This window comes from Eleutherodactylus coqui, chromosome 5 (assembly GCF_035609145.1).
Source record: "Eleutherodactylus coqui strain aEleCoq1 chromosome 5, aEleCoq1.hap1, whole genome shotgun sequence".
Taxonomy (NCBI): Eukaryota; Metazoa; Chordata; class Amphibia; order Anura; family Eleutherodactylidae; genus Eleutherodactylus; species Eleutherodactylus coqui.
In genome coordinates this window covers 216,555,578-216,836,967 of record NC_089841.1, presented here as the reverse complement: position 1 = coordinate 216,836,967, position 281,390 = coordinate 216,555,578, and the positions used below count along the sequence as shown (strand labels likewise).

Here is a 281,390-nt window from a genome sequence, read left to right as displayed (position 1 = left end):
TGCCCCGAGCCTGAATACTGCACGATGTATCTAACCGTCTGTGAGTAAATCAGCTGTTACTTTCGACTAAGTTTATCTAGAAACTCCTGGAGACACTTGAGGAGAGACTCTGCTCCTGTAAATACATAATCACCTACTACAGAGAAGGTGACAGCTGTCGCTGGGGGACTGTGCTGATGCAGAAGAACGCCGTGCCCGCCGCATAGTCCACTGGAATAGCGATGTGTGCTCTGTAAGGACATGAATGGTGTCCGAACCGCACACTGTCCCAAATCATATATGAAGTGCTTTTTTCTATATGTTGTTAATGGTCGTAATAATACCTCTTCTTTAGTTCATTACATAATAAACGCAAGAATTTGTACACATTCAGTTGATAGAAATAGATAGATAGATAGATAGATAGATAGATAGATAGATAGATAGATAGATAGATAGATAGATAGATAGATAGATAGATATGAGATAGATAGATAGATAGATAGATAGATAGATAGATAGATAGATAGATAGATATGAGATAGATAGATAGATAGATAGATAGATAGATAGATAGATAGATAGATAGATAGATAGATAGATATGAGATAGATAGATAGATGGATAGAGATGCAAAATAGATATATATTAGATAAATTGTTTCTTTAATTTTCTCATTATAGGTGATAGGTATTAGTGAAGCTATACATTCTAATCATCCATACGTAAGATCAACGTACTCTAAAATAATACATACTTATTAAAGATATATATATATATATATATATATATATATATATATATATAAATACTTGAAAACTATATATATACAGTATATATATATATATATATATATATATATATATATATATATATATATATATATATATATATATATATATAGGTATATACATACACCTTTAAGAAGCGCACACGCACATTCTCTCTCCTCGTCTTTTATCATGTTGTCTTTATTGAGAACTTCAGTCCGGGAGTTATTTGTAAAAATATGTTCAATGGTGGGTTGCATGCAATCACCCGTTTGATAGACGTATCCAGTATAAGGGCAGAGGGTCCATGGGCAGCTTGGTCTTCAGCAATCTGGCAGTGCCAGGTACAAGCAGGTAGGAGCTATTAGGAGACTTCGTGACATTACATTTGCATGTAAATACCAAGTGGTTACTTTTTTCTTAATGTTTACAAAACAGAGCAGTGTCCTCTCCACGGGGAGTGAGGGGTTTATTAAATAGGAAACATGCCACCTATATTAATTTATGTCCCTAGAAAGCTTCCTCACAACTAGACCCTATACTACCTAGCAACTGTATTACAACTTTATAAACTATTCATGTATATTTCTTTTCTTCTTCTTTTAGATATACATTATGTCCGTATATTTGATCATACGGTATTAGATTAAACATATCGATAGACCGAATAATAGCTACAATATATGTAAATACATAGACAGATATTGGATGCATGTACTGTATGTATAGAATTATCTCTTGATTGTCTAGCTATCCGTGTATCTCACATATATAGCTATGATGTGTTCATCTTTCCTTTCTAGAATTCACAAACGTTCTGTTAGAATAGAAGCAAGAGTGGAGCATCCTGTGTTCATGAGGAGGATGCTCGGAGTAGAGTTCTCCAGTAACTTGATCCCCCCACTCCTGGTGACATGTTTTGGCACAAGTTGAAGCTACACTTGATTTCCTTCTTGAGAAATTTTACACGCTTCACTACTTGTCTCCTTCATCTAGCTGAAAAGTGGCGTGGGGACTTTCAATAAATCATAACGTGATAAACCACATAAGCAGCAACTGACAATAACTGTATTCTAATGTTTGTTGTTATAATTATTTCCACACCCTGCAGCAGCCAGCATCATGGGCAATGAGTAGTATGGGCACAGGACGTGTCACTTTAACACCGGCATACTAAGCCCTGCCGAGGAGCACGAGTAGCAGGCTGTGATGACAGTGGGGAAAATGTGGCTTTTATTGGGCAGCTAATTCAGAGAACAATCTACTCACTGATAATATTAATGAACAGTAGTTGTAGCTATAATAATAATATTATTCAATGCTAATAATGTTTAATAATTATAAGGAACATTATCAAACATGTCAGGAAATTAAACATAGTGTTAATGAATATTTATTTCAGAAAGAAATGTCCCTCCATCTAGGAAAAGTCAGTAGTGTGATAAGTGTACAAATCATGTCACCACATTTAGGACTTTTTAGGTTAGGGGAATATTTGATTAACTTTATTTTGTACTTCTCTTAGAACACTGCTCAATTTAACCATATACACCTCTTTACTAGAGAAAGTGGGAGGATAGATGGATGGGTGGATAGATAGATTAGATAGATAGATAGATAGATAGATAGATAGATAGATAGATAGATAGATAGATAGATAGATAGATAGATAGATAGATAGATAGATAGATAGATAGATAGATAGATAGATAGATAAGTCTAGCTTATTACTGTTCTATAATCATTACCATCACATTCCATATGTGTGGTCTGTGCGATAAATACAGATATCCAGAAGACAAACTGGCCGTACCCACCTGTCTTTCCTGGCAGCTGCATGGTAGAGGATGGCTCTTGGGTCCACCTGATTGTCATCTCTCCAGGTCGGGAGGCTGATTGACTAGTGTCGGCTGGCAGGGAAGTTGGCAGGCCTGGCATAGGTCTGAGAGTGTCTGGAATGAGGCTCTCAAGGCTCTCGTTGGCCTGCTGCCTCCTTAGTGCCACCTGTGCTGCCATGACCCGCTGCCTCTCAATGATCAGGATGCATTTCTCACAAGTACAGTCCTTGAAACGGCAGTAGCGCTTGTGGCCCTTGAGCCAGGAGAGGACCCCGTGGTTTCTGCAACGAGCACACTTTGGTGTTCTTTGCAGAGGGGCTCTCGGCTGTGACACTGGGCCCCCCATGTACAGATAGGGAGAGCCGTAACCATTCATGGTCCTGCAGGTGACACCAGAAGTCCTGTCTTCATAGAGGTACCCTGTGGGTTGATGCTGCAGACTAGAGCAGGCTGTGTATTCTTGTCCCTAATGATCCTCTGTCCTGGTCTAGTCGTACATCCTGGGCTCTGTTCCTATCTTGTCCCTTTGTGTACAGTTCCTAATGTCCAGGTAATGTAGTCCTAGAAGGACCATGCGTAGTGATTAGGATATGCGGCTGCTGCTGCCTGGCACTGTACCTTCCATGCTGTGTGAGTGTGTCCATGAGATGGGGGGAGTTAGGTGGCAGCACTTGCCCTCCTCCTATCATGTCTCCGCCTCGTATCCTCCTCTGCAGCCTAGTCCAGCACGGAGGACCTCATCACAGCCTGTCAACTATTGTCTAACAGCAGACCTCTATAGTCACCCATCATTCTTCATCACAAGTGTAACCTAAGGGCTACACAGAAGACCATCTCATCTGCCACCTTTCTGTTAGAATAATGTCTATTTCTTCCACTGAGTTACATTACAGATGCATTTGCTTTACATTCAGTAGCAGTAAACATTTAAGTACCACTTTGTGTCTCATCCTCGGAAATGGAAAGTAGGCATCACAGTAATGATTATGAGTTATGGGCTTTATAGGGGTAACAGTCAAGTCTTTAAGTGAGAACTCTAGTCATAAAGACAAAATATGGCCATCATATAGTGTTGATGTGTGTCCCTAAGCTGTACATTGTAAAGACTTGGTCCTTTGTGTATACCTGTTGCAGTTTAGCAGGGAAGAGATAATACAATTAAAACGTAACATTTAATTAATATGCATTAAAATCCCAAATCCATATATAACCATACAGCTGCCAAGAACAGTAACCGAAGCAAGAGAAATAATGGCTGTGTGTATAAACCACTGCAAACGCGCACACTGCAGCCAAAAGTAAATCAGTGTGTCAACAGATAAGTAATGGAACAATCTTACCACCATCCGGAGAAATAGCACTTAATATGTAGTGCAGTGTGCTGGTACTTGTAGTGCTCCATGGTCTGGAGAGGTGATGAACATTAATCCACAAGGGGTTCCATGTATGAAAATATAGCCTCACAGGATGTGATATGGCTGGGACCCCTCGGACAGGGTGGTCCTCCAGTTACTCCGTATTACACTTCAGAGCCAGACAGCAAACAGGGAATGATAGGTTAGATTTTTTTTATTGCCGCATTATCTCCCATCTATATCACACCCTGTAAGGCTATATTGTCATAAATGGAACCCCTCGTGGATTAAGCCTCATCACCTCTCCAGATTATGGAGCACTACAAATACCAGCATACACATTAAGTACTATTCATCAGGAAGGTAAGATTGTTCCATTAGTTATTTTTGGAGGCTGTGATTTACTTTTGACTGTAGTGTGCTTGTTTGCGTTGGTTTATACATGCATCCAATAGTTTTCTTGATTTGGTTACTCTTTTTGGCAGCTGTACTGTTATATATGGATTTTAACACATATTTATTGAATGTTAAAGTTTTAATATAACTATCTCTACCCTCCCATTGTTTATGTAAGCACCTGTTACATCAGTTACAGTACGGTTAAACACTGAAGTTGTCCTGTCAATAAGAATTATCTTCCTCAAACTAAACTCCACCTGGAGTAGGAGAGCCATCATCATAGTACCATCTGGCACAACGCTGACACCCATCACAATATTTCATTGCGCCAAGCATAGAGATTAGGCACTTCCACTGTAAACTATTTAAAGGCTGAGCTGAGCATAAGAATCAATATATTCTTTAGAGCTAGAGGTGTACACAAATTGTCATCAGTCACATCAGTCCCTGTCTCCAAGTCTAAACTTTCCTATCTCAAACCCCCATACACACTAGGGTGAATTTCATAGAAAGCCTTTACTTCCCGTCTTTGGAGTGTAACAGGCAACCCAAAGTCATACAAGTACACAGAATATACAGGTGTTTGTGGCTAAAGCAAGCTTTACATTACCTTTTACGTGTATATCGTGAGAAACTGGCGACTGCAATCATTATATACACGGTGTAGTGACAGTAATGAAATAAGTAATAAGCTGCTTGTTTCTACTAGTGCTCTTAGTAATAGTAATTATTTACAAGAAGGACTATATTTTTAGTCTGCATTTCACTATGATCAGACCAGAAATGCGAGATTGTAGCTATAATTGTAAGATATCTTAATTATGTCTCCTTTTAGCTGATTTACACATAACTTTGGTGTTGAGAACAAAAACCCTATTAGCTATGATGGAAGCAATTATTTTTTTGTTTGTTTCTGTCTCATTTAGGAGAAAAGGTATCAGACTTTGTTAATAAAATGTTTTACAGCAATTGTGTGTGCATATATTGTACCATATCCGGAGGGAAGAGTAAAAGTAGCAATTTTTGAATCTAAAGGTGATGTTATGAAGAATGCCGACTGGCCTTGGGATGTGCCTTTCAGTCAAAAGAGGTAGTAATATAAGTCCTATGTGTCTCCAGTATAAAGCCAGTGTACAAATAGTGAGCTAGATACTTTGCAGGTAAGGCAAGTAGTCTATATGTGCCTTCCCTCTCATCCATAACCCAGAATAAATGCCAGGAGGATTACTGAGCAGATAAATGAAGAGAGGAGGCTGTAATGAGTGCTTCAGCCTGTGTTCTAAGTCACCACAAAATACTGTCTGTTGTGTTCTACAGGAATAGATCTGATAAATATTTATTGTAAGAGTTGGGGAGGAAACGATGAAACTGAAGAATTGCACAATAATACAGGTTTTTATGAAGTTACTTGTGTAATAGGAAGCTGCTGTAATAGATTGTCATGAAGATGGACGGCGGCACATGCAGTTAGATTTTGCTACACACTCCCAGCTCCTATTTCCCGGCTCTGAATTAACTTTATTGTATGAATAGATGGGAAGTTCATTAAATCCCAGTTGTCTCCACTGCGTTCTCTGTGTGGGATACTGGCTGTTGTGCAATGAGCATTAATCCTGGGCACCTTCCCGGGCATGTAACCCTTCCACTTCCAGTAATAACATATATTCCTGGCTCGGCACGTTCGGAAGTGTAATTCATAATAGTAAACATTACTTATAGCAGCAGTACCAGCATTGGGACATTTTTCCACCGAACTAACAAATGTTCTTGTCACTTTTATAAGGAGCTCTAAACCTTTTCTTTCCTGTGCACAAAAGAAATAGCAAGTATTTCATTGTCCCCTCTGGTGCTCCAGTATATGATTTACACTGCTATTCAAAGGCTACCATACAGGAGCTTCACATTTAGACTCGGATTTCACATATTGCTCCAAACAAAAGACTATATATACCATATATACATTTTCCTACCTCTAGAAATGCACAGGCACTCAAAGAAATTTCCCGACTTCAAATCTAGTGACTTCCAACTATCCAATCTGTCTAACAATCTAGTGTATCATATATATCCATCCAGCCTGTCTATATATATATATATTCTTCCTATAGTTATCCATTTCATATGTATTTATTTGTTCTCCTCAGTTGCACCGTGTAATATCCAAAATCTTACTCTAAATATATCTATCTTCATATATTTGCTACTTGTGTTAGATATTTATATATCTTACACCTATCTCTCTACTTATTACGCTATCTCTGTATCATCTGTTTATTTTATATCTAGAACTTTTATCTATTTGTCTTGCGTCTCTATTTATCTAATAATGTGTCTTTTATACCTGTATGTACAATTGTACATCCCTATGTCCTATTATTTCTAGCTACGCATCTATCACATCTCATCTATTTTATAATTATTTACCTATGCCACATCTCTCCCAACGGACATGTTCGCATATTAGCACTGTAATATGAAGGCATTCAGCAGATGTCAGTGAGCTTGCAGTTTTTTTTTTTTTAATATTGATGACATAACGAAACATTCTTCGGGAATCTGCATTGACCCTGTGATCATTATCATGTGCAGTCAGTATACATCACAGTAGCTGGCTTCCATTATATACCCCCCTCTCCCCATCCAGAGGCCCCTTGCACACTGCAGTGCACATCTAAACACCCCATTGATAAAGTGCTGTAATCCTTTTCTCATACTTAATTTGCTGGGAATGTTGTACATATCCTACTATTTGACAACATACCCCTATAGGGCCAAGTTTGTATTTATGTTGGCACAATGTCTCCTGCCTGAAAGTCTATTGTAACCCAACACCTGACAACCTCCAGTGCTCTTAGCGTGTTGAGAAAAGGTTTATTCAAGCACATAATGGGATCCCAGCAGAAAGCCTTTCATAGAAAGGGGCCATGGTAAACTTCACCACATGAACTCGGTTTCCAGGGCTATTAAGCTGTTAATTGGAAAATAGCAGAGGAAATTTCAAGGTGACTATAAGGCGTTAGTAGTTATCGCCTCTCAGAATAGCCTGGAAGAGAATGAGTGGCCACAGCATATGGGCAGGCTGATTTCACCGTCTCTGGGAACGTGGTGCCCAGGCACAAAAACTACACATATCACTTGCCAGTGCCTCAGACTGTAGCTCTGTATCCTAAAATATGGTTTATTCCCTTCCCAACAAACCAAACCTTTGTTACACAAAAATCTGTAATCCTGAGGCTACAGTTTATAAATTCTGCATTTGCATTATAGTGGAGAATAATGCATTGTTATCAGCCATTTCAGCAAGCAGAGAAGCTGACAATAGTCTCCTCTTATAATCACTTTATTACTTCATATTATCTCTTAATTCTGCAGAAACATTTCAATGCACATCTATGAAATGGTATTAGCCTGTCTTTATTTAATACCTTTACATTTCATTGCTTTAGTGCTCTTTAAAGTCTGCACCGTCCCTCTTAATTGGTTCACAGTTTACTCTGAATGGGTGCCAGGTTTTTGTATTCTGCACAGACAGGATCACTGCTACACTGTGTACATAGTATGTATACAGTGACAGAAGACAGACTGTCTGTATGTGGCTAGCTCCCATGCTTGGAATCGGATACAGCCTGGAGCTGAACAAGTGATCATACAGAATAGTTGTGGACAGGGTAATGGCCGGGTGACTGATAGGCTGTCCCCTGCTAGGCTGCTCACTGTGCAGTACTTAACTATACAGTTATAGAGATGCTGCTATTCCTTATAGCGGGGGACTGCCCTCTGGGCTAACACTGCTCAATAGTCTAACCCGATCAGAACTTCATATCTATCTATATATCTCACCTGTATATTGGGATCAATCACTACGGGATTTTCTATATGCCGCTATGAGGATGGATTCCTTGTAATTCGCCAGGGGCTGCTGCAGGTGGAGGGCACTCAGTGACTGACCCCATACTCTGCTTAATGATGTGAGGCTGTCAATACGGGCAACGTGGGATATACCTGGAGCATGAGAACACATGCCTGTGACCATCAGAAGCCGAGAAGAAATGCTCATTCTCTGATCTACAGAAAATACCGTAATCGCATATTAGCTAATATAATTTGGCCCCCTGGATACTTTTTAACCATCTACTTATATCTATTAAATTATAATTGGAAAAAAATACAACAAAAGGCTTAAAGATTCTATTAAAATGTATATGTATACATCAACCATCCCTATATACAGTAGCAGATCGCAGATAGTGTAGAACGGTGTGGTAGAAGGTTTTATGTAAGGGCTGATAGCAAAGTGCAGCAGAATATACTATTACAGCGTTATTATAATCATTTCTCTACAGAGATCTATTTCTAGTATATAAGATATTTCCTTATTGTAAGTCACATCTACAATAACATCCAACAGCAACAAAGAAAACCTTATTTTCTGCATCTTCTGTACGGATTGGAGAAAAAGAAACGTGAGCCAAGGCTGATGTATTGTGAGCTGCCATCACTGGGGTCTATAAGGGGTGCCAGCCAGTGCCAGGGCATGTAGTGCTGCAATGAGGAATGACTGTGCTCCATAGGGTTTATGAGTACATATGAGATTTCTCCAGAACATCATGTAGTGATGTGCTTCACTTACTGCCAGATGGTGATTACATGTAATATGGAATGTACTGACACCCAAGTCTTCCATGTGATCAGTGGATCCAGTTTTATCAATCAGATTTTAACAAATATTATTAAGGAGTCGTGGAGAAAGGAAGCCAATGGCAGAGGAAGAAATGTATTTACAGCATTTGCTGATTAGTACAGCCAAGACAACTGCGTGCAATGTCCAATACATTTGTCTCGGTACATAAGCTTCATGTCTGTTTGTATTTTCACGCAACTCACCATAACTGACTGGAGAAAATAATTACCTGTTTTTGAACACCTGAGTTCCTTCTCAGTTTCCTTTTTGGATTTTTATTTAAGTGAAAAAAAACCCACAGTGATCAAATGCCGACAATTGGATAAGAAAACAACCATTTCTATTCACATGATGCATTTCTGTTTCTAGTGTTTTAGGCTTTTGTGTGTTGAGACATGACATACATTTTTTGGCATTCTATAAAAACAAAACAGGTCCTAGATGAAATGACACAAACTGATTCATTGGTCATAATCACCTAATCATGCCATTATTTTGGCAATTTCATCAATAAATCAATGAAATATGGGTGAATATATTTATAATTAAGTGGAACAATAATTTTTACACCAACATGACTGAATTTATGGCCTGGCTCTGTTTTTTTTGCATCCTCTGTGCTATGTATGGCTCATTACATACATGTTTTTTTTGGAGGGGAAACACTAGGTTTCACAATTTTGTCTATTTTTGCTGTAAAAACATCTTTCATTTACGTTTTTAGACAAAAGGCAATAGAAAAGGGATGGACAACTGATTCCAAATACTGTATCAGTTGGTTCAATTCCTTCTGCACACAAAAAACCACTAGAAATGTTTCACTGCACACTAGTGTTTGTCTCTCCTCAGGGCTCCTCACACTGCTCTTTTTAGTTTTTTTTTGTAGTTTTTTTTAGTTTTTTTATGTAGCATTGTTTTTTGTGCTATTCTTAACGTAGCATCATTTTGCACATTTTTTCCTGGCATTTTGGGAAAGCTCATGGGAAAAATGCCAGAAAAAAACACACCAGGAGCTTGAGGAACTCTAAAACTCTCCAAAACACCACAGACCAAATTCATTTTATGGAGTGCACTTCATATTACATCATACACATTAGAGCAACAATTGGCCATAAAACACCACACTATATAAAATATGGCATTTAGAAAAACACTGTGTCTGAAACCAGCCTGCAAGAACACACTGACTAGACTGGTCATGGCTCAAGAGATTGTGTTTTATTTGGGTTAAATGATTATTTTGGAATAACTAGAAGTTGTATAATCCTTCATATTTTAGACTTTTTTATGCATCTATTAGGCCTCCTCCCCATATTGCTGGCTATTTTTTATTTTCCCTCCGGTGTGGAAGTGAAATGCTGGAGGTAAACGGATACCAGAGCTGATCAAACAGTTTTCTATGGTTTTGATTGTGGTGTCCAGTGCATCAGGAGCCGGATAAAAAATTTTTTGGCAATAAAAGTCTTATCTGATATGGATACCAGACTGGTGCACAAAGTGAACAAAAATGTCATCAGTTGTGTCCGGCTCAGGCATAAAACAAGCCAGACAAAACCAATATACAGTATGTGAACTGAGCCTTGAGATACCTTTACACGGTACGACTGTCAGATGCATAAGCGCCCAACAGCCGTACTAGGGAATATAGCTCCTGTGCTTTCAAACGAATGGAAGTGGAGTGGGCCAGAAATCTTGTCTGGCCGCCCCCCTCCATTCATAGCAGACAGGAGTCATTCAAAGACTGGGCAAGTCCTGCTTACATTGAGCGAGAAGCTGCTTAGCAGTCGTTCCATTTCAGTGAGCTCAAACGCAATGACTAGCGACAACTGAGCGACTTCTGGCTCAGTGCCCTGTGTACATGGACCGACAGTCACCCAATATGGCTCATTTGAACAATTACTCGTGTGGCTATCAGCCCGTGTAATGGTACCTTTAGCCTAAGGGTGCGTTCACACGAGCGTAGGCGTATTTACGTTCGCACGAGCGCAGCGTATAATCGCCGGAAAGAACGTTTTTTGCCGATCACGACCAGAGCTAGAAAGCGTATTTTCGTTTGTTCCTACTTTTCAAACGGTCTTTTCGGCCATCGAATATTCGCCGGCACGTATTTTGGTCGCGTATGTCCGTTTTTCCACGGGTTGCCATTTTTACGTGCCGTAAAATCGCCCATGTGAACGAATACAGTCGAAACCATTGCCTCAGATGGTCACGTATATACGTTTGGTCGCAAAAACGCGTCATTTATGCGCTCGTGTGAACGCACCCTAAAGTATACATTTTCTTTGGTGAATTCCTTTGTTCTTATCAATCTATGAAGATTGGCAGATCCTCATCCATGGACTTATACTTAAGTGAATTCTTCCTGTCAAATCCAAGAAGTTCTTAAAGGATACAGTTGTGCACCCCTTCGCGGGAGTAAGACGCACCTACAACTTAGCAAAATGTGCATCAACCATTTAATTTGTCAGTTGTAAGAGCTTTAGCTTGACAAGCATTTTATATCAGTCACGGTGGCCATAACACCTTAGATAGCTGTCAACCAAATGACCATTTGGTAAACAGCTCTTCCTTCAAACACTACCCAAACATACTCGACTGAGCTTACTTGTGTTCTCCATAAGGAAAAGGGAGTAAGTTGCTGCTAGACATCTGTGGCAGAGGTTTATCTCCATGTTCGATTTCAACATGTATGTTGAAATCGAACATGCTTGATCTTTCTTTTTTCAACATCTGTCATTGAGGGAGACACCCCTCTACACATTAGCTGGTCGTCTGCTTGTGTCGAGATTGTCAGATTCGACCAACGTTCCTCTAATGCGTACAGCTACCTACCGTCTCTGGTCAGCTTTAAACCTCCTTCCTACCCTTTGGTGTAAAACAGTTTAAGTGCCTCAATTACAAACCTAGGACATGAAAATAAACAAACAAACAAGGACTAAATCATTTTGCATTGGGTATTATTGATAGCGGCTTAACATCCACACTGTAGGAAGACATGTTGATTTGCTGAGCTTGCAGCCCCATGTAGCCAAGTGAAGAGGAGGGTGGGCTATATGTCCAAATTGTTAAAATTTCAGACACTATTTCCAAGCTGACATCAGCAGGAGGTTAAGAAAAAAAAAAGAATTTGGCTCAGTTTCCCATATCCATTCTGTGCTTTCATTTTTTAATACATGACTATACCCTAATAGTCATCAGTATATAAGCCCTCCCTGCCCCATTGTGTGTGGCTTTGTCACAATAGCAGCGGTAGAAGGGCACAGGGACTGCAGTAACTGGCTGACAAGTGTGATAAAATGATCTCCCTTAACTAAACTCGTAAAGCACTAGGCAATAAAACTCAATCTTCTGTAAAATCCAATTAAGTCATTATCTGACTGATTGTATCTTTAATTGAAAACAGAAGTGACAGTAAATTTCTGTGATATATCAGGATCAATCGATACCGCTATACGATTCAGCCTCAAGAAGTGATTTATAATGTCAAAGCCATATAGGTAACTCCACATTATTCTCTCTAAAACCACTGGTGGATGAAATTAAGAGTAAGTACATTTAATAAAAAAACAAGATGGTCAGGTTATTGATTACAACAGATGGGGGCGAAATCAAATAGATGTTTTCAAAAGCACAAAGCGAAAAAAATACAAGTAATTTCTTTTTTTTTCTTTTCTATTTTAATACAGCTTACCAAGTATACACACAGGTAGATTCAGTCATCAATAACATTTTTTATTTTCTGTGCAGCTGCAACAACAGAGAACAATGCATCTCAGCCTGGAGAAAGAACACAACACATTGTAACACTTCCACACTAGACTGACCATTAACATTGTGTGCATTACAGTTAACCAGTAAAAGGTTGGGTTAATTAAAGCCATAGTTAGAAATCTAACAACATTTAAAACTCGCATACACTGCAAATCAATGGCAGGTGCCTCAGGAAAACTGGAAATATAAAGGTTACATGAAAGTTAATACAAAATGGAACACAGGGTGTAAAGTGTGTATTGTAGATTGCTCTGAACCTCAAAGTTCATTTATTTGTGCCCATATCAAGTAGCAGAACTTCTTTCAGATGAGGTTAAAATAGGACATCTAAAACTTCTTCATTTGCAGTTACTTGGTGAAAGTGTGTACCTGCTATACTTTTAGCAACAAAGTTGCTCCTAAAGGTGCGTTTACATGCAATTGTATCCAGGCAATTCTTTTATGTTTGTGCTGGATACAATTAATGGGAACATTGTGCAGCTGTTTGACTTCTATAGCCGCAAAGAGAAATGTGGCATGCCATGTCTGGAAGAAGACAGGCATCAAAATACTGATGCCACAAGATGCTACCATTTAAATGCGAACCCGCTGACTATCAAATAATAATCCCGAGCCTGGTGGCTGACACCTTTGGTGATTAGTTGTACTTACTGCGGGAAGCTACGGGCGTCCAGCACACAATACTGCAGTGGCAGGAAAGATGTACATTCAAATGAATGAGTCAGCTTGTAATACATAGTAGCAGAATTCTGAATACCCCTATGATGTCCGTCAGTCCTATAGTTGTCCCAGTGGGACAACCCCTTTACAACTGCTAGTCTCCCCCTCTCTAGCTTTGAATCAAACCCTACAGTTGAATGGGAACCCTGCATGAGTAGCACATTGAACTCCACTATCAGTTGTGTCCAAGCAGTGTTTTTGCACCAGAACCAAATACAACTGGTGCCATTTTGGTGCATTTTGTGCACCAGTCTAGTGGCCAGGACCTGACGGGAAAACACAGCATGCAACAGTTTTCTGTCTGAGCAGTTAGGCAATTGGCATCAAAATTGATCTGTCAGATGCCATGAACTGTCCCATAGAAATTGTGGGATCACTTCTGGCATCAGGTTCCCTCTGATATTTTATTTCTACACTAGAGGGGAAAAAATCTGGACTATCGGGCATATGAAAACCCAGCCGTTAGAGTAAGTTACGTCTTACAGTAATCACTTGGTTCACATATATCTAACGATCCAGAGAAAGTGTAAAGCCACCCCATACTTAAATATTGGATGGGCGCACTGAATTTGGCATCCCCCTCCAGCTCTCCATAGACTCAAATGGGGCACAGTGCCAGATCTGTCAAATAGCCGCATCAACAAATGCTGTAGTTAATATTTTTCAGTCCAGCTGAACCCAACCACACAGATAACTACATTGGATCGCTGGACATATGTGAACCAAGCCTTTTCTACTAATATGTATCTCTGGCCTTCAAGAACACTTTAAACTAGGTGCACATTACCATATTTGGGACTAAGTGCTGATTGTCTTAATCCACTGACAGACGGAAAAAAAGATTTGGTACGGTGTTAGCCAGTAGAGCAAAATGTGATTGTTCTCAGTAAGAGATACCAAGTTATAGCTACGATACCTTTTAATGGCTAACAAAAATACATGATGTTACAGCAAGCTTTCAGGGCTCTCAGGATCCTTCTTCAGGCATAATGAAACAGATCTGGATGGAAAAGGCACAGACCTAGCAAGACTAATTTGCACTTAAAACAATACCAGACAGGATGAGCAGAGAAGTAAATACTTAAATAGTCCACAGGCAAAAAAATGTGACAGTTTTACAATCTCTAAATTCCCAATCATTGTTTTACAGACTTGGTAAAAAGTCATATATTGATATGAAGAAATGCTGCCATCCAATAGGTGGCACTGCAGTGGTATCTTTTAATCTTCCTTATTTGCAGGTTTGAGGGAGAGATAACACAGGGGCCTGTGACCCCCTGACATCTATAGAGATCATAAAACTGTTGCATTCCTTGCTGTGGACTAAGACTCCATTTACACTGACAGATGATCACTGAAACGACAGTTTGAGTGATCATCTTTGCATAGACTATAGTAGCTAAGTAGCTACTTAAAAGCTATGCAGGTGGAGTGGGACACCGCCACCATCACTTGGTGAACAACACAGCTGTTTTGCATAAGCAAACAGCTGCATTGTTCTCCGCGCTGAACTACCAGCGGGATGCGAGCTAAAAGAATCTTATCAGCGCTGCCGACTGTGATAACAGCCAACACCGCTGATAAGAGTTCATCACTCAATTCAAGAAAACTAGCATTGAGCGAGGAACGACTCGTGCACGAAAACTGCATGATGTCCATGCATTTAGAAGCAATGATTATCGCTCAAAAGACAGCTTTGAGAGAGAATCGTTGGGTCTAAATGGGCCTTAATTATTTACTTCTCTGCCCATCCTGTCTGGTATTGTTTTAAGTGCAAATTAATCTTGCTATGTCTGTGCCTTTTCCATCCAGATCTGTTTCGGTGATCATCTGTCAGTGTAAATGGGTTCTTAGTGAACAGGCAAGGAATGCAAAAGTTTTACGATCTCTAAATTGGTGTCAGATGGTCACAGGCCCCTGTGTTATCTCTCCCTCAGACCTGCAAATAACGAAGATGAAACAATATCTCTGCAGCGCCACCTATTGGATGGCAGCATTCCTTCAAATCAATGTATGACTTTTTACCAAGTCTGAAAAAAAAATGATTGGGAATTTGGAGATCATAAAACTGTCACATTCCTTGCCAGTGGACTGCTCATCCTGCCTGGTGTTGTTTTAAGTGCAAATTAGTCTTGCTAGGTCTGTGCCTTTTCCAACCATATCTGTTTCATTATACCTGAGGAAGGATCCTAAAAGCTCCGAAAGCTTGCTATAACATCATGTATTTTTGTTAGCCATTAAAAGGTATCAGATCTACAAGATTACTCGGTTTCTCTCCCTGAGAACAATCACATTGTAATCCATAGGCAGCACATCGCCCCATTATAGGCATATGAGGGTTTGTACATTGACCGATAGTCCACATGAAAAAAGGAATGGTGTGTCCTATTTATTTCTATTTCACAGACAAGAAATAGGCCACGCCAATACATGTCAATGTACATCATCCATGTAAACCGGAGAGAATACGGACTGGTGTCCATGTGCTGTCCAATGTGAGTTGCACCCACAGCTTGGGTGTCTGATTCAAGGTTTACACATTCTAGTTTCTACAAGTGTACTGTGTGAAGCCAAATTTATAAAACTAATAAAAGAATCAATTCAAGGCCAAGGTAAAAAAGCTGAAAGATGCAGGTAGCTATCGGACTGGTTGCCAAGGGACAACACTATTCTGGTAGGCTTGGATAATACATTTTCACTTCTCTTGATTGGCACTATATGATGTAGTAGTGTTGTACATTCAACATTTTCCTCAAATCACTTATTTTTTTTAATCCAGAATACATTATAATAGAAATCTTCACAAATTTAAAAAAAAATTAAGAATTTGTCACAACATAGGTAACAATAACATTATACAACCAAACATATTCTTTAATGATCAAGTATAAGAATGACAAGACTTGTATTTAAAGCCATAGCAATGCGTCGGATGGATGAAAGCATCACATAGTTACTGTGGGGTAACACATTCTGAGCATGGCTTTGCTTTTAAATATAGGCACTTTTGAGTTGTTGCTGTAACGTTTGTCAAAATTGTTGATTGTGTTAGATCAGCTCACTCTCCATCATCAGTAATAGTGGTAACATTATATGGAGAGGCTTCAGGGGGTGCTTCACACTCAGCTACACCTTTGGTGCTCTCACTGCTGACTGAAGAGTTGCTGGACAAGGAAAGCAGTCCAGAGTCCTGGCTGCTTGGTGGAGAGAACACTGCACACAAACAGAAAGGACAGTCACTTACTATAAGCAGTTTTAGGGACCATAAAACACATTCTTGCATACAGTAGGTACAGACTTCTCCATCCAACATTTTTGTAGCAATGTTTATCTTTTTCCCTTTAGGGAGATCACCTAGACGGTGAGTTAGGAGACTCAAATGGCCATGCACGCTCCTCTGGGTAATATGCAAATAAGGGAGATGGAATAATACATCCCCAGTGCCACCTATTGGAAGGCAGCATTCCTGCAAGCCAAAGTTAGACTCTTATACAAGCCTTGTAACAACGAGTGGGAATTAAAAGCAAAGCCAGACTCCATGCCCAGCCAGCTGTTTCAGGTTATTTGGCCTACATCAGTGTACAGTAGGAGTCTGGCTTTCCCAGTCATTGTTACAAGGCTTGTATAAAGAGTCTAATTTGGCTTGAAGGAATGCTGCCTTCCAATAGGTGAGATAAATGTAGGAAAAATTGTGGTTATAGGCGCAATCCTATTTAACTCAAAGAGGCACAAGACGTGTTTTTGAGCTCGACTCCTGTTTTTATTGAAAATTAAACCAGCCTATAGACGCGTTTCAGGGCCTTGCGCCCCGTCATCAGTACTTTAGCTGGGAAATCACAGCCAGCAGTGGTGTCTTCTCTTTGCAGAAGAGTGGAGAATTTGGCAAGTCCCAAGAAGTTGATACAGAGTCACGAGTTGCATTTACTCCATCAGCGCTACCGCCCCTCTTTGACATCTACTTGCTATAGTGGTGCCATTTGGACAACTGATACCAGCAGCGGACGGGTTGAACAATAATACGCAAGTGCGATTTGCTAAGCTTGAGGAAAACTGTCAGATGCATTTCTAAAACAAGACGTAAGCAAGATGGCGTAGATGGTGAGTGCAGAGTCCGGTGTGCGAGTTTTTTTTAGTATATGAATGTTTTATTAGGGGTTTTAAGAAAATAGAATAGAGCAAATGTCCAACCAAGTAAGTAGCAAACCAAGTTCAGACTGGAGAGGGGAGACCAGAAGATCCTTGACTAATGAAATTGAGAGATTGTCTTAATACAGAGACAAAAAGGATAACCATAGCATGTCACAGGCTCCAATGGCCAACTTACATCGTGTATGATGCATAAGAATTAATACAAATCAGCACTGGAGTCTAAGGCTGGCTGCACACGGGCAGATTTGCAAAGCAAAATCCGGAGCAGGCGTTCGCCTCCGGATTCTGCAGCATGCTATGAAAAAACGTGTTTCTCTCTACATAAGCGGAAACCAATCGTGATTTTCTGCCTGTCGAGGGAAAAAGAAACCGCAGCATGCTCTATTTCTGTGCAGATTCCGCATGGACGGCTTCCATTGCTGTCAGTGGAAGCTGTCTGACCCACGGCCCTTCTGCAATGACACTGCGGAAAGGTTGCGGATTTGCCTAGCGATAACGTGGGGAAAGCAGGAATTTGAAAAGAATAACAAAACTGTACTGCACATGTCCGACGGATCGTCATGTAGACTATCCGCAGTACAGCAAAGAAGAAGTAATGTCAGGTACGCGCGGATGCCGGTTGGGCACAGTGTTGGATTCCGCTGCGGAATCCAACCTGTTCATGTGCATCTGGCCTAAAGCAGTTGGTTTTGTCTTCCCCTTCTGATATCCGTATAACCAAACCAGAATATTCAATACAATAAACAAAACCTCCCCAGTCTTAGAAAGTAGTAAAAATCTCCTCTCAACCTTCGCTAACAACGATCAGCTTGACAGATAAAGCCCAAGTCTGCCCAGCCAAACAGAGCGGATCCCCACTGTGCGCAATGCCACCCCCCTATCCTCATAATCCAGCAGCTTGGTCCAATAGGATCGGCGGATCCTGTAGCAGTAGTCGCTCTTGGAACCATGTTGTCAGGAAGAAACATTCCCTGACAACCTGTCTAATATGCAGAGGCAACATGGCTGGGAAACTCCCCCAATTTTCAAAGAATCTCTTAACCTGTGTTTCTTTTTTGAGAGATGCATCCACCCAGTCTATCCTCATAAGATATGAGTTCTTCTAAAAATAAGGAAGATTAAAAGATATCTCTGCAGGGCCACCTATTGGATGGCAGCATTCCTTCATATCAATATATGACTTTTTACCAAGTCTGTAAAACAATAATTGGGAATTTAGAGATTGTAAAACTGTCGCATTTTTTTGCCTGTGGACTATTTAAGTATTTACTTCTCTGCCATCCACCCAGTCTATCCTCATAAGATATGAGTTCTTCTAAAAACAAACAAAATGTAGGAGTGTCCAGGTGGGTCCATGTGTGGAGTATAATTTTAACACCAGCAGCAGATATTACGTGTAACAGTTTCCAACTACCCGCTGTGCACATCTATGTAGCCAATGACAGCCAATACGGGGTTGTAAGGAACATAATTACATGTGTTGTCGCAAAGTCTACTACTTTGCGCCAAAATAATTGCACACTAGGGCATTGCCACAAGCAATGAAGTATATTCGCTTCCCCCTGACTGCACTAAAAGCACTTGTTTGATGGGTACAGCCTCATCTTGTGGCCCCTGACTGGTGTAATGTGGGCCTTGTGATATAACTGGAGGTTCATTTCTGTAGAGCGACTAGAAGGGAGGAAAGCATAACTATTCCTCAGTGCCTTTAGGAGCTTTGGAATCGTTAGATCCGGAAGGTCAACAGTCCATTTAGCAAAGTCTAGAGGTTCTTGCAGATTATGATAATACTTAGATGTGTGATGTTTGAAGGTAGGAAGAAGAGCGAGAGTCGCCTGTAAGGCAGGGTCCCATTCAGACCGTGCAAGGAATGGGAGTTGCATCCAGACTGAATGACGAAATAATGGGACGGGTACAATCGGGAAGTTGAGTTTAAGGTCTGCCAATGAAAGCGGTGTATTAGTTGATAGTCTATCAGGTGACTCACTTTAAGTATACCTCATCTCTGCCAGCAATTAAATTATCCGTGAAGAGAGACGGCTTGGAAGTGTGGGTTCCTCAGGAATGTGAGATCTAATGAGTAACTGGGGTGGAGATATTTAAGTTGCCATATTTTTTGCCAAACCCTCCAAATGAGTCAGCCAACCGTTGTTTTTTCATGAAGGCGGGATGTCGCAGTGTGAAAGGTTCAAGAAGTTCGGAAGGGAGATTAGTGGGGAGAGACGTTGGTCTGCCTCTGTGTCTGTAAATAATGTATCCAGTCAATAGCAATTCACATTATCACAGCAGCGATATTGTATAAACGAAGATTGGGAAAGTTAAGTTCCCATTAAGCTCTGGCTGCTCAAGTCTGTGAAAAGGATTCTAGGGTGCCTTCCCATCCATATGAAGGACTGATACAGGAAGTTAATATATTTTTCATCGTTAGGTTTAATGTACATGAGAAGGGGGTGAAGAATATAGAGTAGGTGTGGAAATTCCAGCATTTTTAGAAGGTGCGCCCTATCTACGTATGACAGGGGCAGGGGACTCCATTTTTTAGGGTTCTTTCCAAGGACGTAATGTAAGACTCATATATAAGGGCTGCTTTATAAGTGATATCTTGTGCTGTGGGAGGGGAATCGGAGCTGGGGAAGGAGGGGGGGGGGGGGGGGTAACCTGTCCAAATGTGAACAAAGAATTAAAGTCATCGCCGAATAGCAGATTGCTGTTGCCAGGTTTGAACATGGAGTGCACGCAATGTAGTAAAGAAACCATTTGCCAGAGAGTTTGGGGCATAACTGTTTTCAAAGGTGTATATGGTGTCATGTATAAGACTTTAAGATAAGATATTGTCCACCCTTATTCACAACCTTGTCTTCTATGGTCAGCGGCAAGCCTCGTTTGAATAACATAGCAACTAGAGATGAGCGAGCGTACTCGGAAAAGCACTACTCGCTCGAGTAATTTGCTTTATCCGAGTATCGCTGTGCTCGTCCCTGAAGATTCGGGTGCCGCTGCGGCTGACAGGTGAGTCGCAGCGGGGAGCAGGGGAGAGCGGGAGAGAAAGATCTTACCTCTGTTCCTCCCCGCTCTCCCCTGCAGCTCCCCGCTCCGTGCCGGCACCCGAATCTTCAGACCCGAGCACAGCGATACTCGGATAAAGCAAATTACTCGAGCGAGTAGTGCTTTTCCGAGTACGCTCGCTCATCTCTAATAGCAACCCCTCTAGTTTTAGTGCGATGGTTGGCATGAAGCCAGCCAGTTTGCTTTCAGAGTGGCAGCAGAATTTGCTTTCCAATGTTTTTCCTGTACCTATATAATATCAGGTTTCAGCCACTTTAAATGGTTCAGAAAGTTAAATCCTATGAGACAAGCCTGAGTAATGGGGAAGTGAAGCTATCGTCAGAAGACATGGTGCTGGGGGCAATCTCAGATGTTTTAGCCTGATTTTACCTGCCCTTTGTCATCCCAGCCAACGACAAAGAGCAAGTGGACAGAGGGCAATTTAACCGGGAAGTACGCACACAGCGAGTACCATGCAGAAGGACTAGCTCTTTCACAGACCAATTTAGGTATTTTGCTATTACCGGTCGAGGTCTTGTGCGGCTGTCCTCTGGAGGCTTGGGGGGGGGGGGGGAATTCTCTGGACTTTTGCAATGGAAGAGGGGTCAGGGAATAAAAGCATGGCCAAAGCAGAGGGTAATTCAACTTTGAGCAAGGTTAGAAAGTCTTTTCCTGTAATGCTGATACTTCCTGAGCCGCCATTGTGGCTTGTAAGGTGTCTTAGTGAAGCTTTGGTACTATTGCAAGTGGAAAGGTTTGGAGAAAAGGTGTCGCCGATTAGGTGATCGGACATTGCAAGCCCTTTGCTGGTCTATCAGTGGCGAAACTAAAAGCGATTTGCCTTGGTTCTTGTCTGTGTCAGACTTGCCGGCAGGCCTGTGTTTTGGCTTGGCCTCCAGCTGATGTTGTGCTGGGTGTGATGGGGTCGATAAGCCCTCCTTGGCAGCTCTGGTACCCTGCGATTTAGCAAAATATTTGTCCATGGTCATCAGGTATCGGCCAGGACGACCATTGGCACACGACATTTGCTGGGAGTTTTTACCAGCCTGAATCATTAAAAGTTAGGACCTGAGTAACATTACATGGGGTCCAGCAAGTGGCAACGCGGTCAGCTGAGAGGTCACAGAGGGAGCCGTGCCCTCCGCAAGTGGTTAGGACATCCCAAACCCAACAAAGTAGATAATATGATTCCAGTGCACAGCAGTAGAGATGGAGCTGGACAACATTTAGCAAGTAGTACTACTAAAGCAGCTGTGTGTCTCTTAAGCAGTTAACATGTATAATTAGCTAGCTTCTTCAAGGGTGCTCGCAGCATTATGATCTCAGCACTAAACAAGCCATCTGCTATAGGACTACATGCATAGCTATCACACCTCTGCGTCCGTCAATAAGAATGTAGGCATAGGAATCACACATCAGTCAGGAATCAGCATCCGTCAACCAGTATGGCTGGATTCTAGTGTGGAGAAATAAGGCCTAGTAAGTACAAATTTTGACTGACAAGGTACAATCCATCCTGGAAATTTTCTTCTGTGAATGAGGCACAGTCATTCCTCAGCAGAGATGGGGAGAAATATTTGGTGTGTTAGAACATGAGGTCACAGCAGACATTAGTAGGAAAAGAGGGTATGATTAGCTGGTTAATGGGGGGTTTGGATACACCAACTGAGGGGTGGAAACAGAGAGTCCCAAAAGCACAGGCTGATCCTGAGTCTTCTAGGCCCTCACCAAACCCCATTGACATATTCTGAACTGCAATTGCGGGAAGGCTTCACTTGATCACTCCAAAGCACCCCCACCTAGTCCAGTGCTAAATGCGCAGAGCCTGAGGGTCGCCCTTTGTCCCAGTACTGGAAGTGCAGGCAAACATAGTCTCCGGAGAGTACTCAAAGTCGTGTGCCAGAATGGCTTTTAGCAGGGAAAGCGGGAGCACTGCTTCTGGCTTCCCACGCACATTCGAGCGGCGATCTGTGGAGTCAAGGCTGTGGCCGCAATGTTCTGCCTACCAGTCCGCACAAAAGGCAGCACATACCAGAAACCACCATATGTGGCTCGTCCGCAGGAAGAGATCCCTTCGTAGTCCTGTCATGCAGAAACAAGGTCCTGTGGGAATCCACACCGAGCGTGGGGTGCCTTAACCCAGAGGAGTCGGGGGTTCCAGAGCAGGTGTCTCCTAATACTATGTAGGCACCAGCTGTCCACTGATTACCCTGCAATCCTGGTGCTGGCTGCTGCACATGGAGATATTAACACATTCGGTTTATTCGCGATTATCGCGGCATTTTGAACGCTGCGGTAATCATGGTATAACACTTCCATTGATTTCAATGGAGCTTCACAGACGTGCTCAAACGATTTTCGAGCACCGTCTCCTCTATTTTCTGAGTTTAGCACACTTAATCAATGATGCTACCATTCATTTCAATGGGGCTTCTCAGACATGCGCTAAAACGCAACGTTTTTCAAGCGTTTCTGTGTTTTAAAATGTAATGCTTTGTCCATTAAAATGAATGAGGTGCTGAAAACGTGGTAGAATGTGGTTACTGGGTTTTCGATTGCGTTTTTCCAGTTCTGGCACTATTCAGCGTTTATAACTGTGCTGAAAACGCAGTCAAACGCTGTCAAAAACGCATGTCAACACAGTTAAAGCTACACTAAAAAACACTGTGTGACAGTGGCCTAAGGATGGCATTCTGTGCTGTGGCTGGTGAATTGCGGGCTTTCAAACCCCAGAGACTGTGACTATTGCGTGGCACCGATCGCTCCTAAACAGCACCTAAGGAGTCCAATTATGTTGTCTTTTTTTTTTTAAAGCCATTTTTTTAAAGGGGATAGCGGGAACTTGTAAAATGTATATATCCAAATATATCCAGATATCCAAGAGTCTGTGTATGAACTTTTTATAACAGATATTTCATAATATTGTCAGCAGTTCACATCAGTTGCTACAGTCAGCAGCATTTATGTACATGAAGTATGAGAGAGTCACATCTGTAAGTGATTGATGGGACTGGATAGCTGTTAATGAAATTAGTATTATAGTGCCTTAGGGTAGATTCAGACTAGCACAGTGTTGTTGCGCCTGAACGAGGGGAATCCTTTCCACCTCGCCGGCTTTTCAAACTCTGCGGGCAAGTCCTATCTTTACTCACCCATACAATTAACAGGCGAGAATCCAGATGGAGAAAATCATACTACTAAAAACCTATTGAAAATCAGTGGTTTCGTTTTGTCCCGTTAAGGGGAGAAATTCACATTTGCCTGAATAAGCCCTTACGTAACGCTCTGGTGCGGATTCGGAGCCTCTTGCAGTAACCAGAGCAGGCAGGTAGCGTAGTCAGGGGAAGCCAGAAGTTGGTAACGGGTAGGTATCTGTTGCAGTACAGAGGAGCAAGCAGGTAGCGTAGTCAGGCGAAGCCAGAGGTCAGTACAAGGTAGTAGCAGTTCAGTTCAGAAAAGCAGGCAGGTGGTGGCATTTGTGAGCTTATTGAGCTCACGGCTTATAGTCAATGAGGGAGGTACAAGACCAGGCTTACATAGTGTGCCTAATCAAGGGAACGGGGCGAGGCCAGACAGGGAGACAGGAACTGGATTGCAGGGTGAAGGAACATAAAGCCTGGTCTATGCAGGGGAGCTATCCAAAGAGCTGGATAGCTTAATAGGAAGAGCTGCTGCCTGGAATACAGGAGCTCCTGGGTTTAGCCCTGACACCTTATAGCACAATCAGATCATATTACCTGGATGATTACTAGTGGCATTTACATGGACATCAAGATTTTGCCATAATATTGACAAGGCTTGAGTTATCCATAGTGAAGAGGATCATTGTTACTACAGCAAGGCCCAGCAGCAGTTTATTAGCAATTACTTTTTTATCTTGTGACCATTTGCATCTTTATTTTCCTTACTTTTTTTTCTTTAATAGATACATTAATTTGTAGAGTAAAATCAAGACTAGAGATGAGTGAGCACGTTCGGTTAAGGCTGACACTTGAGCGAGCATCAGTCTTCTTGAGTACCTGAATACTCGTCCGAGCAAAAGCGGGGGAGGGAGCGGCATTCTATCTCACTCTCCCCCCCCGCCGCCTCCCCCTTCCCCCCCGTATTCAGTTACTTGAGAAGACTGATGCTCGCTCGAGTATCAGCCTTAACCGAGCGTGCTCGCTCATCTCTAATCAAGACGTCTTGAGGGACGGTCTCTTTTGGCTTACTAAATTCTTCTGGATTTGTGAATACCATATCATAACTGCACAGGGTATCTAATTGTTTTTCTATTTTTTTTAGAACCACATCAAGCACTAGGAAGCCTGAAGTCCCTGTTGCAGCGGTCCCTGAAGAGGATATCAGCTTGGGTTCCTGAACGCACCCCTGCTTAGGATACGTCCTGACCAGACAAGTCTACACCTACACAACTCCCTGAGCAGCAATTGATGCCTCTTTTAGGGAGTTATATAAGTAAGCTAGGTCAGAGAAACAAACGTCAATATCTTACAAGGTATACCCATGATGCCTTGCTAAGATTGCATAATCTGAGGAACAGGTAGAGGGAAGAGCTGCCAAGTTGGATTCAGAGAAGGCGCAACAGTAGAATCAGACCCCTACTACCTATTACCATTTCTTCTAACTTCTATTGCCATTGATGGAGAAAATGACACCGGAACAGATTTTTGACTGCCGAAACACAGTCTATCGTGATATTTGGGAATTCCTGCATCCCCACACTCCTATCCCCAACACACACCGGCCCACCACCAAACCCCAGGATCCTATTGCACACCGGCTCACAACCATACACTAGCTCACCCATTGCCACAAGGACACTCTTACTATCCTGAACCTACTCCTTTTTAATTTTTCACATCACATCCTCGATCCTCTTCACAGTTTTCTCTACCACTTGTCGTTCCCTTCCCAAAGTACGAATCGATCACTACCGTTTCCAATAACACTCCATACTCATCAGGTCAACATTCCTGCAGGATTTCACGGGGCCCCGATTTCCTTCAAACTGCTCCGCATAACAACAGAAAATAAAGGGACACCGACAAAGGGATTTGTTAAGATAGAGGAAACTATACTTTCCATTGTGCTTTTGTAATACATCTAGAACACGTTTCCATTCCATCACACTAAACGTATATGTTCATAATGGAAAACAGAAAGCAGATATGAATGGACCCTTCCTTAGTAAGGGCTTTTGCATCCGAGACGATTTTTGCTGCGGAATGCGCGGCGGGTGTCTGCCAGCGGATTCCGCAGCAATGTCCGTCCAGAGCATACAATGGAAAAGTGATTTTTCATGTACACAAGTGGAAACCAGTTGCGGGTTCCACTCACGGATGAAAAGTCACAGCATGCTCCGTTTCAGCGAGTTTTCCACATGGACGTCTTCCATTGAAGTCAATGGGAACCGACTGATCCGCGGCACTTCCGCAATCATCATTGCGGGAAGGCCGTGGGATCCGCATCATCGCCTATCGACTGTGCGGGAAAATCTGCGGCCCATCCGCAGAAAAAAAGACAGATACGCAGGGTCGCTGGCAGGGAGCTACGGGCAGATTCCCCACGCATAATCCATGCGTGCCTATGTGCAGGTGGCCTAAATCACAAAACAGAAATTGCTTACCCATTTCTTGAATAACCTGGCTTCTCGGTCCTTGAAAAGTTCCTGTAATAAAAAGTGATGGCATTACAATATTGTGCAAAAACAAATAAATCGTTAGCTGTACAGTTGGTCGGCTACTTGCGAACAGGTTCTATTCCAGGAAGTCCGAACAAATGTTTGTATGAAGCGGAATTGTGAGTGGATCCCGCTCCATACAATATCGGGTGCCGGCTGTTCTTACAGCGGACACCCGGCGGCAGCAGTTCCGACGAGCTGCGCGGCTCGTCGGAACTGTTAACACTTTAAATACCGCTGTCAGAGCGGTATTTAAAGTGTTAACAGTTCCACCGAGCGGTGCGGCTCGTCAGAACTGCTGCCGCCGGGTGTTGCTGTAAGAACAGCCGGGGGCCCATACAGTATCCCACGGCTTGATAGGCGCTCTGCATAGACAGCCCTAGGGACTTTCAGAACGCCCCTGGCTGCCTAGCAACCGCACAGCGTCCCGCGATGTGACCGGACAGGCTTTTATCAGGCTTGATAGAAGCCTGTCTGGTCCCTGCACAGTATAATGTAATGCCATAGCATTACTTCATACTGTGCAGGACAGATTGTTCGTAGCTTGCAAAGTTCGTAAATCGAACATTCGCAAGTCGGGGACTATCTGTATATTATTTTCTCTGAAGCAAATTAATCACAAAACACAATATGAGCCCGTTTCACATGAGCTTATTTGTAAACATTCGTAATACAGACGTATTATGAAACAGGTTGCATCAGTATTTGGCCAATATTTCCGCAGTATTTGCATCCGGATTTGAATTCACTAATATTTGCTAGTTTGCAAAAATGGTTTTGTTTCTTGCAACATATAAAAGATCAATGAATGCAGATACAGATGGCAAACTGGTGCATCAATATCTCATTCTTGGATGCCTCTGCCATGTGCCGGTCACTGCACTGGCTGCCTGTCAAATACAGAATACAATTTAAACTCACTACCTTCATCCATAAAGCGCTCCACAGCACTGCCCTGCCCTACATTGCTTCACTTATCTCAATCCACCACCTGCGCCCTCCGCTCTGCTAATGAAATCAGATTAAGTGCCCCTTTAATTTGAACCTATCATTCCCGCCTCCAAGACTTCTCCAGAGCAGCACCACTGGAACACAACCAAAACTATCCGGGCAATCACTGACACACAAACATCACGCGTGCTCTAGAAACGCACCTCTTCAGGGAGACATACAATATCCCCTAAACCAAACCCCACTGTACTCCGCCTGACAACATGCTCCCATGTCCTACCAACTGCAGTTCCTGCTAGCAGTAATCAATGGGCACCTGCAGTCATACCGATTCGGCCACTGTACGGCCTGACCATTGTCTGTGTCCACCTCGCCATACCGTGCACATCTCCAGCCCCTTTACCTTCTGTATCCCCCGATTATCTGTAGTATGTAAGCTCATTGGAGCAGGACCCTCACCCCTATTGTTTCCATCAATTGATTACTTCATGTAACTGTGGTCTTGTTTCTATTTCCCCTGTATTGTAAGCGCTGCTGAATATGTTGGCGCTATATAAATAAAGATTATTATTCACTCTCCATAGACTTCAATGGACATATTACATCCGTAAAAGGGTTGAAAGTAGCGCATGCTGAGTTTTGCACATTTTATACACCCAAATAAATAGAATCATAGGTTAACGATAACTCAGTAATAGAGACAGAAAAATATGTATGGAATACTGATGAAAAATGCGCTAGTCTGAAAGCGGCATAAACTGAAGCTATAGCATCTGTAAAACATTGCTAAACCAAAGACATGATCTGAAAAAGATTTTTAGTAATTTAATTTCTCTGATATATAGAAGCTGCAGACGCCAAACAGTGCAACAATTTTAATAATATCCTACCGGACTGCAAAGTACATGAATGTGAAGTAAAAAAAAAAATCTCTGCAAGGTGTCCATAGCCTTCAATGTGTCATTGTTCTAGAAGTCTTCTAGAAGATGGTGTTCCCCTCTTGTCTATAAATAAAGTTGCTGTAATTGAATAAAATTAAAATTTCCATACGGGTCACTACTTTTTGTGGAAAAGGCCGCAAGCCTCCCGCTAATACTTGCTACGGGTCCTTTAGAAAGTAAAACCTCAAGTAGGTGTTTATTATAACGGTCTACCAAATTCTGATACCGACAAAGTGAATTTTTCCCCCATTCCGCAGAGCAGATTTTCAACAAAGCAATTTTGGAGTTTTTTGCAGGCACAGTCCATTTCTAATGTACCCATCACAATATTCCGACTGCATTCAGATCTGGGTTTTGACTTGTACATTCACTTGTTTCGGTTCAGTGATTGTCATATAGCAATGTCCGCTTGTGGCTGAGCTTGAATCTTCTGATAGATGATTTTGCATCATGTTCAAGCACACTTTGCTAGAATGTATAACTTGTAGTAAATTCCATGATGATGTGCTGCCCAAGCCTCGGTGCAGCAAACCAGACCCAACCATAAGGCTGGGTTCACACGGGCGGAAAAGACTTTTTGCGTGGAAATTCCGCCGGCAATTTTTATCCCAGGATAAAGCAGCAAAGTGGACAAGATTTGCGAAAATCTCGTCCACGCGCTGCGGAGAAGTGGTTGCAGGCAAGCCGCACTGAAACTGACATGCCGCGCAAAATGTCAATTTTATCGCTGTCTCCACTGTGGCCTCTCTCCTTTCTATGGGGAAAGATGGATGGCCACAGCGGAATGCGGGTGGTGAAGCCGGTTCAAATCCCACGTTGAATGGGTTTAGCTCTGCTAAACTCCCACTCCCTCTCTGCCCCTTGCCAGCTTACAACAAGGGGAGTTTAGCAGAGCTAGTCCCTTTCCCTCTCCGCTCCAGCCTATGGGAGCTGCTAGCTAGGGGCGGGAGTTTAGCAGTCACGCAGCTTAACTCCCTGCCACCTCCCCTCTCTAGCAGCTATCAATGGCTCCCAGAATGTGCACCGTATGCGGTAGCTTTGCTGGCCGAACGTTTTTATGCATATGGAATATGCCCATCCGAACTGATGCATTGGAAACAATGTGTCAGATGGGTAGCGTATATCGGCTGCTATACGCTTGTGTGAAAGAGCCCTAAGGCTGAATGCACACAACCATAATGCAAGTTGCATTCGACTTGGGTGCAACATCAGGTACCTATCTGGCTGCTGTCCAATCTATATGGACCCTGTACATTATACGTTCTATGAAAACAGATGAGAATATGACACAGTAGGCCATTGATGTAGTGATACTTATTCTGCTACTCAAGGAAATCGTAAATCTGTACTTTTTTTGTTTAATAAATTACTGCAAAGTCCATGTTATTGTTTCTTGCCCAATTATATCATCTTTATATAGAGTTTAAAGATGACAGAATATTTATATGCCCACATACTAGGTATATGTGCTTATTAGAGTTGAGCGAACGTACTCTGTCGAGCTTAATGCTCGTTTGAGTATTAGCGTACTCGATGGTGCTCGTTACTCGAACCAGCATCAAATCGTGTTCGACCCTGCCCCAGCTTTTGGCTCCTCCCTGCGGTGACATGCCTGTTTTGGCCCCTCCCCGCCGCAGCGTGCGTCATTCGAAAATTTTTGGTCTGGCAGGAAGAGGAAGGGAAAGGGGGGGGGGGGGAGAGAGAGAGAGAGAGAGAGAGAAAGAGAGACAAAGACGAACCAAGAAAAAAGAAAAAGCTCGGGACCCAGCGTCCCACATACAAAAATGGTCGAGTCTCCCATTGTAGTCAATGGGGTTTGTTACTCGAATTTTACGAAAAGCTCGACTCGAATAACGCGGACCCGAGCATTTGGGTGCTCGCTCATCTCTAGTGCTTATGCCCATCCCCTGTTCAAGCACTAGCTGCATATAATGCGCTGTGATAGACTCAACGACCACTAAGTTTATTGAGGTTTTATTAAGGTGCAATATACGAACAGCATTCAGACAGAAAACATGCCTGTCTAAATGGGTTCTAAGGGGCTTCAAGTTTTGGTGTTTAAGGGGTTCTTCCGACGAGTGTCTGTACATATATGCTAGTCTCAGCGCAATGTATTTGCACAGTGAACAAGGTTAACGTGCGCGCACATCCGCACATAGATCTGTAGTCTTTTGCATACGCAGGAAAATATCATATGCACGCGGGACAACCCCCACCCTGATTTAAACGGCTTTTAAGCCTAATGAGGTCCAGATGTTTTCTTTTCAGAGCAGTTTTACGCATGGTCTTGCGTACTGCGCACACATTTGTGCACTTTCAATAGCCTTCTGTGGGGTCTTTCAGTGCGCAAATACTTTTTTTGCCCGTGCCAGAAATGCGTGCACAAAAAAAAGGAACCGAGAATGAACCCATTGAAATCAATGGCTGCTATTCTCTGTTTTGCAAATCTGTCTGTCTGAAGGAGCCCTGAAATGATATATTCACATATTCAATAATAAAAGGGACTGTATATAGAATATTAAATGTGTAAAATAAAGGGGAAAAACCTTGAAATAGTCTTTAGCAAATTGATAAAATAAAATGAACAAAAATACTGAAACCCATAAAAACATGGCCGGTTCTAAAATCACTTGCAAGTCACAATTGCTACTGATAAGAAGGCAGGTCCTGCGACCTCTGATTTCCCATCCTACCCGCAGCTCTGTGCGTCCCAGCTCCTGCCAAGCCTGAATGTAATTAAGGGAAGCTGCAGTGGCAATTTCTCCCCTCATTAACTTGCTGATTGGTTTCAGCCTCAAGATTTCGCCAGGCTGCAGTTTGTCACCAATTCCAAATGGCCAATCGTTAATACTAATGTTTGTGTAACTAACTGCCGGCATCTGCCACTGCGCCTTGTACAACAATAATGGTGGGAAGGTACATTAGTGCTCATGTGTTAATTCAACCTGTGTTCATCAATGGAGAAATCTATGGTGTAATTAAGTTAAACGCATTGGTAGCCCAGTGCGGGTCTAAATCACAGCCGTCCGTACTGCGCTCTGACATGTTCAGCGTCAATAGTTATTATGGTGGATTACAGTCATTTTTACAGTTTACCTTCCCATGATAGCAGCATGAAACAATGGGACGGTACAAACGCAATAGCCACACACACTGCATCCAGATACGGTGCCTGCTAATCAAGTCATCACAGATATCACTACTACAAAGTAAGCTGAAAGTCAGAACATTACAATTAGAGGACCCCATTTTCAGGCAGTCATCACTCTGCTGGGATACACGTTTTAAACCCTTAAATATCCCAAATTTAGGAAATGGTGGGGATATTTAGGATATGGTGATCACCAGTATAGGCTTAATCTTCTATCAGTCAATGTAAATATATCCCTATCATATTAAAAGATTGTTCATACACCATATATGAAAAAAACCATATAGGGCACCTGTAAGCTTTTCGCAGCGTTGGACGCTGCTAGACTGCCTCCTCCTCCATTTTTCCCCCCAGCTCCCATAGTAGTCTATGGGAACCGCCGCCTTATATCGGGCAAAAGATAGTCCCAGAAGTATCTTTTTAGCCACCATATACACGCTGGCCCGTATTGCAGTCGCGTATGTTCCATCTTTTACGATGCAACGTCCGTATGTGCCGTATATTCGTCCGTGTGAATGAATGCACTGGAAACCAATGCCTCAGATGGTCGCATATATCGGTCAGCCGTAAAAATGTACCGCATATGCGTTTGTGTGCATGAAGCCTTAGCCTGGGTTCCTATATAGGACTTGTGTCCGGCCAGTGTTTTCATGCCGGAGCTGGACACAACTGATGACATTTTGGTGCGCTTTTTGCACTCATAGCCAGACATAAAAGTCCTGCACGCAACATTTTTCTGTCCAGTGTGGGGAGGCATCCAGGATCAAAACGGAGCTGTCCCAAAGAGATCAATCCTGGCCTCAGATTCTCTTCTATTTCATTACAACACCGGAGAGAGAAAAAGCCAGAGTGCCAGATATATGGAAACGTGGCCACAGTGACAAAGAACAGATATTACTGTAAGGGCCGATCCAGTTGATGGCAGTACACATTTAGTGGAAGAAGAATTATTCTATCTGCCTGAATTCTCCCGAGCCGCGCCAGTTCTCTGGAATGCGCTTTCTCAGACAACCAGGTTTGCAATGTCCACAGCTTTAACCCCTTGAGTGGCACGCCCGGAAATTTTCCGGGGACGAGCTCCACTGCTCATAGCAACATAGCCCGGAAGATTTCCGGGCTATGTTTCACTATGGGAGCTGCAGAGCACAATGCCACAAGCTGTGACAGTGTGCTCTGCCTGCACAGACCCACAGAGAACAAAGCAAGGGCTTTGAAAAATCAGCAGAAGATATTGCCGATATGCCGGCAATCTCCTGCACTGGTTTGTTTACAGGTTGCCATAGAGACCATCGGCTTGTCAGAAGCAAGCCGATGGTCTCTGTGGCAGGGAGAGCTGCTTGTTAGCTGTCAGAGGACAGCCAGGTACTAGCTCTTACAGCAGAGATCAGAGAAAACCTCCGATCTCTGCTGTGTTAACCCTTTACATGCTGCAGTCTATGTGACTGCAGCATGTAAAGGGCTGTCACTGCAGCATGTAAAGGGCTGTCACCATCGGACCCCCGGAATGTGATCAGGTGTCCTGATGGGTCCCTGTGGAAGTCCCCTAAAGGGACAAAAAAAAAAATGTAAAAAAAATTTTAAAAAAAAGGAAAAAAATAATAAAAAACACTTGTCTCCCTTTACTTTGTAAAAAATCAAAAATACAATCACACATGTGGTATCCGTGTGTCGTAATGGCCCAGAGAAGGAAGTTAATACATTATTTAACCCCTTAATGACATGGCCCCTTTTTTTCCTCCCCCGTTTAAAAAAATCACAACTTGTCCCGCAAAAAAACAAGCCCTTATATGGCCATGTCAATGGAAAAATGAAAAAATTATGGCTCTTGAGACGCAACTGCAAAATTAGTTGAAATTCAATGATTAGACCATTTAAAAAAACCTGCCCTGGTGGGCACGACAGGGTGGTAGGAAACCCGCCACTCAAGGGGTTAAGTGTGGCCTAAAAACACATCTTTTAGGGAGGCCTACCATATACCCTAATCTACCCTGCCTCTACAGGAAAGCTGCACCTTTTATCTGCTTATCCACATACATGGCTGGTGATCCACTGACAAAGCTTTATGTATATCTGTATAGTACCCCCTGTATGTGTATACTTCCTAATAGCCTGTAAGCTCTTGTGAACACTCACCCCTCTTGTTCAAGATGCGCACTGGGTTATTGCTGGATGTTATCACCTATTTTTTGTATGTTTTCCCCAATTTGTAAAGCACTGTGTAATATGTTTGCGCAATATAAAGATTATTATCATAATTGGATTCAACCAATGAGTACTTGGCTTAAGTGCACCAAAACAATGCACCAAAATTTTGCCACAAAAACTGACACCAATGGCTTAACAGATAAATGTGTCTAAAGAAGCATCAGATTTATCATCCAGCATGAATCACTGTGATAAATCTGGCGCATTTTCAGACTGTCTAAAGGTCCATTTACACGTAACGATTATCGCTCAAAGTTCGTTCAAACGACCGAAAATTAGTGATAATTGTTATATGTAAACGTAAATCATGCACTTTCTATTTGAACGATGATTTTAAGGTGAACTTAAAATCCATTGTTCAGCTAGTGAGAGATAAAGTATCTCTCAGTAGACCGCCGGCCGTTATCTTCACGGGAGGCGGCAGCTAACATTGTAATCAGCAGTCAGCCATGAGCAGAACAATGCTGCTGTGTGCACAGCTGGGCGTATGTTTAGTCACACACTGGGCTCTGCAAACAGCTCCTCGAGGCTCTTTTACATGCAAATGAATATGATTAAGTGTTAATGTACATTAACACTTTATGCAAATAAATCTCATTATCTTTCAGTCATTTGAAAGATTATCTTTGCTTGTAAATGGGCCTTAAGGGTCTCTCTACATCAGCAGGTATAGTGTTGATGAGAAGTTCATCTACCCGCCCTTCACACCAGTCAATTCAGACTCTCTTAGGGAAAGAATGATTGATCAGATGATCGTCCGTTCCCTTGCATCTTCATCATTGTGGGTAGCACATCCTCCATTTACACAACGGAATGTGTCGGTGACCATGATGATTTTTTTTGTGCCACATAAAAGTTGATCAACTAATGAATTAACTTCATTCATTGAGTGACCAGTGGCACATTATAATCAGCCCATCTAAATGTGCTACTGATCACTCAATGAATGAAGTTAATTCATTGGTTGATCACCTCTTTTATGTGGCACAAAAAAAAAATCTATCAATCAAGTGTTTTGGAGGATGTTATTACCCAATATTCGGCCTGTATAAAAGTTTGCACTGTCCAAATATTAAACTGGACTAGTAAATCTGCCCCGTTAAGAGCAAAAATTCAAATGCAAAAAATATAGCACTTACTCAATTATGTAGTATTTAATATCTGATTGATTATTATAATGGCAATTTTACCAATAAAACAATGACAAAAAAGTTAATAAGAAACTCACAAAGCTGCATTCCTGTATAAATTGGCCATGTAAAGCCTGTCATGTCTATAACACATTTCCTTCTAACAATGGCCTACAATGAATAACTCCTGGTGAAAAAAAGAGATATTTATCTAAGTTTCTTGGGTCACTTGAGGAACAAAAGGATGTGAAGCGCTCCTGACCTTCCCTTTATTCCACATTAACGCTCACTCCTGGAGCAATTGTGTTTCTCCATTGGGATAAATCATCCGTCATGAAGTGAAGCATGAATAAACTGGACAGTTAACTGCAGCAGAGAGCAGCGATCTCAAAGGTGCAATATATTCCTGAACGTGAATGGCTGAATTAAACACGCTTTACTAAATTAGTGATGTGTTTAAATCTGATTAACTTCAGAGCTGGGAGGTCCACATCTGTTTTGTGGTGACAATTGTATTCTATAGATAAGAAATGAGGTTGTTCCATTGGCTGAATAAGTAGACATCCCACCGACCTTATCCCAACACATCTAAGTAATTAGCACTTGAATGCCAATTTGTTAGATACATGTCAGTAATAATGGCTCATTAACATGAGCGTTTATTAACCTACTATTCCCTTATGTGACTTTTTTCCCAACAAGGGCTGGGATCCTAACAGGAGGAAGAACACATTTCCCAAAGTAAAGATTTTTCTTCGTCCTCCTTGTGGGATTCCTTATCTAGGAAGAATGTTAACAAGCGTCCTTCAGTTGCACTAATCACCAGTATGTGTGTCCACCACTGGCCTTGGCTTTTAACCATTAAGGGTACATACACATGGAGGGTTTTTCCACCTGACTTTTGGACAGAAATAACACCCATTCATTTGAAAAATTGAAGCATGTCCTAATTTTTATTCGATTCTTGGACGAAAATAGTAGATGTCAATGCGTGGTCGTTCCCGCACATCAGGCATCACCCAGCCGGGATGTCCAATCCGAGTTGCGCCCGACAATTTTGAGTACAACTTTTTAAATACCCATGCGCATGTACCCTAAGGGCGGACATATGTGTACATAAGGAATAACATTAATAATAGCTATTATATGACTTATATCCTGCATTTATCCCCAGTTTTCTCCTCTGCAGGCTTCTTTCACACAAGCGCATATCGGCTGGCCGAAATACGCTACGTTAGGAGTGAAAAATCTGGTGAACGGGCGCACAAATCAACAGCTTGTGCGCCCAATTAGATGGCCTGGTGAGCCCAGTGCAAATGCACCGAGCTCACCAAGCCATTGCCCATTTCCCCTCCCTTCCCATCGCAGGCTCACCTCTCGTTCCTCCCCGCTCGTTCTGTGCAATGAGAGGGGGCAGAGTAAAGCGCCAGTCCGCCCCGCCTCCTCCAATTGATGGCTATGGACAAGGGGCAGGAACAAGGCGGACACTTAGCTCCACCCATGTCCCACGCCTTATCAATAGCCATTAATGGGAGGAGGCGGGCAGACCGTTGCTTAGCCCTGCGCCCGTCCCACCCCCTCCCATTGCACAGAACGAGCAGGGAGGAACGAGAGGTGAGCCTGCATGGGGGGGGGGGGGGGGGGGGGGGGAGAAGAACAGGGGGAGGGAGTTTAGCAGTATGGCTGCTGCCATAGGCTCCCATAGGAGCCCATGCAGCGGCTGACGTATTCCGGCCCAAAAGATAGTTCCAGGACTATCTTGTGGGCCAGATGTAAAAAGGCCCGGCGCTATATTGGCTTGGCGTGGCGTTTTTACGTCTTATAAATATGCCCATGTGATTTGATGCATTGGTATCCAATGCATCAGATTACAGCACATTGTTTTCACGGCCGGCCGATATGCGCTCGTGGGAAAGAGCCCGCAGGCCGTATCTCTGATTCTCAGTTCTCTCAGAACTGGTGGGTAGGAGTCTTCTGTCATGTTAGTTTCTAAACAGGGTGTACAGAGAAAACTGCACATACTGCTCCCTGTCTAACACATACAGACACATAACAGCATCAGGGAGGACAGTAGAGAAGTACTAAGCAGTGCACATCTGAATAAACAATAGTAAATCCATTACCATTAGCTTTAACAGCACTTCTGTGTCTCTCTGCTTCTCTCCTCCTTCCCTCTCCTCTCACCTCAAGGAATAAATAATAAATGTTATACCTGAGGGTGACTACCCACTACCGTTTTTTTTTTCTGCTGCAAATTTGTTCCTATTTTTTCTTCCAATTGTCAATGGGACTTTCTAGTGTTAAAAACGCAAAGCTGCGTTGCGTCGCGATGCGTTGCGGTTTTAACACTAGGAAGTCCCATTGACAATTGGAAGAAAAAATAGGAGCAAATTTGCAGCAGAAAAAAAAATGCTAGTGGGTAGTCACCCTTAGGGCGCCCACCCACTGGCATTTTTTTACCTGCGTTTTGCGTTTTTCCTGCACAGGCATAGAGATAACCTGTTTTTGCGCTGCGTTTCGTTTTTAACATAGGAACTGTCAGTTGCATACGTGTCCTTATTTTTCTCCTAATGCACCCATGAATGTCAATGGAAATTAACGGAAAAATCGCGGAAAACGCGGCGAAAAACGCGCGGAAAAATCGCAGAAACCGCTGCGTTTTTTCCCGCGGAAAACGCAAACGCCAGTGGGTGGGCGCCCTTATTGCGGGGTGAAATTAAAGTGGTTTGAGACTTTTTCGAATGGATGTTTCTCATTCTCCGTATCGAGTTAATTTAGTTAAACATTTCTGGCATCCAGAGCATCAGCTGAAGTGTTGGATGTCTACCTGTGCTGGACTGAAAAACGCAGCACTCAGTGTACTGATGTACAGAGCATGCAAGAATGTCCCCAGTTGTATCCAAGTCAGGCATAAAACAACTGCTTGGACAGAACTGATACATGTGAACGCTGCATTATAGGCTGCATGTGGTAAAGTTGGAGCAACAAGAGGAAATAACCGATTGGCTCAGAGCACACAACAAGGCTCGGGCATTTATACCAGTGTGAGCCCACCCACTGAAAAAGCATCGAGAGGCAAAATGTAGACTTACAGAAACCAGCAGGCAGTTTAGGGTTTAAAGGTGTACTCATTATTACATGTCTGCAGCAAGAATGTAGATACAGTGTGTGATACAATCACCGTATTTCACTGACATACATAACTGCAGTTCACTTTTCATGTCCGATTTAGATTTCAGGGCACATTTTGGGATCCTGATATCTGCAAACTGATCACGTTACAAGTAATCAGACTTTTTTTTAGAAACAGAATACAGATGGATCGTTTTTTATTTCATTGTAGTCAATGGGAGACAGATGGAACCTGAAGGCAATCCGTTTTTCATTGGTGGTGCTCTTCGATGAATGCGGTTAGCACTGTTTCCTTGCATAGCTTGAGTCCTAGGTTCAAATCTGACCGAGGGTGGTGGCTGTATTGAGTTTTTCAAAGTTAATGTTGCCCTTGATGAGATTTGAACCTCAACAGTGCTAACCAGTGAGCCACATTCACTTGAAGATCTAGCACCACTACTTAAATGCTGAAAAACAGATGTAAGTAGAAAGCTTGCAGTTTTATAAAAAAACTGAATTGAATTGGAAAGCATCTGCATCGGTCAAGAAAACACTATTGTAAACATAACCATCATCTGATATTTTTTGTTTTAATGTCACTACAACGTGTAATTTTACAAATAAAAAATATGCAAATTTTTTTTTGCTAATATGACACTATTTTATATTCTTGTCAAAAACATTCTTAATGTTTCCAATTTTTTTCTCTCTCTTTTTTTTGTGACTCAGTGGCATCACACTTGCAGCATGTAGTTGTGCAAACTGACAAGTAAGGTGGCTTGTTAAGGGCAAAGGTGAGGAGGTGCTTCCATGAGCGAGTGAGCTGTTTTTAATGACCTCCTCTCGGCATCCCAGAGTTGTCAATCTTTCCTATAATGCTAGCAGAAGTGAGAAGTCAATGCACAGTTGTTTTATTTGACACGACTACTGGCTTAAGAGCGTGTAATGGCTAGAGGGGACAGATAAGCAGAATGTATTGTGTCAGTCTGTCTCACTTCAAACGCTCCACTAAACGTTTGCTGATGAGCCATAGATTGGGTTAAATAGCAGGATAATTGCAGTAACCTTCTTCCTTATTGCTTGTATTACATCTGTATCGGCTCTTGCCTCGGGCAGTGGAAGATTTTTTTTCCCTCGCCCATCTACTGTATACACAGTCTCCAGTATTGTCAAATAACTGTTGCAGGGCCAAACGGGTTATTATGAATGACTTACTTCTCAAGGGGGGAAGAAGGAAAAAGTCAACGCTTCCTGCAAATAACTTTCTGCCAAGCATACCCGCAGCATATTTCTCTGACAGAGGCAGCTTTGCATTGCATTCTTGTGTAAACCATGAAACTAACAAGATGTTCTCTATTGAAAGGGCTGTTCTGTATTCTTATGTTTAGAATCACCTGCAGAACAATGAAGCTTTTACACACTTTACAAGGTACCTTCCGACCTTTTCTGATGAATATCTGTGTATAACTTTAGGGTTCACTGCCTCTAAAGGTGTATTTCAAGTGGAAAGTATTTTCATGTCTCTTCTCTATTGACACATACATTACAGATTATATCCTTTCTCTACAAACATATCCAGATTCTCTCGGGCGATGTTCACACAGGGGTGGATTTGCTACGGACAGTCGGCATCAAAACCCGCACCATTTGGTGCAGATTTTGGTGTGGAATTCACCCGCTTTTTGAGAAGCGGAGGATTTTCCGCAAGCCTAAAACAGCTATACAATTGACATGCTGCGGATTTAAATTTTGCGCCGCATGTCAATTTCCGCAGGGCTTTGTGCGGATTTTCTCCGCAGCGTGTGGACAAGATTTTGAAAATCTCACCCACTTTGCTGCTACAGTCAACGATGCGGATTTTCCGCACAGAAAATTGGTGGCAAATTCGCTTTTATTGCTTAAATGTATAAGAAATAATAAATGAAAGACGTTTTGTAAATAATATCCTACCGTTTTGTTTATATAGTTGCTTTCTGTGGTTACGGACTACAAACAAATACACCCTGAGTGTAGTCAGATCCTTCAATCAGTACGGTCCCACATGACATAAGACTTAAATTTAAACTATTTTATGTTATTTCTGTCTGTAACGACTGGGAGCGCACTACAGAAGGAGCTGGGCAGGATAAGTTATGCTTCTACAAAGCCTCTGAATAGTGCCAAGAAGCAGTTCAGGAGAACTGACAGCGGCCGCGGCTGGACTCCGGCTGCAGCGGAAAGGTGAGTATACAATTTTTTTTTATTTTAACACATTTTAGAATGAATTGCAGGGAAGGGTTTATATATTTAACCCCTTCCCGACAATTCACCCCGCGCACGCCGGCAGCCCATTGCTTTCAATGGAGCGGATGTATTGCCGCTCCATTGAATTCAATGGGCAAACATCGTTCTTCTCTGTCACAGCTGTTACAGCTATGGAAGAGAAGAATGATTTGTCTTCTATATGTTCTCAATGGGGTCGGCGCTGCTGCCGCCGGCCCCATTGAGCGCATATAGAGAAGAGAACAGGAATCGCAGATCGCAGATAGGTGCGATCTGCGATTTTTTGTTCTATAATTTATCAGACGAGCGCATAAAAAGCGCTCATGTGTCCGATACCATTGCAAAGCAATGGTTTTATAAAGTCGCCGGACGCATGCGCAAATCGCGCGAAAAATCGCCCGTCTGACTAAGGCCTTATGGTCATATTCATAGGCAACTGACATTATAGCAATCATTTCCTATTAAACACTGCTATTTGAATGGTGTATTACAAGTGTCAAATCTGACAGTTTCACCATATTTAATTGGGCCATTCCACAACAACACATTTTTCCATGCCTGCTCCCCTCGCCTGATTTCTGGAGATCTCCTGTGTATTTCAGCCACTTCTATGCAGTGCAGCCCCCTGTCGGATGCTTATCAACCACCATCTTGAGTGTGAGATTTTTGACTTTCCGTTTCAAGTCAATCCCATGATGCATCAGCACAGCATTAGCTAAGGTTATATCACTGTGCCTGCTGGGGGAACAGTTTATTATTACCATCTGTATTTAGCTATATAAGTTACAAGGCAAAAGTATACAGTCAGGAAGATGAGCTGTGATCTCCTCTAATATAACTGCACGACAGGAGTTGTGTGATCATTATCAGTGATTGTGACAGGAGTGCCGGATACTCCTGTAGGCAGTTTCAGCGGTAGATTCATGTAATAGCATCACACAGAATGAGAATTTGAATAGAAATTGAATCCATAACCCCAAGTAAATTTGAACTGCTCGGAATTGAGATCCCATCACCATCGGAGTAGAAAAAGTGGGTGATAGTTTTAAACAGAAACTAATAACTTACCAAGGTAACACAAGCCCCCTTATATATATTTGGGGGATGGCTACATAATGAGTGAATTATAAAAAAAAAAATCACCGGAATGGCCCTTTAATGTGTTTCTCCTTCATTTTTACGTTTAGTGTGGCTCCTGACCATCAATCAAAGTTGAATGTGGCTCCAAAGTACAAAAGGTTGGGAACCTCTGCTGCTAATATAATGGTGACATCCACTGTGTATTTGTGATATTGCTGTGCATATTAAAGAGGACCTGTCATGGTGTAAAGTCAGCACGACCCAGTTATCTCTGGGTTAAATTCTTTTTACCAAACTCACATCTGTTCACCTGGACGGGCTCTTCATAGGTCCTGCTTCTGGCGCTGTCAGAGTGTCAAGCGGGTGGTCCCCACTGCTTACTATCAATGCATGATGGCGGACTTTTCTGACAGTCCAATGTCACCCACTGAGGGCGAGAGCTGAGGTCCGCCAAGTTGGCAGATTCACAGTGTCAGGTGCTGGACCTAAGAAAAGTCTGCCCGCACGAACAGAAAGAAGTATGAAAGAAGAATGAGGGTAGAAGTCAGTGTGGCCGTGGCTGCAGGCCTCTTTAAAGAGAACCTGTCACAATGAAAATGGTGTCTGATTTACAGCATGTTATAGAACAGGAGAAGCTGAGCAGATTACTATATTTTTTGTATAATGTGTATTGTATTAATTGACATTCCTGCTCATTTTGGACTTAGGAGTCCAGTGGTTGGTCCAATCAGTGACTGACAGCGGTCCCTGTGTGTACACTCATTCATGGAAAGCTGGAAACCACTGATTTCACTGGAATTTGAAATGGAAACGAATAGCAAGTAATACTGAAATTCCCCCCCAAAGCTATATATCAATCTGCTCAGCTTCTGCTCTGTACCTTGCTGCAAATCAGCCATCATTTTCATTGTGACAGAAGTAAAAAGAAAAAGGATAAAAATTCATAGTTGGCTTCTGTGAGTAATTCGGATAAAAAGGAAAGGTTCTGTTTAAGGGTGGTTTCACACGGGCGGGAAAAATCGTGCGATTTTCGCCCAATGCGAGAGTCAGTAAAACAGCAGATTATGAAACCAATGATTCTCAATGGTTTCCTTCCCAAATACGATGTTTTCACTGCTGCGGTGTTGACAAAACGAAAAATTGCAGCATGTTCTAACTTTCTGCGATGTGCTTCCCTATGGAGACTCCTTTTTATTGCATCGCAATGCAACAAACATTAGAAAGTGTTATTGACTTTTGCTATAACAAATTGCACGTTTTTATCTTGGGCGGCAGCAATGCGATATTATTCTAAAAAAAAAAAAAAAAAAGAATTGCTGATGCCCCAAAATCGCAGGAACAAAGACGGGATTTTCTTGCGGCAAAATCCCTATCGGCCGTGTGAAGCTAGCCTACGTATTCTGTGCCATCAGATGTTTTCTTTTGAGTAAGGCTGGCCATACACAGTAGACAGCCGTCAGCCGAATTCTCGTTCAGCCAACAGCTATCTCGCACAACACCCAGCCGAACATGCATGTGGCATGATTGTAAAGAGGGGAGAAAGCTGCTGCCAGACATCTCTGAAAGAAGCTCTTCCTCTAACAAAAGGATTGGACTATTGAAATCAAAATATCCAATCTTTAGGTCCCCGACATTTACTGTAGGGGGAGTCAGGGGGCCTCCATACATAAAAATGATCAACCGGACCTGCTGACATCGGTGGGTTCAGCTTGCATGCACCGAATATCTAAGTCCACCTTAAGTGTGCAGGAAGCCCCTATCCTTCCCATCAGATAGAATACAGGCATGCTGGCATGCTCTGCAAACCAAATCATTAATCCATCCGATCAGGTGGAATAAAGATCTCTATTCACAGCTTTACCTTTCACACTTTCTTTCAAGTGCCAAGAATGAGCACTCTAGAAGGTACACAATGAACTTGTCAAAGCTTGGGCGTCTGAGATAATCCTAATTACTTTAAATGTTGGGTAGAGGGTTAATAGCTCACAAGAGGTGAAGGGAAGCAGATCTCTGGCTCTACTAGAGGTTATATTTAAAGTAACTGATATTGGGCATTTTCCCCTTATTTTTCCCTTCTTTCCACTAAAAGCAACTGAAGTTAATTTATTTTGTTAGGACAGAAGGAACATTTTTTTTTAATGCTAGAAAAAATAATACATTCCGAGTGAGAAGAAAAGAAACATCTGATTCCATATTAATACATTAGGAATAGATCAAGTTTCAAATTAGACGTACATTGTATAGCAATACACAGTCACTTCCTTTATGTTGGCGTCCTATGTAAATGTAGTGGTGACCAAACATGCATGCTGCTGCTCCATTCATTTCAACAGAACTGCCAGAGATAGCCGAACACTTAAATTAAGCAATTACCTGCTGTCCCATTGAAATGAATGGAGCAACAGTGTGCATGTTTTGCCGCAGCTCCATTCATTCATGGACCCTCAGAATCCCCATTCTCATGATTGCTGGGGAACCCCGTAGTTGGCCCTCCATCGATCAGATAATTATCTCCTATTAACAGGATAGGGGCTAACTTCGAGACTCCAATATTGAAGACCCATCCTTAGCTGTGGGCCCGGCGTTCGGAACTCCTAACAATCAGCTGAGAGTATCATAAGTAGGGAATATTACGCCCCATTAGGAGGGTATATAATGGGGAAGTATCACGCCCGAGTGGTGGATGGAATATAAATACTCAGTATGTAAGGCAGGGTGGTTTTCTCTCTAGATTCTCTTGCTCGGAAACCCAAATATTCCTCAATAACTTTTTAATTTTTGTATGGTTCCATCTGAAAATTGATATATAACTTGTATATTGCAAAATCCGTCTACGTAGGGTATATGGTGAAAATGTCTCCCTCCGGCACCCAAGCACTTTTATATGTATGTCTGCATATTGGTGAAGACATTTGTGAATGTGACATCAGTAAAAAGTAGCAACATCCGGCCGTATTTTGTCTTTGGGGGTGTCAAATTTTCTCAGCTCATTTCTGTATACATGGCCCTTCAATAAACCCCAGAAGAAGAAATCAGGTGGCGTCACGTATGGGGGTTTTAGTGGCCACAGATTTTTCTAAATTAATAGATCAGTGATGAAATAACTCATTTTTTAAATGTGAAGATGAACCCATTTGCCAGTGCTCACAAGCAATAAACACGTGCTACTCAACTGAGCACATGTTGGTGGCACACCGAGTCTGGCAGTTGCGTCTCAATGTCAGGATACTTCGTTGAGAGGTGTGGTGATTTGGTAGACATTAATGAAGTGGTCTATAACAAAACTGTCTTTGTTGCCATGCTACATGTAAATTATGTTGCAGATTTAGATGCAGATTCAAACCAAAATCAGCTAAGTGTGACCATAGCCTTATAGTCCAGCTGTATAACAGGGGCTGCTAAGGATGTATTGCTTATGTTTAGGCAACAAACTTGTTTTTTTCTGTGAAACCATTCTATGGGCCTGATTTCCACACATCACCAGACTCCTGCATACAGTGATGAGCCGCCAGTCATGTGATTCTTGACTCCACCCACACAGGTGATCACATGACTGTGTTGTCATCGCAGGTCCTGGTAGGAGCTGCTGTCGGTTTAGCCAGTATACACTACATTCTACCAAACTGCACAATGTCTCCTCCCACAGCAGTGACGTCACTGAGGTCCTTCAGCCCGCCAGATCTCTGTGATGGCAGTAGGTCGGTGTCTCCTGTCAAGACCGCTAATTTGTGTCTGAGATAATAATGGCTTAGTTGTATTCTCATTTTGTTATTTTTGTCTTAGCCTTGTCAAGAGCCATAACTGTGTTATTCTCCTGTTGGTCAGGCTCTATGTTTTATATATGTTGTAGGACGTGCGATGATGTCACCAGGGGTGGAGCATCATAAGCACTCACATACTAATTGACAATTGGTCGTTAGTAGTCTGAAAATCAGGTTGCTACAGTTTAAAAAATATTAAGTTTACAGAAACTCTGCTTATTCAATTTTGCATATAAAAGTTGGAACTATTAAAATATTATTTTAGCAGAAAAATACAACTTAGGGCTTCATTCACATGAGCGTATATCGGCCGCACTTTCCCGCTTTTTATATATATCGGCCACGCTTTATACATATCAAAAAATCAAAATAAATTAATCAATCGCTGGATCGTTCGAATTTGAACAATAATCACTCAGTGTAAACACGGCGACCGATCGAGCGATTATTCGTTCGCTTATCATTCATTTCATGCAGGCATGAAAATCGTTAGCTCATTCACTAACCATTCAGTTTAAATATCAACCGTTCAGTCCTTCTCATTTACTTATACAGCGAATGTGAACAACTGAACGATTTAGCAAGTAAACGATTTATCTGCCTGCAAGAACAAACTCTGACATCGTTCGCTCATGCGCTCATAAATCGTTACATGTAAAAGCACCCTCGGGGCTCCTTCACATGTGTATGCTCAATTGCGCACGCCCCCGCACAATGTATTTGTGCCGTGAATGAGGTGTTTTTGCGCACACAGCGATGTATTTCACAACATCTTTTGTGCCCGTTGGGCTTGTTCATTCGCAGGCAATTTAAAAGGCTATTTAGCCTAATAAGTTTCAGGTGTGTTTTTTTTCCCGCGGAATTGTGTTGCGTATTGCATCTCCTTGCATATTGAACTCGCATTTGCACCCCCCATAGACTTCTAGGGGGACCTTTGGTGAGCAAATTTAGAGCAAGGAAATATGAACAAACCCATTGAAATCAACGGGTTCTATTTGCTGCATACTGTGTGCACAAATATTGCGCATATACGCCCGTGTGGAGGAGCTTTTACTTCAATCTAGTGTGTATGGCCACCTTTAGGTAACCTGGGTAACAACTCCTGTGGGAGTAAAAATAGATGCGCAGGACAGCAGGATATTGGTGCCAAAAACATCCCAAGGAAGTATCTATATTCACTCACTATAGTTCAGAAAAAGCGACGTTTCGACTAACAACTTTAGTCTAAAGAAAATTCACCCGATAGTCTCCCTCATTGTATATGGGCTACAGGACACACGAATCTAAAATAGAGCATGCTGTGTTTTTTTCTCCACTCAAGGTATATGCAATTCATACACACACGTGTGAAGAAAAAAAAATTGAAAATACATGCCTTTCAACGCCTCCGTTTTACTGTAGACCTTCCACGTGGACAGCGATCGCAGAATCAGACCGGCCTAACAATACCTCATTCACATGCTTTTGAAAAAAAAAAAATAGCTGGGAGCGAGCTGTTGATTTCAAAGTATGCTGCATGCCCCATTCTGATGTTTGTTTGCGGATTTTGCCTAATGTCAGAGGTTAAAGGGCTACACAACCTAATAAAGGGAAATGCGGTTGCATTGTGACTTGCAGGTTGCAATGACTCGACAATTAGGCCTTCAGACTTTTTATAGTTTACTGCGTGGTACCTCTATCTCCCTTGGAGTACAGCATTGGGGTATCATATGCCATTTAGCTATTTTTTTTTTATTTAGAAATTTTTATTCTTTTTGGGGTTTTTTAAGAGAAAAAAAAAATCTTTATTCTGGCTGTGGGGCGACGTGGATTCACATAAGAACATAAGGATATTATTCTTTCGCTCTCCCTGATACAGAATAAACTTGCTTAGCAGAACAAACTCTACAAAGAATTAAGGTGTTATGCTGCACATTGATTCCGGTACAGGGTTAATGCATTGCGTAAGCTTTGTCTTCAGTCTCAGTAATAGCCGAATTGAGTATCTTCTAAAATAAAACCGCAATATTAGTGCCAAATAAGAATACAGTGAGGGGCTGTTCTTCTACATTTAAGCTTAAAGGGAAAGGAAACACAGTTGAGCTGCTGAAAAGCCCTATTATCGTTTCAGTGAGAAAAGTAAAAAGGATTACCTGTATCACTTCACTCAGAGAACTTAGAAAGCTGAACACCTGCACTTGCAATAGTATACCGCACTCTGCACTTCCTAAAGCTTGTAGAGTTTGTACAACAGTAGGGGAAACTTTCTGAGCAAAATATATATATTTTTAAAAATGAACCCTGTACCCAAAAATATGACATGTACCCAAATTTAGGACACTTTTTACGCTAGACACATTTGGAAAGTGTTAAGAAAGCATGGTGGTGAACAGGAGTCATTGCACTTTTGATGCGTGGGTTAAACATGTCTAACGTGCATTATTCTGATAAATTCACCAACACGTAAAGTGATTTACCCTGCAACAATTCTGCCAGATACTCCCAATGAGTTTTAAATTGGACCTGTTAGATCTCCAGACACGTCTGTTTTACTACATAAGTGTACTGTCCAAGAAAAATGAAGTATTCTGGAGCAGGTTTTCTTAAAACCCTGGGGCAGATTTACTAAAACTGTCTAATAACTAGACAGTGCAAACAGTTAGGCCGGTTTCAGATGACAGTATTGTAACATGTCCATAATATGGACCTGTTATATATGATATTACAACCGTATATCATTAATATTCCATTACTAGTAATTATTAGGAAACTATAGTACCGGTGTTTTTGGTGGCGCAATGCGCCACACAGCTGTGCTACATGGTACATCCATTATGATGCCCACACATCACACACACAGCTCTACTACATCCTTCCTGATTAACACACATTACACACACAGCTGTACTACATCAATGTTGATGCGCAGACATCACACACAGCTTTAGTACATGCATCCTGATTCCCACACATTTCACACACAGCTCTACTACATCCATGCCGATGGCCAGATATTTACTGATCCTGATTGCACAAATGACACACACAGCACATTACACACATTGCTCTACTACATCCATCCTGACCCCACACATTACACATACAGCTCTACTACATCCATCCCGATTCCCACACATTACACACACAGCTCTGCTACATGCATGATGATTCACACACATTACACACAAAGCTCTGCTACATGCATCCTGATTCAGAAACATTACACACACAGCTCTACCACATGCATCCTTGTTCACACACACACACAACTGTGGTACATTCATGCTGATTTCCAGACATTACCAGCTCAGCAGACTCGTGGATACATGCGATTTCTGACTCTACCCACAGAGGTGATCCCATGACGGTGACGTTATCACAGGTCCTGGTGGCTGCTGTTGGCTTATCCAGTATACAGTACTTTCTACCAAACTGCAGAATGGCTCCTCCCACAGCAGTGACGTCACCGCTGGTCCTTCAGCCCACCAGATCTCTGTGGTGGAGGTAGGTCAGTGTGTTCTGTAAGAACCCCTGAGTTATGTCATAGATAATAACGGCTTAGTTGTATTCTCATCTTGTTATTTTTGTCCTCCCATTCCAAAAGCCCTAACTTTGTTGTTCTTCTGTCAGTCAGGCTCTGTGTTTTATATATGTTGCAAGACCTGCAATGACGTAACCAGGGGCAGAGCATAAGAAGCACACACATACATACATGCTAACTGACAAGTGGTTGTTAGTATTTTGATTAATATTGTACCATTGTCCGCAAAACACAGACCAAATACAGAGCTAAAACATGCTTATCTGAAAGCGGCGTTTGATAAATATAAATGAAGAAAAACAAGTGTACTGTGCATGACTGCCTGTGTGAGTACACGGTCATACACAGTACTATTTTCAATAGTAAATCTCCCTGTAGAATTGCAGATTTACTATTGAAAATGCAGCAGTTTTCTGGCACAAATTGCACTAGAAAACAGTTTTACCTGCTCTGCACCACATTTAAGCCGGGCTCACACGCCCGCAGGCAGAAACCCGGAGCCCCGCAGTAGTTGACAGCTGTGAGCTTGGCCTAAGTGTGGTGCAGATCAGGTAAGAGCACTTCCTAGTGCAATTTGTGCCAGAACATTGGTGCATTTTCAGTAGTAAATCTGCTGTTCTACATTTCTCCTATGGATACGATACGCTATCCTGTTTTTACTATTTTCCCAGTGGCTAGATGTGCTTTGGTTGCTGCTGTGCGATAATTCCTTTGGGCCACAAGGTCTCTATATACAATTCTTGCACATTCAACCGTATGCTGGACAATCAATCTGTGATAAAAGCTACTTTAAGACACTATGATAATGCTTCTTTTTCTTCCTCTTTGTTATGGACGTTTCTACAATAAAACAAGTTTTTGGGAAAAAAATCTACCCTTCTATGTTTTGCTGTTCCTTTGTTATTCTTCATGGAGATGTATTAAAGGGGTTGTCCCGTTGTGACAAATGAATGTGATCACTTCTGTATGGCCATAATAATGCACTTTGTAATATACTTTGTGCATTGTAAATTAGCCATACAGAAGTTACATACTTACCTACAGGGGTGCCCCCCCTGTGTTGATGATTCAGTTGTCCTTGGATCCGACAATTGCTTGCTGACGGCTTCTCCAATCGTCGGGCATGCGCAGATCATATCCTAGGTCCGTTCACAGGCCTTTACGTGTTCGTGCATGTGCAGTAACTGCTTTAAAGCCGAGATTGCGCTTCAGCATTTTTACGCGCATGCGCAGATGACATCGTTCGTGCCGTGACCATGCGGGGAAATCATCTCCTGGACTGCTGCAGCGAGGATAAAAGAAGCAGGCCACTGAGATAGAGAAACAGAGAGATAGATATAGATAGATATAAATAGATATATAGATTGATATAGATATATAGATACAGATGGATGAATAGATAGATATAGATGGATATAAATAGATATATAGATACAGATGGATGAATAGATAGATATAGATGGATAAAGAAATATAGATTATCTGTATATGTCTATCTATCTGTATATGTATTGTGTACATTTCCCCTTAGTAGCCCCTCCCCCTGTTTGTGTTTTCCCTAAGTAGCCCCACACTTGCTTGCGTTTCCCCCTAGCAGCCAGGGTAGTAACAGTAAAAAAAAAAGAAAAGAAAAAATGGTGCCGATGTTACTGGCATGGAGATGTGCGGGCAGGAGGAGTACATTGGCCGCTCCTCCTCCTCTCACTGTGAGCAACAATGCAAGAGCTGACAGGCATCGCCAACCTGACAGCTCCAGCAGAGCAGCGTGAGCTCCTAACATGATGACGTCGTTCCTCAGATCATGTGACCGGCGTTGTCGGGAGCATGCACACCGAGGAGATACAGCGGTGCATCATGGGAAGTGGACCACGGCGCCATCTTTGAATGATTCTCACTGTAGGAACTACAAGCAGAAGAAAAGTCTGATGCAGGTAAGCGGAACAACTGTTTTAAACATGTCATAATGTATGTATTAATCTCTTTGCTTTACAGGTCAATACTGGAGGGGGAAAAAACAAAACACTTTTTGCGGCGGGACAACCCCTTTGATAAATTGGCAACCTAGAGCTTCCAGTTGGGGTTCGCCCTTCAACTCTTACTGTCCAATCAGAACTTACTGTGTAGGGACACACCTCTTTGTGAAGGAAACTGGCAACATCCAGTTGTCAATTTATTCCTACATTTCTATGAAGAACAGCAGAACACAGGTCTGTAAAAAAATATGCCCCAGGATTGTTGCTTTATCGGAAATGCAAGTATTTACTAAAACAGACATGTCTGGAGAAAGAACGGGTTACATAGTTCAGTATTCATTCCTTGTTTTGGCTAAAACACTTTAAAAGCAAAACTGAAATTTAAGGCTCTTTTACATGTAGCAGATTTAGAAGCGGAATTTACCTCCGTGCAAAAAAATCAGCATATGTAAAGTGTGGATTTTGATGCGAAATTAAAAATGGCTTTACTTTGTTGCAATAGCACATCAAAATTAGCACTTAGGGCGGCTTCACGAGGACGTATTTGCTGGTGAAGTGCGCAGAAAATAGAACCTGATACAAATGCGTTCATTCTCATTTCCTCTTTTTTTTTTTACACGCAAAAAATTAGAACTTGCTGTATTTTGTGTGACAAAAGGCCCCATAGCAGTCCATAGGGGGTGCGCAAATTAGCACACAAAACGCAATGGGATGCACGAAATACAGCACAAAAGCATGAGAAAAGAACACCTCTGGACCTAATTAGGCTAAATAGCCTCTTAACTGTAAACCTGCCCTGCGTGCGCAAAAAACTGCAGTAAAATGTGTTGATACACACGTAAAAGCACTTCCTCCAAGGCGCAAATGCGTTGTGCTGAGGCGCACACAAAACGCCCTTAGGTCTTAGTCACACGGGCGTTTTTCGCGCGATTTGCGGATCGCATGACGGATGCGCATCCGCAAATCGCGTGACCGATGTCCAAAAATCGCCCGAAAATCTGCTCCTAGCCACGTTTCATTAGAAACGGGCCGGAGCTGTCCAGCGCATTGCATTCAATGGAGCCGGCAATACAGCCGGCTCCATTGAAAGCAATGCGCTGCGGGCGAGCGCTGGATGAATTGTCGGGAAGGGCTTAAATATATAAGCCCTTCCCTGCAATTCATCCAGAAATGTGTTAAAATTAAAAAAATATATATACTTACCTTGTCCCGGCAGACGGAGTTCAGCGCGGCCGGCCTGCAGTGGGTTTGAAGGGGGTGCGACTCAGACCTGCCTCTGATTGGCTCAGCGCTGAGCCAATCAGGGGCAGCTTTGAGTCACACCCCCTTCACACCCACTGCAGGCCGGCCGCGCTGAACTCCGGCTGCCGGGACAAGGTGAGTATATATATATATATATATATATATATATATTATTTTAACACATTTCTGGATGAATTGCAGGGAAGGGCTTATATATTTAAGACCTTCCCGACAATTCTTCCAGCGCTGTCCTGCAGCCCATTGCTTTCAATGGAGCCGGCTGTATTGCCGACTCCATTGAATTCAATGGGGAAACATCGTTCTTCTCTGTCACAGCTGTGGCAGAGAAGAATGATTTGTCTTCTATATGTTCTCAATGGGGTCGGCGCTGCTGCCGCCGGCCCCATTGAGCGCATATAGAGAAGAGAACAGGAATCGCAGATCGCAGATAGGTGCGATCTGCGATTTCTGTTCTATAATTTATCGGACGAGCGCATAAAAAGCGCTCATGTGTCCGATACCATTGCAAAGCAATGGTTTAAAAAAATCGCCGGACACATGCGCAAATCGCGCAAAAAAATCGCCCGTCTGACTGAGGCCTTAGGCCGGCTTCACAGGAGCGTAAGTGCAATTGCGCACACCTTAGTGCACCTATTTTACGCTATGAACCCATTGAAATAAATGGATTCTACCCACTGTGTAGTGTGCACGCGCAAATACTTCCATGTGGAGCCGGCCTTAGACATGTAGATTTTGATGCAGATTTACATGGCAGTTAATTCCACTGCAAATTATGGCACACGTGAACGAGACCTTGTAGTTATAACTGGGGAAACTGATGGATATCTGTACAAGGATACCAAAAGCTATGCTACATTTTAAATAGTTACTGAATCTTATTTGAAAAGGGAAAGAACCGGTAGCAAAGTTCCAACTTTTCAATATCATACTTTGATTTATGGGAAAGCTCACAATGCATAAAATATAATGGACAAGTAAAGCCAAGCGGTCATTATATTTCCTGACAAGCAACGCTCATGGTGCAATCCAAAAAGAGAAATCAACCAATCACTCAGTGGAATAAACAGACAGGTAGGATCCGCTGCGGATTTGTATTGCAAAGTGTAAAATTTGCAGGAGACAATTGACACGCTTTGGATTAAAAATTATTTATATAGTATTGGCCCACCCCATGCCCAAAACTATCTAAAATAAATATAGTCCCTGTAGCGCTGGACTACTGTTATAGCGCCGTGGCATCTGACCGATGGCCCCGTGACAATCTGTAAACCGGTCACATGGGTTTCTAATGTAGAAGTCCCTGGCAGGTTTATGGGATATCATCAGTGATGTCCGTCGGGCCTTCTATTGGCTGCAGCGGTCACACGAATAACCATCCCAAGAGACCGCTGCAGCATTTGCAAAAAGCAGACCGATACGTGGCAGCATAGGAGCTGGGTATTGTGGGATTTAAAAAAAAAAAACATATACCGCCGCCAATGCCCCCCACTGACACCAATAACTTGGACAACCCCTTCAAGCTATTTTCAATGTTACAACTAATGTTGAGTAAATGGAATGCTATTCTCAGATGTGAGCAGACCCCATAACATTACAGCACTCCTGCAGAAATATTTGGCAGTTTCAGGGGTCACAGCAGGGGTACATCCAACCGTTTCCTATGAGGGTGACATAACAAAACTCTGGTCTGGGGCACAGCCAGAGCAGGAAGATATTGCCACAAGGTTGGAATCATGTAAAATGTATTTTAATATTAGAAATAGGGAGTCTAACCAGTCACAGAAGAGCACACTGCCATTGGTGGCATACTTCAAGCCACTTGTTCTCAACGTGGGCGTTATTGCTACCGGGGGGAGTTTTTACTTCTCAAGGGGGCGGTGAAACGAAAAGGGGTCGCAGTGGCCATTGGAACATAAAGGGGGCCATTCTGTGTTTGCTTTGTGGATTTTTTTCGTCTAGTAACTACATTTTTTGGAAAATTAGTAGTGATACCTCGGTTTTAGTCAATAATCCGACTGAAAGCAATTGGTGAAATCCGAAACCAGTGAAAACCGAGGCAATTATTTCCATATGAATCACTTACATGTAATGGGCGTTGTGTGCAGACTGCACGCCTCTATTATATAATGTATAACTTTTATAACTCCATGACTCTGCTACAGATCATCACACTTCATAACACTGGATAAACTACAGCACAACCTAACCCGCTGTTTTCAATAAGGCCGCTGATTGGCTGGAAATGCTTCAAACTTTCACTTGTGTGGGTCTCTGGAAGTTGTAGTCTTAGTGGACACCAAGTGTCTTTTCAGAAATCTGATATAAACTACAACTCCCAAACACCCACACAACTGAAGGCTCCAGCCAATCAGTGGCATAATGGAATACAGCGAGTTAGGTTGTTTTTTAGGTTATCAAGTGTAATTGATCTGTAGCAGAGTCATGGAGTTATAAACGTCATACATCATTATATGATAGAGCGACATAAGCAGTGCATTCTTCAACCCTACTTTGTAAAAATGGCTGAGAAGAAATACCATCAATATTCAAATGAATACTTGAAATCCGGATTCATCCTTTCTCCTACAACCGGACAGCTTCCCCTGTGCCTCGCTTGTGAAAAGGTATTTTCAAATGAAGCTATGAAGCCTTCGAGACTGAGTGATCACCTTGCAAAAATGCATTCAGACAAAGAGGGTAAGTCTATTTCCTTTTTCCAAGGTTTAAAGTCAAAGTTTGAGAACAGTAGCACTGTAGGCAAGCTATTTGGAAAATCTGCTCTCACTGCTGACAAAGGCCTCCTTGCTTCCTATAAAGTCTCTATTAATAGCGCAATGTGGCAAATTACATACTATTGGGGAAACACTTGTGTTACCCACAGTTAAAGAGATTGCCATTACTATGCTGTAGCCTGACGCGTGTGCCATGGTGAAATCGATTTCTTTGAGTAATGACACTGTTTCAAGTAGAATTGAGGATATGGCTGCTGATGTGGAAGAAACATTTTTGGACGTGTTAAAGAACACGGAATTTGTAATGCAAATTGAGGAGTCAACGGTTAGAAACAATGAAGCATTGCTGCTAGTTTACGTTCATTTCATTAATCGGAATGAAGAAGTAGTGGAGGAACTGTTGTTTACCAGAAATTTAACCACATACACGAAAGTCTCCTCTATATACAAAAGAGTGGAAGAATTTTTCCAAGAAAAAAATATTCCTTTAACAAACATACTTGCTTGTGCAACCGACGGAGCTGTATCCATGATTGGTCGATATCGCGGATTTATAGCCCATTTAAAATCTGCTATAACCTGGCACAATGGCAGTCCGCTGTGTGATCCATCAGCAACACCTTGTTGCTAAAAATTTGCATGATTCTCTGCACTATGTACTTAATGCTGTTAACAAATGAACGAATGTCTTTTCTGCAAGCTCTGTCAAGACCATGACGAAGAATTGAACATCTACTCCTACACACTGAAGTGAGGTGGCTGTCAAGAGGAAAGTGCTTATTACGCTTCTATGAACTCTAACACAGCAGTCGAGTTTCTTTGGCCGATTGACCCAAAACTTTGTGATGCAATTGAACTACAACGTCTTGATGTTGCCCATCTCGCAGACATATATGACAAACTCAGCAAGATCAACACAAAGCTACAAGGAGACAAAATGATTTTCATTAAGGCTAATCTCTTCCTTCATTGCCAAACTGGAGCTTCATACCAATAACCTGAGTCGATGCGAGCTCTGTCAGTTTCCGAGTCTCCAAGAAATTGCACAAACAGCAAAAAATTGAGACAAACTTCAAGATGCAGACTTAGACGTTTTTTGCTCACATCTCAAACAAGTCAAAGAAGACATGCAAACTAGGCTTCTTGATCTATGTACCCTTAAAATACCAACATGGGTACTCAATTCATTTTCAGCAGACGCAGGAGAGTTTCATCCCAGATTACAAGAGCAGTTGATAGACTTCAAATACAATAGCGAAGCCCAAGCACTTTTCCAACAATGTGGCTATGAATGTTTTTAGGTGAAAGTGAAGAATTCCTATCCTACCCTGTGGCAAAAAGTTAAGTTGCTTGCGTTTTGTGGAGAGGGGCTTCAGTGCGATTCAGCTGCTGCTGACAAAAGCGAGAAACAAACTTCAGATATGCGTAAGGGGCGACTTGAGACTGCGGTTGACGAAGATAAAACCAGATACCTTGAAATTGGCGTCCGCTCATCGGGCTGAAGGCAGCCATTAATGGCACAGATTGATTGTGGCAAACATTATTATTAGTTGAATTTCATTGTTCTTGCATTATAATTAGTTTTCTGACTATCAATGATAAAGATGTATCTTGCATTTTTCTTAATAACCTGTTTACTCAAAAAAAAGACAGTGTCATATTAATTTTTGCTCCAACAGATTATACTTTTTTACATGTATAGCTGCCTGGACACTATTTATATTGTCTTTTTTATTAACTGTAACTAGGGCTCAATTTTGGAGTAGGGCTTTTACGTCAAGCATCCTCAAAAATCCAGAAAAAGCATTCTGCATCCTCAAAAATCCAGAAAAATCTTGCTGGGTCTTATTTTCGGGATAGGTCTTATTTCCAGGGAAACATGGTACGTTGTATGCTTCTATTGAATGATACTTTTAGATGGTATTATTGATTGCTTCCCAAAAAAAGTTATCTTCTGCAATAATCCACAATTAACCTGTTTTTAAATATTTAGCACTAAAATACTTCTTTGGTAATTTTTAGAGACATGTTTTCACAATTAATGAGAGAACAAGGGAGGAAGGGAGTACTTAGAGGAAAGGCTTCAGTAGGGACTTCTGTTAGAGGTTAGAAAATGAGGGGATTCCTAGCCAGAACTAACTATTGCTCTATACTCCTGCGATTGAAATCTAATCCATGGGGCCGAAACCATAAGCTCTTTCAGCCGCTCAGAATCTTCAACCTTATAGTGGATATAAAAAGTCTACACATCCCTGTTAAAATGTAATGTCATGCTAAAGAAATACGGCAAAGATGAATCATTTCGGAATTGTTTCCACGGTCAATGTGACCCGTTAATTTCATTGTGTTTTCCAATGGAATTGTATAGATTATAGGGTGGAAAAATAAAAAACTAAAATAATGTGATTGCATAAGACCCAATATCCACGGGCGGATCTGATATGCAGGGAAGATACGCAAATCAAGCCACCCATAGGAATACATTGGCGTCCGCAAGTAAAATAAAGCACGCAGATTTGATTTGCGCACCTTTTAGCCCGGAAAAAAAGAAATTGCAGCATGCTCCATTTCACTGCGGATGCCGCACAGACAGCTTCCACTGAAGTCAATGGAAGCCGTCCGATCCGCGGCCCGTCCGCAATACAATTCCACAGGAAAGAAAACAAACACACATGGCACACATCTGCAGTGAAGACCCGGACAGGTTTGCACTGTCCTTGGCTGAGGGCAGGTTTGGATTCCGTAACGGAATCTGACTCGAATCCGACCCGCCTGTGGACATGAGGCCTAAGTGTAAGCACCCTCTTATATTTGGGATGTGGTTGTGTTCAGAACTATCCAATCACTTTTAAACTCATGATAAATAGTAGTCAGTACTTCGCTGCCATTATTTACAGTATTCTGATTCACCCCATATAAAGTTCAGTTTCTAGTAGGATTTTCCTGACATTTTCTCAGTTGTACTTTTTAGTAAAAGCCGTAAAGAGCTTACAGCACATCAAAGGGATCTGATTGTTAGAAGGTTTCAGTTAGGAGAAGGGGACCAAAAATTTCCAAGGCATCACATATAAGATAGAATACAGTGAAGACGGTCATCAAGAAGGGGATTAAATTTGGCACAACAGTAACATAGCATGCAAGGCTGAAAAGGTGACATTAACAAGAATCCTTCAAAAACTGATGAAAAGACCAGAAGAAAATTGTCCGAGGAGGCTGCCAAGAGGCCCACAGCAACATTAAAGGAGCTGCAGGAATTTCTGGCAAGTACTGGTTGTGTAGTGGATGTGACAACCATCTCCTGTATTCTTCATATGTCTTGGCTGTGGGGGAGAGGGGCAAGATGGAAGCCTTTTCTAAAAAAGAAAAACATCCAAGCCCCGCTATGTTTTACCAAAACATACATTAAGTCTGCCAAACGTTTGTGGGATAACGTGTTATGGTCTAATGAGACCAAAGGGGAACTTTTTGGCCATAATTCCATAAGATATGCTTGGCACAAAGCCTACACTGCTCATCACCAAAAGACCACCATGCCCACAGTGAAGATGGTGGAGGAAGCATTATGTATGGGGCTGGTGTTCTGCTGCAGGAACTGGGTTTTTAGTCAAGGTGGAGGGAATTATGAACAGTTCCAAATATCAGTCCATTTTGGCACAAAATCTTCAGGCCTCGGCTAAAAAGCTGAAGATGAATTTCACCTTTCAGTAACCCAATGGCTCAAAGCATCCCTCCAAATCAACAGAAGGATGGATTCACCAGAAGATCAAAGTTTTGGAATGGCCCAGCCATAGCTCAAACCTGAAGCCCATTGAACATCTATGGGGTAAACTGAAGAGGGCTATTGCCCTTGCAATCTGACAGTTTTGGGGCACTTTTGCAAGGAAGAGTGGGCAAAGATTGCCAAGTCAACATGTGCCATGCTGATAGACACCCACCCAAAAGACTGAATGCTGTCATAACGTCAAAGGATACATCAACAAAGTATTAGTTTTAGTGTGTGCATATTTATGTAACAACATTACTATAGTTTTCTTTTAACTTTTTCACCGTACAAGATTTCAGTTTGTTTTTCAGTGGAATTGTACAGATAACGGGTCCCACTGAAGGTGGAAATAAATCTGAAATGCTTCATCTTTGGTGTATTTTTTAACATGACAAAACATGGCATTTTAATCAGGAATCAGACTTTTTTTATATCGACTGTATGTATCCAGCGGGTCAGGGAGGGCGGTGAAGTAGATTGCCAGTGAGCCGGAATACAAGCCCAAGCCGCGTTAATAAAATGCTTGAGTACCGACTTACGATAGACCCGCAGCAGCAGGTCAGAAGGATGCAATAGGAACATGGCTGAAGAATTGGGGATATGCAGGTGGAGGGTTTTGCAAGCGGTCGTATCAGTAACTCCTAGTTGTTCTGCAGATATATATGTATATATATGCGTATTATTAGGCTATGAAAGTGAGAAGTGGCATTCCTTGCTAGGTATGTATACATTGCTGTAAGGCTAGCTAGTGGAAAGAGCATTTCCTATAGATTCTAGCTTTACAACCCAAGAAACACTCAATTTTAATCGTTAGACATGGCAATTTCATTACATGCAGCACTGGACAGAGACAGAAAGCAAGCAGGATTTGTAATACGTTATCCTCCATAAGGTATGTGTTTACCTGATATATGCCTCAGTATATAAAGTATATTGCCCTACACAATGTGAGCTTGTGAATCATAATAACATTTCCAATCTCTGAATCCAAGGTTAAGAAAATGAAGAGGGAAGCACCTAATGAACAGAGCAAGACAAATCATGAGGAAAAGAAGGATGTACAGTAGAAAAAAATAAGTTAACTTTCCGAGGTAGAAGAAAAAAAGAAAAAAAAAAAACACAAAACAAAACATGAGAGTAAAAAAAATAAGTTATCCCCATCTAACAGCCAAATTCCTACATAACTCAATCTGGACATCTCATCTGGTGTGAACTGCACTCATTCCTAGTGTAAACCCCACCGCGCTCTGCAATGATATACTGTAATGTCACATCGCAATCTGGATTTACTATAAAGGGCTGTGACGAGTTTCAGAGCAGTAAACATTGCAGCGAGGTGTATTTCACACTGAGCTGGTTTTTATGAAGAACACTTCACCGCCCGGCTCCGGCGGCCCCAATGATGAATGGTGAAAGATGCGTGACAAGCTTCATCATTGTTTGTAAATCTTAACTGTTCCTGCTCACTAACTCTGCAGGCAATTTTCAAAGACAGCGGCCGACAGAAGGACAGCATAGCTTCCCTGAAGGTTATCCAACTCCTGCCTGGCTTATTTTCCTGATGAGAAGGCAATTGTGTAACAGCTAATCATGGAAGGCTCCTAAAATTAAGAGCCAAATTAACCCCAACCTTACCACTTATCGTAGATAAATTATTGTCCGCAGTGGCGAGGCATAATTCAACAATCTGTTTACTAGGACTTAAACTGGACCCAAAAGACGACGCTTTCTATTCACGCAGAAAAATAGTTAAAAGAATTTCACTTACTTTTTTTTTAAAGAATTCAACTTTTTTTTTGTAAAACATAAGTAAAGGGAATGTGATTACGGTTGATACATAATGCAAAAGTTAACTTCACATTAGCAGTCTTGGCCAAAATGCAGAACTAGAGGCCTATTTAGACAACGGTTATCGCTCAAAAGCCATCTTGTGAGCGATAACCGTTGCGTCTAAACACGCATATACAAAACAGCTGCTTTGTTCTCTGAGCTATCACAGTGGTATCCCGCTCTGGCTGCATTAACTCTTAAGTAGCTAATTAGCTATTCAGAGGTATGCAAAGTTGATCGCTCAAAACTGTCACTTAAACTGTCATTTGAGCGATTATCTGTCAGTGTAAATGGGTCTTTACACCCGCATTTATCAGTATTTTGTGCATGCAGTTTGCTATACATTTGGGGGAGCCCAAGATGTCAGCCAGTTTGACCCACTGTGGAGATACAGGGCGATTCCCTGCCTTGCCAGTAGGGGTCGCACTCCTGTATATCGTGGCGCACCTATCTGTGGTTGGTGTCTTTGGTATCCGTTCACATGTGCAGTCTATGTTTGTTTGCAGTCACTCTTCCCTAATCTGGGCTGAGTTGAGTGAGTGGCTTCACTATTAGTCTGCATTGAACAAGTAGCTCCTCCATATTATAGTCTGGCTCTCTGCATTCTACTAGGCTCTACGGCGATTGTGCCTGGCCTGCAGTCTATCAGGTGTTGCATTATTGGCTTCCTTTTCGGTGAATAATGTCCACATTAGCAGTCTAAAACATAAAGGAAATTGCAATGTATAGAATACTGCATTCAATCCACCTCTGACCTGTAAAACTACCCTAATGTATCCTAAGGCTGGCTTCACACGAGCATATGAGCAACCACACTCAGCTCAGTGCAATGTGTTTGCGGCCTGAATTAGGCTTTTTTGTGTCTATATCAGCATATTCTGCTGTACTTTTTCTGCATGCAATATATGTTTATTTGCATGCTGGACACAACTACGTCCCAATTTAAATGGTTATTTAGCCAAATGAGTTTCATATGTGTTCTTTTTCCAACAGAATTGTGCAGTGTATTGGCATCTCCTCGCATATTGCACATTCATTTGCATATGCCACTGCACCATAGACTTCTATGGGGTACTTTGGTGCGTAAATGCGCACAAAAGTACAGCATACTATATTTCTTTTCAAACTAAAAGAAGGATGTGTGGATGACCCCCTTGGAATCAATGGGTTCTATTCACTGCATATTGCGCGCGTATATATGAAGGAGCTCTAAGGGTGTATGCACACACAAGTAAATGCTGTAAAAAACAGCCTGTGTAGGAGGGGCCTAGAATGCTGCAAAATTGCCGCAGAGTTTACTGCCTCTGTGAAGATGGACTTAACCCCTTAGTGACGGAGCTTTTTTCTATTTTTGTTTTTTCCTCCTCCCTTTTAAAAAAAATCGTAACTCCTTTATTTATCCATCGACGTCGCTGTATGAGGGCTTGTTGTTTGCGGGACGAGTTCTATTTTTCAATGGTGCCATTTAATGTTCCATATAATGTATTGAAAAACTTTTTAAAAACTCTAAGTGGAGAGAGATGGGAAAAAAAAACGACATTCCGCCATCCTTCAGTGCCTCCTGTTTCTATGATGCGCAAACCGCAGCAAAAATGGCTCAATAACTTCTTTATTCTATAGGTCAGTAAGATTACAACGATACCAAATGTATATAGGTTCTTTTGCTGTACTACTTGTATTTTTTTTTAAAGATATATCATTTTTTTTTTTTTTATTTCTGTCTCCATCTTCTGCGCACAATAACTTTTTATTTTTACGTTGATATAGTTATGTGAGGGCTCATTTTGTCCGGTATGTTCTGTCGTTTCCGTTGGTACCATGTTTGAATACAAACAACTTTTAGATTACGTTTTATTACATTTTTTTTTGCAAATAGGGTGACCAAAAGAGCGCATTTCTGGCGGTTTTTATTTTATTTTTGGACAACATTTACAGTGTGGGGTAAATAATGCATTACTTTGATGGATCGGACTTTTACAGACGCAGCTTTATTATTTCGTTTTTTTGGGCAAATATGGCAAAAGGGTTTTTGGTTTTTTTTTACTTTTATTTACTTTTATTAAACTTTATTGCTTTTATTTTTACAACTTCTTTTAGTCCCTAGTGGGGGCCACAACTAGCGATGCTTTGATCACTCCTGCAGTATGATGTAATGCTACTGCATTATATCATACTGCATTTGACAGGCAGCCTATCAAGCCACCCCACGGGTGATATACAGCATCCCTCTCTGAAAAGGGGAGGAGGCTGGAAGAGTCGGGAGCAGTGCACTGAGCTCCAGCCCTCTGGCACTATTTGCAATGGGAGGGCAACTCGCGGGAACGTAGCTCTGCCCTCGCCCCGCCTCCTCTCATTGCAAATAGTGCAGGGGGTGGAGGAGGCGGAGAGGGGGCGGGAGCTCATTGCACTGCTCCCAGCTCTTCCAGCATCCTCCACCTGCAGAGAGGGACGTCGTATATTGGCCGGCGTGAATACCTGGCAGATATACGGTCATCTGAATAAGCCCTACGACCCGATTCAGATGGCAGTGTTCTGGCCAATATTTTGCATCTGTATTTGTAAGCTAAAACCAGGAGTAACTCAAAAAATAGAATAAGGCGCAAATTTTGACATTATGCCGCTTTCAGATTACAGTATTTTTCTCAGTATTTTTGAAATTTTGAAGCCAATACAAGGAGTCTGCTCAAAAGATAGAAGAGGTGCAAATTTGTCCATAAGGGCTTATTCCCACGGGCGTATATCGGTTGCGTTTTCACATCCGGCCGATATATGCTGCCCCTCTCTGCAAGGAGATACGGTGGGACTCGAGCTAGTGCACTGAGCTCCCGCCTCCTCTCCACTATTTGCAATGGGAGGGGGTGGAACTTGCAAACAGGAGCGAGGGGCAGAGAGGGGGCGGGAGCTTAGTTCACTAGCTCCCGTCCCACCTCCTCCCCTTGCAGAGAGTGGCAGCATATATCGGCTAAGCGTGAAAACTCGACCAATATACGCCCGTCTGAATACGCCCTAAGGTAAGGTCTGAGAAACTTGGATAGATATCGCACTCTTTAACCTCTGATTGCAATGTGTTTTAAGAGAAAAACTCATCACATCGCTGAACCTGCGATTTTCACACGCATGAAAATCGCATGGTTTTTCAATAGTAACAATAGAAAAATCTGAATCGCAGTCGCGTGGGACTTACATTTACATGTGAGTGCAATGCGATTTTTTTCTTTTTGCCTGCCATAGAAAATAATGGGTGATTCTCAAACAAGAATTGCCCAAAAATAACACATGCAGCGACTTTTGTCTGACTGATGTTCTGAGAGAAAAATCTCCCATGTGAATGCACTCTCAGGCTGCCTTCACGCGAGCGAGAAGATCGTGCGAGACTTGTGCTTTGCGAGATGCACAAATATGAACGCCATTCTTTTAAATTGGGCCATGACAGCGGTGGCGGAGGATCCCACATCCCCAAAATGATGTGAGGCTGTTTTGACATAAACGCCTGGCATCTGCAGCGAATTCACATGGTGGGGAGCACAATATGGGGCCGTGATTCACAGGCCCATATTGCGCTCGCCTGTGTGAGGTTCGCCTCAGGCTATGTTTATAAGGGGCAGAACTGCTCCACTCCTTCACCCGGTACCCGGCGGCCTGTACTGAGCACACCGCTGTTGGTGAGATGATGGCACTTTCACATCACTTGACCAGTGATGCCGCGCTCAGTACAGGCCGCCAGGGAGCCGAGTGAAGGAGTGCGCCGACAGTCTAAAAAATTCGGAGGTGCGCGCTGCATCTTCTGAAATAAAATGCGGGTACGCAGCCGAGTTCACATCCAAATCCGTACCAATAGTGCATATTTGACTATGTTTTGGATGTGGAAATGCTGCAGAATTTGCCGTGGTCGGCAAAATGAGTACCCAGATTGCTGGGGAGTAAAAGATGACTGGAGAAGGCAATGGCAAACCACCCCGCAAAAACAGTCTGCCAAGAAAACGTCACAATGTGACATCACCCTAGGAGTCGGTCATGACTCTGTACTTGCACCAGGGGACTTTACCTTTAACACAAGATTATCCCGACCTGATGGCGGGTCTACTGACCAGGGATCCATGATGCTCTGAGCTGGAGTCAGTAGATCCACATTCAGGCCAGGACACTTGTCTAGATTAGCTCATGTTAAACGGGCCAATAACTTAGTTTTGGGTAGTAATGACTGCATCAGTCAGCAAGTAAAGTGTTCCAGATATATTCCTAGCCAATTTGAGGAAAACTACCTGATATTTAGTGCTTATATTCATATATGGACTCAAAAGTACCCTGATATCCAATGATCAACTAAAGGGTCATTATTGCATATGTTAGGATATGTATTTAACTGTTTAAATGCTTCCTTAAAAATCTTGCTGCCTCTTTATGCTATCAGAGCAGCTTCCAACATCCGAGGCATGAATCTCTTCCCAGGTTCAATACTGTGCCCCATCTCCTGTCAGAGACTTTGGCTGCTGGTCACACATTGACCTTTAGTCATCTGAACTGGCCGATAACAGAGAAGCCAGGACGCACAGTTTTTGGACAATTGTTGTAGGTGTACGAGGCCTTTCCTGCGAGCTGGTGGTTGTTCCATGCAGCAGTGATGGTGGGGACTGTAACAGGACGTTCTGTGAGTGAAGGGGGTGTTTATTAAAGTCTGTCCAGATTAAAGAACTAAGAGCCCTTTTATACGGAACAATTATCATGCAGTTAATCACTGGATTGAGCGAAACTGAACTATAATTGCTCAGTGTAAATGCTGCCGGCAACGAACGACAAAGGCTAATTCATTCACTTATTCTTTGTCATTCAATTTAGGTAGGCATAAAAATCGAATAACAATCGGCCTACGTAAGCAGACCGTCTTTCATCTATGAACAACTGCCCGTTTACTAATTGGCCAGAAGCGATCTCCACCCGCTACGCCTTCATTCACTAAACGATTGCTGTGTTAAAGAACAGGAGCGATAATTGTTGGAACGATCGGGAGCTTTAAAGGGGTTGTCTCGCGGCAGCAAGTGGGGTTATACACTTCTGTATGGCCATATTAATGCACTTTGTAATATACATCGTGCATTAAATATGAGCCATACAGAAGTTATTCACTTACCTGCTCCGTTGCTAGCGTCCCCGTCGCCATGATTCCGTCTAATTTCGGTGTCTTCTTGCTTTTTTAGACGCGCTTGCGCAGATGGGTCTTCTCCCTTCGGCAGCATCTGCGTTTTGGCTCCGCCCCCTTGTATGTGTCATCGCGAAGCTCCGCCCCCGTCACGTGCCGATTCCAGCCAATCAGGAGGCTGGAACCGGCACACGTCATGGGGCGGAGCTACGCGATGACGCGTACAGGGGGCGGAGCCAAAACGCAGATGCTGCCGAGCGGAGCCGAAGGGAGAAGACCCATCTGCGCAAGCGCGTCTAAAAAAGCAAGAAGACACCGAAATTAGACGGAATCATGGCGACGGGGACGCTAGCAACGGAGCAGGTAAGTGAATAACTTCTGTATGGCTCATATTTAATGCACGATGTATATTACAAAGTGCATTAATATGGCCATACAGAAGTGTATAACCCCACTTGATTTCGCGAGACAACCCCTTTAAAGCGGTTGTCTCGCGGCAGCAAGTGGGGTTTACACTTCTGTATGGCCATATTAATGCACTTTGTAAGTTACATCGTGCATTAAATATGAGCCATACAGAAGTTATTCACTAACCTGCTCCGTTGCTAGCGTCCACGTCTCCATGGATCCGTCTAATTTCGCTTTCTTCTGGCGTTTTTAGACATGCTTGCGCAGTCCGGTCTTCTTCCTGGTGAATGGGGCTGCTCGTGCCGGAGAGCTGGTCCTCGTAGCTCCGCCCCATCACGTGTGCCGATTCCAGCCAATCAGGAGGCTGGAATCGGCAATGGACCGCACAGAGCCCACGGTGCACCATGGGAAAGGACCCGCGGTGCATCGTGGGTGAAGATCCCGGCGGCCATCTTGGTGAAGGAAGAAGAAGGAAAACGTCGCAGAGCGGGGATTCGGGTAAGTAATAAAAAAATTTTTTTTTAACACATCCTTTGGGGTTGTCCTGTGCCGAACAGGGGGCCTATGGGGGGAAAAAAACAAAACGTTTCGGCGCGAGACAACCCCTTTAATGACTGCCTGTCTAAAAGAAGCCTAAGCAGCTTCACTCGCATGTATCCCTCTGCCAGAGAAATCAGCCGATTCACTCAAACTTTTTCTGTTTTAGACTAACTGGACAGAGCATATTACCCAAAGGCCGGGCTCACACAAGCGGATTTGAATTGCAGATTCCATGCCCGACGTCCGCGCGGACCTTCCGTGGTAAAATGTAGAGCATTGAAAGGCATACATTATCCTTCCAACCCGTAGATACAAATTGCGTAATCTGCTAGCAGAGGAAATATCACAGCATGCTCTATTTTACCACGGAATCCGCACGGACAACCTCCATTAATGTCAATGGAGGCATCCAACCCGTAATCCATACATAATTAAAATTGCATAAGAGCTGCGGGTACCTGCGTCATTGCTGCAGTAAAGTGAGGTACAGGATCACTTGGTATAGGGTAGGCCATGGAAAAGCCCAGCACCACGCTCTTAAGAAAGCTGTCTAAAGGCGTATTCCTCATTGCATTCCGAGTATGCTCTTGAGTGCAGAAAACATGCTCTGCCTGTTCCTTGTTGCCAGCAGCATCTGTGCCAGCAGCTGGCTGTGCTCCATCCAAAAGCAGGGTGGAGAAAAAAGCAAAATAGTAGCACCCAGGGCAAAAGCTCTGATTCAATTTATCCTGCATAGACAGTTGTGCAGCATTGAAATGGATGAAGAAGCAGCACAGATGTACCAGTCAGAAGCCATTTCTCTGTATGATGATTTAGAATCCTGTATAGACTGATGTTAGTTCACTGCAGATTTTTTTAATTTAATGACAAAGCCTGTTTGCGCCTTAATGACCGGGCCAAATTTTGGAAATCTGACACGTGTCACGTTAACATAGAAAAACTCTGTAAGGTTTTGATTATCGAAGTAAGTCTGACACAGTTTTTTCGCCACATGTTGTACTTCATTTAGGTGGTACAAACAGACCGATAGAATTTTTTCACATTTTCAACTGCAATATATCAAATATGTGCGAACATGCTGTACAAGTTTATGATAAGATATATATTTCCACCTTTTTACTTTATTCTGGAAGAACATTTGAAAAACTTTAGTTTTTTTTAAACCATTTAGGAGACGTACAAATTTAACATTAATTGTTAACATTTGGAGGAACACTTTGTTTTCCTGCACCAAACCAAGATTGCAATGGCTCATAGGTGTCAGAATGATAGATACCCCCACAAATGACCCCATTAAAAAAAAAATGCATCCCTTAATATACTCACTGAGGGGTGTCAAGAGTATTTTGACCCTTAAATTTTTTTCAGGAGTAAATGCAATTAGAGGAGATAAAATAAAATTTCATATTTTTGAAAATATGTCATTTTAAAGACAATTTGTTGTTCTATAGTGCACAAGAAAATGAGGATTTGCACCCCAAAATAAATACCCGTTTGTCCCGTGTTCAGAAACACACCCGCTGTGGCCCTAATCTGCTTACAGGACACATGGCTAGGCCTGCAATGGAGGGAACGCCCATTGGATTTCAGGGTACAACTGAATAAATTCCAGGCCCCTATTGCACACTTGTGCAAAAAAAAAAAACGACTCCCTAAAAATAATATCCCCCCCACCACTTTTTGGCAATCTAAATCTTAAATAAAAGTAATAATTTAAAACCGTGTGGTATTTCTCAAAACAGGGGTAATTACGGAGGGCTCGTTGGGATGGTCACATGGTGCAATAAAACTAGGTATCCCTCCTCCTCCCATGCTCGCTGCAAACACTCCAGTGATAAAAAGTGCCAACACTTTTTTGGGGAGTATTTGTTGACCTCAGTGCGGGGATGGGGGTGTAAAAACTGGAGCTCTGTGAACATTCGCACATGCTAAGACTTGTAAGCTTTGCGATTTGTGGGGTCCAAACTCTGCAGATTCCACTTTGCAAATCCTCAGCAAGTAACCGTACAAGGCATGTGGATGAGATATTGAAAATGCAGTGAAAATGTAAGAAAAATTCTGCATAGAAAATTAAGCTAGACTGAAATCCACGGTGAAACCGCAAAGTCCAAGATGTAGCACCTGTGAATTTTTTTTTTTTTAAACAATTTTTATTACAGATTTGTTATACAAGATTTCTATGTTCGTGCGTTGTGATGCGATAAAAAGGAGGCTCCATAGGGAAACATGGCCAATAGGAAAAAAACAAAAAACGCAGAATGCAGAAAGAGAGGACATGCTGCGGTTTTTTTTTTATCACCACACCACATGAGAGAAAACATTGCAAATGGGAATGAAACCATTAAAAATCATTGGTTTCATAATTCTTTGTTTTCACTCACTCTGGCATTGCACGTTTTTAATCGCAAATATGAAGTCACCATTACGGTATGTTCACACGGCAGAATTTGCCGTGGAATTTTCCACTTGAAATCTGCCACAAAAATCACTTTCAATCATCATAAAAATAATTGCTGGATCCCTCACTTCTTTCTGCATGTAAGCGCTCCTCAGCGAGGCGTGAATGATACCCAGCAGTGATACTCTGCCTGTCTAAATGCTCTACATGAGCGCTAGCAACTCAGCGGTGACGTCATACATATGGTTCGTGCATATGGTTTAGCCAAAAGCATTAGTGAGTATATTATTACTTCAGATTACCAGTTGTCCTGCTTATGAGGCCTCTTTCCCACGGCCTTAGGCGTTATTTATATGCGTCGACCAGCGCCATAAAAACACGCGAACGGGCGCACAAATATAACGTTTGTGTGCCTGTTCAATCGGCATGGGTCCCGGCACGTATACGTCTACGCTGCGGCCACAATGCCATAGCCTCTCCTTCCCTCCCCCTTACGGCTAACCTCCTCTCTCCTACCCTCCAGCTGTTTGCAATGGGAGATGGTAGGGGCAGAACTAAGTACCGGCTCCTCCCCTTGTCCGCAGCCAGCAATGGAAGGGGGGGGGGGGAGTGAGCAGACCTTAGCCCTGCCCATCCCGCCCACTCCCATTGCAAACAGCCAGAGGGGAGGAGAAAAGAGGGAGGGAGTTTAGCAGTCACGCTGCTAAACTCCCTCCCCCCTTCCTTCTCCGGTCGCTGTCATTGGTTCCCATAGGAGGCCATGCAGTGGCCGACATATTCCGGAGAGAAAGATAGTTCCAGGACTATCTTTTTGGCCCAGCGTGAAAGCGCACAGCGCCATATTGGCCCAGCCGGGCACTTTTACGGCCATGTGATCTGATATCATCCGGCCGTAAAAACCATATACGCTGCGGAAGCGATATGGGAGTAGGGAGAGAGGGTGTCAACGGCACAGCTCATTAGAGGAAACACCGAGCGATTCACAGCACTTCTTATCCGCTTGTTCATGGCACGTGGACAAGACGGGCTTTGGGATTTTGGAAAGCCTGAAAAGACAAGGGAGAAGCACTGCTGGAGCGTTGTAGATGTCCATACAGGCAATCACACAATCCCCCTATGAGCAGACTACTATAAAACAAGAAGAAACCCGCTACATGGTGTTCTATCTCCAAATGTGGAAACGTTCCAAAAAATGTGTAGATTCCTAAAAGTGTTTCTTCAGTAGGTTGGCCAGGCCACGTTGCGCCAAAATTGTGACTAGCGGCAGATTTATAAATACTGTTTAATTAGACGGCTTGGATGAAGTTTACGCTGTCTAAGGGCCGTTTACAGGGGACAATTATCGTGCAAAACCCGTTCAAACAAACAAAAATACACGATAATCATCATGTCTGAATGCAAAGCCATCGTCAACTATTTGTTTACTGTTTTGTTATTGTTCACTTTCAATTGGCGTACGAATCATCGCTGATCGCTTACTTCTCGCTGCGTCTAACTGTCCCCCGCTCAGTACTTCACGTAGGATGTGAGGCGCTGAGCGAGAAGTCAGTAAGAGGTGAGCAATAGTCCGTGGTGATCTGCCTGTCTAAAACACATTAGAAGAGCGCAAACAACTAGCGGTGACGTCACCCGCTTGTGCAGATCATCCTGTGTGAATTGGGCATTAGTATGGGGATTTGCCAATCCCCGTCCAGAAGTGATGCTGAAGACCAGTGCCGGGGACCGAGAAGCCGACCTGAACAGCGTTTCTAGGTGATGTATGCATATTTAAAAAAAAAAATTCTGCAGCTAGGGTTTATTTTCGGGGTAGGGCTTATAACTGCGAGTCTTTGTAGCGTCACAAAATCGTGGTATTGCTGCGAGAAAACTCCCTCCCCCCTTCCTTCTCCGGTCTCTGTCATTGGCTCCCATAGGAGGCCATGCAGTGGCCGACATATTCCGGAGAGAAAGATAGTTCCAGGACTATCTTTTTGGCCCAGCGTGAAAGCGCACAGCGCCATATTGGCCCAGCCGGGTCACTTTTACGGCCATGTGATCTGATGCATTAGAATCCAATGCATCAGATCGTAGCGTATATCATCTGGCCGTAAAAACCATATACGCTCGTGTGAAAGAGCACTGAGATATGCTGTGCTATAACTTTCTCTTATTTCAGCAATATGGTCAAGCATAGAAGATTAACTAACATGGGAAAATGTACTGTGTTTTATACGCTGGTCTTAATTCAGAATACTCCTCTAAGGCCCAATGTCCACAGGTTGATTTGATTTGCGGAATCCGCATGGGTCACCCGCGCGGAAGATCCGCATTCAAAGTGCCCATAGGGAAGCATTGGCATCCGCAACTGAATTTAAGCATGCAGATTTGACTTGTGGACCATTTGGTGCGGATAACAAGTCACAGCATGCTCCATTTCAGTGCAGATTTCATGCGGATGAATTCAATAGAAGTCAATGTGTACGGATGATCCAAGTACACAAATACAATTGCAGATGCACTGCTGATTTGAATGTTAAAATCAATTAGGGAGGTGGGTAAAGGGCTCGGAGGTGGGGTTGCGGATTTCTTTTCTGCACGAATGATCTGCAGTGCATCCGAGCGACAAACCATTATATCCGCGATCTCCCGCAAATGGTTTCCACAATTTCTGATGTTTGTGCACTAGAAAGTCAGGCTTTGTGCCATACCCTCTGCCACCTTCAGGTTTAAGTTATAGTAAATTCGTCAAGCAATGGATGCTCCAATCCACTTCTAATAAGCTGCATCCACTTTTTAAAAAAGTGGTGAGAACCATGTAAAAAGGACAAAAAGTTGTAACTTTTTACACAAGTACAGCTTGTGTAAAAATATGCAACTTTTTAAAGACAAAATTCTGGTGCACAGTCCTTAGAAAACTTCCCCCTGTGTGTACACACACGTACACACGTACACACACACACGTACACACACACACACGTACACACACACACACACACACACACACACACACGTACACGTACACACACACACACACACGTACACACACACACACACGTACACACACACACACACACGTACACACACACACACACGTACACACACACACGTACACACACACACACACACGTACACACACACACACACACACGTACACACACACACACCACTCACCTCTCTATCCAAGATAATCTTTCAGCCATAATAGTTATAAAGCAGATGGCTTTTTAGAAAAAAGCCATTGTTCAAGGTTGCTCTAACCTAAATGTTCTCAAGGCAGCCATTCAGGCTGAAAATCTAATAAAATATGGCTTCTCTTTCTTTTCCATGCTCCTGTTTAGCATGTAAATAAAATAAACACCAGTATATAAATCACATTTAGGCGACTTTCACGCAAGCATATTACGGGTGCATTTATGTGCCTATAATACGGATGAGTGTTCTGGCCTGATCGTGGGTTTATCCTTATGATGCTCAAAATTCGGGTCAGTAGACCCACGGTCTGGCCGAGACACTAATCTGTATTATGGGTAGGTAAGTACACCCATAATATGCTCCTATGAAACTGGCCTTATAATCGATGTTAAGGTACACCACATGTATGTAAGAGCCATGCATACACACTGTGCACATTACAATCATATTCTGTGGTACATTAAAAATTAAAATAAATAAGAATACAATCACAAATGGTAATTCAGCAATATTACATTAATTACAACAAAAGGACAAATATTTTATTTGTGTATTATATGATTTCTATATAGAGTGAACATATCCTGATGATTGTTAACAAGGGCTAAACAATTCCTCTGCTAGGTTTGTTTTAGGGCGCATGTACACAGCCGTAGGCGTTTTTTTTATGTGTGTCATAAAAACGCATTAACAGGAGCACAAATCTAACGTTTGTGTGCCCATTCAGACAGCACGGGCCCGGCGCATATATGCCAAGCTTGCAATGCCATCAGGCGGGGGGGGGGGAGAGACAGTTTAGCTTTGCTAAGCTGTTCTCCCACTCGCCAGCTTTCTGCAGGGGGAGCGGCGGGACGGAGCTAGTGTGCTAAGCTCCTGCCGCCTCTCCGCCCCTTGTCGGCAATGGGAGGGGGCGGGCCAAGGTGGGGCTTAGCTTAGCCCCCCCCCATCCAGCCCCCTCCTATTACAGCCGGAGAGGAGGAGGGAAGGGGGTGGGAGTTTAGCAGTCACCTCTACGGCAGCTGTCATAGGCTCCCATAGGAGTTTATGCTGTCAGCGGCATAAAACCACCTGTCCGAAATGCAATCTTGGCCAGCCGGGCGCTTTTAGGCCGCGAAAATACACCCATGTGCAACTGCACTGATGCATTGTAAACAAATGCATCAGAGGGGCAGCGTATATCGGCCGGGCGTGAAAACACGGACAATATACGCCTGTGTGAATCCAGCCTTAGTAAATAAATACTTGCCTTGCCCATAAAATAACAATTGCAGGGCATCTTGGAACTTTGCATTGTGATGTTCCTCTGTTATTCCTTCTGCAAATGTACAAATAAGTTGACAACAGAGTTTCAAAATTCCCTACTCGTTCTGACACTGAGCATTAGCCTGTAGTGTAGGAGACCTTTTTTCTCTGAATGGAAGGCACATTTCAGGTTCTATGTAAATCGAGTATGCTGATTTCAAAAGTCAAGACAAAAAATTCTCAGAAAACTGGAACACTGCCTAAATGACCGGAAAAAAGTAAAAATTCACTGTCATGTTTCGATACAAAAAAAGACTTTAACTATCCGTCTCCTAAATAGTATATAAGAAAAAATTGAGTAGGATAATGAGTATACTTTAATGTTGTAAAGATTGCAATTTTTTTTTTTGTGCTGTACGTACAGAACTATAAATAACAAATAATATGGCTATGATGTTTCATGTATTTTGGTTTTAATAAATACAAAATACATGTTTTCTTTTATTTTGGGCATAAAATAAATAAACAACATAAATAAAATAAATATATAAAATATGAAAATTATTGATACAAATATGATTATTTGGTTTTTTCAAGTGTAAATAGGGAGGTGGTCCGGTTTTCGTAGAATTTTTTGTCTTGACTTTTGAAATCAGCATACTCGATTACATAAGATCTGAAATATGCCTTTCATTCAGACAAAATATGTCTGACACTATAAGCTAATGAGCATGGATTGGACGATATCAAACTTTTAAAGGGAAATGCCTTATACGTACAGCGACCCTTGAAATCTGCTCCATTGGTTGAAATACCTAGAGTTCATTTACTACAAATTCTGAATTTTTATTGGTATAAGTAGTAAGTTTTAGTTTAGGGGTCAAAATGCACAATATTTCTGATGATTCAAATAATAATTTTCCATGGTAAAAAATAATTTGTATCACAAATCTTTTTATGTACATCTCTTCCTTGATGGCAGTTCTTAAACAAAAAAAAAGAAGAAATGCACTTTCCATCTATGGCCAACTTCACAAGCAATATTTCAGCCAGTCCTCCTATGGTGTTTACTGTGCACAATCCAAATACTGCATATATCTTCAGACATGTGCAACCTCCTTCTACAGGGAACACATTCACTATACTATATTGTAATTAATGTTTATTAACATCAGCATTGCTCAAACTAACATCTTTAATCATGAAAAACAAATGGATGAATCAGAGTTCAAAATGTAAGCATTTCCTGGGTAGGATTGGATGTATAGTATATCAAATGGAAAATGTAATTAGCTTTTAAGTCCAGACTAAGAGGAGCCTAAATTTGTGGCTTTCAGAAAAGTATTATGGTCCTAACCAGCAAGAAGGCTTTTAGACCATTTAATAATAGCACAAATTCTAAGTAAATGAAAAAAATAATGACAATTGAAATTACCTCTGCACTTTAGCATTGCAAGAAAATGCTAACTCATAGACACTAATACATACAACTGCGTTGGTCGGAATCATTAAGAATGACAGGGCTTACCATTGGCTTTGATCTCAGGGTAGGAAAGGTTTTCCTCAAAAGTGAAGATAGGCTGGACACAGGCAGGTGCGGCCATGCTCTGCCCCATGTATGAGGGGTAGTACGAGTGCATCCTGTACTGGGAGCTCGTGTTGTGTCCGGGAAGACGGTTATCATTGCTTTTCACCTACAAAAAAAGACAGAAAACTAAGCTGAAGGTTGGCAAGTATAAAAGGACACTAAATGGGCAAGATGAAAGCTTTCATCGGGACGTCCGGATTGGTTGTATTGACTCCAAAAGTCTAATAATTTGTCTACCTATGGTTCTGTATAAAAGGGGGTTATAACCGGACATTGCCATTCTTGCATTCTAGGAAAGCTGGTTCCCCAAACTACCATTGATTTATTAGCGCCTTTATAGATACCCTTATATAAAAATGGGAACTTTTGGGTTATCAGTCACCACTTTAATTAATTTCACAAAAATACATATGCATAAAAAAAAACACTTTCTCTTTATTTTTCCAAAGCATAAATAAATATTTATACTATTATTCAGGTGCTAAAAACGCAGCAATAGCCTAAAGGATAGCGACGGATGAAAATAAGATCTACCCCGAAAATAAGCCCTAGCATAATTTTTCAGGATTTTTGAGGATGCTTGAAATAAACCATACTCCAAAAATAAGCCCTAGTTACAGTTAATTAAAAAAGTGAATTTAAGTAGTAAAAAAATTTAAATCTTTTGGAGCAAAAATTTCTTATTTTCAGGGAAACTGGGTATTAAAAAAAAAATGGTGATGGATAACCAAAAATACCCTTAAAAGTTCTGTCCTGCCACTGTTCCTCAATTAACAACTTAACAGAAGAGAAAAAAAGTCAAGGATACATATTCACTGTAACAGAAAAGCTTAGTGGCAGGGATTCCGTTTTCCTGCTCAGTTCGGGAAGCAGGAAAGGGGAATCTTTGTAGCCGAACGGTTCCGTCAGAACTGCGCCGGACAGACCCCATTGACTATAATGGTGTTCGCCTGCTGTCCAGCAGAAGCGAAAAACCCTGCATGTAGCCCTTTTTTATCTTCTGGTATTTTCAGCCGTATCTATGACGGAACCTCCTGATACTCGGATGTAGATGTGAAACAGACCTTAAAGGGGTTGTCTCGCAGCAGCAAGTGGGGTTATACACTTCTGTATGGCCATATTAATGCACTTTGTAATATACATCGTGCATTAAATATGAGCCATACAGAAGTTATTCACTTACCTGCTCCGTTGCTAGCGTCCCCGTGGATCCGTCTAAATTCGCTGTCTCCTGGCGTTTTTAGACGCGCTTGCGCGGTCCGGTCTTCTGCCTTGTGAATGGGACCGCTCGTGCCGGAGAGCTGGTCCGGCGTCGTCATCGTAGCTCCGCCCCGTCACGTGTGCCGATTCCAGCCAATCAGGAGGCTGGAATCGCCAATGGACCGCACAGAGCCCACGGTGCACCATGGGAAAGGACCCGCGGTGCATCGTGGGTGAAGATCTCGGCAGCCATCTTGGTGAAGGAAGAAGAAGGAAGACGTCGCAGAGCGGGGATTCGGGTAAGTAATATGTATTTTTTTTTTTTTTTTAACACATCCCTTGGGGTTGTCCTGCGCTGAACGGGGGGCCTATGGAAAAAAAAAACAACCCGTTTCGGCGCGAGACAACCCCTTTAATAAGATTTGTGTTATGCTATGTAGTATGTATCTAAAATTATTTGTCTTATGAAAATAAAACAATCATAAATCAAAAACACGTACAGTGATACATATAACAGGATGCAATGAGCAATTAAAATGACAACACAATTGTTAGCTCGTAGTATAAAGTACCCTATAAAAAAAGTTCTATGGAAACTCTGGTAGATTCTTCTAAAACTGAAGCACGTACTGTGGCAGAAAAAAGCCGAGCCCAGGCGAGACACTGGCTTGAATCATTGCAGATGCTGGCATTGCTGTGAGAGGAAACATCTATATCTGTCCGTGTTGATAGACATACTTAATTAACCTATGCTATTCTGTTCCAAGCTACTGTTTAAGACAAAGTCGCTGACCCATAAACAATATGTTGCCATCAGAATCTAAAACTGCTGTGACACTAGAGAGATATAGCCCTATCAGCACTATCGAGTTAAGAAAAAATCTTTTATATTACCTGCAGAGAGAATTATGGCTTCTATTCATGTCACACTTCAGCTGCCAGAGACACTATGATACTTTTTAGCATAAATCTGCAGGGTGGAAGATGTAATAATACATATTCTATGACTCATAGACAAGAGGAACATTCATCCAGACAGAACAAACTGTATACCTCTTTTTTATTTTATTACACATACATCTCAGATGAGATATAATCTGAGGATCTGAAGAAAATTGCATGCAGTACACAGCAGCCCCTCGGTGTCCAGGGGTGGTTTACAACTACACTTACATCTTCTTTTTCTACACTTTCTTGTGCTAAATCAATTTAACTATCTAATTTTTCATAAAACGATTGCTCTTCGTACAAATTACCACTAAATACTTTGTACGCGGTTACTTTTAAACACAGGAAACTTAGAAAGTTAGGCTAAGTTCACATCTGCATTTTGCTTTCCGCTCTTCCATTAAGGCATAAGAGGAGGAAAATATGTAAATCCCAATTCATCCCATGGCAAGATAAAACCTCGACGGACCCCACTGACTATAATAGGAACGGTCAGGCTTCCATCATGCTGTCTGCCACTTTTCCTGATGAAATCCCTAATTTTCTGGGATTTTCAGACAGCTGTAAACAGGATCTTAAAAAGACATCAGTTTTGGCTGCTGTTTTAGGGCTTACACACAATGCGCAGAGAATAGAACCCATTGTTTTCAATGGGTTAAATCCCACTTTTGCTTTTGCACATGGAAAAAAAAACAACATGCAAAATAAATGTCTATCGGGGAGCGCAAAGGCGTATCTGATACCTGCAGAATGAATTGCGCAATTTTTCAGGGAAAACAACACACCGGGGACTAAATAAGGCTGCACAGCCTTCAAATCATGGCACGGTTTTGTCCTGTGCCGATGTGAACAGAATCCACTAACAGATCCAACATGTGCTTCTGATGATCCTGTAGACTCTTGAATGTGGCTAGAAATATGTCAAACCAAAGGTCATTATGAATTGGGATATACTATTGTACTAGACAGTAGTGCAGTAGGTATTGTGGGTGTAGAGGTTGCAGTGTCACCTGAGCTCTGGTATCTGGGGTGTCCATTGGCTCCCCTGTGAGGCTGGGGTGGACCGTGGTGCAAGTTGTCAGGCAGGCGGATGTGGATCCACCTTGCCACACACCAATTAGACTTTGGTAGCAGTAAGGGAACCCTAGTTTTTACACTTGACCCCTTAAGCAGAATTTAGTCTTCAATGCAGGGCCATTACTGGCAGAGATAGCCTCAGTTGTGTGGCTGCTGATGCTGCACAGAGCTGAGGCGAAGTACCTAGTGGTGTGAACAGTCTTGCCTATACAACTATCATTGGTCAAGGCCGGCAGCACAACATCAGTAACGATATCCAGGCAAAGGTCAGGACAAGCAGCAAGCAAATAATGAAGTCCAGTAATATAGTTGAGGTCAGGAGCACAAAAAGTTGTGATAACCAGGAGAACAGGTGGAGCTCAGTACCGGGGTAAAACACAAATGGGAGCTTTGTCACAAATGGGTAGGAAACCAACTTCAGCATCTTCCCTACTATAGCCAGAGGTGTGTGTGATGATTGGTGAGGAACAGGTTACGAGAGCATGCTCTGGCCCTTTAACCCCTTGAGTGGCACGCCCGGAAATTTTCCGGGACGAGCTCCACTGCTCATAGTGACATAGCCCGGAAGATTTCCGGGCTATGTATCACTATGGGAGCTGCAGAGCACAATGCCACAAGCTGTGACAGTGTGCTCTGCCTGCACAGACCCACACAGAGCAGTGCAAGGGCTTTGAAAAACCAGCAGAAGATATTGCCGATATGTTGGCAACCTCCTGCTTTGTTTACAGGTTGCCATAGAGACCATCGGCTTGTCAGAAGCAAGCTGATGGTCTCTGTGGCAGGGAGAGCTGGTTGTTAGCTGTCAGAGGACAGCTAGGTACTAGCTCTTACAGCAGAGATCAGAGAAAACCTCCGATCTCTGCTGTGTTAACCCTTTACATGCTGCAGTCTATGTGACTGCAGCATGTAAAGGGCTGTCACTGCAGCATGTAAAGGACTGTCACCATCGGACCCCTGGAATGTGATCAGGGGTCCTGATGGGTCCCTGTGGAAGTCCCCTAAAGGGACAAAAAAATAAATAAAATAAAAAAAAGGTAAAAAATTATTTAAAAAAATAATAAAAACACTTGTCTCCCTTTACTTTGTAAAAAATCAAAAATACAATCACACATGTGGTATCCATGCGTCGTAATGACCCAGAGAAGGAAGTTAATACATTATTTAACCCCTTAATGACATGGCCCCTTTTTTTCTTTTTTCCCCATTATTTTTTTCCTCCCCCCTGTTTAAAAAAAATCACAACTTGTCCCGCAAAAAACAAGCCCTCACATGGCCATGTCAATGGAAAAATGAAAAAGTTATGGCTCTTGAGACGCAACTGCAAAATTAGTTGAAATTCAATGATTAGACCATTTAAAAAAACCTGCCCTGGTGGGCACGACAGGGTGGTAGGAAACCCGCCACTCAAGGGGTTAAGAGGAGGCAGCAGCACATGTTAGCCTCAGGGGAGCAAGCTGTGCAGCACAAGGATAACAGCAGTGCTCAATCGCAGCCCCAGCAACAGGTCAACGGGGTGGGTAGCAATGAAACAAATGGTTTACTTGTGTCCAAGTTACATCACTGCCTGAATGCAACATATCAATTTTAAATGGACCAAGCCACAAGGGGAAAATGTGATAGTATACGATAGATAATGGACAACTAATTTAAACTATTCGGAGATGAAAAGGTGGCCAATTCCTATGGTGTAAAAGTTCTGTTTCTGAAATAGAACTATTGTATTATTTATTCATTTATATTGTCAGAGGGGGAAGGTGGGATCCCTTGCTCTATTAACAACAGTGGAGAGACCTACACCAAAATAGCTCAGACCGTCCAGGAATCACATATTGATCATTTATTGGAATGCCAACATGCAATGCAAAAATTTCCGTAGCAGTACAGCCAGATGACCGGGGATCTGAGAAGCGAGGCTACTATAGCCGCTATTTAGACAACCTTATAATAATTGGTTATCAGTACAGTTTTAAAGTGAAACCATGCAGTAAGGCCGGTTTCACATCTCCATCGGACCCTCCTGTCGGAGTTTCCATCACAAATGTAGCTGAAAATACCGGAAGAGAAAGTGCTTTTTCCTCCATCAAAAGTCGGGCAGCTGGGCGGAAAGCAGGCAGACCCCATTATAGTCAATGGGGTCTGCCCGAACGGAGAAGGAAAGCAGTATCCCCAGTGCAGATGTGAAAGCACCCCAAGTTTGCACTGATTTTAAATGAATGGAAAAGCCAAACTGGGCCCTTAGTAAATACCACCAATGTAAAGCCATGAGACAGAAACTGTACTGTTAAAATATCTTACTGCTACATTGTTACATCTCGATCCCTAAGTTTCTTCAACTTAGCTATACTCCTCTCGTCATGGCAGCTGCTGCAGCAATTCGGAATGTCTAAAAATAAGGTCCGTATGATTACTTTTATTCTCTTTTATTTCTCCATTTTGGGCACATAACCCTTCTTACTTGCTCTCCTTGATCTCCAAACTGCAAGCACGATATATTTGACAGACACCCCCTTTTACCTCTAACAGACATTGCTTATACCATACATTAACATATACAGATAAAAAATCTCTAAAAGGAAAGGTCAAGACTATAATGACAAATATCATGCAAATTCGACATTGGTGACACACTCGGCTAGCGAGCGAAAAATCATTTTATCAAACCCCGAAGACAGGGAGCAATATAGTGTTATATTTCTGACCATGGATTTGGAATAAACAATATCACAAATGGTTTGTCTTATAAATCCTCTGCAATGAAGTGTGTTTTGGACAAGCACGTGCAATAAATCATTTCAGCATTATCAATCTCATTTTAGTGAGTATACATAACAGATTTGTCTTTTTGACGTTAAAGAGCAGTAACTTCATCTCTTTTCTTCTAAGAAAGGAAAGAAGGCAAAATAAATATAGTGGAGAAGCAAGTGGCATGCTTGGAAATCTCATGCTAGTCATTGCAGTTGGAAGACAACAGTAAATCTCTTGGCATGTCACTTTACGTGTTTAATAATATTCTCTGGACTTGCCCCTTTGACAACGTCTGCCGTACAATTAGTGAAATGTAATGTACTTAGTGCCCAGTGACATAAATGAGCTGTGTGGGGGTGGCACAGGCACAGCTGACAATCTATGGCAATGGCTGGTAAAAGAGAGGACTCTGATCTCGCCATTCAACCCCTTAGATGCCATGGTAAATAGCGATTGCGATATCTTAGTGATTAGATGCAATGATAGCCCCCTTTCAGAGCCCCCTTTACCAAATGCTATCCTGTAAACAAAATTTAAAAGCACATATAAATTGGTGTTTCAGGTCTCATGACCCATTCCATAAAACATTGGGGAACATGCATAAACCTTTTTATGAGAGTTTCTGGAGTTAAAAAAAATATATGTTTTTTTTTTTTTTGCGCAATTTAATGATTTAGCTTACAAATCTGCGTTTAAAAACAATGGTCAGGGCTCAGTCACACGGGCGCCGATCCGCCCGTGTTTCAGGACAGGAAGACGGCCGCACCTCGTGTCGGACGAATCTCCGCATGACCGGCTCCATTGCCAGCCATATGTTCTTTTTTCGGAAGGTACGGAGATTCGTCTGCACTGCCGTCTTCCTGTCCTGAAACACGGGTGCATCGGCGCCCATGTGCCTGAGCCCTCAATGTCACATAATCCTCACAATATCTTCAGGCTGGTAAAATGTTAAGAGGTATCATGGCATCTGCTATGAGGATATTGTTATGATAACCCTGCGATGTCATCACTGCTGCCTGTGGTCTTTTAAATACTGTGCTTGGCAAACGTTATGTAGTAAGGGCCAGATGAAGATGCCGCTTTGGCGTAGAAACACATTGCCATTAAAGTTTTAGCTTCAGCCTTGGGTTTCAGAACACTGCATCCTACACCTTTATGCTTTGTTTGTTGACAGAAGTCACCACTTATCCGATGGGGAGGGTGCTGCTTACCAACAGGCTTATCTGGGAAACTGCTCTGGATAACACTATTCACATCTGTGCGCTTTTTTCTTTTTGTCTTGCAGTGTGTTAAAAGTGGCATGTTCACTTTATTCCATAGATCCGTACACAATCTTTTGAGACCCATAGATTTTTTAAATTATTCTGTCAATGGGACTCTATGACGCTTTTTTACGAGCGCAGCTGTAGTTTTGAGTGGTACATTTTGAAATGCAAAATACTTTTTGTAGAATTTTTTTGCAATATGGGGTGACAAAAATAATCCTGAAATTCTGGCACTTTGTATTTTTTACAGCATTAACCATGTGGCTTACATAATAGAATAGATTAATAGTACAGACTTTTTCAGATGCATGGATACCAATTTTGCATATTTTTTATAGTTCAGATTTCTTTTTTATGGGAAAAGGGTTTAACTTAATATTTTTACTTGAATAGGTTTTTTTTATTTTATGGAATTTAAAGAGGAGCTGCCATGTCCTCGTGTCAGTGCGGTTGACTATGGAGCTTTGCATATGTGGCCTGGCTTTTTATTTTTCTCTCTACACCCCAAACCCCATTCCCTTAGTGCCAAGTCCGCTTCTGCCGTTTTGCATTTGTCAGCCTCCACCACTGTCAAATCTAATATCATACACTGAGTGTATGTCAGATTTGATTGACAGATTCATAGTGCTGGGACTGAATCTAATGGGACTGTAAGTCAACGGGGCCATGGCAGCACAGCTATAGAGCCATTCAAGCTCAATAGGTCCTCTTTAATGTTATAGGTTTCTGTTACTGCCACTGCGGGACCTTTGTATTGCAGTGTATTGTACCTTTCCATGTTAACCTCTTAGGCCTCATGTCCACGGGGAAAATCAGGCCCGCTACGGATTCTCCATGGAGAATCTGCAGCGGGTCCCTCCTGCCCCGCGGACATGAGCGCTGAAAATAGGAATTTAAAAGAATTTACCCATCCGTAGCGGGCGGGGAAAGTCTTCTCTTCCTCACGGCCGGATCTTCTTTTTCGGCCGGCGGATGAAGTCGTCACGCCGGCGGCACGTCTCCGGCGTGCCGCGCGCATGCGCCGGGCACATCCGCCGAGCCGAAGCAAGAAAGATGCGGCCGTGAGGAAGAGAGGACCTTCCCGGTCCGCTCCGGATGGGTAAATTCTTTTAAATTCCTATTTTAGGTCTCCCGCGGATCCGGACGGCTTCCATAGGCTTCAATAGAAGCCCGCGGGAGCCGTCCCCGCGGGAGACCCGCATGAAAATGGAGCATGGTCCAGATTTTTTCATGCTGCATTTTTTTTTTTAAATCCCTTTTATTGACCATCCGCGGGTATTTATCTACCCCGCGGGTGGTCAATGCATCCCTATGGGGTGCGGATCCGCGGGCAGGAGAAGAGTTAAAATCTGCTGCGGATTTTAATTCTTATTTTGCCCGTGGACATGAGCCCTTAAAGGGGGTTTCGCATCAATAGACATTTATCCCCTATTTAGAGAGTCTCCAATACGAATGTTCACAGAGCTTAACATCTAGTAATCTGCGTCAATTTTAATTCATACACTTTACAGCACTGTTGATGTTATTTTTTAGCATTAATATTTTCAATGAAAAATTGATCAGTTTTCCAATTTTTTTTAACCAAATCCATTTTATCCAACCCACTGTTGTTGTCAATTAGAGATGAGTGAGCATAATCGCTAAGGGCAAATACTTGAGCGAGTATTGTCCTTAGTGAGTAGCTGCCCGCTCGTGAGAAAAGTTTCGGGTGCCGGCGGGGGTGAGCAGAGTGTTGCGGGAGTCAGCATGGGGGAGGGAGAGAGAGAGATTTCCCCCCGCCGGCACTTGAATCTTTTCTCATGAGCGGGCAGGTACTTGCTAAGGACAATACTCGCTCGAGTACTTGCCCTTAGCGAGTATGCTCGCTCATCTCTATTGTCAATGTAAAAATAAGGTGTGCAGCACCATTTTCCAAGTCAAAATCAAGGATATCAGCAGCTATCGGTGTCCATTGTGCAATAAATTGGACTCAGCATCATAGTTCCCCTAGATGTAATTCAGAAGGCTCAGAATACAAGTTCCTGGAAAAAAAATCTCCACATTATGCTGTATAAATAAAAAAAACACACACACAAAGTGCTTTGTGAAAGTATTCACCACCTTGGGGGTTTTCCTATTTTTTTGAATTACAACCTGTAATTAAAATGATTTTAATTTAGATTTTATGTAATGGATCTGATAAAATAGTCCACAATATTACAGTAGAAAGAAAAAGCGGCAGACCAATTAGCTTCCCTAACAGGTCAGAGACAAAAGCTATAGAGGAGTGTAGCTCAAGGTTGGGATAAAAAGTATCTCAAAGTTTGAATGTTCCATAAAGCACCACTAAACCCATTGTAACCAAATAGAAGGAATATGGCACAACTATAAAGCCGATAAACCTGCCAAAAAAGGTAACTTTAAGCCTAGGGTCACACAGGGCGGATTTGCCGCGGTTCTGCCGCAGCAGATCCGCCCGCGGCCGCTAATCTCGGGATTAGCCAGCCATGTGGACGAGGTTTCTCAGAAACCTCGTCCACACGGGACGGCTAATCCGCTGCGGTAAATCCGGTTGAAACCGCGGCTTCAAAAGAAGCAGCATGTCTGTTTACTTTCGTTTTTTTTTGTTTATTTTCGTCGCGGCCGCGCTCTCCTCTATGGGAGCGCCGGCCGCAACGGAAAAGCATGCAGCCGAGCCACTTCAAAGCCGGTTCTCCCGGCGGAAATCTCGCGGTTTTTGCTGCGGCCAAACCGCGAGATTTCCGACAGGAATCCGCCCTGTGTGAACCCAGCCTAAGGGTGACTACCCACTAGTTTTTTTTCACTGCGAAATTCGCAGTGTTTTTTTTCCCTGCAGGGATCTATGGGACTTGTAATGTTAAAATCGCGATCACGCAAAATCGCAATTTACCACGATCTCGCGATTTTAACATTACATGTAGTGGGTAGTCACCCTAAAGGATCTTCAAAGACCCACACAAATGATGGAAGTATTTATTTACAGGAACACAACAAGCCGTACACTACAAATAGTGGGCCTTCATGAAAAAATGGCTAGAAGAAAGTAATTGCTTAAAGCAGAGCATATAAGAAACATGTTTGGAGTCTGCTAAACAACACATAACAGACCGACAAACCAATAAAGTAAAGTTCACTGGTCAGATGAGACGTACAACTCCTGGCAATGTGTTTTGAGGGGTAAAATCTTCTTTTTCAAGCACACTAGAACTTGGTTTAGTGTGTAGTTTACATGGCAACGGTATGGTGATTGAAAGAGGAACAGGGACGGAAAAGGAAGGGGAGGGGAGAGGGAAAGGAAGGGGCGGTGAAGAGTATCAAAAATCCGCCCAGATTGTATGAGGGAAATACCATTTGTTATGGGGTTAATCTCTCCAGTAGTATAGTTCACCATCATGTAATCCTGCAGTGACATAGGTCACATGTCCGCAACTGGGATCCGGTACCTGGTCATGTAGCTAATGCAATGCCGACATGGCGTGCATCCATACCCTATGTGAGCAGTTCATACCATACAAAAAAAAGGAACTACAAATAAAAGGAAACACATGTAGTTCAACAAGACTGTAAAGAGGCAATAAGTGAAAAAAACAAAGCATTTAAATTACTAAAACAAGAAGGCAGTGATGACGTACTGAAAACATATTAGGGAAAAAACTAAATACATAAGGAAAAGATAAAAACTGCCAAGGAGAAGGCAGAGAGACTATTACCAAAAGAGAGCAAAAATAGCCCTAAACTATTTTTCAATAAAATAAACAGTGAAAAGATATGCACTGAAAGCATTGGCCCTTTGAACCATAGAAGATAATGGGCTTAAGGCAAATCTATTAAATAGTTTTTTCTCAAGTATATTTACGAGAGAAAAAGAATTGCCACACAAGATGCAAGGGGATAAAATCAATCCCCACTAACTATTGTCTGCCTAATGCAGGAGGAAGTGCAGTGCCAGCTAACAATAAATTAAAATCGACAAAACGCCGGACACAGAAGGAATAAATCCAAGAATTTTAAGGACTCTAAGTGGCGTGATATACCTCTATTTCTTATACTTAGGGACTCTATTGAGACCGGGGTTGTACCACTTGTTTGGCGTATTGCTAATGTGGTTCCAATACACAAAAAGGTCTCAAAAAGAGAGCCTGGTAACTACAGGCTGGTAAGTCTCACTTCAATAATTGGAAAAACATTTGAGGGGTTTCTGAGAGATGCCATCCTAGAATACTTCAAGGAAAACAATGGTATAACTCCTCATCAGCACGGGTTCATGAGGGGTCGATCGTGTCAGACCAATAAGATCAGCTTCTACAATGAAGTAAGTTCTAGGCTGGACCTGGGAGAGTCTATTGATCTTGTATATCTGGATTTCTCTAAAGCATTTGACACCGTGCTGCATAATAGGCTGATATATAAAATAAGGCAGCTTGGACTGGGCGAAAACGTGTGTATCTGGGTAAAGAACTGGCTCAGAGATAGAAAGCAGAGGGTGGTCATAAATGGTTCACACTCAGATTGGGCCACCTTCACTAGTTGGGTGCCACAGGGCTCAGTATATTTATCAATGACCTGATAGAGGGACTGCACAGTAAAATATCAATATTTGCAGGTGATACAAAATTATACAAGACAATTAATACAACGGAGGACAATGTGCGGCTACAAATGGACCCAGATAAGCTGGGGGCTTGGGTAGAAAAATGGCAAATGAAGTTCAATGTTGAGAAATGTAAGGTCTTTCACATAGGCAGGAGAAAAGGATGTCACTGATATACACTAAATGGGGTACTGCTAGGGAAAAGTGATATGTAAAAAGATCTGGGAGTACTAGTTAACTGTAGGCTCAATTGGCACAACTAATGCCAGTCAGCTGCTGCAAAGGCAAATAAAATTTTGGGATGCATTAAAAGAGGTATAGGGGAGAGGGATGAGAACATTATTCTTCCACTATATAAGGCACTTGTCAGGCCTCACATGGAATACCGTGTACAGTTTTGGACACCGGTGCTCAGGAAAGACATTGCCGTGCTTGAGGCGGCTAAAAGAAGGGCGACTAAATTAATAAATGGAATGAGAGGACTGGAATACGCAGAGAGGCTAACAAAATTCGGATTATTCACCCTTAAAAAAAAAGACTGCTAAGGGGCGACCAAATGACTATGTATATATACATTAGAGGACAATACAAGGATCTTTCCATTGATCCCTTTATACCCAGGATTGCGATGGCAACAAGAGGGCATCCTCTACATGTAGAGGAAAGAAGGTTTCTACACTGACATATAAGGGGGTTCTTTATTGTTAGAGCAGTGAGACTGTGGAAATTTCTGACTGAGAACGTGGTGATGGCAAAATCCATAGAGGAGTTTAAGAGGGGACTAGACGTCTTTTTAGAGCACTATGATATTACAGGATATAGACATTAAAGGGGTTGTCTCGCGCCGAAACGTTTTTTTTTTTTTTCAATAGGCCCCCCGTTCGGCGCGAGACAAACCCAAAGGATGGGTTAAAAAAAAAAATAATATATATATATATATTACTTACCCGAATCCCCGCTCTGCGACGACTTCTTTCTTCCTTCTCCAAGATGGCCCCGGGATCTTCACCCACGATGCACCGCGGGTCTTCTCCCATGGTGCACCATGGGCTCTGTGCGGTCCATTGCCGATTCCAGCCTCCTGATTGGCTGGAATCGACACACGTGACGGGGCGGAGCTATGATGACGACGCGGGACCAGCTCTCCGGCACGAGCGGCCCCATTCACAAGGCAGAAGACCGGACTGCGCAAGCGCGTCTAAAAACGCCAGAAGATAGCGAATTTAGACGGATCCATGGAGACGGGGACGCTAGCAACGGAGCAGGTAAGTGAATAACTTCTGTATGGCTCATAATTAATGCACGATGTATATTAAGTGCATTAATATGGCCATACAGAAGTGTATGACCCCACTTGCTGCCGCGAGACAACCCCTTTAAATAGCCAGAAAGGTTGTTGATCTCAATTGTTGATCCAGGTATTACTCTGACTGCCATTATAGATTCGGGAAGGAATTTCACCCCCCACAGGGTTCTGCCCACTAGGGTTTTTTGCCTTCCTCTGGATCAACAAGGGGGAGAGTAGGTGGAAACAGGCTGACCTGGATGGACATTTTTTTTTTTTCAGCCCAACATACTATGTTACTATGTTAATGACTGAGGAAAACCTTTTTGGTTTGCCAGAGATTTAAGACTGGGATGGAGGTTCACCTTCCAGCAGGGCAATGAGCCTAAACTAGCTGCTAAAGTTACACTGGAGGGGTAAAGGGGAAATGTCTTGGAATAGCCTGGACAAATTCCAGACCTCAATTCAATTGAAAATCTGCATCATGACTTGAAGACTGCTGTATACACCAACATAACCCATCTAACTTAAAGAAGGTGAAGAAGTTTTCCCTGAAACAATGGGCAAAAATCGCAGTGTCTAAATGTGCTAAACTGATATATAACCCAAGAGATCTGTAACTACAGAAAACAGTGGCTCCACAAAGTATTAACTTTCAGGGAGTGAATACGTATGTACACTAAAGTTTTTTTTAAATTATTGTTTGTGCATCTTGGGTAAATCAAAAGGTACAAGCAACCCAAAAAATGTGTTTTAATTCCAGGGGTTGTAATGTAACGCAACAGAACAGAAAAAGCACCAAGGTGAATACTTTTGCAATATATATTGTATATGCAAACACACACAGTGTATATAGAATTGTACAATGAAAAAAAAACAACTCATAAAAAACAGCAATTTGGTGCTGGAAGCTTTTTGAATGCTAGTTTTGTGTATATTCTTTCCTTTACCTGCCACTGATTTCCTGACTGGGCCTGGACATAAGCAGCTGGGATGCTCCTGAATGTGTTCTTTATTGGTGCTCCACCTATGGCCCCCAAATCACCACTACTTGTGGGATCAGCAGTCATAGCCATTTGGTAGGGTGTATAATTATACAAATTGTTGTAATACGGATAGAGTGGTGGTTGGTAGAAGTTACTGTAGTAAGCCGAGTCCACAACAAAGTCAGAAGTGCTCTCCACATGCCCTCTGCTGGTAACAGTAGGTATATCCGGAACAAGCATCTTGTTCTCTGTAAGAGAAGAGATAACTGCTTTATACATTTGTGATCTTCTAAATGAGTGAAAACAGTAATGATGACAGCATGTGAGCTACAAGCTAAATTTAACATGGCTAGTGTAAAGGAAGATTTACATGAAGAAATCCCTGATGAGTATGATATGATCGCTATACACCTAAGACAGGCTCCCAACATTACCCAACAGCTGTCGGATTTCAACTGCCCAATCCTTGAGATAGCCTGGCAGCAAGTGTCTCACCTCTCTTCATCCACTACACATGCCAAGCATGCATGTGTGTGTGTGTGTATGGCGCGGGATTGGAAGCGAGCCCGTGACAACCAGCAATGGGAGCCGGGTGTTACCGATAGCCGGCCTCACGCTGCAACAGCCAGGGTGCATAAGGACAGAGACTCCCGCTGTTAACCCCCTACATGCCGTAATCTATGTAGATCACAGCATTTAAATGGTTCACAGAGGGAGGGCACTCCCTCTGTGACGTCATCGGATCCCCGCTATGTAATCATGGAGGGCTGATGGGTTGCTATGGCAACAGGATGCCAGATACAGGCATCCTGCTATGCCATTGCCCATTATCGCTATAACAAGCAACAACATAGCAGAAGTCCTGCAATGCCTTATCATAGCTGCTATGGTTAAAGGGGTTTTGTCATCAAAAAAAAAATTCTATACTCACCTTTTCCTCCACAGGCAGTTGACTTACCACATCTTCTCATCACTGAGTTGCTGCAGTGACCCCGAGTCACCTCACCGCATGCTGGCTTGTTATGAAGGCTGCATTCCTCACACATTTCTTCCGGCAGGATCAGTGAAGATCATGTCCCTGTGCTGTAGCCGTCACTGGCTAGGAAGGAATGCTGATCTATTGCCAAGGCAGCGTGCATGAGCAGTCTCTGAAGTAGATCGACACTCCCCCTGCTGGCCTGTGACATAACGTACATTGGCTGGCAGGAAAGAGACTGCTGGCAATGTATGTAACCTCACAGAAAGGAGAGGAATCAGCCAGCTGGAGGTGAGGTAACACCCCCGTGACTGCAGGAGACAGAAGAAGATCAGTGAGGTGAAGATCTGGTAAATAGACCAACAGGGGGAGGAATAGATAAGAATAGAATTTTTTTTGTTTAATGACAGAACCCCTTTAAGGTCCCCTTCACAGACAAAAATAGTGTAAAAAAACAAACAAATGTAAAAAAAATACCCCCCCCCTATTTGTATAAAAAATGTTAAACATTTAAGAAAACCCCTACGTGTGGTATCACTGTGTGCGTAACGACATGTACTATAATTTGAGCACACTATAAATTCTGTGCAGCAAAAACTGTAAACAAATGGAGGGAAAATGCGTGTTTTGTTCATTTCACTTCCCAAAAAGAACAATAAAAGTAATCAAAAAAGCTGTATGTACTCCAAAATGGTGTAAATAAAAACTGCAGCTAGTGACGCAAAAAACAAGCCTTCACAGAGCTCCATCAATGGAAAAATCCCCCCCCCCCAAAAAAGGGGTTTTATTGTGCAAAAGTGGAAAAACGTAAAAAAATTATATTTTTGATATAGTCGTAAGCGTACCGACCCGCAGAAAAAAATGTATTATGTCATTTATGCTGTATAATTGATGCTGTAAAAAACTAAATAAAAAACAATGACAAAGTTTTTCCTGCCTGCTCTCCAAAACAAAAATTAATAAAAAGTTTTACAATACATTACATGCACCAAAAAAATGATAGAAATAAAAACTACAGTTCGCCACGCAACAAACAAGCCCTCATACTGTATCGACAGAAAAATAATGGAACAATTCTGCATCAAAATCCGCAGTTAGCAGTGCGGACTAATGTCTAAGGAAACAGACTGTAGTGACTGGCTTCAAAATCAGCTCCGAAAGTCTTCTGCTGGACCTCTTAGGCCTATTTTTCATAAAAGCCTAGACGCACCAGAGGAACCTCCGATACCCCCAGTGGGCTACTCTATCTCTGGATACATAGACTACCTGCATAAAGATGGATTAGCTTAGTGCATATTATACACAAATATGGCTGCTGACTGGCACATGCAGCTTTTTGTATACACGTATAGCACCCTATATGTCATTTATTTATTTTTTAATTTTGCTGAACTGCACAGAATAAGCTTTTATACCTCGTAGATCACCCCAGTTCCCTCATAGCCTGTAAGCTCTTATATGTAGAGTTCTCACCCCATTTGTGCAAACTGTCTATCAGATTAACACTGTATGTTATGTTTTATTTTGTGTATGTTAACTATGATTCGTAAAGCGCGGTGGGCTCAATCACATGAGCTTAAATACGCTGAACATTACGCACGTATTTTTTGCGTTCATAGTATGTAGTGAATAGAACCTATTGATTTAAATGGGATCATTCGCTTGAGCGTATGCGATCGTGTGAAGTTATAAGCCGCATGTTCTGTCTCGGTGCGTATTACACAATGGGCGTGCGAACATACATGCGCAATACGCAAGAAACCTGCATATTTCCACACAAAATCAATGTGATTACGTGCATTCTTTTTTACGCAAATAAATATGCTGTGTATATGTGCAAGAAAGAAGACTGCCAACAGGCAAAAAAAACGAAGGGCAGCAGCGTATACGTGTATTTACAGACCAAAATACACATACACCAGTGTGATGCACCCTTATTATTGTCTTATTAAGTTCAATGTAAAACAGTATGAGGTTCGCTCCCAAGCACCCTCTAGTGGTAGCTACAGGCTATGACTGTGCAGGGAATTGGGAGCTCAGTATCAGAAACATAGAGCTCTCACCACTATAAGGGCTGCTTCACATAAGCGTATAAGCAGAAACACTTGTCTAAGCGCAACGCATTTGTGCCTTGAATTGTGCGCTTTGGGCGCTTCTTTGAGCATATTGACTGTACTTTTTGCGCTCGCGGTACCAGTTCACAAGGGGCGCTGGACAACCTCCAGCCAAATGATTTACAGATGTGTCTTGCCCACAGAATTGCGCAGCGTTTCATGCATTTGCGCACCCTTCATACACTTGTATAGAGATCTTTGGTGCGCAATGCACACAAAAGTAGAGCATGTTGCTTTTATTTCACATGCGCAAAATGCATGCACGCAAAGAAGGAGTAATGAGAATGAACCCACTGAAATCAATGCATTCACTGTGTATTGGGAGGGCAAATTTTGCATGCGCAAATATGTTCGTGTACATGGGCCCTAAAAGTGTAGTTGTGATTATTTTCAAACAGCTGAAAGACCTTTAAAACCCTTTACAAGTTCATATCAGATCCCCAACGGGTCCAGACTGAGCAGTTACTACTGTAACTATTTTTCTCATAGGCTTCTCTATAGGGCATGGAAAAATTACAAAATAAAAAAAACTCCATCAAAACACTTGTTTAGGCCCCCTGTCCACGACCGAGGCAGACTATTGCTAGCGATATTCCGCTGCGAGGGGGGGGGGGGGGGAGAGAGAACTGACAGGTCTCCGAGATGAGCCTAATAGGCCCATCGCGGAGAATCACAGCATGCCGTGATTTAAATCCCGCGAGTGGAGAATCACTAAGATTCTCCACTCGTGGACACAGGCGCTGCGCTTTCCATAGTAATCCTATAGAATGCTTTACAAAGCGTGATCCGTTGGCGATTTATCACCCGCGGATCATCGTCCGTGGACAGGCAGCCTTAAGAAAGTCATTTCGAACTAATAAAACACTTGCATTAAAAAAAAAATATATATATATATAATGTGTGAAGAAGCTCTAAAGAGTTGTAACTTTTTACAGAAGATTGGCAATTTTTTTTAAGGCACAATTTACACCATAAATTAGCAAAAAAAGCTTAGTAGGGCCCCGTCCACATGTGCGTTTGGGCTCCATTAGGGCTTTCCGTTCGTCTGTTCCATTTTTGGAACTGATAAGCTGATGCTAAACTGAAATTAAACGGATCTGGGTGTTTTTTTCATCTAAATGAATGAAATAAAAAGGAAATTCGTTCCGCTTGACTTCCATTTTTACAGGACCAACAGCGTTTGATACTGTAAAAAAGGAAGTCAAACGATACGGATTCAAACTGAAACTTTTCTGGGTTTTTTTCTATCATTGATTTCGATGGGAAAAAAATGGATCAGTTCAAAGTCAGTTTCTCTGCTCCAAAATCTGAACAGAGAAATGGAAATGCCTAACGAAGCCCAAATGCAGATATGAAAAGGGCCTAAATAAGGAGCACTGTTCCTAATCAGATGAGACCAGGCTCACACAAGCATGTCAGTATAGTGTATTCTGCAAGCAGAATACGCTGTATCAATCTCCCATAGGCGGCGGGGGAAGATTTGCCGCGCGGTCTTTCTGCACGGAAATTCTGCAAGCATTCTTAGGCTGGGTTCACACGGGGCGTATTCCCGCCGGAAATCCCGTGGTTTGGCCGCAGAAAAAAAACGCAAGATTTCCGCCGGGAGAACCGCGGCGGCTTTGAAGCGGCCCGGCCGCTTACTTTTCTGTTGCGGCCGCTGCTCCTATAGAGGAGAGCGCGGCCGCGACGGAAAGAAAAGATAAAACAGACATGCTGCATATCCTGAAACCGCGGCTGCGGCCGCCGCGGTTCCAGCCTGACTTACTGCAGCGGATTGGCTGTCCCGTGTGGACGAGATTTCTGAGAAATCTCGTCCACATGGCTGGCTACTCCCAAGATTAGCGGGCGGATTTGCCGCGGCTAATTCCGCGCGGCAAATCCACCCTGTGTGAACCCAGGCTTAAGCCTGAGATTAAGCAGCAAAACGGACAAGATTTGCAAAAATCTCCATGCGCTCCCGCTGTGGACATTCCGCCCCGTAGGAACCCTGCCTTATATTTCGCATTTATTTCAAATCCACTTCTGGCATTTTTGCTGAAAAACTGCTACAAATCTGCGGTGATTTACCAAAAAACGCTGCGTTATGAAACCATCCTCAATATTACAGAGATGGAAATAGCCCGTTGGCATTGGCATTTACAGATTCAGTTGAGTGTTCATTGCTCTGGAATACTTGAAAAAAAATGTGTGAAGACAGACTTTATTGTAAGGTTATCAATCCTTTTCATGGATAGTACAACTCATCATTGTTCACATAAATCACAGCAAGCATATCCTTAGGTACTCCATGTGCCTTACTGTCACTCCCTAGCCAGCTGGCACTGCAGAGCGGTCAGGCCAATGCTCGCTATACTTCATACTGGATTGTAAGGTCAAGCAGCAGCCTTGGTACAAACTCACTCCCCAATCGTATAATCAGAAACATTTGAACAATATGTTTCTCCCACAGGACAAGGATGACAGGAATACATTTCCAGTCTGACATTCATATATGCTGACAACTCTTCTTCTTTGATATTTATTATTTTAAACGCTGGAACAGAAGCAGATATCTTTATATATCCCTCCTAGAACCTTACAATTCATGCTATTCACTGGACTTGCTTCAGTTATATTTTGGGGGCAATTTGCACCTTTTCTTTTGTTTACTTCCAATTTATTTGTGCTTAATTCTTGTCATGTTACGCTTGACCCGGGATTTTGTTTTAAGGAAAGGAGGCGTGGCTTATTTAGAGTACACTTTTTAGACATGGTTAGTTACAGCTATTTAAGTCACAATTTTTTGCACAAAGCTACTCAACTGTTTAACTAGCATAAAACACTTGACTTCCCATCAATAATGCACTCCGAAACCCCTCAATGGTCACATTAAAACTCTTCCGAAAATGTCCCTTTTTAGCAGATTTTGAAATTATGTCTCATGTAAATATATTTGGTGCAAAACTCAGTCACCCTAAAAGGGGTTGTTTATTTGTAAACTATTAACAGCCTATCCTCAGAATAGGCCATCAATAGTAGGTCAGCAGGTATCTGCCGACTGTGATCCCCACTGATCAGCAGTTTGCTGGGCCAATGCGCTTGGCAGTACACCCATTTAATTCAATGGGAACTTGTAATACCAAGCTATGAGAACAGAGCTGTCTGCTTCCTGCAGAAATTAGTTCAGTGCGTAAGCACACTTACCCGAAGAATAGCTGATTGGCAGGGATCCCAGATGGCGGATAGGTCCATCAATAGTTTGCAACTGGACAACTCCTTTAAGTGCATTTTAACCCCTAAGTGACATTACTAAATTTAGCCTTAACAAGTAAATCATTTCCTATATTGTGTTTGTTGCAGCAGGTCTGGGATTGCTGCCATGCTGATAGTCTGGTGCAGGTTTTGAAGGTGGTTCTCCTTCTTCTAGCCCTGGTGAGTGTGGTATTAGTTGAGACATGCTTAGCCGGGCCTGTGGGTAATTGTAACAGCTATTTAGTCTGGCTGATGCTGGACTGAATTGCCATTGAATCCTCAGTCTAGCTCTGACTGTGGTCTCAGTCAGAGCTTGGTCCTGGACCTATCATTTGCCTGCTGTATCGCAAAGCTAAGTTTGTGTTTCTTTGCTTCTTATGTTATTCCCCACGTAGGGTTAATAAACACCGAGGTACGAGGTCAGGTACGTACTTGTCAGGGAGAATTGCCTGTGTGTAGGCAGGTCCCCATCCCTGAGGCTATTTAGATAGGGAAAGAGTTGCCATGTTTTAGTTTATTACTGTTTTGATGCAGTTTGTGTGTTTATGTGCGAGATCTGCGAGTCACGGTTCCAGCACTTCCTGGGTGGACGTGACAGTGTTCCAGCGGTCATAGCATTTACTTTTTTTCTGGAAATGTAGCCATATGAGAGCTTCCATTTTGTGGGAAGAGTTCTAATTTTTACAAGAACTAATTTGGGGTAGATAAAATGTATTGAATAGCTTTTATTACTTTTTTGATTGGGGTGGGTGGGGGGAGTGAAGGCAATAAGAAAAAACAATGCTATCTTAGTTTTTTTTTGTTTTTTTATGGGTGTCTTGTGGTATAAATATTACAGCATGTTAACTTTATTTTGCAGGTTGTTGCAATTATGAAAATACCGAGTTTATAGAGGTTTTATTGCGTTTTCCAACTTTGCACAATGTAAACACTTTTTTTTTTCAAAATATTTTTTTGTCATCATATTCCAAGTCGGACCTAAAATTTCTTGATAAAATAATAAACGTAAAATATCCCGTGTCCTGGAGATCACCTGTTCTCCATGATAATTGATATTTCCATCAGAGGGATATATCGTCCTTTAGTATAGGGACGTTCATTTTGTTGCCTTTGGGAGATATCCCAGGAGAGTGGCATCCACACGCCTCTCTGTGATTTTAGTCGAGAGATAAATTCTCCCCCCTCTTTTTTTGTATAATGTGTGTCAGTTTGTGTCTAAATATTTGGTTTAAATTTTAATTACTTTATTAAAGGTTACGTTTTAGAGTCCTAGCGGTGAAGAATTCATATTCCAAGACCAGAACATTTTTTCTTCTGGACGATAGAACTGTATGAGGACTTGTTTGTTTTGCGTGATGACATGTATATACCTTAAAATAGTACCAATAAAAACTACAACATTTTGATTGTTTTTTTATTCCTGTTTTGGGATAACGAGATGAACAGAAAATGCCTAATTTAGCATTTTCCATTTTTATGGAATTCGCAGTGCAGAATAAATAATGACATTTTATGGTATGGGATGCTATGGATGTTGCCTTGTGTAAGGGGGAAAAACACCAAATTTTCTGTAAAAATGTTTGGATGCCGCAGTCAGCGATGACAATGAGACAAGAGATCAGATATGAGAATCACAGATCTTCTCTGCTGCCTGCTTGTCTTGTTTCATACTCCCTGTCTGTTCTGTACACACACTGAAAAGGGAGAGCTGTAAATTCAGTATTTCGAACCTGACCTCAAATGGCTGTAGCTTTTGGTTCAATAGCTGTTATAGACAAGTGTCTGGTGTTAAAGACAAGAATTTTGGTATGAACTACAGCTAAGACCCCTTCTTGTGTGTGAGAGTTGCTCCTAAGAAACTCAGGCGCAACTAGCATCACACAGACACCTATTTGTGTGCTGTCCAATTTACACACAGGCTGCATCTTGACATGTCCTGTTTCTTGTTCATGATGCGGACAGGAATAGGACACGTAAAGGGTTTTTTCATGTGGACCATCCATGTGCTTCCTGTGAAATAACATGGACAACACATCACCCCAAGTATGCTAGCGTGCTGGAGGCCAAACCCTGCAAAAAAAACAAGCCATCACATAGCCCGACGGACACACACAAAAAAAGAAGCTATGGGCCTCAGAATATGGCGACACAAAGACCATTGTTGCTTTCAAATGTTTCTAATTTTGAAAAATTACATTAATAAAACTATACAAATTTGGTATTACCATAATCGCAGTGATCTACAGGATAAAATTATCTTGTCATTTTTGCCTCACAGTCAATATTGTAAAAACCAATACACAAAAAATAATCCTAAAAAACTGAGCAATTGCAGTTTTTCCTCCATTTCATCCCGCAAAAAAACCCCAATCTATTATAGGATATATTAAATGCTGGCATTATTTTGGGGGGGAAATCAGGAAAAAATAAATTCTACCACTTGTTTTTTAAATTTCATTTTTATGGCGTTCAATGTGCAAAAAAAAATCTATTATTCTCTGAGTAAGCATAGTTCCAGTGATAAAGGTTATACAGTTTTTTTATGTGCTTTTGTGTTGCAGCATTCCAAGAATCATAGCATTTTAATTTTCCCATTGACTGAGCTTTATGAGGGCTCAGTCACACAGGCATTTTTACACGCGTTTATTGGCGCGTAAAAACGTTTGCACTGCACGCTTAAAAAAAAAAAAAAAACCGCATGACCACGTCCAACGCCACCCATATGTTCTATCTTTTGTAGGTGTGAATTTTTTTGGACGAATGCAGTGCGAAAGTTTTTAAACGCGTATAAACGCCCGTGTGACTGACACCTAGAGCTTTTGCTTTCTGCGGGATGAACTCTAGTCTTTATTTAGACAATTTTTGGGAACATGCACCTCAGTGGATTGTTATCTTTATTCCATTTTTTTCTGGAGGCAAGATTAACGAAATCTGCAATCCTGGCATGTTTTTTAATTATATTTTTAGCAGGGTTTAACATATAGTAAAAATTATATGCTAAATTAATTCTGCAGATATTATGTCAATACAAAAGCACTGTATATATATATATACATATATATATATATATACATATACATACACACACACACATATACATATATAATCGTTGCATTCAAAAACCCTCAACTTTTTTTTTTTTTGGGCAATGGTGCTGTGAAAGGGTTTTATTTTTTTTGCAGGATGAGTTGTACTTTATAGTGGTACCATTTGTTGATTTTGCGATGCTTTTTGTATTTTTTTTTCATGACGTGCACTGTGCAGGTTAAATAATGTACAAACTTTTTTCTCTGGGTCATTATGAATGCAATTTCACATGTGTGATTATTAAATTTTTTTTAACATAGTAAAAGAGGGACAGGTGGAGTTTAAAGGGGTTGTCCCGTGATAGCAAGTGGGGTTCAGCACTTCTGTATGGCCATATTAATGAACTTTGTAATATACATCGTGCATTAAATATTGGCCATACAGAAGTTATACACTTACCCCTCCGGTGCTGGCGTCCCCGTCTCCATGGCGCCGACTAAAGCTGCCTTCTCTCTGGATTAGACGCGCTTGCGCTGTCTTCCCTCTTCTGTCCGGCTCTGGCGTGCTTGCGCTGCAGAGGTCTTCAGCAGGACCTCTGCAGCGCGAGCGAGCCAGACAGAAAAGGGAAGACAGTGCAAGCGCGTCTAATCCCGGCAGAAAAAGGCTTCGGTCGGCGCCATGGAGACGGGGATGCCAGCACCGGAGGGGTAAGTGTATAACTTCTGTATGGCCAATATTTAATTCACGATGTATATTACAAAGTGCATTACTATAGCCATACAGAAGTGCTTAACCCCACTTGCTATCACGGGACAACCCCTTTAAGCCTTCGGGTGCCACAGCAACTCATCGGGACCCCACGATCACATCACTGAAATCCGATGGGTAAGACAGGATTCCCACTTCCTGTATGAGTGTTCTACACACCGCGGTCGCACTGACCATGACGTGCAAGGGGTTAAACAGCGGGTATCGAAAGTTTTTTCAGTAGGTGCCATGCTGTCAGACAGCCGAGTACCTGCTCTTCCTGGCTCTTCCGTGCCAGGCTTCTGATGCAGCTGTCAAAAGACAGTGCATCAGAATAAAGTCCCTTAATGGCTGCTGTCAAAAGACGTACGGGTGGTCGTTAAGCGGTTCCCATTATCTTTGTGCAGTGCCTATATTTAATTATTGCGTAAAGATGTCATAATAAGAGTACATATTCATTTTTGTAGTTTAAGGCTGGGTTTCCATGCGACGGATTGGCCGCCCAGTGTGGACGAGATTTTTGCAAAATCTTGTCCACATGGCTTGCTAATCCCGGGCTTAGTAGCCGCAGCCGGATTTGCCGCACAGAAATTCCGCACGGAATTTCCGCGGCAAATCCGTCCCGTCTGAACCCAGCCTTACAGTATAGTACATATATGTTTACCTGAGGAGCTGGTCGATGCTAGTGCAGTAGATATACTTGTTGTCTGTGTACAACTGTTTTCTAGCAGCGGACAGGTATTGTTGCTGACATGCTCTCGTTTCACAAGCAATTCTGTTGCACTTGACAGAGGGATTGGATGGCTTATTCCCAATTCCTCTTCTTGAGCCTGCTGCCTCCTCAAAGCTACCTGGAAATATAAAAGAATGGCTATGCAGGTACTACCAATTCTGAAACTGAATGTCATTGTGAAATACAGAGAAGAAAACACCATTACTTACTCGGATACACAATATAAAGTTTTACATACAAATGTAGTCAAGTTACAAATAAACACTACAAATAAGACTGATATTAGTTAATAATATTATTGTTTATAATGTAAACAAGGCTCCCGAGAAAATATAGAAAGAACATCTAGTGAATATTTATTTCACAGTGATGTTGCGCTTTACAATTTTGCTATTTTAATATTAGTTGAACGATAACCGTACAAGTCTGAAGAGTTTATTCTTAATCTTTTTTTTTGCCATTTCTGTCAAATAATTCATTACAATGTTTTTACTGTCATCACTGAATTTTGACAGATTTAAAATGTAACTTATTAAAATTACTTAACTATAAAAGAAAATAATGACAGTATCACAAACAATATACTGTACAATTCCCGTTCCCATAAATGCTAGAATTCCTTGGCTTTGGGAGATTTCCATATCATACCTATAAGGCCCTTCTTGTCAACAAGTGTGATCACCCTGAAAAGAGAGGTCCCACACGGGAACCTGTCTGTTCCTTACCCTATAATCACCCTGTCGACCAAGGCATTTCTAATCTGGAATGTCCCAGATGTTAGGGGGGAGAAAGCAACATGACCTCAGAGTAATCAATAGATAAATAGATACTGCATAGAGGGAGCTGTTATACTGTACTTTTTGTAAGTTTACATTATATGCCTATCAAGCATAAGTGTTCACATCATATAACGCTGTCAGGAAGCCATATGTACCATAACCTTACACATGTCTCATCAATGGGGGAGGTGGAGGTTTCAAAGTAAAATAAACCATAACATTAGCCGAAGGTGATTGCCAATAGTTCATCTGTACATCTATATACAAAACTCTAACATGGGAAGATAGGAGCTTTAAAGGGAACCTGTCACATCCCCACAGCACTATAAACTAAGTTATGATGCTGTTAGGGGACATGACAAGGAGACAGGTGAGGTATTTTTTTCTAACGTAGCGGTATACCCCTCTGAATTCCGCACAGCACCAAAGAGTCCCATGCGAGCGCTCTCCTATAGAAATCTATGAGTAAGCATATTGGGCTCTGAAAAGAGTTAGATTTCCGTGCCAGGCTCTGACTTCAGAGGGGGCCACCGCTGGATCGCAGGAGCATTTAAGTTTATGGTGCTGTGGAGATGTGATAGGTTCCCTTTAACCCCTTAATGCCACAGGACGTAGGTTTATGTCATGGCAGGATGGTACTTATTGCAGCAGGATGTAAACTTATATCATGTGAATGGTGCAGGAGCAGACAGCGGGACCTGGCTGTTACCGATTGCCGATACATAAGAACAGCGATCCCCGCTGTTAACCCACTGCATGCTGCGATCTATGTAGATTGCGGCATGTAAAGAGTTTAGAGAAGGAGAGCGCTACCTCTGTGACACTATCGGACCCCAGCGATGCCATTGCTTATGATCGCCATTATAAGCGATAAGGGATTACAGGACAGAAGTCTTGCAATGAATTATTAAAGCGATCACAGCTGATATGGTTCAAGTCTCTTACACGGATGTAAAAAGATATATATTAAAATAGTGTAAAAAAACAAACCCCTTTTTTGCGCTCACCCACAGCGCCCCCGAGTACTTTTCACCCGAATAGTGAAGTACTCGAAAATCGCAGTGCTCGATTGCGAAATCGGCCTTACCGAGTACGTTCGCTCATCTCTAGTAACGACCTGTTCAACAGATTGAACACACTATTTATCCTGCATGGCAAAAAACGTAAAAATACCCCCTAAAAAACCAAAGGCAAAATACATATTTTGCTCATTTTGCCTCACCCAAAAAAGCAATAAAACAGATCAAAAAAGCCATATGTCCCCAAAATGGTACAAATAGAAACTGCAAATCGTCACGCAAAAATCAAGTCCTCACAGAGCTCCGACCATGGAAAATTTTCAAAAGTCATGGGACTTTGAATGCAGCGATGTAAAAATAATTTCCCTCTAAAAAGGGACTTTATTGTGCAAAAGTGGAAAAACCTAAAAAAATTCTATTTTGGTATCATAATGTATCGTGTCATTTATGCTCTTTAATTTACGCTGTAAAAAATGGCAGAATTGAGGTGTTTTCTCTCCCTGCTCTCAAAAAAAAAATAACAGCTTTACAGTACATTAAATGCACCTAAAAATGGTACTAGACAAAACTACAGTTCACCATGCAAAAAACAAGCCCCCATATGCCCATATTGATGGAAAAATAAGTTATGGCTTTTGAAAAGTGGAGATGAAAATCCCCAAAAAGTCGTTGCGTAGCCAAAATAGGCTGCGTCCCTAAGCGGTTAGACAATCCTCAGTTTTGGTCAAAGGTAATTGCCAATAACTTATCTGCACACCTGAAGTTAGATAGCAAGTCTTGTGGTGGCCAGCATGTTGTTTCTTGAGTGTCTGCATGGCTAAAACTTAGAAAACAACGGCGTATTGTGTAATATATAAATATATATAGTGACACACCACATGCTCCAATAGTTTGTCCACACCACAAAAATGAGTCTCTACATACCTGGGCAGCCATAACTCTTTGTCTCTCTGCAATCAGGCTGCATTTCTTGCACTGGCAGTCCCTCCACATACAGAAACGCTTGTGTCCCTTCAGAGGAGATGAATAGCCGTGGTTCCTGCATCGGGCACACTTGGGCAAACGTGAATTCTTCTTTCCATTGCCTCCTGAAGAGGCAGAGCTCCGAACTTTGTTAAAAGGCTCTTCGTTGTTGGGCATCCTGTTTCTTCAATCCTGTAAAGAGCAGAAGGGGGTACTGGAATGGTTCTCAATACTGTACTAAAAAATACAGTGAATTGCAACCTGTAGTTAGTGCAAGAATTGCGACTTGCAGCAATTCACATGTCAACTGTACTGTTACTTGTCCTATTCTTCACTTGGAGAAAGAAAAATTTGGCAACATATGGGATGTTGTGTGATATGTGTGGGAGAAAACTCAAAAGCACAGCGCAAGTGACAAGTGCAGTCCGTATCCCTCCCACCGTCTTATACAAAAGCTCAGAAAATATGACGTGAAGTCATGGTGCATTGATACAATTAAAGGTGCTTCAAGACAGAGCGACTGTCGTTCAAAAAAAAATAGTTCAAACGAGCGAAAGTGAACAATAATCATTACATTTAAACGCGCGCCAAAGGCCAAACAATGCACCATAATTGTTCATTTTTCGTTCGGCGTTCATTTTATGTAGGCAGAAAAATCATCGCTGGCTCATTCACATATCATTCAGTTTAGATAACTACCGTTCAGTCCTTCTCATTCACTTATACAGTAAATGTGAACGAATAAACAATTTATCGTTTTAAAGAGCCGAAGATGTATCTGCTGGTCTTAACAGGCTGATACATATAGATGAATCGGCTCGTCTAAAAGGACCCTGAGTGAGAGTAACGACAGGACCAACAGCCAGCATCTTTCACATTGTTTAAAAATTAGAAGACTCTTAGGCCTCGCTCAGAGCACTGCTCCCGGCTCTTCCAGCCTCCTCCCCCTGCAGAGAGAGACGTCGTACATCAGCCTGGCTGAAAACCCAGCCGATATACGGTCGTCTGAATGCACCCTTAGCATGCGACAATTGAAAGACAGAAACAAATACTTGGTCACTATGGCCCCAAAAATAGGCCAGTCACTAAGGGGTTAATATACGATGACAGGAATTGTTCCATACGATTCTGATAACCAGTATCTATTAAGGAATTGCTGTACGTGCAATTCCCTTGTGTAAAAAAGAAAAATTAAGATTAAAAGGAAAAAAAATTAGAAACTTGAAAAAAAAGAGATTTTAACTTTTTGCCAAAATTGGCCAGCCCCAGCTGAAAGTGTAAAAGATGGGCAAACGTAAGGATTTGAGCAGCTGCACTTTAGGAAGAAGGCATGCCTGTGGACGCTGCGTGATGCTCTGGGTAATGTTCTGGTAGACAGCCCTAGGGCCTGGCATTCATGCAGATGTTACTTTGCCTACATTCACACTATCAATACTGGGTTTTATTGTTTGGCTCAATCCCAGAAGTCGAGCAAAAGAAACACCTAAGTATTATATCCATCTAGTATATGCCAAACCTGCAAGGCACCAGACGGACTCCATGTATTATAAACGGGTCCATCCGGCTTTCAGTTTGTCACTGGGACAAAACAGCACAGCTGTACCTACAGCGGAGGCTAAAAACAGAGATGTTACAGCAGCCTCATGACTTGTACCACCTACCTAAACATTGCAGGAGGGCAACTACACCCCTCATGGCAGCAGCATGCCTATGCATCACACAATGTGATATATATCTATCTGGTGTGAATGGCGCCCTCTATGTATCACACAGGTGTTTAAAGTCTTCCAGCAGTGCAGATACCAGTATATTATATATACCCGGTGTGAATGACGCCCTATATGTATCACACAGGTGATTGCCGTCTTCCAGTAGTGCAGATACCAGTATATTATATATACCCGGTGTGAATGGAGCCCTACATGTATCACACAGGTGTTTGCAGTCTTCCAGCAGTGCAGATACCAGTACGTTATATATACCCGGTGTGAATGGAGCCCTACATGTATCACACAGGTGATTGCAGTCTTCCAGCAGTGCAGAAACCAGTATATTATATATATACCTGGTGTGAATGGCACCCTATATGTATCACACAGGTGTTTGCAGTCTTCCAGCAGTGCAGATGCCAGTATGTTATATATATACCTGGTGTGAATGGCACCCTACATGTATCACACAGGTGATTGCAGTCTTCCAGCAGTGCAGATGCCAGTATGTTATATATACCCGGTGTGAATGGCGCCCTACATGTATCACACAGGTGATTGCAGTCTTCCAGCAGCGCAGATACTAGTATATTATATATATACCTGGTGTGAATGGAGCCCTACATGTATCACACAGGTGTTTGCAGTATTACAGCAGTGCAGATACCAGTATATTATATATAGCCGGTGTGAATGGTGCCCTACATGTATCAGACAGGTGTTTGCAGTATTCCAGCAGTTCTCCAATACCAATATATTATATACACCCGGTGTAAATGGTGCCCTACATGTATCACACAGGTGTTTGCAGTATTCCAGCAGTGCAGATACCAGTATATTATATATATACACCCGATGTGAATGGCGTCCTATATGTATCACACAGGTGTTTGCAGTCTTCCAGCAGTGCAGACACCTGTATATTATATATATATATATATATATATATATATCGGGTGTGAATGGCGCCCCATATGTATCACATAGGTGATTGCAGTCTTCCAGCAGTGCAGATACCAGTATAATATATATATATATATATATATACCCGGTGTGAATGGCGCCCTATATGTATCACACAGGTGATTGCAGTCTTCCAGCAGTGCAGATACCAGTATATTATATATACCCGGTGTAAATGGAGCCCTATATGTATCACACAGGTGATTGCAGTCTTCCAGCAGTGCAGATACCAGTATATTATATATACCCGGTGTAAATGGAGCCCTATATGTATCACACAGGTGATTGCAGTCTTCCAGCAGTGCAGATACCAGTATATTATATATACCCGGTGTGAATGGAGCCCTATATGTATCACACAGGTGATTGCAGTCTTCCAGCAGTGCAGATACCAGTATATTATATATACACACCTGATGTGAATGGAGCCCTACATGTATCACACAGGTGTTTGCAGTCTTCCAGCAGTGCAGATACCAGTATATTACATATATACCCGGTGTGAATGGAGCCCTATATGTATCACACAGGTGTTTGCAGTCTTCCAGCAGTGCAGATACCAGTATATTATATATACCCGTTGTGAATGGCGCCCTACATTTATCACACAGGTGTTTGCAGTCTTCCACCAGTGCAGATACCAGTATATTATATATACCCGTTGTGAATGGCGCCCTACATTTATCACACAGGTGTTTGCAGTCTTCCACCAGTGCAGATACCAGTATATTATATATATACCGGCATGTTGGGGTTTGACTCCCGTCCTGCCAATATATGTAGGTAGTGATTAGCTGTGGCAGCACATCCTCCACTGATGGCCCTACTACTTCTCGGTGCAGACACGGATGGAGAGGGACGCCTGTGCGCATCCTCAGGAGCCGCCATGGACGGCCGGGAACACTCACCACAAGGCTGAGCCGTCAGCAACTGCTTCCCGCCCGAATCTTCCCTCTCACTGCGCGGGATCCGGGCGCTGCGGCTCCTCAGGCCGAGGGCTCGCCTCCCATTGGTGCAGAGCATTGGTGAGGCGGAGGAGCGTCCAATAGGAGGCGGTCTTGTTGTGCGGCGGGCCTGCTGTGGTTCTGGTCGCTCTTCATATTTGTAAACATGTCCAGTGGTGTGACATTGTGACAGTGGCGGCTGAGCCCTCCATCCCGGCGCCTCCCTGGGAATCTACCAACACATTCCCCAGACATTACACTTCCATAACACTACATGGCTGATGTTGGTCCATAATAAAGAGCTGAGAATTGTTCACACGTGTACATAAAAAAGCGCAATTTTAAATCCCCGAATGCGAGTCAATAGAGTCTAATCTGTGCGAATTATGCCCAAAATACGGAACCAAAATACGCTTGTGAGGGTACCTGCACACAGATGCCATTTTAGGCTGCTGGCACGCACCGATTTCGCATGGGAATCCTGCACAGATTCCGCCCGTGCCCGCTGCCGGCGACCCTGCTTACCCGTCAATTCTTCTTCTGTACTGCGGATGGGCCGCCGGCGGACATGCGCAGTACAGAATTTCCCACGCCGTTGCTAGGTGATAACGCGGATCCCGTGACCCTTCCACAATGCTCTTGATTTCAGTAGAAGCCGTCCGTGCGTTTCCCGCTCTAACATACAGCATGCTGCGATTTTAATTTCAGTCCGCAAATAAGATCCACATGTGAGCGTGAAGGAGGGGGATCGCCACGCACATGTATGGGTAAATTCAACAGCGGATCGGCCACGCTTGTGACAAGCACGGAACCCGCAATTCAAATTGCCCCGTTTGCATGAGGCCTAAGGACCAAAAATCGGACGGATAATGGACCCGCTCATTTGGTGTTCTCACATGGGATTTTTTTTTACTATTTGATGAATAGTCCAAGCCAAAAAAATGGCAGCTTGTCCTATTTCGGGCCGATTCTCAGATGAACATAGTACATGTCAACGTGCCGTGTCCCACACATGGGACCGCATAGCCATGTGCTGCCCGATCCCAGTAACACAGCTTTGGAAACGTTCTGTCAGCCTGGCCCTTCCCTACTGCTGTCCCCAGCCAACCCATGTCTACACCCCTACTTCCGGTGTAGACAAGAAACAACAGTACCGGACAGGCTCAGATGCGTGTATGTTTATCACGTATTGTACAGGCTCTGTACAGCCGTCTGATACGCAGTTACTTGCAGGCAATCAATTACATTGGCTTACGCATTTCTGATCATATTAGCGGACTGGAAATACGTAATATACGAGCGCAAAAAAGAACGCAACATGTTCTATTTTGCTGTTCATATACGCGGGATAGATCCCAATGTTTTCTATGGGAGAATATATACACACATCCATGCGCATTTCGGATCAGTGCTGGACGCTCCACCTAGCCTTAGGGCTCATTTACACGCAAAGACAATCTTTCAAATGATTGAAAGATTGACCTTTCTAATGTGCATTAGCAGTTTATTACCTTTATTTGCGTGTAAATAAGCCTCAAGCAGCTGTTTGCAAATCCCAGCATGTGGTCTGGACTTTGCACTCAGCTGCATTGTCTTTGCAGGGGCTGCCACAGACTGTCAGCTGAATACATTGTAATCAGCTGCTCCCGTGGAGAACACAGCATGCGGTCCCTGCTATCTCTCTCCGGCTGAACGATGGATTTTATGCTCACCTAAAATCATCGTTCAGCCGAAGAGTGAAAGATGGAAGCGCTTCCACGCAATGATTCGCTCAAAGGCCATCATTTGAACGAATTTTGAGCGATAATCGTTGCGTGTAAATGGGGCGCTTTAGTTGCTGAATCTCTAAATTTAATGGAAAAAAAATGGAAAAGGGTCAGAAAAAAAGAACTTCATCCTAGTAAGAAAATGAATTCCTGCAGTGGCAGTCAGTAACTATTGTGGCACTTGTAAGGAATAAACAAAGAGAGGGAGCGCCCTTCTTTCTTCTTAGCCCAAGCATCATAATGGCAGAGATGACAGCATGAGGCCTAACAAAGGCCCCCGGAGCTGTCCCGTGAGAATGCCTGTTTGGGCATACCTTAGGTAGGCTATCACATTTATTACCTTCGCTGTGCCACAATCCTGATCTAAAACCGGCTTCACACGGACGTTTTCGCACACATAAAATTTGCGTGTGAAATACGCAGAGAATATAACCCATTGATTTAAATGGGTGTATTCACATTTCTGTATTTTGTACGCACATTTCGGTCACTTGAAAAAAAACAGAACATGATCTGTTTTTCTGCATATTTGCGGACCAAAGGTCCCATAGAACTCCACAGGGGGTGCGCAAAAGTGTGCGTAATACATGAGGAGATGCATGAAACATTGTGCAATTCCACTGGAGAGAGAACACGTCTGGAACTCATTAGCCATTTCAATCTGTATGTCTTTGTTGCTGTGCGCAAATGAACATGCCTTGCGGGCGCAAAAAGTACATTAAAAATACGCCTATACACATGTGAAAAAGCATAGTTTGTTCCACAAAAACGCAGTGATCAGGTACGTAAATATGCATATGCTCTTGTTAATGCAAATCAAATAAGAAAAATTTACTACTGATTTGTGCCAAAAAGTTGATGTTCCGCCTCTAACTCCACTTTTTCAATAGCGTCTAGAAAAGGTGTTGGGGTTTGAGCGGAGTGAGGTTTTTAGAGACTTTATGTCATGCGACTAGGCTAAAAACGTGTTGTAATCTCACAGCGGTAGCTGGGGGTGCACATATCCCTAGATGCAACAAATGTATCAATTGTCGCATAATGTTCATAAATTTGTTGCATCTTTAAACTGGAGAAGCAAAGAAAAGCTGCCAGAATACCATTGTCAGCACCGCTGGCCACTTGTACATCACCTGACAAGCGACGCTGCGCTAGCTAGAGGCTCCAGGTGCCCGGTGAAGGAGATGCTGAGAGCGCAGTACCTTCTGAGATCGGCTATGGAAGCTCAGCTGAGTCAGAGTCAAAATCCACACCGATGGTTCATATTTTGACTGTTTCTTTTGTGGAAATGCTGCAGCAAATCTGCAGCATTTCAGCTACATGTAAGCCTACCCTAAGGTTGGATCCACACGGCGGTGATGAATGCCCCAGTGTAATTAAATTCTGCACCGCATATCAATTTCTGCACAGGCTTCAAAATCCACCCAGTGTGCGTCCAGCCTAAAGGGGTTTTTGCACAATTTTCATCCGTTTCACATCCAATTTCTACACACATAAAGCAAACAAAAAGAAAAACACATAAATGTTGAGGCTTTGCACTTCCTGGTTCTTTTTACATTTTTTGTGGTTCTCATAGTTACAGGTGTTAAACACAGATTGCAGTCACATCAAACAAGCGCATCCCATTATTCTTTCAATAGTTTTTATTGGGTTTTATAATAAACAAAGAATAACAGAAAGTTGACCAATTTGTTGTGTTGGAATACAATTTCTGTACCGTGACATAGATATTTTATACATGCAAATTGATTAGTAAAGAAACTAAAGAAAATAGTTGCCAGGTTAATGTACGGCACTTCAAATTTTTTAATGCAACAATAGACTTCAATGGGCAATTTTTGTCTGAAAATCGCAACAAAAAAGGTCATTTTTTAAAACTCGGATTGTTCATTAGTGTGAATGTAACAATTTAAAATATTGTGCTTTATTTCCATCCAAATTCGGTCTGATTTTTTTCAGTATGAATATAGCCAGTGCCCACTTATGACCTCATGGCCACGACCGGGTCGGATTCCGCCTGCAAAATATCACAGCGGATTCAGACCCGGCTTCCCCCCAGAGACCCTATACTCACCTCTTCAGATCCACCGTGTCTCGCCCAGCAAGCCGGCGCGCATGTGCAGTGCCCACTGCGGTGAATATCAGGGGACAGACAGCTTCCATTGACTGCAATAGAAGCCATCCATGCGATTTTTTATTTTATTTTTTTTCCCCCCACACAATAAAACATGCTGCGATTGTCCCCCGTGAGCGGAAAGTTGCAGCTGATTTCCGCTCGTGGGCAGGGGAGAATCATTGAATATAGCATGTCTATGGACACACATTGCTGTGGAATTTGCGGCGAGTGTGTGACCATGAATTCCGCAGCGTTAATCCGTCCATGGGCATTCGGCCTATAGCTGGTGCCAGGCTGGCACACACCATACTGTATTCATAGCATGCTGGGTCAGAATCCATGCATTTCACACATGGTTACCAAATTCCGCCCTCCATACATTGCGATGTTTAGCACCAGAACAAATAATGCCACATGTCTGAAGCTTGAAGACATACAAATACTGTATATACCTCATGTAAAAGTACATAAACCTTTCTCCTGTGTCCGAGTACAGCAGTGTTATAATCACGCCACTAGATGCCGCTATAGTCTCAATAAGTGTAGGCAGTCGATCACGTTCATGAAGACGCATCTATGTAAGATCAGTTTCAGAATGTGACAGTCAGTAAGTGGGAGACATCAGACATTCCACTCTGTTCTGCGGGCGGCTGAACTCCGGCTCTGCTGCTGCTACATGAACGTTCCATCCAGGCTTCCTACCACTAGTAGGGCTGATCTCGCGAGAGCCGCAGTCCTGATGAGCCCTGCAGAGAGCCGTGCTGGAGGCGTTCCTTCGGTAGCTCAGTTGGTAGAGCGGAGGACTGTAGTGGAGATACTTGCTGTCATCCTTAGGTCACTGGTTCGATTCCGGTCCGAAGGACATTTTTTTCCCTCCTCTTCTTTCAGCCTGTATATGATTTACTTATTTTTAAACACAATCTGCACAAATTATTTTCCCACTAAGTTTAATGACCGTCATTCAGTTGTGATAACTACACTAAGTATGAGATTTTGTTTTATATAGCGGCTAACCTGCATTTATTTTCTATTTATACTTTATTCCTTTTCTAAGGGCTCGTTCACATGGGCGTATTCATTCCATTTATTACGCATATTTTGCACAGTGAATACATCCCTTTGATTTCAATGGGTCAGTTCACATGAGAGTATTTTTTCACACAATGTGCGATTATGTTAAAAATTAATCAGCATGACCTATCTTGGTGCGTATTACATACTGTAGAAGGCCACTGAAATCAATGGGCATGCATAAATACGCAGGAAAGATGTGATTTTGCGTGTTCCTTTTACGCAATGCATTTGCGCACACAATAACACGCGGGCGTAAGCAATTTTTGGTTCGTATTTACACAGCTGAAATGCGTTATGCCTATGTGAATGAGCCTTACAATTAGGGGCTCTTTCACACAGACATATTTGCATACGTATTTGTGCACGCAAAAATTGCATGTGTAATAAGCAGAGAATGGAACCCATTGATAATAGAGAACATGCTGGATTTTGTGCACGTTGGCACACCAAAGGGTCTAATAGAGGTCTGTTGTGGTGCGCAAATACGCAGACAAGACGCAATGGGATGTGCAAAGCCATGGGAAAATGAACACATCCAGACCTCATTAAGCTAAACAGCCGTTTAAATCACAATGAGGGGGTTGTCCTGCGCTCATGTGAACATGCCCTTTGAGCGCAAAAAGTATAGTAAATTGAGTGATACGCGCGTAAAGGCGCCTCCTTAACGGCGAAAATGTGTTGTGCTTAGGCACGTGCAAAAATGCACACACTCGTCTGAAACAGCCCTAATGTGTTTATTGGAAGCAAAAAGACATAGAAAAGGTTATGTTAGTGAGCGTTCTTCTCCTCATGTGTCCAGCAGGGGTCACTGCACCCTACAGACCAGCAGTTTATCAACCCCCTCTATAAGAAACAAGTGTTTTCTACTATTATGTTATTAAAGTTATAATGTGACTATTTATGTGGTTACATTCTGTGATGCTGGTGACGTTTCTTGTGCTTGTTCTTCGTTGCTGCTTTCATTGTAAAGTAAATATACAAAATATTACAGGGCAGCCAGTAACAGCGGCCGGGCACATTTGGAGGAATTTTTCAAAAGGGCAATTTTTGACACCACTTTTCTGGCATTCTTATTTTGTTTCCTTCTCCAGCTTAAAATTATGACAAATTTATCAAATCTCGCACAACGTTGATAAATTTATTGCATATTGGAATCTATCTAGAGATGTGGAGTCGCTTTGTACACCAATCGGCTAACGGAGTGAGATTGTCACGTCGCAAAAGCCTCCAAATTCTGTCCATGCAGCAAGGCACGCCCCTTTTTCTAAACACTTTTTAAAAGTGGAAGGAGAGGCGTACCATCTGTTCTTTTTGGCGCAAATCAATAGTAAATCTGTTTAACCCCTTGCCTGGTTCTGTCATTAGGCATGTGTTCGGGAGAAAATTTTTAAATTTGTCTCCGACGCATGACATGCGACGCGCGAGAGCGTCTCCAGTGCAATTGAAATCAATGGGCAATGATCGTGATCCGCTGCCACTGCTGTTACAGCAGTGGCAGAGGATTCCCTCCCCCCCTGCGGGGAGTCCCCTCAACACTGAACACTGCTCTCACAGTGTTCAGTGATGAGGGTACTCCCTGCAGTGATGATTTTCAGGGAAAGGGGGGGCTTGAAATATAAGCCCTTCCCTGAAAATCATCCCAAACGTGTGTAAATAATAAAGCAATATATATACTTACCTCTCCGCCGCTGAGGGAGCTCGGCGCTACCTCCCGCTTGGCTCCCCGGCTCTGTACTGAAGAGCTTTCAGCCTGAAAGTGCTGCGTCTGATTGGCTGAGCATTCAGCCAATCACAGGCCGCGCTCAGACATTCATTGAATGACAGCTGAACGTGTTGTGTCACAATGCTCAGCCAATCACAGGCAGCTCTCAGCCATTCATGAATTTGCAACCTCCCGCTTGGCTCCCCAGCTGAAAGATCTTCAGTACAGAGCCGGGAAGCCAAGCGGGAGGTTGCGCCGAGCCTCGGCAGCGGCGGTGAGGTGAGGATATATATTTTTTTTACTTTTTACACAAGCTAGGATGATTTTCAGGGAAGGGCTTATATTTCAAGCCCTTTCCCAAAAATCACTGCTGGGGTTGCCTGCTGGGGATAATTTTCAGGGAAGGGCTTATATTTCATATTTCAAATTTCAAATTTAACCCCTTAGTGACGAAGCCTGTTTGCGCCTTAGTGACGGAGCCAAATTTTGGAAATCTGACATGCGTCGTTCAACGTAGCATAACTCCGTAAAGGCTTTACATATCCCAGTGATTCTGACATTGTTTTTTCGCCACATGTTGTACTTCATTTTGGTTGTAAAAAGAGACCGATATAATTTGTGTATATTTATTAATATTGGAAACATTTTGAAAAAATTGGTATTTTTTCACATTTTCAACTGTAATATCTCAAATATGTCCAAACATACTGTACAAATTTTTGATAAGATATATATTTCCATGTGTTTACTTTATTCTGGATGCACATTTGAAAAACTTTTGTGTTTTTTTTAACCATTTATAGGACGTACAAATTTAACATTACTTTTCAGCATTTTGAGGAACACTTTTGTTTTCCTGCACCAAGCCAAGTTTGCAAAGGCTCATGAGTGTCAGAATAATAGATACCCCCACAAATGACCCCATTTAAAAAACTACACCCCTTAATGTATTCACTGAGGGGTATCGTGAGTATTTTGACCCCACCAGTTTTTTTCAGGAATTAATTCAATTTAGAGGAGAAAAAATAAAATTTCATACATTTGCAAATATTTTTTTCCTATAGTGCCCATGAAAATGAGGATTTACACCCCAAAATGGATACCCCCGTTTCTCCCGTGTTCAGAAACATACCCATTGTGACCCTAATCTTATGTCTGGATGCACAACAGGACCCAAAATGAAAGCAGTAGTCGGTGTCTTTCAGAACATAAATTTTGCTTGAAGGCGTTTTAGGCCCCATAGCACTTTTGTAGAGCTCTTGAGCAGCCAAAACCAAAGAGAACCCCCACAAATGACCCCATTTTGAAAATTAGACCCCTTAACAAATTTATCTAGGGGTGTACTGCCCATTTTGACCCCACAGTTTTTGAATGAATTCAAGCAAAGCAAAAGGAAAAAAATGTGATTTTCGTTTTTTTGGCAATTCTGTCGTTTTAAAAACTGCTTTTTTTGTACAGCACACACACGAATGAAGCCTTGCACCCCAAAATGGATACCCCTGTTTGTCCCGTGTTCAGAGACATACCCATTGTGGCCCTAATCTTATGTCCGCATGCACAACGGGACCCAAAATGAAAGGAGTAGTCGGTGGTTTTCAGAACATAAATTTTCCTTGAAGGCGTCTTAGGCCCCATAGCACATTTGTAGAGCTCTTGAGCGGCCAAAACGACAGAGAACCCCCACAAATGACCACATTTTGAAAACTAGACCCCTTAACGCATTCATCTAGGGGTGTACTGTGTATTTTTACCCTACAATTTTTGAATAAATCTAAGCAAAGCAGTAGGAAAAAAATTACAGTTTTCATTTTTTTGGCAGTTGTATCAATTTAAAAACTGTTTTTTTTGTACAGCACACATAGGAATGAAGACTTTCACCCCAAAATGGATACCCCTGTTTGTCCCGTGTTCAGAACCATACCCCTTGTGGCCCTAATCTACTTAAAGGACACATGGCTAGGTCTATAATGCAAGGAGCACCCATTGGATTTCAGGGTACAATGGAATAAATTCCAGGCCCCATTGCCCACTTGTAGAGCAATTGAGCGTCCAAAATGATAAAGAACCCCCTCAAATGACACCATTTTAAAAACTAGACCCCTTAATGAATTTATCTAGGGGTGTATTGCGTATTTTGACCCCACAGTATTTGAATAAATCTACGCAAACCAGAAGGAAAAAATGACGATTTTCATTTTTTTGGCAATTTTGTCAATTTAAAAACTGTTTTTTTTGTACAGCGTACATAGGAATGAAGACCTTCACCCCAAAATGGATACCCCCGTTTGTGCCGTGTTCAAAAACATACCCATTGTGGCCCTAATCTACTTAAAGGAGACATGGCAAGGCCTATAATGGAGGGAACACCCGTTGGATTGCAGAGTACAACTGAATAAATTCCAGGCCCCATTGTTCATTTGTACGGAATAAAAATTGACTCCCTAAAAATATCCCCCCCCCCCCTCCGCGCCCTTTTCTGCGTTCCTCAAATCTTATATAAAAGTAATAATGTGAACTGTGTGGTATTTCCGTAGACAGGGGTAATTACGGAGGCTGGTTGGGATGGGTACATGGGGCAATAAAACCGGGTATCCCCCCTCCTCTCATGCTTTTTGGGGGTATTTCGTGACCTCAGTAGCTGGTATGGGGTGTAAAAAGTGGCGCACTGTGAGTCTCCGTAAGCTCGCTGAGATGTGGCGGTCTCGCACAGAAGGCGCTCAACAAGCTGCTCCTGGAACTGCATGAAGGCGAGCGTTCCCGGGGCTTCTTGTAAATTGTGTATTACAGGTAGCGGTCTGAATAACGCCGGACTCACGCAGCCGTAGGTGGAATCCGCTTGTGGAGGCCCGCAGCTGATCCCATCTGTGAGCCCGGCTGTGACCCTGCGTACGGCCACGTGATGTACTGTGCATAACTCCTACTCACACAGGCGGTCATTCGCAGTACAAATTTTTTTTGTTTGTATTTCCCGCACCGTCGCTTAGCGATCACATGGGTACCCGCAGCCCGTATACAAGGTAGTTGCGTATGGGCTGCGGGTATATCCGCAACCATGGAGCACAACGGGCTCTATGTTGCGAATATCTGCTGTAAAATAGAACCTGCTGCGTTCTCTTTTCTGCGAGTGGATTACGCAATTCCGACTCGCTAATGTGAGCGGAATTGTGTAATCCAATGCGATTGATCTGCGTAATACTGCGGATCAGACGCATGCGGAATCCGTAATTCCTATCCGGTCATGTGAGACTGGCCAAAGGTAGATCGCTACCTTTTTTTCACATGACCGGCGATCGCTCAACAAGGTCACTGCTCCAGGCTCTCGGCGACCGTTGGTCGCTGGGAGCAAGGAGATTTTAAGTTTCCTGGGCTCCCCGACTCCTGCGCATGTGTCCGGTGTTTTCCCGGCGGTCGCATGCGCAGAATCAGGGAAAGTTAACGGAGGAAGATCGCGCCGGGGTGCAAATACGGAGGCCTCCGGTAAAACGTTTCATCTCCTCTCACCGATCGCATCATCGGTGAGGGGAGATGAACCTTCACCTTTTTTTTACTTTTACGTGATCGCCATTATCCATTGGATAACGGCGAACACGTGATCAGGAATTGCTGACCGCGGCCCCCCGTGAAATCTCCAGGCTCTTGGCTAAGTTATGTAGCCAGGAGCAGGGAGATTTTTAAATTATCCTGGTAATCCCCGGCTTTTGCGCATGCGCCTGCCATTGTGGCGACGGGTGCGTGCGCAGAAGCTGGGGTGGGGTCCGCGGATAAATCCATGGGCCTTAGGTACATCATTTCATCCTCCCTCACGGATATGATCCGTGGGGGGAGATGAAACGCAAGCTTTTTTAACTTTTTTTTTTTTACTTTCCCCCCTTTTTTTTTTACTTTTTACACTTTTTTTTTTTTTTACTTTTTGCACTTTTTTTTACTTTACAGTGATCATGTCCCCGGTATAATCTCTCTGCTCCTGGCTACACATGGCAGCCAGGAGCAGAGGGATGTTGAATTTCCCGGGGCTCGAGCCCCTCTGTGCACGCGTCCGATGTAAATCATCGGGCGCGATGCGCAGAGGGCGACTTTGGGTCCCGGAACACCGGGGACATCGGCGGATCTGAGGTGAGTATTTTCAGCTCCCCTCATGGATCTGATTTTTTTTACTTTTGTAACTTTTTCGCGATATCGCGTGCCTGGGGACCGCTCACAGCGGTCCCCAGTAACACCTCCTGGTTCCCGGCTACCTTCAGGAGCCGGGAGCCAGGAGATTTCAAATTTCCTGGGGGCTCCCGGGCTTCTGCGCATGCGCCTGACGTCATCGTCTGGCGCGCATGCGCAGAAGGCCAGCGGCAGGTCCGGGAGGACACGATCTCCGGGGGACACCGCGGACAAGCCGGGTGAGTATTTTCAGCTGCCCTGATGGATCGATCCATCAGGGCAGCTGAATAACTAACTTTTTTGACAGTTTTGTTTACTTTTTTGCGATCGGCGGTATCCATTGCATAGCGCCGATCGCAATACCGGGGGGACTGCCTGCATCCTGGGATGACAGCTCCATGCTGTCGGCTACCTGCGGGCACCGACAGCATGGAGCTGTCACGTCCTCAGGCAAGTGGGCATTAATCCAAAGAGGATGCATAAAACTACGTCCTCTAGGATTAAAGTCCACTTTCTGAGGACGTAGTTTCCCGATGGGGCAGTCGTTAAGGGGTTAAGTTGCTAATAAAAAAAAGTGACATTTTTTAACCCATAAATAACTAAAAAATGCGTCACTAAAGTGGTTAAATAGATTTGCAATAAAAAAAAGGTACAACTTGCATCAAAATCCTGTCCCAACACCAGTAATAAATGTGCCTCCATGTCTATTAAATGGGTATTCCCATCTCCACTTTTCATAGCCAAGATGGGAAACTGCTGCTATAGTTGCCAGTAAATACAGGTAGCCCTGCGGACTTTGGTGCAGCATTTCATAGCTGCAGATCCCCCTGCATCCCAGTGGAATCATTCCACCCGTCTGAAAGGTCCCGTAGATTCCTGAACTGATTGTAGGTTTTGCAATCTTTTGACAGTTGTTTTTCCTGGAGAGAAAGCAAAGCCAGTGATCAGCATGTTGTATGGCCAAGGGTTTACTTCTATATCTGCATCTTCCAACAAACTGGCAAGAGGACATATCATTCCTGTGGAAGGATTATAGTTTTGGTTGTCCATAAAATTCCTGCCATTTAAAAATAAAAAGGGAAAACATATGGTTAGCAAGTTCCCTGCAGCCCTGAGAACACACCGAGGGCCGCTGGCTTCAGACCAAACCTAAATAAAAGCTTCATCTTGGTATTGCAAAAATAGCTCATGTACTGATTGCGGATGAGAGTAAATGGTATATCATCCTTCCTGTGGCTGAGATTGATGGCTCAAGACAGCAGGAACATGTGTCAGCTCCTCCAGAAAGTTTCAGCTTTCCTCTTAGGGCGGAAATTTAAGGGAACTACTATTCGGCTACCTTCAGACAAAGTCTTCTTTGGTGTTTTTTGGTTAAAAAAAATCAGGTAAGTCACAAACATATAATAATAATTAATAATCCTTATTTAGCGGCAACATATTCCACAGCGCTTACAAAACAAGGGAGAACAGAAACAGATACAAAAACCACAGTTACCTATAGTAATTGATGGAAACAGTAGGGGTGAGGGTCCTGCTCCAACGAGCTTACATACTACAAGTAATGGGGTGATACAGAAGGTAAAGGGGCTGGAGATGTGCACGGAATGGTGAGGTGGGGAGTGAGGGATGCTATACACATAGACAATGGTCAGACCTAACCGCTGTGGTGGCTGAATCGGTATGACAGCAGGGGGCGTTTGGTTACGGCTAGCAGGAACTGCAGTCAGTAGGTCAGGGAGCATGTTAGCAGGCGGAGTACAGAGGGGTTTGGTTTATGAGATGTGGTATGCCTCCCTGAAGAGGTGAGTTTTTACAGCACAGCTGAAGTTTTGTATCAGGGATTGCCTGGATAGTTTGGAGTAGCACATTCCAGAGGACTGGTGCTGCCCTGAAAAAGTCTAGGAGGAGGGAAAGGGAGGGTTCAAATTAAAGGGGCTCTTAGTCTGATTTCATTAGCGGAGCAGAGGACGCGGGCTGGGTGGTGGATTGCGATGAGGGAGGCAATGTAGGGCAGCGTGGTGCTATGGACAGCTTTATGGATGAAGGTAGTGAGTTTGAATTGAAGTCTTTATTTGATGGGCAGCTAGTGCAGTGACTGGCACAGGGCACAGTTGTCCGGGTAGCGGCTGGACAGGAAGTTGAATCTGGCTGCCGCATTCAGGATGGATTGGAGGGGGGAGAGTCTTGTGCAGGGGAGGCTAATCAGCAGCGAGTTGCAATAATACAGCCGAGAGTGGATGATGGCAACAGTGAGTGTTTTTAGCGTGCCCAGGTTGAAAAGGGCGGATTCTTGTGATGTTTGTGAGGTGCAGCTGACATATTCGGGCAAGCGATTGGATGTAGGGGGGAAATGAGAGATCGGGGTCAAATGTAACCCCAAGACAGCGGGCATGCTGTCTGGGAGTTATCGTGGTGCCAGACACAGAAATGGAGATGTCAGGATGAGATCGGGATCGGTTAGTAGAGGGTGGAAACACCATTAGATCAGTTTCCTGAGGGGGTTGGGGGATGGCATTGTCTCTCCCCAGAGGGGAGGGCACCCAGAAGAGGTGCTTTCCCCAATCATTGTTTTAAAGACTTGGTAAAAAGTCATACATTGATTTAAAGGAATGCTGCCATCCAATGGGTATTGTTTCATATTTCTTATATGCAGGTCTGAAGTAGAGATAGCACACAGGCCTGTCATTTCCTAGCACCAATGTAGAGATCATAAAACTGTCACATTCCTTGCCAGTGGACCGATTAAGTATTTATTTCTCTGCTACTCTTGTCTAGTATTGTTTAAAGTACAAATTAGTCTCTGATTTCTGTGCCTTTTCATGTGCGAACATTTGTATTTATGTATGTCCCATCCAAATCTGTTCCATTATGCCTGAGGAAGGATCCTGAGAGGATCTGAAAGCTTGCAATACGATCATGTATTTTTGTTAGCCTTTAAAAGGTATATCTACAGGATTATTTGGTTTCTCTTACGGAGAACAATCACATTTTGCACACATGAAGAGACTTGCCAATCACCATCTGGATGAAGGAGAACGGTGGGGTGGGGGGAGAGGGGGTGTGCATATATGAATATACATGAGTTTCATTGGACTCTTCTCCAGTCCGACCCTGCAAAGTCTCAAAAGTAAGATTTGCAAAAGTATTTCTATCTATATGGTAGTATGTTGGCCTAATAGTTCTTATACGGTTGTTAGTAGTAGATTCCACAAGTCACAAAACCCGATTGATTTAAACCAATTAATGATTCTCCATCTTCATTAAGCAACAGTTTAAGTACTGTTCCTTCAGCCATTATTCTACATGCATGAAATGAGTCTGTAACTCCAATTGATTCTTTGGTCAAAATGTGAACTCCTCCTTTAGGATAAACTCCCCCTATTAACCTATTCTTCTCCAGCTGTGGACCCTTCTAATAAATCATTGAAGCCATCTTCCAGCAATCACTTCATCTTCAGATCACTTCATACTTGACAAAGACGCAAGTCGAAACGTTGTGTAACTTTTTGTGGAAGAAATAAAAGAAAAATCTGTTTGGAGATCAACACCGTTTATGCTGCCATCATATTTGCTTTACTCTGAATCACTTCATCTTTGACATTTACAGCCCCATCCCTATTTCCGACTCCTTTGTAACCCTTTCCAATCCACTGTCTGATGTCTGAACACATTCTGATTGAAGACTGTACAGCTCTGATGTCGAAAGACGTCCAGCAGGGTATTCTTACTGTATATTACTGACCGCTCTGTTGTCAAGGGCCTCTCCAGCATGTCCCCTACCACAGTACTGGCTCTAGCCAGCAGATGGCACCATTGTATAATGGCAGAAAGAGAAAGCCCCCTAGGAAACCCTGAATCCAAAATTCGATTGCAAAGGGTTAAAGGAAACCTCTGGTAATTCCAGAGTCCCACATTGGCTTTCATTACACGTCCAGTATCAATGTTCACACATCACAGAAATCTCAGCTAAACCTTGAGGAATATTATGTGAAGACCCTTTCTAAAAGGAGGGGATCGCTGGTCAACTTAGAATTGTGTTTCGTAAAGGGAAGTCTTTTAAAATCCTTTTAGCCCCTTCATGCCCCCCAAAATTAAAAGCCCTCATGCATCATATATCTGACATTACCTGGTCAATATCTGGTTCTTTTAAACGTTGTGTATGTAACTGTTTGTGGTGTTTTAATATTTGTCATAGGTGGCGGGAGATTTCTATTGATTAAAAAATATTTCAAACCTATATATGGTTAGATTTTGTTAATTGTAGTTTCCGTTACATTATCTATCTGTTAAAACACTCATGTGGCTTAACCCTTTCCAATCCAATTTTGGATTCAGGGTTTCCTAAACGCCTTTCTCTTTTTGCTGTTATACAACGGTGCCATCTGCTGGCTAAAGCCAGTGTGTGTGCGCCAGAGAGGCTCCGACAGCTGAGTGGCTGGCAATAGGCGGTAAGAGTTCCCTGTCGGACGTCTTCTGATATTGGAGCTGTACAAGCTTCAATCAGAATGTAGGAAAACATCAGACAGAGGATTGGAAAGGGTTCACGTATGTTGGTAGAATGATAAGCTCCTTGAGAGTATGTGCCAACAAACATCGTTCTAATGGGTACACTAAACAGTGTCTCTAAACCTTTTGCTACTTGTCATAATAAGGATAGAGATGCGTCTTACTCCTATAGATAAAATTCTGTATGGCAAGTTTTCACACCTATACATGAAGGAAATATACTAGATCTATCGTCTAAATATCCTTGCCCCCCCCCCCTTCCCACATGGTTTAAATGAGGTATTAGAACATGTTTGATTATTTAGGTTTTATTATTTAGGCTCTGTACATGGCTCAATACTGCTGCTATTGGTAAGTTTTAAACTTAACCCTTTCCAATCCACTGTCTGACGTCTAAAGACATTATGGTTTAAGGCTGTACAGCTCCGATGTTGGAAGACGTCCGAAGAGGTTCTCTTACTGTATATTGCCAGCCTTTCTGGTGTTGAAGCCTATCCAACGTGTCACCTCATGCAGTACTGGCATTAGCCAGCTGATAGTGCTGTTTTATAATGGCTGAAAAAGAGTAAGCCCCCTAGGAAAACCAGGATACAAATTGGATTGGAAAGGGTTAATGTCACTTATGATGTTATTTGTTCAGTGTCTGTCACACCGGTACACCTTTGGAGGCAGTATTTGCATGTTTAGTGGTATGTGTATATATAGGGGTTCGTTCTTTATCCTCCAAAATGTGTTGCACTATTTGGATGACTGTACCATATGGTCGCTTTTAATAAACCCTGGTTTGCTTTTCTTCTTACACTGAAGTCCAATTGGAATAACTCTAGTTATTGCTAGATGAGGGGATTTAGATTTTTTACCAACCTCCTGTTGAAGTACTTTTTGGAATACCACCTTAATATTTCTTCATATTCTGTCAATTCCCTGAGCGCCATCTATACACAATTTTGTCTTTATATACTTTGGATTACCTACACCAAGATGGGCTGGTACCTTGGGACCGTTTCTGTGTGCTCTCCCTTTGTGGATATCTTAGCTGGATGGGGAGATTGTGGTCATTTGAATATGTTCTCCAAGGCTCTCCTGGACCTATACGTGTGGCCATATATGGTAAGCTCAGCCACAGTGCTGACCATTTTGTTCAATATATTGCTAATGTTACTGCCTCAAGTGTAACAAGCCACGCTCGAGTTAAAGAATGATCTATCATAGTCTGTCTTTAATACCTTTTTATGTTTGCTCATGGAAGCAGCTATGGAGCACCTACAGAAGTCAAGATAAATATGTGGTGTACCAAACATAATATATGATACCATATACCAATAGAAGGCTAGCACAGAAGTCTGTGGTTGCCTGGTTCTATTATGGTGGTGCTGTAATTGGCATGCTCTATTCCCGGGACAATGTAATTCAAAGCATTGTCTGACTGAGGCCTCTATTATGGGGGAACCTGCTGAGATTGACACTTTTATTAGAGTTTTAACTTTGGCTTGATTTTTATGGGAGAACAGACAGTTTTATTGGTGACTATTTGGTGTTAGCAGTGTTATGGGACACGGATTGTAGGTGGCGGTGTTATGGAAGCAATGATTAAGGTTTTAAGGTGTTATTGAGGGCAACATAAAAAAATAATACACTGAAACAATGATGTCACCGTATGGGAATAATGTGATGTCATAGTAGTGGCATTACGTTCTGGTGTATCATACATAGTAATGCCTTTCCACGGAGCAAATAACAAGAAGAACAAATAGCCGTTTCTAGAGAATTAATGTGCAGAGTGTATAAGTATAGTGCAGAGATACGTCAATCAATGATGTCATGGTACAGTAACAATAAACAGTGATGTCATACCACAGGGATAATGCACTCATTGATGTTCAAGCACAGGAATAATTAAGTCAATAACAGGATAGAGGAGTAACGTATAGTGATATCACAACATCAAGATAATAAGAACAGTTATGTTGTAGCACCAGCATAATGAAAATTGTTATTTTATAGCACAAGGATAGAGAGTACAGATGTCACAAAAGGGGAATTGCACTCAGTAATATCGCATGACAGGCAGAGTGCAAACAATTATCATACAGGACGGAGATCATAGTGATGTCAGAGTATAGAAATAATGCAAACAGTGATGTCTGTGCACAGGAATAGTACAGACAACACAGGGGTTATGTACAAAGTAATAACAAGCTACAGCAATAATGCATATGCAAAATACAAGGCTAATGTAAGCAGTAATGTGTGTGCAAATGCAGCGTGTTATTATACAGAATGCATGAGGTTATGATGCACTGAGGAATACTGTACAGCGTGACGTCCCATAAAAGGCATCCTGCACCAGCTGAGATCACAAGAAGAGGTATAATAACCATAGTCATTTGCCAGGGGTTTGAAGGTCAGGCCTCCACCGACTACACATTGATTGCCCATTGGAAGGATAAGCCATCAATGCAGCCCACATCAGACGATACATGCAAACCCCTTTGGCCTCCTGCACACGGGTGGATATTTATTGCGGAACCCATTGTCGACGTCCGCACTGCGAATCCGCAGCAAATACCGCCCGTTACTTCCTATGGAGATCCGCTGCTTACTACACACGAGCGGAAATCAATGTCGATTTCCGCTCGTGGGGGAAAAAATCGCAGCATGTTCCATTTTAATGTAGTCTTTGCACAGATGGCTTCCATTGAAGTCAATGGAAGCTTTCTGACCCGCGGCCTGTCCACAGTGAAGATTGCGGATTCCGCATCGTCGCCGTGGGTAAAAAATTTTTGGAACAAAAAAAATGGTGCTGCGCACATGCAACAGGGAGCTGCTGAGTCCATCCACAGTACCGAAAAGATGGTGACAGAGCAGGTACGTGTGGACGCCCCTGCTGCCAGCGCCAGATTCTACATGCGGAATCCGGCTCTGCTGTGTGCAGGGGGGCCTTCATGTATTGTTTAATATCTACAGACCCTGCACATTGCATGTGCTATTCTTGTCTGTGAAACCGGGCAAGAGTAAGACATGCACCGATAGTCTATATGGGGGGGAAATCTCCCAAAAGAGTAGCCTCATTGGCTATTATGGACAGAACACGGCTAAAATATATAAGAGTGTGAACGGGCCCTCAGTGACTAAAGACAGTGGTTCTTCTTGCTTTTCATAATCTCACACCCTTAAATCTACCCAACCAACTCCATGAAACTGGTCTCAATTACTAACGTGGTAGAATCCTCTGCTGCAGCACAATACCTTCTAGTTAGTAGTCAGTATGCTTATAGGGGTTTCACATGGATTCATATACATATTCCCATGATGGAACAGATGAACGGAAAGTAAAACGTGTATGTGAACACAACCTGAACGCGAACTTCATTTCATAGAGAATGATTCTGAATATAAAGATTGTAGGCAGGCAGACCCGGGGACCTGTCACACACCCTTGTGTGTAGGGATCAATGCTCGATTAGTGTTCTACATCAATTGATGACTGTACGACGTGTTCATTGTAGATTTCTATGTGTTGAATTCAATTATTATATATATTTTTTTATTGCAGCTGCATCCAGTTTTCACGGAAATTACTGATATTGTTTTTGACTATTCATTATGTGTCCACTGCACGCTGCTGAGGACGAATCACCCCGAAACCACTGTGTATGGTTTCTGGCTTATAACTCACAGTTGTTACAAGACTTGTATGAAAAGTCTAACATTGATTTACAGGAATGCTGCCTTGCAATAGGTGGCGCTGCAGAGGTTTTGTTTTATCTTCCTTATTTGCATGTCTCCCAGGGGAGCATGGATAACCTTATAAGTCTCTTCACTTACCTTCCAGGTGCTATCTTAGAGCTCAGTCACACGGGCGCCGATCCGCCCGTGTTCCTGCACGATGAGACGGCCGCACTGCAGGTGTGGACGACTCTCCGCACCGCCGGAAAAAAGAACACATGGCCGGCAATGGAGCCCATGTTGGGTTATTTTCTCCTGGATCCAGGTGCTGTCACTGGTTATAAAAAGGGTTTATTAAAAGTGAATGAGTCGGGATACATGCACAAAGTTGACTTTGGAAAACCTTTCCTGATCCAAACCCATATTAGGCACCAAATATAGATGAACCCTAAGAGTGCATTCACATGGATGAGGTAAAAACAGCACCAAGAACCATATTGGCAACACAGTGTGCGGTCTTAACCACATCTGAACTGCACCCGTGAGAATGTTCCATAGGGATTTGTCCGTCTCTGAACAAATGAATAGGATGGGGTTTGTAGGACTGTTCAGCAATCAAGGTCCATATCGCTTAGCAGGGTATTGGGAGACCCCTGCACCCCTTGTCACTAGAGGCTGTACAGATATTTGGGTATCCTACCTATAGCTAGCTATATCCTTTTACGTAAAAACAACTTCTTAGGCCTCGTGACCACGGCAAAAATATGGGCCGCATGGATTTCTGCTGTAGATTTCCGCAGCGGATGCACTTTAAATTGGCTTTTTTTGCATGTGGGAGTTCCATTGAGACAGGAAAATTGAGCCCACCCACGCGTGATCTGCATTAAAAAGGAGCATGCCGTGGTTTTTTTTTCCCGCGCGTGAAATCTGCAAATCACTTAATATACCATCTGCGGCTATTTAATTAACTGCGGATGGTCAATGCTTTCCTACCGGATGCAGATTTCACGTGCGAGAGAACTGCGCAGATTTAATAAATATAATTTCCCCGTGGCCATGACCATCCGAGGTTAATTAAAGAGCCGTGGATGGTATTTCAAGTGATTTGTGGATTTCATGCGTGGAAAAAAATATGCGGCACGCTCCATTTTAACGGGGATCACGCGCAGATGGGCTCAATTGTCCTCTCTCTCGATGGATTTCCCGCATGCAAAAAAAAAAGACAATTTATAATGTGCACTCACTGCGGAAATCTGCAGCAGAAATCCGTGCGGGCCATATTTTTTCTGTGGACATGAGGCCTAAGAAAAAAATATTTAGTACATATTATGTGTTAAATTTATTATGCCATTTTAAATGGAAAATAAGGAGGACATAGACATATAAATGAAGGTAGCTCCTCCGGTTCGGTGAGCGTAAGAGGCAAACAGCAGCATTAAAAGCTTTGGAGAACAATGCAGCTGTTAATTATAATGAATGACGCTGTATAATCATATGAAGGAATGTGTGGATTCGAAAACTTGCAGTTTACTTGAGAATCGTTGTTATGGTTTCTTAGACGGCACCGGCACTAACCAGTCATCTAGTAGCTCTTAAATCCATTTTTACGGCATTTAGCAGACGTGTTGCATTGGACTGCCAAATTAAAATATTTCTAAACCTACATCATGGGTTGTAGCCGCCGAGCCTCTAAGTGTCATTGACTGTAGAAACTATCCGTAGTTTCTGCTCAAGTCAACGAATGAGGAGTAAGTACTCAAAAGGAAATGGACAAGATAAGGGGGCATATGGTAAATGTACATTACATGGAAAAGGCAAACTGTACAAGTTAATGGTGCAAGTGTACAGCTGCTCATAGCCAGGGTATAAAGAAAGTCATTCAGACAATTCCAGATGCAACAGATCATGCAGCATGCACCTTATATAATTAGGTGCCGTTTTTGAAAACGAACCCCTCCAACTTCTTAACGCCATTAACAACAAATGTGGACCTTTATAGTCTGTGTTTTTAATTATATCAATGGGCGGTGAATACTCTCTAACTAAATAAAGCGGTTGCGCGTATGAGGCATGCAGTGTTAATATGCCCAATTAGGGCATATGATCCTCATAAATGGGGTCCTCTATTTGGAAACCCCTCTATGGGTCAGAATGGAAAACTGCTCAGTAAGAGTGGCTTCTGTCTGGGTGGACCTTGTGCAGTTATTACAGACCAGCTATTCATGTGAATGGCCATCCTGTGATACTACACTTACCTGGAAAAGTGTCAGCTTGGCCATAGCTTTCCTGGGAAAATCCTCTGTTTGCCAGGGGTGCCAAGAGCAGGAGGCGATCAGCTGATTACCCCAAGTTCTGCATTTTCAAAGGGGTTGTGATTTTGGAAGAACCCCTTTTAAGAAGATCCATCACCACTTCTGACATCTTTGTAAGTACTCTTATTTCTCTGTGAGATACCAATAACGGAGTATCTGTTACGCCTCCAAGAAACATATGAATAAATTGATAACTGGACGTTATCAACATCCTTGTCAATAGGGTGTCTTCCAACACAGTTGGATTCTGTCGGCACCAGCTGGACAGCACTAGATCTTACCAATATTATAGAAATCAGAACTTTATTTTTAGTTAAAATTAGGATTGAGTGTTAATTGGGAGGGTTCTCTCATAGTTCAATGTAATGTATTGTTTCTATCCTTGTGTGTGCATATGTCATACACATTATACTTAATTGGACTCAAGTGATGGCATAGTGCTAGGATATGCCACCACTTTATGATTGCTAGGGATCCGACTTGTTGCACTCCACAACCCTGGGAATGAAAAGAATGCACCAGTAGTTAAGGCTGGGTTCACACGGGGGCGGATTTGCAGCGGAAATTCCGTTCGGCATTTCGCCGCGGCAAATCCGCCTGCGGCCACTAATCCTGGGGTTAGCCAGCCATGTGGATGAGATTTCTCACAAATCTCGTCCACGTGGGACGGCAAATCCGCCGCAGCAAAGCCGGCACTGCGGCGCGGATTAGCCAGCCGCAGCATGCTGATTCTTTTTCTTCCTCCGCTGCGGCCGCGCTCTCCTCTATGGGAGCGCCGGCCGTAGCGGAAGAGCGAGCGACCGGGCCGCTTCAAAACCCGTGGCTAAGTGTCGTGGGTTTTGAAGCAGCGCTTCTCCCGGCGGAAATCTTGCAGTTTTTTCGCTGCGGCCAAACCGCAAGATTTCCGCCGGGAATCCGGTGTGTGGAAACTCAGGCATAGGGTTGTTGCCCTTTCTTTGTTTTCCTAGCACCCAGGCAATATGGGACCATTCAAAAGTACGAGAATGTGCCTCAGCTCCCGCATAGCTGGCTGACCGGCAGCACAGCTATGCAGAAAACCCCTAGGAGGGCACAAGGCATTAAAATGCACATTTTCAAGATTGGTGGTGTCCTAGACATAGGACCCGAAACGATCATAATGTGGTGGCCCTTCAAAGCATCATTTTATAAGATAAGAAAACCTCTTTTAAAGTCCCCGATGTGCAAAGTATGAAATATTGTACTGCATAAAAACCACATGGTGAAAGTTTATTGAGAAAATATGGCAAGAGTCTAAGGCACTTCAAACTCTTAAAAACATACACATCTAAAGGAGGAAAGACAGCCTATTATATAAATATGCAGAGAGGACAGCTTACATACTGCATGACCAAGACGTGTGATTCTTATAGCATTGTACGGATATTAATACATAGGACTAGACCATTTAAAAATACATAAATATATACTGAGTACATGTCGGGCCATGTAACAGATTCTTCTTTTACAGATTATAAAATATGCAGTGAATACTGAATTTCTCAACATTTTCTTTAATATAAAAGTTACATAATACATAAAGTCAGGAGGACGCCTTTACTTAGTCCATTCAGATCTACTGAGGGCTTCTACAGCTTATAGCCAGCGAGCCAGCTCAAGGGCCGCAGGTAGGGACAATCCATTACTCCGTTCAGAAAGGGCAGCAGAAAGTAGAGCGAAGATGCATTGTATATAAATATTACATGCAGAAGGCACTATGGCACTCTATCACGGGGACCACATGGACTAAGACTTGCCGACTGACAATATGATCAGCTTCCTTCACCCATACATAGGAGTCTTGGGGGCCCGGAGGCTTGTGCTCCACATATAGCTTGCTTCCAGTTAGGGAATCCATCTAATCAGTAGGTATCTATTGCTGTAGTCTGCTGGCATAATCAGGCACATAGAAAAGTACATTCAGTATCTGTCGTTAGACACAGCAATGGTTAGCAGCAACTCCGAGGTGGCAAAAAACGATTACTGTCTCCAAATTAGCTGTCAAATGGACTTCTCTGTGTTGGACTTGATGGAAGCTTCTTGCTCAGCCTGGGCGTTCCCTACAGAAAAAAGGGAAAGAAAAGAATCGAAGTTTGAGTATTTTTATGCCACTTCGTTGTTTTTTGCATTTGCATTTCAAATCTAACAGATCATCATTAAGTTGACCACAGACATTACTCTGTATCCACAAGATGACAACAGATGCAATCATGTGGCTGCCCGACGCGGCTGATGCCACTTATATCTGGAATAAACAAGCATCGGACAAGAAGCAGCCATCATTTCAGATCCTGCTATTTCCCCTCAGCGGACGCCAAGTTAGACCCACCATAGACATTTATGGTATGTGCTGACAAATATCCATTTTCTATGACCCACTTGAGGTTCAATAATACATGTAACTGAATGCCTCAAAATCCCATATAGCTCTTTCTGAGGCCTTAGTCACACGGGCGTTTTTTCACGCGATTTGCGCATCGCATGACGGATGCGCATGCGCAAATCGCGTGACCGGCGCCGAAAAATCAGCCGAAAATCTGCTCCTAGCCGCGTTTCATTAGAAACGGGCCGAAGCTGTCCAGCGCATTGCATTCAATGGAGCCGGCAATACAGCCGGCTCCATTGAATGCAAGCGCTGCGGGCGAGTGTGGGATGAATTGTCGGGAAGGGGTTAAATATATAACCCCTTCCCTGCAATGCATCCTGAAAAGTGAAAAAATAAAAAAAATGTGTGTACTTACCTGCTCCCGGCAGCCTGAGATCCCCGCGGCCGTCCTGCAGTGGGTGTGAAGGGGGTGTGACTCAGGCTTGCCCCTGATTGGCTCAGCGCTGAGCCAATCAGAGGCAAGTCTCAGTCACACCCATTCATGAATTCATGAATGGGTGTGACTGAGATCAGCCTCTGATTGGCTCAGGCTGAGCCAATCAGGGGCAAGCCTGAGTCACACCCCCTTCACACCCACTGCAGGACGGCCGCGGGGATCTCAGGCTGCCGGGAGCAGGTGAGTACATCCTTTTTTTTTATTTTTTCACTTTTCAGGATGCATTGCAGGGAAGGGGTTATATATTTAAGCCCTTCCCGACAATTCATCCCGCGCACGCCGGCAGCCCATTGCTTTCAATGGAGTCGGCTGTATTGCCGGCTCCATTGAATTCAATGGGCAAACATTGTTCTTCTCTGCCACAGCTGTTCCAGCTGTGGCAGAGAAGAATGATTTGTCTTCTATATGTTCTCAATGGGGTCGGCGCTGCTGCCTCCGGCCCCATTGAGCGCATATAGAGAAGAGAACAGGAATCGCAGATCGCAGATAGGTGCGATCTGCGATTTCTGTTCTCTAATTTATCGGACGAGCGCATAAAAAGCGCTCATGTGTCCCATACCATTGCAAAGCAATGGTTTTAAAAAATCGCCGGACGCATGCGCATGCGTAAATCGCGGCAATAAACGCCCGTGTGACTGAGCCCTGAGGGATTATGGCTTATATTTACCTTATATAACACAACATGAGGCTAAATGGAAGATAATAGGAGTGAAAATCATGATATGTGATACATATTTATTGCATGACCGCACTTACCTGTGATGGAGCTTTAGAAAAATTGACATGAGCATAAAGAAGGACTCCTATATCCTTATGACCAGCATCTAAGGCAATGGACAAGGCTGAGCTGCCATCCTGGGAACAAAGGACCATAGAGCTTTACACTTGGGGATTCAGTAGAAGTATTCAGATAAGAGAAGAATGTATAAACAAAGGTATAATAGTTGGTCACAGTCCTGTGTGGCGACAGCTTATATCATATCTTGGTGACGGTCTGCTTCTTCCACATTTTACTGCTGCTAATGAATCTGTAGAATGAACTGTTTGACCAGGCTTGAGTTTCGGTCACACGGGGGAATTCACACAGCTAACTTACATGCGCACTAAACAAGCGACTATTAGAGCCAAGGGTTTCCTATGGAAACATTCAGATGAAGGAAATTTAGTCACGCAAAAAAATGCACCTAAAAAAAAAAATAGGACATGAGCAACTGAAATTCCCTACTCCGTGCAAAAATAGGACCCGGCCTACCTTTGGTGCACAGGAGTTTCCATAGACTCCTATGGGAGCTGAATAACAAGAGGGGGGGGGGGGGGGGGGTTGGTTAGATAAACATTCCAATTGTTTAGTTTAAACTTCTAAACAATGGGAATGGGAGAGGCAGAAGACGAAGGGAGATAATGCGAGTGGGGAGGGGGGGGGGGGGGGGGGGGTGCTGCACTGCTAGACCCAGAAGCACATTTTAAATGTCCAGCTGTAAGCTTCTGTTAGTCCCCACAGGGGTGAGGAGACTCCCCAGGGGTTCCCCTCTTCCCAGCGAGGACTAACCGGAGTTTACAGCGGGACATTCTAAACGTGCTGTGCAGCTGTCCCCAAACGCTGAACAGCAGTGCATTCTTCCACCACTTATCAGCAGACAACAAGGAATTCCCCATAGCGAGGAGAGAGGATTGGGGGGGGGGGGGGGGGGAGGGGGCTTGCCTTCTCTCTGTCCTCCCACAGCAGCGATTTTTTTTTTTAGGCAACGCTGATCTGAATCATGTGAATGTGCAATTTTCGCACAAATGACACTCGGGGCTTCTGCGCTGAAAAAGCATCTGTCCAAGCGCTTTTTAGGGCAGCGATTTTTGCACAGCTAACTTCTGTGCGATTTGCACACCCGTGTGACCGAGACCTTATTGTCCTTTTACAAGGGCCAATTGCTGGGGCCAAGAATTCCTCCAAATGCTCGTTTACCTGACAATCAGCCAACGAATTGATTGGCTGATCGTTCCATATACGTGATCAAAATGCATGCTGTTCGGCATGTAAACGGGCAGACATGCAGCGGATCAACAACAGCTCTATGGGGATGAATAAACATGTTAACAATCATTCATCCCGTCAGATAATCTGCCCATGTACACGGAGGTAATGAATGCTGACAAACATGCTCATTGCTGGTCAGTGGTTGTTAGCATGGGCTGATTATTATCTGTCCATGTAAATGATCATTACAGCTGCTGATCTGCTCCACCTGACTATATGCATTTATTGGCTGTTCAATCCGAAGGCAAAATAGATTGCCAAAATGATTGTAATCACCAATATTTGTCAGTCAATGACTTTAAAAAAATAATAGCATTTCTGGTTTACAATTTCTTTTGGAGAAGTGCGATCATTTGTTTCTCTGCTCGTCTTTTCTTTTGTCAAGTGATTCTCATTACAAATGATAGTCAGATGCCAGCTTACCGCCGAATCAGCATAAATGATTGGAGATTGCACGACCATCCAGGGGGTTATAAACGTACTAAAAAACTTTCCATACAGCGGCTCTACAGCAACTACAGCAATGTTCATTTTTGGTGCATGCCTTACACCTATATATATTGCTATACGAGTCAGGAACACTGTTGGCTAATGCTGACAGCCGTGTCCAGTCTCGCTCTCGCCTCTGAATGAGAGCAGACATTCAATGAGACATAGATGCTCGATGATATCAATGTTTGCCATGTAACACTCCCCTTTTTTCTTGCAGTGAAGCAGCAGCTAAGTACCTACAGCGACGTTCCCTCAGATTCTCCTATCCTTCATTATTCACCATAAGGGATCTGAGAGAAGATGAGGAGTTTTGGGTGCACGAACTTACATTGTCCTCCAGTGCAGCATTGCAGCCTGGCTGGGCCAGTAGCAGCTTGACTATCTCTACATGTCCATGTTCACTTGCACACATTAGAGCTGTGGAGCCCTCGTCATCCTGGATATTCACATCTGCACCACAGACCAAGAGAGCTTTGACCATATCGATCCTCCCATGACTCACGGCAAGCATTAAAGCTGTTTGGCCGGCCTGAAACAGAACACAAGAGCATCAATGTCTGCACAACCATGAGACCCAAAATGTGAAGTAGAGACGGCAAGTTAGGCTGGGTTCACACGGGGCGGAATTGCCATGGAATTTCCATGTGTAAAGTCCGCACGGCAATTCCGCTCGCGGCTCCTAATCCCGGGATTAGCCAGCAAAGTAGACGAAATTTTGTAAAAATCTCATCTACACGCTACGGCCAAGCCGCACGAAAACTGACATGTCACGGAATTTAATTCTGCAGCATGTCAATTCTTTTGTCTTTTCCGCAGCGACCTCTCTCCTCTCTATGGGGAAAAAAAGCTGCAGCAAAATGCAGATGGCGAATCCGCTCCAAAGGCCGCAGGTTTTGAAGCTGCGCTTTTCCAGCAGAATTCTCACGGTTTTTCGGTGTGGCCATTATGCGAGGGTTCCGTCCCGTGTGACGCCAGCCTTACACTAGAGCAAAGGTCACATTAACTTTTGCCAAAAGGCAACATTAGCATTATTATTCGGTGAATTTGCGCTTGGTATTAAGAGTGTATTTTTTACATGCGCAACACGGACAACTTAAACTTAAAAACGTAGTGAATACGTCTGCAAAAAAACATGCAAGAGGGTCCAGATATGCAGTAAATACACACATTTTTGGTCCATGAAAACACCATACTTTACAGACCACAACTGCCTACACCCGTGTGAATGAGCTCTAAAATGTATCTAACTCCTTGACATGGCTATGGAGCTCCATGCACTATGATGGGGCTTCTTCCCTTTCACCTCTTTAGCACAGACATTCCTACCTTGGCGGTTGTCTAGGGTGCCTGGGTAGGGCTGTCAGAGTTGTGCCACCACCTATAAGTTGCTGAACAGAGCGGTGTGTAGCTACAAGCCAGAGCTTAGAATCCAAGATGGCACCTAGTCCTTGTGTGGGCACCGCATCCTCTGCCAAGCGCTGGCTCCGTCCTCCAGGAAAAGTGGAGAGCCGGTCCTCCTGCATCCAGACCTTATTGCAGGCCACATAAGATACCATGAAGGGCTGGATTCAGCCTGCTGGCCTTAGGGGCACTACAGGATCCAGTAGTACCTGGCAAATATTTTTGCCCAGTGCTGCTGTCCATTCTTCAGTGAGCATGCTCCTGAAAGCTACTGATCCTTCTTGCAGAGGAGTCAGATAGGAAGTCTATCAGGAAATGCTCCCTGGGAAAAAGAATGTGAAGCAGTTCTTTCCCAAAAGAAAGAAAACTGTCTCACTAGTGCCACCTATAGGAGGTTACTCTAAGTCAGGGACCACCCAGTACACAATTTGGACCCTTAGGCTTGGTCTCGCAAGTGAGACTCTGTTCCGAAAAAAATCCTGAACACATTGTGACTAAAATGGAAAAACAATGTAGCGAGCTGGTTGGTGCTCTTCTACGAGCTGCTATGCCGTCCCATCATGGAGTGTTTTGCTTGGAGTCAGCAGCACATACCTGGCTGGCTTTGGCATTGACATCTCCGCAGCTGAACAGTTCCCGTACCACTTGCATGTCCTTGGCCGCTTCCACAGCTGCCAGGGCGGCGAGCATGATAGGAGTGTATCCAGCCTTGTTCTGGTGGTTTACATTACACACATCTGGGAAGAAAGAAGCCATTCTAGTTCGCATGAAGTCATAAAGAAAATAGCAAAGCTGCAATGACTCAAAGGAACTAACAGTAGACGTCTTATACATCGGACAATGCTGTGCTCACATATACCAAGCTCCAGAATACTGGAAGACAACAACATTTGTGTAACTCCCATCCCCAAGTAATCGGACGTTCCTGTCCCCGCATGCCACTGCAAGCACATGTAATCACTGTAAAGACTACATTTCTTAACAGTCTGGGTGTTTTCTCAGCTTTTATCAGCATAGCAAGATGACTTTTCCAGTAATCCGTGTACTGAGAACCATGTAAGGAGATGCATACTTGCTGGTCATCACTGTGGCATTTCACATTGGCATTCCCATAATAAACAAAACACACTTCTTGCAGGCTGCAAGTAGCGGATATTGCTTCACACATGTATAACTAGCCAATATACGTAGAGAATAAATGTCTCACCTGCATCCAGCAGTAGTTTGACAATCTCAAAATTAGAATGAGATACACTGTAGTGAAGGGCCGTGTTCCCATTGCCATCAGCCATGTTGATGATATAGCGAAGGACGGCGTGGGAAATCTCTGCAAACGCTGAAACGTAATCTTCTACCATGGCTGGAATGGCCGATTTCTGACTCGACACGCGGAACCATTCGTTTTGTATGGTGTTGGAGCAGAGCCGCTGCAAAACACAAGTCAGTAAATAGCATCGCTGATCCTAGATTATTGCTGTAAAATAGCAGTAAAAATATTAGTAATTCTCAAGGGCCGTGCAAACGGAGTATCGGGCGCAATGTTTTTATTTTCTCACTATGGCGGCACACCTTGAGCCTAGCAACAATGAATAATAGAGAGATTTCCTTAATAAGTGCTTGTGCAGTGGATCTCATTAATAGGTGCACAGATGGCATCAGACCTGTCGTACTGGTAATTAATATGTAAGGAGCACAAAGATTGGGCGTTTAGTCATCTAGGAGGTTCATTACATCCGGCTAACAGCCAGCAGAAAGGAACAGAAAACTGGGAATTTTTTTTGTTTTATAGCCTTATACCACAAAAGGTAAAGTTTATCAGGACTTTACTCTGGTATTAGTGTATCTTGACACCACCAGGAAGCTAGGGGTTTGACAGGAGCAACGCCCCTCTCACACCCCTAGCTTCTGATAGGGTGAAGAGACGAAGGTGCTAGCAGCAGCATAGTGTGGGTGTATTAGTGGCAGCACTGCAGCCTTACACGGAGGGTAACTATTCTGCTTAGGCTTAGATGCTGAAATGTTAATGGTGGCATGTTACAGCGGTAACATGCCAGCATTAACATGTGATAATGTAAGGCAAATTAGAATAGTAACCATCAGCGTATTGCTGCAGCGCTGGCACAAAGAAATCCAGCCACTGCAGTGTGTGCGCTTGCTCGTGTCTGGCATGTGACGCATGGCCTCATAGGCAGCCGCTGGGTCACCCCCTGCATCCCGGCTGCCGACTCTCCGCTCAGCCGCTCAGTGTCGCCACCCGCATCACTGCTCCCTCTGTGCTGCTGACAAAGCACTGTGAGTACAGCCGTCCGGTCGCCGGCTCCCCGCTCCCTTCCGGCGGCCGCTTCAGTGGTCCCTTAATGCCGCTCCCGGCAAAAGAACTTCCATGAAGTCGCGCTGCGCTCCCATTGTCAGGGGGGGGGTTCCGCCTTCTGCTTCGCCGCCACGGAACAGACTTGCTGCTGGAGTTGCCCACTAGCACAGCCGGCGGCCACTGTATAGTTTGTGTACAGATCTGAACAGGCCTTCCAGGACCTGGAGCAGATTACGCTGTCCAGCCAATGAGCATCAGGAGGCGTTACCCCCTGTCAATCTCGACTCCACCAGGAATTCCTGGTGGCGTCAAGATACACTAATACGGGGGCGTGGCCAGCTAATGGAGGAGTGAGACGCACCTCGGCTCGGCTCCCGCATCCAGCCCCACTTAGCCCATATGTGGAGGACCCAGACCCGGCACCTTACAACCATGGCGAAGGGGAAGAAAAGAGGAGCAGCACCAACCTCTCCAGACGACTCCAGGAGCAGCATCGCGCCCTTCCTGAGGAGAACAGCGGGAGCGGAGTCCCGGGAGCTCGCACCCAAGATGGCGCCCGCTCCACTTCCGGAGCGACAACTCAGCCCGGCAACGGGCAGCGACCAGCCGGCAAGAACGCGGGGAGGAAGCAGAAGCCTCGGCGGCCCGGCGGCAGACTCCGGCTACCACGCACAGCAGAGCAGAGGTAGCGGCACGGAGCTAGCGGCAGACGGCGGACCGCCGGCACCCGACGGCAGCGACCTAGAGGAAGGGGGAGGAGGAGCGGCAATCATAAAGGGGGCCACGGGAGCGGTGAGTGGGAATACAGAGCCGGCCACAGAGACAAGGGGAGACCCCACCAGCCTAGAACCTGAGCCACAAACAGCCCAGGTAGCCCCCCCTCAGGCAGCCCTGCAGCACCCAGCAGGGGAAAGGGAGCCAGAGAGGGCAGCACAAGAGAAGGGGAGAGCACAGCAACCACCCCCAGCAGGAGAGGCTAAAGTGGAGCAGGGTATAAGGGCCACAACGCATATTGGCAGCAAGCCCAGCAAGGGGGTACAGCCATGCCAGAGACACCCACAGCACCCCGCAAGGCGGGGTGAATCCCCCCAGCAAGAGGCAGCACTGGCCAGTGAACACCCCCCACCAGGAAACAGCCCCTCAAGGCAGAGCAGCACCCCACCTGCACCCAGCTCCCCAGAGCCACCCACATGGCAAGGAGACACTCCTAAGGGCCCTACATGTAGCCCGCACACCAAAACGCCGGAAGCCGACACAAGCCAGTCACGACTGAGCTCCCCTCAGACACAAAAAAATGTATTACAAAACAAGACCAGACCGGCTGACGAGCAGGCCACAATCACAAACAAGCCACCACAGAGGCCAAATAAACAGAACGAGCCCAGTAACTGGGCCAAGAATGCATCAACATCCCCTGCATCGCAGCCGGACCGGGCTCCTCCGCGGCCCAGTCTCCCACTGACACACGACTCCCCAGAGCCACCTCTAGGACCCAGAGGCCCCCCTAAAGAATCCACAGACTACCAACAGCCCGAGACAGAGCCTGATACACCAGTACAGCCACATCATAACGCCCCGCTACCGCAAAGAAGCGCGGGACAGAGAAGATACACGCAGACTAATGTGCAAAGCGCAGCCAAACCCAAAACCCCCGAGCCGCAAACCAGCAAACCGAACCTGGGGACTGGCAGCGCAGACAACTACGGCAACAGGACAGGACGAACGAACACCAGGGGTCCAAACCAGAGTGAATCCAATAACCAAACCCTCGAACCAGACGCAGGAGAAGACTGGGATTGGAAAAGCCATCTTAGGGCCTTACCGACACAGAATCACATCGATACCCTTTTCCAGCAACTCGAGGCCGCACGCAAGAAGGACGTCGCATCTCTCCAGCAGGAGATACGACAAATAGGCCAGAGAGTAGAGGCAGTAGAGGAGGCCCAGGAGAAGGTTACAGAAACGCTCGAGGCCCATGATCAAGAACTACACTTGCACTCTCAACAGATCTTGGATCTCTATACGCACCTCGATGACCTAGAAAACCGTCATCGGAGAAATAATATACGAGTAAGAGGACTTACTGAAGAAGTCAAACCATCACAACTTGAAAGCTGGGCCCAGTCATTTTTCAACAATATACTAAAAAGACCGGAGTCCTCCTTATTAGAAATCGACAGAATACACAGGTCACTCGGCCCGAAATCCCCAGACCCTAGCAGACCCAGAGATGTGGTCTGCCGAATCCACTTCTTTAAAGATAAGGACTTAATTCTACAAAAAATACGAACTATTAAAGAATTGTCCTTCAAGGGTACCCAGATCCTGATTCTTCCAGACCTTTCCCGTCGAACCCTGCAGCTGCACAGAGCATTGAGACCGCTGCTGACCATCCTCCAAGACAGGGAGATTCCCTATCGCTGGGGTTTCCCCTTCCAATTACATGCTTCTAGGAATGGCAAGACAGTAACATTCCGAGGACTGGGAGACTTACCACATTTCTTGGGAACGTTGGAATTACCTCCAGTCCGACTACCAGATTGGCCAACATCGTGCTCCCTTCCAGTGCCACCCCCAAGGAACACGTGGCAACCGGTACCTCCGAGATCCAGACGACGATGCAGAGACCAACGCCAGAGGGGAAATGAAGACCCAAGAAGCGGCGCAGCAGAGTGACCAGGACGCAGTCACTTCGAATCTATAACCTCGTACTGTCCTACTTCTCCTCTTTTCACGCATACTTTCCTACTATACCTATAACCCCCTTCCCCCCTCTCTTAAGTGCGCCCCTACAGGGTGAATAGGATATAGGATCTAATCAGCAGGGGGGACGACTTTGACGTAGCCGGGTCTGGGAATGCCCACTTATCAGTTTAATGATCCCGGTTCCTATAGCCGGGATGTACTTTCTCGACGGGGTTGAGGGGCGGGAGGGAGCCCACCCTTTCTTGGCCTCCACACTCCCACATAGGGCTGACAGCTAACTTAAGCTGTTGTTTTTTTTGCCTAGTTTAGGCAAACCACTAGTTTTAGGGGACCATTAGCGGCCCCTTACCAGATGTTGTTTGTTCTGAAGTTACGTGCTTACCCCCTATATGGTCTTTCCCGATGTGTTGTTTCCTTTTGTGTCACCCTCCCCTATTCTTCCCCACCCCCAACCCTCCTGAGGGGAGATGGGAGATACGCAGACACTCTGATCTTTAAGCCCAAATGGCGAACCTAACATTTTGCACCCACAATACCAAGGGACTAAACAGCCCACAGAAGAGACGGCAGCTCCTCTACCACCTCCATAAAAAAAGAGCGATGGTAGTCATGCTGCAAGAGACCCATTTCAGGGAGGGGAACGTACCATCTTGCACCTCCTTGTACTACCCCAAGTGGCTCCATAGTCCCGACCCTTTGAGAAAGGCGGGAGGGGTTTCCATTGCCCTACATAGGACACTCCAATACCAGCAAGTCGACTCTTTTATTGACCCAGGGGGCAGATATATTTTTCTTAAGATAGAAATACTGGGTACAGTGATCACGTTTGCTAATATTTATCTCCCCAATCAGAACCAAGTGCCTGCGGCGCTGAGAGTGCTGAACGCACTAGCCAAATTCGCGGACGGATCGAGAATAATCCTGGGCGGAGACCTTAACGTGGCAATGGACCCCTCAGTGGACACTTCATCGGGTAAGTCCTCCGTCTCCCGGGCAGCAATCAGGGCACTCAAAAAAAAACTAGACACATTACAATTAATAGATCTTTGGAGAACACTACACCCAGACACCCGGGATTACACGTTCCACTCAGCGGCTCACAACTCTTACAGTAGGATCGATTATCTTATGATCTCGCATAGCCTCCTAGATAGCTCCCCGTCATGCTCACATGGGGACCTGCTGTGGTCGGATCACGCCCCGGTCTTTGGAGGTCTAGCGGGATGGGGATCCACACTTAGAAGTCAGTCTTGGAGACTTAACGACAATCTCCTAAAAGACCCCCCTGTGCGTTGCAACACTTAAAAAAGAAATTGAAATCTTTACGGAGACCCACCAAGCAGACCAGACCCCTGCACCAATAAAATGGGAAACCCTCAAGTGTATACTAAGGGGCGTGCTGATTTCACAGGGAACCAGGATTAAAAAAGAAAGAGCTGCCGCTTTGACGGGGCTATTAGCGACTCTGAGGGACAAAGAGAACGCAAACAAAAGACAACAAAAGGAAACACTGCGGGCGGAAATCTCGTTGGTCCGCCAGCAGATCCTAGAGATATTAGATCAGCGCTCCCTAGCCCTCAGGGACAAAATCAGAAAAGGGTCCTTTGAATACGGGGACAAATGTGGTTCGCATTTGGCTAGAACCCTCCATCCTAGGTCCCCCCAAACGTATATTCCTAAAATTCAATCCGCTAGAGGCCAAATAGTACACAACACCAAAGATATTCTGGAGGAATTTAAATCCTATTACAAAAAACTCTACAACATCCCGATAGAGCCACATACCCCACATCAGACCCTCAAAAATGAGATAGATGCCTACCTCTCGGAATACGCACCGAAGAGCCTGACACCAACAGAGGCCGAGGCCTTGGAGCAAGACTTTTCACCCTTAGAACTGACTGACATAATTCAAAACCTGAAAGTAAATAAGAGTCCGGGCCCAGATGGCTACACAGCCAGATTTTATAAGTTATTTGCGGAAGAGCTGGTCCCAATAGCTTTAGACGCATTCAACGCGGTAAATAGAGGCCACCCGTTCCCCAAGCAGGCGTTGCAAGCCCACATCACAGTCATACTTAAACCAGGCAAGGACCCCTCGGCCTGCGGGAGTTACAGACCAATCTCACTGATAAACGTCGATCTCAAGATGTTTGCTAAATTGATAGCAAACAGAATACAAAATCAAATCCCCAAGCTGATCCATTTGGAGCAGGTTGGCTTTGTCCCTGGCAGAGAGGCAAGGGACAATACTATTAAAACAATGTCCCTAATAGCTAGGGCCAAAGCAACAAACACCCCCCTATGCCTCCTGATGCGGAGAAGGCTTTCGACAGGGTGAGCTGGACCTTCCTCTCTGCCATACTAGAGAAAATCGGACTGGGCCCACGGATGCTCCAGTGGATCATGGCGCTCTACCAGGATCCCACTGCGAGAATCAGAGTGAACGGGACGTTGTCCGACACGCTCAGAGTAAGCAACGGGACGAGACAGGGGTGCCCTCTCTCCCCCTTTCTCTATATTCTTACTATGGAAACCTTAGCGAACGCGATTCGCAGTAACGACTCAATAAAGGGTTACAGGATTAGCACCTCAGAACATAAAATGGCATTATTCGCCGATGATCTGCTGCTATACCTGTCCAACCCCCGAATCGGCATGCCTGTGCTCTTAAAGGAATTCGAGAAATTTGGGAGAATTAATAACTATAAAATCAATGCGCAGAAATCAGAAGCCCTGAACATATCACTCCCGCAGGCCGAGGTCTCCCATCTGAGGTCGGTACTCCCCTTTCGGTGGGTCGACTCACACTTAAAATATTTAGGAATATATATTTCAGCGGAGCCCACGGCAGCCTATAAATTAAACTTCATCCCATTTGCCGAAAGACTAGAGAAGGATTTGGGCAAATGGAACCCCCTTTACATTTCATGGAACGGACGAATTAATGCGGTAAAAATGGACGTGCTGCCCAGATTTTTATATATCAGTCAAACCGTTCCAATAGGACTCCCAAGAGTATTTTTCAAAAAAATTAGATCTTTGATCATAAAGTTCGTATGGAAGGGGTGCAAACCACGGCTACGCTACTCCTTACTGACGAGGGAAAAAGAAAAGGGAGGCCTGGGCCTACCAGATTTCGCGTTATACCATAAAGCCAACATAGCAAACTGTGTCCTTGATATTATTAAAAGCAGGAGTTCAAGGCTTTGGGTGGAAATAGAACACGCAGGAGAGACGGACGGCCTATACGGAGCCCCCTGGATACCAACCAGGCGGATAAAAGACATTCCTAATATCTCTCCCTTCAGTCTCCAATTGTTTACCACATGGGCGGGCTTTGCGCCTCGCATCGGCCTGGTAACAGTTCCGGGGCCACTAACACCACTTATTGCTAATCCATTATTTGAAATCACCAAAAATAGGACGGGCTTCATGTCCCTTCCGGCCACTCCAACACCCAGGATAAGAGACGTAGTGACAGAGTCAGGACTGAAACCCTTGACAGAGATTCTAGACCAGTCTCCACCACAGCCGGGTTATTGGCTACAATACCTACAGTTAAGGGGCTTTGTGAGCTCGCTGACGCCGAAAGTGAATTTAACAACACCCCTCACGGAGTTCGAACAAATTTGCCTATCAAGCCTGAACCAGAGACACATGATCTCCAAGCTATATAAAATGCTGCTGGGCCGGGAGACGGGGGACGAGGTCCTGAATTACAAGGAGTCCTGGGAGCGGGAGTTGGGGGACAACCTCACAGAGGAGGACTGGGGAAGGATCTGGAATCTGACCCATAAGGTCTCCACGGCAGGTAGAATTCAAGACCTTAACTACAAGATAGTTTCAAGGTGGTACAGAACCCCTGACCAACTCCAGCGGATCTATCCCCAGGTCTCCTCGGATTGCTGGAGATGCAGCGGGAGCAGAGGCAACATGATACACATTTGGTGGGAATGTCAGCCAGTAGCCGAGCTATGGAAAGACGTGACAACCCTGTACAACCACGTCAACCATTCGGATGTTACGATGACACCCGGACTGGCTCTGCTCTCGCTGTTCCCGGGCTCCGTGAGAGGAGCGAAAGCTAGTTTATTAAAACATTTCATAATAGCAATGAGAAGACTCATTCCAAGATTGTGGCGCTCAGCTACCGCTCCAACCAGGGGCATGTGGGTAGAAGAACTTCATACCCTCATGAGATTCGATGAGCTGGGAGCAGACGAGCCCAAACTATGGGAAGCCTACTACAAGCTGTGGCAGCCGTGGGTTGCGTTCAGGGGAACAGATAATCTCAGAAAATGGATAGAGCAAGGCTCTATAGATCAATGAGATCGTAGGATAGACCCCCGGAGCGCAACATACGCGGCCATACTTACCTTTAACTCTGCACATCTCATCTCCCCTCTTCACCCCTCCCCCCCCTCCACCCCAGCTCCCTCCTTCTTGCCTCCCTCCTTACCCTACTCTCCTACCCCCCGGACATCTCCCCCCCCCTTCTTTTTTGTGTGTCTTAGAGTAAGAAAAATTAAGTCAACAGCAAAGGAGAGGTCCATATCAGAATTATAAGATGGGACGAGACAGGACATTCAGTTTCGAAATATAGATCAAAACGGAGAGGAGAGCAGGGGAGGAAGCGCAATAAGGCGTCAACGTATACCAGGTGCTTTAGGTTGACTGTGAGAAGCGCGACTTGAATCACCCACGATACTTTGTTTCCCGTTTTCTTGTCTCTGCTAACCCCCTGTTTATAGAACAAGTTTCTGAAGTAGACCCATCTACAATAGCATACCAAGTTTACTTTACTACATGTTTCGATAATGTTGAAATGACTTCAAAATGTGACCAAACTGTTGATGTACAATAAAATCTATTTGAACCTAAGATACACTAATACCCTTTACTCTTTATGACCTATCCTCAGGATAGGTCATCGAGTTTGTTGGCAAAGGTCTGCCACCGATCAGCTGTTTTTTTTGGGCCCGTCGTCAGTGCAGGCAGAGCTGGAAGCTCAGCTTTGTCCACGTTGCAGCGGTCCAGGTTGCTAATGCAAGAACAGCTCCCATTGAATTCAACTCTGACTATATAGCATCACTATTTATTAGTGTATTCGGGCTCAGCATGGAACAACATCACCCATTCACATACATTTCATTTTTTTTTAAAACTAAAATATAATCTATGCTACTAATCCCATTACTCAGGTCCTGTTTATTACATTCTAATTTCCAGTATCCACCATCACTGTGTTAAGGGCTCTTAAAGTGACCTTCCTACATGTCCAAAGATTTGTCCCATAAAAAGAACCCCTTTAATAACTTGAAGCTGTGGGTCCAGCATCAGAAGCCCTCACCCATCAGCTGTTATTGCCAGCTGAATCTGTGACTAGTCAGACATTTCCTCTTCAAATTTATGACAAACTGGTAATACAAAGATGTCTGGATTCACCAGAGAGAGTGCTGCTCATTGCCAACGGCACCGTACTCTGCCGAATGGAGACATGACCCATTTATCTTTTTTTTTTTCCAGCCCACACGACTGTCTAATTATATTTCAAAATTTACTCCTCCCCATATTTTCCATTGATTGAGGTAAATGCTGATGAGCGTATAACTAACGAGTGAGAAACACTACAAACACGATAACGGGAGGTGGTGGATCAAATAGTACAACTGGCTGCAGATACTAAGAGGTAAGACAGTTCCATCGATGTCATTTTGTAGAAAAGTACTAGGATTGCTCTTCAGTAGCCATCCACTGTAGATGTACACAAGATGGATTACTGCCATCTCGGCATAAATACAAATCACACATGTAATATGGATAAAAATGTATAGAATAGTAATAATGGCAAAGCCAAGAGGCCAGTGGGCGCTTACCACATCTTTACTTGTCAAAGTGCGAGGATCATCAACCGCCTCTTTCAGGATATTGCAGGCAGACAGCACCTTTTCACTTAATTCATATCTGTATATGCAAAAAAAAATGTTTGACAAATCTTAGGACACAGAAATGCATTACAATAAAAATAAAGATCACAGAACGCAGCATTGACAATATCGGCCCACGTAGCCATTTACAGAGATTTATGGTTAAAGATGGTTACATACACTGGTGGAAAGTGAAAGCGTTACACCCAGAAATGGTGCCAGAAAGTTTATGAAACTTGGATTAAAGTCTTTCCATGTGAAGGGTATTGCATGATTAAAAATTGGAAGTAGTACGTGTATTATTATGCAAATTATGGGGCTCTTTGTCTAAAACTATGTAGCATTTTGCATAACAAAGTGCGTTACGTAAAAAGGTCCTTTTTTTCTCCACGGATTGTTGGTGACCAGGTATATCAAGTCGTAGAGTTCAAACTCCATACACCTGGATGTCTGATTTTGAACCCAAATGTCAGATAATGGCATATTAAAAATGGGGACATTGTATTGGACAGGCCATAGTGCAATGTCAGTACAGCGTGTGGTTACTCCAAGGACACAGGAAGGCTCCAGTACTCGCACAGGTCCATGCAGAATGACGTCGTCACATGAAGACCGCCAAATTGTGTGCATGGCAGTTGCTGATAGACGGGCGAATGCAGCAGTGGTTGGAGTTAGTCACCCCCACGATTCTATCTGGGGCAAAGAGATAATAGTTTACGTATCAGTCAGCGTTTTGAAGAAAGGGCTCATCCTGCTTTAATTTCCATGGTTTGGGGAGTTGGTGGTTACTGACGACACCATGACTGCCCGCCAGCATGTGGACAGAGCGGTACACTCTGTTCTTATACCCTTTATGACCGCCATCCAAAAAGGTACCCTTCAAAAAGATAATGCCCATCCACATACTGCAGCCATCACAAGACAAGCCTTGCAAGCTGCCACAAGCATGGAGTGCCCTACATAGTTCCCAGATTTATCCACAATACAGCATATCTGGGATGCCATACGTAGACGCCATTACTTCACATGGCCACACACCCCAAACTGTACAACAAATGACTACAGGCATGAAGAGACCCCGACAAGATATTCAAACATTGATTCAATGCCTGCAAGGATCCAAGAGTGTATGGGTGCTCATGGTGGACACTTCTATTCTGGGTATGACTCTGTATATATCTACCATGTTTCATGAAATCCCACCAATTCCTTCCGGGTGGAACACTTTTAATTTCTACCAGTTGTAGTTCCATGGTATTAATACCCCTTTCAGTAACACAATGGTTCCACAAATTACCCCCCACGTCCTCATCAGAGGAGCGTATTCTGTAGAACCGTGGAGATTGGTGTCATCTGACTCATGCATGTCTAGATCATCATGACAGCCACCTCTTGGCTTGATAATCACTGGTGTCAGATTAGATTTTGTTTACAAAGACAGCAAAATATAGTACATTAATGCAAAGACAAATATGTAGAGGAGTTGATGGGGAAAAATAGGTTATCACAATATATTATACATGAAACCTGGAATGCTTGCCACCAGCATAGCGATACGGTCATTTATCCAAATATTGGCCTATAGGCTCCATAGTCCTTTAAACCTGCTGCAGGTATGTTATATTTGCATATGTAATTTCTTATGCAGGAAATCTCGAGGTTCATGTCACCCTTGTTCAGGACGTCTTCAGCTATACAACACCTTGTGCTCATCTGGGACAAAAAAATAAAAACTTTACAACTATTTATAAAACAACTGTGTAGAGAGGATGCTTGTTCCTTGGTGGCACGGCCCTAGGTTATAACAACAAGATGGAACTATAGATAAGCAGGTATTATGGCGGATACCAGACCTTATACCTGAGGTGTGCAGAAGAACGAGGCAGATACCTGGGAGACAGAAGGCGGATCAGAGGAGCGCACATCACCTGTAATACTGACATACCGAGACACTGACGGAGCGCAATGGGTATCGGCGAAAAGAGAGTACAAGCCATATGTAGCACAAGATGGCTATCCTCACACAGCACCGGTGGCTAGGCTAAGAGTTATACTAACAGTATCATCAGCAGATCATCCATTAGGATACATTGCCAGCAATTAAGCTATGCCATGTACACCGCTGTGTTTGCACTAGAAATACCAGTGCAGGTACAGCGAAAAGCAGGCGGCCCGTACTAACTACCCCTATGCAGCTAGCGGAGTGAAACATAAGATAAGTCCAGCAGCACTCCTAATAACGGCAATCCGGGGAGGTAATCAAAGATGCATGCCAAAGAAACGGATCAGAGCCCTTGCTCAACAAATACATCAACTCCAGAAAAAAAAAAGTCCAAGGCAGCATCAACTGCTACAATTAGCCCTTTCTAATCCAATTTGTATCCTGGATTTCCTAGGGGCCTTACTCTTTTTCTGCCGCTATACAACGGCGCTATCTGCTGGCTAAAGCCAATACTGCATGAGGTGACATGTTAGATAGTCTCTGACAGCAGAGAGGCTGGCAATATACAGTAAGAGAACCCCGACGGATGTCTTCCAACATCAGAGCTGTACAGCCTTAAATCATGATGTCTTCAGAGGTCAGACAGTGGATTGGAAAGGCTTAAAAAACATCCATGTGGGATGGAACCTTTATGGCACACCACAACCTGCAGCAACGTTTTGACCCAGATATAGTAGGGTCTTTGTCGAGCTTGAAATATTTTTTTCTGGAATTGATGTATTCAGCTAGCTGAGGATGGATTTTACTTAGCAACAGTGTCAGGATGGGTTACCTGGGGACCACCAGTAGAACTGACTCTGGGGGCCCACCCTATAGTTACATACACATTACGCCAAACAGAAATGTGGTTTCTGTGAGTTTTCACTTAAAAGGGGGTTTTCAGGACGTTTACTGGTGGGGGTCTTCCATATCCTACAAATCCAGGCTACCATTGACCATGCAGGCACAGTGAGGAGCAGACATCTTCTTTACATCACTCCTATTCCTGCACCACGTCCTAGTGTCCACAGCTTACACCAACCAATGCAAATTCATTCAAACAAACAGTAAAGATTAAAAACGGCACTTTTACAGACATCCAATCTGTCTCAATCTATGAGCCGAACAGAATAGTTACACTTGTGCCAACACGAGACGGCATGTGTAGTACCTTTCTCGGATTTCCACTTTCTCGGTCTCTTGCTCAGCATCAGGTATTGACTTGGGGCCTTCTGTTTGCTCACTCGTCATGCCCTGTTGTATCACTTCGGCCTGCTCATTAAAGCCTTCCTCTTCCTCACATTCATCATCTGAATCGGTGGATGAACTTTCATCTGAGCTCGATTCATCACTGGATGTGGTTTCATACCTAAAAAAGACATAAGACTCCTTTTAGGGCTTTACCTTGTATTGATCCCAATAAAGCCTATAACTTTTCTGATCACAGATTTACTTCCAATTTTACATATTTCAGACAATTAAAATGAATATCTGATAAACCCATGAGAAGTCAATGGGGTCGGTTGTGACCCGCTACACAACAGATCTGTGATGCCAGTCGTGGCTCGGGTATGAGGAGGGACACCAGTGTGTGCGGAGCCCTTGTACTGGTGAAGCATACGCACGGACATGAATACATGCTTACCCGCCATTGATACCAACAAACTGAAGATTTTTCTTTGTGTGTGAAGATTCTTTCTTCTGATCTTTTCTCTTCATAATGGATTTAAGGGTACTGTGGCTGCTTGTACTCACTACAACAGAGGTAAGAAAAGGAGAAATAAGGCAATATAAGAAGCCATCAAGGCTATTTAAGGGACCCGCCATCAACTACAAACACCATGAACTAAGTTATGTTGCTCATAGTCCAGGTGATGTGGAGTCCTCTTCTCATACTCACAAGGTCCACCGGCAAATTCAGCACTCTCACAGCAAGTGTGACTCTTCAGAAGGCCGTGCACGCACATTCCCATAGAGATGAATGGGAGTAGACGTGTACAGCCTTCTGAAGAAAGTCACACTTGCTGTGCGTACGCCGACTTCACTGGGAACTACCACAGGACCATGTGAGTATGGAAAGCGGCTCCACAGGCTACACATCACCTAAACTATGAGCACCATAACTTAGTTCATGATGCTTCTAGTTGATGACCTGTTCCCTGTAAAGACTACTATAGCTCATTGTTAATAACCTGTCCAAAACTCAGTCCTAATCACAATGATGGATCTATTGAGTGTTACTTACTGAATTACTTGCATTGCAATATTCCTTAGCACAAATGACAAAAATAAGCAATTTTGGGAGAAAAAAACAGAAACGGATGATTAAGAAGTTCTACATTCACAGTAAGGTCAACAAGAGGGATGATTAGTTACACAACAAGTCAGGACGATACAGTGTTAAAATATGTGGTCTCAGAAGGGTTACTCATGTAGCAGAATCGCCTCGTAACTTGCTGGGAGAAACAAATAATTGAAGCTGAAGCTTTCTTCCATCACAGGCAGGAGTTGTGTTACACATTCCCTTCTGCAACTAATGTATGGATTTATATGGACATTTGTAGGGATTTAGGAGTACGATAGGACATACAGATAGTGTTGTGCATGTTACAAGGTGCATTGATCCCTGGGGGGCCCAGACCAATTAGCAGAATAGGGGCTCCTCCATAATCCTGGGGCAAAAGGGCAGAAGAGGTTCACTGAAGCCCAAGTAGAGCACAAACAGTTTGCCATTCCTTTTTGCTCAGTTTTAAAGAGAGTAACAGGGTAAAAGGAATATGGCCATATTTTTTGTCTTTGGGATTCCCCTTTATAAGAAAAACAAATAAATCTTTGTAGTACCATGAACAGAAGCAGCGGTGTGTTCAGCGGCGAGCTCACTGGCAGCCACAGAGTTGGTGGAAGAAGGCACTTTGTCGCCATCTTTCGCAACGTTCCGCCTCTCTAGTTTGGAGACTCCTGGTTGGTCAATCGTTTGTGCGCTGGAAGCAGAACATTCTGCAGATACTTTGGCCTGACTTGTGCAATCCTCTTTAGACCCTGATAAAGTCAAGAGACAAAACATTAGCTCGTTAATAGATAACTTTTTGTTAGTTTACAGATTTTAGGTTAAAATGTTATCAAGTGACCGAATGTCATCTGAATTCTTTGCAGTCTGAAACAACATAATAAAAGGTCTATATATCACGGTCACAATAGAACAATGTATGGGGGGGTGTATATGGTGTTCAACGGTACAGATACCAACATTGTATGGAGGCCATGATGTGCCGTTGTCCAGCAAGTTGGTGAAACATCTAGTGAAAGACAAGTAGTGCATCATTTGTCAGAAATGCATTGGTGCCATCTGTAGCACCACAACAGCCACATCTTGGCTTGATTGGTGTCTGATTAGGTTTTGTTTACAAGACAGCAATATTAGTACTTCCAAAAACTGTACTGCTTGCCACCAACATAACGATCCTGCCATTTAGGTCGAGTTCACATCTGCAAGCAGCCAGACCCAAATATTTCCCTATAGGCTCCATAGCCCATTAAAACAACTGATCTGCAGTAGTTCTATCTGTTAATGTAATTTGTTATGCAGGGAATCCCGAGGTTCTTGTTGCCCTTGTACAGAACGTCTTCACCTATACAACAACTTGTGCTCATCTGGGACAAGAAATAAAAACTTTACAACTATTTATAAAATGACTGAGTAGAGACGATCCTTGTTCCTTGGCGGCACGGCCCTAGGTTATAACAACAAGATGGAACTATAGATAAGCAGGTATTATGGCGGATACCAAACCTTGTAGCTCAGGTGTGCAGAAGAACGAGGCAGATACCTGGGTGACAGAAGGCGGATCAGAGGAGCGCACATCACCTGTAATACTGACATACCGAGACACTGACTGGTATCAGCAGGATGTGAGAACAAGCAATATGTAGCACAAGAGGGCTATCCTCACACGGCATCGGGGCTGGACAGTAGTCTTAGCAAATCATCTGTTGGGATAACTTTGCAGAGACTAAAACTATGACATGTACACCGCTGTGCCTGCACTATACATGACAGTGCAGGCACAGTGAGGAGTAGACGGCCCGTATTTACTACCCCTGTGCAGCTAGCGGAGGATGGATTTTGTTGGGCTGGGTTACCTAGTTCTACTGGTGGACCCCAACTCTGGGGGCCCACCCTAAAGTTACATATACAATAAACCAAACAGAACTGCGCATTGCACCTGTGATGCCATATATCAGAGTGAGTTTTTCGAGACTTTAACTGGTGGGGGTCTGCCATATCCTGTTAATGGTTGCCACAGACACAGCAGCTCATCCATAGTATAGTTCAGCCCCATTCAAGTAAATGGCAGTGAGCTGCAGTACCAAGAACACTCACAACTAAATGTATGGGAAATAATGAAGGTGGCTCATTATATTTAGTTTAGAATTTTTTGTACTATTTTGGGGTACATACAATTTATTTATGGACTTCTAATACATTCTTGAGGTGGAGTGGAGGAATGGATAAAAAAATACTGTAAATCTGCCATCATTTTCTTACCAATATGTACCATATAGTAAAAATACCATTTTAGTTACATTATCCCGTGGCATTTAAGTGGTTAAAAGGACATGGCTGTAGTCACAGTATCACCAATCCCCATTGACAGAGATGCCGGCTGGACACTGCAACCATAAAACAGTATTTACTACTTAGGTACAATACCAGAACCAAGCTAACTGCTTGTATTCGGTATCAGAACCAAATTTACTAGAGATATGGTACCAGAACTAAGCTTACTACAAATGATACAATAACACAACCAAGATTACTATGTATGTACAGTACCAGAACCAAGCCTACTACATAGATACATTGAGAGCCAAATTTACTACTTGCATTCGGTACCAGAACCAAACTTACTACCAATATACAGTACCAGGGCCAAGCTTACTTCGTAGATGTAATAACAAAACCAAGCTTACTACATTGATACGGTAGCAGAAACAAGCTTACTACATTGATATAGTAGCAGAATCAAGCTTGCTGCATATAAATGGTGCTGGAACCAGGTTTACTGCATGAATATGGTAATCAGAATCAAGCTTACAAAATAGATATATAGATACGGTAATAGCAGGTACCACATTTATATAATGAAAAGACAATAGCAGATATCAATACTTTAAGGTTATGTAATCACAGTCCCAAGTTTTCATCTGGCAAAACTATATGAATATGTAAAGGGTATGGTAACTTCTACACACACTTCTACATACCCAGCTTACATTTCACTTTCAGCATCTCCACCAGCTTCCATCCTTGGGTTCCATCACAAATGTCGAAAATGGCATTGAGACAGAACAATAGGGTAAAATATGTGAAGCAGAGACCATTTTGGTGGTGGGAAGAGATGGGCCAGCTTACAGCAGCTGTGACTAGATATACGCATGTGTATGAGCTACCTTCAAAGAGGGCAGGTGGGATGGGCACAGTAGAGCGGCCAACCAACAGATCTCTTCCATCACTGTGAGTGTAACAAGAGGGCATCCTCTACGTCTAGACGAAAGACTGTCGCAGTATTATTGTATCTTATCACCACCAAGAAGCTAGAGGTTTGACAGGGCTTGGATGGAGGAACGCCCCTGTCACACCCCTAAGCTCCCAGTTGGTGACTTCTCGAAGGTCCTAGCAGGACAGTGTTGAGTGATTTTTTCCTTGCCTGGACGGTTAGGGATTACTGTAGCTGTTAGGCTTACATTATTAGCTGAAAAGGCTTCCACGTAACCGAAAAAATAATGTAAGCCTAACACTAACCCTCCTGGCAATGCAAAAAACACGGCACTATTTGGCCGGAGAACGGGCCGATTATTGATGTGGGGGGACTTACAGTGCTGGCCGCAAACAGATCTGAGTCGGTGCCACCGGCGCTCTCACCGCTTAGATGTGCGGACCAATGCCTCTCCGGCTGCTACTAGGGAGCGGAGCCGATGATCTTCACACTGCTGCTGCTGGGGACTGACCTGCCGGGGATAGTGACAGCAGCCCTGGCAAGGGAAGGGTACAGTCAGTGCAGCGCTGCTGCCAGGAGGCCGCTGCCACCGGGAAGAGTGCAGGCGGGGAGAGTGACAGCGGCCCCGGTGAGGGGAACCCACAGGCACTTCAACGCTGCTGGAGGAGGCTGCTGCGGGCCACAGTGCAGGTGGGGAGAGTGACAGCAGCCCCGGTAAGAGCAGCCCACAGGCAGTGCAGCGCTGCTGTGGGGAAGCTGCCGCCGCCTACAGTCACAGCGGGTCCAGCAGCACACGCGGTATACTCACATGAGGAGACCGCTGTGCAGTGCTGAGTGCCAGGACCTGCTGTGAGGCAGAGAAATTACAGCCTATCAAGAACAGGGGGCATCACCCCCCTGTCAAGCACCTAGTATCTTGTCACCACCCACACTTCTGGTGGTGACAAGATACAAGAATACCGACTGTTTCTACACCGACATAGAAGGGGGTTCTTTACTGTAAGAGCAGTGAAACTATGGAACTCTCTGCCTGAGGAGGTGGTGATGGTGAATTTGATGACAGTTTAAGAGGGGACTAGACGCCTTTCTTGCGTGATACAATATTACATGTTATAGTCACTGATTACTTCAGCAGGGTCGATGATGCGGGTATTATTCTGCCAGACTGGTGTTGGGAAGGACATGGGCTTCTACTTCATGTGGGTTTTTTTTGGAGTCCTCTGGATCAACATTGCAGGGTGGTGGGCTGAGCTGGGTGGCTTACACACCATGTTAATACGTTTCATGAAGAAAGTATTCTCTGGGTTAGAAAATGTCTTTATTGTAGCCCAGATTTGTGCCCAAGTGTAAAAGAAACGTATACAACTACTTGTACATCATATTTAGACATATTAGGAGGACTGCAACCGTTCCGGAAACGTGTCTCTGGAAACAGGACCGAGAGTGACAAATGCTTACAAGAAACGTGTGAGGAGCTGCAATAAGGAATTATCTGTAGTCTGATCTGGCTGTACAAGTGCCAAGAAGCCGGCGAGAGTTCCTTTCCCGCCTTCCGCTTGCTAATGGAACAGAGCAGCCTAATGAGACTGACTGCATGCTGTAAATATGCAGAAAAGGAAAGCCAATACTGGGTGCTGCATACAGATCATCATGTTAACATGTGCCGCTAGTCAAAAAAGGCAAAAATCGGCTGTGCTGAACATGACATGTCGTCACTCATGTTCCAGACTACATCCGCTGTCCGCCATATTTGCGCTCAGTCATTTTCCCCCCAGTCATCTAAGGGGCTTTCCTCCTCAGGCCACTCTCGTACAAGCGTTTCTGTTTACCGTGTATTACATACGTTTTTCGCGTGATCATGCATTTCATCAATTGCTCAAATCGCTTTAATTTTTTTTTGTATTTTCCGCTCATGAAAAAAATGCTAAAAATGCTGACCGTTACGACTGCACAAATGATGTTTTATGGCATTAATAATCAGATGACCACTTTGCGACTGTAAATATTTCTTGTCCAGAAGAGGAAATGAAATGGCGGTGACCTCGGGGCAAACAAGCCTGCCAAAGCAAGATTGCTCAACAGTACTGAGATACATGTGATTGTGTTACAAAGGCAGGAAATTAGATGGGAGTGTTTAGGGACAGCGCAAGGCACTCTGCATGGCACCCCTTGTCAAAGCCTGCTGCGGAAGCGATATGGGAGTAGGCAGAGAGGGTGTCAACGGCACGGCTCATTAGAGGAAACACCGAGCGATTCACAGCACTTCTTATCCGCTTGTTCATGGCACGTGGACAAGACGGGGTTTGGGATTTTGGAAAGCCTGAAAAGACAAGGGAGAAGCACTGCTGGAGCGTTGTAGATGTCCATACAGGCAATCACACAATCTCCCTATGAGCAGACTACTATAAAACAAGAAGAAACCCGCTACATGGTGTTCTATCTCCAAATGTGGAAACGTTCCAAAAAATGTGTAGATTCCTCAAAGGGTTTCCTCAGTAGGATGGCCAGGCGGCGCCAAAATTGTGATTAAGAATTGGCGTACGAATCATCGCTGATCGCTTACTTCTCGCTCAGTACTTCACGTAGAATGTGAGGCGCTGAGCGAGAAGTCAGTAAGAGGTGAGCGATAGTCCGTGGCGATCTGCTTGTCTAAAACACATTATAAGAGCGCAAACAACTAGCGGTGATGTCACCCGCTTGTGCAGATCATTTAACTGACAGTTATCCCGTGTAAATGGGGCATTAGTGTGGGGATTTTCGTATCCCCATCCAGAAGTGATGCTGAAGACCAGTGACGGGGACCGAGGAGAAGATTAAGCGGATCTGGACAGCGTTTTTTAGGTGATGTATGTGTATTTTTAAAAATTTTTCTTCAGCTAGGGCTTATTTTCAGGGTAGGGCTTATAACCACGCGTCTTTGTAGCTCCACAAAATCGTGATATTGCTGCAAGAAAACGCAGCAATATCGCATGGACCACTGATGGAATATTGCTGCGATTTTCTCGCGGTGATACCACATCATCCGTGGGAAGGAGGCCTAAACAATGTAGTACAAGGCATATTAGTTTTGTTTTTTTTTGCTTAATTTGCATCCGAAAATTGGCAAATTTGCAATACTTGATTCTGTTGGAGAGTGTGCAGCAGTGAACTCAGGAAGATAAAGGCCGTTTAAAGAGCAATCCGAGACGTACCTAGAGAGACATCAAAGGAACTCCAAGGGGCATGACAACCACAATATGACCACATCAATGTACATAGGGGGTGCAACACAACACCTCTTATGGTCGAGGCACGGGGCAAAGGTTATGCTTACGCAACAGACGTTTTAGGAGACTATTTGCTGCCAAACAAATAAGAGCCGGCATGAAGAAAGTAGCAGGCTGCCCATGAATCTCCCAGAACTCCAAAAGTTCCATTATCCATACTATTATAATAAATGCGGAAGTAACGCTGTCTGTTTGCTACCTTTTCACGGCTTAACCGGTGAAGCGATTTCGATGAAATTTGGCAGAGATAGCGCTTACATCTTGGGGAAAGACATAGGCTACATTTTATCCCGAAAATTTATAGGAGTTCTCTAGGGAGCGTGACGAGACAGATTTATTTGGTGATGCGCAGGCGCACCTCTGCTCTGCTGCCGATGCCGCGCCAGGAGCAAAAGCGGGGGCACATCATAAGCTATGCCTACACAAACGGGCAGACACGTGAGGGCAGACGTCATTGCCGCACGTATGCGATTATTAACTGGAGCGGAACGGAGGGGAAGCTGGTGCACATCATAAACTAGGCCTACCTAAACGGGCAGACACATGGGGGGCAGACGCCGCTGCCACACGTATGTGACGATTAAGCTAGCAGGGATACCCGGCGTTGACCGGAATTAAAGCTTCAACTAAAAAAACATTAACATGAATTGAGATTTTAAAGAAAATCTGTGTTGTCCATAGCAACCAATCACAACACAGCTTTTATTTTACCTCAGCAGTAGAACAATTAGCAATCAATCACAGCGCTGCTTTCCGAGAATACAGATGGGATTGCCTTTTCAATACAAAAGGCTGCAATTGCCCCTAATAGCATTCACGATGACGATCACTAAGGCTGAAGGGCAAACGCTTTAGGTAGCAGGTGTACATTTAGAAAAAAAAAGATGTTTTTTTCTCATCGGCAACTCTATGTGGCGGCTCACGTGTATACAGCCCACAAAACCTTTATATCCTAGCAGAAGATGACAAGACCAAAACATGCAGAACTGTGCAGACAGCAGATCGCAGCTACATTCCTTTCACCATTTCAACTTTTTACGTTTCAATATACAGCAAAACACGGATTAGGGGAAAAAAATACAAATTCCATGCGGACGAAGTCGCGGGGGACAAGCTAGTAGTAATATATAGGACATGGCAAGATGCAAGCCCATAACATACTAAAGTCCTGGTAATAACACTAGCAATATTTGGCTACGAGACAACCCTATGCCATGAATCCATTCGCATGCTCCAGTCTGCCACGGAGTAGAATGCAGACATGACGCCCGTAGAGAGTGACAAGGGAGGAAAGGAAGGGTCCAGCCAGTCAGTTTGGTCGCTGTGATCGAGGGTGGGGTGGGGTGGGGGGTGGTCAACTATTCCGTGGTCACCGTACACCATTGTGTTCCCGTTACATAAAATATGGAGAAATTCTGCATTCTATTGTGTTAAGCAGAAAGGGTCGGTGCATCTATTTACTTGTATTGGTGACTGCATTGTCACTGTCCACCCCCTCCTGTTAGGGGCTTAATTTGGAGCTTGTTTGGAACATTAATGGAGTTCAGTTCATATCCTCTGATAGAATTAGGATGATGTAATGACTGGTAATGATCCAAAACAACCCAGGCATTTTTCAGGGTCACAGGAAACAAACCCTATGCCTGTCACAGCTCATCAGTGACCCACAAGACAAATATAACATTATGACTACTGCCAGCACAAAACATGGCTGCTGCATGATGTACCAGCACAAGCAGCCTGGCAGAAAGGTGATAGGTTTGGAAGCCAGCGGTCTGCCCATAAACTCAGTGACGTCAGCACTTGGGCAGTAATGCCGTCCCGTCTAAATGGGACATTTAGTCTGGGGAACCTTAAACCGGCTAAAGACCCCACTGAATGAAAGACTCTGAACTCCGATCATACGGAATTATGTATATTCACCCATTTTTATGTCACACAACATATGTCCCAGCTGCAAGCTGGGAATCATTAAAAGAGGATTTCCACCCAAAAAGTAAAATCAGCCCTGTATTAGTAAGGACTGTCCCATACGAGCATATGGCAATTGCATATTACGCACTTGTAATACGCTGTACCAACCTTCCATAGACAGCCATGTCGCCACTCACACAAAGTGCGTAAATTACGCATGCAAGAAAAATCGCATGTTCTATCTTGGTGCGTGCACATATACATATATAGTATATGGTGATGGGTGGCACGCATGCGTATATCTCACAGCATGCATGCTGCCAGATACGCTCATGTGAGCCCAGCCTAAATGAGAGAAGTTAGAGCACTTTGGTCAAATTTCCCTTACTTAGACATATGTTACAACTGTTCTGTTTTGTTGTGGCGGCCATTTTCCTAAACTAACAGGAAGTGCAGACATGGGTTGTCACTTCTTTGTTGAAGCCGAAAGTTGGCGCTTTAATAGGCTCCGTTTACGTGTCCATGTAATATTTCAGTTTTTTTTCTGCATCTTGGAACAGAAAAATTGCGGGAGTGAGCAGGGGGGAGCGGGGAGAGATCTCCCCTCCGTTCTCCCCCGCCGCTCCCCGCCCACTGCCGGCACCCAAATCTTTTCTTCCGAGCGGGCAGGTACTCGCTAAAGACAATGCTCACTCGAGTAATTGCCCTTAGAGAGTATACTCGCTCATCTCTAGTTACAAACCTTCACAATGACATCACATATTCTGCAGCACTGTACATCAATTGATATTTCTTTTGTCGGCTCTGTCTCCATTGGGGCTTAAAATTTTTAATTTCATCTATTAGCACGCTTTTGGAGCGTAGAAGGGAAACCGGAGTACCCAGAGTAGCCATGCAAACGCAGGCAGGTGTTACCCTTGGTTGGACTTGAACCCAGAACTCCACTGCTGCAAGGCAACCATACGAACCACCAAGTGGCCCAAACAGACTCTCGAAGAAAAGTTGACCTCTATAGTTGACCACCACCGTACGGCAAGGTCTGTAGCTGCTAATCGGTGTCCAGGTCTTACTTTCCAGTGCAGATTCCTTGGTCAGGGCAACCTGACTACTTTTTCTTTTTGGCTTGATACCAGTGAGTCTCAGACGGTAAGCACAGTGTTGAATATACTGAACACAGAGGTCAAATCCTCACCTTTGCTACTGAATTTGGGGCATGTGACAAAATTAATTATACGAGAAATGAGAAGAATAAACTCCCTGGGAATTTTAATTAGGTACAAATTAAAGAGGAATTTATGAAAGAAACCTCCGAGTGCCTCTATGTAGAATCCTACGGGTCCGTGTTCAGGATCGGTGTAACACACATCTGGATGATGGCCATGTACATGAGGCCTAAAGGATTTGCCCATCTCTGGATCGGTTAATGGAATCTAGCTTGTTGACTTCTTCGTGTGCGGCCCGGAGCCTTCTTGCTTTCTGTTCACACCAGGTCTACCGCACATTTGTAGTACATGCCAAAGAAAATCTTCTATCCTACCCATAAACTTTAATGATTAAAGTTTTTTCAAAAAGTTTGTATTTCCAGTATATGCTGGGACCCTGCAGAACTAGACTGTACTATAAATCTGTAGGGGTTAGGGGGGGACATACTGTTCATTGGACAACTGATGAATCAAGTTTCTCGATTTAGATCCCATGTTTAAAAACAAATACCTGAAGCTACAGAAATGTACATAATACTGTAACTACCAAAATCGCACTGAATGCCAACGTGTACTGTACTCCTATAAGCAATCTCCTTAAATAGGTGTCCAGAGCGTCCTAATTCTGCCCTCCCTTATTTATTTCCCAAACAGAAATAGAAGGATATTTATTGACGGAGCGGCCATCATGTTCCAGGAATGTCCGGGTTGTCTGTTTTCTCTGGAGAGCTCAATCACAGGTAGGAGCTACTTTGCTTGGCAAATACATTCTGACTGCAAGGACTAGTTCATTAACTCTTGCCCCGCCAGTGCCCAGTATAATACAGGTGCCAGTGACCGTACAATTAGGATTCTTACCACTCTTTAGTTCATACAGGATGTAGCAAAGCTCGTTGGTCATATCAGCAGTAGAACAGAGCTGGCGTATGACAACAGGAAAAGTGAGGGCTTGTACTTCAATGGGCACTAACTTGTCAGCATGTATAGAGAATGTAATAAGTAGCAAGAGGGCCAATCCCCAGCCAAGGAGACGGGCGCATGGGCGATTGTTCCGTCCGATTTTTGAGCGTGATAATGAACAGAAATAGAACATATTTATTTCAGATTGAATATTCAGATTGTTAATTTTTTTAATTGGACGAACAGTCTGACAAAAACAAAAAATAACTGCAAGTCCTATTCTGGGTCCGTACCATGCAATGTCCACTGCCCACGGGCCTCGCACAACACGTGAACGTGCGTTTGTGAGCTGTGCAATGCAACGTGTGTCCAAAAATGTCGGGTGCAACACAGATACCTGTGTGAATAAACCCTAAAAGTGACATTTCTCTCTCAAGTGCTGACTGCTAGAGGTCTCCATTGCTTCTAATTTATAGGGGACCTAGACATCGCTACACAGTGCACCCTTAGTACTTGTCCTAATATATATAGGGGACCCAGACATGACTACACAGGGCACCCTTAGTACTTGTCCTAATATATAGGGGACCTAGACATGGCTACACAGTGCACCCTTAGTACTTGTCCTAATATATAGGGGACCCAGACATGGCTACACAGTGCACCCTTAGTACTTGTCCTAATATATAGGGGACCCAGACATGACTACACAGGGCACCCTTAGTACTTGTCCTAATATATAGGGGACCCAGACATGGCTACACAGTGCACCCTTAGTACTTGTCCTAATATATAGGGGACCCAGACATGACTACACAGGGCACCCTTAGTACTTGTCCTAATATATAGGGGACCCACACATGGCTACACAGTGCACCCTTAGTACTTGTCCTAATATATAGGGGACCCAGACATGACTACACAGGGCACCCTTAGTACTTGTCCTAATATATAGTAGGCCCAGACATGGCCACACGGTGCACCCTTAGTACTTGTCCTAATATATAGGGGTACCAGACATGGCTACACAGTACACCCTTAGTGCTTGTCCTAATATATAGGGGACTAAGACATGGCTACATAGTGCACCCCTAGTAATTGTTGTAATATATAGGGGACCCAGACATGGTTACACATTGCACCCTTAGTACTTGTCCCAATATATAGGGGACCCAGACATGACTACACAGAGCACCCTTAGTACTTGTCCTAATATAAAGGGGACCCAAACATGACTATACAGGGGACCCATAGTACTTGTCCTAATATATAGGGGACCCAGACATGACTACACAGTACACCCTTAGTGCTTGTCCTAATATATAGTAGGCCCAGACATGACTATACAGTGCACCCTTAGTACTTGTCAAAATATATAGGGGACCCAAACATGGCTACACAGGGCACCTTTAGTACTTGTCCATGCCTGTTGCCCTGCTATGTACCTCTTCACCCCGACATAGAAACTGCATGTGAGCAGCCACATAGAAATTTCTCTGCCCAGATGATTTGGGCCACACAGAATGGCCTCAATGGAGAGAGTGTTCAAAGTAATCAGTCAGTAAAAAGGCAGGCTGCTTGTGTGGCTCTTGTGTATTGTGACCCGCAGGCAGAATGTGCTGCACTATGTGTGTCTTCTTATTTAGTGCAGTACTGGTTACAGATCTGCACCATGCGCACTGAGCGCCCTTAGGTGGCGTTGGAAAGTGGTTGCAAAGGTGAGAACCATTTGCCACGGTGATGTGTTCCTGAGGCATTTTCTACCATGAATGAGGTGACCTTTTGAATCCGGGGATTCCTCAGTAATAGTCCTGTATGGAGCAGTGAGGATTTTCTGTTTACAGTGGATAATCTTCAAGTTCTCAATGGTTCATATAGGCTCCTTGCCACTGCTTACAGGCCATGTAAGCAACCTGTATTAACCAATGAGCACCAACCCCTCCCCCATTGACATATACCTCTCAACTAAGCAATGTGCTATGATGGGGTAAGCAGGCTGTAGGGGAGCAATATGACAATGGGTGGGGGATTCGGAAATGGGAAGATATAAGATATCTGGGTGGAAGATTATGATGGGAAGGCATGGCTGTGGTGTGTGGGTTGTGATGGGGAGACATGGTTGTATTTGAGGTGGTAGGAGTTTGTGACAAGGGACACTGGGTCTGTGAGGAGGATGGAGGGCAGGGAGTTGATGTCCAAGATACTACAGTGGGCGGTGCTGATGCCTCTGAGGAAGGGGCAAAATGATGCGTGGCAAGGGTAAAGATGCCACAGAGAAGTTGCTGAATATGGCATTTGGTTCTCATGGATGAGTGTACCCTGCTAATAGTAGATTACACAATGAGCACCCAGTACGACCAATTCATCGATTTCAAAATTATTTTAGTTTACACTCATTGAGTTATGGCCTGTATGGCTTATTTATGGCTTTGCTTGGCTCCTTTTTAAGCCCCACATGGCTGTTTCCCTACACATGGTTAGGCCATTTTATTTGCTTGTATGGATTAGTTATCTGCTCTCTGTATGAATATGCCGTCTATATGCTGTATGTATGTAATTATCTGCATCCCATACGGCTCGGTCTTGTGTGCTCGCTAGTATGTGTACGTCTCATTGTATTATTTTTGCTTGTGGCAATGGCTCACATTTTGCATTACTCCATTTCCCCCCAAAATAAGTGAAATGTTAAACTCAAATTTAGGTGGTGCTATTACATATAATAGTATGACGGCACTATTAGTACTTTCAGAAACTACATTTTTCTTTTAGGGTAAAACATGACAATGTGGCTCTCACACCAAAAAAGTTGTGTACCCTTGAACTAAAAGAACCAGGCAAGCTTACAACACTCATGCACCAGCCCCACAAACAGGGGTAACATTCATTTCATGGTTGTTAAATTGGAGTTTTTAGAGGTTTCCGGCCATTTTCTCCTATAATTTTGGAGCACATCACTCGGGTGGGCATGTCTGCCCCTTATTTCTGAGATCTGTGCGGGTCTCAGCACCTGAATCCCCACCGATTAAAACTTTTGCCATGTTGCTCTGACGCGTCAAAAGTTTCTTAAAAGTGCGATTACCCTTTAAAAGACAAAAACACTACATAATGTGGTCTCTAATAAGACAACTGTGCTCTGAAAACATGTCCATATATTTCCTAACTATACGGTATAACCAAGATAGCTTTGAGGAGTGTAATGATCTTCTCTTTGGCATGTACAGCTTCTACAGGTATATACAAATATATAGATGAAAGGTTATATATCCTCATACAAAGGGAAGCTATTACTATTCTTCCTGTCATTCGCTTTAAATAGTGCGCCCCTCACACAGGAAGCGGTAGTCACATAGTGCGAAGTAAACCACACTGGTAGTCTAATATTCTGCATGTCTACAGAACAGATGGCAGCTTGTCAGTCAGCCCGGCGCTGGGTCTACCATCCACTCACAAGTCCTTGGTTCTAACAGAACAGAATCCGCACAAGTCCGTATATTGTGCAGCATTTATTATTATTTTTTTTTTTACAATTGACAGCATATGGCCCATGGTAAGAAAAAAGAATAAACTCAAGGCATGTCCTATACCCATCTGTTTTCAAAAATCAGCAGAGCTAGCCATTGAAGTATCAAGTTTCTTCCTGCGTTTTCTTTCTCCAGAAGAGGAGATGCTGAAGATCTTATTGTCCTTTTCCCCCTTCTCCTTCCCCTCTGGAGGAGGAAGGAGAGAAAGAAAAAGCACGGTGGCTCATAGTCATTACCACTGCTGGCTGGCTGTGCTGGAATCCTAGGTTCAAATATGACCAAAGACAACATCTGCTTGGACTTTGTATGTTCTTTTTGTTCTCCTCCTCCTCCAGAGAAGCATGGTGGCTCAGTCCTTACCACTGTTGCCTTGCAGTGTTGGATATGTAGGATCAAATCTGACCAAGGGTGACTTCTGCATTGTTTTTTCTTTTCTTGTTGAGTTTATTTTTCTTGCTCTTCTATTTTTCTAGCACTGAAAGAGCAAGTGTGGTGGCTCAGTGGTTAGCTGTCTTGCAGTGCTGGAGTTGTAGCGTCAAAATCTGACCAAGGGTGGTGTCTGTATGGTGTTTTTCAAAGTTATGTTGCCCTTGATGAGATTTCAACTTTTGGACTCAGCACTGCAAGGCAACCATCCTAACCACTGAGCCACATTCATTGAAGAGGCACCAGCATTGGCACCACCACTACATGGATGTGAGCGGAAAGCTTACGGATGCTTTACATTTCACTTCCAGTTTTAGTAAAATTGGAAAATGGATCGTGCAGTTTTCGTTATGTCGTTGCTCATCGTCGTCTTTCAGCTGAAAGATGACGATGAGTCTTATCAGGGATTCACAGCGGGATACAGCTGATACTATTGTTTCAGCTGTATCCCGCTTCCTGAGGACAGCTGGGTATGAAGAACAGAGCGGTCTAGCTGTGTTCTCCATAACCGGCATGGAGCGCTCTGCTATATAACAGCCGGGCACTCCAAGCAGAGAACAGCTGGATGCAGAAGACAAGTGCCGACACCCAGCTTGTCTTCTGTATCCTCCGCTCTAAGCGCTTGGCAGTATAACAGACGGGCGCTTTGTGCAGAAGACAAGGGGGGCTGTTATTGGTTACATATGAAGTATACCCCTACATATAATATTCTAGAGGGTTTTTTAATTTAAAAATGGTTGCAGACGTGGGCACACCCTTCAAGCTGTATTTATATACGGCTGCACAAGGTCTTGTTATTAATTCCGTCATAAAGTAGGAAAATGTGTCTTTTTCCCGCATAGAATATTGGTAAAGTGCTGCCTGAAAAAACGACATAGAGATATCTTTCAGCTGTGAATGTTTATCAGTGAAAACGGAACACCGGCTGCTGAAACTTCCTCACAGTGCAACGTATTAACCCCTTAGTGACAGCCAATACGCCTTTATACTGACTAGAGATGAGCGAGCGTACTCGGAAAAGCACTACTCGCTCGAGTAATTTGCTTTATCCGAGTATCGCTGTGCTCGTCCCTGAAGATTCGGGTGCCGCTGCGGCTGACAGGTGAGTCGCAGCGGGGAGCAGGGGAGAGCGGGCGGGAGAGAGGGAGAGAAAGATCTTACCTCCGTTCCTCCCCGCTCTCCCCTGCAGCTCCCCGCTCCGTGCCGGCACCCGAATCTTCAGGGACAAGCACAGCGATACTCGGATAAAGCCAATTACTCGAGCGAGTAGTGCTTATCCGAGTACGCTCGCTCATCTCGAATACTGACTTTTTAATATGCACATACATCTTTTCAAGGCAGCGGCTCAGCTGACTACAGTCCTGCTCCTGCTCTAAGCGCTAGATGCCGAGAAACCGCGGATCCAGTTTAACCCGTTACATGCCACAATCTAAAGCAACTGCAGCATAGAAACAGATGATAGAGGGAGGTGGATCCTTCTATCAGTCATTGGTGCCCCGCAGTGTGTTGCAAGGTACCAATAGGTTCCCATAATGTGCCTGTAATGTAACTCTATTAGCCTCGCCTCCAGCAAAGTCTAACAGGCTGCTGTTATAGGCTTAGTTAAATGCACTACATAAGTAATGCGGTGTACTATGCTAGTGATGAAACATTTGCATCATCAAATCCCCTTGAGGGACTAAAACATAGTGTCAAAAAAATTCAATAAGGCTTAAATTAAAAAAAAAAAAAAAAGCCTTTTTAAATGGATAAAATACCAAAGAAAAGAAAAAAGAAAAAGCAACACATAACAGCTATTTCCAGGTTCGTAACGACCCAGACCAGACAATGAAAGTTTTTTGTTATTTATTAAGCAGGGTTAATGCCATAAAAATAAATTTTAAAAACGAATGCCAGAAAACGCCCCAGAAAGAAACAATCCAAAAGTCATACGTACCTATAAACTTTGTTTTGCAGTAATCACGCTGATCCAGATAAAGTTATTAGAGATGAGCGAACGTACTCGATAAGGGCGATTTCGCAATCGAGCATCGCTATTATTTTAAAGAGCTCCCCGCTGTTACCCCCCGCTCCACCACGCCGCCCCCCGAATCTTTTCACCCGAGTAGCCAGGTACTCAAAAATAGCGAAGCTCGATTACGAAATCACCCTTAACAAGTACGCTCGCTCATCTCTAAAAGTTATGTTAATTTTACCAAATGGTGAACGCCGTAGAGCCAAAGCATGAAAAGAAGGACGGAATTTCTGAGGGGTTTTTCTATTCTTCACCCCCTCCCAAAAAATATAAGTAAAAGTTATGCAGCACATTATATGAATACAACTTGTCCCCTTCCCCAAAAATCCAAGCCAATATACAGTTATGTCAACACATAATGGCTCTTGCATTGGGCCGAAAGAAGGCTTGTCACTAAGGGGTTAAACATGCGCTGGGCTTTGCAAGAAATGTCGTACAGATAGAACATTCCTAGAGTAAAGGAGGCCAACTGTAATGGATATTGCTGCCTACCTGCTTGCAATTGCCAAGCACTGCCTCATATGTGGGGCCTCTGGAGTCGTATTGGTTGCTTCTGTATGTCATAAATGAAAGCAGTGAGCTCATTGGATGCTTCTTACATTGCTAAGCTATAACAATAAAACCATATATTGCCTGATATTGTATAGGCCCCCTTGTAGCATCAAAACAGCTCCGATCAGTCGAAAGATGGACTCCACAGGACTTTTAAAGTTGTTCCGTGTGGTATCTGGCGCCAAGACGTTAGCAGCAGGTTGTGCCAGAATAGACTTATCACCTGATTCATAGGAAAGGTGATAAAAGTCTGATCCATGAGGGTGTCACAGCTGGTACCCTTAACAATCATGAGATCAGGGGTCCGATGTTCTCCTTACCTCCTGACTCAAATGGATGTGTGCATGCTGCTACACCATTCAATTCTATGGAGCTGTTGAACACAACCTCTATCTCCTGTTTTGGCCCCTACTGCCCCCAGCCCGGCCCAGCTACAAGAGGCGGCCGAGGATGGTCAAGATTACAGAAACAGCTGACCAGGCTTTGATACACTATCTTTAACTCCCATAGAAGTTAATGTGAGCTTTGCATCAGCATAGCACAAGCCAGGCAAGTTCAGCTGTTTCCACAATCCCGACCACCCGGTTATCGAATACATTATACTGTTCCCATCATGGCCGTGTTCGGCTGAAATGGGAATATCCCTTTAACATCCCATAGCCACCTTTCTATAATAGCCAGCATGAAGTTTTTCAGATTTTAAACTACACCAGCTCTTCGGTGGGATAGGAACCGATGGGCCAGCCTTCTCCACATGCATCAATGAGCCCTTGCCATTGATAACCCTGCCACTGGTTTACTAGCTGTGTTTCATTGAACCACTTTTGATAGATACTAACTACGATGGATCTATAAATAATATATATTGTGTCTCTCTTAATTGCCTATTTGGTACTTGAACTGGCTTTACTCTTTCAAGCATGTATTAAAGAGTCCTGCGCTTAGGTATGGCATGATCTCAATATACTATATACTAGTATACTATATACTATACTATACTCTATACTAATTAACTGCCGTCCATCTATGATGGAATATATAATAGGTTTAATGTCGATCCTACACAGGCGGTGAAAAGCAGACCAGATCAAAGGTGAACTAGAAGAAAATATTTTCCACCAACTTTCTTTTTTTTTAATCCCTGCCATCTATTTTAAGGGCTTTTTCTCCCTTCAGTCATAGGGTCATAATTACGACAAATCCTTAAAGGGCAATCCTGCTGAATCTTTAGTATGAGTGGGTCCTGATGGTGTGGCATGATTGTTCCTGAGCCAATCCTCAGTCATGAACACCTTCCCTATTATAGATATGTTATAAAGAAGGGGTGAGGGTAGATGTAAAACTAGCCCTACTTTACTCCTGCCTCAACACAATTTTCACCCTATGTTGACATCCAGATGGTAGGACCCACATCTGCACCCGACTGAATTTTTAAAGGGTCCTCGTAACCTGTCATATAGCTAAGTGGTCAATCCCAGGCCTGGCCTCTATGTTAGGTCATCATCCTATTATAAAGCCCACATTGCCATTTCTTTGTCCCTCTTGCTAACCAACTCTCATAGGCAATTACCAAAACGGGGCTATAATACAAGATTCACTGATTGTATCCAGTGAATCCACTCAATTTCTTTCTATAGGATTTTCTCTTTATCCCAGTTCCCCCTTCCTTGACAACTTTGTATCACTCCCATCACCAAAAAACCCAATACACTAGCATTTCCTCCATGTTGCTTCCAGATGTGCAGCACTGTTGGGGTATCTCTTCTGTATTATATTACTTCCGGCTGTAGAGCAATGATGTCCCGACACAAGGACATGTGACTGCTGCAGCCAATCACTAGCTGAAGTTAGCCAGTGATTGGATGCAGTAGTCACATGACCCTGATATTATTGGCTCTTTGCACCTGGAGGTGAAAACCAGCAGGGGGCAACAGGCAGTGGAGGAACTGGAGCAGTAGGAAGGCGAGCAGCTCCTTTATGTTGGTACAGCAGGCTGAGCAGGTTTGGGAAAGATGTCCTCGGATAAACCCTTTAATATGCCTGTTATTATACTAGATGCTATAATTTACCATGAGCCAACGAGTAGCAGCAGAAGTCCCGAACATGTTTGTGCTCAGTAATACTGCAGTAAGCTCCACTTCCTATATGTATTTACCATCTTATCCGAGGAACTGACTCACCTCCCCATTATGGGACAATCCACAGTAATCCAGCCCGGCTTTGTGAAGCGCTGACAATAAGTTCAGGATGACACAAACTCCATAATACTCAGCAGTCATCACTGGAAGCTATTAGCAAACTGGATATCTAGCTAAACTCCACCAGGCGCACACATCACCCGTCACGGTTCATCCGCCTGTTGGGAGTGTAGCATATACATAGAGAGGCATACTCGCCGATTATTGCCAATATCTGGTCTAGGGTGTATTCACACGGGTGACTTTCCTGTGTGAGTTCAAGATGGACAGAACTCGCATAGGAAAAGGTCCCGTTCATTTGAATGTATTATTTTACACATGCGATTTTTCTCTCAAACCAATAGGACGCGTTTCAAAAATTGCAGAATGCCCTATTACTGTGCAATGTTTGTTCAAGAATCACCCATTATTTTCTATTGGAGAGTAACAAATTGGATCAGAATTGCATGCGGCTCCAATCTGGTTTTAAAAATGAAAAAAAAAACCCAAGGAATGAAGGGCAGAGAAAAAAAAGTGTAAAAATGCACATGAAGATCACATGAAAAATGGCACTTGCCAAAATTGCACTAGCCAGTGTGAATCTAGCGTTAGTAAATGAAGATGGTATAACACGTGCTACCAGTGTTCCGAGGACTCATTAGTAGAGATGAGCGAGCACGCTCGGATAAGTCAGTTACTCTAGCGAGCCTGGCTCTTCTCGAGTATCTGCATTCTTGTCCGAGTGTACTTGGGGGGGCAGCGGGGAAGAGAGTGAGAGAGATCTCTCTCCACCACCCACCCCCCTCCAAGCACGCTCGGACAAGAATGCAGATGCTCAAGAAGAGCCAGGCTCGCTAGAGTAACTGACTTATCCGAGCGTGCTCGCTCATCTCTACTCATTAGCAATTATAGGTTCTTTTAAAAAAAAAAAAAAAAAAATCCATTAAAAATGTCATGATGTAGCTGACAAGAATATACTTGCAGAGCATCTCCCATTCCCACAGAAGTTGGACAACACTTACAAAGTTGTGCCATTCTTCAATACACATCGTTCACAGCACGCTTCCTTTTCGCCTTAGGCTGCTCTCACACAGGCGTCTGGTAAAACGCAGCATTTTAGCCTGTTTTCGAACATGTTTGACAGCGTATTACAAAGGGTGACGAGGTGCGCTAACAAGGGCTGAAGCGCACTGAAATAGAGCAGTCAGTGTTCAAAAATCGCAGCAATAGAAATGCCGCATTCGACCGCTCATTTCAGAAGCCCCATGGACATCAATGAAGGCATTTGACAGCTTTTAGCGTGTTTGACCTGCTAAACGGTGTGAGAGAGAGCGGCCTTAGAGGGAATCTCCTCACTTCCGCACCTATAAAACCGCCTACACCAACGCAACATTGACGTAGTTCTCTCTCAAACGTATTTGGTTATAACTCTTGATTAAATCGTATATGTGAACATAAGATGTAAACATTTCCCGCCTCAGATGCTCATTCTTGTGAGCGCTCCGGAATCCACACAGTTTCTGCTGTCTGAAGTTTGTCCTACAACGCCGCCCCTATCTGCCGGCGTGATGTGGATGTCATCCATAGGCTGAGCAAAATCTGGTGCATGCACCAGGAGTTCATGGACCAAAGGGCACACAGATGCATATGTGAGCTTTTGATTGCCCTGTAGATGATGTCCCATACATCATCCATGTCAGACTGGCAGAGATGGACGGTGTTTTGGGACATCCTCTGACCAGCAGACAGGGCCCGGCCTGCCCATTAAACTGCTTGCAAGAATTACATGGTCTGTGCAGGTATGATCATCAAGAATTACAAACAAATAAGTTTAAGAAAGAGAACTACTTCAGTTTGGTATCCGTGTGGATGGTTTTATAGGTGTGGTCTGATCCAAAAATGGGGTATGGCTTCAAGGGAAGGGGAACGGCCTAAATGCGACATTGTGTACCAAATCTGTCAATTTTAGTGGAAAATCTGTATACTAACATGCGTCATAAACTGAGGGCCCTTTAACACAAAACGATCATTCAAAAAATAGTTGGAGCAAGAGGATCTGAACGATTAATAACGGAACGACTGCAATGAATGTGAAGAGTCTCCTGTATGTAGATTGTAGGCCTGGCAGTAATAGTCCTATTTATCCTAATAGCAGCACTATAGCAAGGCTCTGGTCAAATAATCCCAACTATAAAGGGAACCGGCTACGAGCTTCATAGACAAGCTCCTTTTAGACATAACCAAAAGTGCCCGATTCTCGCCACCATCACCTGCTCATTCGCGCAGCATGTTGAGAATCGTGCAGTTTCATTCACGTGTCATATTCCTGTGATATTCTGAATGATCAGCGCTCTAACTGTCTCATAAGAGCACAAGCCGCGCCGGTTTTTATGCTGGCTGAAATGGAACGATAAGCGAGATCCTCACCACTCTCGCTGGTCATTCGCTCACGTTTAAACTGAATGATTATCGTTCACTTTAGTTCGTTTTAAACAATTTTGTGAATGATAATTGTTCCGTCTTAACGCACCGTAAGTTACGCTGTTCATAGAGTAGGTTCCCAGGAGTCAAGAGAGATATTTACTTACACTTACCCACCTCCCAATTCTGAGATGGTCAGACCTGAAAGTTGGTGTGCGGACCGTGCAAGCTGTGCGCACACACTCCCATAGAAATCAATGGGGGTACGCACACAACCTGGAGATTTGAGTCCACAATACTGGACTTTCGCGTCAAACAGCGTGGACACTGGGAGGCAGGAGAATATAAAAAAATACCTCCCTGGGCTTCTGGCAATCTGCTTTATGAGCACCATAACAGTTTCCCTTTAAGAACAGGACTTAACATATTATTCTGTACTAATGGGAGACTCTAGAAGAAAATAGTAGTGAGGATTAGAAGTCAAAGTGGCAACTGGAAGAAGGTTTTATAACAACATACAGGATGAGAATTGAGTGTATTGCGATGTCACGTAGGCCTTATGATAGGTAGCAATTCAGATTTTACGGGACAAGTTATACAATCTGCTTTATATATCAATCTACTTTGATATACTAGCAAGTATCTTACCTGAACATAGACTCCGCTCCAAGCTTCTCTTCTGTAGTCCTAAACTGTGCAACTCTTCGTTGCTGCCATACTTCATGACAGAGTTAATGGATGAGATGGTGCTGATGAGCTGGGAGTTGAGTGTCCCGATTTGTGAATATGGTTCCCCAAAAGTGTCGGCCAGCTCAGTATAATTTTCCGCAAGAAGCATCTGCTGTTCTTGTAGCAGCTTCTGCACTCGCTCAATGTAATGGTCTATAGCTGGAGATTCCATTTTTGGTACATTCACCGTTAGTGCAGGGGAGGGCTCTTCACCCACCGCTACAGATCTCGTGGGGGTAGCAGAAATGGGTTCAGGCTCACATGGTCCACAGGCTATACTACGTGACTTAACTCCAACCAGAAAGTTATCGAAGACATTTATTTGACCTGTTCCAAAATCTTTGGTTTTTGGGATGGAATTAAGATGTTCAAAATCAGAATCCGATGTACATATTCCAATAGAACGGGTTTTTGGTATGGCATTGATTTCCTTTACTTTACCATCTCCTATAGCTACTGAGCGCATTTCCACACTTTCGGTGTTGGTATATTTGCTATACATACTGTAAGCCGTATTTGTACTTACATCCACGAGACCTGGTACCTCAGTACAGGTGGACTGGTTTGAGACCTCAAATTCTGTGTTTGTTTGCTGGTTTATAGTCCAAGGAGACACGTTTATGGCCGAGTCCACAGTTTTCAAAAGTTCTGTATTGACACCACATGAAAAGTAGTCCAACAATGGTTTAACTGTAACATCCACAGAACAATCTCCGCAAGCAACTGATTTCACATCCTTGTCTTGAGCCGGTTCAGGTTTATCTTCCTCTATGCACAGCCCGGTTTCACCAGTCGTCTGGTCCACACCAACACATTTGTCACACATCTTACGCTCCCAATCTACACCCACGTCACAGGTCTCTACACTCTCTTTCACAACCCAGTGATTCATAGGGATGTCAGGGCCCACAGCTACATCTTGTAGGAAAGGGCCACACGAAACACCAATGCTGCTTGTTTGTAAGCAACTACCAACCGAACAGTCAACTACATCTAAATCGCCTCCATGGTTTTGGTCCCTGGTTTCTACTATAGCCTCAACCATCTTGCTGCAAGTCAAGGGCTGAGCCATTATTGCTTTGTCTATTCCTTTCCTTGAGCCTGCAGCCCGTATCTCCAACTTCAGTTTAGTCATTTCCATTTCATAGGTGGTATCCCTCAAGTCTGTTTCAAGTCGGTAGATTTTATCCTTAAGTGCGTCAATAGTTTGTTGTTGAAGTTCAACTTCTCTTTCAACTTCAGTAGTAACCCCAAGCATTTCCTCCGTAACCCCCACTCCAGTGCTTCTAACATCTATTTCAGTACCCACAGAGATCTCTTTGGTGGGTTTAGTAGATTTATAGTACACTACGACATCATTCATGTTTTCATCGGCCCCAACAGCAACAGACCGGCCACTTTTTTCTTTCGGTTTCCTCTCCTTAGACTGTGAAGAGTAATAAGCTTCAAAACTGCTATCCTGGATTTTCTTTTCTAACGACTGCATCTCCGCTGTGAGTTGCCTGAACTCCTTAAGTGTGTGCGTATTTTGTTCAGAAGTTTCCATCTCCTCTTCAGAATCTATATGCAACTCCCCACCACCAGACTTAACTGGAGTCCGTGAGGATTCGAACCCAGCAGCATTACCAGCGCTGTAGGATCTTTTACGGAAACCTGCGGCATCATTCTGGGTGCTAACTTTTTGGTTTTTAATCACAGACAAAAGTTGTCTTTTCTCTTCTTGTAATACTGAAATCTTAACCTGAAGTATGGGAATAGTTTTTACCTGCTCCTCGAGTTCCTTCAGGCGTTTGAGCGCCACAGCCATCTGCTCCCTGATATGTTGGAGGTGCATAGGACTCACATTGGTCACTGGCGTTGCCACCCCTGAACTTAGAGGACTGTGGCGAATGGAGCTTCCTAAAGATGAGGCAAAAAAGGCACTATAATCACCATTGACTTGGTGTCCATTTTGAAGCTGCTGCGCGGTTGATGCGTGCCCTACTGATCCGGTGAATGATGAAAGTGAACCAGTTGAGCCCATTCCCCCAAAACTTGCCAGCCTGGGCCTACGAACATCGGTGAAGGAAGTAGCTACCTGCATGACTTTTTCTTGTTCCAGCCTGCGGCGTGTTTCCATTAATGTTTTTGTAACATGAAAATTGTGTTTGGGCAGATGAGGGGAAGGGGGTGGCAATGGTTGGTTTTCAGGGATGGCTAAAAAGTTTGAGGAAGTTTCTTGTGAAGCGGGAGATCTGGCCGAGCCAGAAATAGTATGTCGCCTGACGACTAATGAAGGAGGCCGCTTATTTTCATCACTGTTCGAGGAGGAAAGAGACTCCGTGGAGGGCCAACCGGTTCTCTGGCAGGGTTCAGTTCTGTCCTCCGAAAAATGGGAACTCAACTTGTGCTTCTTTAAAATACTTATTTTCTTAAGGGTGTTCCCCTTTTGTATGTCCTCAACATACTTCACAAAGTCCAGGTCAATCTGGTATCCGTATGGCGTTTCCACAAAATATGCAGCTTTGAGATCTTTCTCATCTTCACCATTTGAGATACTTTCCTCTTTTTCTACAAAAATAAGAAATAAGCCGATTAGTTTATCGAATATGGGACATTATATTCATAATTACATGTAAAACAGAATGCAAATCCAATGGTTAAACTTGCCATTTTTTTTAAAGAACTAATTCTACAAATACGTAGGGTTCCACTTTGGGTCAATGTTATATAACCTTAAGTAGACTACAGATTTTAGCAAACTTTAGACTATCTTGGTTATACCAATGAATCAATCACAGATCTCATATGTAGAAATGATATTCAAACTTCAAAAGAAGTGAATATCTGATTAATAAATGAAGACATTGACAGGTAATATGGTCAGTGCATACATATATGCCCACGGATCGTGACTCAAAACCAAATCCTTTGCCATTTCGCTTATGAAGCAAGCTTCTGATTCACTACCTCTGACAAAACAACATGTTCCTACGACCGTTCCCCTCCCACTTAACACGAACATGTAAATAGTCAAATATTTCTTTTTGCGCCAAGTGTTTTTCCACCTTTTGTGGAGGAGGAATCCAGGAGGACTAGCCGTAAGCCAGCTCCACGTTAACACCACAAAGGGCTGTTAAAGGGCAATGCCACCGATGAAGGAATCCTTTGCTTGTAGATACACGTTTTCTAGAATGCTTTAGCCCACCACAGTACATACACAAACTAAAATATGCAGACGGACCCGTTCTGAGCTCCGTCTGAAATTCCAAAGCAGAAAGAGAAACAGGGAAGTTCAATTCCGGTCCCTCGAAGCTTATGCTGGGCCATTACACCAGCGAGACATACAGTGTAAGTGACATTAGAAGTAGTAATACACGGGAAGGAAACCCTGCAGAGCTATGCAAGTAGCTCCTATAGATAGACTTACGTGTAGACACCAGAAGCCGTGCTGTATACAGTCCCCTCCAGCCGCTGTGTGCTCATACTGACAGTCCCCGTCATCGCTCCGCGTCCCTACCGCACCGACCTACTAATCTCACAGCTGCCTTTTCAACCTTTTTTTCCCCTTTGCCGCATAAGGAAAAAAAGCCACATTTGTATAAAGTTAGCAGAACAGGGCTGACTGTCTCCTAGGTCAGCGTTTCCCACCAGCTTCTACTGGACGGTCTCCTACCAGCCTCTGAAAGCCTCAGCTGTTCACTGCACAGTAACACTTCAAACACTGCAAAACCACATCCTGGCTCTTAAAGGTGCAGTCACTTGTGAAACTCCCATGAACTTTGACAGCCACATGCTTGCTGGGTAAGAGCCAAGAGTTTCACAACTTGAAAAAAAAGAAAAAGAAATACAATGTGGCAAGTGTTCAAAGTTGTAGCAAAGTTAATATGTCTTCGATACAAACAGCCTTGCCTTTCACATGTTCCTCTTACCGATAACTCTATAAACTACACTTTGGGCCACTTTTGCATCAGTATTTAGAATGCAAAATCAGGAGTGACCTACAGAGGAAAAAAGTGTAATGGAAAGATTTGCACCTCTGTTATGTTTTGGATCTGCTCCAAGTTTTGTTCTTGTTTGGAAATCAAACAAGAATAGGGCATGCTGAGATTTTTTTTTACTCTGACGATACATTGAAGTTAAAAGAAGTAAAAAAAAAAAGCCCATGTGCATACACCCTTCCAAATGAAAGGGTGCTATTTCGCTGTAAATCCTCCCCGTCTGGACCCCCCCCCTCCCTAAAACTACCGTTAAAGGGGTTGTCTCGCCAAAGCAAGTGGGGTTAAGCACTTCTGTATGGCCATATTAAAGGGGTTTGTCCCGCGGCAGCAAGTGGGTCTATACACTTCTGTATGGCCATATTAATGCACTTTGTAATGTACATTGTGCATTAATTATGAGCCATACAGAAGTTATAAGAAGTTTTTCACTTACCTGCTCCGTTGCTAGCGTCCTCGTTCCCATGGAGCCGACTAATTTTCGGCGGCTAATGGCCAAATTAGCCGCGCTTGCGCAGTCCAGGTCTTCTTATCTTCTCAATGGGGCTCCGTGTAGCTCCGCCCCGTCATGTGCCGATTCCAGCCAATCAGGAGGCTGGAATCGGCAATGGACCGCACAGAAGCCCTGCGGTCCACGGAGGGAGAAGATCCCGGCGGCCATCTTCCGCAGGTAAGTAAGAAGTCACCGGAGCGCGGGGATTCAGGTAAGCGCTGTGCGGTCTTTTTTTTTAACCCCTGCATCGGGGTTGTCTCGCGCCGAACGGGGGGGGGGGGGGGGGGGGGGTTGAAAAAAAAAAAACCCGTTTCGGCGCGGGACAACCCCTTTAATGCACTTTGTAATATACATCGTGCATTAAATATGAGCCATACAGAAGTTATTCACTTACCTGCTCCGTTGCTGGCGTCCCCGTCTCCATGGCTCCGTCTAACTTCAGCGTCTAATCGCCCGATTAGACGCGCTTGCGCAGAAGGGTCTTCTGCCTTCGGCTCGGTCTGGCACAAGCGGCGTTCTGGCTCCGCTCCCTTCTACACGTCATCGCGTAGCTCCGCCCCGTCACGTGTGCCGATTCCAGCCAACCAGGAGGCTGGAATCAGCACACGTGACGGGGGCGGAGCTACGCGATGACGCGTACAAGGGGCGGAGCCAGAACGCCACTGCTGCCGGGCCGAGCCGAAGGCAGAAGACCCTTCTGCGCAAGCGCGTCTAATCGGGCGATTAGACGCTGAAGTTAGACGGAGCCATGGAGACGGGGACGCCAGCAACGGAGCAGGTAAGTGAATAACTTCTGTATGGCTCATATTTAATGCACGATGTATATTACAAAGTGCATTAATATGGCCATACAGAAGTGTATACCCCCACTTACTGCCCCGAGACAACCCCTTTAAGCATTCAGTTGTGCTGCCATGTAAATAACTATCGGTGGCATGTCTCCCCCAAATCTCAGTCACCTCCCTGTCATTTCTAGTTTCCTCCACCCAGTCACCCCAAATCTTTACTTCTGTCAGTGTTAATCCACATCGTAGCCTCCTCCCCGTGTGGCAGGCTACACCCCGCATCATAGCCTGAGAGTCTCCATGTAGCATGTGTGGCCCTCACATGGCTGCCTACTCCTGATGTCTCTGGCCCAGTCTGTGACTGGTGGCTTCTGGCAGACCCACAGCATCATATGTAACCAGCAGCCTGAGTTGTGTTGTGTGTTCCAGCATTGGGGAGCATCCTGTCCATTGTCACATCACCTTCCCATGTATGTGGAGCTGCTGTCTGAGGCTGGAGAGCTATAATACTCACTATACCTATAAGTATATTGGCATGGGGCCCGGGTTGTGCCAGTACCACCCACTGCCTACTGGGTTGCCCACCTCCTCAAGCATCACTATATGCAGTATAAGGGGGTCAAATATCACTATATAATGAATAGTGATGTATGCCCGCCTCTCCCCCCACACACACAGTCTATGGTGATGAGTGACACCCTGTACTCCGTATATAGTGATGTGTGATCAGCCCATGTATACAGTGTACGGAGAGGGGGTGGGGATATCTAACATTACCATATACAGTGCACAGGAGGGGATCATACAGCACTCTATACAATGTGCAAGAAAGATGGCACACGCCTCACCATATACAATAGGAACCCTCATCGCAAGCCTTGTCAGCTGGTCACTCATTTGCTTCTATGGAGCAGCTTGCTCCGCCATCCCTATCTCTCCTCCTCCTTACACCATAGTGATGGACATAATGAGCCCATTGAGTTTAAACCCCTCCAGTGACAACCTGGCATGGAGCGTTTTTTCGGACCCCAAAAACCAGAGTGTTTGGATGACTGTGCAGGACTCCTTCAGAATAGGAATGAGTGCCTGAATACTGGCAAACCCCCACCACACCTCTTGGACAAGACATGGGTCTTGGCAGCAATTTTGGTGGAAGGCTTGGGGAGTGGACTATAGATAAAGAATGTGTGGTGTTTATTCGTTAGTGACTGCCGCTACTAAGGACAGCCTGTATGGGAGAATGGAGGCAAGTAGGGAGACAAAAGCTGTGATAATGACAGTGAGGTGGCAGCTGCAAAGCAATGCAGGTGGCCTCACTGCCATGAGGATGTGGCACGTCCTCTATAAAAAGGGAAAACAAAACAAAAACATTTGACATTATGGCCTCATGTGCACGGGGAAAAGAAGAATTAAAATCCGCAGCGGATCACCCGCACGCGGATCCGCACCCCATAGGGATGCATTGACCACCCGCGGGTAGATAAATACCTGCGGATGGTCAATAAAAGTGAATTTAATAAAATGTGGAGCATGAAAAAAAATGGACATGCTCCATTTAGGTGCGGGTCTCCCGCGGGCTTCTATTGAAGCCTATGGAAGCCGTCCGGATCCGCGGGAGACCTAAAATAAGAATAACTTACCCGTAGCGGACCGGGCAGATCTTCTTTCTTCGGCCCGGCGGATGTGCCCGGCGCACGCCGTCAACGTGCCGAGCACATCCGCCGGCCGAAGAAAGAAGATCCAGGCCGCGAAGAAAAGAAGATCTGCTCGGTCCGCTGCGGGTAAGATTATTCTTATTTTCAGCCCTCATGTCCGCGGGGCAGGAGGGACCCGCACCGGATTCTCCATGGAGAATCCGTAGCGGGCCTGATTTTCCCCGTGGACCTGGGGCCTAAAGTGAATGGGATCTTTATCTGTAATACCAAGCTGGACCACTAAAGTAAAAATGGAGCTGTGTGCTACCTGCAGAAATCAGCACTGTGCATGAACACATCGGCTTGGTGTACAACTGATCAGCAGGGGCGTTAGATCCCCACTGATCTATTAATGACCTATCTTGAGGGCAACAGATTAAATGGTCACTAACTTTTCAAACTACCTGTGTGTAAACTGCAATATACAAGTATTTACCTAACATTATATATTTTTGTGCTGAAAAATCACTCTAAAGTGCTCGCGACTAGGGGTCTCACTTCCTCCTAGCTTGATGTCCACTGACTACTATCCAAGGGTTGACCTGGAGGAGGGGGAAGTAACAGTGCTCATTGAAAACAAATAGAGAACAGAGCAGAGGGAAGCTGGGAGGAGAAAAGAAGAGCCTCACAGAAAGCCTATAAGCTACTGAAATCATATCTCCACTCTTCACTCTTGCTGTATACTGCCCTAGATTATGATTATATGTCTGTGTGTGTTAAAGACATTTAGAGACCAGAATCCGCAGTTCTCTGTGTACAGTCCATAGAACACAGCAAAGCAGCTAGGCTCAACCCCGCAGACCTGAGAGGATGGAGAATCATATGTACACCCTGCAGAGAGGGATAATAGGCAAAAATATAGGAAACAAGTTATATAATGGCCAAAAATAGTGTTATGTACACACATGGTAATTATTCTGAAAAGTTGGTATGCTTTAAAGCTGGACAGTCCCCTTAATTTCTAGCCAAATATGACAATTTAAATAAAAAGAAGTGTCCACCAAAAAAATTTATTTAAAGGGAATATTTTAGAATGACAGACCGTAACACTATTTATAAGATGCCTTAACTGAAATCTGGTACCAGATGCTACTTCACCTGGCACCCACAACTCCTATGGAGGGCCAGAAATATCAGCTCAGTCTGCAGAATACCGTGTGCTTCTCATGCTGCAGCACATCGTTGCAAGCGCCAAGCTTTCACAGTTAGTGAATGCAGTTAACCTCTGAATGAAGGCCCCAGTTGACAGGTCATACGCCGTTTCCCTGAATATACCCCCTTTAAGAAAATACAAACATAAAAACTATACAAGCATTATATATACATACACACCGCTCTATATGCACACTTCTACTCCGGAGGACAAAACATTTCACTCTCCCTCTATGGTGTATATTTCTTTGCCTTTACTATAAACAGCCACTTGGTGTCCACTTGGCAAACACTGGCGGCTCTGTGCAGCCGCAGACAGAGCCCCTTTCATGGAGAGAACCCTCCGCACTCAGTATCTCGCAGGGCGCTTCTACAAACTACAATTTAAAGAAGACAGACTGTTCTGTGTGCGCCGGCCATCTCTCCGACTCTAGGAAAAACATTTTGATTCCAACCCTCCCTAATTTATTTTGCTCCTATTTTTAAATCGTCCTCCTGAAAAGGAGCGTCATGGATTTATGGGGTCACGGAAACATCAGCGAATAAACCACAACTCAGCTGCGATATTCATTAAATCGCACTTCATGATAACGCACTAACCGTGCCAGCCCTAGAAGTCTAGTCATTGAAACTGAATAGAATATATTGCTCTCTGTTATCAGCCATTAAGGAAAGCATAGCTGAGAATACAGAACATTTTGGGGGTGGGAGCTCAGTGCACTGCTCCCGGCTCTTCCAGCCTCCTCTCGCTGTAGAGAGGGACGCCGTATATCGTCCGGGCATGAAAACCCAGCTGATATGCGGCTGTCTGAATAAGCCGTAAAACTGTGAGCTTGTTCAAAAACGATGTATTCTTTATGACCATATCACGTGAGCATGTTAGGCCGGGCTCACACGGGCGGACCGGATTCTCCATGTAGGAGGCCCGCTGCAGATTCCATCTATGAGTCCGGCCGGTCACCTCGTGTACCTGCTTTTTCTGTATTGCGGATGACCGCGGCGGCTCGTCATCAGTCATGCGCACTGCAGCTTTTTTGTTGCTTCAACGTCCGTATTTACAGAGCCATCGCTAAGCGATGACGCGGGTACCCGTAGGCCATACGCAAAAGTGAAAGTTCAAGCCTTTCAATGCCAGCACTTAGTCACAGATCCTCCATGCGGACGCAGATTGCGGATTCCTCAAACGCGAGACCCCCTTACTGTTTTGAGCAGGAGCTGTATATGTAGTGTTGAGAAAGGACAAGGTCAAGACCAGTGCTTGCCAATAAAGACCAGGGTGACTATGGTGCTGCCAGCCGTAAATGTTAGAGCTGCTCATTCGGAAGTTATCATCCCCTTTTCTATATCTCCTTCTCAACAGTGAGCAGGTGTTGGGGGGTCTGTCTATGCCCAATTCCCCTCTAACAGGATTTATGGGTATGGGCAGTAACATATTTAAAGGACACAATTCTAATGCAATTAGATAGATATATAGAGAATTACATTCAATATAGCAGATTTCACTGGCAGATCTGCGGCTCTCCAATTAGTGAATAGTCTTACTATGATGTCATTGTGCGCAGTGCAGCCGTCTTATGCCTGAAAGAACATAGTATTCTATCTGTATCATGTGGTCCGGGCTCTGAATGCACTTGTAGAAAGGAAGGGAGTGCGAGGCTACAAGTCCTGCATGTTAAGCACTAACTTATCATAGATGCGTTAACGATAAAAGGCCAAAACACTCATTTATAACAAATATTTTTAATGAATTGACCCAGGCCATTACTATCATCGAGGGAAAGCCCAGGTTCTGTTTGTATATATGAACAGACACTCACAATGGAAGGCAACACTTTGATGTACTCTCTCAAGAAAAAGGGGTGCAAGTAACAGCAGTAGGATAGCAGTTATAGCCGAACTCTGATAGGTTGATAAGGAATCCATGGCCAGTCTTTGAGATTGTTTCCTACCCTCCTAATCAGATTGGCGCAGTACAGTAACCAATTTAGTCTCTGCCTTCTGCACCATGCAGCGCCACCGAAACGCTCTTTAGAAAAAAGGTTCTGACAAATCATTAGGCACTATGCATTGTGCCGCTAGATCTCTGCAGCAGATATTGGTGCAAATATCAGCCCCTCATTTGAAGAGGTGAAATCCGCTTTCTAAAATCTACACCGCAGTTCAGTTTATGCTGTGGATTAGATTGATTAAAATCTCATCTACATTGCCTGCACTGGAAAATGCAGTGGATTTTCTAGAGTCAGTTCTGCAACGTGTGAACTTACCCCTTAGGGCTCCTGCACACTGGTGATTCATGATCCGATATCGCTCTCGCAGCCCCGGCCCCATTGAAAGCAATGGCAGAAGATCACGATCCCCTGCCGCAGCTGAAACCGCAGCGGCAGGGGATTCCTTTCCCCCCCGCGAGGAGTCCTCTGAACACTGTGACAGCAGCAGCAGGGTGTGCAGTAATGAGGGGACTCCCCACAGGGATGTAGGAATCCCCTGCTGCTGCTGTCACAGCAGCGGATGCAGATATTCTCACAATGTTTTGAAAACAATGTGTGATATCGCAGAAAGATAGGACGTGCTGCCATCTTTTTTTCTCGAAACATCGCAGGAGTGAAAACATCGCAAATGAGAATGAAACCATTGGTTTTATAATTCTGCGTTTTCACTCACTCTCACAGCGCGAGAAAAATCGACAGCCCCTAGGGCTCAGTCACGCGGGCGCCTATGCGCCCATGTTACTGCACGAAGACGACGGCCGCACTGCAGGTGCGGATGACTCTCTGCACCGCCAGAAGAAAGAACACATGACCGGCAATGGAGCCTGCAGTGCGGCTGTCTTATCCTGCAGTAACACGGGCGCATCGCTGTGACAGCAGCGGCAGGGGTAAAAACCAGGAAAGTACCGCAGCTAGATGTTAGCTCTAAGTCAATGAGAAATAATGCAACTCAATATCAATGCTTTTGTTGTGATTTTTCTCACTCGGGGTGTATTTTTGTGTCAATCGCACCTTGTTTCCTAAAGTCAGCATGTTTTTTTCAGGGGAAAAAGGTGGTGGGGGCAGTCAAATAAAGGCACACCATTAATTTTGTGTGATATTCTTGTTGTTTTGCAAGTCCCAGAAAATTTTATATATATATATATATATATATATATATATATCACAAAAAATGGCGTGCGTGTGAAAGGAGCCTTGAAGGCTCATGAACATCTGGTGGGACCACTAATCACTAGAACTGGAGCCCCATGTTACAGAAGAGTCTAAGAGTCTACATGGAGCAGTAGTCCCGCATCTGCGCTGACACTCTATTCAAACCATGGGGCTGACAGAGGCGGCCACTATTCTCTCCATCACTCACACTGACTGAAAGGAGCAGCAGCACACACGCATGACCACTGCTCCTCCAAAATGGGGGCTTTGGGCTAATATTGTAGTGATCATAAATGTATCACCTATACAGTGGAGAGGTGAAAAATGTTGTTTGTGAAATAATCCCCTCAGTCGCCTTTATTGTGACAGATCCCAAGACCACTGGAAGATCCTTGGAAAACCAATGTGACACCAAGTGCCTTCCTGTAAAAAAGATGCATCTTCATAGAAACTTAAAAAATGGTGAGATTAACTCAACTAAATTGAGTGTTCCAGCTATGATGCCGTGTGTAACACTGTGTAAGACCTACTGAAGGTGGACAAGTCATTGTTGCTTAGTGGTCCTGATGCTCATAAGACGTGTCCCATAAGACGTGTCCCATAAGACGTGTCCCATAAGACGTGTCCCATAAGACGTGTCCCATAAGACGTGTCCCATAAGACGTGTCCCATAAGACGTGTCCCATAAGACGTGTCCCATAAGACGTGTCGTGGATGTGGAACAGAGTTGGATGTGCCTATACGACTTGAGGGGTAGAAGGTCATTTTTACCATTAGATGGGATGGAGCCAACTACTGCAACTTCTAACGGGCATTCTAAGGGGCAAACTTCAAGTGACTGACTTTTAGAGCTGACTGCTATATCTGGCTTAGATTTGCCTGATTTAGAACTTTTTCTTACTTATTCTTAGCATTGAATTTCCCTGATTCGGTAACAATCAAGTCACAATTGTGCCTCTTACACACAAGGCCTTCATGGAAGACCAGTGTCCTTTGGGTGCCTATACACAGATTAAAGTGATGAAAATGGATGATATCAACCCAAACTATTATTTGTCAAGTGTAATTTAGCAGCGAACAACCGTTTCAGTTGACTGATGACAGAAAGTCATCTGCCATGTTTAACGGTTTTGGTAGTTTGACGTAAGATATTTCAACTACGTAAATCTTTCAAAGTAATGATTGCTTTACACAGATTGGGCCCCAAACTTTTTCTGCGAACATTCACTCGTCTGACAATTGGATCATATTAAGGGACCAACAACCAGCCAATGAACAAGCTAGCAGTCGTTCAACAGCCATCAGCAAGCATCAAATGCTCGCCGACTGGCAGTACATCCCCTATGTGAACAGGCAGATGTACAGCCGACCTACACCTGGGCATGAATAATCGTGTAGCGATCGTTCATATCCCATAAGCCAACTCTGTATAAAAGAAAATGAAAGGCATACGTATAGATCAGCACTAGTTAGATTGGGCCTAGAGCTCGGCTCTAAAAGGGACCTTTGGTGAGTGGAAGATCTTTCGTCCATCAACCAGTGTCATTGAACATGTAGGGCTAATCTGAATGACTAACGACCAACATGGGCTAATTTAATGGTTGTTCAAGGATCAATCTATTATCTAATGTGTCAGGCCTACTTTACTTCTACCCTCACAGGAATAACATATTACTACAGTTCAATCAATATGCTCTATGCTAAAGAGATGGCTTGTAAGTAGATACCGCTAATGAAATCGACTGTTCATATCTCCCTATAAAATAAATACATTTAAAACCACACGTACATAAAGCATTCATCGGCTGAGATTCTCAGAGATCACCTAATCTATGGGAAAACCCAGGATGGGGTGCATCTTCAATGACTATGGCTCACTGGTTAGCACTATTGCATTGCAGTGCTGGGGATCTATGTTCAAATCTTGCCAAGGACAACATCTGCATAAACTTTAAAAAACTCCATACAGATGTTGCCTTTGGTTAGGTTTGTGCATAGAACTCCAGCGCTGCTAGGAAACAGTGCTAATGACTGAACTACCAGGCTTTTTCCACAGGAGAACAAGAAGAACCACAAAGAGAACATACAAACTCCATACAGTTGTTGTTCTTGATCAGATTTGAACTTAGGACTCCAGCAAAAGAACTCAAACAGCGCAGTGTGTAAAGGGCCTTACATGGTGTCCATTCACACTAATGGTTTGTTACTAAGTTGCAGGTTGTAACTGTTCTGAATAAGAGCTGGCCGTCATTATGTAACTCGGATTTCCCCAATAAGGTGTATGAAAATGGGTTTTCTAAACTGCACAAACCCTCTACGTGTCCACGACACAAGTCCCCAAGCAGGCTTATGGCATATGACACGGTAGCAGACTTTACAGCACTTGCATGTAACGAAATATTTAAAAGCCGCTGGGATTCTCATCCTCTGCTATGACTGCAAACCACGGCCTATAAACTGCCACATGGTGTGCGTAGTACCGATACATGCAGACTTCACGGATGGGATGCGGTGTATGTTGAGGACTGACACAACATGAAGGGAACCTGCTTGGTCAGTCAGTCCGGCTATTTTCTTCAGTCAGTGTGCATGCACTGACTGACCGAGCACCAGCCTCCACCGGTGACAGCGCAGGAACTGGGAAGATGGGCAAGTATAAAAAGCACATCCCTGAACTCTTCCTTCCTGGTCCTCGAAGTATCAAAACTTAGATTTATGGTGCTTGTGGGACGTGACAAGTTCCCTTTAATATACATAACTATGATCCATTCACAGCAATGGAGTCCTCCAAACAAGGCCAGAACTGTCGCATGCTTTGAGAGACCCCTGGGGTCTTTAAACAGAACTCTACATTTTCTGAGTCAGCGATAAGACATGAAATGTGTAATAAACCCACAGTTTGTCCACAATTCAGAAACCATAGTGTGCATTTTGGAAATTGCCATGACTATATTTACTAAGCTGGCCATAGATCTGAAGCTTTAACTTGGCCAACAAAAATACGTTATGGCCGACTACCAGCCCCCCCAATAAACCAAAACAAATGTAATAAATGACATTTTTGACAATCTGAATTGAGATAAGTCCAGTTCATTCCCATATAGTTTGTCAAGAGGGGAATCCACCCACTCCAGAACAAACAGTGCAACCATGTATTACATCGTGATCCATTCATTTAAATGGGAGTTCTGCATTTTTCCTGCTACAGCCTCTGGAGACTTCTGGTACACAAACAATAAAACCACACTACTTCTTCATTTCTTTTAAGTGGCATATAACCCTATAAATATAAAATGAAAAGCACAATGTCCTGGATATTTTTACAGCCCAACCACTGCGGCCCATCTGTTCATCATTATGTAGTAGCATGCAAAGCCTCATACTGGATGGCAGAGAACTACCAGGACCAAGTACACTGTGTTACAAAGTAGACAAGAGACAACCACTCAGGGTTCGATCACATGTACTGTGGAAATCTGCAGCAGATTTCATCTCTTTAGGCTGGGTTCACACAGGGCGGATTTGCCGCGGTTTTGCAGCAGCAGATCTGCCCGTGGCAAAACCGCCCGCGGCCGCCAATCTCGGGATTAGCCAGCCATGTGGATGAGATTTCTCAGAAATCTCGTCCACACGGGACGGCTAATCCGCTGCGGTAAATCCAGATTGAGCATGTCTGTTTACCTTTCCTTTTTTGTTTATTTACGTCGCGGCCGCGCTCTCTTCTATGGGAGCGCCGGCCGCAACGGAAAAGCCGCCGCGGCTTAAACCGCGGCGGTTCTCCCGGTGGAAGTCTCGCGGTTTTTGCTGCGGCCAAACCGCGAGATTTCCAACGGGAATCCGCCCTGTGTGAACCCAGCCTTAGGCCCCCTGCACACGGGTGGAAATTCTGCGGCGGGATTTCCCGCAGAATTTCCGCCCGTGGCCGCTGCCATAGGATTGCATTAGAAAACGCAATCCTAGGCAGACAGCCGCGATTTGTCCGCGTGAAATCACACGTGGAAAACAAATCGCGGCATGCCCCATTTCTGTGCGGGTATCATAGAGACCCGCACAGAAATGTCAAAAGTGACGGGACGGCTCCTCTCTGCGCATGCACTGGCCGGCCGGCCCACATCGCAGAGAAGAGGACGCCGGCAGCAGGTGAGCCGCAGGTCTCTGCAGGGGCACGGGTCCGCATCCCACTAAGAGAATTCTTACAGCGGGATCCGACCCGGCCGTCATGTGAACTCAAATCAAAAAAGGTGACATTTGTTGCAGATCCACACTAACATATGCAACAAAATGTGCACCAAATCTGCTACGTGTGAACACATCCTGAGGGCTCATTTACACATGTGGTATTTGCTCCTTATTAGAAAAAAAATCAGCAGCAAACCCTCACCATTTGAGCCTTTTGACGCAAATTTTGGTGCAAATCTGCAGCAGATTTCACTCATTCAATTGAAGGGAAAACATTTGCTACAAATCCACACCAGAATCCACAAACGAAATAAAATAAATCTTATTTGTATAGCGCCAACTTATTCCGCAGCACTTGCAGGTAATTTATTTATTACTCCCCACCAAGCTGGGTTCTCATTTTACTGACCTCGGAAGGATGGAAGGCTGAGTCAACTTTGAGCCGGCTACCTTAACCATTGAACTCGCAACCTTCAGGTCGTGAGTGAGAGCTTAGAACTGTATTTCTGTTGCCTTAACACTCTGCACCACACAAGAACCAATTGTTTGTTTTTTCCGCTGTGGAAAATCCACAACAAATCCCCCCATGGGAACTTTTTATCCTGTAGTGGAAGTAGTACTCTAATAAATCTATTAAGAATTCTTTCATATGCCTCAGGAGAACAGCCAATTTCTACCCTCCAATTCACAAACCCGACTTCAGCTGTAAGGCAACTGAGTAAAGCAGGAGCCCTGCCCCACCGCTCTGTCTGTGAAGGCAAACCAGGGACACTAAGCCCCGCTCACTTAGTCATCTGACCGATGAAAACTGAGGAAATCAAGAGGCCGAAGGAATAGCTGCGAAGACATTTGGCCACCCTTAGAGCTATAGTTGGAGCAATGAAGTAGCTTATGCCCTGGTGCATTACCAGCTTGCAGGATCTCGAATATTCCTCTTTCTTCATTCCAGTATATATTTTCACAAGTATCCGCAGCAGTTGGGTGTATTGTCGACCAACCATAATGCTAAGAAAATGGTAGGGTGTAGGTGGGAACACATAATGCTCATCCTGTATAACAAGTTTCCATTGCTTCTGCAGTTGTAAATGGCAAGAGAGCACTATGTATGTTAATTAGATTGCAGATCTGTAAATCCATGTTTCATTCTGTGGGAAAATAACTTACAAGAAAAGCCGTGTTTTATCCTGGTCTGCTGAGCATAATACATAAGCATGCCTCACATACTAATTTAATGCCGACAGAAGAGCAAAGATGCTCTAGTTAAAAAAAAATACAATAAAAGTTTTAGTTAAGTATACTGTTTCATTTTAATAGTTATCTTTAAGGAAAAAAGGTGTCTGGTATTCTATTGCTTTGCTATGGAGCATAGAATTCCTGATCCCCCAAGAGTTACTTGCACAAGTCAGGGGCCCACAGCAACCTAGTCACTGTTGGGTTGACCCTAATATAGCCTTATTCAGCTGTATAGGGCCATTATATTGCGGTTGCGCGATGCCAGGATGTTTGCATGTATAAATTTGGTGATACAGGGTGATCGCTTTTATGGAGGTTCTCCATTTGGCTTTGGCATTAGCGGATTCCTAATATTAGAAGTTGATCTTTTATAAGCAGAAGTGATCCGGCCATAAAAAAATCCTGTATTACTGTAAGGCTGGGTTCACACGGGGCGGATTTGCCGCTGCGGCTAAGCTGGCAGAAGCCGCTGCTGCGGCGCGGATTTGCCGTCCGCAGCATGTTTATTTTTTTTTCTCCGCTGTGGTCGCACTCTCCTCTATGGGAGCGCCAGCCGTAGTGGAAAAGCGAGCGGCCGGGCCGCTTCAAAGCCGCCGCAGGTTTTGCAGCGGCGGTTCTCCCGGCGGAAATCTCGCGGTTTTTTGCTGCAACCAAACCGTGAGATTTCCGCCGAGAATCCGCCCTGTAAGAACCCAGCCTTAGGGCTCATGTCCACGGGGAAAATAAGAATTAAAATCCGCAGCGGATTTTAACTCTTCTCCCGCGCGCGGATCCGCACCCCATAGGGATGCATTGACCACCCGCGGGTAGATAAATACCCGCGGATCGTCAATAAAAGTGATTTAAAAAAAATGGAGCATGAAAAAATCTGGAGCATGCTCCATTTTCATGCGGGTCTCCCGCGGTGACGGCTCCCGCGGGCTTCTATTGAAGCCTATGGAAGCCGTCCGGATCCGCGGGACACAAAAATCATATTTTACTTACACGCTCCGGTTCTTCTCTTCGGCGCCGCGCCATCTTCTCTCAGTCGCGGCCGGATCATTTTGCTTCGGCCCGGCGCATGCGCGGGGCACGTCACCGACGTCATCGTGCACATCCGCCGAGCCGAAGAATGAAGATCCGGCCGCGACGAGAGAAGATGACGCCGCCGCGAAGAGAAGAAACGGAGCGGATGGGAGGTGAGTTTATTCTCATTTATTGTTATTTTCAGCGCTCATGTCCGCGGGGTAGGAGGGACCCGCTACGGATTCTACATGGAGAATCCGTAGCGGGCCTGATTTTCCCCGTGGACATGAGGCCTAAGGGCTCATGTCCACGGGCAAAATATGATTTAGGATCCGCAGCGGAGTACCTGCACGCGGATCCGCACCCCATAGGGATGCATTGACCACCTGCGGGTAGATAAATACCCGCGGATCGTCAATAAAAGGGATTTAAAAAAAAATGGAGCATGAAAAAATCTGGACCATGCTCCATTTTCGTGCGGGTCTCCCGCGGGGACGGCTCCCGCGGGCTTCTATTGAAGCCTATGGAAGCCGTCCGGATCCGCGGGAGACCTAAAATAGGAATTTCAAGGATTTACTCACCCGCAGCGGGCCGGGAAGCTCTTCTCTTCCTCACGGCCGCATCTCCCTTGCTTCGGCTCGGCGGATGTGCCCGGCGCATGCGCGCGGCACGTCGACGACGTGCCGCCGGCGTGTGGAATTCATCCGCCGGCCGAAAAAGAAGATCCGGCCGTGAGGAAGAGCAGAGCTTCGCCGCCCGCTACGGATAGGTAAATTCTTATTTATTGTTATTTTCAGCGCTCATGTCCGCGGGGCAGGAGGGACCCGCTGCAGATTCTACATGTAGAATCCGTAGCGGGCCCGATTTTCCCCGTGGACATGAGGCCTCAGGGAATCAAATTTCCCTATCATCCTGCAAATCTTTGAACAGACTGTAGGCTTAGAACGCTGCCTATGGCACAACAGACATGGGCTACTGTGAAACCACATCGGTCTTCAGGGAGACACCGATTTCCCTGCTGCATGAAGAATTATTAGACAGCTTCGACCCAAATAACTGGCAGAAACCCAATAAATGTATATTAGGGTGGGTTCACACATTGTGGAATCGGTGAGTATGTTACACAGTGGAAAATGCACACCAAAAATCAGTCAAGATTTGTGCCAAAACTCATGCCATTGGTGTGGATTTTGAAGCAGATTTTGCCTACTGACAGCCAGGCTCCTGCTCTAACTGCCAGGAGAGAAGAAACCTCCGAATCTGGCAGTTTAATCACTTACATACCACAATCAATAGCAGCTTTAGTATGTAAGGTTCCCTTGTTTTTCTTTAAAAATGTACTTTTATTGTGCAATTGTAGTAAATAATAATTCTATATAAATATTTGCAGTAATGGTGCTGATCCAGATAAGAAAGTTCTCATATTATGTCTGCAGAATGGTAAACGGTGTAAAAAGAAAACCGATGGACAATGGAGGAATTTTTGGCCATTTTTTCTATCACCCCCCAAGAAAACGTTTTAATAAAAGTTCTACGACACATTATATGTAGCCCAGAGTAGTACAATTAAACATACAACGAAAAAACAAGCCCTCACACAACTAAGTAACTGGTTATGGCTATTGCAACGCAATGATGAAAATCGCTTGGTCCTTAAGACAGAAAATAGCCTAGTCACTAAGGGGTTAATTTACATTATGCCGTATAAAAAGACAGTAGTTGTAGCAAAACTAGTGCGCTTTTTACGTCACAGCACCAAATTTGATATTTTAACAAATATAAAAAGGAACGAACATTTGACAGCAATTATCTTAGAATATTTATCCTATTGTGAACTGAAAGAATATAAGGTCAAAAATAAGGGCATTGTTATAATGTATGGGTAAAGATTAGTGATGAGCGAGCACTGCCCTTAGCGAGTACCTGCCCGCTCGAGAGAAAAGGTTCGGCTGCCGGCGGCGGGGAGGAACGGAGGGGAGATCTCTCTATCCCTCTCTCCCCCCGCTCCCTCCTGCTCACTGCCGCAACTCACCGCTCCCCCGCGCTGGCACCCAAACCTTCTCTGCCGAGAAGGGAGATACTCACTAAGGACAATGCTCGATCGAGTAATTGTCCTTAGCGAGTATGCTCGCTCATCTCTAGTAAAGCTCATCCAGCTTTCCCAGAAAAAACTTTCTCCCATGCTATTAATTCCGCAAAACTAGAAAGCGGATCAATTTTTCTTAAAGGGATTCTGACACAAATTAGCTTTAGCAGCCCTTGTTCCCTGGTCTGCCTAATGGACACAGGAAACCCACGATTAATGGCTGCTAAAGCATAAAAATCTTACACTTCCCTTTGTTCCTGATGTTGTTCTGCAGCGGTGTCATCTCCCAGCAGGCTCCTCTTCTTCCTCCAACGACCCCCCCCCCCCTCCGGGAATCCACGCATGCGCAGAAGACAGGTGCCCTCTGACAGGAGTCAGGATGGCCGCCTCTCCACTGCGCATGCGCAGCACTCGGGAGTTCAGCCAGGACGGATGGGCCACCCACAGCAAGCACTGCTTGTGACGTGCTTGCTGTGGGCGGCCCGTCCGTTCACCTCGGAAGTGGCTGACGGATGGAGCAGAGCAGGAAGCGGTCATTTTGACCACTCCAGCTCTACTTCTAGAAACCACAGAAGATGATGCCCGACGGAGGGGACATGCCTGGCGATCGGTCCTGGTCAGGCAAGGTAAGTACAAATTTTTATTTTTCATATCAGAACCCCTTTAACCATTGTTGTATAGTAGGAATGTTCTGAGAATGTCAATATTTAAGGATTAGCAGCTGTTCGCATCCAAGTCAGAAAACTATGTCCATTGGGAGGGAAGCCAAGAGTAGGGGCCCAAAGTAATACTGGCTCAGGTATAAGGCGTATATCAGATCTACAAACTTTAGTGATAAACCACTTCACTTGTTTCCAAACTTGTGAAAGCATGGGGCCAAACCGCATGTCCAACAGTCAGAGGTAGATAAATGTGCTCTTTTAGAAGAGACTGGGTTCTTATACCATCTTGTTAGTGCTTTGAAAGACGTTTCTTGTATTCTAACACAGCTAGAAGAACCATGGAAATGCTTAAGGATGTCCGTAATGTTATCCTTTGTAAATTTAATTCAGACTTGCAGTCTTGAATGTAGACTAGAATATGAGGTGAAGTCCACCAAAAGTTCATATAGTTTAGAGAGTACTTCATTGGGAGTCTACGAAGTAGTAAACATCTTATAAGCCAATTGGCTTCTCTTAAAGGGAAAGTTATTCCCCTAATCAGGCTTCTACCTTACTGCCAAAACTACAATCCATGGAGAAATGTGGGATTTTAAGGTTTCCCAAAGAAAGCAATTTTTCCAAATACACAGATTGTCCATTTTCAAGAATCAAGCTTATCATCAAATTTTCAAGATAGGCCACAACAATGGAGTGTCAATATGACGTTCATAGGGGAAAAAAAGGTGCAAGACTGAGGGGTGTTAGAGGTGAGGGAGATGATCACGCGACTTGGACCATCTTGACAAACTACCAAACTGGCAGGGCACCTTGCATTAGCACACTAGTGACCTGCATATATGCTTATATATGTGATCAGTCTGACTTAAGAAACATCACAGATAATACACCATCTTGCTAGACCAGAACTCCATAGGCGATGTCAGAATATCAACATGGATTGTTTTTCTAGGTAAATAAGCCCGCAGGAGTATACTTATTCCAAATATCATGTGACATCTCATAATATAAATGAAAACCTAGAACACATGCTGTCAGTGGGTTACATATTCACAGCACAAGCCTATAAGAGCAAATGAATTTGCGGAATGACTAAGGTCATCTGACACGTCTATGATAAGACAACCATGAAGTTACGAGCCTCGGCACTAAAAAAAAAAGCAGAACCCAAAGTGGAAAATAGCATTGCCCAACACGGACCATAATCCCAGTCACCTCAGACGGTCAGTTTAGAGACGAGACGGGTTGCCCGCACGCCCAGGATACTTACTCGATAAAGCATCTATCCCGTGGCCAAGTCTGGAATCCTATTCAGTACAAGCTCGTTCCTCTCACCGTAAAATATCAAGATAACCCAAGAACGAGTGAAGTCAATTACAAGACAGACTCCATCATCTTCTTTCTTGCTGATCCAGGCTGAAAGCTTCTTCAAAGCATTCAAAGCATTTCTAAGCTTAGCCTCCCTCTGCAGACTGGAGCCATCCTATTATAAGACTCTTATTCCTCTAAAATGAACCCTTTCCATCCCGGCACGCACCCCTCTGTCTGTTCTCTTATGCTGAAAAGTTGTGAAATGCTTCCATGATAATGCACGGGATTTCACAAGGCGGGATACAGGTCGAGCGCGAACCGCACTTCTAAGCGGCGTGTACAGTCCTGGCAATAAAGGCTCCTCTTGCTCTGCAGTAATAATAATGTTGTCAAGGCTGCGTGTTAAAACAAGGCCTGAGCCCGTAGAGAAAGACAAGTCCTGACACTGACAGACGTGAGCCTGTTCTCTCCCAACCAACTTACTGTCTGCCTGTGAGGAATCAACTGGTAAAACTGAAAAATCCCTTCCAACGGAATGACAAATATGCAGGGAGGGATTCATCGCCGAGTAACTTGCCAGGCATCGCCGTTCAGGAGGCTGAGAAAGTTGGGTGCTAGATAGTCGGTATTAGCCCAATATAAATGGGAAAAGCCTAAAAGGGGTTTTCTAGGATTTCAACTATTTATGATGCATCCTTAAAATTGATCAGCAAAATGGTGTCGCTCAGAATCCTTGGTGATCCGCTGTTCGCCAGGCCCGCTGTCCGGGTGGAAAGAGCTGGGAGCAAATAACTCTGCATTACAGCAGCCTGTGTTGGTAATACAGGCGCAACTCCCATTACATTTGGGAACTATGCCTGCAGTACCACCCCAAACCACTGCAATGTGGACAGAGCTATCATCTTCCGGATCTGTTCGTAATGACAGTGGGTCTGATAAACAAGATGATCGTTGAGGCTCCCGCACGACACACCACCATTAATCAAATGCGGATGACCTGTAATCAATAGTTATGTCTCATAAAACCCCTTATGGGTAGGATTACTATCAACTGACAGGACTTTTTAGTTTTCAATCTGCTTTTGCTTCATTTAAGAGCGGCTCTCATCCAGCGCCACCACTGTGGTCCTCCTCACTGGACTCGGTTTACATTGGCCACAGCAGTGACATTCCCTACACATACATGACCACTGCAGACATTCACTGTCCCAAGTGGTATATGCGGGAGATTGCAGCAGGCACGGATTGGCTGTAGCGGTCATGTGTATATGGAATGTCACTGGTGCAGCCATAGTAAATAACCCAAGACCAGTGAGGGATTGGAGTGAGGACGATTGGTAATTTTTTTTTTACCTAACCTTTTCCTGCTCTCTACAAAACTTAAATACAACTCTGAAAACTCCTTTAAGGCTTAAGTAACATTCTTATAAATGAAGGCTTAATTAAAAGGAGTTGTCCGACTATTAAATATTACACCTGTCAAAACAGAACACTACAATTGCAATAAGGCAAGGGCTGGATGGAAACTTGGCCTGTGACCAAAGATCGCTGTGTAGCCCTGCAACCTCGAACTGTCACTGAAGTCAACGAGGTCGCAGTGTGACTCACCAATTGCTGCGACCCCAAAGAAATCCAAAATTTACGCTACGTCTGAATACGTCCCAAGATGCTGTGCAAACATACACACACACACACACACACACACACACACAGCTGCCTGGACACTATTTAAATTGACTTTTTAAATTAACTGTTAGCAGGGCTTAATTTTGGAGTAGGGCTTATATTTCAAGCATCCTCAAAAAGCCTGAAAAATCATTTTGCATCCTCAAAAATTCTGGAAAATCATGCTATGTCTTATTTTCAGGGAAACAGGGTATATACACATACATACATATACACACACATTATATATTATATAACGTGTGCGTATGTATGTGTGTGTGTATATATATATATATATATTACACACACACACACACACACACACACACACACACACACACACACACACACACACCCACCCCACTGACACCTTGGGAATTAGTCAATTCATTTCAGCCCTGATTGTCAGGGGTGTAAACAGTTTTGCTGAGGCATGTTGAATTCTTCCCGCACACAAGCAGATGGCATGGGACTTGTGAAACACATAATGCATTCCATTAACTGAAGACTCCTACATGTACGAATACAAGTATCCGGTGGAATTAACTCAAGCTCGTCAGACACCTCTGTGCCCCACTTCATTACAGGACAAGCTTTCCTGACGATTACTGCTGTAAACATGGACTTCCCCGAATTCACATCACCGGAGCAAGTTCTGAGCAGACACAAATACTTCAGAAAGATTTCAGCTCTGAAGTCTGAAAAATGTAATGCAGCTCTGCAATACGTGCTGTAAGTGAGGAACATTAGACAATAAGGAATGTGCCCATTTACATATAGAAAAGCCTGACTGTAACCCAAGTTGTGGCACGAATGACAGGCTGTCAAGACAGTGCAGGCGGTGCCGGGTGACCTTGTATTGGTGGGTCCCACACCAGCCGCTACAGAAGTACTTGTATCCCTGCGTATACACGGTAACAGTGTTCCAAGGTGAACATGGGCTTTATAGTTTGAGAACAAGCAATGACAAAAGCAAGACTCATAAAAACTCCCGATGTCTTGATATCTTAAGACAGAAAGTGTATATGAACTCCAGCAATAAGCAGGAATATGTTCTACTATTAGAGACACATAAGGTATGGGATATTTCCATATATGCAGCAGTTATCAGTATTAGGCCTCAGTCTGTTCAATATATTTATCAACGACCTGATAGAGGGGCTGCACAGTTAAATATTGATATTTGCAGATGACACAAAATTATACAAGATAATTAATACAACAGAGGACAATGTACGGCTGCAAAAGGACCTACACAAACTGGGGTTTGGGGAGAAAAATGGCAAATGAAGTTCAATATTGATAAATGTAAGGTTCTGCACATGGGCAGGAGAAACGGATGTCACCAATACACACTGAATGGGGTACTGCTAGGGAAAAGTGATATGGAAAAAGACCTGGGGTACTAGTGGACTGTGGATTTAACTGGAGTAACCAATGCCAGTCAGCTGCTGCAAAAGCTAATAAAGTCTTGAGGTGCATTAAAAGAGGTATAGGGGCGAGGGATGAGAATATTATCCTCCCACTATATAAGGCACTTGTCAGGCCCCACATGGAATACTGTGTACAGTTCTGGACACCGGTGCTCAGGAAAGATGTTACAGTACTGGAGGGGGTTCAAAGAAGGGCAACTAAACTAATACATGGAATGACGGGACTGGAATACCCAGAGGGGCATCAAAATTAGGATTATTCACCCTGGAAAAAAGACGGCTAAGGGGCGACCAAATAACTATGTATAAATACATGAAGGGACAATACAAGGATCTCTCCCAGGATCTGTTTATACCCAGGACTGAGATGGTAACAAGAGGGCATCCGCTACGTCTAGAAGAAAGCAGGTTTCATCACCAACACAGAAGGGGGTTCGTTAGGCCCAATGCCCATGGCCGTATTTGCACTGCAGGATCCGGATCCCACAGCAAATACTCTTCATAGGACATGCAAGGAAAACAATTTTCCATGCCCCCGAGCAGAGATCAACAGCGATTTTCCACTCGTGGGGGAAAATTGCAGTGTGTCCTATTCTAGTGCGAGGCTCACAAAGACTGCTTCCTTTGCAGTCAGTGGAAGCTGTCCATCCCGCTGCAAGCTGCAGCGGATCGGCGTCATTGCCAGCACGGCTCTCTGCACGGTGCGTGTGCAGGGGCGTGCCAGCTGGCACATCCACAGAGCAAAGAGAATAAGAAAGGACAGGTACGTAGGGGTCAATGCCGGGGCACAGGGTCAGATTCCGCTGTGAGATTTCGCAGTTGGAATCCGACCGGCTGTGGGCATTCTGCTTTACGGTAAGAGCAGTGAGACTGTAGAACTCTCTGCCTGAGGACGTGGTGATGGCAAAATCCATAGAGGAGTTTAAGAGGTGACTAGACATTAAGAGGGGACTAGAAATCTTTCTAGAGCGCCATGATATTACAGGATATGGACATTAGGTGACCAGCGGGGTTGTTAACCGAGTCTTGGAGTCAGGGCGGAACTTTCATAACATTGATCCAGGGATTATTCTGACTGCCATTGTGGAGTCAGGAGGGAATCAAGGCAGGTGGGTGGAAACAGGCTGAACTCTGTGGACATTTGTCTTCTTTCGGCCCAACATAGTTTATGCAAAGACTGTACATAAACTACGTTCGTATCAATAAAAGATTATAATGTGGAAGTAATAGTGGTACCAGACATCCAGTAAAAATGCATTAGCACAGTGGTGTAATAATAGTGGTCACAGGGGGTTCCAGCTGCAACTGGGCCCCAGGGTAGGGGGGGCTTGGAGACCCCAACATCACCATTGACATTGCAGGGCTTTTCGCCTCTCCCATGCTATATGCACATAGACGCTTCCTTTCTACTCCATCACACAGGACTGCTGCTCACCCTGCCCGTTATGCTGCCAGAGCAAAGAACATCTCCTCCCCCCCCCCCCCCCCTCCTCTTCAGTATGTGCTCCTGAGTACTGGACAGCACAAGAAGAGGAGGAAGGAGATCTTCTCCGTTCTGGCAGCATAACAGGCAAGGAGAGCACAGCGCTCCTGTGTGATGGAGCAAAAAGGATGCATTAATGTGCATATGGCTCAGACAGATGGAGAACGCAGGAGGGCTCTATTTCTACACAGGGGCACGGTGGGCTATTACTGCAAAGGGGGGCTCTGTTACAACACAGGAGGACTATTACTGCATAGGGGCATGGGAGCTATTTTACTACACAGGAGGACTATTACTGCACAGGGGCACGGTTGGCTCTTACTGCAAAGGGAAGCACTATTACTACACAAGGGCATGGGGGATCTGTTACTACACAGAAGGACTATTTACTGCACATGGGCATGGGGTTCTTTACTACACAGGGGGGGCTCTATTACTACAAAGGAGCACGGGGGGCTCTATTACTACCATGGTTCCAACTAAGCAGCTGCATGGAATTCCAGAGGGCCCAAGCTGTATTCTTGCATCTGAGCCTGTAGCTATATCCCTGCATTAGCAATTTATCTTCCACATGCTGCATTATCATCCGAAGAAGGTCACCCAGTGGTACCACCATCCACTGCTTCCACATACACTAGAAGCACAGTTTAACACACTGCAGCAACTTCTGAATAATGATCCGTGGCATTTCCACAACATAAGCATGCTTCGGATTAGAAAGTCTGCTGCATGCTTTAAACTTCACTAGGTGTAAAGGTGGTTTTAAATGTATTCTGTATATCACCACACAGCAAATCCATGGCAGATTATCCACGTCTGGACACAGCATTACAGTCAGGAATGGTTTTTTGGCTGGAGGTATAAGTAAATTGCATAGTAATGCACCTAGTTAAGGGACCAATCTTTAAAAAAAGCCCCCCCCCAATAAGACACTGGCTTATATTACATTTTGCCCAAAAGAGGCACAGTGTCTTATTTTCAGGGGGTGGGCTTATACTCACCTGGTCCGCGGCGTCTGAGTACTTGCGCTGGTCTGACGCTGCGACAGGTTGCTGTGTCAGCCTAACTGATGATTCTCTTCTTTCTGGTAAGAGGGTTTTAAATTACCCCGCCTCCGGCAAGCGAGTGCTGTGAGTGGATCGAGTGCCAGCCAATCACAACCGGCGCTTGATCAGTCACAGCCATTCAGTGGCTTAAGCTCACTGAATGGCTGTGATTGGTTGGATCGAGCGCCGGCTCTGATCAGGGGTGGTCTAATATTTCAAGCCTCTCCCGAAAATTAGTGTAGGTCTTATTATCGGGGTAAGTCTTCTTTTCAGGGAATGGCGGTAAGTGGTCTATACAGACTTTCAGAATATCAAACAAAATCAAAACAGCCTCAGAAATATTGTATGTTTTTTGTTAAATCAGACAGTTTCCATTTGGTGGTTTTGATCCCCCACCCCCTATAAAGAAGCCCAAGTGAAAACGTCATACTCAGAGCATGTTTCATATAAATGCCATGGACCCTCATCCCCTCTCAAATAGACCAACATAAAAAGTGAATAAAATAAGTCACTACAGGAAAAAAAACCTGCACTCTTTGCAGTTTGTTTCATAATTCCCTACTGATCGACAGCTATCACCTCAATGTGGAGGTTTTTGGCTACAGAAAAAGTTGCCAAAAACCACCTGTGGGGGAAAACGAGGCTTTTTTTTGCAAAAAAAGACTATCATCAAATTCACACGCGCAATAAGCAGAGAATAGGACCTATTGATTTCAATGAGTTTGTTCCCATTTCTATATATTGCGCACGCATTTCTGTTGCGTAAAAAAAAAGAAAAAGAGAACATAATCTATTTTTATGCATATTTGTGCACCAAGATATCCACTGAAGTCAATTGGGTGTACACAAATGTGCGTGTGATACACAAGAAAGTGCGTGAAACACTGCAATTGCACAGGAAAACACACATCTGGAACTTATTAAAATTTGGCCATTTTAATCGGTGAATCTTTTTGTTTTCTGCGTGCAAATGAACATGCCTTACAGGCGCAAAAAGCACAGAAAAGTGTGCTGCAAAAAATGCGTGCAAAAAAAAAACAAAACAAAACACCGCTCATTCTGCAAAACCACAGTGCTCATGTAAAGCTGGCCTAAAAATGAAAAGCAACAGACAGTGATTAAATAATTTTGGTTGTAATACTGTATAAATGTTAACCCATTAAGGACCAAGCACTCTAAATATACGGCGCCTGGTCCCGGGCTTTAAGCCCAGCCGTATGTAAAATTACGGTGGGGATTAAAGCCTCCTGCTTCTGCAATCAATCACAAGCAGGACGGGGTTGTCAGCTGTTAGTCACAGCTGATAACCCAGAGAAGAAGGCAGGAGGGGTTCTTAACTTTTTCTGCTTTCTCCTTCCCAGAGTACACAGCGCTGTGTACAAAAAAAGGGAAAGTGGAAGTGCACCTTCCACTATGGGAGCCCGGGGGTAACGTGACTGCTGGGATTCCCTGCCATAGCAGAGCTGCAGGGTCATACTAGACCCTGACCAGGGACTAATGTCACTACATGGGTTGTTCTTCTCTGTAGCTGGGGCTCCTATGGATGCCTTAGCTTCAGTGGAAAAATGTCAAATATAGAAGAAAAAAAAATTAATGTCCCTCAGAGGTCTTATATGACGTTATGGGGGACATAGATAGTAAAGAGAATAATTACATACATCAGTAAAAATTACAGACTAAAACAATATATACATAAAGAAAGAAAATAACCCAAAGCCGGAGCCGGAGCCAACCAAAACAGTCACTATAAGAGCCCTGTAATCCAAAACCACACATATTATATATCAAAACGTCCGAAACAAAATAGTGAACCTGTTCTCATACTTTATTTTAGCATAAATATACTAATTTAAAAAAAAATAACTAGAAATGTTTTTAAAAAATCCTTTTTTTTTAGCTTTTTACTCCCCATAAAACTAAAAAAACGGGGGGGAAAAGTCAGTGAAAAAGAAATGTAAAAAAGTAGCCCCATGTGTCAGGGGACAAAAAAAGCAGCAAAACTAATTTTGATAGCTAAAGGAAAAAAATTAGGGCAGTAAAACCGCGACATGGGTAAAATCCCTAAAGTGTGTCTGCTCCTTAAGTTACAAAACAGCCTGGTCCTTAGGGGGTTAAATAAGGTTCCCCAAAAGTGTCGTGTGCATATATGACTGGATGGAAATGTTCTATTCTGGTTTGTCAAGGTTCTAGTCAAGTCATGTATTACTGACAGGGGGAACTAGGGCGGCAGGGCTTGGTTGAAGAAATGTGTATTGTTGTTGTGCCTGGTTTCTATAGCATTGTCATTAAGCGTGTGCACTTTATTGGAGCAGTCATGTGTAGATTAACGAATGTATAGCGGGGGTAAGGATTCACACAAGAGTCAACTTCTAGACTCGTTATACAGCATCAAAACAAGTCCTGAAGAAGCTGGATTGAACCTAAGCCATAACAATCACGTGTCTTGTGAGTTGTCTGAGCAGACACATGTGATGTTTACCTGCACAGAGCACAAAGGTTACATTTGTATTACGGCAAACAAAGCCAGTGAGAAGATAACCCATAAGGTGCCACATTCTTGACGCATTAAACTGATAAAAGGCTTTATTTTAGGATGCCTATGAGATAATCCTGCTAACAAGAAGGTGCATCCGCTTATAGCTAGTGGCTCCAATCTTCAGATCGTTCAGGTAATGATCATATACATACAAGGTATCCAATGTAATCGGACAGTGTTGTAATGAACCATACATGTGTTCCTAACCAGAAGCAAACGATTTGTCTCTTCTTCACTAAGCTATGTACTTTATGGCAATAGCTTCTGAAAACCATATCCATAAATCTTCCATAAGAAGAAAAACTTGCTCTTAAAGTGTACCCCAGTTTGCAAAAAATCTTCAGAAGTAGTCCAGGTCCTCACTGGCCGCGGCTTCGCTGCTGTTTGCACCCACTTTGAGCCCTATCAATGCAGTTTTCCATATAAATGTTCCTATTTTTCTGCTGTCTGCAATACTCGCCCCTCTGTTGCAGCTTCCCACATCCCAGTATGCCCAACAACAAGCAGTGGATTGTGAAGATTCTGGAAGGGAGACCCCTAGTAGCTGGCGCTTAAAACTTTATTTTCAGTAATAAAGCAGAAAAAAAAATGTAATGCAAGTATATTACAAAACTGATAATCTACAAATAGGTTGTTAGATGAGTATGTTGTGTGAATAGTTGGTGCTCAATGAACTCATATACACAAGGCTGCCTGCTACCGTTTTTTTTCACTGTACTAGATGTATTCATTGGGAAATGTGCTGCGCAACAAGCGTGCGCAGATCGTGTGCAATTTCACATGTGCCAACAATGGGGAAAACTAAGGTTCATGTCCAGTCATCGGTCTGTGAAAGGCTCTTCTAATCTTGCAGGACAGGATACGATGCTGTGCTTGATCCTAAATCTAACACCCCCTATATATAACATACTCTGGTGCATACAGAATCGGATTGTAACGATATCTAACATTTCGTGAAGCAACCCTGCCGGCTTCTGTTTACTAATCCTTATTTGACTCAGTATATTTGCAGTGGATTGCCCTCAGTGGTAGTTTTAGTAATCTGTACTTTATAATCATAGAATCTGCTCCTCATGCACCGACTGCCTAGTGATTCTGTGAATACATATAGATTTTTTTTAAATTAAAAATAATCAGCCAATCAGAAGAAGCAGGGGAGTGAGCTGCTTGGACCAATGATGAGACACAAGGGGTGTGTCTCAGACTATGTGAAACTCCCTGTAAAGACTGTACCTAAACTGTGGCCACAGATCACTGCTCTATCTAAGCAAGCAGAGCTAAAAAGTGGTCAAGGAACAAGAGCTGTGGAAAATAGATAGGTAATCATGCTCTCTATATTCCGACTTACATATGATTTTTAAACTCCTGACTGAACAATTCCTTTAAGTCTGTAGCACTGCCTGAAATCATAAGCAGGTGCTGTAGATGTAAAATACAACAGCAGCATTTGCAGATCTATATAAACTCTGTTGCCTGGATTTGGATGAAAGTAGAGTTATTAGAAGGAACATCTTCCCCCCCGCCAAAGCAAAGCATGCTAAATAGGTCTAATGAAAAATGTTACAGTACCATAAAGATTTCCATTGACACTATCCGTATTCTCCATGTCAGAACGCTGTCAGGATGACCAGCAAAAAAAGCCGCTACTCATTCAGTCCAGTTTTACAAGCAACCTGGAAGACAAAAGAGTATTCCTATTAGTTGACAAATATAACTACGTAGTAAAACCTAAAAGACGACCCCTTATCCAGACCGCTTCTCTGGTTACACCATATATTATACATACTGGCCATTTACATTGAGAATACCCCCGCCATTGTAGATCCCTTCTTGTTGGGTGGTCATCTCAAGAGGCTTCACATATACAGTGCAGTAACCTTTGTCATTCTAAGACCATTCTCACGCAGGCGGGTTTTTTTTTACAGCGTTTTAATGGGCGTTTCAACGCAAGCTAAAAACGCTGTACTGAGCCTCCATTGTATTTAATGAGGCTTCTCAGACGAGCGTTTTAGCGCGGTGTTTCTAACGCCGCGCTAATCGAACGCAGGCTGTTCTATTTTAGTTTGGTTTCATTGATTTTTAATGCACCATATCCCTGATTGTAAAAACACTATTGAACGCCATTCCAAACACCTTTATTATGGTTGTAGGACACCATTCTATCTAATCTGAAGATTTAATTCCATGGAGTAGGACACAGCAGGTAAGGCTCGTGTCTATGTAATGAATACGACAAACAAATGGGAGTCTTGTCGGAGACAAATCCATTCTGCGCTGAGACTTACTAGGCCAATTTCATGTTCACATCAGCTTTAATAGTTTAAAGGCAAAGGCAGATCTTCACTATCATTTTTTTTCCCTACATTAACCTCAAATGGCAAAAAACAAAAACAAAAAAGAAAACACAACATAGGATTCAGTCATTTTATTCTTTTACTGGGTTAAGTTGGCACAGAGGATTTTGTAATTCCGCTTGCCAAAAAAGGAAGACAGAACAGGGGGGCATTGATGGCGTTTAGCAGAAAGAAGAACAAAAATGTACAACAAACAAACTTTAATAGCAACAGGTACAGAGAAGGAGCAATTCTGGCAAACATATATGTTTCCACACTCCACCTACTGGAGCAGGAACACAGTCCAACCTAATATTAGCTGTAAAGACGGGTTAGAATGTCAGTATGCCATTAATATAGCACATGCTTCAGCTAAATGAGTGGCAGCCATGTTTGTCTGAAACTGGACTACTGGAACATTCACATGGGAACAGTGAAGACAAGTTATAATTATATTATGTAATAAAAATATATATATAATTATAATTTGTCTTTACTGTTCCCATGTGAATATTCCTGTAGTCCAGATTCAAACAAACGTGGTTGTGAAAGGCTCTCCTACTCTTGCAGGACCGGCTTCGGTCAAAATATATATATATATACATATATATATACACATACACACACATACATATACATATATATACACACATATATATACACACACACACACACACAAATATGTGTGTATATACATATATATATATATATATATATATATATATATACATACATACACACACATATACACACACACACTATATACACATATATATTATATACACACACACTATATATTATATATATATACACACACACACACACAAATATATTATATATACACACACACACAAATGAATCTCTCTCTCTCTCTCTCTCTCTCTCTCTCTCTCTCTATATATATATATACACACACACACACACACACACATATATACATACACACACACGGTGTGTAATTATATATATATATATATTATATATATACACACATATACATACATACATACACACACACTAGAGGGGTGTCCTTCAACCAATTTTGGATTCAGGGTTACCTAGGGGGCTTTCTCTTTCTGCCATTATACAATGGTGCCATCTGCTGGCTAGAGCCAGTACTGCGGTATGGGACATGCTGGAGATGCCCCCGACAACAGAGCGGCCAGTAATATACAGTAAGAATACCCTGCCATACGTCTTCCAACATCAGAGCTGTACAGCCTTCAATCAGAATGTCTTCAGACGTCAGACAGTGGATTGGAAAGTGTTAAAGAATAACCAGCAGTTGTTTCTGTCCCAGGGTGATCCACGCACTCCTTTCTGTGGATTGTTACACTACTTTCTGAAATAAACCTAAAAATAACAGTTTGGAAGAAACTAAAAGCCTCCCGTTGCCCATGGATATGCACTTGTGGATGTCTTCTATATGGACACATCCGTGTTACTTCCATTCTTGTTGTACAGCGACACCAAGTGGACTACAGAATAATGACAGATTGTTTCCTTACCGACCGTTTACCGGGTCATAGAGTAGAAGGATAGTTGTGTGAACATAGACTCCACATCAAGATTAAAAAGCAAATTCTGCACGTTTTGGAACCTTTAGACCTGCTAAGATTACTTGTACTTTCCAGTTTTACTGTCCAAAATGTGTAATCTATAATCCCCACCACAAAGGCCGCCTTACTTCAACCCAATCTTTTTTTTTGCTTGCTGTCCCACTGTAGTCTCAATTTTTTACCAAGGCCAAAAACACTGGACCAAAGTCCTGTGGGCATCACCAACTTCATGTCCTTCTTGTAGAACTTCCAATGATGAACCTGAATATTCTATATCCAGTCCACCTTCCAAGCAAAGTCAAAATGTTAGATTTCAGCTATTTTTTTGCTATTGAATATATACATACATACATACATACATACAACTAGCTGTACACACACTATAGAAAAAAATGTTTTCACACAGTTTGAAGAAACCCTGCCCTGCAAGTGCCACCCCAGGATACCAAGCACAGCCCTTTAGAGGTACAACACCGCAGAATATCCACAGCGGGACCACACTGAAATTCTGCGAGATTTCCGCAGCTGAAGAGCTCCTTTAAAACCTGCACCATGTGGCGCGGGTTCGAAGCAGCTTTTCAGCCTGTATTCTTCTGTGGAAATCTCTCCCCATAGAGGGAAGAGAGCCGGCAGCAGAAATGGCGTCAAAATTGACATGTCGCGGATTTGAATTCCGCGCCGCACATCAGTTTCCATGGGGCTTGTCCGCAGCGAAGTGTTGGCAGCGTATGAACAAGGTTTTTGGAAATCTAGTACAATTTGCTGCTTAGTCTCAATTTTAAAAATGTGTGTGGAGAGTCCGCCCCATGTGAACCCAGCCTTAGAGAAAAGTCAGCAGAAATCAGTCAACTAGCACATGGAGGTGTACCGCTTCTCACCCAACGGCAGATATGGGAGAGGGGGTGAGGAGGAAGGGAGCGGGGGTGTGGAGGAAGGGGGCGGGGGTGTGGAGGAAGGGGGCGGGGGTGTGGAGGAAGGGGGCGGGGGTGTGGAGGAAGGGAGCGGGGGTGTGGAGGAAGGGAGCGGGGGTGTGGAGGAAGGGAGCGGGGGTGTGGAGGAAGGGAGCGGGGGTGTGGAGGAAGGGAGCGGGGGTGTGGAGGAAGGGAGCGGGAGTGTGGAGGAAGGGAGCGGGAGTGTGGAGGAAGGGAGCGGGAGTGTGGAGGAAGGGAGCGGGGGTGTGGAGGAAGGGAGCGGGGGTGTGGAGGAAGGGAGCGGGGGTGTGGAGGAAGGGAGCGGGGGTGTGGAGGAAGGGAGCGGGGGTGTGGAGGAAGGGAGCGGGGGTGTGGAGGAAGGGAGCGGGGGTGTGGAGGAAGGGAGAGGGGGTGTGGAGGAAGGGAGAGGGGGTGTGGAGGAAGGGAGAGGGGGTGAGGAGGAAGGGAGAGGGGGTGAGGAGGAAGGGAGAGGGGGTGAGGAGGAAGGGAGAGGGGGTGAGGAGGAAGGGAGAGGGGGTGAGGAGGAAGGGAGAGGGGGTGTGGAGGAAGGGAGAGGGGGTGTGGAGGAAGGGAGAGGGGGTGTGGAGGAAGGGAGAGGGGGTGTGGAGGAAGGGAGAGGGGGTGTGGAGGAAGGGAGAGGGGGTGTGGAGGAAGGGAGAGGGGGTGTGGAGGAAGGGAGAGGGGGTGTGGAGGAAGGGAGAGGGGGTGTGGAGGAAGGGAGAGGGGGTGTGGAGGAAGGGAGAGGGGGTGTGGAGGAAGGGAGAGGGGGTGTGGAGGAAGGGAGAGGGGGTGTGGAGGAAGGGAGAGGGGGGTTTCAACATGCCTGATCCTTTCTTTCCACAGGAGACATTGGCAAAAGGGTCTGGCAGAGGCTTATTCCCTTCTCCACATGGAAGACACATGTATGTTTGGTTGACTTGAGCATGTTGACAGAGGAATTAGAAAAAAGAACAGTTGGTCAGTTGACCATTATTGAAGATGTACTGTACCTTTAATCCCGTGTCACATGGGCTTACATGTGCACAAAATTTTTGTGTGTACATTTCAGTCACGCAGAAAAATATGTAGCGTGCTCTATTTTCAAGTGTGAACGCGCAGGAGAAGAACACGTCTTGAACTCATTAAACTAATTGGCCATTTCAATGGCTGAGAGGATCGGTGCACGTGCTTTTTTGCACACACAATTGCGCACGAGTTGTACAGTAAAATACACCAAAACATATGCAAAAACACGCATACGCTCCTGTGACACGGGCCTTAGATTGGTATTGGAGTTCAGCTGCATTCATTATAATATACTCTAAGCAAAATGAAGGGAAGCAAAAATATTTCTAAAGATGGAATTCAAATCACTTAAACCCCAGTTTTTGTAATCCCAGTAACCAACCCCCCCCACCACCCACCCACCTGAATTCTATGTAAGTACACGCTTGGAACAGTGCCCCGAGCTACAACAAACCTTTCCAGGAAACCAATGTGTGAAAATATGGCGCTGTTAATATAAAGGCGGGGTTACAATGACGCTCGGCCGGCACCTGCTTTACAACTACTAGTACAACGAGGAGGAATGTGCACTTGGCATGGCTGTTACAGGATTCCTGTATAGGGGCGGATTCAGGTATAGGGACCCATATTCAACCGCCTTCTCCAGCTCTGTTATTACACGTCAGTGTCATACCTGCATGCTAAATATTGGCTCCAGGCTAAATGCACAGCAAGCAGTGACTGGCTGATTATTATTGACAACTACCAAAATTTTAGTATAATTTTTTACAGGTAGAATTGCGCAGGAAATCTAGACGACACGCAGAATATTGACCGGGTATTATGTATGAATAGTTACAACACGGAACTTTTTATAGGTCATCCACCGTTGGACTACATATATAAGGTATAATTGAGTTCTGTACAGAAGTGGAATAAGAGCCTCATGCTGCGCAGAGTGCAGACAGCAGAAATGCAGACTTGTTTGCAGTCCTAAGCTCCCGCTCACGACCTGAAGGTTCAATCCCCGAATGGTTGAGGTAGCCAGCTCAAGGTTGACTCAGCCTTCCATGGTTGGTAAAATCGGTACCCAGCTAGGTGGGGGATAATAAGTAAAAAAAAATTACCTAAAAGTGCTGCGGAATAAGTTGGCGCTATACAAATAACAAGATCTATATAAGCAGTATGATACAGGCACATAATGCTTATATTCATGTCCTGACATTGTTCAGATGGAACATAACAAAGGCTCCATTTTTAGCTAAAACGTTCATAGTGAACTGACCAGTGGTTAAACTCCTCCACAATCCAATTCTGCCTGATCTACTTCTCAAGCAAGTTTTGCATTCGCTGACCAGACCCCACATTTCAAATCTGTCGTGTGTCACTTTATGTGATAATACATTTTGGAATGCTTCTACTCATCCAACCCCCATAGAAGTAAAAAGAGGGGAGGGGATACACAAATGCGCATTTAATACACAAGGAGACGTGTTCTTTTTGCAGCTGAAATACGCAGCATATCACGCAAGGAGACATAGTTCATTACACAAAAAGACAGCGCTTAGTTGCGTGTAAATGAGCCTACGCTCCTGTGAAGTCCCCCAGGGTGGGCTCACACCTGCGTTTTGCCTTTCAGTCATAATTCTGTTTGTTCACCTGCACATCAACGGTCTGATCCCGCAGCAGTATTCGACCCTGTGCCCGGCTGGTAACCTTCGCGTACCTGTACTCAGTCTCTTAATCTGTGCTGGGGGTATGTCGGCCATCGCTCATGCACAGTACAGATTATGCTGCGCCGTTGCTAGGCTATGACGCGGATCCCATGACCTTTCCGCAAGGATTGCGGAAGGGCCGCGGGTCGGTCGGCTTCCACTGACTTCAATGGAAGCCGTCTATGCGAACTCTGCACAGAATGGCAGTGTGGAGGAAATCGCGTCTCGCCATAGCATGCTATGAGCTGTATTTGCTGCGGAATCCGAAGGCAGACGCCCACTCTGGATTCCGCAATGCAAACCCGCCCGTGTGCAGCCGGCCCTTCTCTATTCCATTTTCTAAGAAGAGAAGCAGAATTAAAAATGGAAGTAAATGGATCCTTTTTTCCTTATTGATTTGAATGGGTGGTCATAAAAACGGAAAGCTAATTATGTGCTTCGGTTCCGTCTGGTTTCAGTTTTTTTTAACTTAAAACGGTACACAAACAAACTGTAAAGCTTTCCTTCTTTTGAAAACCCATTGAAATCAATAGTGGGGAAACAGGTATCTGTTTATTTCCGTTGACAGAGACTTCTCTTTCTGGTAATGGAGCTTTGAATACCCCGCCTCCAGCAAGTGAGTGCTGTGATTGGATCACGAGCGCCGTGGCTCAGCCAATCAGAGCCGGCACTCGATCATTCACAGCCAGCCATTCAGTGAATGACATCACTGAATGGCTGTGATTTGTTCATTGAGTACCAGCTCTGATTGGCTGAGCAACAGCGCTCGTGATCCAATCACCGTTACCTGAAAGAGAAACCTCTGTCAACGTTGAGGATTACACTGCAGCCAGCCGCAGCACCGGAGGCCAGCGTGAGGTACCCAGGCGCCGCCAGGTGAGTATAGGACCCTCCCCCTGAAAATAAGACACTGTGCTTCTCTTAGGGCAAAAATTAATATGATAACACAGTATCTTTTTTGGGGGGAAACACAGACATTCACATCCATACACAGTCCAAGATATGCAGTCAGGAGAAATATATAAGGATTACAAGATAAATTCTTATCTGCTTACGGTTTTGTTTGTTGAACTTCGAAACAAAGCCTGAAGCAATACAAGTGGTTGTACCAACATTCCAGGTAAACGAATAAAAAAAGTCACTACATGCCACTGCTAAGAAAGCTGCTAGGCAATGACAGGCTAAATCACAGGTTTTCATACGGAAGAGTCCTCGCTGCATTCCTAGTCACACGTCTCACCTACCCAAAGGTCACAAGACTGTAAATTCTGAACCGTGTCCTAACAGCTCACGCTCAACCGCGGCTTGAAGGAAAACACACATCTACTGTACCCCTTATTAACTATTTAATGGGTGCAGCCAAATAAAACAATCACAGTATAACAAAAAGTTCCACAACTTGCTAATGTAATTAGTTTTTTAATTCCTCGCCATTTTCTAGGTTTACGGTCGGTGAACAGAAAAAGTTATGAAGTGAATACAACGGAGTCAAGCAGCAAACATTTGGGGGTTAATCACGGCCTGGACTCCAAACGGATACATTGTAGCAGTGTGGAAAGAGAAGAGGGGAAACCTAACAGCCCAGATGAACGGTCTTGATTATCTCGATTGTGTTATAGATCTGATGTGATAGAGACCTTCGGAAAGCAAAAGTAGCGTCTCGCTGGATTACAAAATATGATTGTTCCCAGCAAGAGAAACCAAGTAATCTTGAATATATGATACCTTTTAATAGCCAACAAAAATGCATGATGTTATAGCGAGCTTTCCGACCTCTCAGGGTCCTTCGTCAGGCAGAATTAAATAGATCCGAAGAGGCATGCATATGTATGCAGTATATATAAGTCAAACCTTCTGTATCGAACTCGAATTTCACCATTTCAAGAATATTTTGTTACCTTACAAATACATAGTTTATGACAATTCTTTTCTGCCAGTAGAGGGCAGAACATCCTTATTTAAAAGTATAGGTGAAACACTGAACACAATCTGCAGCTTTAAAGATGTGAAGGTAAATGTAATCATACAACCCCGTCATCTCCAGCCTGCGGCATAAAGCGTCATTAATGCTGAAAACTATTCTAAAAGATAACAAAGCTAATACAATTACAGACTAATTGGTTACTTCATCTAATGTCATAGGGTCTGTCTAGGCAGGACTACATCAACACTCACGTGGGTGTAAGTAGACTTCTAGACAAAGTATAATGCTGGAAGACTAGCGCACACACCCTGGGTTTGTAAAATATGTATCTGTTCCACAACGGCAGTTTAGGACTTGTAAACTGTACCTTACACTTGCAGAGAACACATTAGAAAATAAGACTGCCTAGTAAAAAGCCTACAGAGAGAACACGAGCCAATTACCTGCTCACCTGTTCCATTTTTGGCTGCAGAACTTTGAGGGGTGGAGTTTAGGGGCGAATGAGGGGGCGGAGCCTAGCACCCAAAGCACTCTGCTACAGCCCCGCTAAAGACATCACGATTAAGGGTGGTCTTAGACAGAGCGATTATCGTTCAAAAAATACTTCAAATGAGCAAAAACCATTTGGTCTAAATACGAGCCAACAAGTTAACAAAAAAACGAGAATTGTTCACTTTTCACTTGTTCATTTTATGCACACATAAGAATAGTCGTTGGCTCGTTAACTTACCGTTCAGTTTAAAACGGCGCTCCTTCATTCTTTTCCATTCGCTAATATAATGAATGTGAAAGACTTAACGATGATGAATGATGCTCTTTTGAAAGCGCCAAAGGTGTCTGTCTAAACAAGCTGAGCGATCACAAACGATCTAGCGGTGATGTCACTTGCTCATTCACCTGTTCACTACCCCACCAGTCCCATGTTCAGAAACATACCCATCGTGGCGCTAATATTATGTCTGCATGCACAAAGGGGCTCAAACCGAAAGGAGCATTCAAAACTTTAGCTGTGTTTTAACTTTTACGTAATCGCCATTATCCATTGGATAACGGCGATCACGTGACTGAGGGCTGCTCACCTCGGTCCTCGTTCACTGCTCAAGGCTGTCTGCTACCTTTAGTAGCCAGGAGCAAGGAGATTTTAAATGTTCTGGTCCACCATTATGCCGATGGACGCATGCGCTGAAGTTGGGGGAAAAATCTGCAGATAAAGATCTTATCAGGCGACATCGCCGGAGGCCTTAGGTAAGTAACTTCACCTCCCCTCACGGATTGGATCCGTGAGGGGAGGTGAAACTATCTTGTTTTTACTTTTACGTGATCGCGTACCGCAGCCCCCTGTGAAGTCTCCAGGCTCTTGGCTACATTTGGTAGCCGGGAGATTTTAAATTACCCTGGCAATCTGCAGCTTTAGCACATGTGTCCGTAATTTAGGCGGCGGTCGCGTGCGCAGAGGCCGTGGTGAGGTCTGTGGATAAATCCGGGGGTCTTGGGTACCGTGAGGGGAGATGAAACAATTTTTTTTTTTTTACTTTTTTCCCCCCACTTAACATGATCGCTGCTATCCATTGGATAGCAGCGATCATGTGACTGGAAACTGCATACAGCTGCTCCCGGTGATACCTCTATGCTCTGGGATACACATGCTGGCCGGGAGTCAGAAAGGTTTTAAATTACCCGGGCTGCGCGTTACTCTGACGTCTGGCACGCATGTGCAGAAGGCGTTGTCGGGACCAGGAGGCCGGAACGCTGCGGGACATTGCGGAGGATGGGGGTGAGTACTTTCAGCTGTCCTGATGGGTCCGATCCATTAGGGCAGATGAATCTTTAACTTTTATTTACTTTACATTGAGTGTTATATGTAAATGCCGGTGATCATATGATCGGGGGAAGGGGCGGGTCCCGCGGCCCAGGATGATGGCTCCAGGTTGTCGACTACCCCCGGAAGCCAGCAGCATGGAGCTGTGAAGTCCACAGCTTGCAGGGTTTTAATCCCCGCAGGGAGCATGTCTTTACATCCCTGGGGATTAAAGCCCAGCAAGCCAGGATGTAAAAAGGCAATGGGTTGGTCACTAAGGGGTTGGCAAGCATCTGAAAAAGGGGCCACACACTGCAACCATCAGTTATTTTGGCTATATAGAGCCAGAATGTTATTAACCCCTGCTGTACTGCTATCAAAGATAAGAGGCAGTCCTCCGTTATGCCCTTGATGAGCCGATTCTCGTTTGAACAAGCCACGTCACGGCTTACTCGTTCGCACTTATTCAGCCTGTTTAGAGAGGCAGATCGGCGTTGAGAATCGTTCACTTCTCGTTCAGTGCTTTACATTCCTATGCGAAACACAGAGTGGGGAACAAATGGATCTGGATAAGTTGGGGGCTTGGGCAGATAAATGTAAGGTTCTGCACATGGGCAGAGGAAATACATGTCACCATTACACACTAAATGGGAAACCACTGGGTAACATGGATATGGAAAAAAACTTGGGGATTTTAATTAACTGTAAACTCAATTGGAACAACCAGTGTCAGGCAGCTGCTGCCAAGGCAAATAGGATCATAGGGTGCATCAAAAGAGGTCTAGGGGCGCATGACGAGAACATTGTTCTTCCTCTTTACAAGTCACTGGTCAGACCACACATGGAATATTGTGGACAGTTTTGGGCATCGGTACTCAGGAGGACATATGAGAGCTGGAGCAGGTCCAAAAGCGGGCAACTAAACTAATAAATGGAATGGGCGGACTACAATAGTACAGTTTAGGCGTACTACAGTTTAGAAAAAAAAAAGTTTATGCGGTGACCTAATGAGTATGTATAAATCTATCAGGGTACAATACAGAAATCTCTCCCATAAAAGGTTAATACTCAGAACTATGACTGTAACAAGGGGGCGCCCTCTACGTCTAGAGAAAAGGAGGTTTCTATACCAACATAGAAGGGGGTTCTTTACTGTAAGAGCAGTGAGCCTATGGAACTCTCTGCCTAAGGACGTAGGGATGGCGAATTCAATAGGAGTACAAGAGAGGCCTGGACGCCTTTTTTTAGTGTAATACTACAGGTTATAGTCACTACTTACTTCAGAAGGGTCGGCGATCCAGGGATTATTCCGATTGCCAGACTGAAGTCAGGAAATTATTTTTTTCCCCCTAAAATGAGGAAAATTGGCTTCTACCTTAAGGGTTTTACCTTTCTCTGGATTAACATTGGTGAGTGTAATAGGCTGAACTTGGCAACATATATGTACGTCATAGCCACCAAACTGTTAGTGCAAACTGCCGTACACGTATAGTGCGCAGACTCAGGAGCTGAGCCTGCAGCATGAGCTGGAGGCAACGGACAACCAAACCCCTGCTGCAGCAGCCTAGACCACAGCTAGCTCTAATCCCAGCCAGTCAACCTATTACTGCTACTGCCAATGTAGACCGTGGCATCCAAAGGGTTGGGAAAGAGGCTCTCTTCTTCACCTCATTGGTGGCCCTGCCATGGTCGCTGTAGCCCAAAATATGGTTTACAGGTCTGCTATGTACGGCATTATCAAAAATATTACAAGCTATCTGATAGATTCAAATAGATCACAGACACGTCTAAAGTACCCTGGCACACCTAAATGGTAAATAGTATATCATTATATAGATGCACACAAAGGCATTACTCTCTTCGAGTCTAATAACCTACGGGTGCCTTTACACGTAACGATTTGTCGTTCACATTAGCGAATAATATCAGATTTCCCTTGTTCTGCCGGTTTATAAAGGCAGATGAATCGTTCGCTCGCTAATCATTGGCTGTAACAGTGAACAAAAACAATTGTACGATTGGCATTTAAGCCAAGCGATTAACGAATGAGCCAACAATAATTTTCCTGCTTGTAGGAAATGAACGATAAGTGAACAAATTATCGTTAATCATTAGATCATTGGTCATGTTTACACCGAACAACTATTGTTCAAGTTTGAAGGAGCCAGCGATTTTTGGTTTTTTTAAAGACTAATAGCGTAAACGCACCTATAAGTATCTAATAGTAAAATGCAAACGCATTAACCAGCCCCACATAATACACATACATTGTCCACCTACATAACTTGACCCCACAATACACATGCAATATCACAATATTATAACATAGCACCCCCATAAAGATATAAAGTGCAATACTAAACACAGGTGGCATAACCAACCTTACAGAATCACAACCTATCCGTGGGATCAATTACACTATACTGCAATACTGCCAAACCCCTATGGTGCACCAAACTCCGGCATGTGTTTCATCGTACTTCCTTAAGGGGATTGTGTGCCCAACTATCCAGACCTTCCTTAAGGGGATTGTGTGCCCAACTATCCAGACCTCCCTTATATAGTAATCTGCAATGAAACCCACCTGCTGCGTATTAAGTAACGCATGCACCCTGGAGAAGTGCAGCACATCACCCTGGTCCCAGCAGTCAGGTGACACACGTCAGGGATCCGTGATGTCATCGGATCCAAAACTTATGCAGTGCCACTCACTTATGCTGCTCTGTGCATGCGACGGGCATATCTATGATAGCTATTTATATATGATAATAGTATCATCTATTTACCCATTCTGTTGTGCTAGGGTACTTTATATGTATCGGTTTGTAATCTATTTGAATGTATCTATTAAAAACCAGTTTAAGGATTAATGTATCTTTATTGTTAGAAAATATTAAATACATTGTGTATGACTCCATGATGTGTCTTGGTTGTAGCCTACAGGTGTAGCACTTATTTGGCACCGACGTTCATACGGACACGTGTTATGTACAGATCACATAGCACCGCAGGTATACCTCCATCCCATCTCAGTGCTACAAACTATAGCCGTTACACACACACCATCCCCTGACATTAATGCCATGCACACTATGGACCATATAGAATCACAGCATCTCAACCAAAGCAACAATTCATGCCATGGAAGATTAACTTTTCCAAACTCTTACCTGAAGCGCCTGGGTTTACTTGATCTGGGTAAGAAATAGAGCATTACCAGTAAGGTGCAACATGACACCAAGTGACACCGCGAATGAGGAGCCTAAATACGCCGCAGCTCCAGCCTGCTTCTAAGTTTAGCCAAGAGCATCACACATCCAAAACTTTGCTTCTCTGCGGACAGAGGCTGACAGCGAGCCTAGCAGGAGGCGGCAGGGAAGCAGGGCTCATCCTTCTAGACAGACCCCAGGCGGATCTGGAGATGTAGCCCAGTGCACATTGCGCAGGTGACTTCCTTTTCGGCTCAGCCAGCAGGTTTAAGAAAACAGCTGGTGGAAATGCAGGACATTCCTGTACAGCCGCCTTGGCTGAGGAGATGACAGTGTGACACAATCCTTCACACTCCCTAGATGTTCATTAACCGCAGAGTGCGGCATGTCAGCTGCAAGCGGTGATTAAAGAGGAGCAAGCCCAACACTAAGCGCACACCTTCCTCTTCTTAGGGTCACCCGAGAACCACACTTGGCTCTCGAAAGCTGCTGACAACAGCAGAGCTGCATACCGCCAGACCATGGGGTCAATATAGTGCAGATAAGATCGGAGAAGGAGACTGGCAGCTATGGATGGAATATACAGAAGTGCAATGACACACCTGTACAAAAATACCTGCTGCCCGAACATGATTTGGGGGGGGGGGGATTTGTTCAACTCTTGTATGCCAAACATCTAGTGTGTAGTTGTCACAATTATGGCACATGCAGTATTTGCAGCATAATTTGGATCCTTTGGAATTTTTTTTATACTAGCTCCGCTACTTTTATAAGGTGGGCAGGGACAATAAAACGGCATGGCCTCACAAGCCCGCCAGATTTACTATAATTTATGTTAGAAACTACGATAGGACTGTCCAAATATGACATGCCCCTCTTGAAAAACTAAAAAAAACTTTGTGCACTTCACTCTGGGGCACTCTTTACCAGCATATAAAATACTCCCATTAGGTTAAGGCTATAAAACCTATATATACTGTAATTTATAGCAACATGACCAAATGTGGCCTGACCTGGATATTCTAGTTTTACGGCAGTGATGCCCAACTGGCAGCCCTCGTATAACTGCACCTGCTTCTCCCAGACTATAATGTACACCAAGCAAGGCTGTGTTTACATGTTCAGCAGCCATGTTTAACTTACACTGGTACCCCGACGTATAAATTTAATGGAGACGATGACAAATGCCATATGGTGATGTCCATCATTTGTATATCCATTGTAAATAAAATATATATATATTTTTACAACACATGGCAATTCACAGAAGGCCTCCGATAGATGCCCTACAGCGAGATCCATCCTGCAGGGTCCCATTGTAAAAATAAAAATATGTCTTTAGCCCCGAAGGACCAAGCGCTGTATTTTCACTGCGCTTGGTCCTTAAGGGGCTAAATACAATGGCAGAAGTATGGCAAGGGATTGAAGCTCCTGTTCCTGAATTTAAGCAGGAGTAGGTCAGGTCCTAAGCGGTTAATCACAGTCGAGAATTCTGCCTTCTCTCTTGCAGGCTACATAGCGCTCAATGCTCAGTGCTACGTAGTGCAGAGAGAAAGCGGAATTGTTACTTTGGCTGTGTGATCCATGGATCACGTGACCTCCGGGAGCCCCCTGTTAGAGCAGAGCTGCAGGACCCTAGCATACGCAAACCAGCTCCGTTAAGGACTACTGTCACTACAGGGGGATGTTTTCCCCTGTAACTGAAGCTTCCATGGATGCGTCTCCTATGGATGCCCCAGCTACAGTGGTAAAGTACGAAATTTAAAAAAGAAAAAAATATATGAATGACCCCCAGGAGGTCTTCTATGATGTCATGAATATAGGTGTTATAAAAAAAGTTACAATAGGTTAAAAAAAAAAAAAAAAAGGAAAAAAAGCTGCATAATAAAAAAAATAATTGCAAATATAATATATATTAAGAAAAAAAAACTGATGTCTGACTGGCCCAATGTAAATCAATGTGCTTATAGGACTGTGTATTAGGGCTCATTCCCACAGACATATGGGGGCTGCGTAATACAGTCTAAAAAGCCCACTTACATTGGGCCGTTCAGACGTGTGTTCTTCACGTGTGTGCGCAAAAAAAAGCAGTATGTTCGATTTTGGAGTGCTATACGCTCAATATAGGCTATGGGGGTTAAATACACAGTAAATAAGCATGATATATACGTTTATATTGTGTATTAGGTGTGTGAAAATGAAGCGTGTAATAAGCTGCGCCCATACACCCATGTGAGTGAGCCCTAAGAGCTAGTGGCTTCTTTTATGTCAATGTCTCTAAGCCTGCATTTGTGTACTGGAGTCAGACTGACCTTTTCAGTGAACATGATAAATGTAGGTCAGGAAGGATATTGTTTCTCCTTAAGGAGGGCACCTAGAAGATGCGAGAAGAGTAGAGATGTATACTAGGGAGTTGAGTAAGCTTTGTTCACAGGGGTTCATGAACCAAGACAGAAGAGATACAAATGGAGTATTCTGCAGTCAGTTATGTAACCGAGACTAATATATGAGAAGGCTAGTTATTTATGATCCCATTTGACAGGGAATAGTTTATGCTTATTCATTAACCAACCATATGGGATGCAGTTGCACCCAGGCTCCTCTTCTATAGAGAAAGCATTATAGTTGGGGGCCATATTACAGATTTTACATTGGGGCTCGGAAGCTTCAAGTTACGCCACCTCTGAAACCCATATAGAGACAATCATCAAAACAGACAAAGTGCTGACCACTAACTGCAGAAGTGTTCTGTATGTGCAGCATTCCAAATCGCTATATGTTAATATGAACATAACCCCTGTAACATTTTTCTCATTTTTAGGAGATCCGATTTAACACCTTCTTAGCCAAGTGGGTAATGGTTTAGACACAACGATCATCGCTCAAAAGATGTCTTTTGAGCGATAATCGTTGTGTGCATTTAGCAAAGTGATCGCTCAAGTTTTGAGCAATCACTTTGCGCTCCGAGCGTGGGATGCAGAAGACAAGCGGGGCCGCTTGTCTTCTGCATTCAGCTGTTCTCTTCTTGGAGCGCTCAGCTGGTATATAGCTGAGTGCTCTGATTGGGGTATGCAGAACACAGCTGGAGCGCCGTGTTCTTCATACCCTAGATGTTCACGGAGCGCTCAGCGGGTATACAGCTGTGCACTCTGTTCGTAGTATGAAGAACACAGCTGGACCGCTGTGTTCTTCATGCCCCGCCTGTGTTCAAGGAGCGGGATGCAGCTGAAACAATAGTATCAGCTGTATCCCGCTATGAATTCCTGATAACTGATCTTTCAGCATACTGAAAGACAACAATGAGCGACGGCTTAATGAAAACTGCACAATGTCAGTGCAGTTACACACAACAATTATCACTCAAAAGACGGCTTTGAGCGATTTTTGAGCAAGAATCGTCGGGTCTAAATGGGCCTTAAGGTGGCACGTTAAACAGAAAAATGACCTGGGTGCTGGCCCTGGGCACCACTGGGGCAACAGAACAAACAATCCTAGCAAGCTTCATATATAAACCTGTATGGTATATGTGTGCTATAAATGGCCAATATATTCCTATATGAGAAGCTAATGTGTATGTGATCTGTCAGGCACATAATCCCTTGGAACTGCAAATCTAGGTTTTGTTTGCTTGCTTTTTATTTCAGTAGCTTAGCTGCAGTTTGTACGGATCAATGCAAAGTCAACGTTGTGCTGCTTCTTGGCTGCCAGACAGTTTCTGAAAACCTCCGTAGCACGCGGCAGCAGGTGTAGTCGGTCTTCAGGAGGGACTCTTGGGCACCACATTGGAAATGTATACAAGTCTATAAACCAGAAACTATGCATCCGGTTGTGCACGGCCACGTACCCACAGACGTCTGTTGTGCAGTTGTGTCAAAAGGCAACTCCTTGGGTAAATTGGCCCTTCATACACAAGTTGAACACATGGTTTATCGTGCCAGGGGAAGCAAATGGATGAGATTTAGCAATTCTATTGTATGATGGAAGCATTTAAGAGCTGGACAAATGTAGGAAATTGCTCCAAATCTGTCAAAACAGAGCAAGTGTGATAATCAGTTTGGTTGCTTGGCACGTTGGGTATCTCCTGGCAGGCATCCATATCCATCAAGCATTACGCTTAGTATATTTACCCAGATGTATTTCTTCCTGTCTTTAAGTAGGTTCTGTGTGTTAGAAAATGGCTTACTAGGACTTTATGTTCCGTGCGATCCTGTGATCACTGCTGTGTGTAATTAACCCAGGTCCATACTTTTCGATTGATAATCGTTATCATTGTGACTGAATGATAGCAAAGCTGCAAAAATATATTTTGTCGTACAAGCTCAAGTTTAACAACATCTGTGAGAACACAAAAGTCTTTAAGACGTCAATACAAGGATGGCTTCACACGAGCGTAATTCACTGCATCGCCCACATGAGGCAGTCACGCTGCAAGTGCACAAATGACAGCTTTAGACTTTATGGCATATCCAAAGAATATACTGGGTATGTCGGAAAGATCGAAGTCTCCCCTCTGAGGACCTTGGAGAACAGGCACACGTCCATTTGGTCTTCTGTATACTTCAGCTAACAGCCGAGTCTGGAGACTTCAAACTACAAATAGGTGGAGGTATCAGCTGGACATCCACCTATTAGATAATTAAGCTACCGTACATCCAGATGGGTCATAAGTAAATCTTAAAATAATTTGAGAGAAAACCACTAAAAACTGAAGAGCGGAGGTCTGCCATTTTGATGCAAAATAGATCTGGGCGGCCAGCAAGATACATTGAACTAGACGGAATGCCAAATTAGGCATATTAATAAATTTCCTAAGAAGCATATAGAAGAGAATTTAGGGCAAGGAGCGTCGGTTATGCTCTTTTATCAATGCAGCAATCGGTGACCATAAATGCGCCACCACCGGACATGACCACCATGTATTATACATAGTACCCAGATGTTGGCATCGCTGAAAACAGAGTGGGAATACAGAGGGGGATATTGCATGAAGCTGTACTGGCACATAGTAAAACCAATGAAGAATGTTTAATACGGTCTCAGTTGGGGTTACCTCAACACGTCCTCCAGCGCTGCAATCACAGGGCTCCATGGATGTCCAATAAAAAGGACAATTTAGATTCCTTAGAGGGAGAGTTAATAGCACCATATAATAAAGAGGATAACCCGATGCGCATGGGAGTAAATACATAGCCAGACTCCCAACATTGGATAGGAAATAGACCCCAAGGTACTAGAAATCCCCAAAATGAGAAAATCTAATGAATTTGGACCACCTCCATGACTAGGGGACTGAAATTGAGTTTTAAATGCAGTTGCAGACATAAGCTTATTTCTAACTACAAAGTTATGTACTTTCGCGAGACCACCAGGTAAAGTTATTAGGGCATAATGCTGGTGGAAATAACGGATTACCAAATATTGGTGTTGGTGATATTTTTGAATCCAAAGATTCAGCAAATATAAAGTATCACAGAGAAAGGAAACTAATTTTTAATATTCGTCCTAGTCCACATTGAGATAGTGAGGGAATATGGTGCAACATGACTAGATTCTAAAGTCAGACCCATTGAAGAAAACCAGGCGAGGCATTAACTAAAGCCAGCTGGGCAATGCTAGTCACTCTTTAGAATTTTAGAAAATTTGCTCTCTAAGCTACCGGCCCTTTTATGCAATTACGTGATCATTTTAGGAATACATGAACGTCGATGATTCCAAATAGAACTAAACACCTTTTGTAAGGACACTAAATTTCGAATGGGGACAGGGAAGGGTGTGAAAAATATATAATAAGCGAGAAAGTATAAAACAATTTCAAGGCATTAATGCTTCCTATCCAGGAAAGTGTCATATAATTCCAAGCATGAAGATCAGTTGTGATAGCTCTACAGAGCCTCAGGTAATTCAAGGAATAGAACTTTTCTATCAAGGCTGGAAGACAAATTCCCAAGTATGGTATGTATTGAGCTGGGGACTGAAATCCAAAGTTGATGATAATAAGTTTGTGTGTTTGAAGTGGAGTTTTACAAAATAAAGTTTTAACCCCTTAATTTTAACTTTCTAGGGATTTTACCCATGTGGCGGTTTTACTGTCCTATTTTGTTTCCTTTAGCTAACCAAATTATTTTTACTGCGTTTTTTTCCCGTGACATATAGGGCGATTTTTAAAATATCTTTTTTTCTGACTTTTCCCCCCCGTTTTTTAGTTTTATTGGGGATAAAATGTTAAAAATGATTTTAACATTTTATAGTTATTTTTGATTATTTAGTATATTTATGCTAAAATAAAAGATGGGACGGGTTCCTCTATTTGTTTCGGCCGTTTTGATATATAGTATGTATGGTTTTGGTTTATAGGGCGCATACGGCGATGGTTTTTGTTGGCGTTGGCTTCGTGTTATTTTCTCTCTTATGTATATATTGTTGTTTTATTCTGTAATATTGTTTTATTCATGTATGCAATTATGTTTTTTACTATCTGTGTTCCCCATGACGTCATATAAGACCTCTGGGGGCCATTTTTTTTTTTCTTACTTGACACTTTCCCACTGTAGCTGGGGCGTCCATAGGAGCCCCAGATACAGGGGAAAGCAACCCCTGCAGTGACATTAGTCACTGGCAGAGCTGGCCAGGGTCTAGTGTGACCCTCCAGCTCTGCTGTAGCAGGGAACCCAGGCGGTCAGATGACCCCCCGAGGCTCCCAATGTGAAAGTTACAGTTCACTTTCACTTTCAGTACACAGTGCTCATTGCTCAAAATCCCCCCTGGCTCTCTGATTGATTGCAGAGCAGGAGGCTTAAAGTACCACCGTAACTTTACTATCGGCAGTGCTATAAGCCCAGGACCAGGCACTGTAAATTTACTGTGCCTGGTCCTTAATGTGTTAAGATCGGATGCCTGAGAAAATCTATCTAAAATATTAAAAAGATTGGAAACATAAGTAATGGGTTTAATTAAAATAACTATCATGAGCGAATAAATTCACCATATGTTATAGGGCTAAATGGGAATGCCCATTATGTCTGGGCGCTGCCGATTACGAATTGCTCAAGACTTCACAAGAAGGGCAAAAAGGGGGGAGAGGGCATCCCTGCCTAGTACCTCGTCCAATAACAACAGGACTAGGATTAGCAGATGAAGTTTAAGGTAAGCAACCAGTGAAGAATATAAAACCTGAAGGACTTAAGTATTCCATGCTACTACTGCAAACATGTATGTCCAATAGTTACTATCGAATGCTTCTGGAATGGCTAACAATACGAGAGATTTGTGTGGATGAAGTATTGGCCCAATGTATTATATCTAATAATCGCAGATTCATTATCAGGAGACTGGGGGCCTGGTACAAATCTGACTTCGCCCGAGTGGATTAGACTATGTAAGAGGGTATTCAAACGCTAGGCCAGTATTAATGTAAGAATTTTAGTATCTATATTAATAATGATAATTAAGTGATAGTTGGCAGTATGAGGAGGGGTTTATTAGGTTTTAGTCTAGTAAGTTGGGAGGCATGGAGCGTCCACTGAGAATATGATTGCAGCAGTTAATATGGGGATAGCTAATGGAAAGACATTACTTAGAAAAGAAGGTTGCAAAGCCATTTGGTGCTTTTCCTAGCCTAAGCCACTTCCATATCTTCCTGGAAATTGGGTTGATTGAGAAGAAACCTGGCAGCTTGTGAAGAAGTGGCAAGGTGAACTGAACTGAGTAAATGGATGATGATTGGGCACTGCACATATATCTAAAAAAAATTCTAAAAATTGCAAGAGGCCTTGGAAATTTGGGATTGATAAGAGGTGGAAAGTTCAGGCCTAATCTGAAAACTGTGCCCTTGGTTGATCCTGGAGCCCATTCCTTAAAATCTGTACTAACTACTTATTGGGTTTACTGGCCCATTTATAGTAGGTGGCCTTGGTCCATCTTAATGCATTTACCGGGAAATACTACTAATGAACGATCCTCAGGAAAGGTCATTAGTAGTTGATTGGCTGGGGTCCGTCGCTCAGGACCCCGACCGATCAGCTGAGTGGGCGCGTGCGGTCAGCTTCGCAAGGACGCATAACTGCAGGCACGGCTCTTATTTAAACTGTTAAATAAGTCAGTATTTGTCCCATAACATGAAGTAGGACACTTGGATGAGGTACACACCAATCTGTTACAATGAAAATAAACTGGTTTTCCTCACGATTTCTCACACCCTAGAGATTTCATATTCTGACACTTTTACAGCCACTCCTACATATCTGTCCTCAAACGTAGATCCACCCAGGCTGTTATTCACCTTACATGTTATGGAATGTCCCGGTCACAGCGCGAACAAGAGGATCTATTATTTTATTTTGCAATCACTTGAGGTTGGAACCTTAATAACATCTTTTCCGGCTTTTGTTTACAAACTTTTGCTTCACATGACCAACGTAAAAGACCACATTTTGTGTGAGCTGTGCCAATAACACGGGTAGGCTGGATTTTGACTCCTACGCTGGTTCCAACCGGAAAGCTGAAGATAATGCATTTCTATTCAACGTAAAAGACTGAAAGAGATGGAACTATGTGGAACCTATACGAGATGGATACTAGAGAGGTCTCCGCCTTACATATTCATCCCTTCAGGTCCTGACCGGGTTTCTGTTCCCAGGTAGCTTTAAGGCTGCCTTCACACAGGGCGGATTTGCCGCAGAATTTCCCACAGAATTTTGCTGCGGCCGCTAATCCCAGGGTTGGCCAGCCATGTGGACGAGATTTGTCAAAAACTCATCGACATGAGGCGGACAATCCATCGCGGCTAAGCCAGCGCTACGGCGCGGATTCCCGGGACGCATGTCAATTTTTTTTTTTGTTGTTGTTGTTGTGGCCTCGCTCCTCTCTATGGGAGAGTCAGCCACAGCAGAAAAGCATGTAGCGAAGCTGCTCAAAAACCCGCAGCTAAGTGCCGCGGGTTTTGAGGCTGCACTTATCCCGCGGAAACCTCACTTTTTTTCACTGCGGTGAAACCGACCAGTGGAAACCCAGCATTAACCCTTTCCAATCCAATTTGTATCCTGCTTTTCCTAGGGGGCTTACTCTTTTTCTGCCGTTATACAACAGCGCTATCTGCTGGCTAAAGCAAGTACTGCATGAGGGGACACATTGGATAGGCTTCGACAGCAGAGAGGCTGGCAATATACAGTAAGAGAACCCCAACGGACGTCTTTCAACATCGGAGCTGTACAGCCTTAAATCATAATGTCTTCAGAGGTCAGACAGTGGATTGGAAAGGGTTAAAGTACTAAAAACAGTGCTGGTGGCACAAAACAATGTGGAAACACTCTTACTGTATAGTTCAGCGAAGTTTACCAATAGAGATGAGCGAGGATACTAGTTAAGGGCGATTGCTCGATCAAGCATTGCCCTTAGCGAGTACCTGCCCGCTCGGGAGCAAAGATTCGGCTGCCGGTGGCGGGCGGGGAGCTGCGGGGGAGAGCGGGGAGGAACGGAGGGGAGATCTCTCTCTCCCTCTCTCCCCCCTGCTGACTGCTGCAACACACCTGTCACCCACGAAGGCAGCCGAACCTTTTCTCCCGAGCGGGGAGATACTCGCTAAGGACAATGCTTGCTCCAGTTATTGTCCTTAGCGAGTATGCTCGCTCATCTCCATTTACCAACTGATTGATGTGCCGTGGTACAATCTGCAAATAATCAAGATGGAACATTACCTCTGCAACGCCACATATTGGATCGCAGCATTTCTTCAAATCAATGCTTGACCCTTTATACAAGGATTGCTCTATCCTTCTGCGCATTTGCATACCAATAGTACCCTGGAAAGTCAATGAGAGGTGCGCAAATACGAGCGCAATATGCAAGGAGATGCATGAAACACTGCGTAATTCCACTGGATAATGAACACATCTGGAACCAATTAGCCATTTCAATCTGTGCATTTGTTTACCGCATGCAAATGAGCATGTCCTGCTGAAAAAGTATAGGAAATTACAGCGAAATGGGTGCAAAAAATTATTGTTTATAGTGCAAAAAAGTTGCACCAAGACATGCGGAATTGCGCTATGAAGGCAGCCTGAAAATTAAAACAGATCCACAAATCTTTATTAACTCTTTCCAATCCACTGTCTGACATCTGAAGACATTATGATTTAAGGCTATACAGCTCTGATGTTAGTAGACATCAGTCGGGGTTCTCTTACTGTATATTGCCGGCCTCTCTGCTGTCGGAGCCTATCCATCGTGTCCCCTCATGCAGTACTGGCTTTAGCCAGCATATAGCGCCGTTGTGTAACAGCAGAAAAAGAGTAAACCCCCTAGGAAAACCAGGATACAAATTGGATTGGAAAGGGTTAAAGGTTCAAATCCTAAAAACAGGCAAGTTAGCATGCCCATCATGTCCTTGGCATGAGGTACACACCGAGAAGTTACAATGAGAATAAACTGGTTTTCCTTACGATCTCTCACACCCTAGAGATTTCATATTTTGACACTTTTACAGCCTCTCCTACACACCTGTCAAACGTAGACACAAGGCAGGGGGCGCACTAACTTGTAGACCACAAGGTATTAAAGGTTCAAATATTAAAAGAAAAAAAAAAAAAAAAAAAGATTTGTAGATGCGTTTTACAATTTAACCGAGCTATGACCTTCAGTTCTCTGGCAACATCTTGTGGACTCAAGGACTTTTGAAGTTGGTGACTTGCGAAAGAAATGAGAGGTGAGCTGATAATAAACAAAGTGAAGATGGGTCATTAATAAAGTATGGAATGCAGCTTGTTGTGCCTGCAGTAGAGATAACCGTGCGAGGAAGAGCGCTCCGTATCTACTATACAGCTAGCTGGAGATGATTTAGCAATAGCTTCTCCTAGTTGTATAGCTGAATAGGTTTTCTAGTGAAAACATACAGAAGACCAGATTATACATAAATAAATAGATCTTGGTATTTGTATAGCGCCAACTTATTCCGCAGCGCTTTCAGGTAATTACTACTTATTACCCCCCACCAAGTTGGGTACTCATTTTACCGACCTCGGAAGGATGGAAGGCTGAGTCAACCTTGAGCCGGCTACCTGAATCAAGCGGGGATTGAACTTGCAACCTTCAGGTCGTAGGCGAGAGCTTACACTCGCACCACACAAGGCTTAGTACTACTACAAAAAATGCTTACAAATCACCTATCCTATGTATTAAAGAAAAAATAAATGATGGTTATACTTTAAGAATGCCTTATATTACTCCATTCTGCACCATCACCAAATTTGGAACTAGAAAAGTTTGGGTGACTTTGGGGTGCAGATTAAGAGCCCATCATCCTCCACATTTCCTCAGTTTCAAAGCATAATTAAAAGGTCAAAAACTGAGCCCATGTATACTGAAAAAAAAAAAAGGAGCAATGTCTTGTTGGAAGAGGAAGCAGGCCTTGTTGTAAAGTTCTCACTAGAGATGAGCGAGTATACTCGCTAAGGCACATTACTCGAGCGAGTAGTGCCTTAGCCGAGTATCTCCCCGCTCGTCTCTAAAGATTCAGGGGCCGGCACGGGTGACAGGTGAGTTGCGGCGGGGAGCAGGGGGGAGAGAGAGATCTCCCCTCCGTTCCTCCCCGCCCCCGAATCTTTAGAGACGAGCGGGGAGATACTCGTCTAAGGCACTACTCGCTCGAGTAATGTGCCTTAGCGAGTATACTCACTCATCTCTAGTTCTCACCTTCTCACAGTGCTGTACAATTCCCACTCACTATGATTCAGGGCTCATGTACACGACACATGCATTCACAGCGTATTACATGTGTGTTGCACGGACGCGTGATATGCAATGAATGGAGTCAATGAAAGTCAATGGACTAACTGATCTATGCACGCCGGCGTGTGGACACTGCGTATCGATATGCAAAAGAAATCGCAGCATGCTCTATTACTCTGCATACCACGCTGTCCATATACAATACATTCCGTATGGGCAGAGTCTTCATATGCAAACCCACTTTGAAACAGAGCAGGGAATTATATATACTTAAAAAAAAATTTAAAAAAAAGATACGTGGGCATGCGCAATGCCATATGCAGACATACGTGGTCACTGCCAGCAGCACATATCATTACAAGATGGGTAGCACGCTGCGCGGATAACCGCAGCGTTATACACATACACCCGAGGGCTTGAGTCCTTCTCAAAATAGTCCTACTTGTAAAGGGCGCAAATCCATTAACCGCATTAATGTTACATGGCAGATATTGACTTTAGCGCTTTACTGAAAAAAAGATCATGGCAGGATCGTGAAAAGTAATGCCAAGAGCCCCAACAAACATCTGCCATGCAGCAAAGCACCGATGTGTTATACGGCATGAAGTGCTCAAAATAGGATGACATGATTGAAATGATAAAAGTAAAAAGGAGATAACCTTGCAGACGCTGTCCGGGTGCACTCACATCGCACACCCCTTTGGTGTGTCGAGAGCCGCACATCTGCACGTTCTATTCTTGTGCAAGACTTGCATGAAAATAGAACATGCTGCGAGAGAACGATGGCCCCGTGCAAATACATCCGTTGCAAATAATGGGCTGTATTTTTGTCCAAGTTTCGTGTCTCGCAACGCAGAAACCTCACAGGATTTTCTCACCGATGAGAATGCATCCTCAGTCGGACGGATTTTCTGCATATTCCTGAAAGTCTTGAACCAATCCTGCAGAGGACACAGGTTAATCTCCTGCTAATCTGCTGAACGGTTGGGGCAGATCGGTCTGTTAGCCCTACTCTAGACAAACATGGCTAGGAAGAAAGATGGCAAGGCAGAGAGTGAATAACAATTTGCAAGTATACAACCACAAGCCACCCCAGATGAATACAGGCTCACCTTCCAATGCTGTACAGAAAGACCCTGGAAATACACTTGGATATGGATATTTTAGAGAGATTTGTTGAATTAAAGGGGTTGTCCCGCGCCGAAACGGGGTTTTTTTTTTTCAAACCCCCCCCCCGTTCAGCGCGAGACAACCCCGATGCAGGGACTTAAAAAAAAAACCGCACAGCGCTTACCTGAATCCCCGCGCTCCGGTGACTTCTTACTTACCGGTTGAAGATGGCCGCCGGGATCTTCTCCCTCGGTGGACCGCAGGGCTTCTGTGCGGTCCATTGCCGATTCCAGCCTCCTGATTGGCTGGAATCGGCACGTGACGGGGCGGAGCTACACGGAGCCGGCATCCTGCACGAGCGGCCCCATTGAGAAACGAAGAAGACCCGGACTGCGCAAGCGCGTCTAATTTGGCCATTAGACGCTGAAAATTAGGCGGCTCCATGGAAACGAGGACGCTAGCAACGGAGCAGGTAAGTGAAAAACTTCTTATAACTTCTGTATGGCTCATAATTAATGCACAATGTACATTACAAAGTGCATTAATATGGCCATACAGAAGTGTATAGACCCACTTGCTGCCGCGGGACAACCCCTTTAAGGCTCTTGTACACAGAAAGATAGTCTTTTAAAGGACTGAAAGATTAAAAGATTTAGTGTTCTATTAGCAGTTGTTTGCAAAGCCCAGCTTGTGTTTAAACACTGTGCAAAAAGCTGCCACCACATTCCTTTGTTCTCCTCCTGGCTAGTGTAAACATGCTGCGGGGAGAACATCCTGCAGTCTTTTGAAAGATTAGTGAAATGCATTCAAATGGAACGTATTAGCTCAGTCTTTCAGCGGCTGAACAATGGATTTTAAGTAAACTAAAATCAATCGTTCAAACTAAAAGTGCACAATGCCCGCGTTTACATGTAAGAATTATTGCTCATTGTCAGCCATTTGAACGAATTGTGAGCGATAATCGTTGCGTTTAATAGGGCGTTAAGTCTGTTGGATTATATAGAGATTTTCACCCTGGTGTGAAGTGGTCTTCTACACACTGTATCTGCTCTAGACAGGACAGGGGGAGGAGGCTCCTGCTGCAGACAGTGGTCTTCCAGCCCACCACAGAACAGTGAAAAGGAGGAGGGGAAACACGGCTGATCTCCTGAGATTTCTTTACATAGTGATACAAACAGAGTGGTGCAAATGTAAAGCGGATATCTTCATACATGAATTGACTTACAACAGCTAGAATGATGTGAAAAGATAGAACTCTTCACGTTTTTAATACACCTTACAAATGTTTGATGTGGGAGCCATTGGTCACACAACAGTCCCATAAGTAGTCTAGTTCTGTCCAGACGCATCCCAGCATATAAGAAAATGGAACAATACCTCTGCAGCGCCACCTATTATGGAAGCATTCCTGCAAGTCAATGTTAGACTCTTTATACAAGCCTTAAAACAATGACTGGGAATTGTAAACCAAGCCAGAATCCATACACAGACAGCTGTTTGGGGGTTTTTGCCCATCAGTGTGCAGTAGGTGTCTGGCTTTGTTAGTCAGAGGCCTATGACATGGGTCATGAAGGAGCATGGATGGTCTTAGGAGTCTCCTCATTGACTTTCTAGTTGCTCTTCTTAAGGAGAAATGATGCCTTCTTAACCAGAATACGCTCCGTTATGGATTTCACTGTAGCGGAGATTGTTTTAGGTCATCTAGGTTCTGTAGCTACAAAACATCTGTAAGGTGCATTAAAAACTTAAAGTTCTTTTACCTTTATTTTCTTTTTCATTCATTTTCTTAATACTGATCTAATATTAAGCCAGCAAACACTACTTTAACCCAATGCTTAGCGTATAAGTACTAGCTATGTTTCCGCTTCATGCAGTGTGGATGCTTTGATAAATGCTGGATTGTACAGCAGCACCCCTGGAAAATCCAAGGTGTTCACCTGTATTTCACAAGTAAATCTTCAGAAGTTCCTAAATTGGTAACCTTGTTGTTATCTACATGTCCCCTCTCAACAATGAACTAACTGGAGCCAGCCTCTATTAGCCGCCACTTGATTGAAGGGGGTAAGAATTCACTCCGGAATTAATCACTATAGATAAGGAACCACCCCTGCAAACAGATAAAGTGTTCAGAGATAAGTTTGCAACACACATCTACTAGTTCTCTGCCAACCATACATTAGGCTAGCCCCGAGCACTGGTCATCCATCAGCTAAATCACAGTCAGAAAATATCAAACGCAGAAGGTTATAAACTCAATAGAAAGAAATGGACAACAAAAAAAACTATGTGCTAGAGTGTTTTTTTTGAATAGCTAAGCATGTGGCAATGTTGTCATCTTTACCATGGAGTGGAGTGTATGCAGTGTATGCATTTACTTTGAGGCATTCATTTGACAAAGTGCTATTATCAAATGATTACCATATGAACAGAATTTAAGAATTTATGTAGTTAAACAGGTTATTCGGGGAGAAAAAAAAGTGAACGTTTTATGGTCCCTGAATTAGTGTTGGGGGGTCTTCAGGCCAAGAATGCTGCAAGAGGTACACAAACATTTTTAATTATAAAACCTTCACTCCCTGATTAGTGCCTAGTCAAAAAAGTTTGTTTTCTGTTGCAGAATTCCTTTTAAGTGCGAACCAATCACATCCATATCTGTGCCTTGTCATAAGTATGTATAAATATTCATGCCTCTTTAGATCTATTCATTTTTAGCCTGACGAAGAACCCGGGAAGTTCACAAGCTCGCTATAACATCATGTATTTTTGTTAGCCATTAAAAGGTATCGTATCTACAAGGTTACTTGGTTTCTCTTGCTGGGAACAATCATAATTTTGGTCTACTGGCTACACGATACCAAAACTTTGTTTTTATTTAAAGAAAAGCTAGAATGCAATTGTGAAATGGCTGCAACTAAATCTATCTGGTCATAGACATTGAGCAAACATAATGAGCATAAGCAAACTGCAATGGTAGGGAGCACCCCGCAGCTTAGCCCTCCTCTGGCTACTTGCGGGGGGGGGGGGGGGGGGGGGGCAATTCCCTATATACACCAACAGGGACATAACTAAACAGACTGCAAAAAGCAGAGAACAGCTAAGATACTGTAGATCATGCCAATTCACACCTATGCCACTTACAATTTCCAACTTAATAGATATTTGTCACTTATTAACCGCCACTGAAACATAACCGCTACTGTGTCCAGACTGGAGAAAATGGGCAGCAGTGACGTACAGAACATGATACCTTATAATAGCACAAGAGCTGAGGGAGCACTCCGGTACACAACATGTCATGGAAGACCATCCTACAAAACATTCCTATATTAGTTTTCTACAACCCCTAAGCTAACTACAGGGTGGAGAATGGTCTATTTAACTCCTGTATTGTAACAATACTACAAATCTACTCTACATCTGTGTTTGTGGGATACTGAAACTCAACATTCCCAATAAATGAACGCAACTTATCTGAAACCATTTCCTGCATTTCACATACAAAACTCACTACCTAACATCAAAATGTTAAGTATGAACACACGTTTCTGCTAAAAGCTGTGCGCCCCCCACCCCATATCAACCAGTGTCTTGCAGCCAAATGTAACTCTCCAACACCATACATGGGGCTCCCTTTTGGTCGTCCACTTCGGTCATCTAAATAGGTCCACAAGTTATTAATTTCATGGCCTTTTTTTGATCCTTTGTGTTTCGGTTATGGCTTTGGAACGCTGTATTAAAAAACCCAAGACAAACTATATTCTGCCTGTAGCCTCCACTTGGGGAGACTTATCACATACTGTTTATTTAACAGTACCTTCCTGACTGCTGCTATACAATATCTCTCTCTATTGCCATCTATGGCAGAAGTCATGAGCGAGAGCATGGAGAAGGCTCAGCTGAGTCCGCTCCATACACCCTGGGTGCCAGCTGTGTTTTACAGCCGACACCTGCCACAATCAGATATAACTCCTGGCCGGTCAGCCCCTTAGATGCAGTGGTCAATAGCAACCAAAGACATTTAGGAGGTTAGACAGAGGAAGGAAAATCTCGTCGTGTTTTAACCACACAATGAACAGCATAACATGTAAACCATGGCAGAATGCGAAGATGAAAACACGACAATGAAAAAAACAAGCACTGGTTATGTCAGGAATAGGTTAAACTTCATGATGGAAAGGTCTAAACAAAACAGTAAGCTGCTAGGGTGCACCTAGTGGTAAGTAGAGATAGCAGGTCAATGCAAGAGCTTTGATCTTTGTATTCACTTTACAGAGCTTTGACCACAATACAGATATATAAACGTATCAGCCAGACAACCACTTTACCCGTCACAATCCGCAACCTGGAGGAGAATAAGGCAAAGCCTGCTATAAAAAGAGAGGGGGGAGGGGGGGGGGGGGAAGAGTCAAAAGTTTTGCCTTTTTATGCCATGTTTACATAGGCTTCTCCATTAAAAAAATGCTAGAAAAAAAAAATATTCTAAATGTGAAAAAAAATCCCAAACCACTAAAAAAAAGAAAAGAAAAAAAGCTACCTTACTACTTGCATTATTTAAGGCAACGAGGGAAAAAAAGGTTGTGGGGGAAGTTTTACAGCAGATCAATAAAATGTATGCAGACATAACAAAACATTCAATCAATTTTTAATGTTCTGGCTACCATATAATAGGACAAAGGATTTATGGTTATTATATTCATAAGTATAGTCATGGCAGACCAAGAATTAAATGCTATGTAGGTTTATAGACAGTTCACATCCAGGCACATCAGTAGCAAGTGTAGTAAGAAGTCCTAGTTTGAAGAAGAAGAAGGAACTGGCTTGAGGTTTCTAGGTGCCCGCTTTCACACTAATAGAGATGGTGTCTGACTAAGTATTATTGTACACCCACACACAATATCATATGGTACCTTATCGCCTTTTACCTAACTACACAGTGCCACAAAGAGACATAGGCTTACCTTCAAAATTTCACCTAAGAAGATCAGGACACAAGCACTCCGCTACCCAGAAGTTACATGAGGCCTCAATGAGTCCTATGCAAAGTTAATGTAGTAAATGACTGACCAGCACGGGGAATGTCTGCATAATGCGCTCAAGGTCATTTCGGTTACCTAGGCATTTCTTAATAAAGTCATGACACAAAAGACCTGCCTTGTCTCAAGATTAGCCCACATGTACTAGGAAAGCTTGACTTAACAATAGTTTTCAAAAGTGCCGGAGTTGTAACGTAGGGGAAATATACTGCTAGGAAGAGTCACATTGAGACATTGTAAAAGTACTGTAAATATACTTCCGGTGACCTGTTACAATTCCCCCATCTTTATGTATACTCTCATTTTGGTCAAAGAAATGGAAACAGTATACATGTACAGGAGCGTGTAAAGAATAAAGAACATACAACTGCAAAATACTGTGTCTGAGCTCTCCGTAACCGTTAGGATATATAGTAAAACCTTTGACATCTACTAAGGCCGATTACTACTAGTAAGGCAGCCTTTTTTTGCCAATATTTTGTCTCTAGTAACATTGTTTGCCTCTAATAACACCGGCGTGTGCTGGCCTACGTGACCTCGCTGCTGAACCCACGTGATCTCCTGCTCGGCGGCGTCTCCTCCTCCTGCTGCTGCCGCTAATGCAACCCACCCATCATCATCGGCGACGGGTAATACACTAGTACAGCACTGTACAATTGCACTACGATGTAACAGCACAGAGAACACAGTGATAACGCTGAGAAAAGATGATGTACTGTAGTACAGCAGATGCTACCTGCAGTCATAAGTAACAGCACAGAGAACACAGTGATAACGCTGAGAACAGATGATGTACTGTAGTACAGGAGATGCCACCTGCAGTCGCATGTAACAGCACAAAGAACACAGTGATAACGCTGAGAACAGATGATGTACTGTAGTACAGGAGATGCCACCTGCAGTCATAAGTAACAGCACAGAGAACACAGTGATAATGCTGAAAACAGATGATGTACTGTAGTACAGGAGATGCCACCTGCAGTCAAAACTAACAGCACAGAGAACAGTGATAACGCTGAGGACAGATGATGATGCCACCTGCAGTCATAAGTAACAGCATAGAGAACACAGTGATAAAGCTGAGAACAGATGATGTACTGTAGTACAGCAAATGCCACCTGCAGTCGTATGTAACAGCACAGAGAACACAGTGATAACGCTGAGAACAGATGATGTACTGTAGTACAGCAGATGCCACCTGCAGTCATATGTAACAGCACAGAGAACACAGTGATAACGCTGAGAACAGATGATGTACTGTAGTACAGGAGATGCCACCTGCAGTCATAAGTAACAGCACAGAGAACACAGTGATAACACTGAGAACAGATGATGTACTGTAGTACAGCAGATGCCACCTGCAGTCATAAGTAACAGCACAGAGAACACAGTGATAATGCTGAAAACAGATGATGTACTGTAGTACAGGAGATGCCACCTGCAGTCAAAACTAACAGCACAGAGAACAGTGATAACGCTGAGGACAGATGATGATGCCACCTGCAGTCATAAGTAACAGCACAGAGAACACAGTGATAATGCTGAAAACAGATGATGTACTGTAGTACAGGAGATGCCACCTGCAGTCAAAAGTAACAGCACAGAGAACAGTGATAACGCTGAGGACAGATGATGATGCCACCTGCAGTCATAAGTAACAGCATAGAGAACACAGTGATAACGCTGAGAACAGATGATGTACTGTAGTACAGCAAATGCCACCTGCAGTCGTATGTAACAGCACAGAGAACACAGTGATAACGCTGAGAACAGATGATGTACTGTAGTACAGCAGATGCCACCTGCAGTCATATGTAACAGCACAGAGAACACAGTGATAACGCTGAGAACAGATGATGTACTGTAGTACAGCAGATGCCACCTGCAGTCATATGTAACAGCACAGAGAACACAGTGATAACGCTGAGAACAGATGATCTACTGTAGTACAGGAGATGCCACCTGCAGTCATATGTAACAGCACAGAGAACACAGTGATAACGCTGAGGACAGATGATGATGCCACCTGCAGTCATAAGTAACAGCATAGAGAACACAGTGATAACGCTGAGAACAGATGATGTACTGTAGTACAGCAGATGTCACCTGCGGTCGTATGTAACAGCACAGAGAACACAGTGATAACGCTGAGGGCAGATGATGTACTGCAGTACAGGAGATGCCACCTGTAGTCATATGTAACAGCACAGAGAACACAGTGATAACGCTGAGAACAGATGATGTACTGTAGTACAGCAGATGCCACCTGCAGTCGTATGTAACAGCACAGAGAATACAGTGACAACGCTGAGAACAGATGATGCAGATGTGACCTGCAGTCCTATGTAACACCATAGATAACACACAGTAACATGTTCAAAAACATGTTAAATGTTCGTTCTTTACAGTAGTCTTTTATATTCATTTATTATTGTTTTTAGTATTGTTTTAGACCATAATTATTGTCCATTAAATGTGGTTTGTTGTGTTTTTTTGGAATATCTAGAACGAATTGGATTTACATGGATTCCTATAGAAATAATTACCTCGAGTAGCAACAATTGTATATATATTTTTTTTGTTTGTGTCAATGCAGAATTTGTTGCAGATTCTCTTTCATAGCACTTTAGGAAAGTTTTGAGCTCCCCTATAAATATATCTTCTATTCATCTAAGCCCTTATTTATCAAGAACATTGATTACGAGGATGTAGGAACAGCAATAGAAAATTAGTTATTGCCTTCCCTCTCCCTTAGACTAAAGGCCCATTTACATGCAATGATTATCGCTCAAAATTCGTACAAATGAACAAATTTGCGCGATAATCATCACGACTAAATGCCAAGCCATCATGCACAATCTTTTACTTGTCCTTTATCGCTGGGCTTCAGCCTGCATAAAAATAGTTGTTAGTTTGTTCACTTTTTGTCTGGTTTAAATGAGATTTGTTCAGTCCTTTGAAAGACTAAACTGCTTGAGGGGAGGGGCGATTGTTTGCCAAGCTAAACACAATGACTACTTGTGGCGGCAGAAGACAATGGCTTTTCTTCACACCAATTAAAAACTTCCTATTTTCAGGGGATGTCTTATTTTGATGCAGGTCAGCCAAGTCATATACCTAGCAGGCGCAGTCCAGATCCTTTCCCCTGCCCTCCAGAGCCCTGGCATGGTTCCCACAGTCCTTGGCCACTCACACAGGATCACTTGCTGCCCTGTGTGGACGGACGAAGACTGCGGGAACTGGGGCTCAGGAGAGCAGGGGAAAGGACCTGGACTGAGCCTGCTGTGTAAGTGACTCAGCTGTCCTGCGTGAGAAGTGCTGTAAAAATCCAGTTACCGCTTTTCATGCACCTAATGCATTCCTATTGACTTTTTATGAACTGTAACTAGGGCTTATTTTTGGGTAAGGGTTTATTTTTCAAGCCTCCCTGAAAAATCATGCTGGGGCTTATTTTTGGGGAAAGTCCTATTTTCAGGAAACACCATATGCTTGACTGCAACCTTAAAGTCTGTCCAATTTCTCTCCTCCCTAAAGACGTTCTGTAATGTACTCCAACATGAATGTAAAGTATTTTGCTTAGTTGCAAACTACCACACAAAAATGTTTTCAGGGTCATTAAAAAGGTAATTATTCAAATAGCCAAATTAAATTATATATCAGGAGTCCAATCAATCATGAAGGCTGAAACACAAGGTCCACTAGCCCCGTTTCTGTTCGTCATCCTCTGGACCCTCATTGTAAATCCCCCTACTCCTGGCTAATCATCCTGCTTCCCATCCCAATGTCTTCGCCTCAGTCCTGCAACAATACCACTACTTTAAAGGGGTTGTCCCGCGGCAGCAAGTGGGTCTATACACTTCTGTATGGCCATAATAATGCACTTTGTAATATACATTGTGCATTAATTATGAGCCATACAGAAGTTATAAAAAGTTTTTTACTTACCTGCTCCGTTGCTAGCGTCCTCGTTCCCATGGAGCCGACTAATTTTCGCCCTCCGATGGCCAAATTAGCCGCGCTTGCGCAGTCCGGGTCTTCTGCAGTCTTCTATGGAGCCGCTCGTGCCAGAGAGCGGCTCCGTGTAGCTCCGCCCCGTCACGTGCCGATTCCAGCCAATCAGGAGGCTGGAATCGGCAATGGACCGCACAGAAGAGCTGCGGTCCACGGAGACAGAGGATCCCGGCGGACATCTTCAGCGGTAAGTATTGAAGTCACCGGAGCGCGGGGATTAAGGTAAGCGCTCCGGTAAGCTTTCTTTACTTCCCTGCATCGGGGTTGTCTCGCGCCGAACGGGGGGGGGGGGGGGGGGTTGAAAAAAAAAAAACCCGTTTCGGCGCGGGACAACCCCTTTAATAGTTTATCCTCTAGATCTCAAGTAGACTGTTGGCCTTCTATCATCTTATGGTAAGATATCTACTCAAAACATAATTGCAGAACATGTTTTATAATTAATCCGTCATATTAGGTTTTAATTGTGTTGGGGGGAAAAAAAACTACTACCGTGTTTCTCCGAAAATAAGACAGTGTCTTATATTAATTTTTGTTCAAAAAGGTTTAACTTTTTTACATGTATAGCTGCCCGGACACTATTTAACTTGATTTTTTAAAATTAACTGTTAGCAGGGCTTAATTTTGGAGTAGGGCTTATATTTCAAGCATCCTCAAAAAGCCTGAAAAATCAGTTTGCATCCTCAAAAATTCTGGAAAATCATGCTATGTCTTATTTTCAGGGAAACAGGGTAATAGACCCATGTTTTGTCAGACATGAGGAAGAACCAACCAAAGTCTTCCACTCCTCTATAGGATTTCCTTTATCTCATATAAAATGTGAGAACATTTTGTATCAATGGCATACAAATCTTATTTCTGCCATTACCCTCTTTACACCCCATACTGTGTTAAACATTGTTCATGGTTGCATCTTCAAGCATTTACCTAATGCACATGGACAGATTCACTTGAAAGGATCTATGCAACTCATTAATCCGGTCTACTCCTATAAAGAGCTTTCCGAATGAGAATCATTATATACAAAGCCCTGAATGAGAACATACCATGGAGCCTGCAATAGTGATTTTAGTACTCACCATTTCCTCACTAGACTGTATCATCCCTTTCAGACGGCTTCAATTGCTCCTATGAATTTGGTAACACTTGTCACACATAGGCTGGAATGAAAAATAAAACCCAACCAGGCACAAACGAAAAATCACAAGCATAACCGACTTTTAAGCCGAGCTGCTTCCAGTGGTCACGTTGGACCATAAGGAAATAACAGATTGTGCGCGCAAACAAAAGATTCTGCAGCCTGATGGATGGAGTCACTAAGTGCAGCCCTCAAGCACTTGCCCTCCAATTGTTAGCTTCCAAGTTCTTTGTGTGACATTGTTTTAACCTCTCCGAAGCAGCAAAAGTCACCATAACCACAGAGCAAACAGACGGGTTAACTCATACAATCGTTCAACTTTCTACCAGCCAAGCAATGAACACTGTAATAAGAGTAGGCGACGCCGCTAGAGTCAGGCAATTCATTTGTAATTCATTTGTGGCCATCTTCACCAAACCAGCAGATAGGATTTTAGGTTTTAAACTACCGTATTAACTTTCCACAACTTGAAAAAAAGTTTTTAAAAAAATGACAATTCATGCATAAAAAGTCTGTGCCTCGGGTTAAAAGAAAGTCTAGTCTACCCCTTCCCTCCTGTACGAATCTTGGAAAAGACAAAAAAAAAAGTGCAAAGACATGACATAACAGTCACAAAATAAATAGAGCCTGGGAAGAACCGAAAGTGATGAAAGAGTACCTGTTACCCTAAAACTGCTGTCCAATCTGCCATTATGTTGCAGAGGAACCGGGCAGACGGGTAAATAGTTGTGTTAGAAAAACTAATTTATTCATTTAAATATCTGCTCATTCTGGGCTTTGAAGACATCTGGGTGATCCCATCAGTGATTGACAGTTATCTCTGTATGCACTCCCACATTAGGGATTAGGACCGCGCAGATGACTACAAAGCCCAGAATGAGCAGATGCTTACATTAATAAATGAGCGGGTACAGGCAACTAAAGTAAAAAAGGAATGGGCGCACTACATTACCAAGAGAGGTTATCAAGTTTAAGGGACCATCCGCAGTACAGAAAAGAAGAAAACACAGGTAAGCGTGGATACCGGCTGCACACTGGGTCGGATTCCACTGCGGGCCACCGCATGCAGAATCAGACCTGCCCATGTGGAAGCGGCTTTAAGGCCCATTTAGACACAATAATTATCGCTCAAAAGCCATCTTTTGAGCGATAATCGTTGCATGTAAATATGCCCATCTTTCAGTTTTCTGCCGAACAATAGATGTCAATTCGGCTTGATATCTGTTCTGCCAGAACAGCTGATAGGAGGGAACAAAAAAAAAAATGTATTCAGAGAACAGCAGGTGGTCCCCTGAATAAATTCAGCTCCTGGCAGCTCACACACTTGTAATTGGTACTGATAGGCATTAGTACCAATTAGTAGATTATGAAAAATGTTTGCCGGCCGATATACGCTGTGATCTGATGCATTGGATTCCAATGCATCAGATCACATGGATGTATTCCTGAGACATAAAAGCGCCCGCCCAAGCTAATATGCGCCGGGCGTTTTTATGTCGGGCCCAAAAGATAGTCCTGGAACTATCTTTTGGGCCGGAATACGTGGCCCCTGCATGGGCTCCTATGAGAGCCCATGGCAGCGGCCGGAATTGGGAGGGAGTTTAGCTCCTAAACTCCCTCCCTCTGCTCTCCTCCCCCCATGCAGGCTCACCTCTGCTCACCTCCCCGCTAGTTCTATTTAATTGGAGGGGTTGGGATGTGGGCGGAGCTAAGTGCCATCCCGTTCCGCCTTCTCCTCCTATTGCTGGCTGCGAACAAGGGGTGGGACATGGGCAGAGCTAAGCTTCCGCCCTTTCCCTGCCCCTTGTCCATAGCCATCAATGGGAGGAGGCAGGACAGGACAGCACTTAGCTCCGCAACTCCCCGCCCCCACTACCACCACCACCACTGCAAAGAACAAGCGGGGAAGAGAGCAGAGGTGAGCCTGCGATGGGGAGGAAGGGGAAAGAGGTGATGGCATGGTGACCTTGGTGCATACACACCAGGGCCATGCCATGTGAACAGGCGCACAAAAGTTAGATTTTTGCACCCGTTCACGAGCTTCTACGCCCCAGATGATCGCGTATAACGGCCGGCCGTTATACGCTCGTGGGAAAGAGCCCTTGGTCTGTATTCCAGGCTGTTCCGCTCACGCTGCACTCTCTACACTGCATACAATTGGACACAGTGATATTCTTAGCTGAGAAGAGGGCTGGCAGTGAATGGAGTTTTTGGCCTCTGCATGTTAACCGTGTGCCAATTTACTCACAGCAAACACATCTTGATAATGGTAAGGAATTGAAATCATATTTATAAAGTGATTAAGTATTATGCATATAAAACCCCTTTAAATCAGCCTTTACATAAGTTAATACCCAGAGCAGCTGTAAGCACAATCGTATGCAGATCCGTGAATGACATTAGTGACACCGGCTTTCACTGTCCGTGGGTTTACCAAGGTCATTATTACAGTGATATTACACAGCTCACTAATCTCTGTTTTACTATGATGCATCGTCCTGTCACAGCCCTCTGGACTCCGGCCAAATTAAGTCATGTGAAAGTACAAGTAAAAGCAGGGTGGCTTTGACGGATACATTTCCTGTCACAAAGCCATCTCCACAAACCTAATGGCTACACTGGCTACCCTGAACCTAATGTACCTTCAGCCAAAAAGGTAGACTTTGCTCACGAAGCCTCCTGTGTAGTAATCTAGTAATCCCGTACAGTAAACTCAGTTCATTGTACTACATCTTTCTTTGGCATACGATTTCTAGAATAGGAAAATGTGGAAGAGTGGGCATGCAAGAATAAGAGTATCGTCCGAGTATAGCACCACAAGTTTTCCGTAAGCTCTCAACCAAAACCCCATACTCGAGGCTGACACTCGGATCCTTATGTAAAAGGTAGCATTCTTTTAAGAACCTACAAGCGTTAACCTACAAGCGAGTAAGCGATGACAATATCAGAGCTAAAAGATAGTTTATTGTAGAAACCTGACCCCCCATTAAGAGAGGCTCTAGTAAAAGAGATTGGGTTCATGCTACCCGAACTACATGCAGTATGAACCCTGGACAGGGATGTCCGTTGCCCCGTGGGCGTTTTATTGTGAACACTGCATCATTTCAGAATACACTTTGAAGTTTGACTTGGAGCTGCAATCCGAGTCACAGGAGCGGGCCGCACCGACCTCTCCTGCTGCGTGCAGAGTGGCAGCTCCTCTTTCTATCTGCAATGCAATAAATAACGGTTGCATCTCACAATCAGCAGCACACGCTCCGCTGCACAATCAATCCAAAAGTAATAGGTCAGCATGCAAAGCTTCCATAAAAAAAAACAACACTTTTCTATATTTTATTCATTGCGATTAAAAAGATGTTACAGCACAATAGAGATGAGTCTCCAATGTGCAGCAGGCAGGCAGATGGAAGGCATACAACTAGAGATGAGCGAGCATGCTGGGATAAAGCAGTTACTCGAGCGAGCATCGCTCTTCTCGAGTAACTGCTTACTGGTCCGAGCAGACACATCAAGCACACAAAGCATTGAATCTATGCATATAAGCAGCAGTACATAATGTGTAATGCCTGCCCCACCCGACACGTGTTTCGCCCCAAGCTTCCTCAGGGGGTACCCATATAGAAACAGGGTGAGGAGCTGTCAGTCCTCATGCTGCAGGTGGGAGAAGTTGGCGAACTCAGCCCCAGGCATCAAAGTGTATTAATCCCGAAATGCTGCAACGTATTAAAATAAAACCCCAATGGGGGCAACAAGCATCCCTCTCCCGGGTTCATGCTACACATGGTTCAGGCAGCATGACCCCGATGACGGAATCCCTTTAATGAAATGATAAAGGGTCACTTTGCTTGTAAAAGTGCAAGCTAACATAGGGGCAGATTGCGGTCTACTGCTATGGAGAACCAGACAGCCTTTTAAATCCCTGGGAGGTAAAGCTCAGGTAAATTAATTTATGGGCTACAATATCAGTACAAGATAAGCAAGATTAGTAATAGTTTTACAATGTCGCTGAACTTTTACACTGATTTTGCAGATTAATATACTAACTGCTGTCCGCAAATATTTAAAAAAAGGACAAATATACAGATGTACAAGAAGAACACAATCCAAAGAAGAAGAAAAAAGTCATTTAGTGACTTCCATTACCCTGTACAAATACATCAATATAAGAGTAAGACAGGAAACAACATGGCTATAATAGACAGACAGCAGCTGCTGCACTCAGCATATATAAACAGCATGACACATCAATAATGAATGGACACATAGCGATAACGGGACATCCTCAGCAGCAGATACTGCAAGGGTGCTGAGAACTGCGAGAACTCTTCTCCCACACACAGATTTATATAGTCCAAGTGACAACTGCATGATCAGCCATTCCCAAACACACTTCTATCAACCGAATGTCCAAGTGGCAGTAGTAGATTGAGAGCAGTATGACGTTTTTAGAAAATACCTCCGTATAAGGTTTCCCTTCAGTGACGGTATAATGGGAAATTACTAAGTAAGTGTAAATCTTTGCTTTAATTAGACTCGGGGTATGTTCACATGTTACAGATCTGCTGTGGATTTTCTGCAGCAGATGATGCGGATTTTGAAGTGTATTTAGTTGTAGATTGACGGTGGATTTCACCAGCGATTATCTGTAGCATAAATGGACATGTCCTGGGTGTTAAATCCGCAGCGCAGGATTCTCTCTGCAACGTATTTATGAAGCCCCATCCACAATGCTTGCACTGGAAATGCTGTGGGGTTTCTGCGGCCAATTCTACTGTACAAAGTCCTCAGCATTTCCAACCCATCTGTAGATCCCCTCAAGGGCCAATTGGAGAATTTTTATATTCATTCATTATGTAGCCGATTACCCAGCTACATAATGACCATAATTAGTTGCCACCAGGGGAATATTTGGTGCTGAGTTAGATGTACATCACAATTAATGGCTTAGAACAATCTATGCGGATCGCACTGTACCAATCTGAAAAACAGATTGCCAGAATTTTTTCACCAGCGGCATTAGATACGCCATATTCATCAACAGCGCTACATATTCCCCTAGTGGCAACATTTGGTGCCATTTTTTTTTCTATGTGAAATCTAAGCGTTATACCCCACTGAGTATACGCACCAACTTTTATTGGGTTCTGCCCCGTAGTGTTTTTGTAAAAGTGTTAAAAGCGGCTATCTTACGAAAGTGTTTTATAACACCTTAATACAACTTAGCTGAAAGCCTCAAATGTTGGGGTCCATTCCACCGGTTCGCTGGCCCCTTAAGGCCCTTTTAGACACAACTATTATCGCTCGAAATTAGCTCAAAAGCCGTCATTTAAGCAATAATCGTTGTGTCCATCTTGCGCCCGTTGTGCAGTTTTCGTTATCGTTCGTCTTACAGTCCGCTTAAATCCCATCTTTCGGCCGTTTGCTTTCGTTTGGACAAAATGACATCATTCAGTCGTTTAGCGATTTGAGGGGAGTTTTCAATGCAGACACTACACAACGATAAAACAGCGAATGAAAAGCCCGACATTTACCGACGGTTTTAGTTGGGACAAAAACGTCCGTCTTTAAAAGCAAAACCATCGCTCACTTTTATCATTATAGCGAATTTCAAGCGATAATCTAGGTGTCTCAATGGGCCTTAAAGTGGTAGTTTCCAAGCTGCTCTGCATTAGGTCGCCCGCACATGAACGGGTCAGATTCTGTATTCGGGAGTCCGCACTGGAATCAGACCCTGTGCCCGCCAGCGAGCCTGTGACCTGTTATTTATCTTCTTTCTCTGTATTGCGGATGACCACAACGAGCCACCATCTGACTTACACAGTAGTGTTTTTTTGGTTATTTTTCTCGCGCCCTCACTAGGCGAAGACGCAGTGACCCATGACCTAACCGCAATGTCAATTGTGGATGAGCTGCAGGTCGAACGGCTTCCATTGTACAAAAATAGAGCAAGCTGCGATTTTTCTATGCTCGCAGAAATCGGAATTAGTTTCCACGAGTGTCCTGCTATGAACGGTATTGGCTGCGGAACCACGGTGCAGACGCCGTCCGCGGATTCCATAATGCAGAACCGTTCGTGTGCAGACGGCCTTAAACACGGCCTGTACGTCATAAATTGGCTCTACGGAGCCACGGACGTTGCTTCCTGACCAGCAGCTACTGGCAGATGGCGGGGTTCTAACAACATACAGAGCGGCACTGATGGTGCCCCATCATCAGCCAGGGTGTAGGGGAATGTAGTTCAGTAATGCCCTCAATCAGGAGGAAGTTACTGCAGTAAGGATTTTACTTTTATCTATTCACAGCCAATCAGGACGGAAACGGAGTAATGCAGATACTTACGTGACGTCATGCCGGCTTTATGGTACATGAATGTTGATGGCTTATTCATCCTGCATGAGAAAGGAGATGATATTACTATTAGTATTAGTGAGCACACTGCCGCCTCCACAGTCCTATCAGCTACTATGTACAAGCAGCATCACAGCTGTTGGACTAATGTAAGGTCACATATATACTATGCAAATATGGACATAAAATAATAGTTTACGCTCCATAGTGCAAGGGCCAATACATTTCAATCCACCTAAAGCAATATGTATGTAATCTCTCAAAGTCGGACCGTGTCTTCGTAAATATTCTTTATGGTCAAGTGAAATAAATGGGGGCTCAAGAATAAAAATTTTAAAAAAAAGTGAAGTCAGGGCCTAACTTTTCTGGTATACAGGTTCTCGCACGCTGTTCCACCAGCAGATGAATGACGGGACATTTCATGCGTGTTTGTAAGTGGACTCTAGCTGGTATTAGCCATGAAGTATATAATCATGGAGCGGCGACTTTCAAAAGGGCAAGACTTAAACAAGCAAAGCCCATGGGGAAGAATGAACACAATCTAGACTGCCGCTAAGCTGCTCCTGTATTTCCCCCCAAGGTTTAACATTGAAAATTAAAGAAAAGGCGAGGGATTACGCTTTCAAGGCACAGGAAATTCAGGCTGCATATTCCTTTCTCTCCCTGCCGATTTATGTTGTCCTCTTTGTGGCCGTACAAAGACAATTCACTTGGATTCATTAATTGCCAGGAGCACTATGTTGGCATCTCCTTGTAGTAAGGCACTAGGCTTAGTGCCAAATGCCTGTAACGAAAAATGCAAGGGAAAGCATTGGCGATTATGTAGTAGCCAATGTAGGAGCAGCATGTGTTATGTGAATGGGGACAGCGAGATTCTGTTACTTTTATATGGCGAAAAGGTGGCAGAGCGCCTTCCTTATAAATAAGAACACTAAGAAAGAAAAGGATTTCCACTTATCAAAATATATCAAAGGGGTTTTTCCCCTTTCATTGAGCTTTAAGGAATCCTGTTAAAAAGTTTTAGCGGTTTCCTTGCAATACATTTTTTAAACCCCTTAACGGTTAGGTCATGGAGGTTGGGGGTTTGTATAGAGTGAGAACAGGGGGTCGATCCAGCTCCATACAATGTGGGTATCTATCCATTCTATAGAGCCCATGGTACAACAAGCTAGATTGTGTGCCACGCTCTTCGGCCTACTTCAGCATGTAGGAGAAGGAGGGAGGCTGCAGAGATGGCAGAGGCATAGATCAGATCCTCTTGTCTACTTATACAACTGTAGATCACCACAAGGAACGATTATTCATCTTAGCTCCCTCCCCTTTGTCAATCAGAAAGCATGCTTGCTCTCTGATTGTCCTATATAGGGTTCTTTTTTCCTTCAGAGGAGGAGTGAAATGATTGAGCATTTGTCCATCTAATCACCCCTCTTTGCTTGATTAGGCTGTTTACAGATTCCATGACCCAACCGTTTACCAGCATTCAGATTGCAGAGCCAGAGGAGTCAGCGCAGAGCCAGAGGAGTCAGCGCAGAGCCAGAGGAGTCAGCGCAGAGCCAGAGGAGTCAGCGCAGAGCCAGAGGAGTCAGCGCAGAGTCAGAGGAGTCGCGCAGAGTCAGAGGAGTCGCGCAAACACGCCCACCATACACCTCAAACTTTATACATTTTACCCTGCCCCTATCCTGTCCATACTTGATTTTTAGCTTAAAGGGAAGCGGCCACATCCCCACAGCACTATAAACTAAGTTATGGTGCTGTTAGGGGACACAACAAGAAGTGAGGGGATGTATTTTTTTTGCTCATCTGCTCCCGTGAACCAGCATTGTCCTCCTCTGAAGTCGACACATGGCACAGAAATGTGACTCTTTTCTGACTCCCGTATAAGAGAGCGTGAGCACAAGTCTATGCGAAGCAGAATGTCCAAGGACAGGAGGATTTAAAATGACTTACCTATTTAATCCCAAATTAATTTGCATGCAAAAATTGGTTGGTATATTACTGCGGTTTTGGCTTTTGCCTTAACACATGCAGTTGTGAACGTAGACTGTGGTGTGTATGAACTCCTCACATCTTACTGTTTTTGCAGAGTACACTTTATTTGTATAAAGGGGCTGCTTGATTATGCATTTTATTTGCAAATTAGACTTTTTTTTTTTACACAATTTTTGCTTGTAAAATTGTTCAAGGCAAAGTGCCTGAAGGTAGTTACGTGTACAAATTATAAACAGCGGTTTCACCTACACCACCACGCAACCATTGTGATCAGTAATGTATCCTATACAAACAGTAATTGTCTGACAGTCAGTCACTGTGGTCTAAACCTTGGCACTGACCAATCGTACTAGACCCCCCGTGACCCAGCAGCCTGAACACATGGAGTACAAGGATAACATCAGCGAAGGGTCATTGCTATCTCACAACACACTGGGAATGACCTCCGGTCCACAGGGATTCCTTGTTCAAAAGGCACAGTAATATAGTTGACGCAGTCTGCAGGACGGTTCTTAGGAGAATAAGAGCGTACTAAGGCTACCTTCACATCTGTGGCGGGGATTCCGTACGGAACAGGAAAGGGGAATCCCCTGGCCTAACAGGTCCATTTTATGACAGAACCAAATAGTGCCAAAACGGTCCACATTGACTATAATAGGGTCCATTCGATTGCCGCTTTTTTCCCCCAGTATTTTGTGCCAAATCTGTGACGAAACCTCAGACCTGAGGATCCTACGCAGAGGTGAAGCCAGCCCAGATTGTTGTGAGAACTGCTTGTCAGTGTCTGTTCTTGTGACCTGCCCTGACCTCCCTATACTCTTTGGAGTTGGCATTCTTAGCAGTTTCTCATTTGTTTATCTTACTACAATGAAACAAAGTAATGAAACTTTTCACTCATTACCCTGGTGGTGGTGTTGGTGGGCGGCTTGGTAGGTGCCTTGAAGATAAGGAGAACACAGAAGACATGTAAGAATGTAAGAGGGAGGCAAAGGCAGGACCGAGCTCTATTCTATAGAGAACTTGGGGGGGGGGGGGGTCCTTCTGTCATAATAATCTTTATAGCGCACCAACATATTCCGCAGTACTTTATGAGTCAGAGGGGAACAAAGAAAATCAGACATCACATACAGTAAGTATTAAACCAATGAATAGTTTGGGGTGAGGGCCCTGCTCACAAGAGCTTGCAATTATGAGGAAAAGTGCTAACACAAGGTATAAGTGCTTGTTGTGTACAAGGATCCAGCCAGCTTTTGAATAGAAAGGGTAGTCAACATAAAGTAGTATGAGCCAGTCACCAGCAGGTATCTTGGTGTATATAGATAGGAAGTGCGCTAATGGTGTAAGGGGTATAAGGTATACAGTAGGATGAAGGAGTTCGTGTTTCCAAAGAGGAATGCAGAAGCGGGTGAAACGAAGAAGAGTTGCATTAAAGAATATGGTAGACCTCCATAAACCTATGTGTTTTTAGGGCACTCTTTAAACTGTGGGTGTTCAGAATTACCCCAATTGTCTAGGGTAGCGCAATCCAGAAAAATGGAGAAGTACTGGAAAAGTATTGGAGACAGGAGTGGGAGCTTCAGATTAAAGAGTACCTTATGTCCCTTTTAAACAGTACGACAGTCATCTAAACAACTGCATGAGCGCCAATGTCAACACAAGAACATTAGCGCTCATGCAGAGTGTCTACAGACTTCACCGCTGGATCGCGGTCTTGTCGCTCAGTGCTTCACTTTCTATGCACAGCGCTGAGCAGGCAGAATTTACACTGAACGACACACCTGTGATCCAGCGATGGTTTTTATGCTGATTGAGGCCAGTTTCACACTGGCGTGGGCGCTATCGAGCCGTGTTTCACGGCCCCATATCACCCTTGCAATCCATGTGGAACCCCTGGTTGCGAGCAGTTTCTACATGGATTTCCCCAGGGCAGTTGTCACAGCCGTGGCAGAGGATCGCCGAGTTCTCCCATTGTTTTCAATGGGGCCGGCGCTGCTGGTGTAGTCAGCATAGAGGTGGTACTGAAAGCCAAATCTGTTGATAGTTGGTCCAGAGAGTTGCATGCATGAGAAGAAAGAGGACTTGGGACTGAACCCTAAGGAACCCGAGCAACAAGAAGAAGAGTTGACAAATGCAACACTGAAGGAATGGTCAGAGAGGTAGGAGAACCAGGAGAGAGAAGTATCCCGAAGGCCATCAAAATGTGATTTATGGTATAGAATATGGGAGAAAGATCAAGAAATCAGTTCTTATTTAGCCATCAGGAAACCATTTAACACTTTGTAAGGGAAAGGGAGGATGGCTTTCTGTAGACCGTAGAGCATGAAAACCAGACTACCAAGGGTTGAGAGGTATTAGCCGAAAGTTGATCAGACGTTCCAAGAGTTTGGAGATGAAGAGAAGATAAGAGATGAGTCAGTAGTTGGCAGCACCGAAGGAGTCAAGCGGCTGTTTCTTTAGTAATGGGGATATGACTGCATGTTTAAAAGAGGATGGAAAGATACCAGATAAGCGAGAAGTTCAAATTTGCAGTAAGGTGACTGATGACAGCCAGGGACAGGTAATGACATGCTGAGCTGAACTGGTGAGCTCAGGAGACCTGCAGGAGTGTCTGTGTGCAGTATGTCTGATAGTTGAGTCCAACATATGGCCTTTCCTTTAGGTGCAGTAGCAAATTGATTTTTTTATTTTCTTGCAGCGAGTCAAAAAATGGCGACAAGACAAAATTCTTGTTGACATTTGAAAATTCTTGGTTGCATGGTTGACTATTATGGTTGTAATTTTGAGTCCTGTCTAGATGATTGTTGTGTACGTTACTCTGTAAAATGTATCGATTTTTAAAGATAAATTCCTGCTGGTCACAAAGTTACATAAAAGACGGACATAGCTGTGAGCAGTTCGTCAAGACAATTGCAATTAGTAGGTTGTCTGCTCCCAGGAAATATATAGAGTTTATGGATGCACTTTTCAAGTCGTGCAATTCCTGCATTTTATAGGCTGATACTCCTAAAACTTGTTTGTTTTTGCCTTTCCAGATCTGGTGACTTTATGAAGATAAGTGGATGTAGACATGGACCTAGCTGGGATGTATGAAACCTAAACAAAATTGTGCATCTAATTTTCTGTTTGGGTCACACTTTTACCCACCAATATAAAATTTAGCAGTTTTTAAAATAAATACTACGATGTTAAATTACATGAAGGTGTCTGTGTGAAAACCCAAATTCTGAAAAAACTGCTGTGTAAAAATGTAAAGAAATGTAAAGAAAAAAAAAAGTAAGAAATCTCATCTCGAACCTTATTTTATTTACAATAGAACACAGATTGGTGAAATTGAGACATTTATCCATTTCATAAAAAAAAAAAAAATTAACTCATTTAGAAATTGATGGCAGCAACACATGTCCAAAAAGTTGGGACAGGGTTAACAAAAATCTGCAAAAGTAAGTCCTTAGATCTCATGTCCACGGGGAAAATCACATCCGCTGCAGATTTCTAACGTGGATTTGGGCTGCGGATGCGCTGTAATTGTATTTTATTTTTCATGCGGGAGATCAATTGAGCTATGTGCTCTATGAGCTCCCACACACGCGATCCGCACTAAAATGGAGCATGTCTTTTTTTTTATGCTCCAGAAATTTTTTAATTCACTTTTAAATACCATCCGCGGGTATTTATCTACTTGCGGGTGGTCAATGCATTCCTATGGGGCGCGGATCCGCGTGCGGGAAAAACGCTGCGGATTTTTATTTTCCCCGTGGACATGAGGCCTTAGGAAAAACCGCTGGAGGGTCATATTTCAGCAAGACAATGCCACATACTGCACCCATCACAACTGTATGGCTTCACAGAAGAATCTGGCGAAGTCGCCCCAGGACTGTTGAGCAGCTAGAATCCTACATCAGACCAGAATGAGACAACATTCCTCTCCCAAAACCCCAGCAATTGGTCTCCTCACTTCCCAGAGGTTTACAGACTGTTGTAAGATGAAGAGGAGATGCTACACAATGGTAGACACGGTCCTGGCTAAACTCTTCTGAGATGTGTTGCTGCCAGCAATTTCTAAAAGGAGTTTACCGTATATACTCGAGTATAAGCACATTTGTTTGTGCTGAAAAAGCCCCCCCTCGGCTTATACTCGAGTGAGGTAAAAAATAAATAAATAAATAAAAAGCCCAAGATACTCGCCTCCCAGCTGGCGTCTGTGTCCCCGGCGCTATGGTCTCCCCGGCATTGCGGCAAGCTGCTTGAGAATTCTCTCCAGTGTCATCTATCTGCTCAGCTTTTAATTCCCCCACCATCAGTGCTGTATAACTAAGCGCTGTGATTGGATCAAGCGCCAGCCAATCACAGCCGGAATTCGATCATTTACAACCATTCAGTGAACGACATCACTAAATGGCTGTGATTGGTTTATCGAGCGCCGGCTGCGATTGGCTGGCACTCAATCCAATTACAGTGCTTACTTACACAGCGCTGACGTCAGGGGAATTCAAACCCGAGCAGGGAGATAACAGCGGGGGAGAATTCTCAAGCAGCTTGCCTCACCGCTGGGGAGACTATCACACCGGGGACACAGAAGCTGGCTGGGAGAAGAGTATTGCGTTTTTTTTGTTTTTTTTTTTAACCTAGTATATACTCGAGTATAGCTAGGCTTATACTTGAGTCAATAAGTTTTATCAGTTTTTTGTGGTACAACTTATTGACTCAGCTTATACTTGGGTTAGCTAATACTCGAGTACATACGGTAAATTTTTTTTTTTTTTTAAATGAAATGGAAAAATGTATCCTTTCCACCTTCTGATATGTATATGCCCTATTGTTAATAAAATATGGTTGCACGGGATTTTAAAATCATTGCATTCTTTTTTTCTTTACATTTCACACAGCGTCCCAACTTTTTGGCAATTGTGGTTGTAAAAAGAGCTAAGTGACATTCTGACAATGTGCAAGGTGTCTACTTTCAGAAAATATATAGGAATGGGGTTTAGTGTAATTTTATTATTTTTTGACTGGCCGAGGTTTGTAGCTCGGGACCCCGGCTGATCGGCTGTTTGGGTGTCTGTACTGGCAGAGCCACAACACAGTGTACAGAGCGAAAGCAGATAGCTTCGACCCCTGTGTAGTGGCCAGTGCTGGTATTTGCGGATGCAGCTCTCATTAGGCTGTGCCTTCAGAACAGCTTAATGGTTTGCTTTGTAGTTTTGGGCGCACATGGAATAATGCTTTGCTACACTTAGAATTCACATTGATCACATTGTAACGTCCCTCGTGGGTCTAAATAAATAACAGAATAAATGTTTAAAAGTTTATTTAAAAAAGATTTACACAAAAAATACCAAAAAGAAAACCTTGTTTCATTTTGTAAAAGTGAAGAAAAAAAAGTCGAAGTAGTCTTGCAGATATGATACCTTTTGAAAGCTAACAAAACCCACTATAGCAAGAACAACATTACCAACACTGTATATGGGTTAAATAGTACCTGACTTTGATCATATACAACTGCCACACCGTGACTAATACCACCATACTGTTACTGAATAAAGACCATTTCAAGGATCAGTATTACCAATAACTCTATATGAGGGTCAAATAATAGTTGCATAGTGATTAGTACAAAAATAAAGTACTGTCATTGAATAAAAACAGCTGCAAAGATCAACACCACGCCTATAGGAGGGCAAGATAATACCCCCATACTGTTACCACATAATATAGCCATAGTCTTGCTGAAAAACAACTATACAAAGACCACTATTACCTCCCCATATAGTGACAGCATGGTATATAACAGCTAAACAAAAGGTGCAGTGCAGACTGTATACGTGATTATAGTACCGTTTGATCCAGGAATCACAAGTGATAGTCTTTGACTTAAGTCATTGACTTTTACTTTTCTACACCATCTGGCCCAGACCATCATGACAACTTCTCCCAGTTACGACTTGTCTTTGCAAAATTTGACACCGGCATTTCTGACTCCATAATTTTCCATCCTCCTCGCTTAGTTTTCCAAGCCAATACATAATCTTCTGATACATAATGCCCCAAATATAAACAATGGTAGCCGTGTGGCCCACATAATTCTGTTACCCATTTTTGTGCTCCCTGTTAGGCCACACAGTAAGTGACAGTTTTAGTGCCCCAGACACAATAAACATGCCACCACTCAGTACTAATGCGCTTCATTAGGCCCCCATTAAGTAATATTGCCCCTCGTAGGCCTCGTCATAGTGATTTGTTTCCTCATTTTATTAATACTTGTATTCTCTAACTGTATGTCACTGATCAATATTTGTATTCTGTAAGGCTGCCTGTCCACGGGCGTTTTTGCATTGCGTTCCCCACAGTGATAATCCGGTCGCGGAGAACGCAGTGAACGCTTTCCATAGCAGTGCTATGGAAAGCGCAGCCCCCGTGACCACGACTCTCCGCTCGCAGGGCACAAATCTCGGCATGCTGTGAATTGCAGTGACTCTCTGCGGTGAGCCCATCTGTCAGATAGGCTCACCGTGGAGATATATCAGCTGGCTCCTGCCTCCCGGCGACGGAGATCCCGCGTGGACAGGCAGCCTTACTGCGTTTCATTCTATATGAAGTATAAGAGTTGTTTCCTTAAGACTCTGTATGCTTCAAGTTTTAGAAAGGTCTCTGACCTTGAAGTAGTCACACAACACCCGTTGAAGGTTTGTTTTCATCCACATTCTATATACTTTGTCTTTTTAATTAGAATATAAAATATTGGCAAAATTACTGGACATAAAAAAAAATAACAGGACACCTGGGCTCATGATCAAAGAAGTTGTCATAAGAATTTGATATATGGATGATAGCGTTAGTTCTCAAAAATTCCTGCATATTTCTACTTTGTAAGGCAATGGTTTCTGAAATTATTCCTATACTCCCTATTTCTTGAGTTTTTGTGGCAGTACGCCAAGAAAAAAACATATTTGATGTTTTGACAGATTTATGTAAATGACAACATAGGAAATTGCAGGTGAGATTTAGTTTTCCTATCTTTGAAAATTCCAATTGTTTATTCCTGACTCTTTGACCATGCCAATCAAAAAAATAACAGAGGTGAATCACGTGGTGTGGGAAATTCCAATATTATGTACGTTATCGCATTCTATGCGCGAACTCAGGAGATCGTTTACGGATAAAAGAGGTTCTAAAAGTCAGGCTATTTGCCACAGTACAAGTGCTTATGATCACACCATGCCTGGGTGACATTATTAATGCCTGCCTGTCCAGTTCTTGGCTGTATGCAGAATGATCCCGAAGGAATGATCAGTATTAATGGGTGGTACATTATCCACTTTGACAGCATCCACTCTGTAATATTGCCCCCATATTGGCCCCCACTCAGTAATAATGCCCCATATAGGCCCCCACTCAGTAACACAGTTTCTCTCACAGGCCTGAGCCCCCACCTGAGTAACAGTGCCTCTCATTGGTCACACTCCGTATAAAAAAAAAAAACATTAATAAAAAAAAAACAAAAACACACACAAACTCTTAATATACATCAAAATTTAAAAAAAAAACATTTTACTCAACTCTGTTGCTCCTCCTACTCTCAAACTCTGCAGTATGCACCAGCACTGTTTACTCAATGAGTTCCGGGTAGAGAAATCATGTAAAAAACACGTAAAAAAGGTCAAATACAGCTCACCAAAAATCTTGATCCACAGCATTATATCAAATAGCCCACCTCCAATAAGGGGATTGCACAGAGAAAAACCCCAATCTGGTTTCTTAGGAAAGCAATGTAGGAGAAATGATGTAGTTCTCTCCTGATTGCGATGATTAAGGCTTAACTTTTAGCCGAAATGCATGACTCCCCATTTGCAAATGTGAGCGTTTTTAACTTTTCTATGAATATAGTCTAAAAAAAAAAAAAAGAAAGATACATATTTTTACGAGAAGTGCTACAGCCATGTACGTCATTTTTTCCACTGATCAATCATGTGATGGATGTGGCTTGCCACACGACGGCTCAACAGCGAGCAAACAGTGCGGACTCTGATGGCCGGGGATGGAAGAAGCGACAGAGGTGGGTATAAAAGTGTATTTTATTTTAGTGTATTTAACCAAATAAAATTTAAAAAACAAAATCTGCCCTTTCTCCGGCCCTAGGACCTAAATAGCCCATGAGGAAATTTTCCCAGTGGGTTCAACGGCCAATGCGGCCCTGTTCCTTACATTTCCCACTGGCCCGCCACTCATAATTTTGTATATAGCTTTTGTACAGACCCTCCTCCAGCCATTTTCATCATCTAGAACTACAATCCATTGTTCAAAAAGGAAAAATAATCTCATATCCAAGACACTGGCAGAATCAACATCTTCGGTCTCAGGTAAGAAGTACTCAGGGATGCAGAGGGCATTTCACTCAGTCGCAGCGGCAGTAACCCAATACAATGCAGAGATACGATATGGAGTTACCAGCAGTCGTAACCATGACAATCTAGTTACTTTAGTGAAAGGAAACTAAATCCCTGAGACACAGAGAGAGAAAAAGCAGTGATGTTCCTGTATACAGAGAGGGGGACGCAAAACATCTTCTAAACTACAGTAGAATCCAACTATTGCTTCCCAAACTGCAATCAAGAGGAAAAGGTTTTTTTTAGCTACATTGTATCAAAGTGTCATTGCTCAGTACAACGTGACGTATCAGTGTGGCAACAATGAAACAAAGTTGGCATCTGTGAACATACCCATCTCTAACTTTATATCGTCCACTTGTAAAAATAAAAAAAGATTAAAAAATGTTTTTATATACATATATATAGTTTTGCTGCGATAACCAAGAGTCTTAAAAAACGTGGATCTGAATAACCTGAACTATGAAGGAGACAAATGTTACATCAGAAACGATGAAATGCAACCCCGTCCCCCACCCCCAGCCTGATGAATGGCCTCATTGAAGACTTGTGTGTGACAGGTCTCAGCGAATCCTATTCACCAACTCTCTGAACAATACAGATCATGCAGCAGGATGCTAGGAAGTTGGCACTAAAGTACTCGGAAGCAGACAATCGGCAACGTTAGTAAAGACGACTCAGATCAAGTGCCCGCAGCGTTCACACATATGAGGAGCACGTTCAACATACATATGCAAATCCTGCTATTGCAAGGTCCTTGCTACTTTATTTTTGCCGGAGGTGGGGGGAGATCAATGTAAATCACGTGTGTAGTGCAATTACTGTCCACTAACAGAAGCAGGGGCATATTGTAGGAATAGAGGATCGTAAAGGAGCCGGACCAGCGGTACTCTCATTAACCCTTTCCAATCCACTGTCTGACGTCTGAAGACATTATGATTTAAGGCTGTACAGCTCCGATGTTGGAAGACGTCCGCCGGGGTTCTCTTACTGTATATTGCCAGCCTCTCTGCTGTTGGAGCCTATCCAACGTGTCACCTCATGCAGTACTGGCTTTAGCCAGCAGATAGCGCCGTTCTATAACGGCAGAAAAAAAGAGTAAGCGCCCTAGGAAAAACCAGGATACTAATTGGATTGGAAAGGGTTACTCTATAGAATAAAGTTGTCTCGGCACACTGGAGTTTCTTCCTAGCACGGTACAACTTACCTGGCACTGTGCCGATGCAGAGACCTCACCTGAAGGGGTTTGTAGTCCTCTATAGTGCTTTATAGAACCAGTACAGGAACCAACAGAGCGCCAGTGGTTATGGCGTAGTTTAGCAACTGTACTGTATAGGTCATAACATTAGTGGACAACCCAAAGTTATATATCTATCTAGGGAAAGCTTACCCTCAGGCATTCAGAATGACTGGAAGGGCGGATGGAAAAAAAAATAATTTTTTTAATTAAATATAAAACGATATGTAACATAAAAACAAAGGATGAGGCCGCCTTCACATCTACGGCGGAGATTCTGTTTCCCCGCTCCGTTCGGGGAGCAGGAAAGGGGAATCCCCTGGCTGAACGAGTCCGTTGTATGATAGCACCGAACAGCGCCGGAAGGACCCCACTGACTATAATGGAGTCCGTTTGGTTTCTGCTCAGCTGCCCTGCTTTTTACTGGAAGAAATAGCGCTGGGCGCAGTGTTTTTATACCAGATCTGCGACGCAAGCACTGAGTAAGAGGTCACAGCGCAGATCTGAAGGCAGCGTTAAAATGACTAAGATTTAAAAACACGAAATGTAATAAAATAAAAATTAAAAATAGCAGTGTTACCAGTATATGGAACTGCGTATTGTCACGTTTTTATTAGCATACGCCTGAGCATGTGCAGCGTATTTTACGTGTGCTGTTCTGCGCTGGCTTTTTATTGAAATTTCCTTCTCATGTTTCCAGCAACATGCGTAAAAAACGTAGCATACACGCAATGTGAATGCGTACGAACTGCATCTCGATCGCATCCATAGAGAATAATAAGGAGCATAACACGCAGTAGAATAGAACATGCTGCGTTGGTTTTTACGTGTATAACATGCATTAAATATACGTAAGTGTGAGTAGAAGATTGAAAAATCAATGTGCTTTCATTGACGACAATTTACCGCGCACAAAACGCAATGTAAATACGTTGGTATGCGCCCGGTTTACGGGGTCATGCCCACGGCCGTATGCGTTTAATGCTGCAGGGCCCCCACCGCAGTGTTTTACACATTCGGCAGCCACATGCACTGCTGGGAGAGAGCCGGCAAAGACAGCATATGGAGCTGTCCATACACGATGTATGGCGTATGGACAGCTTCTCCCATAATGCACAAGGCTGGTGAAGCACCCGCTTATGGAACGTCTAAACATGTTGGTGGTTTCAGCGATCACAATAATAGGCAGTGAAGTTATTGTTTGATTGGAACGGTATGTGCCGCACCAATCTACAACATGAGCAACGTGAAAAGCCTACGTCATGTATGTAAATATTAGCTTTATCAAGAGGGTCTCCGCCGGAGGGCATCTCTGGGTCAATGAAGCTCTTTGGCTGCTTACACAAAGCATTCCTTTCCATCACAGATATGGTAAACGCAAGCAGACTAATTGTCCTCTGTGGAGGCATACCTATAACACAGCGAGCATTATTATGGACGGGGGAACACAGAGCATTTAAAGGGGAACTCATTCTTTAATGCTACAAGAGTCGGTCATGACATTAAAAACTTCTGATGGGTATATCTACACCTATACTATGGAGAAGTGTCGCGGCTGCGCCATCACAGCACCATACCGCCATAACACGGGGTTTACAGGGTGTTCCTGGCATGTAGCAGTTACTACAACTCTCAAAAGTGGTCAATGGAAGGGCAACCAGTGAACTGATGGCAAGGTCATGGGCACTCAAGGCTCACTGAGGCATGTAGGGAGGAAAGGCTGGTCTGTCTGGTCGCGGAGATGAGCTACCGTAGCACAAAATGCTGAAATAAGTAATGCTGGTTAGGATAGAGAAGGAGTCAGAACACTTTGTGCATCACGCCATATTAATCCAGAGTGCCTATGCCAACCCCTGCCCGCCACCAAAACAATCTACAATGGGCAAGTGAAGATCAGAGCTGGACCATGGAGCACCAGATGAAAGTGACCTAGTCTGAGGAATCACATTTTCTTTTACGTTATGTGAAGGCAAGCCAGCAAAGGCAGTATGATTCTCGGGGACATGTTCCCCTGGTAAGCCTTGGGTCTTGGTATTCATGTGGATGCTACTTTGACACGTGCCACTTACCTAAACATTGTTGTAGTGGTTTCTTAGGCCACTCTCACACATGAACGCGGCAAAGCGCCGCCACTTCAAATGCGACGCCTTGCCACGATTTCGCTTTCGGCTGACAGTGTTGTAGCGCACCCCATCATTGTGATGGGCGATGAGGTGCGCTAAACAGACAAGTATAGAACAGACTCCGCTCAAAAATCGTGGCGCTGATAAGCGCCATACAGCGCCAGGGTCGAGCGCATGTCCACGAGGCCCCTATTGATTTAAATGTGAGTGTTACACCGCAATTAACGCAGCGGTCGACAATGCCGTGTTAATCGCGGTAAAAAGCACCTGTGAGAGAGGCATTAGTAAGACAAGTGTGTCATGCCGCATTGTCATGCATGTCAAACCATTTCTGACCAGTTTCAGCAAAGTTCAAGGTCTTGACTTGGACCCAAATTCTAATATCAAGCATTTGTGGAATAGGTTGGAAAAACAAGTCAGATCCATGGAGTCCAAAGACTTAAAGCCCGCCCGCTCGTTGATGACTTTTCAAAATAAGCGGATATATGTGAGCAACAGCACTACTGGGCTACTCTCACACATGCGTTCAGAAAACGCCGCTTTTTACCGCGATTTTGAGCGCGGTTTCTGAACACACTGTACTGTTTCCACTAAACACGAAAACAGGGGGGAATAAAATAGAACAGACGGTACTTGAAAAATCGCGGTGTTAGAAATGCAGAGTTCGAGCTCAGGTCTGCAAAGCCCCATTAAAACCAATGGGAGCGTTTTACCACGGTTAGCACGGCACTCGGGACGCTGCGCTAATCCTGGTAAAAAGCGGTGTGTGCGAGAATGGCAATAAGTGACTTGCATCTTTCACTAGTTTTTCCCTCTGCGTGCTGTATTTCTAATTTTCAGGTTTCTCTACACTGGTGGGTAGAGTCTATATACTATGAGGTCTCCCATACACGGCACATGCAGAAAAGTGCAGATTCCAATTCTGAACTCTCAATAGCAACACACAAACGACAGCATTACTGATGACATTATACTGCAATACAGAGCAGTGTATATGTAATTTTGGTAGCTGTAAGTCAGTAAATCATTTACTATTAGCAGCAATCATGACTTCATGTGAGCGAGTCCCTCCCTCTCTAGCACATTCCCCTTCTTCTATACAGACTACCATGGTTAGCATGAAATGAAGCGGTATTACAGTAGTTATAGTCTTGCACACAAGAAGCGGTATTATAGTAGTTTATTTCATAACAGGCAGTGGACAGTAATTTGATAGGAGACCCCTAGTGACCAGAACTTAAGAGGGATTGCAGTTCTCTATTTTTTTATATTAGCAATTTATTTTTCTTACTTCTTTAAATGGGGTTTTTCCCTAATCGCAGCTTATGATCAAATCAAGAAACAGCATCCTGTAACTTTCAGTGATGGCTACTAGAGATGAGCGAGCATACTCGCTAAAGGCAATTGCTCGAGCGAGCATTGCCCTTAGCGAGTACCTGCCCGCTCGAGGGAAAAGGTTCGGGTGAGTTGCGGCAGTGAGCAGGGGGGAGCGGGGGGGGGGGGGAGGGAGAGAGATATCTCCCTTCCGTTCTTCCCCGCTCTCCCCCGCAGCTCCCTGCCCGCCGCCGGCACCCGAAACTTTTCTCTCGAGGGGCCAGGTACTCGCTAAGGGCAATGCTTGCTCGAGCAACTGCCCTTAGCGAGTATGCTCGCTCATCACTAATGGCTACCCCTCCAAGCACAGCATGGACCATACACTCATTATTAGTAGCGGAGGAGGACCAAGTACTCATACCCTCACAAATATTTGTTGACCTCTCCTATAGACAAGCCAAGTACAATATGTTTGGCCGGTCAGTAGATGTAAGGGCTCTCTCACACGGGAGGTTTTTACTGTATACTACATGCATGGGTTTTGTACGTGCAATACGCAGTAACTAACTTTCCATTACTATCAATGGTGCCTCCCGCAGGCACACAAGAACACGGCGTGCCCGATCTTGGCGGGTATGAATGATATACAAGTTTTGTACAGCTCTGCACTCGCTATAACCCAATTTAGTGCTCTACTTATCTTGCCTGTCCTTTCCCCACTAAAGAATTTTAAAAATGTGCCAAGTACAGGCACTGATTGGAACTGGTTCTGGCTTTTTTAACAGGAAGGGATTTGTTGCATGGATTAAAGTCTCAACACATAATCCACATTCTTGTGCAATACAGTTAGGAGGAGATACACAACAGCTCCCTGGCAGGGAGAGGGCACGGAGCAGGTGCAGGACCATCACCAGCGCCAAACTACTAAAATGCTGCTTTTCACTAAGATTTCTCATTTCTGTGAGCCTTGGAATGGAACCTGCAAATTGTGAGCCCCACAAAAAGTACTCTAAGTATAAGGCCGGGCTCACACAGACGGGTCGGATTCTGCATGCGGATTTCCGCCAGGGAAGACCTGGGAGCTTTCACCAAAATTAATTGCAAATGATGGCGGATGTGCGCGGTTTTCCGTGCAGATGTACAACCTGCAGCCGGCTTTTCTATCTATTCTTCTATCAAGTTGCGAGCAGCGTTAATTGCGTACGGGCTGTAAATCGCTCGCATCCATAAACATCTTTGGAGGCTGTCCGCGTGGAATTAGTGTTAAAACAGACCATGCTGCGATTTTTCTTTCGCTTGTGGAATCTGTAATTCGTACCCGCGAGTGTGAAGGAACATTAGGGAAAAAAACGTGTCTTTCAATGCCCGCGGATCTTCCGCTTGGACAACGATTGCGGAATCCGTTTTTTACATCCGCTCAGGATTTTTTTTTCTGATTGTTTCTTTATTGATTGAGGAGTTTTTTTTAGAAAAAGTTGACAACAGGTAAAGAGACAACCACAGGAATATTAAAAGCAACAAATGGCAAAGCCAGAAAAGGACTACAGGCTTTGCCTAAACTGTAGCAAAAACTGTTACAAACATCTATCAGAAGGGAAAGAAAAGGCAAGATTAAAGGCCGCCTGCAGACGAGCGGGTCGGATCCGGCAGCGAGAAATCTCGCCGCGCGATCCGACCCCAGAGCCTGCAGGGGCGAGCGCGTACTCACCCGCGCCTGGCGGCCCCGGCTCTTTGATGTGCCGGCTGCCGCGCAGCCGGCGCATGCGCAGACCGGAGCCGGCGGCCAGGTGAGTGCGTGCCCCGCAGGAAATTAGAACATGCCGCGGTTTGTTTGCCGCGCGAGATTTCGCGCGGCCAAACCGCGGCCGTCTGCATAGGAGTGCGTATTGTAATGCACTCCTATGCAGACTTTTAGCGGCGGAAATCCCGCGGGATTTCCGCTCGTCTGCAGGCGGTAAAGGAAAAGAAAAATCAAGTGTTGCATATGTCTAAGATACACAACAAGAACGCAACACAACAGAAAAACACGTAATGAAAGCCTCGTGCAAGGAGTACAGCACATGAATCATGGATAGACCAGAAAACAATAGTAAGCTACTCCCTAGAATTAACGTGACAAAGGAGACAAGTCACGAGGGGCGAGTCGCCAGTTGCAGCGTCCAAGCTAGCCAGGGGGAGTCATTGCGTATGGGTGATGTAGCGTACGCAACGCCGCAAAACAAGTCACTCTGCGCATGACCGCGTGCGCGAGATACACTGTTATGTCAGAGCACTATCACTGCCATCACCGGCTCCCACGCTGTGTGAATGAGGCTTTATATTTGCTGTACATTCCCTACGGAGAATATTCCAGCGATATTGGAACATACAGTCCTCTGGTGCCCCGCCACATGTGATCCATCACACTGCCAGCCGCAGGAATCTCGCCACACAGAAATGTGGAGAGGCAGAGGGCAGCACTCTTTTCTCAACTCCGTACGGGTACATTCACACCTGCGTTGGGGGCTTTTTGGCAGAAATCCATTTCTTTATTCTGTTTCAGCAGCAAAAAATGGAAGTAAACTTTTTAATTTTTTTGCACATTACTTTCATTTGGTTTTCAAAAAAATAGTTTGCCATCTGTTTGCTTCCTTTACCTTTTGTTTGTATTTTACCAGAACATGTAGTACCACGGACCGGGGGTTCTATTGTAGAGCCCAAGTCTGGTCCACCTGGGTGATTGTTCCAAGGTTGTCAATAACTACTCAGTCTTAAGGCCCATTTACACGGAGCGATGATCGCTCAATAAATCGCTAAAAAGCAATCGTTTGAGCGATAATTGTTGCGTCAAAATGCGCGCCCATCGTGCACTGCTAGCTGATTGTTAAATTCAGGCCAACCTAAAAATTGTCATTCGGCCTAATCAGCAGTTCTCCGCAGGTAGTGCTGATAGCATTGTTTCCAATGCTTCCAACAAAAGGAACTGAAAGCAGATAAGAGCCCTCGGGCTATTAATTGCTCTCAGCTAAGGCTTCATTTGCACACTAAATAGCTATTAAGTAGCTGAGTAGCTACTTAATAGTTTATGCAAAATGATCGCTCAAAGCTGTCACTCGAACTGACGTTTGAACGGTCATCGCTCCGTGTAAATGGGCCTTGACTTCTCTGCAGTAATGCTGTCTTACTCGCTTATCATACTCTGCTCCATATCTCTTCTGACATCAGAGAAGACTCAGCAACTTCAGAAGCAGCCGCTGACCCCAGCACAGATCCCTCCACATACTGAGGTGGATATAGAATACAAACAGTAGGTGGCGCTACTCTAACAGTCCTGGAATATCTGGGGATAGAAATATTGTTTGTATTTACACTTATCAAGAACGTTTCTATAATTATGGGCTGGATTTAACTATACACAATTTTCGGGGGACAACCCCTTTGGGACGTTTCACACAGGACAGAAAATTCTGCAACAACTTTGCGGATTCTGCAGTCTCTGAATTTTGCACCAAAATACGCACTGTTAACTGTGGATTTTGATGCGGGATTGCCGGCATGATTCTGCTCGTTTCAATACCATGCAGAATAATGTGCTGGGGAGATCCCCTGAAGAGTGTTCATTCATATGAATTGGCTGTGGAAAAGTGGGAAAATCCACAGCATTTTACAGTGCAGGCAACGTGGATGAGATTTCAAGATGTCTCATCCACAGACTGTAGAGATAAGCATCAGAACTTGACTGGCAGTGCAGATTTAAAATCCACAGAATGCCAATTCATGTTGCGGATTTTACCTCCAATCCACACTATAAACTACATGTGACACCTGGATTTTGGCACAGATCTGCACCACAATCTGCAGCAGAATGTCGCCCAAGTACAAATGCCCCATACCGATCCATATACGGGGGCAATAAAGATAGTGCCAAGAGAAAAAACTATTCTATCACCATCATTTCAGATATCAATACAAGTTCGGTTATCCAAATTGTGAATGGTCCGTGCCGCTAGCAATCAACCAAATGTCAAATTAAAGGGATTTGTTTTCTATATACTGTAGAGAAAAACCATCCTCAAATACAAGAAAAATAACCTAAAATCACAGCCTAGCAAGTATTTAGCTATAGGAGGAATCCACACAGAGCTGTGACAGCTGGCTAATGGTCAAAGTCCTTCTCTGGTGTCCTAATTTGTATGAGGAAATGATTAGTCAGGAGATCAAAGCAGGACTGGGGTGAATGGATATTTGGCCCGCACCCAGGCTCTGCTTTTAGGTAAATACTGGGACTCCTTTGTATATTAGCTCTGCTAACATGTTAGACACTCTGTGACCTTTGGCTTTTCATCGTGTTCTTCAAGGCTTTCCTCGAGTTTAGGATTCTTATTCTGCATAAGGGGGTATTTTACAAAAAGCGGTAAAACGGTACAAAGAAATAGTCTGGGAACGATCACGAAAAATAGATTGTATTACTGTAATGATCCATTTGAAAACTTAAAATCGGACCCGTCACATCCTTAGGCTGTCTGTCCACGGCGTTTTTGCATTGCGTTCCCTGCGGCCATAATCCGTCCACGGGGAACGCAGTGCATGCTTTCCATAGCGTTGCTATGGGAAGTACAGCTCCCTTGTCCACGAGCGGAGAATCATAGCAATTCTCCACTCGCGGCCTGCAATTTGCTGCGGTGAGCCCATCTGTCAGATAGGCTCACCGTGGAGATCCATCAGCTGGCTCCTGCTCCCCGGCGGCGGCTCACACCGCACATGGACAGGCAGCCTTAGTGAAAGGGGTTGTACCAAGATTGCCAGTCATCCACCTATCCATAGGGTACGTGATAACTTGCTGACCTGTGGGGGGCGGCAGGGGTCCCACTGCACAGACACCCATCGATCTTCAGATCGGGGAGGGGGCCTGTGTTCCTGTCCTCTGGGGTTACTGCACTCCCATAGTGAGGAGGAGACTGAATGGAGCATCGGTCACGCAAGCACACCATTGACTTTCAATGGGGCTGCGTATAGACTCAAGTGGCATCGATCAGGTATTTCTGTAAGCCCCATTTAAATGAGTAGAGCTCTGACTATAGCTGGTGCGCTCTTCATGCCGAGGGAGAAGCAACCGCCACAGTGACAGGCAGAACGAGATAAGGAAGTCCAGTTCTGGAAACTGGAAGGGGTCTCAGCAACAAGCCCCCCCACCGATCAGCAAGTTATTCCTTATCCTATGGATGCTCCTGTGCCAAAGGGCAGATAAGGGTGTAAAAAGAAAAAACACTCATCTCTTCCATGTCCCACTGCTCAAGCAGTGGGACATGCCACTCCACATGCCAGTCTCTGCCACTCCGATTCCAGAAGCTATTGCAGCAGTCATGTGCAGTTCGTGTGACCGCTGCAGCCAATCACCGGCCTTAGTGGTCATATATGCATGAGTGGCACATGACCCCTTGGGCCAGGGATTAGCAGTAGCAAAGCCAAGATTAATTAACAGCACATGACTTCTGCAGGAGCATCCAGAATCAGAGAGGTGAGGACTTTGAAAGTTGAATGACTTTTTTTTTCCCCCCTTGCCTGTATATCCAACTCTGTAAGCTGGCAATTTTTTTTTCAAGAAAGGTTAGAAAACCTCAATTTTTTCTTCCTTTTAGGAGTGGAGGGCAATGAGAAAGTAAAAAAAAAATTAAAAAAAAAGAAATCCTAGTGTAAAAGTCCTAAAATAAGCCCTAGCTGCATAAAAAAACAAACAAAAAAAATACATCACTTAACAGCCGCGGTCAGGTCTACCGAGTCTTCTCTCCAGCTCCCCGGCACTTGGCTTCAGTCAACTCTTAGGCCGCCTGCAAATGGCCGGGTCGGATACGGCTGCGAGAATTCTCGCAGCGGGACCAGACCCGAGCGCCTGCAGAGAGCACCGCAGACTCACCCGCTCCCGCAGCTCCGGCTCCTTTCATGCGCCGGCTGCCAGGCAGCCGGCGCATGGGCAAAGTGGAGCTGGCAGCCGATGAGTGACGTTTCTGGGCGGGGCTCTGCAAGCCCTGCACATAATTAGAACATGCCGCTGTTTGTTTGCTGCGCGTGATTTCGCGCAGACAAGCTACGACCGTCTGCATAGGATTGCGTATTCCTATGCAGGCGTCCAGGGGCAGAAATTCTGCGGGGAATCCTGCCGTGGAATTTCAGCCCATCTGCAGGTGGCCTTACTGGTCAGGAATTTGAAAATCATGAAGCGCTGCCTGTGAGTGGTTCTCGAGCGCCACAGCTCAGCCAATCAGAGCCAGCACTTGATGAACCAATCACAGCCGTTTTGTCAATCAACTTCATGAAGTAGTCACCTAGAATGGTTGGCAATGCCCCGTCAAGAGGTTATTTGTATAACTTCTTACATTTTTAGGCTTCTGATACACTTATCATGTGTCCGAGTTGCGCCTCAGTCGCTCAGATGCAACTTGCATTTGACACCAAGTGGATAACGGTCTGTGTGCTGGCCAAAGTAGGGACGGACCCTACCTGGATATGCAAGTCCTAATTCTCTTCTGCGATACAGACAAGAATAGGGTATGTAATGGGCTGGTCCCATGGACCAGCATGACAAAAGGCAGTGTGCATAGCCCTGTGGACACGGACAGAGCACAGAAGCACAAACGCTAGTGAGCCTTAATGCCATCAGTTGTGTTGTGAAGAGGTCAGGTTGGTACAGTCGCATATTGCGTTCAGCCCTATTCAACCACTGTTCTAACCCACATTATGGCATGGAGCGCTCAACTAAGGAAAGAGAAACAATAGTTCATCATTAGTTGAAGACATGAAGGTTAGTCAATCTAGAAAATTTGAGGGTGCTTTGCTGGCGACACCGTTAGGGAGTTATTCAAAATTCAAGGCAGAATTAACCATCATGACATTCAGAAGCATTTTGTAACATCATGCCATGCTACCTGGTTTGCATTTAGGCCGCCTGCACATGGGCCAATTTGCATTGCGGAATTTGGAGGGTGTCCGCCTCCGGCTTTCGCAGCAAATGCTGCCCATAGCATGCTATGGCAAAACTGGATTTCCTGCCCACGAGCAGAAATCGATTTGCGATTTTCCGCTTGCAGAGGAGAAATTGCAGCATACTGCGATTCAGTTCAGCTTTTGTGCGGACGGCTTCCATTGAAATCAATGAAAGCCGACTGCCCCGTGACTTTCCGCAATCATCAATGCAGAAAGGTTGCGACATCGCCTAGCGACTGCGCGGCATAATCTGTACTGCGTATGTGCGTCCGCGCGCCAGCCAGCAAATCCTCAGCACAGATCTGAAAACGGACGGACAGGTACACTGGGGTCACCAGTCGGGAACCAGGTCAGATTCCGCAGTGGGATCCCGCATGCAGAATCCGACCTGGCTGTATGCAGGTGGCCTTAGTAGGACCATCATTTGTTTTTCAACAAGACAGTTACCCCCCAAACACCTCCAGGCTATGTAAGTGCTATTTGAAGAAGGAGGAGAGTGATGGACTGCTGTGTCAGATGACAGACTCCTCAATAATCCAAAAGGAACCCAACTGAGATGGTTTGGGATGAGTTGGACCGTAGAGTGAAGGAAAAGCAGTCTACAAATGCTCAGAACTCCTTCAAGACTGTTAAAAAACCATTCCAGGTGACGACCTCATGAAGCCAATTGAGAGAATGCCAAAGTGTTCAAAGCTGCCATCAAAGAAAAGGGGGCTATTTCCAAAACTACAGGGCAGCACAACCAGACACGTCACTGTGCGATCCCGCCCCAAGTCCAAAATGCGAGATGGTGGGGATAACAGCTGCAGCATAATAGGGTGGAGGAGCTGGGGCAAGTAAGGCAGACAACAGGTCCCACCTCTGCATCAATATTGGACAAAAGTGTCAAAATGTCGTTATCTTGCCACAACATAATTGGTGTTGAATCTGCCTTTCAAGAGGAATGGGGATGTTAGCCTGAGTTCACTGGCAGCGTGATGACTGCGGGGAGTTTATTAATGGGATCAGGGGCCCACTGGGGGATTCATGTCACACGGCGGGTGTGACGGTCATTGTATACGACAGTCCGTCACCCCTAGTAGTGGTCGGAGGGACAATGACAGTTCAGTGATATGTTCAGGACATCCTGCAAGCCACGAGTGTTCCTCTTATGGCGGCTTGTAAGAGGCAGCAGGATAATGATCGGCCGCACATACCTAGGCACCAAATTCATCGCCAAGAGAAAATGTATGGGACCAAATTCGACACTCTATGCATTTGCATGATTTAGAGGCTCAGTTACAGCAAATGTGGACCAATATGTGCAGGATACCATACGGAACCAGCATGGCTCCATGCCTGCCTGTATCACATCTTGTCTCCAAGATAGAGGTGGTACAACAGGATACTAGAGCCTCCATGCAGGCCCGTATCACATCTTGTATCCAAGCTAGAGGTGATACAACAGGGTACTAGAGCCTCCATGCAGGCCCGTATCACATCTTGTATCCAAGCTAGAGGTGATACAACAGGGTACTAGAGCCTCCATGCAGGCCCGTATCACATCTTGTATCCAAGCTAGAGGCGGTACAACAGGGTACTAGAGCCTCCATGCAGGCCCGTATCACATCTTGTATCCAAGCTAGAGGCAGTACAACAGGGTACTAGATCCTCCATGACCACCTGTATCACATCTTGTATCCAAGCTAGAGGTGATACAACAGGGTACTAGAGCTTCCATGCCCACCCGTATCACATCTTGTATCCAAGCTAGAGACAGTACAACAGGGTACTAGAGCCTCCATGCCCGCCCCTATCACATCTTGTATCCAAGCTAGAGGTGATACAACAGGGTACTAGAGCCTCCATGCCCGCCCCTATCACATCTTGTATCCATGCTAGAGGTGATACAACAGGGTACTAGAGCCTCCATGCCCGCCCCTATCACATCTTGTATCCATGCTAGAGGAGGTACAGCAGGGTACTAGAGCCTCCCTTCAAGAGGTCAGTTTTCCACAATAAATTCTCCGTTTGCGCTCATATTGTAATTACTTACAACATTACAATCACACAGAAAAAGTTTCAATCAATTCCGACAACTAGATGTTTGGGGGGGTTTTTTGACAATGAGCATGTACAACGGCTGTTGGGAGCAAGAAAAGGGAATCCACTATGCCAATGTTATCAAGCCCAAACTTCGTCCACATAAGAGGTATCGTTCTCAGTAGAATATCTGCAACGGATTTTGCCTCAATTCCACAGCAAACCCGAGCCTCCACGGTCATGTGCAATACCGTAAAGTGTCGTATGCAGGGTTACCAGCCGGGCTCATAGACAGAATCCGTTGCAGATCTCTCGCAAGCAGAATCTGACCCGCTAGTGTAAGCCCGGCCTTAGCCTACATTCACACCTCCTTTGGGTACCCATCCTGGCTCTCCGCCCAAGGATTCTGTCTGACGTGCCGAAAACAGCATTTAGACAGAATTCTATGCAGCTCCATATACTGTCATTTCTGACACTGAGCCCAAAGCTGTAAGTTCTGGTTTCTGTTTCAGGAAGTTTCCATTCATTGCCAGGATTTCAGAAATGACAGTATATGGAGCCGCCCAGGGTTCTGTCTGAATGCTGTTTTGAGCATGTCAGACGAAATTCTCGGATGGCGAGCCTGGATGGGTGCTCATTAGAGATGAGCGAACTTACTCGTTTCGAGTAATTACTCGATCGAGCACCGCGATTTTCGAGTACTTCCGTACTCGGGTGAAAAGATTCGGGGGGCGGGGGGAGCCCTCTCTCTCTCTCCCTCTCCCCCCCACTCCCCGCTGCAACCCCTCACTCACCCACGGCGCCCCCCGAATCTTTTTGCCCGAGTACAGAAGTACTCGAAAATCGCGGTGCTCGGGCGAAAAAGGGGCGTGGCCAAGTAGGTTTGCTCATCTCTAGTGCTCATATGACTGCAAGATTCATTGCGGATTTCAGCTCTGCATTTGAAGAAGTGAAATCCGTGGTGAAAATATGCATCATACATTTATACATTGTGGATTTAAAATCCGCACTACAGTTTATTTACACTGGAGATATTTCCCACACTGTGTGGATAGTTTCTTGCACTCTCATCTACATTTCTTATACCGTAATATATTGTGTATTTTCTATATGCAATCGGGAAATATACGGTGCATGCACTGCATGTGGACCCTAAAAGCATGTCTGTAAGGTGTGCCATTATGTCTGCCACTAAATGCATGTAAAAGAGCATCGCTGTGTGAAAACATTCAGATGTTTGGGGCACATCTCCAAAATCTGTTACTTTGATACCTTTGAAGATTTGTTCCAAATCTTGCCAAAGTACATATTACTCCAAAAAGGGTGATGCGACTGTGTGTCTACTATACACTGTTTCTGATGGATCTCTATAAGGGCAACTTCCCACGGGCGGATTTCCACCGCGTATTCCGCGGCAGAAAACCGCCCCGTTGCCCAGCAGTTATTACGTCTATTGGACGTAATAACGCAATGCTCACGGTTCGGAATTCCGCATCGTGAAATCACCCGTACTCACCCACGTCATGTTCTATTTGCCACGGGCATACGCGCGGACGGCTTCCATTGCAGTTAATGGAAGCCATCGTTACGCTATCTTCCGCTGTAGCACAGCGGAAGATAGCGTGAAAACGCTTCCCCGCCTACCGCCAGCCACGTCACGCACTCTATTGCGCATGCACGCCGAAGCGTCATGCAGGACTTCGTCGCGGTTCCGGAGGTAAGTATGGGGTCTCTAGGGGGCACCGTGACGGGCTCCGCAAGCGGAAGGCACTAGGCCTAAGCTTGGTTCTGTTATTGAATTAATGTAATAAGTTTGGTTCTGCTACCGTATTTATGTGGTAAGCTCAGTTCTCTAACTATATCTAATACAGTATGTTCGCTTTTTTTGTAGCCAGTTTAGTTCTGTTAATGTAGCTATGTAGTAAGCTTGGTTCTAGTAAGGATCTACGTAACAAGCTTGGCTCTGTTACTGCTTATAAAATAAGCTTGGTCCTGGCACTATACCTACCCAATAGGCTTTTTATTCATGTACTGCATTTACGGTACTAAGCATGGTTCTAGTACTGTTTCTGTATAAAAAATGGTTCTGTTACTGTATATCTATGCTTGGTTCTGGTACCATATTTATATAGTAATTTTGGTTTTGTTGTCATACTTAGGTTCCCGCTGCAGATAAGCCACTGCCAGAGGTATCTCGAAATAGTTTAATTCCTTCTCCCCAACGAAAACTCATGCACTGTCGGGCCAAGCATGCATGTGTATGGGGGAGCAAGGAGAAATAGCGGACAACTGTCAGGCAAACACTCGATGGGTCATCTAAAGTGTATAATAGGGGGGGGGGGTAAGAGCACTGGAAGTGGTTCATAGTGGCATGAACATTAAATACAGCCATCATCATCATCTCGGCATTTTCTTCCAATGATGCTTTCATTTAAGATAAAACAAAAATGACTAATCTGTTTTTTTTGTTTTTCTTGTAAACTGCATTCAAAAATGTCAAATCTCCTGGCCAATAAAAATGTATCGGATGGGTCAATTACACCGAGAATAATAGTGGTTCCCATACATACAATAGCACAGCAGAACTCAAGTATGATCTAAGCTTCCTAAAGTGCCCTCCACTCTGTTTTCTTTAGGGAGAGGTGGGCAGCTCACGGAGATTACATAAACCAGTCCCATTAGTGGCTCACAAGCCCCGGACCCTCAAAGATTAAACACTTGGGTCCATTCAGTTCCCATGAATTCATTACACCCCGCAGTGGCATCATTTATACCGCCAGTAACATTTGTACACATCTGACAATTCAATTCAGCTTCAGATAGTGAGTCTATTGTGAGCGCTCCACATCCTAAACATCCTGCCCTCACCACGTTAATCAGATAACCACAAAAATGGACCATTACAAGATCAATATTGGCTTCTTAGAGAGGAGATACATTCATTTCACAGACCAGAAGGCCACAATGCAATGGAAAGCTCCAAAGACATCTAAATGGTAAAATGCCTAAAACATAAGAGAAGAGTAGAAACAGTCAGTCAGTCATCATGTGCAACATTGTAACAATATTCAATATTTTGAAACAATGTTCCTCTGAGGGTTCTTTAATCCATTTTCATGTGTCAGGTGTCTGTGCTACAACAATGAAACCTTCTAACAAGTGTTCCTAGGCAGTCTGCGCCCTCCACCCTCCTAGAGGCGACACAATCCACCTTACCATTATCAGATAAGGGGTTAAAGGGGTTGTCCGAGTTGTATTTAAGTATAACCCGGTTCCCCATGCTATAACTAACCAGTATATACTCAGCTCTCTCTGCTGTGTCTCATGACTCCACCTTGGGTCTCTCTTCTGTTCACAGGCTGCCCCAGCCGGTTTACAGGATGGCTTGGGTACTGCAGGCAATAACGGAGCTCAGCTCAGCTTTTTAAGGCTAGCTTCACACAGGGGTGAGCACAGTATGGGGCCGTGAATCCCGCCATCATATCGCACTCGCCATTTATTTGAAATCCCCAAGGCGTTTTCATGACAAAACAGCCTTGCATCAGCTTCAGGGATTTCAGCTGCGGCGGCGGATCGCAAAGTTTCTCCCATTGAAAAAAATAGGAGACCTCGCATCGCATGCACTTCGCACATGGTGCGATGCTGCCGCCAACCCCATTGAAAGCAATGGGCACTGCGATGTGAGGGCACTCAGCATGATAGAACGATTTGCTTCCGGCAGTGCCGTGCAGGAAAACATCACTCGTGTATGACCCCATTGTAGGGTTCATATTTGGGGGTCTCACAATGCACAATTAGCACCCGTGTGAAGCCGGCCTGAAGTGGTGGCTTGATTGCCTACTAACAGCCACGCTTCTACGCTAACTGCCAGGAGTGGGCAAGCCTCAGATCCTGGCAGTTTAACCACTTAAATGCTACAATCAAAAGCAACTGCAGCGTGTAAGAAGATGACAAGGGATCTCCTTTAACACAGCGGCACAGTGCAATTCACTTGCAAGGTATCCAGTTCCCATGGCCTCCGTATCTGCCATATAACTCAGCCTATTAGACCCCGCCTCCTGCAGAGTTTAATAGGCTGATGTCATAGACATTGTAGAATGCACTATATAAGTAATGCAGTGCACTATATAAGTAATGCAGTGCACTATATAAGTAATGCAGTGCACTATCCTAGCAATCAGGCGATCACATCTTCAAGTCTCCTTGAGGAACAAAAAATTGCCTCAAAAAAGTGCAAGAAAAAAAATATCCAGTTTAAAAAAAAAAATTAAAAATTCACAAAAAACCTTTTAAAATGCCAAATAATTCTATAAAAGGCAGCGCATCTCTTCTCCATACAGCTGTTGTAGTCCAGTGTAGCGGCGATAAAATTCATTATACTTTGGATTCAGTTTACAAACAAGTTGTTAGACTGAACCCAACAACAAACTGTTCTCATGACTCATCCGAAACAAATGCGCGAAACCCATCAGTTAGCCGTCATCTGGATGATCGCCTGGCCAACACTATAACCCCCAATCTAGCAGCCGTGTTAAGAAATCTTCTGATACGACTTATTGCTGAATGCAGGCGAAACATTATCAATCCTCTTCTGCCCCAAGTAGAGAAAAACTGGAATGAAGGGGAGAACACACCATATTGCAGATTCCTAAACAGTCTGGCTATATGGCTATACTCATTGGTGGGCTGAGGACAAGTCACTATTCGTTAAAGTGGTTGTCCCACTTCTAGCTGTTTTACTGCAAGAAGCAGACAGCTCCATACATTGTGCTGTGGCCTGAGTTGGTACTGCAGTTGAGTTATATTGAAGTGAATGGGACTCAGCCTGCAGTACCAATCCAATGCATACACTGCCGACTCCTGTTCATTGAACAGATACTTACAGTTATTGCATCCATCAGCCACAGGCTATAACAGCATCCATTTAATGGATTTATCATGAAAAGCAATAGAAAAACTCATGATGTATGCAATAAAGAGAAGTGGTCATCACTTTTGGGGCTCATAGTGAGGGAATGGGAAATCCAGAGAACTGCGTTTCTTACTCACCAGGGTACCCCATTCCAGCAAAGTTGGTGCACGCACTGCTTAACTCTTCAGACTGCTCTATGCACTCTCCAATTCATCTCTATGGGACAGTGCACACACAGACCTAAAAACCGTCACCTTGTGTGAGCACATCAACTTCATGGGGACACAGCACAGTTACGGAGTACCCATAGGGTAAGAAACTCCGCTCCTCGGACACCCCATTCTCTAACCGGTATTATTGTATCTTGACACCACCGGAAGTACTGGTGGAGTCAAGATACAGGCTGTTTGACGGGGGTAATGTGCAAGAAAAACGCAAGTGTGCAGGATCCCTAGGCCTCATGTCCAGGGGGAAAATCAGGCCCGCTACGGATTCTCTATGTAGAATCCGTAGCGGGTCCCTCCTGTCCCGCGGACATGAGGCATAAAAATAAGAATTAACTCACCTCTCGCCCGCTCCGGATCTTCCCTTCGCCGCGGCTTCATCTTCTCTCCGTCGCGGCCAGATCTTCTTTCTTCGGCCCGGCGGATGCGCAGGGCACGTCGGTTGCGTGCCCCGCGCATGCGCCGGCCCGAAGAAAAAAAGATCCAGCCGCGGCGAAGTGAAGATCCGGAGCAGGTGAGTAAATTCCGATTTTGGTCTCACGCGGATCCAGACGGCTTCCATAGGCTGCAATAGAAGCCTGCGGGAGCCGTCCCCGCGGGAGACCCGCACGACATAGAGCATGGTCCAGATTTTTCCATGCTCCAATTTTTTTTAAAATCACTTTTATTGACCATCCGCGGGTATTTATCTATCCGCGGGTGGTCAATGCATCCCTATGGGATTCGGATCCGCGGGCAGGAGAAGAGTTAAAATCCGCTGCAGATTTTAATTCTTCTTTTGCCCGTGTACATGGGGCCTAACAGAGGAACGGCACAACATGGAGCCCTCAGAAAATGGAGCATAAAAGTGCCTTCACACTTGTGAGAAAATTGTGCAGTTTTTGAGACAGAATTATGCTTTTCAATGGTTTCATTCACATTTGTGATGTTTTCACTCATGCGATGTTGCAAAATGTGTAAATAGCGGCATGTCGTATCTTCCTGCGTTTTGCTTATTTTTTTTTTTTTTATTGCCCACATTTCTCTATAGAAAGTTTGTTTTATTGGATCGCAAGAACTTGCGACTTTTGTGCGGTGTGTTCTTTACATTAGAATCTCCTATTGTCTATTGCATTAAAAAAAAAAAGCACAAGAGTATTGCAGGCAGCGATGTTCTTGCAAGAAAAAGCATCGCTGACACTCAAAAATCTCATGAGCGAAATTGCGATATTGCCACAATTTTCTCACAGTGATGTCGCAATCACCAGGAGCCCTTAGAGCACTAAAATAGTTATGTCAGGAGAGTGGACAGTTCATCTATAAAGCACTTCCATCACCACCTCTGAGCCCCATAGACTACGGGTCCCCTGTGAGAAGTCAACGTGCCCGCACAGCATGAATCTTAGGCCTGCTCACATGGGCAAGAAAATCATGCGAAATTTGTACGTTGCAAGACCCAAAAATTTCGCACAAATATGAACTCTATTATTCTGAAAATCATGGTGGGTTCTATCTTTCTGCGTGCTCTTGCATCACATCTGTTTCCAAAGAGGCCGGCAGCAGCATCACACCGGATGCTAGGCGCACGTGATATGAGGGTCTGCCATTGAAAACAATGGGAGAAATTTTGCTGATATCAGAAGGCGCTGCGCTCATCCCCGCAGTCTTCAGCTATCAGCACTTCCATCACTGGGTACCCGGCGGCCTGTACTGAGCGCAGCATCGCTGGTCACTTGTATATCATCTGACTAGTGGTGCTGCGCTCAGTACAGGCCGCTGGGTGCCCGGTAATGGAAGCGCTGAAAACCGAAGACTAGAGAGAGGAGCGCTGTACTTTCTGAAATCAGCTAGAAGTACGCACCTTTTGACGCAGTTTTGGATGTGGAAGTGCTGCAGAATTTCCGCAGCAAACAATTCCCATTTGTGCCACATGTAAATTTACCCTAAGGCTGGGGTCACACGGGACAGGAATGGCCGCAGTGCGAGAATTCCGCTGGAAAAGCGCAGTTTCAAGACGGTTTTGTAGCGGTTTCGCCGGCAGCATTCTGCTGCGGCCATTTCTCCCCATAGAGAGGAGAGAGGCCACTGCGGAAATGAAAAAAAAAATTCACATGCTGCGTCTTTGTTTTCTCTACCGCATGTCCGTTTCCACGCGCCTTGGCCACAGCGTGAACGAGATTTTTGCAAAATCGTCCACTTTGCTGGCCAATCCCAGGATTAGGAGCCGCGGGCGGAATTGCCGTGCAGACATTCCGCATGGCAACTCCGCCTCGTGTGAACCCGGCCTGAAGGAGGCTTTGTGCACGCACTCTACCATAGAGATCAATGATACAGGCATGTGCATAGTCTTCTCAATAGAGTCCCGCCGTGCGCACGCTATACGCTTGGGGGCACAGCGCTGGAACGGGGGACCCGGTGAATATAAAAAGCAGGTCCCCCCATCATCCCCTCACCTTTAAGCCCCATAACGTAGTTTACGGTAGTTGTCCTTTAAGGAAGGCTAGTAACTCTACCTTCTGGAGATGAGGAGAGGGGATGTAGGCATTCCTTCCATGCATATTTACGCTAATTGCGCTCTCCAAATGTTTGTTGAGTACGCTACACGCTCCTCATCTGACTATCAGGAAAAATATGTACCATAAAATTGCAGTTTTCCGCTGGATCAGCAGGGACGCCAACAGCTGTGTAGCCATGCTGAACCCATGAAGTGGCCCATTACATGCTTACGTTCTGGAACTACGGAACATTGGCATTGAGGTGTTCTCAGTGACACAGTGATTAAAATGCCATCCAGCTCATCAGCGGCTCCCAACCCCTACAAAACCAGATATTTCATCTCTGCCTTCCACAAGCCGTACATTATTTTCAGCGTTTCATCGATATCGCTGCAGGGGGGCTTGTTTTTCTTGGACCAGTTGTATTTAATGGAAGCTGCCCCTGCACTACCACCGCGGATCGCTGCGCTACTGTAACACATTTGATTTTTCGGCGTATGGACAAGCAAAGATGTGAAACTTATTGGGATGTGGAGGTCTTAGGGTGGTTTCACATAAGCGCTCGGGGTCCCACTTTCCTGCTCACTTCGAGGATCTGGAAAGTTTAAACCCTGCGGCCGAACGGCTTTGTTTTAGGACGGAACCAAAACAGCGCCAAATGGACCCTATTGACTATAATGGGGTTTGTTCACTTTCCGCTAAGCTGCCCGCTTTTAGCCAGAAGAAAAAGTGCTGTATGTAAGATATTATGGTATCTTGAGTCGGATCTGCGACAGGCCCTCCGACCGGAAGTCGCAGCGCAGATGTGAAATCGGCCCCATCTAGGCCCAAAAATGTTCAAAGTTGCTCATATAGTCATGTAAAATGAATAAACGAAGGCGTATTTCCCTCCTCCTCCACCGCTTCCATCCCTTTGATGCCCGATCCCTCCGCTGCTCGCCACTACTGGCTTCAAGCGAAGGGATTGGCTATTGAAAATTGAGCTTTCCAAGTTATTTCCTTCTTCTACACAATAACTGATGCTACTGCGCCATTTCCCAGCGGTCCCAAATCATTCGTTCGTCAAAAATTTGATGAGGCGCTGCGCAATCGGCACATCAACCGTACGCACAATCATCTTCAGTAATATTTCTTTTAGATGAAATGTTCATTAATGTCATGAGTTGCTACAAAAGAGCCGCCACCGGACACGGTTGACGAAGTCGCTGACATGCGAAAAGTTTGTTTTGGCGGTACATTATAGACAGCAGCCGGCTTTGCCCGACCCAATATACGATTTGTGAACGTTTTCATGATGTTACAAACATGCAAACCCAAAAGAAGAGCATCATACACTCTTATGGAAGCTGTCCTAAAGAAAATGTGTTGCCCCTAGCAACCAATCACAGCGCAGCTTTCACTATACCTCAGAGGTATAAGAACCGAAAGCTAAGCTGTGATTGGTTGCTATGGGCAACAAAAGTTACAAGAGAATTGAATGAGTTTTCGATTTTTAATTCCGCCAGTATTTGTCGCCCGATGCTGAAGAACGCTCACGCTAAATTTCACTCAAATCGGACCAGAACTGTGGATTTGTATACGACACAAACAGATTTTGCGTTTTGCATACAAAATCCGCGATCGTCTCCTGAGCGGAGGATCCATGCATTCTGCATCAATTCAAACCCATAGCGCATCTGCATGTCCGCTCACACAAGGGGATCAAGACTGCGATTTTCCGCTTGTGGGAAAAAAAAACGCAGCATGCTCTATTCTTGCACGATGGCTTCCACTGAAGTCAATTGACATTGCGGAAAGGTCTCTAGGCGATGACGCAGGAAAAGCAGAGGTTTAAAGGAAAAATAAAATCTGTACTGCGCATATCTGACAGCGAGCCGTGCGGACCATCCGCAGTGCAGAAGAATAGACAATGATAGGTACGCACGGACGCCAGCCGGGCACAGTCCGCTGTGGGCTCCTGCATGCACAATCCGACCCGCTGAGTCACCAGCCAGGGCATTAGGCAGCAGAGCGCCATCAGGAGTGACAGGACACTCAGTAACGATGGTGCCAGCAGCCGCCACCGCAGCCGGACGCTTGGAGTGAACTGCATCTCGTGGTGCTGAGCAATTGGCACAAAACAGGCAGAGATTTATTATTCTGCATCTCCGCTTAATTTTCTTTACATTACAACCCAAAATGTGCGCCAGTTTTATCCCCATTTAATGTTCCTTGCTGGGCGATTAGAAAGGTGTACAAATATCTGCAGTTTACAAGTTTGCCCTTTTGAAGGAGTCTGAACCGCCCAACATCAAAGAGCAGAGCCGGGATGGACCCGTCTGACGAGGTGCAAGAAGTGTGAGGGGTCTGCTGATCCTGTGGCCGAGGGATGGATTACAAGGAAGCATGGTGCCAGAAGACACCGGAGGCAAGTGACAGACTCAAAGGAACTCCTCTTGTATGGACAGATACACCCCAGCACTATATACATTATACACCCCAACACTATATACATTGTCTCACATGGGGTGTGGAATATGGATTGTGACTAGAGATGAGCGCGCATACTCACTAAGGCAAATTACTCGCCATTTTCGAGTACATGCCCGCTTGTCCCAAAAGTTTACAGGGGCGGCGGGGGAGAGCGGGGAGGGTGGGAGATCTCTCCCCCCCGCCTCCCCATGCTCACTCCCGCAACTCACCGCTCACCCCCCGAATCTTTTGGGACGAGCAGGCAGGAACTCGAAAATGGCAATACTCACTCGAGTAATTTGCCTTGGTGAGTACGCTCGCTCATCTCTAATTGTCACAGATAAGACAGTTCAGGGCACAGAACGATTCAAAATAAAATGGAATGAAAGCATCTGTTAACATGGCGCCCGCCGCGCCGCGGGGACAGGGAACAGCGCCCGCCGCGGGGACAGGGGACAGGGAACAGCGCCCGCCGCGCCGACAGGGAACAGCGCCCGCCGCGCCGCAAGGACAGGGAACAGCGCCGGCACAGCTAGAGCGCCCTCTTCTGCCAGGCAGATTTCTCAGCACCTGCCCGCAGAGATCAATAGACTAATAAAACCTGGTGCAAAAGTATCGCCTTTTTCAATTTCCCGTTGTTTCCTAGCGGGGTTGTGTATGAACCGCCGCCTATATGCTTTATATTGTGTATGGACAGTGCTTGCATACGCGCCCATACAGGTATATAGGACTCATGCTGCGTGGTACGCGGGGAAGTAGGGCATGCTGTAATCTATTTATCGTGCCCATCGACACGCCGGTGCGAACGGATCAATGAAAGTCTATTTACTTTATTGACTCCATTCACCGCGTGTCTCACGGCCATATTACGTGCCGAAATCACGGGCGTGTGAGCGAGCCCCAAGGGCGTATGTGTCCCGCTCATCATCCACATGCACTAAATACGTAGCACACAATATATGCGTATGTCATATCCCGTAGCCTGTACTGATGCGTGATAACACCAGGATACGGCGTGCTGCTCTTTTTGGAGTATTTTTTCAGGAAAATGGCGCAAGTTCGAGTGGCGAAATAGAAATGAATGGGCTTTTAGCACCACGTAATAAGTGGGCGGCATACGCTCGTGTGAGTGCGCCCTAAGGGCTCCTTCACCCAGGTAGATAAAAGAGCTCGTTGATATCTATAGATGCGTTCACATTTACGTATTTTGCACGCACATTTCGTAAACGGTTAAAAAAATTAATAAAACGCAGCATGCGCTACTTTTGTGCGCATTTACACACCAAGGGAATTCCAAGGAGGGTGCGCAAATGTGCACGCAATATGCAAGGAGACGCACAACTCCATAGTCATTTACAGCCGGGCGCGTTTGTCCGCCGCCTGCGAATGAACGCGTAAAATATTCTAGAAAGTTTCCCTCCTGACTTTTTACGAACAGCAAAAGGTGAAAACAGAATCAATGGACGAGGAAAGTGAAACTCTGCCAAATGTAGCAGAATGCAGACAATGCGGGGTCAATACAGGGCAACACATCTGATGCACACTACACTGCAATACCTGCAGGACATTACTAGGCAGCCTGCCCTGTACACGGCTGCCCCCACCTGCAGCACTCCCTCCTCTCCGCTGCATGGGGGAAGCCTGACCCGTCAGGTACATCAGTAACAGCCCGCACAGCACTCACCTCCACGGCAGGTGGCCGCAACTCCCGGGAACTACAGGCAGCTCCTCGGCGGGACCAGATAGCCAACTGCGAGCGGGAAGTTACCGGCACCGCGTAACTGTGTGCGGCATCCCCTCGGCACACCGCCCGCACCTCTAGTACCGTCCGTGGAGCAGGAGGCTCGCACTGCACATGCGCACTGAGCAGCCCACAGCCTCCCTCCTGCCGGCACCTTCACACGGCGGCGTGTGGGGGAGCCGAGGGGAGGGTCAGTGCGGCCACAGCAGCGGCGGTCGTGAGGGGACTGCAGGCACAGGGCACACAGCTACATGTATACAGCAGCCGGCACAGGGGGGCTACAGCTACATGTATACAGCAGCCTGCACTGAGGGGACTGCAGGCACAGGGGGGCTACAGCTACATGGATACAGCAGCCTGCACTGAGGGGACTGCAGGCACAGGGGGGCTACAGCTACATGTATACAGCAGCCTGCACAGGGG

General features: G+C 44.0%; 3 protein-coding genes and 1 non-coding gene across 5 annotated transcripts in view; 1 reads left to right on the top strand and 3 right to left on the bottom strand.

The window, feature by feature from the left end:
* The window catches only part of DMRT3 (doublesex and mab-3 related transcription factor 3), a 7,242-nt gene extending 4,046 nt beyond the window's left edge, over positions 1 to 3,196 (bottom strand). Inside the window, exon 1 of the mRNA XM_066602007.1 lies at positions 2,567 to 3,196. Within this exon, the coding sequence (XP_066458104.1) occupies positions 2,567 to 2,963 (397 nt within the window). The 5' untranslated portion in view covers positions 2,964 to 3,196. The remainder of the gene's footprint in view (positions 1 to 2,566) is intronic.
* Positions 3,197 to 16,571: 13,375 nt separating this feature from the next.
* DMRT1 (doublesex and mab-3 related transcription factor 1) lies at positions 16,572 to 102,413 on the bottom strand. The gene is made up of 6 exons (XM_066602008.1): positions 102,192 to 102,413; positions 99,401 to 99,587; positions 88,606 to 88,889; positions 74,485 to 74,650; positions 26,334 to 26,375; positions 16,572 to 16,726 (listed from the first exon to the last, which is right to left on the bottom strand). The coding sequence occupies exons 1-6, from the start codon at positions 102,405 to 102,407 to the stop codon at positions 16,572 to 16,574; spliced, it is 1,050 nt and encodes a 349-aa protein (XP_066458105.1). The 5' UTR covers positions 102,408 to 102,413.
* An 8,084-nt stretch (positions 102,414 to 110,497) lies between these two features.
* On the top strand, positions 110,498 to 110,587 carry TRNAY-GUA (transfer RNA tyrosine (anticodon GUA)). Its single transcript is given in 2 exon segments — positions 110,498 to 110,534; positions 110,552 to 110,587. It is a non-coding gene; the product is annotated as a tRNA-Tyr (tRNA).
* Positions 110,588 to 128,360: 17,773 nt separating this feature from the next.
* On the bottom strand, positions 128,361 to 281,068 carry KANK1 (KN motif and ankyrin repeat domains 1). Of its 2 annotated transcripts, XM_066604210.1 has the most exons (13): positions 280,911 to 281,068; positions 245,128 to 245,177; positions 202,894 to 202,997; positions 171,367 to 173,997; positions 149,669 to 149,866; positions 148,473 to 148,581; positions 147,999 to 148,196; positions 144,796 to 144,883; positions 135,107 to 135,326; positions 134,494 to 134,636; positions 132,827 to 133,027; positions 130,734 to 130,832; positions 128,361 to 129,215 (listed from the first exon to the last, which is right to left on the bottom strand). In XM_066604210.1, exons 3-13 carry the CDS (start codon positions 202,928 to 202,930, stop codon positions 129,150 to 129,152), a joined length of 3,990 nt encoding a protein of 1,329 aa, XP_066460307.1. In that variant the 5' UTR covers positions 202,931 to 202,997; positions 245,128 to 245,177; positions 280,911 to 281,068; the 3' UTR covers positions 128,361 to 129,149. The 2 variants fall into 2 exon arrangements, with proteins under 2 accessions (XP_066460307.1, XP_066460308.1); XM_066604211.1 differs by lacking the exons at positions 245,128 to 245,177; positions 280,911 to 281,068 and adding an exon at positions 215,740 to 216,017.
* Positions 281,069 to 281,390: the final 322 nt, after the last annotated feature.

Coding starts and splice junctions, on each gene's coding strand:
- KANK1 (XM_066604210.1), bottom strand. CDS start 202,930: ATGGAGAATACGGATAGTGTCAATGGAAATCTTTATG. Junction 144,884..147,998: donor AAAGTGGAAATCCGAGAAAG/GTACTACACATG, acceptor TTGCATATACAG/ATATGAATTAAGTGAAAAGG. Junction 135,327..144,795: donor CTTTGACAAGTAAAGATGTG/GTAAGCGCCCAC, acceptor TGTGTTTTGCAG/CGGCTCTGCTCCAACACCAT.
- DMRT1 (XM_066602008.1), bottom strand. CDS start 102,407: ATGCCCAACAACGAAGAGCCTTTTAACAAAGTTCGGAGCTCTGCCTCT. Junction 99,588..102,191: donor AAAGAGTTATGGCTGCCCAG/GTATGTAGAGAC, acceptor TTATATTTCCAG/GTAGCTTTGAGGAGGCAGCA. Junction 88,890..99,400: donor AGCATCGACCAGCTCCTCAG/GTAAACATATAT, acceptor CTTCTCTTACAG/AGAACAAGATGCTTGTTCCG.